Genomic DNA, 223,865 nt, shown 5'->3' with positions numbered 1-223,865 from the left:
TCTTTTTTTAGATTTTAATCTAACTTTTCTTTTTTTGTCCTATTCATTTTGGGTATCTTCTGATGATGACTATATTTAATCTACACATTTTGAAAATCTTTTTTTTTTTTTTTTTTTCTTTGACGTGTTGTCTATATAAGTTGAAAGTATTGATTACTGCCCTCGGGGTGGATATAAAGGGAACACGCACAGAAATAATGAACATCCATACAGACACTGACCAGGCAGCTCCCGGCACTGTGCAGTAATACTAATTATATTTATAGAGCGTCGTTTCCATGCTCTGATCGTTCACAAATTTACAAAGTAATACAACAGGAATGAAAGCAAAGATGAACTAATATGAAACATTAATAAATATTTGAAAGTCAAAGTTTGGATTAAAAAACAAACAAGAAACAAAGAATTAAGCAACGATCAAATAACGCGTAGGAATATAAAAGTAGACGTTACAGCCATTCACGGTGATTGTGACAGGAGTGCACTCCTCTTATCAGTTTTACAGCCAAATGCTGGACGACATCCACCATTTCATGGCGTTTTCAGCTCCGATCTGAGCGTCCAGCCGGTGCTCCACCCTGCTGCTGCAAATCAAACACACCGATGGACTCGTCTGGCTTTGAGATGCCAACCTCCTACGGGTTGTTTTTGCATGGCAGTCCCTGCTGAGTCAGGTACATGTAGTTGCCGTGCTTTGTAGGTTAAGCATGGCAGTGTGAGGCACAGAAGGTTTGCTGCAGACAGATTCATCGCTGCGGTTTATTTCAATGCGCAGAAGATTTGCTACGTTACTCTTTTTCAAATAAACCCTGAGGAGTATGGCGAACTTCAGAATTAACGGGGCTGGTGTGTTCACACGCACCGCACGTCACAATCCCCTGTTTGAAACTCTGCTATACTGCGACATTCTAAATCTATTAAGACTAGCCATGTGTGCCCAACTGCGTTGCGCGTGTTAAAGTTGTCTGTGAAGGGCTCCCTGTTTAAATGCGGCTGCCAGTCGTGAACTGGGCCCTTCGTCACACAGCATTATGATTGTTTTATAAGGGAAACAAAATTACAAAAGAAACCCTTGGACATTAATTTGATAGGAACGGCCTACTCGGAATCACTGTCCGAATAGTAAATATGTGGTGGTGTAGGAGCATTTCTGCTTCTGTCCGTTCAGTCCGTCTCGTTTTCACGATGCTATCGTTTCCTTGTCTTCTCAACTTTTCTCCAATCTCGCAGGTTGCTTTGTGGCAATCCAAAGAGTAAGGCAATATACACGGAGCAATGGTTATAAAAGGGGGACACATAGGTATCCAGGCTCTTTAAAGCATAAATAGGGATCACTTCACTGACAAGTGACCAAGCCACAGTACAACTGTGAGACGCGCAGCACTCGCCGGCTACAACGTAACAATAAGAATTTCCAGAACGTGCCGTTACGTCGTCATTCATTGTACCCACTGTCTTTCTTTCACTCATATGTTACGTAGGCACACACCTTTTATCTTTGCCAATCTCATTCTCTAAGCAGGCCTCAGGAGCTAACCAGCGTAACGCTGTCCACCACCCCTTTCGTTATTCCGGCACATTGTTGACATCCGTGAGTAACAACGACGTACTAAACTGGAAGGTGGTCTACGCAGGCGTGGAATTCGCGGACAAACACAGATGAAGATCTAAATGAAGATCTCTTTAGTTAATTTAAAGCACAACAATTTGTTAAGTTTGAATGTCTGTGTTTTGAGGTGTGACTGGCGTACTGCAATCTTCAGTAGTGTAACCCTGGAGGAGATTCTTAATGCAGTGCCTATGTTTTAGCTGTCTCTCTACTGCCATCTAGTGCTTCTTCTAATTCATTCGCGGACAAACAAAGATCAAGATCCAAATGAAGATTATTATATAGAGATTTTCACAGTCCATCCATTTTGCTATTAGTGAAGTGTTTAACATCGAGAAGTTCATCATGATAGTGTGACAGGAAGTCGACCCGTGTCACTGCACTGCCCACCTTGATATGCTCATTCAAACTAAACAAGACGAACCAAACCTAATCTGTGAGCCTCAAGTAAGAGGACACACTCGGACAAACTCCTCTCTCTTGATGAACTCATTGTTTGTGCCTGATTCTAATGGGTGGTACGTGAGGCACCGATAAATGGAGGGGTGCATTTACTTTCTGCACAAGTGAAATGAGCATTTCTGTTTCTTTAAATCATACCGTAAACTACAAAATGTCAAGGTTTGTATCGTCTTTATTTAGGTCTCATGGGGTGTACTTTCTTTTTCACATTACCGTACAATTTACATGACACATTTATATTTATGACTGACTGTGCAGTAACCTTAGAGTCCTGAGAGAGACCGCCCTGAATTGACTGGTGTGAATGTCACTGGCCCTGCATGGAGGACTGAGGAGAGCGGCTCTTCAGGATGGCCGAGGGTCTTCCTAAGACATTGACTGTCGTGTGGATCCTGAAAAGAGGGTCCGCTCAGTTAGGTGCCAGTGTTATTCTGTTCTGCCTTCACCACCCACTGTGGTGCTCTGTGGCCCTGCATTCAGGTTGTGCCATACCAGCAGGTAATGAGGTCAGGGAGGATGGACTCCATTGAGCATCTGTAGAAGTCCATAACAACAAATATAGAAAATGTGAGGACATACAGCAAGGTGCTGGTGAGACCTGTTGATGAAAACTTTCAGTTCATCAGGGAAGGTCAATACAAGAAATGTAAAGCAGTCCCCCCGATGTAGAAAGTTGTTCTTCTGTTGTGTCACATGGCACCCCGCTGTGTGCAGTTCAAGTCACGTCAGGCCTCTTCTGGAATGTGGTGTGGTCTTCTCATTAGAAAAGGTCATGAAGGTCCACAGAGGACAGACAGCATGGTCACAACACAAGGACAGAGTGAAGGACGGCACACGGTAGGTAAAGTGACACACTTGATGGGCTCTTTGCTGTCTGTGGGTTCAAAGTGTTTCCTGTGTGTTTGCCAAAATCAAACATTGTGAGACAAGTACTTGGCAGTGCCACCATGACATTGTACTGTTAATTCAGGTCTTTTGAAGAAGGATAAATCTGTGACCCTTGTCACCTTGCGTCTTGCCCACCGTTTAGTAGAACTCGTGTTGCTCAGATTTCACCTCGTGAGCCCCCATGTTCTGTTCACACAGAGGCCTGCTGGTGTTTGCATGTAAACAGTGGAGGTCAATCCAGCAGAAGCTCCCATGTTCTCCCTCATTCTTTGTGTCTGTCGGGACGCGGGGCCTTACGTTACCAGGTGTGGCCGTGGCGTTTCTGGACCTGTGCATCTCCCATCTCAATGTCCTGGGTGTTGGTAACTTTGTGACTTTGGCTCTGTGGCTTCTTTAATTTTATGTTTGTTTTACTTTTTTAGGAACTAAACAGATTGGCAGAGAGCCACCCTGATCTCCACATTGTGACCCTTGGTAAGTAAAACAACGACCTGTGATCTGCTGCTCTGATGACGCCATTTGGTGTCCACGTCATTGACTATGGTGAGACTGGAGAACATTTTGATGAGAACAGGCCATTGAGACCAGCAGGCCCGCTTCTCTTATTCATCGTATTTCTCCACCACAACATCACATCAAGATTTGCTGGTCGCTAAAGCCATCGTGCCTACCACACTACTTGGTCACCTTTTCCACATGTCTGTAGTTAGCTGTTTAAATGAAAACGTCCCTAACATTTGTGTGTGTGAAATCTGCCCTTAAGTTCTGTTGTCCTCCTATTCTTGTTGAAGAGTAACGTTTGGTATCCACTTCATCATTCTGAGCACTTCAGTCAGGTTGCCTTTCAGTCTCCTTTGCTAACTCAGATACGTTTGAAAACGCAGCCTTTCTTAATCATTTAGCCTTCCGTCCACACTGAACGTGAGGAAGTTAGCCTTGAGGATGAAGAATCTGAATGTCATTGTCAGGCCTGATTTGATTTCCTTGTGATGAGACCCTTTGAGGTCTCGCCTTTGCTGTCAGGACTCTCCTTTTTAATTCCTGGTATTAGCTGATGAGTACTGCACCCTGAACACTTGACTATTTCACAGTTTTTATAAATTCATTTTGAACTCTTTTTGCTGAATTAATATACAGGTTGGTCTTAAGTTCTGGTAATTCCGTGGTGTGGGTGAAAGAAATTGCAGACTCGACAGCAGGTGATGTTTTTCACAAGTTCTTGTTTATTCTACATCAGGAGTCACAGAAAGTAGAGATCCAGAGAGCACAGTCCGTCACAGCAGGCTGTTCCTCTGAACCCTGAACAACGGCTAGGGGGAGCTTTAAAGACCCCTCTATCTTATGATTCTGTAAATGATGTAATATCTGAACTAGACATTATCTAAGTTCCCCTTAAAACTTACAGACGCCTTGCGCATATGCCCTGCAATCTTATGATCTTTCTTCTCTCCTGAGCCATGTACTTTGAGGAAGTTGGGCATTGGGTAACATTTTTGTCAGTTCAATAAATCAAGCTTTCTTTTTTACTGGCAGAGCACTGTTATGAAACTTAGTTACCAAATACACAGGGCACAAGGTGCCGAGGAGAACACTCTTCTTCTACAGTGGATACAAATGAGAACATAAAACCCAACCATTTTTTTCCAACTGAATTTCAATTCCTTTTCATTTGTTGATTTTGTTTATTTTAATTACCAAAGATGCAAACGAGTTTTAACATGGATTAATACGTAAGAGCTGTGACTAAGCTGAGGAATGGCCCTGGACATTATAGACTGTGTCACCATTTTCAGTTGTTGATTGACTTTGTGCACACGTGTCACCGATTGTAACTGGCAGCACGTGCAGTCACAGGTAAGCAGTTTGATTGCCAACTGGCTGTATAGCGGGCACTGTACAACCCACTGATTGTAATCCCAGCATCCTTTGTTAGCGCCTCAGCAAGCTCAGGTGTTGGTGGTGTTGATCCTCCGCTATCTCTAAGCGAACACAGCACATCTCTGCTGAGGGATCAGTCATCAGTTAGTGGTTGGCTTTTCATTCCACTCTTGTGCCTTTTTTTAACACAGTGAGGTCCTGTGTCGTTATCAAGAACTACAGAATGTTTAAACATAAGGGGTAAGTAACAGAGCTCTGGTTTAGTCACTAGCACAGCACTCTTAGAAATATGGAATAATTATGTATACATTTTCTAATTTTATATGGCTGCGGTGGGCTGGCGCCCTGCCCAGGGTTTGTTTCCTGCCTTGCGCCCTCTGTTGGCCGGGATTGGCTCCAGTAGACCCCCGTGACCCTGCAGTTAGGATATAGCGGGTTAAATAATGGATGGATGGATGGACTTTTATATGGTGATTTTGTTCCCCTATTGCTTATTCACGAGGAATTGATTTTTGTAATTTGTTTTGTCTTTTTGGTTATTGTTATTCAAGGTTAAATAATTTAACATCATGTGAATGCACAGTCACGCTGGTGAAGTGGGGGCTGCTACATAGAAATATATCGCCACTTTACCCTGAAGCTACCTCTCGATGTGTAATGATTGCCTTCACGGTAGTTTAGTTCCACAGATAGAAAGATATTTTGTTAAAGTATAAATAGATTTTCTTGTTTTATTATTTTTATTTTTACTCTGTAGCACTTTGAGATTGCTAAAATATGAAGTGCAATATAAATAAAATGTATTATTAGATAAACAAGTTGTGACGTTCATTTTGGTTTTCAGCTTTGGCTTTGCTTTGTCTGACAGTTCCTTCTGATTTTCTCCTTTAACTCTGGTGTTCTGTCCTTTTGTCCTTTTCGTGACGTCCCCAGCCTGTCTGATCGCGTACTTTCATCTGCTGGTGCTTTTTGTCTCCCAAACGTGAATGTGAACAGTGAAGACCCCATAGACTCTCTGCTGGGTAACCCGACGTCACACCAGACAACTTTACCCAAGTTTGTGATGAACTCTTTTCAAGGCTTTGGTTTGTGACTTTGTGAAACAATTCATTAGGGTGACAAATCAGTGCCACTTACAGCAGCTAGGAGTTTCTGTTTTTCATTTAGGATTTGTTGGTTTAGGACTAACTGAACTGGTTTTGGCTTCTTCACCGGTGCACCACTGTGTGCAGCCTAATTCTAATCTTTAGTAACACTTGTCACATTTTATAATCTAACTAGCAGATTACCCAGTGGCTTCGCTCACTGAGTGGAAGCGAAACATTTGTGGCTGTCATGAGGCAACAGCATTAATGCCGTCTCAACAACACATCCCACTTGATTCAAGTTTAACCCTCTGTGCTTGGCAGTACTCGCACATGATGTCCATTTCTCCTATTGTAACTTTTGGATGTAGGCGATAAACTTTTTCAGTGTTCTAATTGCATCCCTCCATATACAGACCCTGACACCTGTGTGACGTGGTAGCCAGTGAATACTGCATCCGTCGATTTCGATTCTGTTCAGCACGTTGTTCAGGTGTTTGTGAGGCCGTCAATTGTGATTGTCGTATACGTTGATTAGCGAGCCTTCTCTCTCGATCTGCTTCTGTCTCACTTTCTCTGTGTAACCTGACTTTGTAGTCATACGTAATTTCCGTTTCAAACCCAAAAAGAATTATATATATATATATAAATATAAATAGCCTGTTGGACTTGGAGTTTCTGTTTTTCAGTTTGGATTTGTTGGTTTAGGACTAACTGAACTGGTTTTGTGTTCCTTCAGCAGAAACCTGTTTGTGTTAGATGGGACGAAGCCTCAGTCTGTCCTCCTCAGCCTAGTTGTTCTTCTCTGGACCTTCTGTAGTGCTGCTTTGTCTTTTTAGTGATATGAAGACCCAAACTGCCCAAAGTGGAGTACCACTGTGTGCAGCCTAATTCTAATCTTTAGTAACACTTGTCACATTTTACAGCCTAATAGCCTGTTGGACTTCTTGTCTTGACGTGGACACTAACCCGTCCACTGTGACTTTCTTAAGGTGAATCTGGCTGACGTCAGCAGCACAACTGTATGAAGCTGAGACTCTCCTGTCTCTTTGCAGATGTCACAAACAAGGACGACATTGAAGCAGCTTTCAAGGAAGTGGAGTCCCTCGTTGGAGACAAAGGCCTCAACTGCCTGGTGAACAATGCCGGGATATTACTTAGATCAACTCTGAATGAGGTCACAGCTGAAGAAATGATGAAGAATTTCGAGGTGAACGCAGTGTCTCCCTTAATGGTCACCAAGGTAAATGATGGACAGGACAATGCAGTGTGTGACTTGGAAATCCAGAGCCACACAGCCTTCCATATATCAAAGTGAAGTGTAAATCAAAGATTCAATGTTCTCTTGGTCGAAGGTCCATTGCCTTATTTTGTGCATCCATATTTATCCAAAAGAGAGCAATGCATTGCCTTCATGTGAAGATCGGTCAGTTTTAGGGCAATATTGTCCATCTGCTGACCCAGTACCAAAGTCTGCATTGGCCTTTAAAGACTATTTATTTAATTTAATTTTTACATTACCAGTCAAGAGGGCAGCACGGTGGAGCAGTGGGTAGCGCTGCTGCCTCGCAGTTAGGAGACCCATCTGGGTTCACTTCTCAGGTCCTCCCATCGCATTGGCGATCCTAAATTGTCCCTAGTGTGTGCTTGGTGTGTGTGCCCTGCAGTGGGCTGGTGCCCTGCCCGGGGTTTGTTTCCTGCCTTGCGCCCTTTGTTGGCTGGGATTGGCTCCAGCAGACCCCCGTGACCCTGTAGTTAGGATATAGCGGGTTGCATAATGGATGGATGGATGGATTACCAGACAATTGAGGACATATAAAGAGCTATTTATCTACATCACACACACCCTAATGAACAAAATATCCTCTCCAAACGCGTCAGCTGCTCTATTGTTATAGTGCCTTTCAGTCCTGTCTGTGTCTCTGCTAATTGCTCCGTCATTGCACTTCCTTTAGGTGTTATTCACACATTTCATACCTTCATTTGCCTTTTGAGATGATTAATAAGGAATACGAAGGTGAAAATCTTGATTCAGGTCCTGGAATTGTTCCTGCTTCTATATCTGAGACGTCTACTGGACACTTGATCTTGACGGCACGTCTCGCCTGTCACCTTCTGTAACGTCACACCTTCACTTGGTCACAGGCCCCTTCACATTCAGTGAACTGACATGTCTAACTAACTAAAGTGGTCGAGGTGGCCACCGTACACCCATCCTGGTGATGTCCAGTTCTTATTTTGCTCTGAGAGTTTGATTTCTTTTCATGAGGTGCCCGTACTCTCCAGAGGGGTCTCTTACTGCGCTCTTCTTAACTAGGGCTCTATTACTGTAAATTTGTTCTTTGATGAATATTTAGGGAATTTTGCAATTTTTTTTTTTTTAACTTTTCTTGCATTCTGCAGGCTTTCTTGCCATTATTGAGGAAAGCTGCAAAGCAGGGAACAGGAATGGGGATTCACAGGGCAGCCATAGTCAACGTGTCTTCTGTCTTGGGATCAATCCAACTAAGCTGGGGAGAAAACACACAAGTGAAATGGTACCCATACCACGTTTCAAAGGTAAGGGATACAGCATGTGTGACACCTCATGACACTGTAATGACACAAAGACCCCATAGTGCTGCTTTAGTTGTTCTAGCAGACACACCAGCGGTGTGAGCAGCGAGCGGTCGAGGACACCAATGTCGGCAGTGCATCAAGTCAATGCTGAGAGATCCAATGCAGATTGTCCAGATGTGTGTTAGCCATTACAATAGTGAAGCATTTCTATTGTTTTCTTTTCAGACGGCTTTGAATATGGTGACCAGATGTCTGTCCTCTGATCTCTTGGATGATGGCATTCTGTGTATGTCCCTGAGTCCAGGATGGGTAAAGACCGACATGGGTGGACCTCAAGTAAGTGCTTTGTGCCAGTTTATGGAGTTGAAGTGTGGATTGTTTTTATCGGGTGTCACATTCTGAATTCGTGTCCATCAGAAGTGCACTTCCACCTCGAGGTGCGGAAGCTGGCAGCACACATCAGCTCCACATTTTGAAGTGTGTGCCATGATGGCAGTTTTATTTATTCATTGTTGTATCCCAGTTGATTATTCTTTCCTTTTGGTTTTTGCTGTGATTTTTCACTTTTCTGAAGTCTGCTTTGCTTCTTTCAAATCTCCTTAAGAGTAGATTGATTACTCAGGAAATACTGAAGTGATAAACCAGCAGTATAAATATATTAAATGTAAATGGACCACATGGCCGTGGACTCCACTGTGCCACCTCATCATCGTCATCCTCATCATCAGTTGGTCACGCAGTTGGCTGTCAGTTAAGTGGCAGACTTTGTGTGGTCCAGAGTTTCAACTTTCCACCCCTTTTCCCAGTGTGAGTGAGCCTCATCCTTCTTGTATTGATAGTTTTGAAGTTTCTTTTTGTCAAACTCTTAGAACTTAAGACCAGGGGCTTCACTGCTAAAACTGGACCTGAAGACCTCAAAGAGGTCTAAGCACAAAATCAGCTGGGCCCCAAAATCATGAAGCAGGTGAAAACTTGAACCCTTGGCTGAAGAGGGGAACCATATAAAACGCTTTATTCCAAAATCCAAAACAAAGTTTAAGTTTTATACTTAAAAATCCTAAAACAAGAGCCAAACAAAAGCAAGTCTAAGCACTAGAAAACAAAACCCAGAAACAGTCCATACACAAAAGAACAATACGAAAAAACAGAATTCAAAACCGTAATCCAATGAAGTGATGAGCAACAGAAGTGAGGGCACAACAGCGGCAACTCAAGAGGACAGGCGTGGCACCACTGCTGAAGCAACAGGGGCTCAACAAAAAGGGGGCAAGGAACAAACATAATGCACATAATACAAAAGAATTGCAAAACACAACACGAAAAAAACGCACAATAAGAAATAATAAAATACACCCAGCAAGAAAACACAAACAGAATTTACAAAAGTGACCCTGTGTTCAGATTCAGCGGGTTGGAAAATGGATGGATGGATATTTAGAAGCCAAAGAAAAGGCTTGTCTGGAGCACCCGTTTTATTCATAACACCGCATGGAGCACGTGGTGCTTGTCTGCATTGTGTTATTTCTTCTGCCTCCCCAGTATTTGCTATTTCTCTTGTTTTGTTGTCATTAGCAAATTTCAAATGTTTTTAATAAGACATTCATGTTATGTGTTATTAATATAAATTAAATAGGGTGATGGTCTGATGACAGAGCCCCTGATGACCCAGATTTCCTTGTATTGTACTTTTTAATTAAGCAGCTTGAATTCAGCTTTTATGTAAATCCCCTCTGATGCCTGTGGCCGTTCGTCTTTGTGTCCATCCAACCATGTCAAGCTTCATTCTCTCGTATGATTTCTTAATGTCTGCAACTCTTAAACTTTTAAAAAGTCACACTTTCCTCGGTGGCTACTCAGAAACAAAGGGAGACGTCTTTACATGCCCTGCTTTGCGCGCTAGTCGATAGAAATTCTCTTCACCATACCAATAATCCACCAATCAGTCAGAATGTAAATCCAATGCAGGAAGCATTTTAAGGCAGAGAAGCTTTTATCTGTTGCTCCTCTAAATGATGATCGCCTTTTCAAACCTTCACAGTATTTAATCTTTGGAAAATGTCCAGGATTAAAACCCTTTGAGAATTGTACCTAATTAATGTCTTTGCCTCTTATGAACATTTACACTTGAGAATTAACTTGCCAGCAGCACAGATTCTCCTCTTGTTTCAAATCAGAAACTGTTAAAGTAACCTACCTAATGTTCCACACCTCCCACCCGTTTCTGTTTCAGATGACGTACTGGCCAGTCTGGAAGACTCAGTGATGTATACAAGCAGATTAAAGTCCTAGGGTACGGTGGGGAGAGGGTCTTTCACTTCACGTCTTAGAAAGCGAGCAGAAGGCAGCAACGCACAGGACACACTAACTCCACATGGGGAAAGCACTCAATTATTCAACTTTAATCTTTTCGTCAGTCGCACTTCTCTCTCATTTAAAATTGTTCAAAATGTATCGAGAGCAAAAATCCAACCTGAAACCTTGAAATCGAGCTCACTGGGCCACACGTTTTGGAGATTCACCAAATGAACCTCGGAGCAGAATCTTCAAATGGCCATCAGACAGCCTTGGTGTCACATTCCCCCTAAGCCACTAACAGCTGTCTTTGTTTGGTGGACTCTCAGGTGGGCTTCAAGTGGATGTCTGGTCTTGGCAGATTTCTCTGTTCCTCTGCTGTCCGCTTTATCAGAATGCCGCAGATCCCATAGACTTACTGCTGTTTATCAGGTGTTGTACTTTATATCTTCTCCCACTTTCCTATCTCCATCTATAACCTCAGACAATTACACAAAGTAAAATACAAGCAGGAGTTGAGTTACGAGTTTAAATAATGGATTATTGATAAATTCATAAAATAATAACAAGCAAATTCAAGTGAATATTGACGACCATCCAACCTGAGAAATGCTGACGTGTAGTTTCAGGCGGCACAAGGACTTGAATTTACTTTAAACGTCTCGAGTTCAGTCCTCATTACTGGCTTTCCATCTCAATATGGCTGCTGGGCTTTGCTCTTCATTGTGTTGTCCTTTTCCTGGTAATGGTGCGAGAGAGAGGGAGGAGTAAAGTATAATAAAGTGAATGAATTAAACACTAATATCACATTTGCTTTGTCTGACTTACAAATAAAGACATACAAAATATTTATCACCTTATATATGACATTTCATGCCACAACAGTGGAGGAGCACAAACTGGTTGTAATGGCCCATAGCACACTACTGGCGTGTAGGCTTATGTTGCTCATCTTTTATAGGTCAGTGGGTGACTGATGTGGTGAACTGTTTGAATTGGAAAACATCTCGTTCAAAGGCTTTTTAAAGTAAGGAATCTATAAACGTTAGAATATGCCTCTATAAAGGAGAAAGGATATTCCCTTCATTGTTGTTTTTAAAGATCGGCCCTTGCTGTTGGTGCTCTCTCTTTATCTTTTAAATAAAATATAACCAAGAGGGAGGAGCCAGTAATGTGACGTCAGGGTGGCACCACCTTCTGAAGCGCCACCCACAAAGTTCAAGGAATGGAGACGCATTTAAAAAGCAGGCCATAATCACAGAATGATAAACTAAACCAATGCATGGAAAACAATCATTAAATTAAACAAAAAGCACAAAATACACAAAAACAGAAGCTGAGATGTAATAATAGCAGCCAGTCATGGCATCACAGCACCAGCCGCTTTCAAATGGCTCATGTTCAGATTCAGAAGAGAATGAGAAATACATGTGAGCGCGCGTACGGTAAAGATTGTCTGTTTGGATTGCTGGAAACTCAAAACCAAAGGAACAAATGATGAACAATCACATTTATTTGTGTAACACATTTTCATAATAAACAACATAAAAGAATATTCGGTAAGATTAAATTAGAAAGCATTGACCTAACATAGAAATCCAGGTAGTAGAAGAAGCAGAGTCCTTATTTAGTTTAGACGTCCAATGGTATTTTCAGATTATGGATCATCGCTAAGAAAAGACAGAAAACCAATTTAAAACTCAAAAAAAAAAAAAAATCAAATGTGTGAGAGTTCAAGGGCCAAAGGACTGGCAGACCCCCACTAGGCCTTCTACAGTCCATGAAGGTGTGGCATTAACAGAACACTCTGGTGTTGTTTCATCATTTTAGGGGGCAGTGGGCATAGTGGGCACCACACAGTCCTGGAGAAAAGAAAACCTGTAAAATAGTGAGTGGTGATCCGCGTATAAGGCAGCAAATAGAAGCCATTGTCCTCCTGTCCGCTGTGTGAAGTACTAGTATTAGTGATGCCAGTCATTTAAGGGAGTAGAGAGGTGACTTTGTTGTCATTTCTGCTGCATGGCCTCTCTTATTGGTGACGTATTCCAGACTTTTGTGTGTAGAAACGGAGAGCCGCCTCGTCAAAGTTTTTCTGCTTTACTCTCCGAATATTGAGCAAGCCGATGGCAGAAGATCTGCGATTACAGTTGGGAACATAAGAGGACAAGAAATCCAAAGTATAAAGAGGTAGATTGTGCAGAGCATCGCATACAATGAAATGTGTTTTAAAATCGGGACACAGGTAGCCAGTGCAGCGATGCTAAGACCACTGAGATTTGCTCCGATTCTCTTGCTGCCAACCCCTCTCTCTGTGTAGTAATTCTGGTCGGACGTGTTGCAGTAATCTGGCGGCTAAAGACCAACGCATGGCTGATCTCATCCACAGCTTACAGTGAAGTTTCTTAGGTGAAGGAGTGTTGTCTTTGTAATCTGCGATTTGACATGGAGCTCTGAATCTAAAAGGACACTGACATCCTTTACTTCTGCCACATGGCCAAGTGTATTTCTAAAGTCCTCGCTTTTTTGTTTGCTGATATTTAACACTAGAATTACCAGAGCCTACGAAAAAACTCGTAGGTCCGTCCCACCTTAAATCACTTCTTAAAACCGTTCTCACCTCTCCGCCAGCGTTATTTGTTAATCTAAATGTGCTGATAAAAGAAAAGCTGCAAGTAGCCGGCTATTCCATCCCCCCAACGACTTAGAACGTGCACAGACTTCGCTCCCAGATAATCAATCAAGGCCTGAGCTGAGAGAAGTGGTTTTATAGTGGAAATAATAGACCATTATTTGGAATACTGTACACGCATTTCACGTGTGTTCTGTTTCTACAGTAATCCGTGTAAACACATTTTTAAAACAAACGTTTTTCATATTGTAGTAGTAAATGACAAAATGTAAGCATAAACTATATAATGTATGAAGCCTGAAGTCCAAATATCAAACACTTTCACAAAAGGTACAAATACAACAGAACAAGTATACTTATATTTCAAAAATATAACTGCAGAAAAAAGCCGCCTTAGCATGCCACATTGACAAACATTTACTACAGCTGTCACGGTAGCGTAATGGTATCAGCCGCTGACTAGTATTCAAAAGGTCATGAGTTCGATCCCACACCATTCAGCTTTGAGAAGTAAACTGCTCTTCTTACTATTTTAGAATAAAAGCATACATGTGATTTCATTGTGTAACAGCCGATGTAATTTATGATACTTGTAAAGGTTAGTTCTTTTTTTATTCACTTTTCATTCCCTCAGTCGTGTTCAGGATCCTTCCCTAACCCCCATCTGAGAATGCTGTTTTCACATAAAGCGTACTTGTGACTGTATTCTCGTACTTGCGAACTGAAGTGTCTGCGTGCACTTTTCGTGGCGTTACACGTCTATTTTTTTGAGCATGCCAGTGTCGCTCAAACACAGGAACATATGTTGGTGTACAAGTATAACAAAACAAGTGCACTTTTATTCTAGACTATAAGTGAAGAAAAAATAAAGCAAGTTACAGTAGGCGGTTGATACGACAGCTTGCGTGGTGCAATGCTAAGAAGTGCTGATTTCCGATCCGTGCTATATAAAATCATCACATTCAAATATTAATTCCCACACACCCTTCCTACATTCACGACATGTCTACTTGTTGCCGTGCACACAACTCTCTGTGCTATGGTTCCTATTACACTGAATGAGCACCTGACACTGTACGTACTTCCCTATATAAATCACATTTGAGTATAGCGCGTCTCCAAATAAATCACATTTGAGTTATAGCGCGTCTTTATGTGAAAACAGCAGTGTCAGATGGGGGGACTCGTGAACGCGACTGAGAGAATGGAACGGAATTAAAAAAACAAAGCTAACCTTTACAATTATCATGCATTTACACTGGCTCTTACAGACTGACTAAAATCAAATCTATGTTTTTATTCTAAAACAGTTCAGTACATGCAATATTATTTGAAATCGAACAGCGTCAGATCGGGCGCATATTCAAACCTGATCTGACGCTGTTCATTTTCAAATAATATTGCATTAGTGCGGTGATGTTTTTACATATATTGTCTCTTTCATTCCCGATCTTGCCAGTTCACACATGTTGCTGTATGGTGGTGTTTCTTTTGTACTCCAGAACATGCAGAGGACAGAATCAGACAGACAGACAGGCAGAGAAGGCACTAGATATATAAATAAACAACTAAGGGGATAGATAGATAGATAGATAGATAGGAAGGAAAGGCACTATATGATAGGCAGACAGGGAAGCTCCTATATAATAATAAAATGACTGTTATTACTATATAGATAGACAGACAGGGAGTTCAGGCAGGCAGAACGGCGAAGGTTAAAAAGAAATACATTTTTCTCCAGCGGGGAATCGAACTCGGATCTCTTGAAGTACAACAGGTCTGCTGCGCTCTAAGTGACGAAATCTTACCAGTACACCACGGAAGCGGTTGTAAAAGTCTTGAACCTTTTATGAAAGTGTTTATTTTCTCTTTGGCCGTCAGGCTTCACACATTTTATAGCTTATATCTACATTTTGTAACATTTATTACTAAAATATGAAAAAGTTTCTGTTTTAACAATGTGTTTACACAGATTACTGTAGAAACGGAGCACACATGAAATGCGTGTGTTCCAAATAACTATCTATTATTGCCACTCTAAAACTCCACTTCACTCCCAGATAATCGAGGGATGAGCTCGGAGAAGTTTGTGCACGTTCTGAGTCGGTGGGAGGATGGAATAGCCGGCTGCTTGCAGTTTGTTTTTATCGGCACATTTACAGGACAAAGGAGGCTGGCGGAGAAGTGAGAACGGTTTTAAGAAGCGATTTAAGGTGGGACGGATCTACGAGTTTTTTTGTAGGCTCTGGTAATTCTAGTGTTAAAGAATTGATTCAAGTCTCTTTTTTTTTTTTTTGTTAAGTTGAAGGAAATTCTTTCTTATCCATTCAGTGCTGCTGGTAAGACGGTGGGTCAGAGGATTGGGGATCATCTGGTGCTCTCGACAAATAAATCGGTGTGTCGTCTACATATCCATGATAATTCACTTTCTGTCTTGAAATGATTGACCTAATGGCAGTGTGCAGAATCAGAATAGTAAGGGGCCCTAAAAAGACCCTGTGCCACCCCACACATCACGAGTCGCTGACAATGTATTTAAATCCTGTGACATAAGAGTGAAACCAACGCAAGGCACCACCAGACAGTCTAAGCCGCGGTCAATAAGAACCAAGGTGTCCACTGCTGGACTCGGGGCTAACAGAACAAGGGCCAAGCGATTCGTCATCTAAATCTGTTTTCACTCTTTGATGGCTGAATGTGTGTTTTCTGTAAAGCGTCCCACATAAACCAACATAAAACGTCATTGCTGTGTGCTGTGCTGCTGTCGGCGCCTGTTCGCTGTTTCTGGTGGCTCCGCGGTGGTGGTGGCTTGACGGCCAGCAGGAATGTGCGGCAGGTGGGTGATGTTGGCAGTTGTAGTGTGACACAATCTGGTTTGTACCTCTTGTCATCGTAAGTAGCGGTCCTCCAAGGTGAGTGTTGTGTTAGGCACATCAGGTACACAAACGTCTTCATTACCACAATCAGCTGATGCTGGTACGTCACTTTCACTTCTCATCTCCGTCTCCAGTTCTCTTGCTTCACAATCGGAGTCCATCATGTCAGAGCGTGATTCAGCGATAATACACAAAACGCCGTCCACGGTGTGTCTTGCTTTGCACATTCGCTTTGGTCGCTTGCCCGATGTCGAGTTTGCTCTTTGCCGCTCATGCGTGTGAAGGACGTTGAGATGACTTGCCTTCCGGCAAAGAGAGTCAAACTAAAATGTTATGGCGACTTTTGTCACCGTTTACAGCTGATTACAATCCTGTACCGCTGAATTTCAACAAAAGTCTCCATCGGCCCTGAATGAGTTAAGACGTAAGCCATTGGCTGCTGTAACTAACGTCATTTCTGGGCTGTGATTTGGTCTTTAGTCTGACTGATACATACTCAGAATATCCTCTTCATTCCAGTACTGATTTACTGCAATTGTGGAGAAGTGCTTTCCAGACAGAGAATCAGAAAATCTCACCTACTAAAGCTATTTAGGAAGTAATTACAAGATACCTCATGCAGTAATACTGTAGTGTTTGGCTTCATTCTTATTTTTAGGTTTCTCTTTTCCTCCGTCTCCGTGATTTGTTTTGGTTTATTTTGGAGACTTTTGGACTTTAGTTGTTTGATTCAATGATCGTTTTGCTTATTGTGGCCAGAGGTTTCGACGGCTCTCCTCTCCCTTTTGAGATTTGTATCCTCCTCAGGCTTTTTGAGTCTGTTAGGCCTCATTACACGATGCAGAGCCATCCGTGTCAGGCACCACCAACGTGACACATGCACACACATTATGGACCCCCAGTGGGAGGAGTCAAGATAACCGCGTCATGTCTTTGTCATTCCAGGCCGTCCTAACCAAAGAAGAGAGCATCAATGGCATCCTTAAAGTGATCTCCAACTTGTCAGAAAAGGACAACGGTGGATTCCTGAGTCACACTGGAGAAACTCTGCCCTGGTGAAGAGACGTAATGAGAGCTCATAATAAAAAGGACACTGTGCTTTGTCACCTGTCACTTGTGTTGTGATTTTTTGCATCTCTAATGATCAGGCCCCTGTTTTGTTTTTTACGTCCTGAATGAAGTTCTGATCTTTAGGGTTCATTGCTCTGCATACTCTGTCATCAGGACAAGCTGCCCACATTGCTACTCAGTGGGCTACAGAGACAGTTCAAGGTGATTGTCCTCATGCGAGCTGCAAATAGAAATCCTTTTACAAAGGGACGTTTTCTCCTTCTGGTTATGGCCTTGTCTTTACGCGTTTCTGACCCTGAATTTTGTCTTTCTTGTTAGTTTGTCAGTTGTGATTGTTGACCTCCTGGTTTTTTCTGATTCTCTCCTTTACTTTTTTCCTGGTCTGAACTCAAACTTTCTTCCCTTTGCTGACACGACAGACTGGAAGACAAGTGAAGGTGACGTCTGTCCTACTTGTCGCCTCCTCATCTCGTCTCCGCTCTGCATTTTCTTTTCTTCTCTCCATGTAACTTAAATCCCGTTTGAGGTTTCAGTACATTTTAGCCTGACCAGTAAGGCCTGCTGCTTTAGCCTGTTGTCACCACTTTTGGACTCCAGTGAGTCACTTGACATGACCACAGTGAAGTGACACAGGAAGGACATGCAGAGCGGGTGTGGCAGGACGTGTGTCTGTGAGGCTCTGGCACGGACCCCCATATCCTGAACCCCTCGATCCTGCCACCACACCACTGGCCCCCTGTCTGTCTGTCTGGCTCTGTGGGCCTCATTTATGACACCGTTTTGGGTGCTGAGGGGCGCCTGGTGCAGACACCTGCCTTTAAAACCCGAGCCTGGTGCCTTCTTGTGTGTCCCTGACTTCACCAGCCTGCCTTCTGTAAAAGACCACTAAGCAGTTGATGACACAGGACAACATCTGCCAAATGTGCACTAATGGTGACATAATAATCATAATGATGCCCAGTAGGGGGCACAGTGGGCAGCAGCTTCTTCTGGCTGAGGTGGACAGACATGGAAATGATGGAGCTCACTGGCCGTATACTGGAGGACGCCGATTGGATAATTTCAAACGTGGGAATGTGGTGACGTCACAGGGGCCATGAACTCCTGACGCCCACCCCGAGTTCCCTGATGGGATGTCATGCCTTTGACTTCTGGCTCTCATTCCTCCCTGCTTCCCATCCTGTTTACTTTCAAATTCTGAGTGGTGGTCTCGCACTTGCCAGCAGCAGCACTTCAGTTCAGTATTTCACAAAGTCCCAAATGGTCATAGAGACCCCCGCCAACTGGCTGCCCCTTCTGGTTATACAGTCTCATGGCAGAAGGTTCAGGAGGACAGACAGCGGAAGTGACGTTGGTGGTGGAGTGGCTATCAGTCTTCTGTTGTGCCAGGGGAGAGAGAGGACATTAGTGCCAGCCCTCGGCTTGGTGGCTACTCACCGTCACCGGAACCCTCGAGCCATCTCCTGTGCCCCCTGCTGCCATTTCTGTCACTCCTGCATCGTCCTCGGCTGCTTGTCTGCACCCCTACTACCACCTGCTGGCCTCCTCTGTCCCTGTCATCATGGCTCTTGAGGCTCCATTTCTGTCAGGTATTTTTGAAGCCCCCACAGTTAAAGCTGCTGCCATCAGAGTTACATTTTCAAAAACCAGTCACACATAAAGAATGGGTGACAAATAGGACAGGTGAGACCGGAAAGAGAGACTGATGAGTGACAGGAGTCAACGGGACAAACTCGGTGTGAGAAACACGTGAACTGTGGGCTGAAATGACGGGCGAGAACTGGGGGTCCACAAGGGGGTGGGCATCGACTCCACTTGACCAGATGACAGTAAAGTTAAGAAGATGAACGCCTCTTTCCTCAACTGTCGACTCCCCTCGGCCCACCTTTTGATGTCGATTGGTTATTTGATTACTTTTAGTTTTGACGCAATTGAAAAACGTGGTCTTGAATCGGCTGCCCCCAAACACAACGCGATACGATATGCCTGACACCCGATCTGTGGACATGAATTACAATGCAGTCTGCTCTTCTATTGTGTTTCAGACTGACATGAAGAGTGTGTGCTGAGGTGGAAATCAATCAGTCAATTAATCAATCAGTCAATCATTCAGTCAGTCAATCAATCAGTCAGCCGACATGTTAAACCCGCGTTGTCAGAACTAAATGTCCCCCCCCACGTATATGCACTTCAATGTTCACACGCAGGACTGCATCTCGTTTTGGCACAAATGCTCTTTCATGTAAAATGTGCAGCCATTGATCGTCTAGAACTTCTTCCAGAATCCGATTTGAAGACTCGCAGCCACAGAAAGAAAGAGGTGGCAGTGCAGGGCTGTGGGCGTAAGGTCACTGGTGCCAGTGGTGGACGCCTCCTGAGCTTGGGCAGTCAGTGGGACTCCAGAGGCAGCTGATAGTTGTGGCTGGCAAGGGCAGTTGTGCCATGAAGATGACACAAACTGATCAGGTGACTCGGGGAGAAAGCAGGACTATGCCCATATGGTTTATATCAGAGATGGAGTGCTGCCAGTCTTACCTGGGTATACCTCGATAGTCATGCCATTGAAGGAGCCCGCTGCTTGGTGTGCACTGCTGGAAAGAAGTGAGTGTCGATGCCAGTGGGTGTGGGCAACTCTGCCAGAGCTGCCCTTTGTCTCCCATTCTGTTCATAGTGTTTAGGCCCAACAGCAGTGGAGGGGGTCCAGTTTGGGGTCCTTCTGGCAGATGATGTGGCCCTGCTGGTGGGCTGTGACCTCCGACACTGGGGTGGATAGTAGCCAAGTGTGAAGCTGGCTGAACAACGGGCACCTCCATGTCCAAGGCCTGGTAGGGGAGGAGAGGGATGAAGGGAGCAGGAGATCAACGACAGCAACAGCAGCCTTGGTTTAGGTGGCACCTTTTTATACGAGTGCTTTGCAAAAAGAGAATGAGACAAGAAGAGAAAAGCCCCCATTTGTCTGAGGCGATTTATAAGAATACCGTCGTCTATGGCGTCAAAACGAACGAGAACAGACACACGGCCTCCATCCGCATTGACCCGCAAATCATTTACTACTTGAACCAGCGGCGCTGCGGTTTGCTCTAAAGCCTGACTGGGACCGTGGCGCCTAAGAAACTGGTGTAAAGTGGCAGATCAGAGCAGCATGGGCAGTGATGTGGGCATCAGACTGGTGAGTTGAGGTGAAGAGGGAGTTGAGGGGGCAAGAGGGTCAAAGGCAAGAGAGGGTCCAGCGATGTGAAGACACGAGACAAACTCCGGCTTTGTGTTTCGATGTCATTGATGATTTGGGCCTTCAGCTGATTTACAAATCACTCAAACTTTAACACACGACTGTCACCGCTTGTGACAAGTGAGCCGTGGGGTTTGTTTGGCTGAATGTGTTTGTGATAAAATCGCAGCGCAAACTGAACAATCGACCAAAACCCAACGGCATTTAGCCAACTACAGTCCTCATCAAACACCCCACGGGAATGGCAATGCCAGTCATTAGGTAGAAGAGTGTGCCACCTTTGCCAGCCCATTTGACCCTGGTAATTGTGTTGGGCAAAAGTAAACTGCAAATTCACAAAAGCATCTTTCTTCTCTTGAAACTGACATTTAACACTTTATAAACTTCACAGAAAATCTTCTTCATTGCGTACGCTGGGTCGGGCAAAACAGGCTTCTTATTTATTTGTTTCTAAAGCACAGAAACCAATGAACACAGAGAGTGGCAAACAACACAAGAAGAAAATGAACATAAAACAGAGAGCCAAACACAGCCAGCCAGCCAGCCAGCCGTATGCCAGCCTCTGGGGTTCAGTTGTGTCACAAACCCTGTGGATTAATAAGAAGACCCCAGTCAGATGACCTAAGTGGGCGACTCGTATTATTCATCCATCATCCAACCCGCCATATCCTAACTACAGGGTCACGGGGCTCTGCTGGAGCAAACACCGGGTGCAAGGCAGGAAACAAGACCTGGGCACAGCGCCAACCTGCCACAGGGCACACACACATACGGGACAATTTAGGATTAGAAAGTCCAAAATCTGAAATATATTGAGCTGTTTGAGTGTGCGGAGCTGCAGAGGTGACTGCTAGGATTTGCAAATGGATTCTAAATTCCACTGGAAGCCAAGAAGGTGAAGATGAAACGAGATAACGCGAGAGCAGTTACTGGTGCTGCTAAACAATCTGAACAGACCGAAGGCGCAGCAGCGACGTCTTCTTTAAACGTGGAGATATGAAGACGTGAAACAATAAGAGCGCGAGTAACGTCTCCGTTTGAGTCTTCTCAGCTCTGACATACATACCGGATCTACTCGCGTTTAAGGCGGGCCTCGAGTTTACCGAGTAATGTCCAGTATTTTATAACGTCGGTCGTGTAAGTGGAATGCGGACAACTCACGCCATTGGTCCAAGAGATTACGATATGCTAATGCCCACCGGAGGGAGGGGAGCACACGGCCTTTGTGCCTACGTGACCTCGCGGTATTTAACACCCACACTGGTCTGAAGTGACGTCTGCGCTGATTTGTGTCTTTTGTATCTCACCCCTCACACACCTTTATCGTGAGAGCATCCCTCATCTATGAAGATGGTTTTAAATTAAAAGTCGTCAGAATTATTAATGTCGAAGCACAAGATGCACCGGAGATTCTCTAGGCATTGAAGGACACGCAAACCGAGTGATCAGGTATTAGCGCAATAAACAATATGGTGGACGCCACCCAATCAAGCTGAGCCCCGAAACGTCACCGTATACACGGCCATTCCTTCTCACGTGTCCTCGCTCATTTGCTGCTTACTTACCCTTACTGTCCCTTCTCAGGCCCGTCCTGTGGCCACCTTGTATCTTGTCATTCAGTTGTATTCCTCGCTACCCTTACGTCCTTTTCTGATTCCTGCCCATCTTTTTCCCGTCTTCTGGCCTTTTCATTTATTACATATTGGCAGCTCTTCTCTGATCCTTTGGCACCCTGTATGCCTTTATTGATTAACTGCTTAGCACACTGGTGCCCAGTTAAGTTTAGGGCAAATTTCAAAGTCCTTCTTTTAACATATAAAGCCTTCAATGGCGGCGGTCCGGCTTATTTAACTGAACTTATCACGACTTACAAACCTGAGCGCACATTAAGATCTCAAGATGCTGGTCTGCTTAGGATTCCAAGGATTAATAAAATAACAGGAGGAGGTCGAGCTTTTAGTTACAGGACCCCTAAACTGTCGAGTGGTCTGCCTGCTGCTATAAGAGACGGGGTTGAGACTCGCCACTTCAGTTTAGTTCACCCCGACTAGAGCTGCTGATTAACTGTGCAGACTGTCATTGGCACTGAAACAGAAGTCACATGAAAAATAGAATTTGTGACTCACCCTCACCTGTTCTGTTTCTCTTCATGGTACCTAAATGTGCCACTCGGTGCCACGGCCCACCTGCCAAGCTGTCTTGCCTGCCTAAGGTAAAGTCATCCCTGACCGAGGATCACAGGAATCATCGGGTAGAGGGTCCTGCCATCGGATTAGCGCTGTTTCAGCTGTGGGGGAGGCAGCTTGATGGCCGAGGTCTCCAGGACTCTCTGAACAAAACTAACTCATATTATGGGATATCATCTACTGTTAAGTTCTGCTCCATACTTGTAAAATTATATTTGTATACTGTATCGAGGATTTGTTCTGTGTATTGTATTGTATTGTATTGTATTGACCCCCTTTTTCTTTTTGACACCCACTGCATGCCCACCCTACCCAGTAAGGGGTTTCTCCTTGAACTGCCTTTCCCAAGGTTTCTTCCATTTTATCCCTTTTTTTGGGAGTTGTTTCTTGTCTTCTTAGAGAGTCAAGGCTGGGGGGCCGTCAAGAGGCAGGGTCTGTTAAAGCCCACTGAGGCACTTCTTGTGTGATTTTGGGCTACACAACAAATAAATGGTATTCTATTGTTTTTATACTTGGTTCTCATAGAAGTTCATATCAAGTTGATATCGACTTGTGCCAATTCATGGCCTTTTGTTTCCCATAGTAACCATCTGAGGGGTGCGAGTTTGGAGGAGGCAAGAAGATAAATTTCAGTGTCGTATTTTTGAACGGGCGCACAAGTCAGGGTCTGATTTTATGATCGATTTTTTGGGTTTCAAGACAGTAATCCTCAGATAATAAGAACAAGAGCGCGATGAGGGCCTAAGCTGGGCACCGAGGGTTAAAGGCTGGTCAAACTCAACACCCAGAATCAGGACAGAAGATTTCAAGTTGGCTGAAGACCAATCACTGCGTGCAAATTAACGGAGCAAAAACGAAAAGCTCAGTTGTTTCAGAATTCAGCTGTAAAAAATGAGCAGCTGGCCGTTTATTTATTTCACTCAGGCATTCGATTAGGCGGGCAACTCATGAAGGTGTTGTGGTTTACCAGAGCATGAAAGTTGAATATCATCAGCATTAATGTGATATGCAATATCTTTAAAATTCGAGCTACAGGAAGATTGTAGCCCAAGAGCAGATGCCAGCGGCACTCCATACAGCGAGGATGCTGGGTGCCCACCGATGCTGACTGAGAAAGTCCTTTCTGCCAGTCCGAGGCCGTCCCAGAGATACCCGCACAACGCTTTGACCTCACGCTTAGACGTGTGTGGTATGTGTGAGATCCACCCGGGCATCAGCAGGCATCAGAAGAAGTGCCATCCTGTGGAATGTTGTTTCCTAAAGCCACACTCAGGTGGACCCAACACTTGACATTTATTAAGAAGGGCAGTCAGCTGTGATTCGACTGCCTTTTCTAAAATGTTACACAGGGATGGCAGTTTAGACGTTGGCCTCAGATTGGCTGTTCATTAATGGCGTCTCATCTGTCTTTCTGTTAATGCTGAATGAGAAGCTGCTCTGACAGGGGATGTGAATCATTAGCTGGCTGGAAGCAAATCAGTAGCCAGACGAACAAGTAGCCGAGCTGAGCCTCGTGTTTTAACCCTAAACTTGTCAGGGGCTCTGATGGCGCAGTCACTGCTCTCCGCCTCTTTGCCATCTTAATGTCTGGCACTTCATCGTTTGTATGACAACGTCTTGTATTGAGAAACACATTTAGCTGCTGTTGTTATCTAAAACATAAACGCTGCACGTTGCTTTTTTCGACTTCACTGCTGTACTTTACTTCTGACTGCATAACGATATGGAAGAAGATAAGAAATGGGTGGTGGTGGCACTTGTGGCATCTGTGGGCATGGGAATCGACATAGTGTGCGCTGTCTTTATGTCGGTCGGATTGAATTGAGCGATTTGAATCACACAGGGGTGCCAATGTCCACATGACCGCCCGGCTCCGTTATCTGCATTACGCCGTCGCTCAATGCCAGGTCGCTCCCTAGGGAACCGCGCCACTGCCACTGCCACTGCCACTCCCCCTTGTGGAAAGGCTTCCAGATTAAACAGTAAGAGCGGACCAAACCCACCGGTCGTGTGGGCGGCGATATCGTCCAAAGTCGAGGGCGTCGGGGCCAAGCTGGAGCTCAGTCGTGCCAGGCGCTCACCTCCGAGAACGTGTCGCCAAAATGAGTGACCTCCACAAGTGCGGCAGCATCCTGGTGACCGGCGCCAGTCGTGGCATCGGCTTACAGATCGTGGAGACGCTGATGAAGAGCAACCCGAGGCCGGAGAAGGTGATCGCTGCTGCCCGGGACCGCAGCCGAGCCACGGTGAGTCCGCGCTGGCCGCTCCGCTTCAGTTCGCCCCCCCAGCCCGCCCGCTCAGGGGCCGGCAGACTCAGCGGAGGTTCGGCGTTCAAACTGGAATCAGCTGGTTAGGCGGCCCAATTGAGGAGTCCGACAACTGGCCGAGCTTTAAGACCCCCTGAATTAAAGAAATCCGCCGTCATTTGGTCACAGTTGTGAAGTGGAGCCCGCAGGACCTCACGGAGGGGGAGGGGCGTGTCGGACACAAACCCTGCGTGGATTCTTCACGACTGTCATTCAGGCCGCCGGAGGTCAACGATGACAGCAGCTGACGGCCGAATTTCTGTACGCTTTTCGAAAGACCCCTTAAGTCGTCGGCTCAGTGATGGGGCGAACAGCAGAAGTTTTAGTTCGCCCGGCGTCATCGTCACGTGAATGTTGGTGGCCAGTGCAGGTGACATCAGATGACAGGGTGGCCGATTCTGTTCTCACTGCAGACGCAGCGCGTGCACTCGCAGACGGACCCCTGTATCTGCGCGCCCCCATTTTGATGGCTTTCAGTGTAGACGGCCGCTGCACGCGCCACTTGGCCATTTCTGGGTTTATGTCACTCAATGATGTGACAAAGCCGGCTGCAGATGTAGGCAGGATGTCAGTTTGGTGCGTCATGTTACTCCTCCAGGGGTTCTCCTCCTCCGCCTTCGTGCTGCTGGGATGGGCTGCAGTCAGTCTGAAGGGCCGCAGTGTGTGGTGACTGGTGAGGCTGCCTAATACTTTCAATGCAAGTTATACTGGTAAGCAGTGTTTTAATAGTTACACATATTTTCACTTTATTTATTTATTTATTTACTTATTTATTTATTTATTCACCAAATTTGCGCCCAGTTTCACGAGTGTAAAGACGCCATTTTCTTTCCAGTTGTCAGATTATATGGCGGCCGTCTGTTTTACTGTCTCCGTGTTCTCCGTTATGTGACAGTTCAAGGCTTCGAGTCGTAATTATGTTACTTTAAGCTGCAATATGTTTAAGAAATGAGTTACTGAATTTCTAAAGGCCTTTCTTTTGTCTTATTTTATTCCCTTTGTGAGCAGTAAGATCTCCGCACACGTATATTCTTATTTCATCTCTCTACATAGAGTCTACTATTGATGACTACATTTCAGCTGCGCATTTTGAAACTCTAGAAATGTATTTTGTTTTCATTGAATTCTTACTTTTCTTATTTTTTGAAGTTCTGTTGCACTTGAATCATTTTAATAACAATTACAGCAGACACAGCAATGTGTACCGTGTATTGTATTCTGTATATTGGTTATTAAACTGCATTTCGACAAGCACACCAGTTACCTGAAATGCTGACCATCTGCTGGAGCGCCCGATCGTTCACTGAGTCAGCAACGTGCAAAACGCAGGGAGCTCCCAGTGAGGAAGACATTTAACAAGACCCGTGAGGATGAAGAGGTTGTGCCAACTTAATGGTGCACTTGTAACATCCAGCGATCAAACAGAATCTGAAGTCCACACACACACGGGGAGAACATGCCAACTCCAGGGCTGGTCCTGCCCGTTGTGGCCGATGGACATCTGAAATGGTGCTGCGCTGCCAGTGCTGTTGATTTCAGCCTCTTTTCAAGATGTCCTGTGTTTTTTAACCTGAGAAGAATTGCTTTAAAGTTTATTAAAACATGAGGAGGGACAGAAAGCCAGAGAAGGACCTTAAAGAAAGGGAACAAACAGCTAAAGATCCATCCATCAATGTGCAGGCCAGTCTCAAGTTCACGTTCATCTTCATGAAATGGCCCAGCACAGGCTGAACCTGAGGAGACACGAGGAGGACTGGATCAGCCAGGACCTCACACTGCAGAGAATGTGGCAGTGAAACTGGAGGTGATGTGGGCAATGAAAACGCGCTGCTTCTGAGCTGCTTATCTGAACCTGGCGGGTCTCGTCATCTCCGCAGTCAACCCAGTGGGTCCACAAGCATCAGCGTCTTCTGGACACGTAACCCCATCGAGACATGTCGTCTAAGTCAGAAGAATTGATTACTGCCCTCGGGTGGATACAAAGGGAACACACAGAGAAATGATGAGAACATCCATACTGACCCTGGCCAGGCGGCTCCCGGCACTGAGTAGTAATACTAAGAAGAAGAAGAAGACATTTGATTTATAGAGCTTCATTTCCAAGCTCAGATCGTTCGCAGATTTTCAAAGTAATACAACAGGAATGAAAGCAAAGATGACAACCATAACACAAGACACAAACACTAATAAATATTTGAAAGTCAATTTTTAGATTTAGATTAACACCAGAATTACCAAAGCTTATGAAAAACCTCAGAAACCTTAAATCCCTTCGCACCTCTCCGTCTGCGTCTTTTGTCTTGTAAATGTGTCGATAATCCCAAGCAGCCTGCTGTCCCATCATCCCACTGCTGCAGAAAGTGCAAAGCTCGCTGTCCCAGCTCAAGCCTCGTTTATCAGGGAGTCACATACCGAATCGGCTAAAAAATATCTCGTTACTTGGAGCAAATGCATTTCACGAGCCTACAAAGATCTGTGTAAGTGTAGGATGATCGAAATGTTGAACGCAAACCTAAAAGACAAACGTTTTCCATGTTTTAGTGGAATAAAGTATAAAGTGTGATGACTGAAGTCCATCCAACCCGCTATATCCTAACACAGGGTCACGGGGGTCTGCTGGAGCCAATCCCAGCCAACACAGGGTGCAAGGCAGGAAACAAACCTCGGGCAGGGTGCCAGCCCACCACAGGGACTGAAGTCCAAATATCACTTAAGCACTTTAAGAAAAGGTTCAAATATAACAGAACAAGTGCGCTTCTAATCCAGCCTGTAACCAATGACAGAGAAATCGGGATCGTGTGACTTGTTACCGTGACTTCTGTGGTAAGAACTGCTGACTCCTAATCAAGAGGCTGCGGGTTCGAGTCTTCACGTGTCCCAAAGTAAACGCAGTGAGCTGCTGCTCTTCTTGCTACCACTCGTATTATACAACAAAGACACCATGTGATCTGAGTCTGCGACAGCCGCTGTAAATGTGGGCTACTTGTAAAGGTTAGCGTTGTTTTAATTCAGTTTTATTCTCTCAGTCACGTTCACGCTCACCCCGATCTGACACGGCTGTGTTCAAATAAAGACGCGCTATAACAGAGGTGAACTCCGATGAAGGTGAGGGTCTCACATTGGAGAAAGAGAACAGAAGCCCCCCAGGGAAGGTCAATACAAGAAATGTAAAGCAGTCCCCCCGATGTAGAAAGTTGTTCTTCTGTTGTGTCACATGGCACCCCGCTGTGTGCAGTTCAAGTCACGTCAGGCCTCTTCTGGACTGTGGTGTGGTCTTCTCATTAGAAAAGGTCATGAAGGTCCACAGAGGACAGACAGCATGGTCACAACACAAGGACAGAGTGAAGGACGGCACACGGTAGGTAAAGTGACACACTTGATGGGCTCTTTGCTGTCTGTGGGTTCAAAGTGTTTCCTGTGTGTTTGTCAAAATCAAACATTGTGAGACAAGTACTTGGCAGTGCCACCATGACATTGTACTGTTAATTCAAGTCATTTGAAGAAGGATAAATCTGTGACCCTTGTCACCTTGCGTCTTGCCCACCGTTTAGTAGAACTCGTGAGCCCCCATGTTCTGTTCACACAGAGGCCTGCTGGTGTTTGCGTGTAAACAGTGGAGGTCAATCCAGCAGAAGCTCCCATGTTCTCCCTCCATCTTTGTGTCTGTCAGGACGCGGGGCCTTACGTTACCAGGTGTGGCCGTGGCGTTTCTGGACCTGTGCATCTCCCATCTCAATGTCCTGGGTGTTGTTAACTTTGTGACTTTGGCTCTGTGGCTTCTTTAATTTTATGTTTGTTTTACTTTTTTAGGAACTAAACAGATTGGCAGAGAGCCACCCTGATCTCCACATTGTGACCCTTGGTAAGTAAAACAACGGCCTGTGATCTGCTGCTCTGATGACACCATTTGGTGTCCACGTCATTGACTGTGGTGAGACTGGAGAACATTTGATGAGAACAGCAGGCCCGCTTCTCTTATTCATCGTATTTCTCCACCACAACATCACATCAAGATTTGCTGGTCCCTAAAGCCATCGTGCCTACCACACTACTTGGTCACCTTTTCCACATGTCTGTGGTTAGCTGTCTGTCTGTCTGTCTGTCTGTCTGTCTGTCTGTCTGTCCCTAACATGAATGATATAAGGTGTTGTACCCTGTTAGCCATTATGGATGAAGTGAGAAGTCAAGCAGAATGAGTTCTTTGTTTGGCTAACTGAGCAGATTACAATATGCAGGCTTTCAAGGCAACTCGGGCCCCTTCTTCAGGTGAGGTGGAATCATCACATCGTCACATTGTCACATGTCACATTGTCACATTGTCACATCATCACATCGTCACATCATCACATTGTCACATTGTCACATCGTCACATCATCACATTCACATTGTCACATCATCACATCGTCACATTGTCACATGTCATATCATCACTCATCACATCATCACATCATCACATCACATCGTCACATCGTCACATCGTCACATCATCACATCGTCACATCGTCACATCATCACATCATCACATCATCACATCGTCACATTGTCACATGTCATATCATCACATCATCACATCATCACATCGTCACATCTTCACATTGTCACATCGTGCCTGAAGAAGGAGTCTGAATTCCTGGAAAGCTTTCATCAGATACTTTTGAAAACGCAGCCTTTCTTAATCAGTCTGGCCCTCGTGTTTTGGAGCCCTGAACGTGAAGGAGTTGGCATTGATGAAGAAACTGAAATGTCGGATGTGGAGATGAGGGCCGGATTTGTGATGAGACCCTGTGAGCTCAGGACTCTCCTTTTTAATTCCCGGTATCAGCTGACGAGGGCTGCACCCTGAAACACTTGAACATTTGGCTGTTTTGATCTTATCAGGGCTCTCAGTTCAAATTTTTTTAAAAGCAGTTGGACTTCATCATCTCTCCAGACACAGAAATCCTCTTCGTTTCTTCCTCGTTTCTTGTTTTGTTTCAGGTCATTTTCTGTGTTATTCAGAGTTCTCTTAGTTCTCTTCACGTTTGAACTCCTTATTTTCTAGCTGAATTAATATACTGGCAGATTTTAAGTTATAGCAATTCCTTCGATACAAACGAGAATATAAATGGGCACAATTTTTTTTTTCTAACTGAACTTCAATTAATTTTCATTTGTTGACTTCCATTGTGTTAATTACAAAAGCTGGATGAATACGTAAGAGCCCTGGACATTATGGGCTGTGCCAGCATTGTCAGTCATCGGTTGAAGCTCAGCCACAGGTAAGCAGCTCGACTGGCAACTGGCCGTTTAGCTGGACCAGTACAACCCGCTGCTTGTGATTCCCAGCATCCTCTGTTAGCATCCCAGCCAGCCCCGGTGTTGGTGGTGGTGACCCTCTGCTATCTCTAAGGAGACACAGCACATCTCTGCTGAGGGATCAGTCATCAGTGAGTGGTGGCTTTTCGTCCCACCATTGTGCCGTTTTTTAGCACAGCGAGGTCCCGTGTCGTTATCAAGAACTGCAGAATGGGGTGAGTAACGCGCTGGGCAGAGCTGTGGTTTGGTCACTAGCACAGATTATTTAGTATTACACTTTGTATTGTTCTATGGATTTTGTTCCCCTGTTTTCTCCTCTAACTCTGGTGTTCTGTCCTTTTGTCCTTTTCGTGACATCCCCAGCCTGTCTGATCGCGTGCTTTCATCTGCTGGTGCTTTTTGTCTCCTAAACGTGAATGTGAACAGTGAAGACCCCACAGACACTCTGCTGGGTATCCCGACGTCACACCAGAGAACTTCACCCAAGTTTGTGATGAACTCTTTTCAAGGCTTTGGTTTGTGACTTTGTGAAACAATTCATTAGGGTGACAAATCTGTGCCACTTACAGCGACTTGGAGTTTCTGTTTTTCAGTTTGGATTTGTTGGTTTAGGACTAACTGAACTGGTTTTGTCTTCTTCAGCGGTTCAAACCTGTTTGTGTTAGATGGGACGAAGCCTCAGTCTGTCCTCCTCAGCCTAGTTGTTCTTCTCTGGACCTTCTGTAGTGCTGCTTTGTCTTTTTAGTGATATGAAGACCCAAACTGCCCAAAGTGGAGTACCACTGTGTGCAGCCTAATTCTAATCTTTAGTAACACTTGTCACATTTTACAGCCTAATAGCCTGTTGGACTTCTTGTCTTGACGTGGACACTAACCCGTCCACTGTGACTTTCTTAAGGTGAATCTGGCCGACGTCAGCAGCACAAGTGTATGAAGCTGAGGCTCTCCTGTCTCTTTGCAGATGTCACAAACAAGGACGACATTGAAGCAGCTTTCAAGGAAGTGGAGTCCCTCGTTGGAGACAAAGGCCTCAACTGCCTGGTGAACAATGCCGGGATCAAACTCGACTCAACTCTGAGTGACGTCACAGCTGAAGAAATGATGAAGAATTTCGAGGTGAACGCAGTGTCTCCCTTAATGGTCACCAAGGTAAATGTAACCCTAACCCTAACCATCTGCTGACCACTACCTGAGTCTGTGTAGGCCTTTAAAGACTTTGTTGAGTTTGTTTGATTTCTACATTGATAAAAGTCCCCTGGGGAGAAATAAAGTGCCACCTCTCTACATCACACACATGATATCGAACATAAAATGGCCTCTCAAAATGCGTTATCGGTGCCTTTTAGACGTGTCTGTGTATCCGCTGATCACTCGGTCTCGGCTCTTCGTTCATTTGCCATTTCCGATGATTAATATAGCATAAGAAAGTGATGCTCTTGACGCAGGTCCTTGAATTGTCCCTGCTCCTGTGTCTGTCTCCCTACTGTAGTCACAGCGTGTAGTGTCATCGTGATGGCTGCTCTCGCCGGTCACGCTCTGTAACGTCGCACCTCCCCTTGGTCACTTTCTGCCCCTTTTCTCTTTCCCCTCACATTCGATGAGCTGACATGTCTGAAGTGGCCGAGGTGACCGCCGTACACCACCCTGGTGATGTCACTTCAGAAATGGATGCGTTGTGCCTTTGGCTCCTCCATTCCTTATGTTGCTCCTACAGGTTGATTTCTTTTCATGAGGTGCCCACACTGCTCTATTACTGTAAACTTGTTTTTGGATGAATATTTAGGGCAGGTTGCATTTTTTCTTTTGTATTCTGCAGGCTTTTTTGCCATTGCTGAGGAAAGCTGCAAAGCAGGGAACAGGGATGGGGATTCACCGGGCAGCCATAGTCAACGTGTCTTCTGCACGAGCATCAATGCAGCGAAAGGACGCACATGTGAAGCGGTACCCGTACTGCGCCTCAAAGGTAACTGTAGTGTCACCGCGTTCTAGCAGACACACCACGTGAGCAGCAAGACCACCAGTGTCGGAGTGCGTCGAGTGAATGCTGATGGTCCAGATTTGGGTTCGCCATTAGCGTAATGAAGCATTTCTGTTCATTGCTTCTCAGGCAGCTTTGAATATGGTGACCAGATGTCTGTCCTCGGACCTTTTGGGCGAAGGCATTCTGTGTGTGTCCGTAAATCCAGGATGGGTGAAGACAGACATGGGTGGACCTCAGGTAAGTGCGTCGTGCCAGTTTATAGGGTTGAAGTGCTGATTGTTTTGATCGGGTATCACGTTGTGAAGACGTGTCCATCAGAGGGGTCTCAATACGCCTACAGAACGACGTGGACCCCGAGGTGCAGACGCTGACAGCTGCAGTTCTCCACTCACTCTGTGCAGATCAGTCGCCCTTCACCACACCGCAGCTCCAGTTTTTGAAGTGCGTGCCATGATTAGTCGTTTCTCTGTCTCAGCTTCTTCTTCTTCTTCTTCTTCTTCTTCTTCAGTCATTGTGATGTTTTCTATGATTTTCATTTTCCTGAAGTCTCTTTTGCTTCTTTCAAATCTCCTAAAGAGCAGATTGATTGCTTAGGAAACACACAAGTGATAAACCAGCAGTATGAGAATATTGAATGTAAAAGCTCCAGCACAGTGCCACCTCATCATCATCATCATCACCATCATCATCATCAGCAGGCTGTGCAGTTAACTGTTTGCGCCCCGGGGTGAGCGAGTGTCGTCCTTCTTGTATTTTTAATTTCCATTTGTTTTGCCTGCTGTTGTGATTTGTCCAACTCTCAGAGTTTAAGAACAGGGGCTTCAATGCTAAAACTGGCTCTGAAGACCACAGTGAGCCCTGGGCACACAATCAGCCTGGGCACACAGTCGTGAAGCAGGCAGAAATGAACCCAAGGATGACAAAAGGGAGAAGGGAACCAAATAAACCCCTTTATTCCAAAATCCAAAAACAAAGTTCATTTTATATTTGAGAACTAAATCAAGACCCAAACGCTGAAGTGCCCACTGGCTTATAGAGGCCGGGCACGGGACCACTGCTGAGCCACTTGGGCTCAACAAAGAGAGGACAAGGAACATTCATAATGGCACATGTAATGAACGTAATACAAAATAATAAGAAATAATAAAATAAATAGAAGCAGAAAGAATTTACAAAATAATAACTGAAAGACAAACCAAAGTGACAGGGACCGGACCCCGGCCTCACCCTAACACCTGTATGGGGCGCGGCACTCGTCTCCAGGGTTTCAAGTTATTTTTCCTGCCTCCTCAGTATTGGCTGTTCCATCCCGTTTTGGTGTTGTCTGCAAATTTTGATGAGAGATTTAGTTTATGTGTTATGAATGTAAATGAAAGAAGCCGATGGCAGACCCCCGATTTCTCCTTCTCGTCTTTGTGTTCATCTTACCACATGTTGTGTTATTTTCTGTAACTCCAAAGAGACAAACTTCAGTGAGCCGCTGCTCAGTCCTTCATCTGAGCTGCTAAAGAAGAGGGAGGAGCCAGCAGAAGTGACGTCACCTTCCGAGGCTCCACCCACTAAGAGGACATATAGAAAGGTGCGACTGCAGATAGTTTAGGAAGGACACAGGCAGCAACGCTCAGTGCAGTGACGCTCAGACTGCCGAGATTTGCTCAGATTGTCTCTTTTTAGCTGCGTTTTAAACGTCTGTCTTTGCGTAGTAACTCTGGGAGGACAGCATTTCAATAACGTGGCACCTAAAGACTTTTCTGTGTTTTTCAGTTACATAAAACATGATGTTTCAGAATGGCACCTTAGTAATCGGCTTAGTACAGTATCCATCCATCCATTTTCTAACCCGCTGAATCCGAATACAGGGTCACGGGGGTCCGCTGGAGCCAATCCCAGGGCACAAGGCAGGAACCAGTCCTGGGCAGGGTGCCAACCCACCGCAGGACACACACAAACACACACTAGGGCCAATTTAGAGTCACCAAACCACCTAACCTGCATGTCTTTGGATTGTGGGAGGAAACCGGAGTGCCCGGAGGAAACCCACGCAGACACGGGGAGAACATGCAAACTCCACGCAGGGAGGACCCGGGAAGCGAACCAAGATGGGTCTCCTAACTGCGAGGCAGCAGCGCTACCACTGCGCCACCGTGCCGCCGGTCGCCGTATCTGTAAAGCCGCATTGGCCGAGTTTATTTCTAAGGTCCCTGCTTTTGTGTTTGCTGCCAATAATTAAAATGTCTTTGTTTTCTGTGTTAAGCTGAAGGAAATTTTTGCTCATCCATTCAATGACGCTGGTAAGACATTGGGTCCGAGGACTTAGGGCCTCAGGGTCATCTGGTGCTATCGGTGTGTCGTCTGCACAGCCAGGATAGTTCACTTTATGTTTTGAAGTGATGAGGCCTAATGGGAGTGTGGAGAACGAGAATAACAAGGGACCCGAAACAGACCCTCGTGCCACCCGATACATATCACAGATCCCTGACGTATAATTGTCACAGCTGATAAATTATTTATGATGTAAACCAACTGTAGGCACCACCAGAAAGGCAGTCAAGAAGAACGCTGTGATGAAGGGTGAAGAGCAAGAACGGCTACAGCAGATCATCCAAATGTGCATTAAGACGTTGGTCATTCACCGCCGTGTCCTCTCATCTGGTGAGCATCCTGACTACGACAACAGTAACTGCTTTTACTTACACAGCATGTTGTTGTACAAAGTGCTTAACAAAATGAAATACTTGGACGTTAATACGAAATATAAACAGACAAGATTAGGCAATCAGATTCTAAAGTATGTCAGAAAGACAGCACTTCTATAATATATCAAAGCCGCTTAGAGTCCCTTCCTTTTAAAGATCCCAAAGGTCAGTGGGAAAAGGGTCAACATTTCAGAGCCATACGCAGAATCCACTCGCGCGTCACATGCACAAAGCATTCAATGATTCAACTTCAGCTCATTCATCGATCATTTATCTCATTTAAAATTGTCCACAACGTTTAAAGGGCAAAATCCAACCTGTGAACGTTGCAATCGAGCTCCAGCCTCAGTGGGCCGCATGTTCTGGGCAACATTCTGGACCAAAACCTTTACGTGGCTATCAGACAGCCTTGGGGTCCCAATGCCTCCTAACCCATTAATAGCTGCTGGGGGTGAGGTGGGCTCACAGAGGGGCTTCAAGGGGAGAAGGACAAGCAGACTGTGATGGCCTTCACTTCACTATCAGCACGGACATGTAGACGTGTCTCGCTCAACTGGAAGAATCCAAACTCTGTTACGTGTAAATGATGTCATGTAGTATTTGAAATGAGAAAAACTGAAATTCTCACTTCGAGATTCTGTGCAAACCTTATAACACCTCCCAGGATTTAATGATATATTTCATGTATTTATAGAAATCAATATTATCAGAATAATCACGTATAGAGATGAACTCCTTTGCCTCTTTACTACTCTCAAAGGTTTAACTCTGCCTGTTGGCCATTCTCTCTTTCTCTCTTTCCCGTCGGTCAGGGTTGAATTGAATTTATCTTTTCTCAAGTTGGACTTCATTGTATGGAACTTTAAATTCTTTAACTCTTTCTGGGCTGATGTTGCCTTTTGTCAAAAGGAGGAGTTGATGGTGGTAATCAACTGTGAAAAAACCAGCTGTTATGTTTTAGTTGGACTCTCGTTGCTTGATCGAAAGTTAGCTTCATTGGCGTGACCGAGATCTTCTGTGGTTGTGTGAGCAGCAAGGCATAAACAGCAGCGAAAATCTGGTGAGAGATCAAAGTGATTGCATGAAACAAACGACTGCGTGGACGACGTTTTGCCTATTGTTTCTGAACTTGTCGGGCTGCGATTTTCATACAAGTCATCGAAAATGAATGTGAGGTGCCAGCTTCAGTTGAGTGGTCCCCAGCTGATCACGGTGCTAATCAGGTTCCTGTAGCTGATGTTCGCCAGGGAGGAGTGTCACTTAACAATGACAAGATGTAGAAACTAGATTGCAACGCACTGCGACCGAGATCGTGAAGACAGCTTGGCATTCTTGACAAACTGGCTGCCACAGACGTTTTATCTTGATTTCTGTGGGAAGCCATTGCTTTTCAGAAACTGTTTTTTGAAAAAATATTCAGCCCTCAAAGAGTTAAATAAATTCAATAATAAAAAAAATGAAAGGTCGAATGGCCAGGAGCACAGAAGAAAAAAAAAAACAAAATCTGAAGGGGGTCCCAAGGCCAGAAGACCGTCCAGCCCCCACTGGGCATTCTACCTAACACAGATGTTCTAAATCAGTCCTTATGGTTTCAGGCTTCACATGGAAGAAATTGACAATGATGGTCATGTGGGCATCTGGGACACCCGCCGATTAATCCATAAACTAATTCAGAGGGCAGCATGGCACCCTGACCAGGGGGTGGTGGTGGTGGTGCAGATCCCCACCAGAGAAGAACCAGAAAAGACAGCAGAGAATAGTCGAGGTTGGCAGGGAAGAGCAGAACTCAGTGCCCATGAAGTGTAATAGGGATACAACTAAAACGTAGCTACGGGCAAAGCCACTTCAAATACTGTGTTGTTCTTCAGTGTTAGCCTGGCAAATGTCTGATGGTCAAGTATTCCAAATCTGAGGTGCACAGCAGCATAAAGCCGCCTCACCACTTCTATTGGCGTCGGCTCTTGGAACGCATTTGAAGATCTGAGGTTACGACTTGGAGTGTCAGGTGAAATATACGATGGGGCGAGATGATGTAAGGCTTCGTAAACCATTAGTCGTAGTTTAAAGTCAATTCTAAATGACACGGGTGACAAAGGTAACAAAACTGGATTTATATCCAGAATAGAATCTTTCTTCAAGTTCTCAATTAATTGTTGAAAAACTGCTTTTACTGGAAATGACTTAATAAAGACGGAGAGACGGAGAGTCGGGAAAATCAGCCACTAAAGACATTTAGGAAGATACCCCATTTAGTAATGCTTTAGTGGTCGGCTCTGTTATTTTTCGGTTCTTGTTTTATTTAATCCTCTCAGTGATTCTTTTGTTTGGCTCATTGTGGCCAGTGGTTTTGAAGGCTCCCCTCTCCCTTTTGAGGCCTCGTTACACTGAGGAGTGCCAGGCACCACCAGCGTTACGTCTGCATGTACCTCACGGACCAGAGCACGAGGTGTCAAGATAACCGCGGCATGTCTTTGTCATTCCAGGCCCACCTAACCAAAGAAGAGAGCATCAATAACGTCCTTAAAGTGATCTCCAACTTGTCAGAAAAGGACAGCGGCGGATTCCTGAATCACACCGGAGAAACTCTGCCCTGGTGAAGAGACTGAGCTGCGCGTAATGAGGACTCATCATTGAAAGGACACTCTGCCTTGTCACTTGGCACTGTTGTTCTTGATTGTCTGTGTTGTGATTTGAAATCCTCAGGTACACGTTTTCTGTGTGCTTTCCTCACGCTTTTCCAATGATCAGGCGCTCATTTAGTTTAGACACAGAGGAGCTGGTAAGGATGCGCTGATGTCGACTTGGTGGACGAGGGAGGCTGCTGAGAGTTTTTGGCGTTTTCTTTGGCGCGGGAGTTCATTAAAACATACATTTTGCTCCTATAAACTTGGATTTTGGTTGGGCGGTTATTTTTAAAGCCTTCTTTCTCTTCTTCTTGCTTGTTTTACTTCCGCACAGGGCGTTTGGAGGTGCGCTTGTTAAGCTCCTTGTTACTTGTTCTTGTTATCTGTGTTTGAACTGGCATGGAGAAGGCAGCGTGGAAAGCGCCAGTAACGGATATCGGCATCCGTGAGCAAATAACCGTAGAAATAAATAGTTAATAAGTAACTGGAACAGCAATTCCTTAGATTAAAAGGAGCCAAAGCAATAAAGGGGAAGCTTCAGCGGTGGGCAGGGAAGCAGCCAGCGTTAAGACCCCCAATCAGACACGAGGGCCTAAGAAATGAAAGAGCAGCAGATATTCATTCACTAAACGAGGTTTATTTATTTAGCCATTCTTTTTAGATTGAGCAGTCAGGTGGGCGACAGCGTAAGGGTCCATTAATACGGAGGAATACCAACAGTGCGAGTGGAGAGCTTTGAGAGCTTTGAGTGAGAAATCAGAGGAGCGCAAAGTTAGGAGAAGAGACAGAAAAGTGAAGCGAACCTCCCAGAAGGACAAACAGCAGGCAGCGGAGAGGGACTTAGGGGGCCAGAAGCTGTAAAATGCCCGTTGCAGCTCCATCCATCCATCCATCCCTCCAGTATCCAACCCGCTATATCCTAACTACAGGGTCACGGGGGTCTGCTGCAGCCAATCCCAGCCAACACAGGGCGCAAGGCAGGGCACCAGCGCACCGCAGGGCGCACACACACACCAAGCACACACACCGAACACACACTAGCTCTATAATCTATTTACTTTGTCTTAATTCAATCTTTTAACTTTAATTAAAAAAATGAAAGAAAGACAAAAGTGAAGGCAGTTTTAGTAACCCTAAATCAAATTTTAATAATAAGGCCAGAGCAATGCAAGTCCCCTGAGATGTTGGACGTTTTAGGTGACAGCTTGGAGAAGCCAGTGGGTCACATCTGCTGGAGATGCCAGCTGATCCAGCACCTCGAGCTCAGGTTGCTGAACTGGCCTGTGTTGTAGTAGAGAACTGGTGGAGACCTGGCCCAGTGGTCCCTTACAGAGATACTGTGCACCCCCAAGGAGAAGATTCCAGAACACAGGGGTAGAGATAAGGGGGTCACGGTCGCAAGGCGTAAGGTAAAGGGTACACACTCTCCAGAGGCATCGGCCCCAGAATTAGAAGTGTCCAACCGTTTCGAGGTCCTTGCAGAGCTGGACGGTGTCCCTAATGGTCCCGATGGTTAGGCAGGGGTGGGGATCCCCAACAGGCCACCTCACAACCAGTTGTCAGAAAGAGAGAGGTAGTGACAGTTGGGGACACAGTCATTAGGGGGATTGAAGCGCAGGTGTGCTCCAGAGAGAGAGGGTCTCGCACGGTGTGTTGCCTTCTGGGTGCTCAGGTGGGAGACCTCCCTGGAAGGGTGGATAGGCTCTTGGCCAGAGCAGGGGTGGGTCCAGTTGTCATTGTCCACGATGGAACAAATGACATACCCAACGTTAGTCCGTCAGTTCTGCGATCCAAATTCAGAGTTAGGTGCCAGGCTGAGAAGCACAACTGACAAGGTAGTCTTCTCCGAAGTTCTGCCTGTGCCACGCGCCAGTCCAGGTAAGAGTGCCGAGATTAGAAGGCTTAACCTGTGGCTCACATCTTGGTGCAGGGTAGAAGGGTACGGGTTTATGGGGCATTGGGACTCCTTTAGGAACAGATGGGACCTGCACTGCATCTGAACTGGAGGGGCACCAATGTATTGGGGGGGCGTATGTGTAGGCTAGTCGAGGATTGGGGGGCAGTGAGTTTAGGACAGGCCAGATTTAGATCTGAACAGGGAGGAACAAACAATGGGGTAGAAATAAAAATTCATAGTAATATAAAGTCCAACCCAATGTTTGAATGTAGAAGGAGTAACACATTAACAACAGCTTGACTTAATGCTAGAAGAATCATAAAAAGGCAAGTGAGTTGGAGTCGTATGTAGCAGAGCAGGATTTTGTCCTCATAATTCAACCCCTGTAGCCCTGAATCAGCCTAGTCGCTCTTCTCTGGACCTTCTCGAGTGCTGCTATGTCTTTATGGAGACCCAAACTGCACCACAGACTCAGATGAGGCCTCACCAGTGTGTTATGAAGGCTGAGCAGAACCTCCTGTGACCTCCTTGTACTCCAGATGTCAAGGCGCTATATAACCTGACATTCTGTGAGCCTTCTTAATGCCTTCTGAACACTCTGTGACAGTCGATAGCTTAGAGTCCACTGTGACTCCTAAATCTTCTCATAAGGTGGACTCTCGATTTTCAGACCCCCATTGTGTATTCAGACCTCACATTCTCACTTCCTTTGTGTAATTCTTTACATTCACTGACATTCAATGTCATCGTCCACAAATCTGCCCGCGCCAGTCTGCTATCCAGGTCCTTCTGTGATGATATAACGGATTCCAAATGATCTGCTAATCCACCCATCTGCTTCCTGTGCCTGAGCGACCAAGTAGTGTGGTAGACGGTAAGACTTTCGTGACTTTCAAAACCAGACTTGATGTTTTTTTAGTATGACGTTGATAGGACTGGCGAGGCGCACTTTGACCTTTTCTTATCAAAATTGTTCTAGTGATCCAACCTCTTGTGACTCCATTAGGAATGGCTCTGGCGTTCGGAGGCCATTTGCCCCTGTGTTGATGCCACTAAGAGACAATTTGTCTGCAGTGTACCCCACAACAAAATCTGCTGAAAGCATTAAAAAGACTGGCCATGAAGTGCATTCAGATTAATTTATTCATTAAGATCATCTTCAAACAAAAAAGTCGTTGATAAACTGAGAGAGAGTGAAGTGAAAGGTGGGTCATCCAGTAGCACGGGGTGAATCATATAAACCAAGAATGAGCCTGACAAATGAGAGTGGAGCAGGTCGGGTCTCAGAGTCCTCCATTCCAGCAAGTCAGGCCTGAGTGACTTCCTCTGATGACAGAGACGACTGGAGATTGTCTAGTGCCCCCATTTCTGAAACATCAAATGAAACGTTACAGTTTTGTTTCTTCATCAAATACAAGATGAATATAAGACATAAGGTCAATAGGACTGGCGGACCTCCTCTCACTTTTTGAAACCCTGTTGAGGGTCACCATGCCAATGGCATCCCAAGCAGGTCAGCCGGCACTTCTGTTGACCCTGCTACAGATTCCAGCTCCTCCTGGGAATCCCCAAGTCAGCCGAGAGATCTACACACTCCTGTGTGTCCCGGGTCTGCCACAGGGTCTCCTACCAATGGCAATGCCCAGAGTATCCGCAGGGAGATCCTTACAACATGCCAATGCCCAAACTGCCTGAGCTCAATCCAGAGGAACAGCAACTCTACTCTGAGGCTCTCCTGAATCCCCGAGCTTCTCACCCGTGGAGTGTCACCCCAGTGACCCCACAAAGAAACCTCATTTCTGTCACTTGTACTCACCATCTCATTCTTTCAGCCATTACTCCCAGCTCATGACCATAGGTGGGGACAGGGATTGGCGAGCCTGTTAGGCACCATGGCCTGTCCTTATTGTAACCAACTGAGCCAATAAACTCAAGAATGGCAGAGCAAGACCATCACCATTACACCAACTGTTTTGGGACCCTTGGGGGCTCACTGCGCCTCTTTTGTCTGCCACTGGTAATGTGCCACCCAGCCTTCCTTCTTTTGGTCGGGTGGAGCAGAGAGTCGCCATTAAGTGTGTTGTGTAATTCAAAACATCTCAGTACTAAAGTGATGTGACAGCTGGCAGGGCCAATCATAGTCCGTGTGACACCCATGCAGGGAGGGCAGGTGGTCCAAGCACACCCAAACTGGTCCAAAGTTGCCCACCGTCGAGACTTTACACATTACAAAGGGGCCTGTCCCACATTCCACAGACGCACGTGTTAAGTCATTTGCTGGTTGGACATCGGCCTGGTGTGGCTGTGTGAGTGTGCCCTGTGCCAGACTGGCACACAACCAATGGTGTTTCAGGCCCCCTATGAACCACACTTGGAATGAGTGACTTTGAGAAGGTGACGTGCTGTGCCTGCTTGTGTTACCAACGATACCAGCATCTAAGTTGACCAAATGAAAGGCTAGGAGGCCACAAAATCAACATGAGAGTGCCATTGAAAGTTCAAGTCCAGGTGACTTACCTTTCAGCCTGAGGTAGGACAAGAAGTCAATCACAGTGTGTATTACGTTTTCATCTGCTATCCTTAGAGGACCTATGAGGACAACAGACACAAGTGATGGTCGGAGACTTGACACGCAGCTAAATGTGTGGAGATAACATCAGACACGAACGTTGAAGCCCCTCTGGACTCCCTGATTCAAGCTGCTTGGGGGATTCACAGAAGCGAGACCCTGACTCTCAGCTCCTGATATGGCCTAAGACTTATTACATCATTCGAGTCTCATGCTACATTGGAGTGTCGCTCAAGGATCCCATAATGCTCTGTGCTACCTTCACAGCTCGTTCAAAATACAGTCTGAGAACGCCGTTACTTTCTGCACACTTTACTGTTTGGTAGATTTCATTTTAAATGGATACATCTGACATTTTCCCCCTCAGTCTACACTCAACGAGCTCTAATGAGAAAGCAAAAGCATGCGACAAGAAAGGTTTGCAAATTTAATTAAAAAAAATGAAAAACTGAAATTTGTGGGAGTTGTGAGCTGGAAGAGGTTTGGAATCAGCAGGACTCCTCCTAGAGTTGGTCATCCAGCCAGACTGAGTAACAAGACAAGAGGGGCTTTGGTCACCAACAATCTCGCTAACAGGGCTTCAGAAGTGCTCACCTGAGATGGGTATAACCTTTTAGAAGGATGGCCATCTCAGCAGCCCTCCATCAAGCAGGTGTCTATGGTACAGTTGCTAGACAGAGGCTAGGCATTTAAAGGACCCTGTGAGCAGGAGGGTGAGATGAGACAAGAACTGTACTCTTTGGGCAGAAGCACAACATCTGAATATTAGAAGACAAGAACAGGCCCTTCAGCCCAACATTTTGTCCATTCTATGCAACTTGATTGTTCAGAACAACATGAAGTGGAGTTTTTGAAGGTTCTTAAGTTCTTACTCTCCACCAGACTACTTGGTCATTAATTCCATGTCTCTATGGTTCTTTGTGTGACGATAAACTTTCAAACTGCAGTACACCAGCTGCATAATACCATCCCTACGGTGAAGCATGGTGGTGGCAGCATGATGTTATGGGAACAGTGAGGGGTGAATACTGAGAGGTCCTGGGACAAAAACCTGCTCTGACCTGAAGATGGCAGTTCACAGGCACCTACCGTCCAATCTAACAGACCTTAAGAGGATCTGCAGGGAAGAACGAGAGAAGGTGCAAAAAGTTTGGGGAGGCTTACCAAGAAGAGTGTCAAGGGGGCTTCTATAAAGAACTTAATGAAGAGTCTGAATAGTCCTATAAAAGGGAGATTTCAGTTGGTGATTTTTAATAAACGTGTAAACAGTTCTGAAGACGTGTAACGACCTTCTCACTCTGGATTACCGAGTGCAGACGTCCATCTCACTTGAAGAGCACCTCACTGGGACTGGGAATGTCAGGTCTTTCTTTTTGATTTTCTTCCTTTTTAGTTATTCTGGGGTGTGTTCTATCTATCTATTATATAGTGCCTTTCATCTATCTATCTATCTATCTATCTATCTATCTATCTATTATATAGCACCTTTCACTCTATCTATCTGTCTATCTATCTATCTAATTATATAGTGCCTTTCATCTATCTATCTATCTATCTATCTATTATATAGTGCCTTTCACTCTATCTATCTATCTATCTATCTATTATATAGTGCCTTTCACTCTATCTATCTATTATATAGTGCCTTTCACATCTATCTATCTATAATGTACAACACAATCAAGTGCCCAGAAAGTGAGGGGCTCTCAGCACCCCCCGGAAGCCATACCAATTGTGCCGATGCCAGTCGCTTGTCTTTTCGACTTTTCTTTTGCTCTCACCTGCTTTTAGAGGCCTCGGTTTTATGAAAGTTTCTGGAGTTTTCTGACAGACAGAAGCGAAATCTTCTAAGTGCCCCGCTGTAAAGCCCCTTAGGGTTCCTGCTTTGCCAATAATGTCTGACTTTGTTGTAGCCTGGTGCTTTACGGTGTAGTTTGTCTATCGCTGTGTTTGCAGCTCTGGTTAGAGCCCAGTACGTCAAGCTCCCAGTCTCTCCTCCCCAGTTCATATCTACAGTACAAGAGGAGACCTGTTTTGTAGTTTGAAACTCTTACCTGATTTTATGTCATCCTCAGCCTGCAATTCACGTTTGCCAGCGAAGCCATGTTTATCACTAAACGACCTGTGATTGTCAACGGCGTCTGTCAGGAATAAATAAAAGACACAGGTTGTTACCTTAGATATCACGCCAGGGACCCTTTGCTCTCCAAAGTGACGTCCAAATAACATAGAAGCACAGATGGACAGACACAGCAGTAGTGGCTTTAGATGTTCAGGGGGCCGCTGCCTTTGTGCTCCACGCCATGTCCTGTCCCTGCTGGATTTCTGCTCCTGATTGTGTCATTTGTCGTTTTTTGGTGTTTTTAATCTTTTTGTCCAAGAGACAATTACAACAGCAAAGCACAGACAGCAGCATTAAGCAGGGACGTCTGGGGGTCTCACATAAGTTTAGCAAAGGGGACAGTGAGCGGGGCAGGGCAGGGCAGGGCAGGGCAGGCCATTTGTTACACCAACGCCAAAGCGCTCCATGACAATACGGCTGACCAGAGGCAGCTAAGAGGAGACGACGTATTAGAAAAGGCGTCCAGTGCTAATGATGGCTTTCATCTCAAAGCGGACAAGTCGACTCCTGCTAGAAGAACTGAAAGGCGTCCATCACGGTGACCTCATCAGAGCGCATCGTTGTGTGCATCGCAGTCGCTGCTCTCTTCAGCAACCAACAAGGACAAAACGACGAGTTATCTGTGATGGTCCGAGCAGCACCCTGAGCCACTCACAAGACGTCCCATTGAAGACTTTCACCTATCAGACATTCGTGTGCAGCTAAAACAAAACATGAAACAACACGAGAATCCAAACCGTAAAATACAGAACCACGAAAACGCACACGGCAGCTTACCGTACGGTCACTGTCACAGCCAGCACACTGCGTGACAAAGAAACAGACGTGAGCAAGATGGCTGAAGTCTGGGGGTCAAGGGTCTCCAGTGAGAACCCAAATGTGCAGCGCTGGCCAGTCGTGTTCAGTATGCCAACATCTGGAATGCACAGCTGAGCAGACCCAGGGGCCCTATGGGCCAATGCATGGCAGGAGCAAGTGGTGCCAACTGCCAGCCTAAATCAAACTGTGAGAAAAGGTAACGGGCGCCAGTCCTGTGGCAGCGAAGCCACTTGATAGTCCATTCCTAGTTAAGTGAGAGACGGGTATTTGAAGAGATGTTTTGAAGGAAGACACGACATACAGCAGACTTGACAAACATCTACCTAACAGACAGAGACGAGACATTTCTGAAGGACAGCCTGCCCAGAGCAGGCTAACAAGATGCACTTAAAACTCGCTGTGTTTTCTCACATGAGAGACAAACAGCAAATTGTCTCCAGTGGAGATGTGAGAACCTTTGAGAAGATTCAAACGTCGGGCCAGGACGGAAGTGCTGCCAGCTGCCCAATGGCCGTGGCACTGGTGTGTGGAAACCCGATGACGGCCAGAGACGTGACGGAGGGATGGCGCAGCTCTGGTGAGGAGACGACTGCATGGGGTCAGCCAAGCGGAAGAAGGCGGAGGTGTGAGCCTGAGATGGCAGAAACTGCTAGGGTCCCAGGCCTGGCTCAGGTGGCTTGCCCGTCGTTAGTTTCCATGAATTCTTTTGTCAATATTAGGTTTTATGTCTCTTCGTTGATCATTGTGTGTTTATGTGTCCAGCCAGCCCTTCAGATGTAATCCTTGAACTTAGGGGGGCAGAGCCACCCGACTCTACACCTGTAGCCCCCGCTTCAGGGCTCTAACCCTAATGACTGCATTCTCGTTCAATTAAACGACCTCCATCCACACTAAAATGGCCGAAAGTGCGTGTGACGTCACCATTCACTACGCTGTACAAAACATTTTCAAAAGTCTCCGTTTCTGGGGTTTAAAAATGCCAGGGTGGTGTGGACTGAGACGAGTGTCTGAATTGCTAAATGCGCCTGAGAGTCGGCAGCCCACGTGATGGCTGCTCCAGCATTGCGTTTCTCTGCTGCCCTTTGACTTTTGACCTTTGCTGTTTTCTTCGCATTTCCTGCTTTACTCATCTTCTCGATTGGGCCTTGGATTTGGCTTTGGTTTCCTTCTCACGCGTCTCTGCCTGCCTGCTCTTTCGTATCACTTTTCGTAAATCTTTAAGTATTAAAAGGCCTTTGTGTTGTTGCTGTGGGTCAGGGGTTTTGGAGGCTTTCCCCCTCTCCCTTAGTGGACATTTTTAACTTTCAGGCCTGTGCCCCACTCTTGGGTCGGTGGACCTTGAGGCCTACACTGTTTGCTCAGACCAAGGTTGGGGTGCGGGTCTGACGTTCATTTTCACTTTTCATTTCATGGTCTTCAAGCAGGTGGCATCACAACCAGCCAATCCATTTAAATTTCAGCTCCCAGGTCAGGGGGGCCCTGGAACTGTTAAGGGGCTGTGTGTGTTCACCCTGGCGCCCAGTCCTGGGACTGGTCCTGCCCTCTGCCCAGTGTCGCTTCACCACCACCCTGCTGAGGATGAACTGGTTTCAGTAAACATGGATGGAAGGTGAATATCATACTGGCACCATTTTCTGAAAGCAAAATCAGAGAAAGGCCAGCAAATCAAACAATGAGATTGACTAGAAAGTCAGGCTGAGGCATTCATTTCAAAATCACAGGGGTGCCATTGGGTACCCAGGGCAGCATTTGAAGGCCCTGCCTGAGGGCACCATCAGAAGGAATCATTTAAAAAAAATGAAAATCAGCAGGCGACGTCAAATGTGCTCCTTCATCACGGGGCGGATTGCAGAGCTCCCCTTTCTGCTTTCTCCATCCTTCATTACACACTAATGGCTGGCATGAAGTGGACTGGCACACCAGTGCCCTGACCTCCTGTCTCCAAATTGGATTTGATGAGGCGTTCGGGAGGGGATGAGATCTTTTCACACTGATCCTCACCTGTCCCCCTCTCCAAATGTGCCTCCCTCTGGCCGCTGGCATTGTGGTCATTTGAAATCCTTGTCAGCTGAGGGGTCTCGCATTTTGGAAGCCCACAGCAGAGGGCCGCACACATGTTAAGGAAACCTGAAGAGGCGAATTAAGAGACACGACCTGCTTCATTTCACGCCTAACCCTAATTGACTTGGCCTCTTAAGTGTGGCATCGTTGGGGTCTGAGCACTCAAGTAGGTGCAAACGAGAGGGTCTGCCATCGAGGAGGGTCTGCTGGGCATGTTTGGCAGCCGTGTGCTCAAAATGGAGAACCAAAGCACAACGACAAAATGGAGGTTAGGTAGTCGCAGGCCCATCACGTACAGCGGGACAAGGGCGGGTGGGTTCAGTGAAAAGCAGCAGCTCAAGGTGGAGTGCCAGGCCCACCCATCAGGGGTCTTAAGGCGTCTTCTCAAAGTGTGGCGGGCATGGCTGATGTCCACGCTAAGTGTGTTTAAAGCAAGTAGGCCTGCTGCCAGAGTTTGGTGGTGACGCACTTTTCACTCGAGCGTCTTCCTTTCGTGTTTGGATCCTAACACTCGGGGGGCTATGCGGGGGGATCGTCATTTGTTGTTGTTTTTGAATTTGCTTGTCAGCCCATTACCAAAATCAACACAAAATGCTTACCCAACACAAAAAAGACACCTTGTGAAAACAAAAAGATTCCTTAAGTGATAAATATAACCTGCAGAAACTATCTTACATTCCCCTTGTGGCTCTTCTTTGCCCCTTTCACTTGGCATATCCTTTATCAGTAAAAGCTGATCAATACGACCTGAAACAAAGGGATGATGATGGCCGTTACCCCAGGCAGCTGCCCGCTCAGTCATGTAAGAACAAGAACCCGCATATCACACACACACACACACACACACACACACCCCTGAGATGTCTGCGTGCCCCTCTGAGGGGTCTAAAGCAGCGGCAGGTCAGAGCCAAGCCAACCACCCCACCTCACCTGCGACTTGCCGTCCTTATTCTCTGCACTTAAAGAAGCCCTTGAGTTGGCACTAAAGGGCCCCTCGTGAGGCGCCGAACGCACACCCGACGTGTCTTTTAGGCACCGACCTTCTGCACTTTGACAGACGGACTTGAGTGGCTGAAAATGGAACTTAGGGTTAGGTTAGGTTAGGTTAGGGTTAGGGTAATCGGCCCTAATTGTGAGTGCCAGCCCAAGTAAAGAGAAAGGCCTGCTCACCGGAGCCTCGATGTCATTATAAAAGTGACAACATGTCCGCCTGTCCTGCGCTCTGCACACTCAAGCGGCTCCAGTCACATTCGAGGTTTTCATTCCAACCAGTCCCTGCCTGTAAGCCTCATCATCATGGAGCTTCTCAGGGTCGATCCTCAGGGAGCCCAGCTATGAGATGGCTAACCGGGTGACTTCACTTTTTATTACAAAGATTTGCACATTTTATACTCTGCTCGGTTTTTTGATCTACTGGGCCAAACTTTAGCTGTGGTTTAATGTGAAACATTTTAGTTATTTAAGCTGCTTTCTGCCACTAAGCACACAGGCCAGGAATAACAGGAAAGCTGCATGTGAACCCGTGTCCGCTCCGCTCTTTTGTTCTTTGCTCAATCGGGAACTTATTGTCTCTCAGGACTTGGGTCATAAGACGTCTTGGCACTGGGCACAGTGGGCAAGACAAAAAGTGACTCTTGGACAAGGCTTAAAGAGCCCTTCCAGCCCGTCCAGAGGCGTGGGTGCAGACCTGTAGATGTCCCCACCATATGCTTTAGGTCTCCACAGTCAATGTTAAGTTTGTGGAGGTCGGTAATCGCATTAGTGATCAATGCTGCCCTGTATGACGTATTCAACTTCTGTAGGACTGCACCCTTGTGATCCTCCAGCTCACAAAATGTCTGTCTCTTCTGGAGGCAGATAAGGATTTCACTTTTTAAAAATGCAATCACAAAGTGCCTGTAGACAGAAGTAATGAAAATGATGTTTGGCCACTGAATCGCAATAAACAGAATGTTCATAACCTGCACTGTCTGATTTTTATACCCTTAGGATTGAGTTTAAGGCAGCGCCAGAAAGCTGAGATCTTCATCCTCGGTAAAACTGGACATGAGAATGAAGTGCAACTAAAAGAAATCCACTCAGGACCGCCGCCTCGACTTGTCCGCTGACTCAGAGGCCGGTTGGAATGAAAGTCCTCAACGATCGAAGAGCTCCGGTTGCGAGGGCCGCTCTTCGAGGCGCGCGTCTGACTTAACGCTCGTGCGCGAGTCTCATCGGGAGCGAGCGGGCGCTCTTGTGCGCGTCATAACGAGAGAGAGTGCGCGCGAAGGCGGGGCTCCTGCTGAGCAGAGCGAACTGAGCGGCACTGACGAGGACTGGGACTAATGGGAACTGAAGACATACCGAGTAATTCTAAAGACAGCATCCATTACTTTAATACTGTATATAACGCAGACACTCGCACGACTGCTCAGTGTCATTGACAGAAATCATGTCGTCTTCTTCTTTCGGCTGCTCCCGTTAGGGGAGGCCACAGCGGATCACCTATCGTCATATATGAACTTAAAATACGCCCCCCATATTTGAGCATTTCGTGATGATGTGATCTTTCCACATAATTGTGTGCACCCAGAAGCTGCCCTGCGGCGTTATGTTTTAGGCGGCGTGTGCGTCCCCTCCTTTCAGAATCAGAGTCACTTTAAAGGGGTCATTTCGCCTGACTTGTCGCCATTCTCACACTGTACGTAATGTACAGGAATTTGATTTTGTCTGCCAGCTGTATGATAGTGTAAAGGCCGCCTCTTGTGCCAAATGGGTGCGTCCCGACCGCACGACATGTCGCGATCTTTCTGATTTAAGTCCTAATGTGTGGAGATCGGGGGTTCAAGAACTGAGAAATGTCAGACGACCTAGTAGCAATGGCGCGGTCACCAGACACATTGCCCAGGGGACCCCACGCACAGGTATGCTGACTAAACAGACTGAGCCCACCTGTGCCCAGTCCTAAAGACGGGGTCAGTGTTGGAATTAAAGAATTACTACTCGAGGACCCTTGTAGTTTTAGTCCCGTCCGAATCAACTGGCACGGGACAGTGTGGTCGGGTGGCGTGGGCTTTAGGATGCCCAAACAAGACCCACATTTTTTCTTTCCTCAAGGGGAGACCCGACTCACCCTCTTAGATATATGCGCGTGCTCTAACGAGCTCAAAAGCGCACCCTCGGGCTCCTCGTTTATAGACACCCATAAAGGAGGTAAAAGACCCTGGATGTATCCAAACTTTAAAGACCCCTGCACAGCACACGTTTTTTTTTTGCAGACTTCTCACAAAAGGCAAACGGCTCTCTAATCTTTGCTCAGATGTGAACGCGCAGACCATAAAAAGTCACTGCTATGAGACATTCACGGTTGGGTTTGCTGGATAACGACGTTTTTATAACGGAGTAGCTGGTGGTCTGCGCCCTGTTCGTGTAACGATGTGGTTTTACTTAGCGAGCGAGCGAGCGCAGACACCTTTAGGTCGCAGATCTGGACCTCCTTTGCTTTCTGAAGCATTTTGAGAAGATCAAAGTTTAAACGGCAAAGTAAAGATCCTTCTGGGAGCCCGGACTGAGCCTTTGGATGCGCGTGTTAAACCCCGCGGCTATCACTTTATGCAGTGCAGTCCACCAAAGACACGCAGATAAACGATCACGTCGAACGATGAATCCCCGCTTTCACGGGACTGGCACTTATATATTTATACTTGATATATACGCACCTTTAGCGGACGGGTGGCACGGTGGCGCAGTGGAAGGGCTGCTCCTCCCGACCGGAGTGCGCCCTGCGTGGAGTCGGCCCAGTCTAAAGCCGTGCGGGTTAGGTGGACTGGCGATGCTAAACTGGCCCTCGTGCGTCTGTTGATCCCCCGTTCCTTCCTTGCGCCCGATGCTCGGTTATAATCTGTGTTCGTTAAGATGGCCGAGTGCTTTGGACCCGTGAGTCGGTGTCTTGTGCGCATTAGCGACGAGCCCCCTTGTGCTGCGCTTTGCCATTCGCGTCTACCTTCTGCGCAGATACGCCCTACAGAGTCGGAGTCTCGGGTTTCACCTGATTAACGATGGTCGCGTATAACATCGTGAAATCCCAGTGGTGCCTTTTGAATTCAATCAAAGCTCTGCGTGCCATTTGAGCACATTCGGTACATCTGAAGCATGCAGGTACTCACGCGGTCCCAGAAGGTACCCTGCGCTGTTGAGAGTCCAGCCCCGCTTTTCTTTTGTCTAAACAGGAAAACAAAACAAAAACACTTTATAATCATTTTAAAAATAAATCAAAAAGATTAACAGTAGACAGACGTCAGTCTTTTTTATTTTAAACTTACAACAGAGAGTCGGCGAAAGAAGAAAACCCACAGCGTACGAAGAGAGTTGAATTAAGGCCGAAGCGATTTAAGGCGTGTATTGTATTGTATTGTATTGTATAATCTGGGAGGCTGTGGGGTCGTAAGTAACCCACTACTGGCATTGTGGGACCCTGAGCAGGTCACTTCACCTGCGCGCTCCACTTAGAAAAAGAAACGAATGGAAATGGAGCCAATTGTACCTGAAATGCTGTAAGTCGCCTGGGATGAAGGCGTCAGTCAAATTACGAAACAACGTCAAACTACCCGGACCTCTGACAGGTGGACTGAAACGCTCACGACCTCCAAACCAAATGGGATGAACAAGTAGAACTGGGAGACGCCATCTTCAGCGTCAGGGGGCACGGACGTCCCTCAGGTTCAAATGAGTTTTAAATGCAGCCCACCTCCTTTTATGAATTGTTCTTTCAAAGTAGGACATTTTTAATTGCTTTGGTGCAGCATCATCAAGGATGCCTCACATCCCAACCACAGGAGCCTTGTGTCCCACACCAGCAGGCTCAGCAACAGTTTCTGTCATAACACCACCGCCATTGTGAACTCTCAGCCCTTACTTTACTCTACCGCTCAATAGCTGACCTCTCTAAATGTCCATAACTTCTCACTGTACTTGATGTGTATTTTCACCTGTCAACATTCATTGATTCTGTACGTCAAAAGATTCCATTTATCTCTAGCTGTCCATCTCCTGTATCTGTACTTGCTCAGCACTCTTCATATCTCTTTACTCTTCCTTGTATATTCCTGTAAATTCAAATATCACGTCGATTCTGTAGATATTCTCATTTGTGTGCTGCCTTATTGCGCCTTCCTCCTCCATTCTGCTTAGATACTAAACTGCAGTTCTTTGCACCAACTTGACAGTAAAGTTGAATCTCATCTAATCTAATTTAAATGGCCCCCCATTGGCCGGGCGTGCGCCCCACAGAGCTCTTGCCCCATCCCAGGCTGGTGACCACCATGTGCTTGATGTTTACAGAGGCCATGATGGGTGGATGGATGAATGAAAGAATGACGTTGGCCTGCAGTAACCACTAATGCAGTTGGTTAGCCAGGGTTAGCCCGTTCACACAACCTGCCATCACATAATGATACTTCTTTTATATATAGTGCCTTCCTCCAATCAAAACGCTTCACGAATATTCAAAGGAATCTAATAAGAATAAAAGCAAGGATGTCATTAATAACAGAAAACACCAAATGACGGACCAAAACTTGTGGATGAGACCCTCTTGTGTTCTTTACCCCCTTACTTGTTAAACAGCTTTGTCAAAAACAGCAGGTGGTGCCTGGAAGGACATTAACACTAATGGTGACATTTTAGATGACGGGTTTCATTGCTGAGCAGTGACAAGTCCCAGCTGTGGGGTCGAGTCGGTAGGTTGAAGTGACAGCCTGGACACGGTGGGACTTACTGTGTGTGCTAGAGGTGTGTTATTACAAGAACTAAAAAATACAAACTCATAACCCCAGTCCTCGAGTCCTTACACTGGCGCCCAGTTAAGTTTAGGGCAGATTTCAAAATCCTCCTTTTAACATATAAAGCATTAAATGGCCGACTTGTCTGAACTTATCATGACTTACTAACCTGAGCGCACATTAAGATCTCAAGATTCCAAGGATTAATAAAATAACAGTGGGGGGTCGAGCTTTGAGTTACAGGACCCCTAAACTGTGGACTGGTCTGCCTGCTCATATAAGAGATGCCCCTTCGGTCTCAGGCTGAAGACTCACCACCTCAGTTTAGCCCACCCTGACTAGAGCTGCTGTACAGACTGTCATTGGCACTAAAACAGAAGGAATATGAGAGTTCTAATTGGTTACTGATCCTCACCTGTTCTGTTTCTCTTCTCGGTACTCAAATGTGCCACTTGGTGCCACTGCCCACCTGCCAAGTTGTTCTACCTGCCTAAAGTAAAGTCATCTCTGTTAGAGGAGCACGGGAAGCATCAGGTAGAGGGGTCCTGTCATCAGCTGTGGAATTGTCATTTATGATGGCCGAGGTCTCCGGACTCTCTGAGCAAATCAGAATCCTCTGATGTGATATCATCTGCTGCTGCATTTTGCTCTGCACTTGTAATATTCTGTCGCTTTGTGTTGAGGGTGACTTGTGTCCTGCTCGGTGTATTCTCTTGGATTGACCCCATTCTTTGCACCCACTGCACACCCAGCCTGCCTAGTAAGGGGGTCTCTCTCTGAATTGCCTTTCCCGAGATTTCTTCCATTTCTTTCCCTAAAAGGTTTTTTTTTTTTTCTTGTCTTCTTAGAGTGTCAAGGCTGTCAGAAGGCCAGGCCTGTTAAAGCCCATTGCAGAACTCTTTGTGTGATTTGGGGCTACACAAAAATAAATTGTATTGTATTGTGCATCTGCTGTGTTCGTCTCACCCACTCCAGGCTCGTGGGTGTTTCCACGAGGGGTCTTTGACTTGTATGGTAGTAAAACTCAGGCCTAAAAGCATTTAGGTGGTCTCTAGGATGGACAAATGAAACACTACTGGTGTACGAGGACAACAGGGTTCTGAGAGGACATTTTATGAGAGCCAATGTTCGGCATCATCGGGTTCGATTCTTTGTAATAATTGAATCAATAGCGCCGCCTAGGGACGATATGCTATCTTGCCAAGCCTGCCGATTCTTGTGCTTTTAACATTTATTTCATTTCAAGAAAGCAACAGAGTACAATCAAGCAGCAAACACTTGCAGAACGTAGATAACAAATTATGTCAAAAATGTTATGTATTGAAATAAACGTAATAATGATTAGTAGTATTCCCAGGCAGCAGGGGGCGCCACAGTGGACAAGTGGTTACAGAAAACGTTCTTAGTAAAAGAACCTCATTTCTGGCCTCAGTGTCTATCATTGAATATCTGCCGTCATCAGCCTCAAATGACCAAACATAACGAAAATCCAAATCAATCTGGAAAGAATAGCAGAGGAAAATAAAAAAACCCAAAACACAAAGACACCCTAACAAAGCAGGAATTGCGCCTCCACCCAGCGGCCTCTCGTCCTCACCACTTTGGCTCATTGCGCTCATTTTTGGACAAACTGCGCCGTCCAGACAACTGGCGGCTGAGGCGGAGCTTCGGACGGGGCGGCGCTTCACGGCCAGCTCGGGATCTCATTGGCTGAGGACACAGTCCACAAATTTGCCACAAACCCTTTCTCACCTGCATATTTTAGGCACAGAAGAAACGTTCACGTGCCGCTTAGCGTTCGGGTCAACTTACCGATGGCCGACTCACAAACAAGAAAGAATGAAAGCTAAAGGAAGTACCGAGAGGACCAAGCCGAAGGTCTCCGTCAGGGTCGCGCAGAGCACGAAGGAGATGCACAGGGCGCCGACACACTTCTGCATCTGAAAGACAAACGCAAAGATGAGGGGAGGAGGAAGAGGGAGAAGAAGAAGACCGTTAGGCTCAGGGTTAGCGCCCTTTGTGTACAGTGAGAAGGCAGGCGCGCGGGTTACACGTTTACCTTCCAGTTGCCGTATATGTTCACAGTTAAACACTAAATATAAGAAGAAGTTAACACAGTGACTGTGAACAGGAACTTGCACATAAACCTACCTGGGAGCAGTTTTAGCTGTCAACATCGTTTCACTGCGCAAGGCTCTTTGATGAATAAATCGGCGGATCGCCGTCAAGTCACGACATTTGCATAAGGAACGCCCCCTTTGTCCCGCCTGAACTTTGCACTGCGGGAAACACAAACTTAAAGAAGGAGAGCAAACTTGGAGGAGGCTGCGCGTGCCGAACTTCTGCCTTGCGGTGGGCAGCGTTGATGGTACGGCGACCCGTTTTCGATAAATTGAACACGTGAAAGGTCTTTGTTACGCAGTACGCGTCTGTAAAATGGCTGCTGGCGCTCCGATGAAGTTGTGTTACACTTGTTCAGGTATCAGAATTGGGCGTCACTGGACAGTCACATCTCCGGCTGGTTGGCGGTTGTCACATGTACAGTAAGTTCTGCTCAAGTCTAATATTACTGAAGGCTGCCGGTTTATTTGTGGCCATGGATGATGATTTACGGCGTCACCAATACTGGCGAGCCTGCAGCATCACCGACATCACAAGCACATTTTTCTTCTTTGGTTAAACGTTTAATAAATTTCATCCAATTTTATCCCGGGCAGGGTCGCGGGGACGTTGGAATTTCTCCCAGTAAGAATTGGGCACAAGGCAGCAACAGCACGTGGTCGGAGCGCCAGTCCATCCCTGGGGGGACACACCTTAACATTGATGTCAATTTATCACCCCCGATCCTCTTAACCTGCATGTCTCGCCCCACAAGCGGGGAGCACCCAAACCCCAATCTCCTTACTTGAGAGACGCCAGCGCTACCAGTGAGCCACCCTCGTGTATTTCAGTGTGTAAAAATGGCCGTCTAATGATTGTAACAAATAAAAAAGAAAGAAAAAAAGTTTATGATGGCGATAACATCTGTAAGGTGTTCGATCTGAGCATCTCGGGTGTGTTGCAAATTAAAAATGTCGGCGAGTCGTCTTATTAAGATCCAAAATAATCGTAATATGATTGAATTGAGTGGAATGTCAGTGCCGACGGAGTTTGAACTGTTGGCGGACCCACAACGCCCACCGCCCACCGACCTCCACCCTCCACTCCCTTGGAGGTGAAACGGCAGATTCCTGTCGTTTGGCCGCTAAATTACTGACTCGTTTCTACGAAGTGTCGTCAAGATCACCTCAAGCCATTCGTTTATTGACCTGTCGGGGCCCCGGGCGGGTGAGCCCACCGCAGCAGCAGCACCTGACGCAGCACAAGCGCCCGACGCCCCTCAGTCTCCAGACTCGCAGCCAACTAAGACAACCCGAAAATCAACCCGACATGAACGAATTGTAGAAGGGCGCACAGCAGGCGACGGGCCAGAAGTCGAAGCTGGGGGCCACCGTAACGCCATACGTCAGCCACTCCAAGAAAGCTGCTCACAATCCTAGGGGAGCCGAGCATTTAACGACAAACTAAAACCCGAAGCTCCTCATGTCCGCTCCTAGTCGCCCCCCACACCTCCGCTCCGCATCGCCCACCTGCCCACCTTGAGCCCGGCGTCCCGACTCGCGGCCGTGTTAAAGGGACCCCTAAAGTGCGCACGCAGAAAGTGACCCCCTTGACACGTTCATTTAGCCTGCCACGTTCGATTTATGTGTTCAATACGCGACACGAGTGCATTCATTTCTAATGATTTTAATGGCGCATCACGGGATACAATTATAAAACATGTAACATGTCGGCACGGTCGACAATAAAACACGTTTTAAATCAAAAGAGAATCTGCAGCACGGAGAAGCTCTTTTAAAATCACTAACGTCAAAGTCTGCTAGGATGAGATGTAGACGGGTCTGAACGTTTAGATCGCCTGCTCTCCTGATTCGCGCACAATTTGGGGTCGGGATGCGGTTCTTGATTTGAGGGTCGCGAGTTCTTTACAGCGCCTTTCCGGAGCGCCACACTCGGCTCGGCTCGGCTCGGCTTTTGGTGCGAAGTCTCACCTTTGAATGAAGTCGAGTCCCGCTGACACACGAAGTCGATACGAAGAGAGCGAAGTCACTGAAGTTGCTGCCCGGCCGGCCCGCTGGATTTCTTAGTGAGATTTGGCGCCGACGAAAGCTTCCATTCTGTGCCGAGGAATCAAAGTGCTGCGAGTGAAATAGTTTGGCGTTCCGCCGCTGAGTATTTATGTCGCCTGGTGGCCCCCCACCCGCCCCCCAGCAGATGAGACACGTCAGTCACGCGTTTATCTCTCACTGCGCACGTTCACTGAATCGTGAAAGCCGAAGATCGCCGCAATCGAAAGGCAGTCATCGAGAAGTCATTTGCTAGCCGTTGAGCTGATAGGATGACGCTAATGGCTCATGATGAGCGTCGATGTGCACGTCCTTTTACACACCTGGCGACTGGTGTACTGGGGAACGAACAGCAGGGGGCGACTGGGACCCCGCTGCGAGTCCTACTGGACGCTCGGCTCGTTTAAGGCAGGGAGACGGCGGGTTAGAAAGCAATGCGGCTCGGGGTACTGTGCCCACTGTTTGTAAGACCACCACCTGGACACACTGATCTGACCGCAGGTGGGTGCCCCTGCGAAGTGGGGCACTGGGGGCTCCTCAGCACCATAACTAATAAGACAGGGGGTGAATGAGAAAAGCACTAAATGGACACAGTAGTGTTTATGTTCTCATGCAGTCTTCTCCATTATGTCTACACAATGCGCCACACTGCGAAGTTGCTAAGAAGGTCCGCTCTTCATGCTTGTTTTTACATTTCATGTTTCATTTCTCAGTAGCTATGACTGTCTTTTCCATAGTGCATTACTCAGTGAGGTCACACACACACACACACACACTGCAGCCATTTGTACCTCCCTGATTATTGGCCTTATTGAAGACGGGATGATTGTGATGCCATTTAGACCGGGCCAAGGTGCGCAGGCTGGATGACTCAGACTGTGAACATCAGGACAATTTGGACGAGAGCAGGCCGTTCAGCACAACGGGCTCTCCAAACCCATTTAGCTAATTTTCCTGAAAATAACATCAAGTCGACCTATGAAGGTCCCTAAAGTCCTACAGTACGGCCGACCACACCACAGGGATACTCGCTCCACGGGTCTGTGATTCCCGGTGTAACATTTGTGTGGCCCGATGTTCGTGTTGAGCCCCCTTTAAAGTCACGCCCGGGGTCCGATGGACTCTTTCCCTTCCTAACACTTTGGCCAGGTTGCCGCTGATTAAACCCTTCAGTTGCTCCCCATGGTGCTGAAGTTGCTCTTCCTTATGCGTGTCTTCCTTAGTTGCTCTCCATGGTGCTGATCTCAGCTCTGCTGTGGTGTTGTAATGAACTGCGCACAACATTTAACTTCAGGTGAGCCCTGGTGCCGCACACATCAAGGCGCTATATAACCTGACATTCTGTTACCTTCTTAGTGGTTTCTGACCTTTTCAGTCCTGTCACTTCTTAATCTCCATTTGCTTTTCCTCTTTTTTACGGAGGACGACTACCTGACCTCAAAACACTTCCCATTCTCTGCTTATTTTAGGACTTTAACAGGAATATAAAAAGTGAAAGACACTATATAAGAGATAGATAGCACTTCGTTTGTCCCAAAGGAGAATTTAACAAATATATTAAGAAACATCTGATTTTTTTTTTCCACTTGTACGTCTTCTGCTCGATTATCTGCACTCAACAAACATCTGCTCTGATTCCAGACGTCCACGTGGGCTGGTGTTTAGCTCTCCTGTGGACGTTCAGCTTTGTCTTTTATGGAAGACGGAGACCAGAAGTGCATGCGGTAGCCCAGATGGAGTCCTCGCTAGTGTGTCCTGTAATATAATGGTAACCTCCCCATAAAGGCGCTATATAACCAGCCGTTCTGTTAGTCCTCACAGCCACTTCTGTCTACTGCAGTCCTCTCGATTTAATCACCATTTGCAATTTTAGTCGTTCCTGAATGAGATTGTGGGTACAAGCAGCCGAATTGAGCTTCCTCTGCAGGGTGGCTGAGCTCTGCTTTAGAGAAACAGACATCTGGTTAGAGGGCTTTGACGAGACCACCGAGGGCTTGGAGTAGACCACTGACCTTCTGCATGGAGATGGGCCAGTTCAGGCACCTGATACAGATGCCAGACTCCAGCTGGGAGGAGACCCTGGGGAAGACCCAAGGTTTGCTGGGAGGGTTACATCTACCAGATGGCCTGGGATCCCACAGTGTGAGTTGGGATGAGTGGATGGGGATGAGACGCATGGACCTCACTGCTAAGACTTCTTACAGGCCACCTAGCGTTGAACAAGCAGTGGAAAATGAATAAATAAATGCATTATTGGATTTATTTTACTTCTCTCTTTGAATTTTGCTGTTGGGTTGTGGATTTGGACCAAGTTTGCTTCAGAAATCCTTTATTTGCACCATTTTGTTATTTCTGCTGTTTTTCAGTACGTATTCTTCATTCCTAAAGACTCTTTGACAGACTCGTCTCTTCAAGTCAGAGCTGAAACTTCCTTTTCTTTTCAGCTGACCATGGTGTTCTTTTATTAAGAGTCTTTTGAAAGTTAAGATCAGAGATGTCATCTGCACCTCTTTGATGGCCTCTTTTTGTTCCATAATTTTAGTTAAAGAAGATCTCCCCATCTAAACCAAAGATGGCTGTTCTCCAACACGCCTGTTCGTGTCACATGATGCCAGTGTCGAGGAGCCCACCAGGACCTTCACTTCCTCACATTTCTCTACAGGGTCTCCTCTTAAGAACTTCTTTGGGGGTGATGGTGGAGCAGAGGTTATCCTCACTGGCCACATTAGGGCCTCAGGGCATTAAAGAGGATGAGGAAGGTGATCTGGAAGGTGACCTGGAATATGATGGACAATGGGATTAATAAGGATGTCAATCATTATTGTTATTCTTATTGTTTCCCTCCAAAGGAAAAAACAGTTCAAGGTGATTTCCATGGTGACAATACAACGTTTGGGCTGAGGAGGCCTCATCAGGTGTACAAATGACAAGGAAAAAGCAGATGACAAATGTGTGAGGGGAACAAAGCCAGGGCCGATGAAAAGAGAGAAAGAAGGAAAGAGGGGGGGAGAAAAAGCTGCCATTAGAGAAGCTGAAGAGAAAGATTAACAAGATGGAGCTGGAGATTCAGTCTGGGTGAGCCCTGCTGAGGTGCAGCTGAGCTTCTGCTGATGTTCTTTGAAAAGTGTCTTTGAAGTCCCATGAAAGAACACAAACTGAGAGATCAGCGTGGCTCTGATGAAGGGATGTCAGGCTTGTTAGGTCTGATCTGTCAAACGAGAAGTCTGTGTAGTGTAGGTGGTCAACGGAAGGAAATCAAGGGGACGTTGGGAAAAGAGAACTCCTGTAGAAGGACCACTCTGCTTTACTGTATTTGATGGGCGTTAGGGTGGAATGGGAGGACCAGCGGGACGCAGGTCTCATTATCCATCCATCCCTTCATCCATTATCCAACCCGCTCTATCCTAACTACAGGGTCACGGGGGTCTGCTGGAGCCAATCCCAGCCAACACAGGGCGCAAGGCAGGAAACAAACCCTGGGCAGGGCGCCAGCCCACCGCACCGCAGCAGGTCTCATTATTGGGGTTCCTTTTAGAGTGCATGTTACAAGATCTACTCTGGGCTTGTTTCAGAGCCATGTCCACAGTTTGAGAAGGGTGTCCTCCATCATCCTCACTCTGAGTGCCCTGTGCAGTCTACAGAACTGTGACGATGGCTCAAGAGGGGATGCAGAGGAGGCATCTGTGGGAGTCACTTGGCTTGTAACAGACTGAGGTTCAAAGTCCTGGCTCCAAGTAGACGCCTCTGCTGGCTAATGTGGCACCCGCAGATGAGGGTCTCACAATAAACACCAACTTCTGGATGGCTCTGTTCTTTTCAACGCTTGGGACCAAAAGAGGCGGCACCTCCAAAACCAGTGGGCTCGAGACCCCCTCTCATCTGTGCCTGTCCTGATCTACCAGCACTGCATGATGCCAGTCAAGGCCTGAGAGCGGGCGGGCGCCTGCCTGCAATCAGGGTGACAAGCACTTGAGGAGAAAAGCAGAGGCCGTCCCTGCGCCATTTCACATGTGATTACTTAGCAGACTTGCAGAAGGAGCTTTTAAACTTCTCCAACTTCACAAGTGGAAGCGAATTGTCTGCAATTTGAGGACGAGGCCTCAGCAGGAGTTACCAAATCAGGCCCTCTCACGGACTACAGCCCAATTTGGACAGCATACGAGTGCCTGTGCTTGACAATCAGCCGTGTGCCATGCTGCCATCTCCCGACTCGCCTTTTCCTTATTCCTCTGCTATCTGCATGTAATTAGAGCACCGGGTACAACCTGGCCAGGCTCTGGGATGACTAAATGGCCTCCTGGCTGCCCTGAGCACAAGGAAGACAAAAGCGCTTGGTAGTGATGGGACGTTCGGGTCATTTTACCGACTCGGACCTTGGAGTCTCGTTCAGCAGAATGAATGAATCTTTTTTCGAGTCATTTTGTTCATTTTATCAAAATATAATTAAAATGTGACCTGTTACCTCCCTAGCACATCTACTGCTTGTTGATCACAATGATCAATCAATAATGTATTTGTAGCAGGATTATTTATTAATAAAATGACACACCACAGATCCTCAAGGGACAGTAACAAATTCATAGTGACAGAAATTGACAGACCTTTTTTATTTATAAGAAAGATATTTTTGATAAGTTTCTGATCATTTCTAAATATGATCCAGCATACAACAAATGGAATTTGACTGAGGACTGAGCCCCTAAGTGGTCACGTGACACAAGAACGAGCGGCTCGAACCCGCAGACTCGACAGATGAACGAATCAATTCTCTTTCCGGCTCAGACTGACTTGGTTAAGCCTAAGGGGCTGTCACGTGATGAACGAGCAACTCGAAACAAGTCAATCAATTCCAATACAGAAACTATAGGGAGTTGTGCCAATGCGCGGGCGCGACTGAACAAATCACGCCCACGAGACGACTCGTTCTTCCCGAGTCACATTAAAGAACGACCCGTCACTAGCGCTGGGGGCCTCGTTGATAAAACGCACAGGGAGACACCTAAAAACCGCAGAGTCCCGTAACATCTGGAGGGAGGCACAGACTCACATCCTGAAATTGGACGGCGTGGTGGCCGCTCTCTGAACGGAGTTTCCATGTTCTCAGGTTTCCTCCGGTGCTCCTGTTAATCTCCATAGTCCAGGGACATGCAGGTCAGGTGGTCTGGCGATGTGTGTGAGATCACCCGGGGTTGGTCAGGTGTCCTGCCTCGAGCCTGATGCTCTCTGGGGTTGGCTGCAGCGGCGGCCTGACCCTGCTCTGGATGAGCAGCTTCGGAAGATGCCTGGATGTTCTCAGCTGCTTTTGGTTTTGTATTTTGGTGATCTGATGATTTTCTTTGTCATTTGTTTCTCCGCAGTGCTGTCGGTGATCTGCCCTGCCTCGGGTGTGAGGAGCCTGAGGATGGCAGCTGTGGTGCCCGCCCAGCCGCTCTTCAGCTCTTTAGCGGCTCCGTCACTTCCGCTATGGCAGCCCTGCTTGGTTCTCCATACGTACTTATTTGGGTTTTCCGGTTCTGACCCCAGGCTCATGGATTAAGTACACGGCACAAGCACTGGTTTGCTTTAGGCTTTGGCTTTTTAGGCCAAACTCATTTTCTGCTCATTTTTGCCTCACCTTTGTGATAATCGTCTTAAGTAAGAGTCTCTCACAAGCATAAAGGTTTGGGGACCGTCCCCCTATAATGTCCAAAGGGCAAAGAAAAAGGCAAAACGCATTGCAAGTCGATCAAAAACCAGTAAGGATTTGACGACCGTTACACATAAAGATGGCGTTTCAATACAGAGAAAACAAAATGGAAACGGGAGGTGAGTTGGCAGGAGACGACGCCGAAGCTGTGGGACGGAAGTGATGTGGCATGGGTAACGATGTCATCAGGAGGAGCCGGGACTGAAGTCATGTGAAGATTCGTCATCTGGGTTGGACGGATGTGATGTTTTTGGTGGCCATCTTCAGAGTCCGTCCGTGTATATTCATTTTTCTTCATCTTGTCTGACGGGATGAAGAGAGAGCGGCCCGAGTCTATCAAGCCTTCATCTGGCGATGTTTCACTCACCTTTCAGCTTACCGACTGTCTCCTAAGCGCACGTGTGTGACACGTTTTGTGCTGTCCTTAATAAAACCTTTAAATGTAAAGAGATTTACTTTTCATTTCCTCCATTTTCGTGGACATTTTGAGACTTTTATTATTTCAGAGCCATAGCTCCGCATTTTGGCCTTTTACCATTTGAGTTTGGGGCCAGGCAGCCCAGGTGAGGCCTTTCCATTCGCCTCAGGCCAGAATTATGGGCAGGGCTGGCAGCGTGTGCGGGTTTTTGAGGTTTGCTCCCCGTCTCGGTGACAGTCTTGGTCACAACGTCACACTCCCTACAGTCCAATAGAGAGTAACAAACCTAGTTTGGAAGTTTCAGATGTCAAAAAACAAAGTGTGACAAAGCCCCTTGGAGCAATGATGTCCCCAATATGGCAGCACATTCAGACAGGGGGGTGCAGAGGGGGCCACATGCTTTTGATGGAATTGCCACACTTTGTCTTCCAGAGTAGACCCTTCTGGGGTCCACTTGTCTGTCTACGGACCCCTTAGACTCAAACAACAACCATGTGACGAGGACATGTTCTGTATATTTTGGGACAGAGGGAAAGGTGGGATTTCTGTTTGGCCCACCCAGAGATACCACACGAATGTGGCTGTGAGACAAAGAATCGATTGATTGATGTTGGCGATCAGTTTGGCTTTCGACAATGCTGGTCATTAACGAAGTCATTTGTTTGCCCCCACTTTTATTTTCCTTACCTGTCTCTGTTGTAGTTGGGGGTCTCTGGCCGTTAGACTTACATCAGGGTAACTGGGGCCCACTGGTTTGAGAAACTGAACAATACAGGCGAGAAAGACGGACACGCTGCAGGCCGGCTCTTTAGAGTTCGCACGTATCGCTTGTCATTTAAAGATGGCGCCCGCTGTGTGGCGCTGAAGGATGTTGCTCCGGGGTTCAAATGGAGGGCTCTTCTTGCACTGGAGGGCACTCTTTGTCTTTTTTCTTCAGTGTGACTTTGCTGTGTCCTCTGAAGCTTTGTAGGGTCAAACGTTACTCTTTGTGGCCCAAGCGCTTTGATGTTGAAGTTATGGAGGCTTCTTCTCACTCTCCTCAGACTGGGCTCAGTCACTGGCACAGAGCTTGGCTTGGCACAGTGGATCTTGGAGCTCATTTAGGGCGCTCATCTCCAAGGAGAGGAACTTTGTGGGCTCTGCCAAGTGTGGGTGGCTTCTCATCCCAAAGATGAGTCAGCGTCCTGCTCCCCTGCCTTTTGCTGCCCCACAAAGCGGGTGAGGAGCTGAATGCTGCCAGTTTTGGAGGAGGCTGTGACGTCTGATGATTGGATCACAGTCCCTTTGGTTACAGACGCAGTGCCTGCTTAGAGGTGCCCCGTGTTGTGCGTCACATCCAGGCGGGTTGAGTTTGCGGTGATGAGCCCAAGATGGATGTCCTTCTCTTCTCTGCAGAGATGCCAGCTCAACTGAGAGGAAGGTCAGAGCTGATCAAAGTGTTGGTAGAGTTGAGTGTCTGCATTCCTGTTAAATCCGCTGTCTTGTGTGCCACTAGATGCCTAGCAAAGGGGGCAGTGCCTACTTGACCTACAATATGGACGTCTATCAAGTGGACTTCTGTATTATTACTTTTTGACAGACATGGAGATGTGCAGAGAAGATATTAAAGTGCGACTGTAAAGAAGGAAACTCTTCACGTGGGCCACCCCATGGCGTTCACTGGCCTCATCTGACCACCCCACTACAAGTCCTCCCCTGTCACCCCCTTATTTACGACCCAAACTGACTCCACCCCTTACTAAAGACTGTGATCCCATTGGTCCGCTTGCCTGTCGTTATTTCCACTGGAGGAGTCGTGAGGTCACAAACGCACGAACGCACGAACGCCTGGACTGTTGCACATCTGAGCGAGCGACACGATCAGCAGGTGCAGACGAGCAAAGAGCAACGGGCTACACGCGTTCTGACCTCAAGCTTGCCAGTTCAGGTGGCACCTCACAGCTAATACCACACAACACGTTCCGACTTTGTGTGATTTCATTTAAACGGAGCCTGCGGTGCCCCCTCTGTCGTCCTTGTGCCCCGCTGGTGACATGCCAGCTCTTTCTCATTTTGGTCGTATTTGGGTTTTTAGATTTTCACGCTGATGTTAGCTGGAAGTGTTTTTGAATTTGTTTTATTTACATGGTACTTGGCACAACTCTGTGACGGCCAGTGTGGTCTGCTGGGCTGGTGACATCACTTCAAGAGAGGACCACCGAATCAACGAGCTTATTAAAAGGGCAGGGACAGTTAGGGGACACACTCTGGACCCCCTGGAGGTAGAAGTGGAAGAGGAGAGAATGAAGACAAATGTGAGTGCCATCATGAACAACGCCGTGTGTCCCCCGTCGGTCACATCAACACCGAGGACATTCAACCGGCAGAAGTGTGTCAAGAAACGGCACTGGGGGTCCGTCATACTGACAGCAATGCACCTGTATAGCGCCTTACTGGGACGGCCAAGTCCGACGTTCTCTTTCGTTTTACTCATTCTGGTGTGTGTGTCTGTCTGTGTGTGTGTGTGTGGGCGTGTCTCTGTGTGTGAGAGTGTGTGGGCGTGTCTCTGTCTGTGTGGGCGTGTCTCTGTCTGTGTGTGTGTGGCAGCGTGTCTCTGTGTGTGTGGGCATGTCTCTGTGTCTGCCTGTCTGTCTGTGTGTGGGGCGTGTCTCCGTGTGTGGGCGTGTCTCTCTGTGTGTGGGCGTGTCTGTGTGTGTGTGTGTGTGAGACACCAGAGACAGCCAGCCAATCAAATGAGGGCCACGTCACGCGGTGACACGTGAACATAAACGTCACTCATTCGAGGGACCAGAGGTGACGAGGTGAGGTCACAGATGGAGACACGAGTGACCATTACATCTGGGCCTCGAAGAACGAGACCTATGGCCACATCACATCGCCACGCAGGACGACATGCCCTCCTGACACGGTAAGCGTCTTTATTTTCTATTAAATCTTCTTCTTGTTTGGCATTTCTTGTCTTTTAATGAACAGCATCCTGCTTTCTCTTCTTTGTCTTCTTATCTGAAGTCACTGAAAGTGTAAACTTTAGGGTGCCAGGTGCAGGTGGAGTTGCTGTTTGCCCGTCTGAGAGGTCACACATGCAGTAGACACCTGGTTGGCACACCTGGTTGGTACGCAGCCGAACACCAAAAGAGCGTTGAGACTTTGAGTGTCACCAGGAGACCCCTGCGTTGGTTACTGCTGGTGACAGTGAGTCCCTGTGGGGGTACTCAGAGTGACCCGCTTATATTTACTGATGAGAAGGGGGTCCTTGTGGAATATTGTGGAGTGCCTGGCACTTGGGCATCGCCCATTGTGTATCTGTGTGTGTTGACCAACCAAGCGAAGGCAAGTCCTTCAGACCCCCACAATTCCACACGTACATCAGACCCCACTTCTCTGTGTGTGCGTGCGTGGAGGGGCACAGAGAGACCCTCGACCTGGGAGTCCAGCTGGTGAAGCTGGTGAAGTGGCCCGGCTGCCTGCCCGCTTCCCAACTTGTTCCTCTGAGTTGACTTTCAGTCATGGGGTGCTGGGAGACCCAAACTGACCTCGATGGCAGGACATTTGGCTCTCAGACTTGGCAGACCCTGCGGTGGTCTTGTCATTGACCGCTGCCTTTGCTGATCGATTCTTCAACTCCAACTACCATTCACTTGTTCATTGTTACTAATTTTATATTCTTGATATATTTTTCTCTTTCATTTTACATCCCACCCTCCTGTCTGTAAGCCCCCCGAGGTGCTAAAGATGAACGCACCACATGGAATGTTACCAGGGACCCTCATAGTGTTGATGAAACGGTCAACAGTCAGTGTGAACAACTTGTGAGGAAGACGATGGCCATGGTCACTGATGACATATCCAAAGTTCCACAGTTGGGCCACCCTTGGGTGCCAAGAAGAGAAGGACAAAGAGACTTTAGGAAGAGCCACAGCAGCTTTGATTGAATGGCCGCTTGGTAGCCCCACAGATGTCGGGTGGGCTACCTGCATGAGGAGTTCTGCTGGTCCTCACAAGAAGACTTGCATCTTGAGATCACCGGACAGCCAATGGCGACAGTGAAGCCCCCCAGTGCATGTTGTTGAACTTGTCACTTTTATGAAGCAGGTGACTTTGAGAAAGGCCAACAAGTGGACGCTCCACATCATGTCCTCAAGTGGTGTCCCCAACAGGTCCTACTTTGGACCACTAAACTGGCAAGTGCCATCATCATGTCAGCAGCACAATGGCAGCCGGTCTACGTGAACTTCTACTGCTTGATACGTGGTAATAAAACATCAGAACCATCTCGATGACAGCAGCTCACCTAAATCCTCTTGGGGTGTAGCCACCGATTCAACGTTGGAGGAGATACAGAAGTACAGGAATCATCAATCCATTGGAGCTGTCATTCAAAAGATGGGGGGCTTCAAACCCGAAACAGTCCATCACCCACCAAGGTCCCAAACCTCCTGCTGTCCACCACACTACCTGCTCCACGTGTCTGTGCGTCTCTGTGTAATATGAGAGGAAGTGCACCCTTAGGAGAAGACCATCAGGCGGGGGCCACTCGATTTCTTCCTTTTTTAACTTTAACCACTTTAGTCAGGTCACCTCTTCATCTCCATTTGTTCACCTCCTTCAGTCCTTCCTCAGTGCTAACTGGCCATGGACCTGAAGTTGGTCGACCGGCAGTCGTTGCTCTCCATGGTCCTCCTTCTCTTGACTTTATTTAGCGCTGCTTTGTCTTTTTTTGGCAGCCTTGGGACAACTCCTTGTGAGGCCTCCTTGGTGGGCTATCTACAGTACCTTAAGAGTGGCCCCCAATTACAGCTTGCAGTACTGGCAGGTCACACCTGGGGCCCACTGGGCACATTCACTGATGGTCTGAAGAACTTCAGTCTTGTCCTTTCTTAATCTCTGAGAAGGTTCAGCGTTCTCAGTCAGCCTCCTCCTCGTTTGTGCTCCACGGGCTCAGCTGCTGCTCTTCTCCTTGGACCTTCCCCAGCCTTTTGGGTGGGTTTGTATCTGATGAGAACGTCGGCCTCTCTGCATGGAAGAACAACTTGGCTCCACTTACCCTTTAAAGAGTTCTGTTGGGAAAGCGGACTTTCTGCTGAGGGGTCTCCACTAGAAAGGCGCGGTGCGGCGATAATAACACACAGAGGAGGACGTGACTTCCTGGAGATGCAGCGTAAGATGGGAGGCGGTGAAGATTTGACGTCTGGAGACACTTGTGGACTAAGGACGAGTCCACAGAGCCAAGTGAAGCGTAGCGTCGCTCCTCGTCTTCTCACATCTCTGAAGCCCCAGTGGGTTTTTAATGTCATGTTTGACTCCACGTCTTCACGGTCGCCCACTGTGGCGCTGGTCCTGACACATGTGAGGCTCTGGGGTTGGGCTGCCATGGGTGAGGGGTGCGTCTATCGTTCTGTATAGCGCCCTTCGCTGGCTTGGAGTGCCCTAACAAGCACATTTTACAAAGGACACGCTGCGTGAACTCCGCAGAGACAATCAACAAAATGGACCAGAAAGAAAAAGTCCGTCAGCAGCACCAGTGGGGAAAATAAACTGGGAGGTCCGCCATCAGCTGGAATAGACACAGTCCTGGAGACCACCTGGCCGCCACAGCCTCAGGGGTCTTTCTTAGATAGGCTGGCTGGTGTTCATCTGGACTCGTGCTTGTTGGGGCTCAGGGGGCTCGCTAATGAGTAGGATCTGCAGGGGGCGGCGTAGCGGACCTCCATTAGTGGGATGAGTAAACTAAGATGGAGGCCACTTGAATAGAAATAGCACCTGGTCTGCTTTGTGCTTTTATATTTAAGCTAATTGTGACGTGACGTGCAGGCCAACTAACGAGACCCTCGAGTCAGGAAAGAACAAGACGTGCAGCTGCCGGCCAGAAATGGGACACTGCGGGGCTGGCATGGCGCTGTTCACTCCTTCAGACCCTGCAGGGACTCAGTGGTGGTGCAAAACGCCAGCCGGCGGGCAGGGGGGTCTTCGCCGCACGTGGATTACCGTTTAGCAGGATTAAACTGTGGCCCGAGATCTGTCGGTTATTCAAAACTCTCGCTGGACGAGTCGTCACGAGAACAAATCGCAAGCCTCAGACCTTCTCGAGTTTCTGTGCAAGCAAACCCTTAGCCACCCTAACCCTAACCTTCACCCCTGGCAGATCCGGGGGACGCAGATGAGCCGAGAGAGTTCTGCGCACCTCTCACAAATGTCTTTCCTCCCGATGCTCTCACGAGCGCGCAGAACGTGTGCATACCAAGCGCCTCTTCTCGTATAAAAATCTGTGAGAGAGCCGCTTGTCGGGCAACTCACAAAGCCGGCTTGGCGCTCAAACTCTTCCTCGGCGTTTTTATTGTTCTTCCTGGACGCCCGCGTGTGCAAACAATTCAAGAGGCCTTTGGTGCCATTGCAGGTAATGAAGCCTGCGTTTCTGTGAGGACCTTTAAAATCGGACTGACATTCTCATGTCCCAGGATGCTCTGCTGTGATTGGACCACTGGCCTGAACTCCGATCCAAATCAGGGCCCATCAGGTGGAAATGAAGAGGCTTCCACGCTACCGATGAGCGGCTGCAGACCACCGGTGGGCCTGCTGACACGGTGGATCCGTTTGTCTCGCATGCGTCCTCAGATGATCATCACTCAGATCTCAATAAACACAACGTAAAGTAACAGAAAAGGCAGACAAGCTCTCAGCGGCTCCTGTCCCGTTCCCTTCTCTTCCGATGTCCACCTCAAAGTCCTTCTCCTTTGTCCCTCCCCCTTCTCTCAGGCTCAGACGTCCAGCCCGCCACATTTATGCCCACCTCTCTGTACTCAGGAGTCCCGCGCTGTACCCGGCACCAACGACAGACTTTCTGCTGTAAATGAAGGCAACGTCCAACATCCACCTTCTCCTTCGTGGGCGCCCTTGGAATCCTTTCCACCGATCCCAATGTCTGACTCACTCGGCTTCCTTCACATCCACGCCGTAGCCCAGAAGGAAGCCAACCAATGCCAGCAGGAAAGCCGTCATCTTCTACCGACTGGGCCTTCTTCTCACGGCTTTGCTGACCGTAATGGTTACCCTCAGACCCCCCACCTGACTGGGCCCACCGCTTGTCATTACTGGACCTCTCTTGTCAGGACCACCTTAAAACGCTCAAGTTAAGTGCCAGCGTGTAACTGCAGGACACTTAAGACACAATGAACCAATCAGAGGCTAACTAGGAGCCCCGCATAGAGAGCTGAAGAGCTGACCTGACCGAAGGGAGCCAGCACAGGGGGTCCCGGCGATGACAAGAATGTGGGGGCACAGGTGGGCACTTGATGAGAGTACTATGAGAAGCACAGACATGTGGTGGGATTCGACTTGTTTTTGTGATCGCAGGTTTAACGTTTAATGTTAATGTCATTTAATGTTGGGTTGTTTCTGCATGCAAGTGACACCTTTAGGTAGTCACATGACCCTTTTTGGCCCACCAGTGACTTCACGTCCACTCTGCTTAAGAAGGCTGGCATTCTCATGACACTTTAATCCAAAGGGACTTACAATCGGTTTCCATTTGGAGCCCAGGCAGGTGATGTGACTTGCTCAGGGTCACACAGTGGTGTCACTAGTGGGATTTGAACCCACAACCTCAGGGTCTGAAGTCCAAAGCCTTAACCAGTACACCACCCAGAGTCAGTAGATGAAGACCCCCTTATCGAGTAGAGGGGCTCGTTTTTGCTTCTTCCTCTATCTTGGCACTCAGTCACCCACCCTTGCATGTCTGACTTTGTCTAGGGGTCTTGCTGATCATCTCCCGGTCCGAGTGGGACTGACGAGCTCAACGTCTGCTCACGTCCAAAGTGGCCCACAGCACAGACAAGGCTGACCACTGAATGTCTCACTGAACTTCGGGGGTCCCGTCCCTGTGAGGCCCTACTGACATTCAGTCAGCTCTGGTCACTCAGATGACCTGCTTGTGGCATTTTGTCCCTTTAGGTGGTCCTTTCTGCCATGTACTGTATTTGTCATTCTTATTGTCACTGTCACAGGTGAGGTGACAGTCTGGGGCTCGGCCTGGCGGAGCACAGATTAGGCCCAGCTAGCAGGAAGCTCCTTGGTTTATTGGCCCAGAAGTTTTCATCTTAACTGCATAATGGCATTGAGAGCCCACCACTGTGCTGTTCGAGACCCTCAGAGCTCAGGTGTGATGACTGGCAGCTGGTGCTCAGTGAAGGGCACAATATAAAATGATTGACCGGGCTGTCACCCCTCATGTTCGCCCATCACACTAATCGGTGATGCCAAGCAGCGGAAGGCCCCAACCTAAACCAACAAGACCTCCGGACGACGCGTCACATTTCATCCGCCATTAAAGTGCTCCTCAAACAAAGAGCGGCCACTTCACACCTTCCATTGGAGATAAGAAAGCCTGCTCAGCTTTATCTGGGATGATAAGCGTGGAGATACCAGGGGGCCATTAAAATCTCCACCGGGATTTCAGGAGAGAAGAGCGGACTCGGCCAACACAAGGGGGCGCCGCAGCCATCCACCAGTCCCATGAAGTCAAAACGAAGGTGGGCTCGAGCCTCGGACCACTGGGCTGCGGAGATGATTAATGAGCAGAGCACCAGGAAAGGCACTATATACAAAACCCATATCCATCAGTCGAGTGCACTGAGGGCCTGAAGGAGATGTTGGCCTCCTCACAGGCCACCCCATGACACCCACACAGCAACAGCAACAACAACAAAGGCAACCAGGGTGACGAGGTGACCTTCTACCTGCCATTATGGTGTGAAAAAAACCAGAAAGGGCTGACCAGGCTGAGATTTGGGAGAATCGACAAGGGTCCTGCAGGTGGGGGGGGCAATCAGGGTCTCCTTAGTAGAAATCAGCAGTGAGGGTCAGCATGTGATGAGCTCAGAATGGACTATAGGGTGACCAAAGGCCACCGGCAGTGGAGCAGGCAACAGGCCATGTGGAGGTGACATGGAGTCGACCTTCAGCTGGTGCTCCTTGGACCCTCGTCTGTCTGCTCGCCTCTCATCAAATCAACAGACCTGAACGAGAAGGAATGAACACGTGAAATGAACCCAAAGTGTGCCAACTAACACTGCCATCCTGTGCCCCATGGCACGCCAGCAGACCAGGGAGCGACATTTAGAAGCAGAACAACTGCAAGCGTACATGGAGCTGCCGGATGCAGACCACCACAGAAGATGGCGGCCCACTCTTCAGTGGAATTGGGGGTGTCCTGTCCAGGACTGGGGAGTGTGGACCCTCCTCGTCTTCCTCAGTTGGGCCCGAGTCTCCTTCCTTCACCTTCCTTCCATTTTACTCTCACAATTCCAGCCTCTTCTTTCACTTTGGGTCTCCAGGCTACAGGAAGGACATCCAGAGAAGAACAACTCCAGGGGATGAGTTACGAAGCCACTGCAGAGAGGAAGAGGAGACCTGACTGAGGTGTTTAAAATGATGAAGGGCACCAGTGCAGTGGACCAAGACGCTGACTTTAAAATGAGGTCAACCTCCAGGACCACAGACACGTGGAATAGGTGGTGTGATGGGCAGCAGGACTTTAGGGACCCTCAAAACTCAACTTGATGTTAGTTTAGAAGAACGAAGTGGACAGGACTGGCGAGCTTTGGGGGGCTGCATGGCCTGCTCTGCTCCTGGTTATTCACGTCCAGACCTTCACTACGACAGACAGCCATCACTCAGGCGGACATCAAGTGTCTGAGGCGGCCATTTTGAGCGCCTTTTCTCAAGAGGGTGGGGTGTGTAGGACTTACCAGTGCATCGGTGGAGGAGGTCGAGGTCTTATCTGCTGGGCCCCAAAGTGCTGGCCCACCCTGCCTAGAGCTGCTGATTGGCTGTGCTGACTGCAGCTGTTTGTACACAACTCCCGGAGGTCCAATGAGTACACAATACGACACCATTTATTATTGTGCAGCCCAAAATCACACAAGAGACCCTGCCTCTTGACAGCCCGCCAGCCTCGACTCTCAAAGACGACAAGGAAAGAAAGGGGAAAAAAAATGGAAGAAATCGCGGGAAAGGCAGTTCAGAGAGACCCCCTTCTGGTAGGTTGGGCGTGCAGTGGGTGTCACAAAGAGAAGGTGGCAATACAAGACAATAGACAGAACAGAACACAAGTCACCCTCAATCGAATCATTACAAGGACAGAGCAGAATTCAGCAGGAGATGACATCCCATAATACGGCGGTTTGGACTTGTTTAGAGTCCTGGAGACCTCAGCCATCAAGCTGCCTCCTCCTATTGGCCATTCCACAGTCAGCCAATCCGATGACAGGACCCCTCTACCTGACGATTCCTGTGATCCTCCATCAGAGATGACTTTACCTTAGGCGGGCAGAACAGCTTGGCAGGTGGGCCGTGGCACCGAGTGGCACATTTGAGTACCAAGAAGAGAAACAGAGCAGGTGAGGGTGAGTCACAAATTCTAACGGTCATGTGACTTCTGTTTCAGTGCCAATGACAGTCTGCACAGATAATCAGCAGCTCGAGTCGGGGTGAACTAAACTGAGGTGGCGAGTCTTCAGCCTGAGACCGAAGGGGCGTCTCTTATAGCAGCAGGCGGACCACTCCACAGTTTAGGGGGTCCCGTAACTCCTCCTGTTATTTTATTAATCCTTGGAATCCTAAGCAGACCAGCATCTTGAGATCTTAATGTGCGCTCAGGTTTGTAAGTCATGAGAAGTTCAGACCAGTAAGTCGGACCGCCGCCATTTAAGGCTTTATATGTTAAAAGGAGGATTTTGAAATCTGCCCTAAACTTAACTGGGCGCCAGTGTGAGGGTGAGAGGACTGGCGTTATGAGTTTGGACTTTGTTTTTGCAGCAGCATTTTGGATTAACTGAAGAACAATTTGAACATCCAACAGAATTATGAACCCCCCTCTACTCCATTTCCCTTCTCACATCCTGCACTGGCACTTGGTGCCCCTTACTCTGCCACCAAGCTCTTCTTCCATCAGAGACACAAGATGAAGTTTCCCCATTGTGCCAGCAGAGGGCGAGGGGTCAGTTGGCCAGGGTCTCCAGGACTGCCACTGTGTCTTTCTCGGACTGTAGACCCCCAGAGGTTTTCTCCCCACCTCAGCTGAGGTTTTTCTTTTCGTCTCACGGTGGACATTAATGGGTGGACACTGCGAGTTTTACTGGGCCGTGTCCTCAAGCCAATCCGTGTCCCCATTCGTGTTCCACCAGTAAGAACATTGAGACTGAAGCCCGTCCTGAGGCGCCTGGACTCTACGGATGAGATGGGGGGCTCCCATGGGTGAATCTGCTCATTCTACGGGGGTCTTCAGTCTCAGGACACAGCACCGCACCAGAGCCACACACACACACACACACACACACACACACACACACACACACGTCCTCCCAAATCAAATACCCATTGATCCTGTGAAGACCCTCGGCCTTAGTCATGGAATTGCGCTCACAACAGGCCCTCATTTTTCTCATCTGTCATTTTCTGCCTAATTGAATCCCCTCAAAATGGATTAGCGGCCCACCTAATTGAGCCAGAAACCTCTGCATGGTGCGCTCTGCTTCTCGTCAGCAGCCTAACTTCATCATCACCCTGTTTGTGCTTTGAGACGAGGGGGGCAGAAGGTCATGGAAGTGAAAGAGAAGCAGGCATGCGGTGACAACTCAGAGGACTTTGAGACAGAAATGGGCACCCGCTGAAGGTGCTGGGCAGGCTGCCACCCCACGTCTTGTGACCAGCGATGAGAAGAACGAGGGCCGAGGAGGGCGGATATGGAAAGTGGCACGAAGGCTGGCGGCCCCCCCAAGTGCTGCACCTCAAGTCAGCGATCGGGATGCTCAGTGGACAACGGAGGTCCGGCCGAGAAGAAAACTGTTGAGCACAAAGTGCTCAAAACAACCCGATGAGAGGAGCACCAAAGCCCCCTTTGCACCTTTGACGTGACATTGTGGGAGGATGGAGGGCCACGGCCAGCAAGTGACTCAAAGTGACGGCTCGGCCACCAAGCGTTAAGAAAACTTCACCTGCACAGTCCGTGGGTCCAGAAGCCCATTTCTGAACATGGAGGTGAGCCCTCCCGCTGGCACGTCCTCTTCTGCCAGTTTGGGGTCCTCCTCGAGCCCCTGCCCCAGTGTTCATGCTGTGCCACGTTCTTTATGATCGCAATCAGCTACCAGCTTCTCACCCCACCAATCCGCAAATCCACTTGTTGTCCATCATCTTCTTCCAGATACGAGGGGCTTTGCCCACAGAGGTCCCCCACATTGTTTCGTGTAAACCTCAAGCGGACCACGCATGGCACTGCTGAGGGCACAGCTACACTGGCAGCCTTGGGTGCCATTTTCTCCATTGAACTGCAGCAGTGGGGTAACTTTGTAGTCAAAGGGGGACTGAAGGGTCTCAAGAGCGGCGCCCACAATTCCAGCCTAAGGGATGTTAAAGTCTTTGATTGTTTTCTGGGCGGCCGCCCGCCACCACTTCAGCTTCCTTCTGATTTTGGGGTCCGAGGACTCAGGCGGCCCCTCAGTAACTCAGAGGACCGTCGCTCCCCAGGAAAGAAACTGAAAACGTTGTCTTCTTGATGTGTGGGGGGCTCGAGTAGAGAGAAGAGCGAGTGGGGTCTCCGAGACTCACGTTTGCTCTTGAAATGTCTGAGAAGGTCAAAACCGCCACCAGAAATCAGAATGGGACCCCAAATCGCAGTCATCACTAAAAACTATGAGCTGACCCCAAGACCACCGCTGCTTCTGGGGGTCCTGTGATAACAATGGGGTTAGAAACTCAAGCAGAAAAACAAAACTAGTTGTGAAGTCCCGACGCAGACAGGCGAGACACAAGGGGCACACAGAAGACCACCCAGCAGCACAGACCCTTCACTTCGCCAGTCCTCCTCCTCCTCATTGAGTGGAGGCGATTGGCTCCTTTTAGGGTCCTCATCAATATTAGGTGTGGCACAAGTCCATTATAGGACGCCCCCCCACCCAGAAGGGCCGTGCCAGACTCCAGCTCCCAGCATGCCCTGCGGGGCTGCCCTCTAGTGTCCCAGGGGAGGTATTGCCTCTCCCCCGATGTTATCTGACCCGGTCCTTCCACTCTGTTGGCGTCCCAGCCAGGTAGTCGACCACCACAAGGACACAAAATGGTTGGCACACAACTATGTAAAATGTTAGGTTGCCAATGACAACAATATTCTTGAACCAATCACGGCAGTGAACTGCCAGTAAAACGTGTGCTTAGTCACAACAACGTCGCCTCATTCTTCACAAGGTCTCACTGGGCGGGTGGCGCCAGGTTTGCCCACCATCCTCGTCCCCACAGTCAATGTTGAGTTCAATCGTTTAAACGGCCCTCAGCCTCGTGTCAGCCTGTAATCGAGAAGGGTCCCGCCGCAGACCCCAATCTTAACGATACAGCGGCCGCCTCCTCGATGCAGTGGAGCTCTGTAATCACACGGCTGTGCCCACCGCTGTGCTCCACTTGCACCCAATTGAGCTGAGCACCCACCACGCCCACAATGCAGGGGGGCCCACCAAGCGAGCAGGCGGAGAAGACAGCGAGAGCCTTCAGGGGGCTCTTTGGGTTTTCTTCATATAGCGCCTTTCCCCAGGGGGCACAACGAGGGCAGTTCAGTGTCGTTAATGACGGGGCCACAGCCATCGATGGCTCAGATGCCCATTTAGGCTTCACCTCATTACCCATGAAGCGCAGGGAGGAGCGGGCAAGGGGCGAGGACACCAGCTGGCACACAGTCCTGGCTTCCCGTAATAGGTGCCCTGGCTGCCATTACTGGATCTCGGCGCCCGCGCTCAGCCTGTTCCTGTAAACCTCAAAGCGCCCAAGTGCCCCCGTATTTAGTCCTCCTTATTAATTGGCACAAATTGCCTTTGATGAGCCACTTCAGTGCACCTTATAATGGATCTTAAAAAGAGCGCCACGCAGTTTTAGCAATTTCAGTGCATTACGACGTGAGCCGTAATTATGGGTTATTTTTGAATGGCACAGATAATAAGGCCTCTTTGTGGTGACACTTTCACGGCTTTGTCACTCTAATAAGGGTATTATCCGCTCACTTCATTTTCTTCCCTGTGCCTTGGGTCTGAGCCATAAAAGCTCACAGAGCGGCCGTCTCAGGCCCGATGACTCCTTAATGACAAGTTTGGCAACATCTCTCGAGTCTAATGGCCGCCTGCAAAGCCCTCAGACCCGCGGCCGTGCGCTGGCCCTGCATGACGGTGCCACGGGCGACCACAAAGGCCCAGAGCTCAACGTGCAGCTGGCCATGCCGGACGAGACAAAGATGGCAGGGAGTGGCACAGGCAGCGCCCCGCAGGACTGACCACACGCCAGGAACTCGAAGGAGGAGGAGGGCAAAGTGGCCACAATGCAGGCAGAGGTGGTCGGGTTCCCTTTGTGCCCAGCACGGCTCAGTATTCCCGTTTCTGGATTTCCGTCTGCGTTTGATTCGATTTCGGTTTTCTCGCTCAATCTTAATCCCACTATTTATTACTCTGGACCCCCCAGTGTCCTCGACTCCTTGTAATCCGCTGGCCACTCAGTCCTGTGCCAACCAAATCAGGTGCCACACCCCACCTGGACTGGACCCACCTTTCATGTTTGCCAGGATGACCCTCACAGAGGTAAGTGGACCACAAATCCTGAAGGGCAGCACCCGCAAGTGTGCCCGAGCCCCTTGGCCCAGAGGTTGTGGACACAGAGAGGTGCCAACTTGCCCAAGACTCCTGACCTTCCAAGATGTACGAAATGTCTGCTGGGCTGGGCAGACCTGGAAGGACCAAACAGATAGCATGGGTGGGCTTGCCTGGGAATATCTCCAAGGACCACTTGGTGAAAGGGAGGGCACCCAGCTTGTTGAAGAGACAGTGGGCAGCAGGGCATTGTTACACTTTAGTACCCACCTTACAAACACTGCCGTTGGCTGATGAGGAACCCACCAACCAGCCTCTCTTATATAGCGCCTTGGCACAGTGAACACCGTCCTAGTTTAGACGTAAAGAACAAAGGTCTGATTTGTTTTTAGACGGGCAGCGGGTGGGTTACACATCTCGCTGTGGGTCGGTACAATGGGTCCCGGAGCCCAAACTGCCAGGCTACAGTGCAGATTCAGGCCTGGCGGCTTTGGCACAGCTGACCAGCCTTTGGCAGACACACAAAGTGGCCAAGGGGTCAGTACTTTAAGGACGTGTACAAGATGCCCGCGCGGCTCATGGTATCCTATATCCTAAGGGCCGGCGTGCCACATCACCTTCTGTCTGCTCTAATGTAGCAGGGTGGCACACTTGTGCTTGGCGCGGAATCTCATTATGGGCTGCTTGGAGCGCCGCCTCCAGTCAGCTGCGGTCATTTGTTGCCCTTCAGAACAAAAGGGTGCAACTCAGCCGCAAGCGTGCTGGAGCTCACCGAGTGGCATTAAGATGGCTTCCAGGCCATGCATGGCACCTTTTAAATACCAGAAAGAAGAAAAGGACGTCAGGGTGAGGAGCAGCCACAGGATCCTGATGAACGTGAAATCGGCGTAAACAAGCGTTTGGGGGCTCCACCTCAGCTGGAAATAGCAGCCCACCAGAGTGCCGCAGCTCCGATCAGCTGGCGCTGGGCCGATGAAGGCAGATGAGCAGGCGACTGTGGGTTGGCCTCGTGGCACTAATGAGGCTAATTACCTGTCTGTGAGCCCCCCGGCCTGCTTACTGTCACAAAGGGGCCGAGCCGCGCTCTGCTGCCCACTCAGCATGCCTTCTTGACTTTCATTACGCTGGTGCCCAATGAGACCTCCTCGCCCGGCAACTTGTCTTTCATGGCCTTTGGTCTGAACCTTCAGGTGGAGACACAACTGCAGGCCCCCTTGAGGGTATACGGTGCCCTTCTATGGGCACCAGGCCAGCGCACAGACGAATATGCCATGAGGAGTTGAGTCGGGGGAGAGGAGCTAATATGATGGACAGCCGGGGGTCCACGTGGCAGCGAGGCTGGCCTGGCTTGTTTTACAGCCTCTTTCTCTGCCATCACCCCCTTCAATGGCTCTGTATGACCACCAATGAGCCCCCCAGCCCATGTGGGCGACTCTCTCTGCTCTCCTAATGCTGTGAGAGAACAGCAAACGCTTGGTGACCAACTGGCATGGAGGTGTGAAGGCAAAAAGGGGCCAAAGTTAGAGCAGCTCGGTCACATCAGGTGCCATCGTTGTGAATGAGCGACTACCCCCCTCCGCCTCACGAGACGTACCACTGCAGGTGGGCAAAATGGTGAATTAATGAGAACGTCTTTCCATTCAAGTGAGCGTGAGAACCCACGGCCTTCAATGGCACGACTCCCGACCAATGACAAAAAGGACAAAGACTTGGGGGTCTCCCTGCCATAAATGACATTCAGAAACACCCAAGACATCAAAGAGCTTTCAGCGGGCATCTGCTCTCCAGCCCGTGCTGATTGGCACCTTTGTGTCGAGGGTGTTAACAATGTGGGCACCCAGCCCAAAAAAATAAGGCGACAAATCGGGGGATACTGGCCTGGTACTCAACAGCATGGGTTAGGGCACCTGTGCCCAGGAGATCACACAATGACACAAAAAAAGTGCCAAGAGGTGAAAAACAAACAACAGAAACCAAGGAAGAAAACCAACAGCAGCAGCAGCAGCAGCAGCAGCAGCAGAAGGACGACACTGGCGCATCACTCGGACAACACGCAAGGCCTGTAGACATCAGCGGAGCGGAGCGGAGATTTAGGCCGCTGTCCTCGTCCTCTCTAAGCGCTCACTTATGTCATCCAAATTTAGGAGTGTGATGCCCACATTCTTCTGCACAAGTGCCTGGCACTGCCAACTCAAGTTGGGATCCGTCGTCAGCCTGATGGATGATGAAAGGGCACTCGACAAAGTGGTCAATGATTGTGGGTGACAATGCGGACCCTCGCACCTTAGGCAGCGGGTGGGCCTCTCTGCCACTTGGCAGCTGGAAAATCCTTTATTGGTTGTGGTGATGTCACCTCAAAGACCCCTGAGATTCTATCTGGTGGTCCACACGGGTCTCTCCAGGCTTCTGAATGACGTGAATAGGGTGTAATGTGACGCCACACAACCGAGGACCCCGACTCTCGTGGCTCACAGACCCCCAATGTCTCACTTGTCATTTTCTCAAACTAAATAAGAATACAGAAATCTGTCAAAAACGGAATATAATGAGGACAATAGAAATAAACTTCAAAGTCAAGGCAGAGGTGAAGACGTCCGGGCTAACTAGCGACTCGGACCTCCGTTTCAAACGTCATCTTCAGCAGATTACCAGGATGACATTTTTTTCACGCAAGAAATAAAACAAAAGGTTAGACCCCTTATAACTTTACAAGCCTCAGAGACGAGTTGAATTGACTACGGCGACACTCTCCTCCCGGGACCACCCAAGAAAGACGACGAGTGCAGAATGGAGCTGCCAGAATCCGAACTAGAAACGAAACTCCAAGCCCATCACTCCAGCCTTAGCGTCGTTACACTGGTTACCAGTGCCATTTAGAATGGACTTTCAGATCCCACTGCTGGTTTACAAAGCCGTCCTGCCCGTCACGATCTTCAAATGAGGGTCTGCTTAGAATTCCAAGAGGCAGGTGGGCTTGTGCTGTGATGGACCTCAAATGTGGAATACGAGTTCACTGGTAGAAAGGCGCCAGGCTGATACGGTGGCACACTTTACCAAACCTGCTATGTTCACAAGGCGCTCTCTCCCCGAGCTTCATTTTAGTGTCCCCCGATATTCTGGAGATGCATTGAGTTATCGTCTTCATTCCTGGTGGCCCCCCCCGATCAGGGTGCCATGCAGTCAGCCCGTCCATTGATGGATTGAAGGCCAGCAGTCCACATGAAGCCTGAACACCATGAGGACTGATTGAAGTCACTGATGGGGGGTGGAATGCCCACTGGGGGCCATCAATCAATATGCGGACAACAATACAAATTTCCATACTGGATCAGTCGAGCCCCGGGTTAACAACGACCGCCACCAGTACTGTTAGCCAGCAGGGTGCTGGTGCAAATTGGGCGACTGTTGGCCGAAGAAGAGGAGACGACGTGTCCGGAGGAGGAAGATAAAGAGAGTGGAACTGAGGGTAGGACCTGTGAATGTGGGCAGTAGGACTGGTAAGGAGAGAGAGAGAGAGAGAGTTAGCAGACATGATGGAGAGGAGGAAGGTCGATATATCGTGAGACTAAATGGAAGGGGAGTAAGGCCAGGGGGCTCAGAGTGCGATTCAAACTGGTCTATCATGGTGTGAATGGGAGGAGAAATGGAGTCGGGTTTATTCTGAAGGAACAGCACGTCAAGAGTGTGGAGGTGAAAAGAGTCAGGCCGAGTGAGGATGATGAAGGTGTGATGATGAATGTTGTTAGTGCATGTGCCCTGCAAGTTGGGTGTGCGATGGATGAGAGAGAGAAGATTTCTGGAGTGAGTTGGATGAAGTGATGAACAGAAAGTGCTGATTGGAGCGGATGTCAATGGACATGTTGGTGAAGATGAGGAGGTGATGGGTAGGTATGGTGTCAAGGAGAGGAATGAAGAAGGTCAGATTATTGTGGATTTTGCCAAAAGGATGGACATGGCTGTGGTGAATACGTATTTTAAGAAGAGGGAGGAACACAGGGTGATGTATAAGAGTGGAGGAAGATGCACACAGGTAGATGACATCTTATGGAGGAGAGCTGATCTGAAGGAGACTGAAAACTACAAAGTGGTGGCAGGAGAAAGTGTAGTTAAGCAGCATAAGATGGTGGTCTGTAGGATGACACTGGAGATCAAGAAGAGGAAGAGAGTGAGGGCAGAGCCAAGAATCTAATGGTGAAGTTGAAAAAGGAAAACTGCAAGGTGGAGTTTAGGGAGGAGGCGAGACTGGCACTGTGTGGCACTGAAGAGTCACCAGGCAGCTGGGCAACTAGAGCAGATGTAGTAAGGGTGATAGCAAGAAGGGGACTTGGCGTGACATCTGGAAAGAGGAAGGAGTAAAAGGAAACCTGGTGGTGGAATGAGGAAATACAGGAGAGTATAGAGAGGAAGAGGATGGTGAAGAAGAAGTGGGATAGTCAGAGAGATGAAGAAAGTAGACAAGAGTACAAGGAGATAAGGCACAAGGTGAAGAGAGAGGTGTGGCAAAGGCTAAAGAAAAGGCGTATGATGAGTTGTATGAGAGGTTGGACACGAAGGAGGGAGAAAAGGACCGGTGGGCTACAGAGGGGGGCCGAGATGGGAAAGATGAGCAACAGGTTAGGGTGATAAAAGATAAAGATGTGAACATACAGTGGTGTGAAAAACTATTTGCCCCCTTCCTGATTTCTTCTTCTTTTGCATGTTTGTCACACAAAATGTTTCTGATCATCAAACACATTTAACCTTTAGTCAAATATAACACAAGTAAACACAGAATGCAGTTTTAAATGATGGTTTTTATTATTTAGGGAGAAAAAAAAATCCAAACCTACATGGCCCTGTGTGAAAAAGTAATTGCCCCCTTGTTCAAAAATCACCTAACTGTGGTGTATCACACCTGAGTTCAATTTCCTGATTACTGCCACACCTGTTTCAATCAAGAAATCCCTTCAATAGGAGCTGCCTGACACAGAGAAGTAGACCAAAAGCACCTCAAAAGCTAGACATCATGCCAAGATCCAAAGAAATTCAGGACCAAATGAGAACAGAGGTAATTGAGATCTATCAGTCTGGTAAAGGTTATAAAGCCATTTCTAAAGCTTTGGGACTCCAGCGAACCACAGTGAGAGCCATTATCCACAAATGGCAAAAACATGGAACAGTGGTGAACCTTCCCAGGAGTGGCGGCCGACCAAAATTCCCCAAGAGCGCAGAGACGACTCATCCGAGAGGTCACAAAGACCCCAGGACAACGTCTAAAGAACTGCAGGCCTCACTTGCCTCAATTAAGGTCAGTGTTCACGACTCCACCATAAGAAAGAGACTGGGCAAAACGGCCTGCATGGCAGATTTCCAAGACGCAAACCACTGTTAAGCAAAAGAACATTAGGGCTCGTCTCAATTTTGCTAAGAAACATCTCAATGATTGCCAAGACTTTTGGGAAAATACCTTGTGGACTGATGAGACAAAAGTTGAACTTTTTGAAAGGCAAATGTCCCTTACATCTGGCGAAAAGGAACACAGCATTTCAGAAAAAGAACATCATACCAACAGTAAAATATGGTGGTGGTAGTGTGATGGTCTGGGGTTGTTTTGCTGCTTCAGGACCTGGAAGGCTTGCTGTGATAGATGGAACCATGAATTCTACTGTCTACCAAAAATCCTGAAGGAGAATGTCCGGCCATCTGTTCGTCAACTCAAGCTGAAGCGATCTTGGGTGCTGCAACAGGACAATGACCCAAAACACACCAGCAAATCCACCTCTGAATGGCTGAAGAAAAACAAAATGAAGACTTTGGAGTGGCCTAGTCAAAGTCCTGACCTGAATCCAATTGAGATGCTATGACCTGCATGACCTTAAAAAGGCGCTTCATGCTAGAAAACCCTCAAATAAAGCTGAATTACAACAATTCTGCAAAGATGAGTGGGCCAAAATTCCTCCAGAGCGCTGTAAAAGACTCATTGCAAGTTATCGCAAACGCTTGATTGCAGTTATTGCTGCTAAGGGTGGCCCAACCAGTTATTAGGTTCAGGGGCAATTACTTTTTCACACAGGGCCATGTAGGTTTGGATTTTTTTTCTCCCTAAATAATAAAACCATCATTTAAAAACTGCATTTTGTGTTTACTTGTGTTATATTTGACTAATGGTTAAATGTGTTTGATGATCAGAAACATTTTGTGTGACAAACATGCAAAAGAATAAGAAATCAGGAAGGGGGCAAATAGTTTTTCACACCACTGTACTCACAAGTGAGGAAGAGTGTGATGAGAAGATGGAAAGAGGACTGTGAGAGGCTGATGAATGAAATGAACGAGAGAGAGAGAGAAGAGGTTGGATGATGTGGAAATCAGGAAGTGCAATGGATTAGCAAGGAGGAAGAAAGGACAGCGATGAAGAGGATAAAGCATGGAAAGGCCGTTGGTCCAGATGACATAACTGTGGAAGCATGGAGGTGTTTAGGAGAGATGGCAGTGGAGTTTTTAAATCAGATTGTTTAATGCAATCCTGGAAAGTGGGAGGATAATGAGGAGGGGAGAAGTGGACTGGTGGGCCGATATTTAAGAATAAGGGGGATGTGCAGGACTGTAGGAACTAGAGGGGGATAAAACTGATGAGCCACAACATGAAGTTATGGGAAAGAGTAGTGGAAGGTCAGTTAAGAAGTGAGGTGATGATTAGTGAGCAGCAGGATGGTTTCATGCCAAGAAAGAGCACCACAGACGTGATGTTTGTTCTGAGGATGTTGATGGAGAAGTAGAGAGAAGAGCAGAAGGAGTTGCATCGAGTCTTTGTGGACCTGGAGAAAGCAAATGACAGGGTGACTGAGAGGACTTGTGATATTGTATGAGGAAGTCAGGAGTGGCAGAGAAGTACATAAGAGTGGCACAGGATATGAACGAGGGAAGTGTGACCGTGGTGGGAGTGACGGAGGTGGGATTACATCAGGGATCGACTCGGAGTCCTTTGTTATCTCCAGTGGTGATGGACAGGCTGACAGACGAGATCAGACAGGAGTCCCCGTGGACTGAGATGTTTGCTGGAGAGGAGAAGAGGAATGAAGGTCAGTAGGACCACCTAGACAGAATACGTGTGTGAGCGAGACAAGGTCAGTGGAGTGGTGAGGATGAGGGGACTAGAGTTGGTGAAGGTGGATGAGTTTAAATACTTGGGATCAACAGTACAGGGTAACCGGGAGTGTGGAAGAAAAGTGAAGAAGAGTGTCAGGACTGACTTGTGACAGACGGGTATCAGCAAGAGTGACAGGGTTAAAGGTCTACAGGACAGTAGTGGGACCAGCTGTGTTATATGGGCTGGAGAGGGTGGCATAGGAGACAGAGCTGGAGGTGGCAGAGTTAAAAATACTAAGATTGGCACTGGTGTGTGAGGAGGATGGGCAGGATTAGAAATGAGGACTTTAGAGGGTCAGCTCAGGTGGGATACAAAGTCAGAGAGGCGAGATGGCATTGGTTTGGAGAGATGAGGGGTATATTGGGAGAAGGATGTTAAGGACAGAGCTGCCTGGTAAGAGAAGAAGAGGAAGGCCTAAGAGGAGGTTTATGGACGTGGTGAGAGGGGACATGCAGGTGACAGGTTTGACAGAGCAAGATGACGAGGACAGGAAGATATGGAGACAGATGATCCACTGTGGTGACCTCTAACAGGAACAGCCAAAAGAAGAAGTTGACCTGCACTTCAATCACAGGGCTGGGCACTGCAGGGCACACTCTCGGACGCTCAAATCAAATTTCCCTGCTGCCAGGGCTGCACCCAAAATAATCGTAAACGCTGAGAACACACACAGAGCTCTCCTGTGATGGGGACGTGCGAGGCAGGAGACAAATGGAAGCCGTGCTCTTAAGACATCAAGGCTACGGCCATAAATGACTACGTGGATTGTACTGCCGGGTAACCGCAGACTCCGAGGAACACTGCAGTGCTCTGGTGTGCGAGATCCCATTTTTGAATTGAGACACCACAGCACATCTTGTGACGTTCCCCATCACTGCTGTCCCTCTGACGGCTTATTTTCAGTTTTCTGCCCATCCTGCCACTTTGTGCTTTTAGCAGAAATTCACACATATTAAGTCTTTGGTTCCCTCTAGTGGCAGAAAAGCGGTGTTGCCATTCAAAATCAATTTCAGAAGTTCCACTTGAGTGTTGCGCTGCTGTCAACTCGCAAAGCAAGAGACGACCCGAGGCTGACCAAATTACTAGAAGGTTAGCCATTAATGCACACAGCGCAGCCTTCCCAAGGATGTAAGTGGACCAGGACACGTGCGGAGTTGGCGCACAAAACATACTGAAGTAGCAGAAAAGGAAAGAACAAAAAAATAACAAAAAGACGCATCACATATGCAGTTGAAAACCAATCACGTTTACTCTAAAATGACACCTCGAAGGCACGCACTCCCATTAGCCAGCGAATAAGCAAGGGGGTCATAAAGAAGGCCACCTTCCCACGTTTAACAGTTGAATTTTTGTCAAGTCGTCAACTTTCATAATGAAAACAAAAAATTCCTTAATTTTCGGTTGTTTTCCAATTGATTTTCTGTTGTATGTGATACGTCGCCTTCGCCCTGGCTGACCGCTGCCATCTGAGCGCCGATTACAAGTTTCCAACATGACGAGGTTTAAACTGCACTGATAACAGCTCGGCCACTAAAGCATCATGGGGCTGTTTGGATTTCCACAAAAGCATCTTCAGCATCATCACTGAACACGGGGCACTTCATCATGTAATGGCAGATGTGGCGGGCACTCATAGTCCTGTCCGGTAACAGTGGAAGGACGCCGGCTATTTAAAGATGATGAAAATGATTAAAAACCGAGGAAATGGCAGCAGGAAGTGTGAAGCGCTGGAAACACAACAAACAAACTGTCTCATCACCTCAGGAGTCCCCGTCATCTTCTCGGACGTCATACCACTGACTGAGATTCTGCCCCCTTAATGCCAGGCGGGATGGCGTAGTGGTTAAGGCCGAGGCTGTGGGTTCAAATCCTGCTGCTGACGGTCACTTCACCTGCCTGTGCTGCAACTGGAAAAACAAAATCGTATCTCAAACGTTGGAAGACACATTGGCCAAAAAATAACTGATAATAAGTAATTACCTAAATATCAGACGTGGTGACAAAAGAGCCCTCAGCTCAGCGCCCATCTCAGTCCTCCTGGTGCCACATCTCGATATCATCCTTGGGGGGGCAAAGCAGTGAGGCAGAATAAAAGGCCCAAAGGCACAGCGCACGATCACATGGCACAGAGCAGCTGAACCTGAACAGACCCGAACTCGAGGAGAGACGTACTGAACACACGAACGCTCATCTTTAACAGATATTTATTTTGCCAACACTTTTTTTTTGTTTTTTTTTTTTTTTTTTTAAACCAGTGGCAGTAGCAAATATGTATTAAAAATAGGAAAAGTAAAATTCAGGCACAGTACTCAGTTGTGGCACACAACTAAAAACTGTCGGCTGTTTACAGCAATGCACTTGAAAACAGAACAAATAAGACAAGAGAGTTCTCTTTCCAGCAATGTTGAGCTTTGTAATTATATAAATTATTAACTGAATTGTAAAACATTGTACAAGTTTGCCTGCCAGAGGCTGAATTTAGAGGGGGGCAGGAAACAGCATTAAAAAGTGACGCAAAATAAAGAAAAACTAAAAACAGGAAATCTGCGTGTCTCAGTTCGCAACAATGCTTTAAAAAGAGCTGGCACATGGGGCACCGACCAAGTCAAGTATTCCGGGGTGGCGTGAGGCTCGTCTTCTCAGACGCATCAAACGAAAACACAACTGGCTGTCTGGGGATTAAAAACCTTCAGCACAACTCAAGTCGAAAGCCACATGCAATTTCTGTCCATCCTCTAGCGACTTCTATAATTTGGTGAAACAGTCGAGAGGCAGCTTACGGCTCTTTTAGTAACATTACCACATGTTCTACTTTCAATAATAAATAAAAGTTAAAAACTAAACCAAATCATTTCAGATCTTGCTCGGGTTGAAAGGATACAAGTAACATTTACAAATAATAACATTTGATGAGTATTTAAAATTAATCTTACTTTTCTAACAATCAATATGAGGACCGAACAGAATATGTTGTCATCTGAATATATTTGTCTTTCATAGCATCTGTTACTTGAGCTTGGAAGATAATTAAATATTGAATTTTGTGCAAGAGGAGACTGTGAAAACACTCCCAATACTCTGCTCATACCAACTGGTATACAATTAGTCATCATATGCCCATTTTCTGCATACATTTTTATAAAATTCTCTCTCCATACAATCAATTAAAACTATAGCATCATTTATCTTGAGTGACAACATATCGAATCAGACAAATCTTTCAATAAGAACAATGGTATATAAACAAATGTAAAATCTCTGCATCTGTTAAAGTTCTTCTTTTCTTAAATACAGTTCAAACGTCCTGTACAGCGGTCTGTAAATCGGTATTGCTGGTCCTGATCTCGTGAAGGTAGTGCAGCTGTGACTGGCTCTGGCTGTGTGCCTCCAGCGAACTCGACAAGAATCCCTGGAAAAACAAAAAGAAGCTTCCGAGGCAGAAGACGACAACAGCGACGACAGCCATCGTGGATCACGCTGGGCCGTTTATCGCAGTGTCTGGCGATGGGACTCTCTGATCTGACCTGCAATGAAAACAAACTCCAATTAAATAACTGCATGGACGATATGCCAAACTGGAAGATGGCGATTTAGACACGACTGCTTTAACACGAAATCACAGGAATACGACAGCATCAGGCACAATACAGGAGCCACTGTATGGAGAGCACAAGAGTTTTAACGGTGGTGTCGTGAACTTGTCAAAGACACGCAGCTCAATTCAGGGTCACGGGAGGGCGGGAGCCTAACCCAGCAGTGCTGAGCACAAGGCAGGAAACAACCTGGAGGGGCTGCCAGCACACTGCACTCCCACCACTCCTCTATGGGCCCATTTAGATTGCGTCATCATAATGGAGAATATTAACACACTGAAATACTTTAATACGACCATGTTTTATACATTCATTATTTTGCTTTTTGAGGACATTAACAAATCGACATAATCAAATATTTGTCCATTACTATTTCACAACAACATTTAGTGCCATAATAAATACTAACGTTTCTCAATCACACCGGTTGTTACGTGAGGCTTTGAGCAAACTGCAGATTCTTTTCACTTTTGTCATTTCCTCTTTAAGAACAGTCATTATGGAAAATATTTAATGTGAGAGGCACATATTTAAGCACTTTTAATATTTCCTTTTATTAAGGAATATTTGAAAGCATACGTTCAATGAAGAATTCATATTCATCTCCATTTCACTGCTTTACGCTGCATCGTGAGCCGCCATGTAGATAGATCAGTGTTAGAATCATACTTTTTCATTAGTTTGTCGTCTTCTATTTCGGATTTTGTCAGAACGTTAACTTCTTGAAAGTTCCCTCTTTTTAATTTAACCCCCCCAAGAGGACTCCCTTAATATTTTTATAATACGAACAATTACAAAATATCAGTAAACAGTGAATGGGAGTAAAGACTTGAATGTCAACTTCACTTCTGCTCCCATTCACAAGTCAAGGCTTAAACTGCCAGAAAATGAATACAAAATCTGAAAGTGAGATGAAGAGGACTACTGGAAAAGCCCTGCTTCACACAACGCTGGCTCCATTCATACAATAACTTCACAAATTTATAAAGTTAGAAGTTTCAAAATTGGTTCCCAGTGGAAAGCAGCATTTATTAAGGCAGGAATCTGATTAAAGTTACAGCCACAGTGAACACGAAGAGCTGCTGATGCGGACACTGCACGCGCCATGCAATTCTATTTCAAAAAACTATGGCGGCATTACTATGATAGCAGGTGTGTGACGCCATTACATGAGAAGCATTTCTCAAGCATTTTCACCTGTTCCAAGTATTTAGCAGGTAACAAACATGACCATAGGTATAAAATTTAGCCAGGACTCTGGCATAATGAAATGAATATTGGGCCAGAGATAAAGTAGCACAATAAGCAGACGCTCTGATCCTCTCCATTATATACATGTGTGTCGATTTTAAATTTACTTAGGATGTTGATTCTGCCCACACCAACCCTAACCCTTTTTGGAGTCTCTGGAGGGGGTGCTAGAGGGCATACCTTCTGGAGATTCCCTAGTTTTGCTGGGAGACTTCAATGCCCACGTGGGCAATGACAGCGAGACCTGGAAGGGCGTGATTGGGAGGAACAAACCCGATTTGAACCCGAGCGGTGTTTTGTTATTGGACTTCTGTGCCCTTCATGGATTGTCCATAAAGAACACCAGGTTCAAGCATAAGGGTGTTCATATGTGCACTTGGCACCAGGACACCCTAGGCCTCAGTTTGATGATCGACTTTGTGGTGGTGTTGTCAGACTTGCGGCCATATGTCTTGGACACTCGGGTGAAGAAGGGGGCGGAGCTGTCAACTGATCACCACCTGGTGGTGAATTGGCTTCGCTGGTGGGGGAAGATGCCGGTCAGACCTGGTAGGCCCAAACGTGTTGTGAGGGTCTGCTGGGAACGGCTGGCAGAGTCCCCTGTCAGACGTAGCTTCAACTCCCACCTTCGGCCCGAGGGAGGTGGGGGACATTGAGTCCGAATGGGCCATGTTCCGTGCCTCTATTGTTGAGGCAGCTGACCGGAGCTGTGGACGTAAGGTGGTCGGGTGCCTGTCATGGCGGCAATCCCCAAACCCATTGGTGGACTCCGGCGGTGAGGGATGCCGTCAAGATGAAGAAGGAGTCAGTCCTATAGGACCTTTTTGTCCTGTGGGTCTCTGGAGGCAGCCGATAGGTACCGGCAGGCCAAGAGGAATGCAGTTTCGGTTGTTGCCGAGGCAAAAACTCGGGCATGGGAAGAGTTTGGAGAGGCCATGGAGAACGACTTTGGATGGCTTCGAGGAGATTCTGGTCCACCGTCCGGCGTCTCAGGAAGGGGAAACAGTGCAGTGTTAACACCGTATATGGTGGGGATGATGAGCTGCTGACCTCGACTCGGGATGTTGTGGGTCGGTGGAGGGAGTACTTCGAAGACCTCCTCAATCCCACTAACATGCCTTCCAATGAGGAAGCAGAGCCTGGGGAGTCTGAGGTGGGCTCTCTCATCTCTGGGACTGAAGTCACCGAGGTGGTCAAAAAACTCCTTGGTGGCAGGGCCCCGGGGGTGGATGAGATACGGAGTTCCTTAAGGCTCTGGATGTTGTAGGACTGTCTTGGTTGACACGTCTCTGCAACATCGCATGGACATCGGGGACAGTGCCTCTGGATTGGCAGACCGGGGTGGTGGTCCCCCTCTTTAAAAAGGGGGACCAGAGGGTGTGTTCCAACTACAGAGGGTCATCACTCTCCTCAGCCTCCCTGGAAAAGTCTATTCGGGGGTCCTGGAGAGGAGGGTCCGTCGGATAGTCGAACCTCTGATAAGGGCTGTTAGGTCTCTGTACAACCGGTGTCAGAGCTTGGTCCGCATTGCCGGCAGTAAGTCGAGCCCGTTTCCAGTGAGAGTTGGACTCCGCCAGGGCTGCCCTTTGTCACCGATTCTGTTCATAACTTTTATGGACAGAATTTCTAGGCGCAGCCAGGGCGTTGAAGTGGTCCAGTTTGGTGGACTCGGGATTGGGTCACTGCTTTTTGCAGATAATGTTGTCCTGTTTGCTTCATCGGGCCGTGATCTTCAGCTCTCTTTGGAGCGTAAACTACAGTTGCATTCTGTAGAGTCATTTCAAGAAGGCGACACTCCTGCATTTAATTTAGGAGCTAAACCAGTAGACCACGATTTATTATGGACTGGTCTAGCTAAAGAGATATTAAGAGTTGTAGATACTATCGGACTCTTTCTTCATTCCTAATTGAAATTATGCTTCATGTCAATCACTAAAAGCAATCATTTTGTTTTCTTTATTTTCATGCAAGACAAAAATTTTGTGATTTGGATTAGGTTGATTAATTTACTTACTTGACTTCTTCCATTGAATGTACGTCTTCAAGAGGGCCATTTAAAGTTTCGCTGGATGGACACTTTACCTTGGCTTCCAAGTGCTTTATGCTGTAAATAATAAAAGAATGTCAAAGCAGAAACTCTGATAAGCACACACATTCTCTAACTAGCTTACCCACTCAATGCAGGGTCAAGGAGTCCGGGGCCTACTCTGGCAGCACCAGACACAAGGTGGGGACCAAATCAGAATGGAGAGCCAGTCCTTAGTCAGACCCACTCACCCTCAGATGGCCACACTTATTCAGGGCATATTTAAAATCATCAGTTAACCAATAAAGGTGACTACTGTAAAGTCAACAGACTGCAACTGTGAAGAACAGAAATGCTGTAAATGATCAGATTTGTTTCATATCTTGACTCAGCGAGGCTGGTCATGGACTTGGCGCCTCCAAGTTAGCAACCAGCAGCTTATCAAGTTGAACATAAGGGGAACTCCTTAACCACAGTCACAAAGAAAGCTGTTCAGTAATCCCAAAATTATCAAGTCTGAGTCCACTACTGAGGTTGGGAATTGGGCCGTCACATTAAGTGAACTCCTCAGACGCAAATGTCATTTAGATTCAGCTAATTACCATAATTCCATTTCACTCTTAATTCTGATTAGAACTTTTCTTACATATTTACTTAAAATTCCATTTTTACCTTTGCTTGTGACAATTGGCCGTGGACGGTGAAGTTGGGACTGCCTTCTCAGTCTCTCCGTCGTCTGTCACTAAGCACTGTGGAGAAGTTTCTTCCGAAACAGACATTTTACCATCATCACTACAAAAGAAGAGTTGACAGCGGAGGTGAGGCACACACATAAAAAACAAGCGAGTGCTGAAAAATGGGGCGCATCAGGTGACACATGCACACGAGACATCAATGGAGCACAAGTAGGAAGACAACACAGTGCCAACAACCACAATATCCGCTTGGCTTAGTTAGTAAATGTATAGAAACCGTACAGAGCATGACAAGCCCTCGCTGAGGTGTCTACATTTTAAGGGCGGAGTGGGTCACAGTGGCCAGGGTGGGGAAGGTTACAGGAGCAGGCGTCTGGATGAACACACTGAAAGCTGGTGGGGAGGTGTGATGTTCCTCTAGTGAGCTTCTATTATGTACTACTATTACCATTAAAAAAGAAAGCAGCATATTTCTGATTAAAGTTTAGTTAAGAGCCTGTCAATACATACTGTAAACAAACCCAGAAACCAATACAAAAAATACAAACCTATGAAATAAGTGAACTCGACAATAGTGACCGGCTATTAACAAGGAGGGAATGATCTGCAGTTCTTCACTTTTGAAACTGCTCGACTAATCAACATTATGGATTTCCCCCAAACATTTTCAGTGACAATCCACTAATGAGGCAGGTCTAGAAACTCAAACGTGGCAAATCAGCAGGATGACAGACATTTGGCAGAAGACATTCAGTTGTTTCAGCGATTCTCCAATAAACATGTCAAGTTGTTAAAAAAAAAAATAATAATAATAATAATATATATATATCCTTGAATAAAAAAATGGCACAATCATTTTGCTCAACATAATAAATGTTTACTAGCCATACTGTCTTTGAAGACAGCTAAATGTGAGCTCATCTTGGCCAAATAAGCCAAACACATGCTAAGTCTGAACCACTCCAGTTTCTGTGAATTGTATGTGCTAATCCACATTGAATTCAGGGTTTTGGGCTGAACCACAAATCTGAAAGGAAAACAATGCACTTTTGGTCACATGTCAACATAATGAAAGTGGTAAACTGGCAGAGTTCATTTTAGCTTACTATTTTCAACAAGCCAAGGGGCAATGCCAAGGATCAGTGCACTCAGGCTAAGTGCTGTCAGTTACCTTCATTTTAACAAATGTTAAGGTTAGCTTGCTGCTTTTTTGCCAATAAAATCTCCAAAAGCTACGAGATCCCAACTGCTTTCCTATTTGTTTTTAAAAAGTTGTCAGCATCTTCGCTCCATCTTTACAACTCGGTAGTTATCAGCTTCCCACAACTTTCTGGCTTTCAGCACTTCATATTATTGTCCACTAGGTGTCCTCGAGTGTGCCACTCACTAAGTGACATAATCGTGACCATCATCATCGTTATCACAGAAGCCTTGCCTGAGAAAATTCTAAATACCTGAACGAGTTCTCCTCTTTCTATTTCGGATTATGCCCCCTACTTCAAGGATGCACTAAGCGCTATTGTGGTTTCTTTGCCAGCGTACTGACTCAGCAGCACACTACAGACGTCAGGCCCATACTAGTCTGGAGAGTCGATGCAAACTCGATCACGAACTGCAGACAAGAGACTTGCAGTACATTGAATCTCAGTATGGGAGATTACATCAGGAAGGATGGGATATAAAAGAAGGAAATTGAAGAAGAGTAATCCATAAAACTGAATTCAGTTTTATTTAGTCATATTTCAATGTTCTCACAGTTCTATTGTGTGCACAATTCTAAGGTTCTATTTGTAAGATTTGTATTTCTTTTTTTTTATTGTTGTGATTTTGTCGTCAAAATTCAATAAAGATTATTATCATCATTATTATAAGTGAATTACTTATTTTGTAGTTTGCTTTTTATATTGCTTGTATTGTTTAGTGGTTTAAATTGTCAGGCTGTTATAATACTATTCTAGATTTTAAATTAGAATATAGCTTGGCACCCCTGCCCGGGGTTTGTTTCCTGCCTTGTGCCCTGTGTTGGTGGAGATTGGCTCCACCAGGCCCCCCGTGACCCTGTAGTTAGGATACAGCAGGTTGGATAGTGGATGGATGGATGGATATAGCTTGGCTTTTTTGGAAGTGAACAAGTCAGTGAATGAAAAATTCCAATCATTTTGGTGAACTGAATGAAGTGAATGGAGTCACTAAAAAGAATAGTTTTGCACATCACTTATTTAAACAACACCACATAACTTCTAACGTCTGCCAGGATGACAATAACTCTGTGCCAATGTAAAGTCTCAAGTCCTCTCCAGAGCTGTAGGTTTCCTGGAGGTCAGTGTTGCCTCTTTACAATTTGTCAATATGGATTATTTGGATTAGTCGGTTGAATATCACCACTCAGACATTGGTTGTTTGTGTTTAACCATAACTGCATGTTCAGTGTTAATGGCACAGACTGGCATAAAAAAAAAAACAACATCTTTTGCTGCAGAGTTTACAGCTCTTTGTGATAAGTTGCCAAAGGCAGCCTGAATTTTTTTTAGGGTTACAAAAGTACCTTTGAGATACAAACTTAGTTAATGACAAAAATGCCATGTTGGAATGCTGTCAACGACGTCATCTTCCTAGGATGGTTGGTTAACCCTGAACTTCAGTGCGCTCTGTACGTCTCACTCAGTCACCATCTTGTGCAGTTCCCCATTTCACGTTTTTTTTAGTTGCCGGGACGCTATTGTGCTTGCAACTAGTAAAGAACAAAAATATCATTCAGTACTAACTTTTTATATCCTACAGGAGATTTGTTGTATGGAAGAAACAAGAAAAGTGTACAGTCCCTTTCAAAAGTAATGGAATGGCATGAACGATATATTATTTAGCACATATCTGTCAATACCCCAAAACAAAAGCCGAAATTCTGAACTCTTGTCTACTACTCAAACTTAATCTCAAACCCAAACGACTTCAGTGTATAGCAAACACAAATGAAATGGCCTGGACATCTCGATACTTTTGGAGGGGTCTGTATGTACAGAGGACTAAATCATGAAAGGAGGACAGAGTGACACACACACACACACACACACACGTGTGTTTGAAAGCCTTCTGGTGGCCAGTGTCAAGTGTGGTCATGTGTGATACAGCATAAACGTCTTTTATTCAAAAAGTCCCCCAACCCCACTGAGTGACAGGAAAAGGACTTGCGGCCAGTTAGGTGTAACTTCAGTAAAACAAGGCAGATGCCATGCAAAGCAATCAGGCTTACATCATTAAGGACAAAGGAATAAATTATTGTTATGATCACTTAAAAGTGCACAAATGTATTGTGTGTGTAAGGGGCATGTGGAGAGAACTTTAGTAAACTTTTTCATATCTACTAAATTAAAAGGGCACACATCATCACCATTTACTCTAGAAAATATTAATCTATCAGCCGTGACTAGCCAGCTCTTTGACAAAGCTCATTTAAAAAAATATTCCTCAAGCCATGAAGTTGATTTAGAGCATTAATGTGCGGAAGCAGCATCGACTGAATTCTTGTGTGTTCTGTTTCAAACTCGTCATAATGCAATTTATAAAGTAATAAAATGCTGAAGATGACAACACATCTCAGTTAAACTGACCCTAACTCTTACACTGGCTGAGGACTGCAGTGCTTCACACAGTGGGACCAGGGGGCTTCTTGCTTTTCTGCCTCATCAGAGTGGCAAGGTTTGTTCAGGCGGAGGGGTCTGAGCCCCTTCCTCTGGTGGGAACTGCCAGAGAGCAGCACAGTAAGATATTAAAAGAAAAACTGAATTTTAATTCTAGCGCGCCCTTCCAATGCCTAAAGTGCTTTGGTCACAATAGGATGTTGGAAATATTTGAATCTTTAGTGAATATGTTGTAGTTTATTCCTTTATGTATCTAAATGCACATTTGAGTCACTCTGTTAACAGCAGCAAACAGCCACAGGTGCCAGCAGACTGCATGTTGACGATTTCTGCTGCCATTACTGAAGTGCAGTGACGTGCAGTGACATTCATTGCTGGTGAGGCGCAGATTCCTTCAGAGTCACATTTGCAAATATATGAACCCTAAAGGGTCGCTTTATTGACTAATCAGCTGGCAGCAGGCACAATGACTCCTGGTTATGTTTCACATCTCATCTCATCCTTTACACACACACACACACCAGTAAGGCAGAACGTTACATTTACGGCGGGGAGAGCGGATTTGCTCCTCACCCTCCATGTGTTCTAAACTTGCTGTTGCAAATCCACAATTCACACTCATTCGATACAAGTGAAAGTACAGAGTGGTGTACAAAAAAAGGATATCAATTTTGAACTGAATTGAAATATTGAGTTGTTTTTAAAAGCTTTTAATTCTGATGCTTTAATGAATTTTAATGCAGACTGATCAACAAATGGATAACCAGATAAACAAAAGAATATTTTACTTAAGGTCATAATTTAGTTTTTAAATATTAGATTTTTTTCTTAGTCTGATCCCATTTTTTATAAAATTGATAACCATTTATGGTCATTTGTAAATGAATTCCATGGGCCTGTCCTCCTCCACGAAAATCTGTCACTTTCTTGTAAAAGTCCTCCTTATTGTCCTTTAGTTTTAAAAGTCTTAATCTTACATTTTGGCAGTCAGTTGGAATAAAAAATAATAATCGCTGCAGTGCATTTGACTTTCTGATATCGCCAACTTCCCCTTCAGGGTGGCACAGTACTGTCTGCCTCACCTTCTGCCTTTTCACTGCGGTTTTATGTCCAGACTAGATATATTAAAGATACTCGTGTATAATAAATAGTGTCTGCAAACATTACATTGGCAACATACAGAGAGACAGCGACAGGCGCGTGCCGATTGTGTGCATCAACCCCGTCAGTGTGTGAGGGAGAGCGCAATCTGAGGTGAGGCTCTGTGTTTCTCCCCAGTATTTGAACAGGAAATGCACAAATTCAGCGATTTTGACTATAAAATGATCCCAATTATTGGAATCACACAGAAAACAAATTTATAGCACAGGCCAGTAGCCAAATGTATTTTATGTTATTAGTTTTTTTTTTTACTTTTCATGAAGAGCCTCTCCTGCTTCCCGCCCGCACGTTCCAGTACTGAAGTGAAGATCTGGTGCCAGAGAAGTGCTGGACTTCAACTAAGTTCTGATCCAGCTGGTCCTGCACTGAAACTCAGAGTCTCTTTTCTTCTTCTCGCACGCTACATTTGCTTTTATCATCATCTGTGCTGTGATTAAATAATTTCCAAATGTTACTTTCTCACTTTGTACCCACAAACATCTGTGCAAAACTCACCATCGTCAACCACAAACAAGCCAAACTTGCTCAACCAACAAACGACGGTCTTTTATGGAAATTGCGCCATGTGACTATAGTAAGGCCAAGGTGCAAGATCACCGCATAGTGAAGAGCGCAACGTAACTGAACACGCAGGGCGACCTACAAACAACCCTTCTGCACTACTGAGCCGGATTGAACAAAAATGCGATTGTGGTTTTATTTGTTTTTACTCGATTTTCGTTCTCTTTTGAGTTTGTTCACATATCACTAACTTTTATTTTTATTTAGTTTCTCTGTTTGTCATAATTTCAGTTCTTGTAAAATGAAAAACTATTTTCAGTTCTAGTTCTCGTTTTCATTATGAAAATATCACTGCCTTACTGAAGCTCTGTATTTCTCACTTGATATTGCATTACGGACGATATTAACAAGAAGCCCTGGATTACAAAGGAGATAAAAGATCAGTAGAATGAGAAAAAAAACAGCATTCAAATCTGGTGACCAAGAGGTTCTGAGGGTGCACAGCAAGTGATGAACAAAAAACTGAGTGAAGGAAAAGAAGCTGACAGGGCTGAGACAGAAAAACTCGCTCAAACAACATGCTGCTTGAAACGGACAGGGCAGAAGTACTGGACTCGAGCAATCCAGGGCTCAGGTGCTAGAAGGGGGACATGGACAAAGCTAAAATCGTAAAGCAATGTTTGAAACAGATTTTGCCTCCCACTGCTACTGCCAGCCACTGACCAGTCTATTCACAACATCCCTACTACATCAGCAACTCCTACCATGCCAGCTGGAATGGCCAGTGAAGAGTCCACTTTTGACCATCATTATGGGCTGTCCATAACTGGAAGATCAAATAAGGAGATAAATGAAGACTTGCATCTCACGTCATGAAGACATTTGGGAGGCTGGTGCTGGACTATACAAAGTCCTCTTTTGGTAGACCACCTGGACTCACTACAGTCAGTCTATGGGACAAAGATGGGAGTGAAGGATACAATTATCTATCTGCTCCACAAGGCTCATCTTCACCCGGACAATGCTAGCAGCACTGTGAAGATGATGATTTTGGATTTCTCCAGTGTCTTCAATACCACCCAGCTATGACTGGTCACTATTCAAGGAGTGAATGTACAAGCGGTGTGCTCCTATACAAGTGCTTGGTGGTCCACAATAATGATAGTGTGGACTGGCATCATAACACAGAGGAACTGCTTAAGAGAAGTGCCTCTTTCTTTAAGAGACCGTGTTCTTTTAATGTTTAATATTCTACAACTCTGTGATAGCCAGTGTGGTGTGCTGGGCTAGTAACATCACATCAGGAGAGGACACCAACTCAACAAGCTAAATAAAAGGACAAGCTGAGTAATGGGACACACACTGGTCCCCAGGAGGTAGCAGCAAAGGATAGAAGGAACATAAAACCGAGAGCCATTATGAACAATGCTGCTCCTCCTCTCTGTGACATACTAACATGGATGACTTTCAGCCAACTAATTATTTAGCAGAAGTGTGTCACATAACACTACTGTGGCTCCCTTATACCAATGACAATATGCCTTAAGTCATTCTCAGGATATAGAGTGTATGTGCGTGTGTATCTATTTATTAAAAGAGCTTCTGAAAAAGGCCAAATATCCTATCGACAGATAAACAGAATTTTGTTTCTTCCAAATTACGGTTTCAATACTTGTGTTTAAGTGAAGTACCGGTGAGCTAGTGTGAAGATCCTCACAGTTTAAATCTTTTTGAAGCCGTGTTGGCTGAATTACTGTAGAGTTTTATGTGAAAAGGGTAGGGAGCTCAAGGCTCAGTAAAGAGCAAAACAAAAGGCCTTAAAACCCACTTGACTGCTTTCCTTTTTGAGGTCACAGTTCTTCAACAGCTGATGGCACAGCTTCACAAAGGAGCTGTTCAACTCAAAGCCATGGATTTCTCTCGAGAACAGTCACCTGTCTAATAACATGTCTGGTAGATGACCTTGGCTTTCTCAAGATTTTTTTTTTTTTGCAGCACAGATCGATGACCATTACAGCTTGGTCAGTTCAGTTGTTGCATTAGAGTTTTCTGCCTACACTACGAGATCATCAAACCCATACTCCATTTCCTCTTCACCGGGCGAGAGGTCAGAACTGTCCCACAGCAAGGGACAGATAATGGCAGTCAGCTGGTAGTGTATGGGCTATAAGATATTGATGAACTGATGTTACAGGAGAAGTATCCACAGACCTTTGCCACGTCTGTGAGCGTCATGTTTAACTTCTATTGTTTAGAACTGCAGGCCTTAAAATACTGTAGGGCAATAGTGCCTCGAGATGGTCTGAAATGACACATGACTTAAGATCATACAGTTGGAGGAGAGCAAAGCAATGCCACATAATTTTCCAAACTCTAAATCCTTCTCAACACTACAGTGAGAGTGATGACATTTGAGGTCTTGTGAGATTTGTTTCAGATGCTGGAAGTAATCCATTGAAAACTTATGTGCAAGGTCTTCATATCCAGCCTTGACTATATCTGATAGCATACAAGGCCTAGATGCCCTTTGCTTTGTTTGGTGACTTAAATGATCTCTTCTAGGGTTGGTGGCTTGCCCATAGATGCATTTTCTGCTTTGTGACTTATCACTATGGATTTGAGACTCAGCAGTGACTCGGCTGCAAGACAGAAGCATCATTTCTGAGAAGGGATCCATCTTGGAGTACGGATATCTCAGTATGGTCAATACAGGGTCTGAATTATCTGGAGGAAAATCTGCATATTGCTAGTGCTCATCTTAAAAATAAAAAACAGTATTCTGTGATACAGCGGGTCTGCGGCACCCAACGACTGGCGAGTTTTTAATAAATGATCCCTTTGGCCATGTCCGTCTCTGTGGAAGTGCTTACACAGCTACCAGGAGTTGATGGGGTGAGACACACCGGCACATGAAGGTGCTATCGTTCTCAATTGCTTCATCCTGCAGTGCTTGATTGAGGCTTTGCGTCCACAGAGCTGTACAAATACGGGCCAGCACAGAAAGAGAGAAAAAAGTAAATCGAAAAAGGAAACCAAGGAGAAAAAAATGAAAGAAAGAAAAAGAAAGAAAGAGATGCTTTTAGAACAAGAATGCGGCATTGGGGCAGTGAAATAGGACGAGCCAGCTGGCTATAGAGAAAAAGACAAGACGGCATGGTCAGTGGTCTCACGATGGAGCGAGGGATTGGCGCTTTTGGGATGGATTGTACCCACTAATTGTGCTGAGGAGTGGGAAAGATCGAGGGACGACTACGTGGGTATGAAGGATGACAAGAGGACAAATGACCCTGAGCAGTCTGGGAGAGACCGACCGAGGCAGCCAGGATTGAGAGGACTTCAGCTGAACAGGCAATGGGTGAGCTGAAAAAGATTTGGAAGGAGCTGGGCTCGGTTCATTTGACCATGTGACTGGTGGGTTTTAGCCTGGTTTTAAACGTTTCGATTTTTCGTTGTTTTTCAAGATTATTTATTGATGGAATAATGGAGCACTGCACTCTCTTTTTGGACACTGTTTAGTTTTGGTTTGTAATAAAAGCACTTTGACACTTTCCACCATCCCATTGCTTGGTGTGTTTTGTCCCCCATCTGCCAGTTCATCCTGTTACGTTATTGAAGGTGTCGGGTTCGAGAGGCTCCCAAATCTGGAAGAGGGAGCATAGAACCGGACCCTCAGTGTGACATAGTCCTATATTTCTAGATTGTTCTCATCAGACCAGTCCTGGGATGGTCACATGGATGGCATATGAGAGGGTTTGTAACAGCCGTTCACAGCAGAGGTCAGGACTCTGTGGTGTCTTGTAGGCCTCTGAAGTTAAGGTCCTTTGGGACTGTCACTTACAGACAAGTCAAAAATTCATGATTATGTCACTTATGCAAAGGTCTCTTCAGCACAGAGTCATATTTTGTAAGGTCAGTGTGAGGTGATTAATCTCCTTCAGGTTGATGCCACGGATAACAACCATTTAGTGCAGGAGATGCAAGTATTTAGATCAGGGATGCATTCATGTCATCTTGTATGTTTGATCACTTTAGGATGACAAGGTCACGTTTTGTTACTCTCCTCAAGAAAAACAGGACAAAAGTTGGCCTTTCCTACAGCTTCCTTGCCAGTTATATCATGCCATCTGCTTGGAGCTGCACCTAACCCTTGCAAAGATATTCCCCAGCAGCACCAGCCCAGATTTTCCTCGAGTATGGCAGTCTGCACTGTGTCCAGATTGGAGTAACGTTTTTTTTGCTGTTCTTACCAGCAGCCACAGTTGGTAAGAGGGAGTGAAGGTGGTGACCAAATGATGTTCACGAGGAGATGGTAAGTCATGAGGCTGCTACTCACTGATGCCAATATGAAAGGCATGTTTCGTTTCTGATGAGACAAGTCCACGGATGACATGATTTTCAGCTTGCGGTCCTCAATGCTTCTTAGGAATTCCTGACTTTGAAGCTGAGTCTTGCAGTTTCTACTGTCATTATGGCAATTCTTCATTTGAGATGCGTCTCTCAAAAAGGCTTTAGATATAATGGCTATTCTTAAATAAAAATATCTACTGCATGTGTTGTTAAATTAGAATGTGGGAAACTAAATCAATGGAGAAAAACCAAACCGCTCTATAGATAATGAAGGACAGCGGCAGGCCTGATCTGTGTACTGTTTAAAATGATAACATGAAAATGGCCCTCGTGTACTATTTGTGTTTAGAAATATCAAGGAAAATCCCTTCAAATTCCAGAACTACTGATTTTATGAACTTCAATAATAGTTACCAAGCTAGTAGAATTTTTAAGTCACCACAACTGTCAAAGCCCTGGTTGTGCACACCATCTAAGGAATTTTATCTTCACAGCAGAACAGCAAATTCCATCTTTGGTTTCCAAAATGAAGCCGGTTACTATTCCCTGGACACAGCACCACAGTTGGTGAAAAATGCATTACTAGCACCATCCATTCTTAACCTTTGAAACACTATAAGTGCTGAATCTCGGACCCCTGACAAAAATGCTCAATGATTACAGACCAACTTCACACACTCACTCTCTCTAAACTACTTGGGCGAAGAATCAAACCTGCAATTCCAGTCTGAACCTCATTCATTACAACTTCTGTGAACAGTCTGGTCACAGTACAGGAGGAGGAGGAAGAACTTGGGTTGGCATGATATTCTGACATCTTCTGACCAAGAAAATTAGCGCTACAGATATTCTACAATTTGCTAGATATTATAATAAAACAGTAAAAGCTTGAAAACCACAGTATGTTGGGCCTTCAGGCACCTTTCTTGTGTAGTGTAACAGAATGTGAAGCAATAAACAGAAACTCAGTACAGTGAGACTGCAGTAGGCTGGTCACTACTGGTCACCAGAAGATAAAAGTACCAAAGGACAGTACAGTACCTCATAATTACTGGTGGCAGTTAGACGTGACATACTGCAGGGCCCAGGACTGATGCTATGTTACATGGTACTGCTACATCTTCTCTTTTGAACACATGCAGTTTCTCCTACTGTGTCTTTAACTGATTCAGTGATTTAAAAGAAACTGAAAGAGCCATAAAAACCAGTGCTTAATATATTGGAAAACAAGAGAACCCCTCCTGCCAATGCAATGAGAAAGTGAATGAAAACGTAGGATTCAATAGTTACAGACAATACCAACTTTCCTCAGTTTACTTCAGTCCAGACCGTTGTGGATTTTAGCTCGAGTGTCTGATATCCCACTATAACCAGAGGAACATGAAGTTACGTCTCTCTTCTTACTCTGCCTACTCTGAAGGACAATGTGCTCTCCACAGTGATATAAGCACCAGTGACACCGACTTGTGTGTGTGTTCTTGGATGTGGAGGTTTGCTAACTGCAACTAAACGTGCAAATTCTCTGGGCCAGAACTCTAAAACAGAAACCTGAATGGAATTTATCACTGACTAGTACAGCACCAGAAGTGCCTTGACAATCAATGTCTTTATTACAAAAATAATACAATAACTATACACCACTGCTAACCCTCCCCTGTAGAGTTTCTCTTCTTGGTATCTTGTGGTGTCACTGCTCTACTACTACAGATACTGTCGCTCTGGAATCACCGGATGCAAAGATTCTGCTTTCAGTCTGGACAGCCCAGCACAGCCTCTACCACAGATTGCCCAGGAGGAGGCAGGCGGGTGGGTTGGTGGGCAGCCAGTTGGCCGAGGCCTGCGAGACTCTGGCTGTGTCTCTTGTGGCTGACCGTGGACCACTTAGAGGTTTATTTTCTCCATTGATGCTTTTCTCTCCTCCACAGCTCCACAATAAGTTAATGGACAGATATTGCCGATTTCCATTAATGTTGCTTCCAAACTTCTTTATTTGCCTGTGTGTTTAAACAAAGCTGTGTCCTTATGGATACTCATTTTATATTTAGTAATTTGTAAAACTTATACATGAATTTTACTTTAAGAACTTGTCAGCACACTCTGCCTGCACTCAATGAGAAGCGCGTGCTATACTAAAATTAAACTGAACTGAAACGTGAATTATGGTCATAGGCATCACAAAGCATTTCTAAACATTTCTCTGATAACTTGCAGTACATAACAGTTTTGACGAATCTTTACCAGTATCCCATTTCCTTGTAATGTATTATCTTAATCTACCAGTTGTCATTTTAAAACTCTAAGCAGACATGACAGAAGGAAAAAAAAAAAAAAAACGAACAACAAACGAAAGCAGCACAAGGAGGTCATTTTGTGAATCAGGTGGAGTCGTACAATTGAAACATGCAGATGGAGATGACAGAAATACAGTGGAGGCTGACATGGAACACATTCACAGCACAGCATTAATGTCTTCTGTGTTATGCTGTACATACCGACAGGATTTCAACACTCTGAAGCCACACATGCGGCAAAGAAAAAAAAAAAAAAAAAGCCCACGTGTTATTTTGGCACAACAAAAGCAGTCATTACATACAGTAAGCCTTTATCCCTAAACAGCTTTGCACTCCTTAATCAGAAGAAGAGCGGAAATAACCTGAACAATTTACAATTACAAGCAATTCCAAAAACGAGCTATTTGAAAATGCATTAATTATTCGCTACAATGCAATTTAACAAGTTTAATATCATGCTACTAAAACGTAGATTTGTCAATTAAAGCCAAATAAGGCAGAACAAAGCATGTTTGAAGAAAGTGTTGCACTGACCTCTTGAAAACTGCTGTTTCAGTTTTGGCATCAACAGTAAGGCTGACCGTCTCCTTCATGGAGCCATTTGTGACAGTTTCCGTTATTCTATCTGCTCCACCATCTTCCTCTTCCTCTTCTCCATCTAAACTGGACTCCATCTTTGTGCTACATAATGCTTGTGGATTCCCATCTGCAGGCCACCTTTCCAACTCTACAGAGACACGTCATTGCAGGAAATTACAGATCTATCCAAAATACTGACATTTGTCTATATAAAGTATTTGTCACCTTGAAGTGTATGACGTCTCAGTATGTAACAATGTGGAATTAACAATTCAATTGGGGAATAAATCTTCACAATGTTAGAATGAAAACAAAAACCAATTGTTACCAAGGCCAGAAATAAAACCAACTCGACCTGCTGAGTTTTAGACTTGCCCACCGTGAACCGCCATCCACTGATGGACGATGTTTAATTCCTTTGCCACATGTGTCAATTTCTTATTCATCAGCAGCATACAATACACACCATCTTGGATACCTTTACGCCAGCAGATTTTTAGTCAGACCACATTTACAAATGAATGATCTCCCTGGTATGGTAACCAGGCTTTTATTTTCCCTTATTTTACATTCATAGGAAAGCACTAATAAGTTTTGACTTAAAAGAAATTCATACATTTGTACTTTCACCCTCAGTTTTAAAAACACTATTTTCCTATCTTCTCTGTCTATAGAGTAAATAACAGAAGAAAAACTGCTGGCCAGTTAAACAAATCACGGTGAACAGAAGATTAGGGAAACTGGTTTGAATTAAAACCTGCAGCCACAGCAGCACCTGAGACTGAACTCGAAAACCTCGGCTCGAAATAAAACACAGATGCTGAGGATATTCATTATTTGCATTAGAAAAGTAGGGCTTAGTTTTAAATAAATACGGTAATATTTAGTACAAAACATTTTCAAATGTCTAAGCTTTCTAAAAATACTGAACCAGATTGTTCAAAAGTCAGAAGCAAGAGAACGTTAAAGAGAACTCCTCCGTGGTCAGGTAAGGACTCAGGAAAGAAACCAAAATGAGCAACACAAGAACAGAACCACGAACTGACAAAAGACAGCGGACAGAAACAACAAAAGCACCGAGAGCAGAAAGGAACAATAAAACAAAGATAAAGCATACAAGGAGGAGGTCAGGTGCATTAACAATAAAACACACGCTCTCCATAGCCGCTAAACCATTTTTATAGAACACGGCGCAACATTAACTAGAATCAAAAAGCTCATGTCACCAACACATAACATTTTCTGAAGGAAACTAAGATAGATTTTCTTATATATTCTATATTAGTGTATGTTATGATGGCAAATTCACTGAATGTGCATCTAAAAATGTATCATTTTAGGGCAGCTATGACCCATAGACTTCTGGGTTTAAAATTAAAATTTATTATAAAAAACTTACAGCAATTCTGTGACAGTCACCTTCAAAATAATTTCCTTCACATTCAGTACACTTGTCCAGAGCAGAGCATCTCTCATTCCTGTACTCTTCTTCCATTGCCAAATTGTTTTCTTTTCTTTCTATTTCTCTCACATAAATTCTCTACCGTTTAGTCTCAATTTTAACTGAGAACAAAACAGAAGTCACAGGGAGTGAGATCTGGTGAATACAAAGCAGCAATCACAATGCTACTCATCAAAATCCGTGTGTGCGGCTGTGCGGTCCTGGTGCAAAATGAAGTTTTGTGCTCCACTTTTCCAGGCTTTTTTTTTTTTTTGGATAATGCTTCCATGCAGGCACTTCGGCAGTTCAATGTAATGTTGCAGACTATCTGCCTCTTCCCAGGAAATAAACTCTTGGCAAACAAGACCATCAATGTCAAAAAAATGATCATTGTCTCTTAAGAAACTGCCATTGCTGGCTTGGAGGGAAAAAATAAATCTCACTAATCACCTTTGTGATTATAAAATAAATGCTAGAAATAACTCGACACAGCGACTGATTAGCCACACTGGTAGTGGGACTACAACACCCAGTGGCACAGTCAATAACTACAGTAAAACCTTGGATTGCGAGTAACTTGGTCTGTAAATTTATTGCGAGATAAAATTACAAATTTTTGCTTAACTTGCTAAACGAGCGAGGTGTTGCAACACGAGTAGTACAAATACGCGATGTCTGCTGAGTGTCTTGTGATCACAACTGAGCCTGTGGTGGTTCTCTGTCTCTCTTGCTGCGGGATTGTGGGTAATCGGCTCCCATGCATTGTGACCATGTGTGTGTGCATAAATCATTTTTTCATTTTGTGCCCAAGTGTAGTGACTGTTCTTTAGTAACGGCTGTCCCCATTACCTGGCACCAACAGTTTTGTTTTCTGCTCTACTTGTTGTACATGAGGTCCCCAGCATGCAAAAATCTACCTCCAAAATTGCCATAATAAATGATAACTTACCTTCATAATTGGATGTTAAATTCACACCGAGAGGATCAGGGGTCTCAGAATTGATTTCCATTGCCACAGGAGAACTGCTTCTTAAAGGATCTTTAGGGCTATAAAGAAACCAAATATCACGACCCAGGTTTAAGTGGGCAGTACCACGACAGCTCTTGTACCTACATTGACTTTATGGCATTTAGGACCTGCTAATCCTAATTAAGAAACAAGTTCAGATTGGCATTTTACAGCATTTAAACTGCTTTTGGAATTATCTGGAATTGATCTTAAATTTGGATTGACAAGTCGAGTGTGATGGCAGCCAAAAAACAATCATAACGCATAACCTTCAGTCATAAAACTGAGAAGGTCAGGCCATTGCAATGGTGACTTGTGAACTTAAGGGACCCAAAGGCGGGTCAAGTTAATCAAAAATCTCCAAGTCAAGATTTCTTATGTGGAAATTACGCTTGAGGACTACGGTGAAGTGAGACAAGACATAAACTACAATATGTAAAAACTGACACGTACAAATGTTGATCACTGCCATCACTGAGTAACCTAACTGAAGACGGTGCAAATAACTCCGGGTGTAGGATTTTGTCATTTTCAGAGAGCCAGACTAATAGCTACTAATCAAAGTTTTAGTAAGTTGCTGGTGCCATTGTGATTAACTTTTATTTGTACATCTGAAAAACAAAAACTTGATGAATCAAATCTTGATTGCACTTCTGTCAGCTTTAGCATTATCTGTTAACTGAATGTTAAGATGTTACATGCCAACAACAGAGATAATAACCAAATACATTATCTTACAAAAATGTACAAAAATTGGATTTTCTTTGAACATTTTGGGATGCACTCATCCTTGTGTGGCGTCTCTCACGTTCTTTAAATTTCTTACCGAGTAGAAACGTGTGCTCCCCACACCCCTAACAAAGCCCCATGTTGAACTGTGGTGTGGAGCTGAAGACTCCTACAGAAAGCAGGTGCATGGTGAGCAAACAAAGACTCAAAAAAGAAGAAACGTTCTGTTTCACTACTTTCATGTTAACATTACCTTATTTCTGAAGTAAACTCGGCAAAACTCGCCCATCCTGCTTCTTTCTCCGTTGAGATTTCCCTTGTACTCCATCCACCTGAACTAGCTGCATCAGTAGTGGAGGCCACTGCATTTCCAGTATCCATTGGCACATCATCAAAGTTAGCTGTCCATCCAGCTTAAACAACAAAACAATTAGAAAACAGAACAACTTTTAGCACTATAATCACAAGTGCTTTTTCTGTACTTCAGCACTCTCGCCCGGAGCAATACACTGGTGACGTTTGTCAATTGGGCCGTCACACGGTTCAACACCTCTAACCTTTAATGGCTGTAAGAGGACTTTATTTTCTGTGATATCAAAATATGGGGACAAAAGCTGTACAAATGTAGGTGTACACCAGTCTGACAAGATGGTCACTTTAGCCACCTAAATAAAATACATAAAGCACAGGGAAAGACCTTTTTTTGGGTAAAAGAATTTTCTTGCATGCCTACTGTAAGATCTTTGCCAATCCAATTCACGTGTGTGTGTGTGTGTGTGTGTGAGATGTCAAAATCAGTATTCCAGTGTTCCACAATGCATGCGTCTGGGGCACATTAGCTGAGCGGGATGATTATTGTCACTGGAGATACAACACTGGCAGCACCCCAAGTCAGAATGACACCTTCTTAACTAACCACATAACTTCTTCTTCAACGGAAGTGCAAAGAACCTACTCAGATAAATGGAACACCAAGAGTTCCAGCAGCACCTGAAGCCACGACGTCAGACAATGGAAGGAGCAGGTTCTATGTTACCTCAAGGTTGGAACTCTGGTCAGGGACATGATCTAGATTTTATTCACTTATTGCTAAGTAACAGCTATTTGTTGTATTTTGTGTTTGTGGGATTTGTTTTTAGCACACTAAACTCTATTTTTGAGCATAATAAACATTTAAGCATAGTTAGCAGATGGTACCCTAGCCCTATGGGTCAATTAAAAAGCCATTGCAACATTATAATCCAATCAAAACTGGCTCACTTCATTCATCCTCACTGATTTTAATGCATTTTGCAGAATTTGGCTACCTACTATGATGGACAGGGGCTTTTCTAGGCCTTTAAGTTTGACCTTGCAACTTCAGGGCTCATGAAAGGGGACCTCCAAAAGGCAAGTCCTAGGGAGCACTGCTGGTTCTGAACGCAGTCTCTGGCTGGGGTCCTTAATACAGTGCGGCTGGGCTGGAAGAGCAGGAGATGACAGGAGCTCAACTGATGGGTTGAACAGAGGTCAGACATATTAGGATATGTTGGGAGGCTGAACTGGTATACCAGATGAATTTTTTCTTGCCTTAAGAATTACAATTTTATTTTGTAAGAATACACAATTAAAAAAATCAAACAGTCAAACACGAAATGTGAGCAAAAGATAAATGGGAAAGAAAGCGTTTTGTCAGTGTATTTGTATCTTCGATGCAATGCCTTCTAAATGGACTTTTCTGTGAACTGTGTGTAATAAATGAGGTGACTACTTTGATACTGTGTTTCCCCGAAAATAAGACCTACTCTGAAAATAAGCCCTAGTCAAGATCGTCAGCTGAAAAGTAAGGAGCCTAAAGGCAGGTTTATACTTCACATGATGCGACACGTGTGCCCAAAACATCCATTAAAGTCCTAGGACACCTTGCCACAATATCTCTGAAAAGGATGTTTAATGATTACCATCCATCAATTCGGGGATGTGCTCGTTCCTGCAGCATCGGCACAAGTCAGAAACAAAATCTCTGGACGGGACATCAGCTCATCACAAGGTGAACACAAGCAGACACACACACTGGTGTCATTATAGCTTCACCAAATCCCCAAACCTTCATGTCTTTGGATGGAAAACTGAGACCACTGTGGAAACCCTCCAGGAAAACGGGCAAACTCCAGGCAGGGATCACAAGGGATGGGACTCCCTGCGAGAAAGCAGCACTACCACTCTGCCACCCAATATGTGTAACTATTAGCAGTATTCATTATTTAAACAAAGTTAACAATTTATCTGGAAAATGTAACATACATATTTTAATGCATTTCATCATGAAATTGATATCAAGTATAAATCTAAGAATTCTAAATGTGCAGAGAGCTGGAATATCAGAAATGTAACGCGTTCTGTGTGGCGATGCTGCTTGCCAGTGCTGTCAGGTCAGGAGGAAGCCCCAGAAGGGCGTAGTGATTTAACAACTGGGTTTAAAGACGACATTGAGTTGATAAAGCTGACCTTTCCAATTTAATCACAAACTAAACATTTTCATTATGTCCTTATTTTATTTTTCTCTGTGGCTCAAGTATGCCACCGTACATTCAGATGATATTGTAAAGGTGCAAAAAAAAAAAAAAAGATGGCACAGAAGATGGTATGTGAGACTTTAAAAACTTATCATGTCATTACTTTGGGGAATATGCAACGCTTGAATATCAAAGCTCCACGGATGTATTTGTATGTTAGCACTTTGCTTCACCACATCGAGCCATTCATCAAAGTGCGCACATCCTGGAGGATCCTAAAAGTGTGTCAAGAAATTCAGGGTTTGAATGTGGAGAATTATGACGATATTCCAGAAGATGACATGACTGTATTTGGATAAATGCATATTGTTGTATATGAATAAATATAAGATATCCCCTGAAAATAAGCCCTAGTACATCTTTTGGAGCAAAAACTAATATAAGACCCTGTCTTATTTTAGGGGAAACATGGTATTAACCAGAGTGCTATGCAGAGAGAGAAAGCTGCTGCCTTGTATCAGTTCAAGAGAGGTGAATCTCTGCGACTGAACCCATTTGAGTAGCACAGAATAAGTGTTACGACACATACAAAAACATTGATTTCTTTCAGTATTTGAAGTATGTACTGTACATTATACCGACATTGAGACTGAAATGGTCACCATGATAAGGATTTTGCACTGGCTTTGTAGCAAGGCATGAAAGGCTGCAGGTGCTTTTGCTTTGCCTTTGTTTACACCATGTTAGACTTTGCTCCTGGTGTTCAAACTCTCTCTGTGTTTAATTGTTTAGAATAAGTCCTCTCTCTTTTTATAGGTGTGGTATCACCTTAATTAATTACCAATCGTTTCTGAGTATGTCATGCACTGTTTAAGTGAACGAATTCTGCTGGAGCGACTTTACGATACATCTGAGAATTCTGAAGAGCTGGGGCTCATTCCAGAAAGATCCTGGATCTCAGAACAAATTCAGATTTGCTTTAGTGTGATTTGTCATCAGTGGATTAGCTGGTTCCAGAACAATGTAGTTCAATTAGCTCATGCAATCCCAACAGATAGGCTGAACTAGACTAATGCGTGTTCACTGCAAAACTTACAAACCCTTACAAGACGAGGACTGAAGAGCAGGGGCCTCATGTATAAACGGTGCGTATGCACAGAAATGTTGCGTAAGAACGTTTCCACATTCAAATCGCGATGTGTAAAACCTAAACTTGGCGTAAAGCCATGCACATTTCCACGGTACCTCATACCCTGTCATACGCAAGTTCTCCGCTCAGTTTTGCAGACTGGCGGCACTCAGCGTCAAAGCAGTGCTTTTGTTCCTGTGTGGTTTCCCTTTCTTTTTTAGATCAACATCCCCGACGTGGCTTTATAAATACACTGAAATTAACTACATATTGTTTATTAGTTTAATGAATCTGATTGTAATGAACTTGTAACAATATAATGGTCCATGGAATAGTCAAACTATTCTAAATATAATAACTGCTTTAGCATTGTTACTCTCACTACACCTTTTTCTTCTTCTTTCAGTTGCTCCTGCTAGAGTTGCCACAGCGGATCATCTTTTTCCATATTACTCTCAGTGCACCACTCAGAGTATTTATATCACTGTATCTGTGTGGGGAATCAAAGATCTACAGAAGCTGAGAAAGAGAATTCTCAGTATACAACATCAAGCACACGCTGCCTCAGCCATGCTGTCTACTGAACTGCATTCATACGGCAAGCGTTTCAAAGCCTTTCCTGTACGGACCTCACGGTTCAGAAAGTTTCATACCAAGAACTATAAACGCACTCAAACAAGTGCTCCTTGTAGAACTGTCTGTACTTATAAGTAGAATTACCGCACTGTAAACTTGCGATAGTAATATCGCACAACCTGAGCCACTTTAGAAAGTGCGTATTTACGTATGATGAGGATATCATTTTAAAGATGAAATGCAGCCAAATATGTTTATTATAGAGATAAAATGATATCATTTAAATAATCTATATTGTTGTTAAACAAACATGCCAGGACACAGTGCCGCAGCACTTCGTTCACAGATTATTCCTGCCTCGTGTTGTAATCCTGCTGGGACTGGCGTGGCACTGGAAGGATAGGTGGATGGAATAATTAAACATGTACTACAAAGATATTTCAATGTTCCTTAAAAGTTTTGAAGAATCGGCGTTCAAAGCTTACAGATGGCTTAACGTCTATTACATTGCCGATTGCGTGGCGAGTGGGTATTTGGAGAACGAATAGGAAGGACAGGAACTAGCGGTTAGTATGTTTGAGTCAGTACTTCTGTACTAAAGCATTTCATCGAAGGTCGTGCATGGCGCAGCAAGCATCTGAGACATGAACAATCACTGTGCCACCGCGTTCCCATGTTTAATAACATGATTTAACTCCTATCATCATGAAAATGATATCACGTATACATCTCAGTATTTTAGTTATTCAGAGAGCTGCAATATCATGAATGTCATGGATTCTGTGTCCTGTCGGAGGAAGAGAAAGCGCGTTTAAGAAGCATGTAGTGATTCACACACATGGAGCACATAGAAGATCAAATACAAAACAAAGCATTTAACATGCTACTTTAGTTACGATGGGATTGAGAAACAAGTAAATTAAACGATTTTAAGCTGAAGTTTATGATGTTCTAATTTAATGACAAAATAAACTACGTGATTAAAGTTGAAATTTCGAGATTAAAGTTGACATTTTGTGCTTTTTTCCCCCCAACTGTGTGCCTATTTTTTTTTTCTGTACCCATAATATGACACTCGGACGGTGGGCTACGACTCGCCTTTTCATGGTGACTTTGATATGTGACAACTTCTTTTTTATTTCGGGCACTGTGCGACTTTGTGAACTTGAGCTTTTGAGTTTCTCCGACACACTATGTCACTCGATCAACTTCCTTTTGTTGTTTATCCCACTGTTTAAACCAACAAATAGTACTCTTTTCCTTGCCTCCACTTGGTATTCGCTGAAATTCTTATATTTCCCCCTGTGCATTTCCCATTGTCTTTTCACAGAAGGCTTAGTTTAATGGCTATTTATATTGTTTTGCATATTTAAAGAGGCGTAATTCTGGGAGGAGTTGGGGCAGGACCGCAGGCGCGTGCACGTGTGTTACTTTTCGTGCTGACTGGGATTTATGTAGCAGAAGAACATGGAAATTGGTGTACGCACAGATTTCTGCATCTGGAATTTTTTGTGCGTAAGCACATTTCGGCTTTTGTGCTTACGCCGTGTTATAGTGTGAATTCTACACATAGCATTATGCATGAGGCCCCAGGTCAACCACAGACTACAAGTCTGTAAAATGGAAGAAACAACTTTCACAAGAGGTACTAGTTGCAAGTCATGAAGATTATCAACATATTCTCCAAAAAAGGAGCAGCACGTCAGCAGCCGAGGAAAATTTGAACACTTTCACACTAACATTCACCTTTTTAGCTGCTTCTGCACATTGCCCAGATGATTAAAGTGTCATGTCCACGAAAATCAGTTTCAGAGTTCGCTCTTCCTTTTGTATTTTTGGATTTCATTAAAGTGCATGAAGTAGTAACAGAATAAATAATTTTCTGTTCACCTCAGATTGAGAAGATTGTTATTTAAACCCAAAAACATGACATTTGCCTTAAGAATAGCTGGCAAATCGTAAACATCCCTGTGCGAGTGTGGTTCTCACCCCAGTGCCCAGTTGCTGTCTAATACCAGAGTAGGCTTCAGCTCCCCATGATCCTCTAGCAAAGGTACGCAGGTTGTTTGTTTGTTTGTTCCAACAGCAGCTTTTAATTTCATGGCTTGTTAATGTTGTCTTTTCTGCCATGTCAGGTCAGGACATTTTATTTTTTTTCCCTTTCCAAGGAAATCCTCCACATGATTTGTAACCTTAAGCAGACAGGCAATTCTCAGTTATTTGCTTTTTTTGTTTACTTTCTTTCCAAACATTTTAGCAAAGATAGCAAAATACCCGCGCTTCGCAGCGGAGAAGTAGTGTGTTAAAGAAGTTATGAAAAAGAAACATTTTAAAAATAACGTAACATGATTGTCAATATACAGTAATTGTTTTGTGAGTGTTATGAGTGTTGCTGTCATCAAGGATTTGATTATCATTATTTTTTTCAATCAGGTTCGTATTTGGAGGATGTGTTGTGTTCGAGTTGCATTCCGTGTTTGTCTCGTCTATCCCTGACCATCACATTTTCATTGTTAACCATTGTAAAGATAACAGGTTTCATTCATCGAAGTGTTCACTACCCAAATCGGTACTCGTGAATCTAAGATGTTTAACAGGCATTCCCGGTATTAAGTTGTGGATTTGCCTGCGAATATTTAGCGGCAGCGTGTCTATGAAGGTAATTTAAACTTAAGTTTTACACCTTGCTTTCCTATTGATATGTCTACAAAGGCTTGTTCAGCGTCAGAGGGCTGTTCCTTTCTTACTGCATCAATGAACAGCTCGTCTTCCACTTTATCTGAGACATCACACACTGCATGCACGGATTTACCTTTCCCAGTTGTGCAAAGTCAGTTCATGTGAGCCGCTTGGAGTACATGCATCGAAGGTTCTCAGCCGTGCTTGTGCTATCTCGTACGATGTTGGGACGTCCACGGCTTTATTTAATGTTAGCTCAGACCCAGCACTTAAAAGTTTCTCTCGCACTTTCGCCGAGTTTGTGCCAAACACTAGTCTATCCCTGACCATCTCATATTCGTTTGCATAAGTACAGTCCTTCACCCGCGAATATTTAGCGGCAGTGTGTCTATTGGATTGCTGCTGACGGATGGCCTTATATGGGCAGGCACTCAATTACATGGGAGGCGTGACAATGGGGGACACAACGCCGCCTCACACGGTGACTGAGCTGCAGGCTATGGCCATATATATATATATATATATATATATATATATATATATATATATATATATATATATATATATATATATATATATATATATATATATATATATATATATATATATAACAGTGAATACAGCTGCTTAAAACTAAGATAACCAAACAAAAGTAAGGAATTTTAATAAGACAGACAACTAAAACAAAATCTCATAAAGTATGCAAATGAGTGCTTCACCAACAAAATGACTATTCATTAAGAAAAGGGGTTGGAACAAAAACCTGCAGCCATTACAGCCCTACAGGACCAACTTTGCTTCCCCCTGCTCTTGCAGAAAAAGCACAAAAAATGGATGAGGAACATGAGGGGGAGTGGGGGATACGGGGGAATAAAATAATTAAAAAGAAAAACAAAAAACTCTTTATGAGAAGCTTGCCAAAGGCACAGAGTGCTAAAAGCAAACCACTCACTTTCGCCTGTGTCCACCTCCATTCGGTCATCTACATTGGCACTATTCTGCTCAAACAGATCTTGCTTCACCACATCCTCCTCTTCTGAGTCAGTGCTTTCTTCACTATCAGTGCTTCCTGAGCTTCTGAAAAGAGACATTAAATGTAAAATGAACACTGATATCAGGCTAAGAGGAAATCAAAAATGAAAATTAGCCTTGATAGAAACAACCAAAAAGGTGAATACAAATCCAGCTCCTTACACGCCCATGCGAAAAGAATACCTTCAGATCTAAACAGAGGAAAAAGGTGCTCAACTACCTGTGACGTCTTTGTTTTTCTGGTGCAAATGCTACGTCTTTTTCGTCCCATATATCCTCCTCATCAGAGCCAGTGTCCTCAAACTGCTGAATTCTCTCTTTACAACAAGCCTCAAACAAGGCAATGTTAGCCTGCAACCAAAAAATAAAATATTAACCTCCAAACCCCATATTTTAGGCCAGAGCTCATCTTAAACCAATACACACACATCATGCCAATTCTGTAACACAAATGTGGCCTCACAGAAGTGTACAAGTAAGGCAAATTACATTCAAACTGGAGACTGAAGAGACGGCAGACACACAGCTGTTAACCTTCAAAAGCGACAACCTTAGGAACAGACGCCACTACCCTGACACAAGAATGAATGGCTTCTATCCATATTTATTAGCAGAAAACGTAGGTTTCATGTAGGTTGATCTGAGGTTTCTATATAAAACTCTGAATTTGGCATCAAGCAGGATGATTTCTAGACGTATTCTGCCTTTTTCTTTTAAATCCACTTTTTATAGTGAATGATTGTGTGAAGGTGCAGACTGGTCTGAGAGGAATGAGGAAAAAAAGAAAACTTACATGGAACACCAGTCTAGTACCGAGCACACTCAGCCTTAATCGGTTAGCTGTGTCTTGTCAATGAAACCCATTTTGACATCTCAGGGATGAAGCCGAGCACTTACAGAGAACACAAGATTCTAATTCATTTATTCAGTTCACGCAAATACAAACTTTAGCGCAGTCTTACTTCATGAGCACAAACTACAGCAAAATGCCAGAAGTGGACATTAAGCCTAATGAACATTTAAATCTTACCCACCTAATTTCTCCTAAAACCATTTTTCCTCTAGCACCCTTTTCTTATAGAACAACTCATTTACACAGTCTACTATACCGATTCCCTTCATTATTTTAAACTGATCATCCACTGCATAATCATTTGCTTAAACTGAAAATGTTAAACCCCTTCAGCAGGTCCTCAATCAGCTTACTTGTTTTCCTCTGGACTTACTCTAGTGCTGTTGTGTCTTCTTCTGTAGCCTGGAGACCAAACCGCACACAGCACTCCAGATGAGGCCTCACTAATGTGTAATAAAACTTCAGCATAACTTCCTTTGATTGTACTCCACGTACACACATCAGGGGGCTATACAATTTAACATCCTATTATCCGTCTTAACACTAGAATTACCAGAGCTGATAAAAAATTTTTTAATTCCGGCCCACCTTAAATCCTTTCCGTCAGCATCTTTTGTCTTCTAAATGTGTTGATAAGCAGCAAGCAGCCAGCTAAAAGATGTTATGTGAATTAATATGAATAATGTTGCATCAGTGCCACAATGTTCTCCGAAATGTACTATACAGGTCATAAAATGAGTTATTCCAAATATCATATATACCTGTTTTTTTTGTCAGTGTGGCTTTGACATCATGGACCATAAGGCACATACTAATTCAGTGTGAGCAGGAACACTCAATAAAACTGAATAAAAAAAATTTGACTGACGGTGAGATACGGAGGTGGCAGATTCACCAGCGTTTGTGTGTCAACTTTTATCCCTCCAAATCAAAGAATTTCCAGTTCGATTGTCTCAAAACACCACTAACATCTCCAGTTATTCCCATTTTCAGATAAAAAGTAACCGCGTCAGATCTGGGGCGGGCAGAGGGGTGTTGCATTGTGATTGTGAATGAGTGTGTAAAAGTGAAAAAAAAAAATCCCCGCTAATTTTCACAAGTTCTATAAATTTACACTGGCTGTTACAGACACAAATCAAATTTATATTTTTATTGTATAATATTAACAATAAGCTTACTACTCTAAATGGTAAATTTAGCCAGGATCTGGTTTCGAACTCACGACCTCCGGATTAGAAGTCCGCAGTTCTAACCACTGCACCACGGAAGCTGTCGTATTGTACTTGCAACTTTTGTGAAAGTGTTTATTTGATATTTGGACATCAGCCTTCACATATTACACAGTTCATTTGGTATAGCAGGCTGCTTGGGCTTAGACACATTTAGAAGACAAAAGATGCTTATGTAGAGGTGCGAAGGGATTTAAGGTGGGCTGGAATTGCAAGTTTTTTCGTTGGCTCTGGTAATTCTAGTGTTAATCATTGTCCAATGTCTGTATGTGAACAATGACCAGACCACAACGTCTCCTCAATACATTTCATAAGGTGTACTTTAAAACTTCAAACTTGTTGTGAATTCAAGCCTACTTTAACTCCAATGCATAATACTTTATATTTATTTAATGTTAAATTTTATTTGTAACAAATCTATTCCCTCCTCTGTTCTGTACCTCTGAAAAAATTCAATTGATTCAACATTATCTGCCTTTCCACCCAGTTTAGTATCATCTGCAAAGCTTATTCCTTTATTACTTTTACTTGTTCATTTATACTAATTTGTGCAGCGACTCAGCACTGACCCCGACAAAACTTCTATAAACAAGTTCCTCTACCCATAAACCTGTTTTCAGTGCTTAAGCAAATTTTGCACCCTGAACTTGGAAATGATCAATATAGTTTTATATGTAGCCTCTCTCATGTGGGACCACATCAAAAGGTTTGTGAAAAGCTAAATAATCTGATGGCCCCTATGTTATCAGGGGCTTTTTTGCTTGTTCTTACAGTTCCAATATAACTATTCAAACATGATCACCGAACTGAAGTGTATGCTAACTTCTCACTAATTTGTCAGGTCTTCACATATGATGCTCCATCTTTACCTTACTTTCTCCCATTCATTTTTCCTTAAAACATGTTACTCTTTCTGGCCTTTAGTTACAGTGCAATCGGACAGCTTCAGGTGTATCCTACTCTACTGTCCATTACTGGGATCTCTGAACTGATTAGGAAAGACACACACCAGTCTACAGATTGGCCAATTGGGGAGTATAAGCTACAAAAACATTTCTGCACCGCTGAAGGTTCTGGAGAGCACTGTGGCCTCCACAAATGGAAGTTTAGAGCAATCATCACTCTTAAAAGAGCTGGCTGTGCAGTCAAATTGAGTAATCAGGGGAGGAAATGAGTTGGTGAAGAAGATCCCAATGGTCGCGCTGGCTGAGCTCTACATAATTTGCATGTAGAATGGAGAAACTTCCCGAAGGAAAACCATAACTGCAACACTCCACTGACCTGGACTTTATGATAGTGTGACCAGGCGAAAGTCTTTCCTCAGTAAGCAAAAAGGCACCTAAAGGACCTTCAGACTATAAGAAATAGGATTCTCAGATTTGATGTACCCAAGATTGAACTGTTTGGCCTCAATTCTTAGAACCATGTCTAGAGGAAACCAGGTACCGCTCATCACCTGCACAGTGCCATTCCAATGGCGAAGCATGGTGGTGGCGGCATCAGGGGCTGAAATACTCGACTGGGGTGAGAGAAAGTCAAACAGAGCAAGGTACAAAGATATCCTTAATGAAACCATGCCCCCAAGTGCTCAGGGCCTTAGACTGAGCTGAAAGATCATCTTCCAACAGGACAAAGCACCCTACTACAGTCTCCCTGGTGCACTACGCACCACCTTCCTTTTGATAGTCAAAGTGTGATGTCGTCGAAGCACTGGTGGGGTGGTTTGCTTTCACCTTGAAATCCCAACTTTGCTGAAGCTTTGGGGAGGCCGTGACAATCACAGCAAATCAATACATCAGAAGGTGGTGGTCTCTGTCATTTCCAGGAATTTTGTTGAAGCAATACTGTTCTATGAAAAGTCAAAATCACATCAAAGCAATAAAATCTCAAATGAATCAAAACAATAAGGATTTGTTGGTAGTCCCATAAAAACCAAACCTGCTTCGAATCCTATGGTTTGTTTCATCCAGTCTACAGAAAAGACATTTTTCCACATATGAAATATCAAGTCTCTCGGAAATCCTGTGGTAATATGACAGTAAAGACAGAGACCCGAACTTGAGCCCTAAGCAAACTTGGTTTAGGAACCTCAACACAGCCGTCTGATGGTCTCCATCCAACCTGAAAGAGCTTGAGAGGATTTGCAGAGAATGACAAAAAATGTACAATAACTGTGCCATTTGCAGAGCATCAAGTGCAGAATACAGAATGTAAAAATACCTGCACAAAGTGACCTGACCTGAGGAGTTCACAGCAATATGATCATCAGTTTCTTCACATATGTAAATGTCAGAAAAACCAAGTGCAGAGCACACACAATCGACTGTTCTTTTACTACTAAAGAATCTTTTTACGCCATCTCACTCCTTTTCTGTAGTACTTCTCTTCAAATCCATTTTTATTACTAATATCCTTTCAATTTTTGCTCTCATAAGCTCTACAGCTACAAGTTCACATAAATAAAACTCCAATTCACTGCAGTTTGTTTCAGGCATTGTGGTGAACCCACAAATAGGAGTGCAATACCCGAGCAATTCATCATAATGTAAAGGACTGGAAAAGGGAATGAACAAGGAGTTATGAAGCTGGCTAATTCAATGTGGCCCTGGCTTGCTGCATTTCCTTGAGTCAGAAGATTAAAGTGCTTATTGCCTGAACTGAAAGAGAATTGTACATGACCAAAGAATGTGTTTGAGATAAAATGTGCACTCTAAATTAATTTGATCATTAGTTGAATATACTTCAGAAATAAGACGTATCCATGCATATTGATGTGAAGTGTTACCGCTATACCCAAATGCAATGCATCAAAAAGGCCAATTGGCATACATGGTACATATCCCTCTTATAAAGAGAAAACACCTAAGAACACCGGCAGTACTTACACTCTCGTTTGTGTTCAATGTAAAATTGATGTCAGATATTCTGTCAAAGGGAATACTGTGAAAGTAACAAGAAAAGTGTACATATTAATGACAACAAAACAGAACACAAACTGAATAGGAACCTTTAAACAATGAACAAAATCAAAATAATAGGAGATTATTGGAATAAACCAGACCAGCCACCAATCACACAAATTTCAAAAAGCTTCAAGCAGAAAACCCGAACATAGAAGACATACAAACGTTCCACCAAACATGGGGCCCAAAACTAATCTGCAATCCCGTTTCCAATTCACAAACAATTGTCTTGTTTTATGAACTATTAATTGATAAATTAAACCAATAATCACATTTTAGAGGTTTCAACAGCTAAAAATAAAACTTAAATTACAATTGCGAAAGTCACTGAAAGTCAAGTGTATTAGAAGGACAATAAGAGGCAGAGACATGACAACAAACCACCTCCTTGACTAAATCACTTCAATCCCCATTAGAGTCAAAGGTTAATAAAATACAAGAACACCACATTTACAGCCATGCATTGTGAAATGAAGATTAAACCAAGAGAGTCATTTTAGCCATCCAAGGTAAATTATAATTTGTCAAAGAAGAAGCTGTTGCTAAAATTGCATTCAAATATGAAAATACATACAATATGTAGGAACAGAGGCCATTCTAATACCCTTATAAATAATTTTGAAGAAATAAGATTGAAACGCCCCATTCCAAAACCTCCACCCACACATTTGTTCAATCAAATATTAAAATGGCCATTTTTCAAGAACTGAAGAGAAAGGCAGCATGCAGAGAAATGAAATACTCACTCAACGACGTCATCCTGGTCAGCAAATTCCTCGTCACTGAAGCCAAACTGGTCAATAAAATTGGACGTCATTTGTTGCATCTGATAATCAGAAAAGGCCTGGCAAACCCAGGACCAACGATAGTGATATAGTCTTGACACTAGAGGAGCTCAAGTACTTAAATGTAACAAGACCTTTAAACACATTTACAGAGAGGTTCAAAATAAACTCCTAGATACGTTAGGAGCACCTACACCACTACACTGGACCTCTTTCAGTTATTAAAGGACTTCTCAGATAGGGTGGCTGTGATGTGGCTCTAAAACATGGCGACAGTCAATACATTTCTTGCTGCCATCCAAGAACATGAATTTCACAGCCTCTCCATACACCTCAATAGAGTGGCACTTAAAACTAAGGTTTAAACATAGATGCTTATATGGCGTGACATCGTTCAAGTGTGGGAAGAACTTGTACAAATGAACCAGAGTGTGTCAGGCTGGCTTTAAATACTTGAGTAAGAGGAGATGATCTGCAATCAAGGAGATGGGCTTCATAAGCAAGTAGACGAGAGAGGTTAAAGACTAAATCGGCACTGTCATGAGGCATTCTCGCCTTCTTAGAGAGTCAAGGCTGGCAGGCTGTCAAGAAGCAGGGCCTGTTAAAGCCCATTGCGGCACTTCCTGTGTGATTTTGGGCTATACAAAAATAAACTGTATTGTATTGTAAATAAAGGACGCTGGACTTGCACCTTTGATAGAATTTGTCTTGCATACTCAGTGTACAAGAAAGTACACTTAGAAAAAGCATCGGGCCAGCCACACCACACATGCTTTTTCATTATGCCTACCCATCACCTCCATGAAAAACACCACTAACAAAATGTACTGGCATTTTCATTGCTGTTCAGTGGTGAGGGCACCATGCACACTGGCCGAATGAATGACCAAAATGGAGTAATGAGGGGGTTGGTATGTTGAATTTTGAGAGCCCTGAATGCGTGCGAGTGCTGCGTCTGAGAAGTGGAAAGTGTGAGCATTGGGGATAAGCGATCCTATTACTCTAAAAGTCTAATATGTTTATGTAATACATGCAAGGAACCCAAACCATTAACAAAAATAAAACCAACAGGCACCTTCATGAAGTCCTTAACAATTCTGGAAAGAAGGGCTACATTGTGAAGGTTCAGCAGGAGCCACAAATCTCAAAGGACATGTTTTGAGTTAATACACACATACACACACACACACTTGATAGGGACTCTGATTTTGTTGTATTTTTTAAAATATATAACCATATAAATGCATCTTGGGTACTAATATAAAAGTCAAAGTACATCTCAGTCTAGTAAAGCTATGCCGTCTCTGGTGACAATTACAATGAACTTCAATTTGGTTAGGTTTTAATGCTTTCAAATACACAGAAGAGGCAGCATCACTCTTCACTGTCGCCCCTAAACTCCGGACACAGTCACGAATGGCCCAGCATCCATGATTTCTACGCGAATCCAAGTGACTACCACCCAGAAGCACTCAACTCCATTAAAACAAAATGCCTTGGCAATTTAGCGAAAGACACCTAATGAGAGAGACTAAGCCTTTCTGAGATAACCACCCATGTGCCTATAATGCAAACAGAAATGCAGAAACCTCCCTAATCTTTATCTTGCTTTATCGCCACATTTTTACCATTTTAATCTCTTGTCTCTATGTACTTTGTTATTTTCTCAGCAAATTAAACCGTGAAGATAAACTTCACATTTTCTTGTCTAAACAGGACTAAAAGGAAAGCCTTAAGCCTCCTTATTCTCTACCTCTCCTACTCACTCACGACATCACCACCTCATTACCAAATGTAATGCTGCATTCACACCCTCTTTGTTCATCATTCCTCTACGACTCTCAGACTACTTCATTTTTCACGTCACTTCTTCCTGCACTCCTATCTACGGACAGACTACGAGACTGGCATTCTCTTCACTTCATCTAGATGCCAACTGTAAGCTTGTGTGTCTCCTAACTGGCAGTTTAAAGCCTGCACTCTTCATTCTTCACAGCCCCAAGATCAGACTAATCCTTAGTACTCAAGTTACTAAAACCTAAGCTCAGGTTGAAATACTCATCTGCCAGAGCACTCTCTCCATTTTCACTGCTTCACCTAACTTTGCCCACACTACTTACCACCTACAAGATCACTCCTTTCTAAGCTTCCACAAGAGAAGATGGATTTCCCTGGCGAGTGTTTCTTGACTTGTATTAATAACATTGAGCAGCGCTCCCTTTTTCATGTAAATAATAAATTTCAGTTTACATGTAGAAATATCTTGGAGTCGAGGCTAGCCCTGATAAATACCATGTCCAGTGTTTTGGCTTCAAACGCCATACCTGGTCATTGCCGGTGTGGAGTTTCCATATTCTCTCCATGTCACTTGAGTTTTTACTGTCTAAATCCCCAAGGACATGCAGATTATGTTAATTGGTGACTATAATGACTCCAGTGTGACCGACTCTGTGTGTGCACCAAATGATGGGCTGATACTTTGTCCAGGGCTTTTCTGCCAACCACACATTGATTCTATGATTGCATGCATGTGCCTATGGACTAATTTCCTTCAAAAGGGCCTAGGAAACGCATGCTTGCAATCTGTGTTTAAACGGAGTCTGTTAGAACTAATGTGTATTATTAGAATTCATGTATAATTCAGGAAAAGATGATTTAATTTAAGTAAGAATTACTTATTCTTCTGGCAATGTTGAGGTCTAAGTACGCCCTTCACCCAGTGACCATAGACTATGCTAGTATGGACTGGGACAGTTCAAGCTGTGAAAGGTAATATATGAAATGTTTACTGACTCACCGCACAATTAAAACTGTTCACCTGTGAAAGGAAATGGAGCCACAGAACAGCCACCCTTAATTTGTGTTAACATAAAATAATGAAATTAAAATCTGTAAGTGCCTTGAGCATGGGAAAGGCACTATATAAATAAAATGTATTATTATTATTAACAGGCAGACAAAATGGTGAATACTGGAAGAGTTTAGCATAACTTACTTGTTGTAAACCGGAATCCTGGTTAAAGCCACTCTCTTTGAAATCAACTTCATCATCACTTGAGGAGTGAATATGATGTGTATTAACCTAAAAAGTAAAAGAATTGACTAAAAGTCAATCTCCATAAGCAAAATGACTTGAATATACACAACTGGCTAACATACTGTAGGTGAAAACAGAACATGCTGATGTACAAGATTCGCTGAATATTCTGAAGCATGGCAATCACAATATTCAAACAGATTCGGTCTGTATAGTGCCTTGCAGTTTGGTTTATCGTTATTAATAACAAATACTTTTCTGGCACATCTAAGGAAGACAACTTCAATACTTCAGAAAATTTATTTTAATGTATTGTGTCTTCCCAAGTCTTATTTGGCAGCACATGTCAGCAGGTGTGCTCAACTTTGAAAACAATGCTAACATGAGGAGAAGTAGTTTGTCGGTAGTCCTCTGTAAATTGGTACGATTAGAGTTTGAGGTGGACATGCAAATTGAAATAATATTTTTAATGCAACTGTAAAACATTGAGAGAAAACCAAGATAGGTAAGTAGAGCACAGGCGACAGGAGCAAGTCCAAGCCACTGGAGAACAGACGCCAATTCCTGCTAACAGATCACAGTCTGTCTATCTGCTGCTTTCTGATAAGGGCCACGTCGTTAATGAGAGCACTAGTTCTGAAGACACAGCAAAGAGATTCTCCCAGGGAAGAAGTAAAAGTATGGATTGCCCAATGAGTCTTGCACACTGGAAATTGGCTTCAATTTCAGAAAAGGCCAGCACTCCATTAATGTAATACTTCACCGAGACAGGACAGACTTGAGCTTTTGGAAGCATTCAGTTTTATAAAGACTAAGCAGAACATACATAATATGCAAGTAAATACTTGCACACAGATTCCTTGTCATTTTTAGTGGCATGTTCAGTGATGTGTTAATGCCGCGGTCGTACTTTTTACTTAATTAGCTTCACTGTGTTGTGCTGTTACTTGAGTAATGAGTAAGTTGGGTTTGTTCTAAGTTTAGAGTACTACTTTACAGACTCTCTGTATTTCTCATGCCACTTTGTTGCTTGAAGTGTTTTACTGTTTAAAGAGCATCTGTAAAAAGCTAAAATTTCCCCCTGGGGACAAAAAGTTCTATCTAAAAAGGATTTGTGTATTTTGCTTAAACATCTATCCTCAAAAGTGATTTGTAAATTTACTATGCAGAGAGACGCAGGAAGCAGGAAGTAGGAACTTGTCCACCTGATGTGCCCCACAATCGCCTGCCTCCCTGCTACGCTGCACTATGCACTGCTTCTCTCTCGATAGCTGTGAAGTCCTGATCAGGTGGTTTACCTCACAAACACGAACAAGCTTTTCAGAAATGGCTTGAGCATGGATGTTGTCTTCTTTAACATTTCTTAATATTTCTTTTCCCCCCACCTGACGCTAGAATCATCCACTAATAGGACGTGATTAAGCTGACACAACTATTAGCTACAGTTGCAGATACAAAACCCCATCTAACTGGCAGAGGGGTATTGTGTATAAGCGCCAACCCCAGAGTGGCATTTATATCCCATACTAATTTCAAGCTACACTAACCCACATTCTGAAATGTATTCTGACACTTGTAACCCCAGACAGCGGTAGAAAGAAAACATAAAAACTTACTAAATCGACGGTGTTTTTCTTGTTAGTTTCTGCTAAAGGACCAGAAATGAATGCCTCCCATCGTTCCCGAACATCATCTTGAAACTCTGCAGAAAGGGCATAAAAACAAAACACAACACACAAACACAGAGAACTATTAGAAGGAAATAAACAAAAAAATTATTATTTTTTTTTAAATACGCTTTTTCTACAATATACAATACATATAATATATACAAATGCTTTTATTTAAATGGCGTCCCTGCCAAGCAAAATATATTTTGAAAAAATACAAAACAGCAAAAGCACTCGCGGTCTCTTAGGTGAAGTCCTTGCTCACTTTGTGTAATTTGAGATCAAAAAGAAAACAAATTAAACAGAAGGCCCACGTGTCCGAAATGCAGCGCTTGACAAACATGGCCCCCGTTGCCTATCATGTTCACAAAAAAGTCAAAAAGTACAATTCCTTTGCCGATTTCATTAGACATTCGTCTTCCTCCAGTCAGAAACTGAAAGTACAAAATGTACTTTATAAACAATTCAGTAAAATTCTGATTTTATGCCTCAACAGGTAATTCAATAGCCCTGGGATACTAACCTTGCAAAAAAGATAATGGCACAAATTTTAATTGAAATATATATGAAGGTAAAGCCATCATTGCAAACTACACAAGCACGGAGAATGGATTTCAGCTTTAAATATCTATGAAAAGGCAATAACACGTTTCAAAGGGCTTGGCATCTCAAACATCATTACACAAAGCATTAAATAAGACCGAGTACAGGGCCAGGTATACGCAGAAGATGCACTAGGACCTTTAATGCTGCCTTACTTGACCCACACTATATGAAATTAAATCTGTACAAAAACATCACGTACCCACCACAACACACTAAGGCATGTAGTTCTTACCAAAGTATAAAACATCGAAATGAATAACATGGTAGATGGAGAAACTGAGAAGTTAGCTGATGGAAAGATCAGTAAAATATTACAAAATAATAAGGCACAAGTAGAATGAATGACTAAAGCAATAAATATGATTCATTCAGTCTTAACTTATATATGTTCAAGTACTAATATCTGGGATGGGAGGGCAAAGACTGATCTTGCATTCAAATATTACGCAATGCACAGAATATGGGCACAAAACATTTTTATCATGTAGTCAGGCGATTTAGAAAGTGGAGTATCTTAACAATGGCGGTCGGATAGCCTAAGAGAGACAGATTTCTCTACACACTGGACTTTTTCTGACATACTTGCTTTTAATTTCTTACATAATATGCTCTTCTCAGGTATCCCAAGCTATCACTGGCAGAACACCCGTGGAACCAAAACTGAACGTAAAACGTGTACCACAAAAGGGACTAAGCACAGCTGAAAGTCTGACAAATTATATCTGTTTCAGAACAAAACCCAAACTAATTTACATCTTCAGTTGTTCCCTTTCATCAGTAGAGGGGGGAACTGTTATTTCAATATCAAATCATTTTCATTATAAATTACACAATTCCAGACTCGCACCCTAAATTCTCCATCCCAATTTGTTAGAGTAACTGCCTGTCATTTTTTGTGCCTTTCTTCAAATTTACCAACAAAATATTTAGATGACAAAAATGTCCTCTTTGGGACCTGCTAAGCATGAAGTGGGAGGATTGTTTCAAGCACATGGATAATGTGGAAATTATGATCCTGAGGTTTGAGAAATACTACATGTGAAAACGTAGGGACAGATCATTTTAATTTTAGGGGCTAATAAAAAGTGAGAAAAACGAACATTTGACAGCTATGTCCTTGCTCAGGATTACATAAGTAAAATCACCTTGGCACCATTATGGATACCCGAGTTAGAAAATTCATCATGTCTAACATTCATTAAAGTGCTGCACTTGATTCTTCCTTCTCAAGTGAGAGAGGACAAATATACTTTAGATTTTTCTTTTAATGCTTTAAATAGTGCAAAGCAATGGAGGTCCTTAATATTAAGAAAGCTGTAGGCATCGCATAGAAATGGCAGGCTATGATTCGGGTCAAGTATTTGAGTTAACTTTGGTTTACATAAAGCTAGAGGAAGAACGCGTTGTAAATTAAAACAAGAAGAATTGAAGTGTTGACATGACAGCCAAGGAAGGTTACAGCACTCTACAGACATAAGGGCCCACATCTCACAGGGCATCAACTAGGCCAGGGGTGGCAAACCCCAGGCCTCGAGTGCCGCAGTGGCTGCAGCTTTTCATTCTAACCATCTTCTTAATTAGTGATCAGTTTCTGCTGCTGATTACTTTGTTTAATTCACGTGGCTCAGGCCCCATAGTTGTTTCATTTTCTTTAATTAGCAGCTAAACAATAAATGAGACACAAAACAAGCCAGCACATGACCATCACACAATATCTGAAATGAAAGAGAGGTGATGGTCTCGGTCAGGCTGAGCTCTCAGGTCACCAACACATCATGACATTGGTGCTCTTAGAAAGAAGAGAAACACAACAGCGGCGGCAGAATGAGAGTAGCAAGAAGCCATGGAATTAAAGAACGGCTTTAATTAACAGCAAGAACAGGCTTCTCATTAAGAAAGTGACTGGAGTGAAACTGGTTGGAGTTTGAAGCCCCAGTTTAGCTGCTCATCTCATTTTTGCTTGGCTGTCATTTAATGAACAAAGGAGTCAATTCAGAGGGCTGAACTCTTCTAACAGGGCCATTAAAGTGAATTAGCAGTGAAAACTGGGCACTGATTAAGAAAAGGGTGAGAATGAAAACCTGCAGCCCTCCAGGCCTGGAGTTTGACACCCCTGACCTAGGCCAATGGCGGCAATGACAGAGTATTGAGTTGTACTCAGGACAGAATTGAGATTCTTACACAATTTAAAAAACATTTGCAGAGGAGTCTCCAGATGTATTCTAATCAGGGTAACAGATTAACACAATTTGTCTCAGAGACAACTTTTGAAGTTGTACTTCTGGCAAACAAATACTTTATAAAAAGCAATACGAGAAGAAATCTGGTGTGCCTTTTGGATCCAAACTAATAGTCAAGGCCCAAGAGTTCTGAAATTGAAAGCTGGTTTGGGAAAAACATTTAAATACATTAATCTGAAATGCAGTTTAAAAAGTATGTATACAATGTGGGGGTGGCACGGTGGTGCAGTGGGCAGTGCTGCTGGCTCGCAGCAAGGAGACCCGTCTGGGTTCGCTTCCCATGTTCTCCCTGTGTCTGCGTGGGTTTCCTCCCACAGTCCAAAGACATGCAGGTTGGTGCAGTGGCGATTCTAAATTGTCCCTAGTGTGTGTGTGGGCCCTGTGGTGGGCTGGCACCCTGCCTGGGTTTTGTTTCCTGTCTTGCGCCCTGTGATGGCTGGGACAGGCTCCAGCAGACCCCCGTGACCCTGTAGTTAGGATATAGCGTGTTGCATAATGGTTGGTTGGATGGATGTATACAACGTAAAGCAGAGAGGACCCTTACAGACCCATTACTACCCTTAATAAAGCCACCCAAGTGGCCTCCGTGAATGTCTTCTTCAGGATCAGGTGTGTTTTTCATTTTTATAGTCATATTCACATAAAGGTTTAAGCAGCAAAAACCGGAAGGTATCCCAACACAAGCACATCCACTCCCATCCCCTTCTCCTCCGGTCAATTGATACGGGCGGCTCATACCTGAAATCAGCTTCTGCAGCAGTTCGCTGTTCGGCCCCTTTTCTGTGTTTTGGACAACAGAATTAGCAATTCGTGTCAAGTGACCCATATAGCCTCTCCGCCGTCCGCCTTCTGATCTATGAAATAGAAGATTATCTTAATGCATGTTGAAAAAAAGTGTCATGTGAAGCTGAAGAAAGTCATTTGAGAATTTAATTCATATTTATCAGTAGCAATTTTTTCAAATGTTTCTACCAACAGTGTAAAAATGTTTTTATTCACTTAAAATTATTCAGAACTAGTCATTTCATGCAGATTAAATTCAGCCATTATAAATAAATAAATAAATAAATAAATAAATAAATAAATAAATAGAGGAGGGCAGCAGAGCAACACAGTAGGTAACACCACTGCCTGAGGGATTCAGCAGGATATACTCCTGTGCTGATTTTTCTTTGGATGTTTGTTTCCTCTCCCACATGCCCGATTAAATGGCACCTCCAAACTGGACCCTGTGTGTGTGTGTGTGTGTGTGTGTGTGTGTGAGAATGTGCACCTTATGAAGGACTGGCGCCTGGTCTGGGGTGCTTTTCACTCTTCAGCTTGTTGCTGCTGGAATTAGCTGTGGTCAATTAAGGGCACCTTCCATACTGAGCAAAAATTTAAAAATAAAACTGCAAATAAAAATAACCACCAGCTAAATAAATTAAACCTAATAACTTTAGGGATAAAAGTAAGTAACAACACGTGGGACAAAGTAGAATTGTGTGTAAATTTGAATGTAAAATATGCTCAGATCACCGGCACATAGTTTGTGATTATAAAAGAAAGGTCACAGAAATCAGAATCATCTACTTACTGCTCCTTCTCATTTGAATCCCATGCATCAAGTATTCTTTGTATTAACTGGCACTTCTGAAAAAGCTAAATAATATAAAAGGGTATCAACTAGACTGCTCCGACATTACAGTTTGTGTACAGTTCAATACATGGCATTATAACCACCATCTAAATGGTACTTCCAAAAATATCAATATCTCACATATTTAAAGAAGCCTCTCTGGTACAAAACAGAAAAAGACGACGACTAAGCAACATACGTGACTAATGAGAATGTTTTCTTTGAGGCCTTCCTGATCACCATCTGTTTTAGCGTCTGTACTTTCACTTTGGGATGAAGAACTTGCAAGAATCACTGCAGTGCAGATTTCGACTTGCACATGAAGAAAATTATTCCATATATACTTGAAAAACATGTCCTATGAAGGGGAGGAAAAAAACAAAATGTAAGACTAGAAACATGATACGAATGTTAATACACACACAGAGACCAGGAATCTAATAATCTCTAACTATTAAATACATTAAAAAGGAAGAGCGGTCTGAAGGAATCAGACAGACCATTGAGGAAACGTCTTTCAAATAAACAATACCCAGCAGTACAGCAGCTTGTGATGCCGCAAGTCTTTGTCAGAGTGGAGTATGCAAGTTCTCCTGTCTTGTTCCCCGTGCTGATGGGATCGCTATTCAGAGAACATTCCTTCAATAATACACAATCGCCATATTGTTTTGCTCTTTTAAAATGACTGAGTGGCATTGATGCTTTCTTAGCATAAACATCCGATTACAGCTCAGTGTTCACTAACACTACAACTGGACAAAGAGCGCTACAAGCATTTTAAAAACCGTGGGCAAGCTACTGACCAAAGTGATCAAAGCTCGGACACAGGCCATTGACACACACACACACAGGGCCTTTATCAACAGTCGTTACAGAGTGTCCACCAAATCTGCAAACTGTTTACAGGTGAAGTCCGACTTCTTTAAGCATTCTCAAGTTGCTGGAGCCCTTCTTAGACAGCAGTGAATTCGAGTTGTGCCAACGACTGCCAGTAGGTCTCAACTCGCAGACATTCACCCTCTCTTTTCCCTGAGCCATTCGGTGCTTACATGAGCGGTACATTTTGCCCTTTTGCAGTTATGTCAAGTTTTCTAGGAACTGCTGAAATGTGCAGGGCACATACAAAATTGATTTTGAAGTATAAAAAAAAAAACCTACTATGGTGTGAAATAGTGAGTTATGTTGGTGAATTTTACTTTTGACACCACCATCTGTAAAATCACCTGGCAATGCTTGAAGTAACTGCACATTAGTAACAAAAACAGTAGCTAAAGCCAGCTTTCCTATCTTGTGTAAATAAATTCTACAAACAACCAAAGGTTTAAAGAGGTATTTAGATGACGATGTATACCTGGGACTCGTGTCTCACTGTATCTGACTGCACATTTGTACACCTGGCTGGTTCTGAGCCACCCTTTCAGATGATTTAAGATCATAGTGAGCGAGTGTGTGGGTGCCCTTGGCAGGTCAGCTGCACCAGGACATCGTTTAGAGAAGCCGATGACTTTACCAGTTACCAAAAGGCACTGCGTCACACAGACAACACATGTCAAAAGGAAACACAAGTCTTCCATTTGCTTTCTACAAGCTGGCGGAGGACGAGTATTTAATAAAGCAGATAAGAATATCAGAACAATCCACTCAGTCCAGCACACCTCACTGGTCATCCAATAGATAACACCAGTGCACACATATTCCTTTTTAATTCATTTTCAAGGACATATTCGTCGTTTTTTGCTGAATGTGTGACAACTGTTTAGTAATAATAATGATGATTATGAAGTACACTGCAGGGTTAGTTCAATTCTGGATTTTAAGTACACATTCACAGGTGACATTCTTACTCTTCTCAACCACCACATAAGAATTTTATTTATTAGAACATTACAAACGGCTGAAATGAGGTGATTCAGTCCAACAGAGGTCACTAATCCTATCCACTAAATTAATCCAAAAAGACATTAAGTCGAGCTTTCAAGGTCTTACTCTACCAATCTACTCGGTCACTTTTTTCACAGGTCTTCAGTTCCCTTTGTGAAGAAACACTTTCTAACATTTGAGTGAACCTTCCTTTGACAAGTTTCCAAATGTATCTGTGTGTTCTTGTTGAAGAACTCAAGTTAAACTACAAATTCCTTTTTACATTTCTAACTCTTCAATCATGTCATATCTTAATCTCCATTTGTTAAAACTAAAGAGGTTCAACTCCTTGAATCCCTCTTCATAGCTCATAAATTTCACTCTCAGAATCAGATGAATTGCTCCCCTCTGGACTTTTTTTTTTTTTGGGGGGTGGCTGTAATATTGAGACTAAAACTGCTTAAATCGCTCCAGGCGAGTGTGTTATAGAACTTTCATTTAACTTGTACTCTAAACATCATGGCTCCATAACGTAATGTAATTCTATGTAAATATGTGACAAGTAATTCTCCTGTTTACAGTGTATTCTACTGCCACACAGTGGATGACACAACACCAAGCTGTTCATCAATATTCATGAGTGGGGAGGAGCCTTCAAACAAACATAAAATGGCAAACTGGTTGAAATTCCAATGATCTAAAGTGAAGCTGTTAAGTTACAAGGCACTTTACATAGCAAATTCAATTCAACAGTAAGGGGCATGAGGCAGTCCTAGATGGTGTGCCCCCACCAGGTTAAGTCTTCTTTTTGATTCTCCCAAGTTGTCAGGGTCACTGTCATACCAGCTTGTACCTCTGAGCCAAGCTCCAGAGGGCACAATGCCAAACCTGTGGTTTACAATTTAATTTACAGGGGTTGGAGGTAATCTGTGGTTTCATTTGATTTTACCATTTCAGCTGTAATGATGCAACTGGCTGTGCAAGTCTCAAAATTAGACTTTCATCAATTTCTCAACCTGCTTTTTGCACTGCTGACTAACAGAAAGCTGCACTTATTGACGACAATCCACCCCTCAAAATGGACCCACAGGAGGAATACGTTTTACGGAGCTTCTACAGAAAACTCTTACAAGCGAAGATAAGCTGTACAAATACTAGAACACAGTCTGGGCAGGCAGCTCTCAATTATGGGGCTCACGTAGTGTAGCAGCATTTTGTCGCATTGTGGCCAGGAGGAGGTAAATGTACAGTATAAGGCCTTATGCAACATCCTCCTTTGTGACCAGCCTTGCCAAAAAAGTGCTGAACTCTGTATGGCAGAATGCCTTGCCCACCTCCCTTCTGGCACTCGCTCTCTCAAATATAATTAACCCTAGCCCCCTTTCTTCATGCCAGCTGAGACTTCAACGGCCTTCTCTACTTAGTACCTACATCATCCTCAGGTGACAACTTCCTCTTGGTGGTCCAGCTGTCCCTACAGGTATATCTAAAATCCATCCATTGCTGATAAAGCACCCAGTCTTTTGTGCAGCCTCTTTGCCATTTGCCTACCATTAGGAAGCCTGAAGTTTCCACTTGGCTTCTTTCCTCTCCTCAGCAGCTGGTCTTCTGTGGAATGCATGTCTGTCTTTGGATAGGTCTAGAGTAGGGGGTCCTCAGTCACGGTCCTGGAGAGCCGCAGTGGCTGCAGGTTTTTGCTCCAACCCAGTTGCTTAATAAAAAGCACTTATTGCTAAAGTAACACTTCTGCTTCACTTTAGTGATTCTGAGCCCTTATTGCTTCATTTTGTCTTAAACAGCTATTTTAATTGCTCCTTATTATCAATAACATGCAAATGACAAGAGAGGGCAGCATTTCTCCATTTAGCTTATTTACATTTACACCTGTATGTATTTATCTGCACTATTGGGTTTAATTAAATACTTGGAAGAAAAATGGAGAAAAAAAGTGAAGGACTGAGAATTACTCGTCCATTTTAGCCTTCAAATCATTTGCATGATAGAAATGGAAAGAAAATCTAGGATATGAGAATGAGCTGACATAGCAGAGTTAATTTAATTTCATAGCTTGTTAGTGCTTTATTGGCAAGAATTGCTTTCTAATTAAGCAACCAGGTCAGAACAAAAACCTGCAGCCACTGCGGCTCTCCAGGACTGGGATTGAGGACCCATGGTCTAGAGCAAATGCAGCAGGCCAGACATTAGGGGGCTTTGCTGTAGTCCTTAAGGACATTGTGGCCTAATACCCCATGGATGTCAGACTAACAAAGACAAATATGAAAACCTGTTGAAGTTACATTTTTTACAGCCTTAACAACCCTGCAAATGCTGTGGCATTAAGAACACAACACATCTCTTCTGAACCTCTGCAGCAATCTTTATCCATTAGTCTAAATGGTTAGCTTATTTTCTAAAATCAGAGGACTCTGGAGCTGGGGGACATACTTCCATCCAACTTTCACATCACATCACATCACATCACATTAGGCCCGCCACAGCCATGCCAAGCTGCAGTCTTCTTGCTTTTGTGGCATGGCTGACAAACATTTTGCCACTGCAGCTACTGATTTAACATTTCCGCTCTTTTTTCCACCCCATAAAATAAACCCATTTAATCCAATTCAGGGGAACATTACAAGGCCAACATACCTACCCCGGGCCAAAGGTCAGCACTTCGCCCAACACACACATCTTTGGAGACCATGGAAAGAAAGCACACCACAAGGAATACTACCAGGCATGGCATTCACACTCTTGACTCTGGATCTGTGAGGTGGTGGTGGCACCATCATGCCAACTTGTCTTCCAAAGGTGTTTTTTTTAATACCAGAAACTGGCTTTAGCTGTTATCAGAGGGTGGCTGGCTTTACTTAGCATTCTTTAGACACATAAAGCAGTGAATGGGCTGCAGCCCAAATGTTAGCCGTCATTTCTTGGAGAAGCTATAAGTTTTTAGTCTACTTATTTCAGAAGCAACTTTTTTTTTTATACAACTCATTTTTTTCTTCCAACCCATCGATATTACAGCTATTGGGTCCTCAGTGTAGTGTCCAGTACTTGGTAGTCTCTTCAGACTTGGAGAACAGCCCAAATATTTAATCGAGAGAAGATAAACTGGGAAGCAGCACGGACTGCCTCCATATGCAGAAAAGCTTCTCTGTCCTTACAGCCAAATGAATACACAGACAGTGTTTGGATCAATTCTCCAAACGTACTCAATAACAAATCCTACAGTGAAATTTTGTTCTCTTTGATAATTTATATAAGAACACTGAAAGTAAAACACTGTTTCATTTTTTTTCCTTTCTTGATAGGTCATTCTGACAAAGCCAAATTACAACTAAGGAAGGAATTACCGCTAATACAGCTTGCTATGTGAGTGAGCGAGAGTGCGAGTGAGCGTGTGTCCTCAATCCTTCAAAGAAAGAAACAGCCAAGCAAGTATTCAGGCGCCAAGACTGTAAACACAAGACTAAGTGGATGAAGAAACCACAACGTTTCTTTTTAATAAAAGGTGCACCTGCTAGTTGCGTGAACTTTTCATTGCTACGCTACAACTTGAACAGGATGAATTCTGAGAATGATCTGTCTACCAGATATTCAAAATTGCATGGCAGTCCTAGTTAGAATGGAAGCATCCTGTTGGCATAGCATGGAGTGCTGTGGGCTGGAACAGCTGAAGTGGTAAAAGCAGCTGCCAAAGAAGAATATGAAAAGCCACAATATCAGATCAAAACTAAGATATCAGCATCATGCAACTCAAAGCACAGTCACAAGAAACCACAAGTCAAAACCACAGTCCTAAGCACTTCAGTTGCGCCACTTCTAATGGCATCTATTTGTTGTGAGTTTGGTGCAGCCATATGAGAATAGATATTAACACAACAAAGAAACGGTGCCAGATAAAGGTCGATTGTACTTACAAGTATAACACCAACAGTGTTCAGCTCGATCAGTTCCAGATTGATTATGTGCATGTTGGTCTGTAGGAGGCTGGCAACTAATCTGACCACATTTAGTCGAGTGTTGCCAACTGGAAGATCCAAAATGCCCCAGGTAGTTTTCATGGCATTTTTCTGAGAAAGAGAGAGAAGCAAAAATATTTATTTTTGTATTTTTTCAATGATTTCTACCATATACATGTATCTGTTTGTGTCAGGAAAAACCGAGATGAAGGTGCATGGTAAAGAACACAAAATATAACTAAGGAATCGCAAAGCTAAACCTGCATAATTACAAGAAACACTGAGCGTTAACAAACATCAGTCAAGCTACCTAAAGCTACTTTAGGACTCACGGGGGATATTTCAGAGGTGCCAAACATCCCAAACTGTTGAATTGAGCATGAAAGCCACCAGCACACAGGATGAACATACAACCTGCACAAAGATAGCAAATAGTCCAGCTGGGAATGTGATGGCCATTCTGAGCAGGTGATCTTCTATCCACAGCCAGCCTGGCACACTGAGAATAACATTTCATAGTCTGTTACTGTACACATGCACACAAAATAAGTGAAATCAAGTCAAATGGAGAATAATCAATAACAGCAGATACACTAACATGGCTGACAACTTCAGAAAGGAGACATTTCTGCCTTTTCCTATTCTCTCTGACAAGAATCATAATGAAGTCAGTACTCCAACCAGGCCGATGCTCCGAAAGGATTACACAAATAAGGAAATGTCACTTCCAGTGCGTGCATAAAATTCTTCCTCTGTAGCAGACCGTTTTCAGCCAAACTTCCTTTAATCTTCGTTTTCTTTCTTTTTTACACCCAGGGGATAATACACAACCCCAGACTAGCCTGCCAAATTCCTCATAGCTAAATAGTAAATTATTTTATAAATTGAAAACAATGACAACAAAATCCTGTAATTCAAAGAAAGTGAAAAAGCTACGCAGAGATTTTTACAAACAAAGTTGCTGGACATTAAATAAACAAAGTGAGCTAATAAATTGGTAAGTTGTGAATGTTAAAAAAAGCAGAGTTTTTTAAAAAAATCCTTTATTACTAGATAAGGCAGGACATGAACAGGATGGAGAGGTATGCTGGTGAAAACCGTTCAAAAGTGTTGATATATAGGGTGATGTTGAAAATAAAGAGTGCAACTACAGGATGACCACTCCATGCTGAAAGAGCACTTATATGGTGGTCAAGGCCAATTAAAACGTTTCATAATAATAAAAGCAACTGCCAGTAATGCACACTTGTTTAAATAAAGACTCATCCGAGGCGGGGAGCCTGGCTTTAGAGACAATGCACTATGGAACGGTCATCCTCCAAACAAAGACTCATGTTCACCAGCCCATGCTCAAGTACAAGGAGGCCCAATGGAAGGCTGTGGGACAGTGGACCTTTCCACATGGGGACTCTCTTCATTTTAAATCAGATGAGGAGGATAAGCATGGTAAGTGGCTTGCTGAGAGAGGAGGCAACTGAATGGACAAATTTCTAGCGTGTTAATCTGACCACGGAGACAAAGTTTCCTAACTCTTTGAAGCAGCACCATACATCCATTAGAAGCAGCCTAACTCGCAACTATGGCATGGCATGCATTCTTCATGTAGTGCTGTATGGGATGGTTTCAAATGTTAGAATACATGTGCCTGCAATCAGTTACTGCACCAACAGTGAGGCGTGCCAGCATCTGATGAATATCTTGTGTACCAAAATGAAAACACAAACCTATCAATTTGTGAACTATAACTTCAGTTTCACAGCAGTTGATGTTATGAATTTGTTGACGCACTCATGCTTATGCGGTAAAATACCCAGGACTGATTCTGTGTAGCTCAAGTTGGTCCAGATGGTCTGGAGACACTGTAGTTCACAGCCAACTCGTAAATCCGTTCACACCTCTCCGTCAGTGTCTTTTGTCCTGTAAATGTGCCGAATAAGTCAAGCAGCCAGCTATTTCATCCCCCCACCGTCGCAAAACGTTCACTAACTTCTCCCAGCTCATGCCTTGTTTGATTATCTGGGAGTTAACTGCTGGAGTTTGAGTGGAAATAATAGATGGTTATTTGGAACTCCTGCATTTCATGTGTGTTTCGTTTCTACATTAATCTGTGTAAACATATTTTTCAAACAAACTTTTTCATATTTTAGTAAAAAATGTTACAAAATGTAGGCATAAACTACAGAATGTGTGAAGCCTGAAGTCCAAAGATCAAATAAGCACTTTCACAAAAGGTTCAAGGAAAAAGTCAACAGCTTCCGTGGCGTAGTGGTAAGATTTGCCGACTTGTAATCAAGAGTCCCAGGTTCAATCCCCACTGCCTCCTATATTTGCCATTTTCAGTAGTGAGCTGCTCTTACTGTTAATATCATACAGCACACACATACATTTGGTTTGCATCTGTAACAGATGGTGTACATTTATAGGACTTGTAAAAGTTTTTTTTTTTTTCCCACCGATCTGACGCTGTTCGTTTTCAAATATTGTATTAGTGCGATGATGTTTTCTGATTAATTTTATACCCAATGTCCCATAGGTTTGTCTCTTTCTTTTTTTTCCTCTGTGCTGCGTTGACATCATGAACCAGAAGGTGTGAGCTCATTCAATGCAGCAGGAACACTCAATAAAACTGAATAAAAAAAAAATAAAGTGACGGTGAGATACGAAGGCGGCAGATTCGCCAGCGTGTGTGTGTGCGTCAGCTTTTATCCCTCCAGATCACAGAATGTCCAGTTCCATTGTCTCAAGACACCACTCACATCTCCAGTTATTCCCAGTTTTAAATAAAAACTAACAGCGTCAGATCCTTGGGTGGGGGGGAGGCGGTAATATGTATCGTGATGGTGAGTGAGAGAATAAAAGTGGAAAAAAAAAAAAGAGTAACTTTTACAAGTACAGTACTATAAATGCACATGGTCTGTTAGACGCAAAGGAAATGTTTGTGTGCGCTGTATAATATTAACAATAAGAGCAGCTCACTACTGAAAACGGCAAATATAGGAGGCAGTGGGGATCGAACCAGTGGTCCTTTGATTACAAGTCAGCAAATCTTACCACTACGCCACGGAAGCTGTTGACTTTTTCCTTGAACCTTTTGTGAAAGTGCTAATTTGATCTTTGGACTTCAGACTTCACACATTCGATAGTTTATGCCTACATTTTGTAGCATTTATTACTAAAATATGAAAAAGTTTCTTTTAGCAATGTGTTTACACAGATTACTGTAAAAACGGAACACGCATGAAATGCATGAGTTCCATAATAACGCTCTATTATTTCCACTCTAAAACTCCAGCAGTTCACTCGCTCCCAGATAATCAAACAAGGCATGAGCTGGGAGAATTCTGTGAACGTTCTGCGACAATTGGAGGGATGGAATAGCTGGCTGCTTGTCTTAATCGGCACATTTACAGGACAAAAGACACTGACGGAGAGGTGCGAATGGATTTAAGTTGGGCCAGATTTAAGAGTTCTCATAGGCTCTGATTATTCTAGTGTTAATTACCCTCAAGGATGCCTGGATCCAACTCCAAACTTCTGAACTAGTCAGTAATGTTTGACTTTACATTATAAAGAGTTGAATAAAACAAATGGCAAACATGTAAGTAGGTTTGAGTGTGCATGCGAAAAAAACAAAAATGGTTAAACTGTAGGTTTTTCCTCTTTTGGGAAGATGAGACATTGCATTAATACTAATAGGTTTATAAAATCACGTAAACAAAGAAAAGGGCCAAACAGCCAAACCTTTTCAGCCATGTAACACGTCCCCCTACTTGGGCTTTAATAGAATTAGACTAACAGCTCTTATCAGGGCACAATCATTCTGGCTGATTGGCTCAGTGGCACTTCCAATGGAAAAAGTGATTACCTTTGGAGGCTCAAGTAGCAGCTGATGAAAGTGTTTGAGTCTTGGTTTAATTGCATTTAAAACACTCTGACTGACTGAAAACGAAGGATTGTTCATGCCTGGAGGGCAAACTTCTAAATGGCCTTCAAAACTGCAAACAAAGAGATAATGATTAAACAAATAACTTCTTCTTCGAGCAGGCAGTGACATTCACTTCATTATTTGCTAAGCTGATTTACCCTTTCATTGCTTTACTAAAAAGGTTTACATTATACATTCATGCTTTGCTACATTTTCCTGTCTCTTATATTCTTGTCCCCAATCTGTGTAATGACCGGAGAAAGTTAAAAATTATTTCATTATAACAGATTAATAAACAATCATACTTACGCAGGTCGGCGAGTTTCAAAAAGTGTTAATAATATCTGGATGACGCTGACAATTGCTGAATCATTTTTCTCTATATCAAAAATATTTGATAATAACTGTTCAACAGTTTCTTGCCTAGAAAAGAAATTATATAATCAGTTGTAATTACAAAACCATTCAACGAATGCATTTAGGCTTTTATAGCAGAAATCAACAAATAAAATCAGACTTGTAAAACAAGAAAAATAAAAAAAACAAAAGAAAAATATCACTTCAGATTAAAAGAATATTTAAAAACAAAGAACAGCAGAAAGAGATAAACTTTTATCAACATAAAATTGCTGCACCAGTTTTGGAGGCTGGTTGGTGAGAATGACAGAAGTGCCATCTAATGGACTGGCACAATTTGTAACAAATGAAAGTGTCAGTGGGTGGTGGTAATCACGGCGAGACCCCAAACACACACAGCCCGACTGCTCCAGTCTCGCTTGTTACAAATTTGAAGTTTCATCAGGGCCAGTCACACCACTAGTTTGTGTTCTCAATGGCGCTTTCAGGTCTTCTGGTGAACTGAATGCCACAGTTACAGGGTTAGACTTAAGTACATATTCTTACACAATGGCCCACTCGATTGTATTAAATACGGATGTGTGTGTTTAAATATGTGTCAAAATTAAACTTGTTCAGTACATCTACAGTTGCAAGACAAAGTTTGTGAACCCATAGAGAGTTCAATGGCCAATATGCCCTTAAAATGTGTCACAATAGACATTCTGTTTAAACTCATAACACACGGCTTCATTTCTTGTCAAACATTCACACACAGGTTTTTCAACACGGGCCACTAAAGAACATAAAATGTAAGAAACCGGATATATTCATGATGGCACAAACACATTATAGAGAGTGCATTATCCATGACAAAATTATCAGATTTCACAGAGAAATGCAATCCCATCTTTTTCATGTTTTGCTGCTTATCCAGGTCCAAGTCGTGGGGCAGCAGACTAAACAAAGATGCCCAGACGTCTCTTTTCCTCACCACCTCTACCAACTCCTTTGGGGAAAAACGCAGGGTTATCCCTAGGCCGGCCACGACAATCTCTCCAGTGTGTACTGGGGTGGTCCCAAGGTCTCCTCCTGATTGGACATGCCCAAAACGCATCCAGAGGATGGATTACAAGGGCCCAAACCACCTTGTGGTTCACAGAGAAATGTATAAAGTTACATTAACCGTTTCAGGTTCGCATTCAGGGCAACGGTCATTGGTCAAATGATTATTAATTGTACCTGAGCAACAAAATGACATCATTTATGATTGGTCAACCACACCGGAAGATGTAACTAACTTCTGCTTCAGTCTCTGTCAGTGACAAAGGCACATGCTCGCTCTGGCCATCTGCTGTACTGAAGCAGCCAGAAGGTATCTCTACATGTTTTACAAATGGAGTAATTCAGTTTTGTGGAGTGTTTCAGAGATGCACTGCTTACTGTCACAGTAGATGCTTACAATCTCTGACACAACAGACATCCTCCAGTGACGGCCTACGAACTTTAAAATACTTCATAAAGGCTACTAGTTTCAATCCTGAAGCATTACTATGCCAGCTCACATTAGGTTTTTCTCTAAAAAATGTCAACATCAAAAAGCAGCAGCCAGAGAAGGCAGACTTAACAACTTTTCATGAAAGGATGTTTGGTGAAAGCCGCTTGTCAAGTGTAATGGTTCACAGAACTGCATTGGGCTATTGGTTATAATAAATCAGAGCTCACCTACTTAGCACAGCGACTCCAAACGGCAATCCACAATCCTGCACTGCTAGGAAGAACCTCTGTAGCAGTAAAAGTGTCTTTTGTAATAAAACCAGTCAAGCAGCACAATATAAAACCAATGAGGGCAGGTATTATGACCAATCAACACGAAAAGTCAAATCAAACTGATTCATGATAATAAGATTCACAATATTATTCCTTAGATATTAAAAAGGCATCACTATCTTCTGAAACATGCCTGCCACTTCCACTTTGCAATATGATGTAATTACATACAGTGGAACCTCGGTTCACTAAAGTCTCGGTACACATACAAATCAGTTAACGACCAAAAAACTCGCCAAACTTTTGCCTTGGTTCATGTCCACACACTCGGTATACGAACAGGCCAGTTTCTCTTTCGGTTTGTACATGTTCAGTCTCTCCCTGTGCGAGCGAGCAAGAGAGAGAGAGAGAGAGACACACAGGCGCGAGAGAGAGAGAGAGAGGCGCACACACACACACAGGCGAGAGAGACACACACGCACACACGAAAAGAGTGAGCGAGCAAGCCGAGAGAGGAAAGGCTGGACGCATAAGGTAGAAAAGGCTCGTTTTTGTTTTCAGTTCTGTTTACAGCGATCGGTTTGTAGCGTGCATTGTGGCAATGTTACGTTTCTTGATGGTTTATTAAATTATGGATTTTTAAAATGCTCATTTTTTTCCCTGTGCTTAAAACTCCAAAAAAAAAAAAAAAAAAAAAGTGTTTTCAGCGAGCGGTTCCTCGCACTATAGCGCCAACTATTGCAGTGTTAGTTTTTCTCTGTTGTTCAAGGTTTTCTCAGTGTTATTCAATGTTTTTACATTTAGTTTACTATTACACTGTGCATTCTATGGTATAATTACCTATATTTGTGCTTAAAAACTAAAAACAATATATATTTACATACAGTTCGTACAGTCTGGAACGGATTAATTGTATTTACATACAACCCTATGGTGGAAATTGCTTCGGTTCACGACCAGAGTTTTGGAACGAATTATGGTCGTGAACAGAGGTTCCACTGTACATGGCGTGTTGTTTCAGACATTCACCTGAGAGAGTCTGCTGCTACACACTTGACTTTGACACCTACCTACCTGCATATGTGACCAGCCATAACTGTAAATCAGGCAGGCCTCAACTCGTTACAACCAAACCAAATTAACATTGAGCAGCACTGGTTTCTGAAGTGCCGGATCTTTCTCAACAAGAACAATTAACATGTAAAGGATTTTATTAAAGTGAAGACACAGCATTAAAGACTCGTTCCATCACTAGTTTAGGACTTGTGATCAAGGTGAATATTCACATGAGCTGCTAGCCAGCTAGAAAACAGTTCTTAGCCAGCTTTTCGGTGGTTCGTCTTGTGGAGGGTACAGCAACGCAGAATGCTCCAGCCGCATCTTCCTTTCCATGAATGTAGCTTTATAATGACAGTGGAGGATCAAAATTCAGAAAAATTGGAAGGGGAGGCGGGGAGCCAAAAAAACATGGCCATTTGGTTAAGAGGGGTGGAAAGATACAGACTTGGTGAAGCATGAAGTTAACAGAAAGATGCTGGAGGGTGATGCACTTAACCACAGAAACAAACGCCGGGCTCTGCTTGGCTAACCCTCTCTTTACAATTTTTCCACACACAAAGGTTTATTTTACCTACCATAAATTAAAAGTTTACTCAACATTTTAACTAAAGCAACCGTAAATCGAAAGAAGAAAATGCAGTTCTTTTGCTTTATTTGTTGTGTTTGAAACAAATGTGTTACCCTTGGGGCTTGTGATGTGTGATTTTGTATTTGTAAGCTTGAAACCCAGCAGTGTGATTTTTTGACATTGTTACTTTTAAAAACATCTATGCCATGAAAAGCACAACTCACTTCTCCAATGTGGTGAGCAGAGGATCAGGCTCTGTGCAGCCCTGCATCTGAAACATCTGGTCTCTGCTTAGCCGAATGATTTCACATAATGACTGTGACGCATTTGAGTGCATCTGAAAAGGAAAATTGAAAAGGCACAGAAACAAATGAAGTTAACAATACAACAACAAAGTCAGAGAATAATATAATGCAACGCAATTAGCTCTAACAAATTAAAAGGAAATTTGGCAAATTGACTTTTAAAGGGATAAGAAGTTATTGAGAGGGTGACGGTGGTTTAACCAATTTTTCCAAATGTAAACTTCACTAAAGTTCTGAAGAGCTTCTTGCTTTTGAGGCAAAAAGAAAACAAAAATATAAACTTTGTGCTTTCAGAAATTCATACACAGACACTAAGGTCACTGCTTTTGTCACAGAAACTAATTTCAACCATTTAAATATAAGATTTTAGACTGAAATGTCTTTAGCTTTTGACTGGAATAGTGCATTCAAGTAAATAAAATACACACACGAGGATTGAAGGCTTTGAGACAGACATATTAAGAGAACGACCACTAAGACGAGCGCACATGACCCCAAGTCCACTTGTCATTAACACTCATGACACTTTCTACCCCAATCAAACAAAACCTTTGATCTTGCTGGTGTAACTGGTCTTCTGCAGTGGGCTTGCCATCTTCCTTATCACTGGTACAGTAGGTCAGTAGCAGGTAGACCATTAAGAGTACAGTCAGCATTATCTAAAATTATCCTTGTGGCCTTGTGAGTGCAAGCTTTCATCATTAATGGCTTTGTCGTGTGACATTACTATGAAGAAGCTTCATTCTCTTGGATATTAAAGTATAAATATAGGGCCATTTTACACTGCAGATTAGACAATGGAAAGAAACAGGTCATGTCAAAATACAGACAGCTTGTAATTAACAAAGACTCTCCACAATGATATTTTGTAGTCTCTGCGCCCTCCTCTGTTTAAGCACAATGAAACACGGGAGTGCAACAGATTCAAAGGACAACAAATCCAGGACTTCTAGTAAGGATCCTCTTTCGTGGAATTCCTAGGTGCTCCAAGGCCAGTGGAGGGGAGTGGGACAAAACTGCAGAGGACAGGCAAGCCCGGGCTTGGCAGATTCCCATCATGACCCTCACCTGATTAAGCGGTGCAGTAGTGAAGTAACAAGAGGAACACAGAACAATGAATATTAAAAATAGGGCAAGTGAACTGGACTGCTGTTTTAAATGGATAAGCATAGAGCACAGTTCACTTTAACAATGCACATACTTACATCTTCATTCTGAGAAGGGTGGACCATGTCAACAAGCCGCTGAATTATTTTTTCCTCATTTAACCACTAAAATATAAAAAAAATAAAAAAAAAAATGTTAATGAGTGGGGGAAAAAAAGTCACATTGTAGAAACCTCTTAAAAGTTGATGGAAATGCAGAAAAGGACCCCGTATCTGGCTTTGACCCCAAATCAGCACGGCATGGTGGAAGAACACAGGCACCAGGTGACTAAGGCTGTGGTCAGTCAGGAAACCTTCAAAAGTCTGAAATGTCAGGTTTAAATGGCATTATAGCGGTCTTAGGCGAGCGATAGAGTAGACAGAGACACGACACCTCTGCTCACAGGCGGATGGATGCAAGGATAAGCTACGTCTTCCCCTCGCCTGCGATTGCTTACTAGCAGCTGCCTTTCAATCCTGCAAACTACTTCACACTCAATTTGCATTGAGAACAGCCAATTGTATTTATTTTTATATTTTACATAAAAAATACACAAACACAGTGCCCTCCATAACGTTTGGAACAAAGACACACTTCTTGTTTTTACTCCCCTGCTCTATAGTTTAAAATTACAAATCAAACAATTCAGACGCGATTAAAGTGCATTTGGCAGACTTTTATTGAACGGTATTTGCATTCTCACCAAGGAGGAATGACAACACCAAGATGATCTCTAACCACACAACACCTTTCCTATTTCAAGGTACCATAATGTTTGAGACAACTGGTGTCACAGGTGTTTGGTGAGGACTCGGGTCTGTTTTGTGGCTTCATGAGATACCTCTGCTTGTCTCTAACCCTTAGGAGTCTGAATTTGCAATTGTTCATCATGTGGATGAGAGACAGCTGTGTCAATGAAAGTCAAAGAAGCCATTATGGGGTTGTAAAACAAGAAGGAAGCTCTTTGACACATCTGTAAAACCTTAAGATTACCGAAATCAACTGTCTGGAATATCATTAAGAAGAAAGAACGCACTAGTGAGCCGAGTGATCTCAAATGGACGGACAGGCCAAGACCACCTCCACTGTTGATAACAGAAGAATCCTCACTATGGTAAAGAAAAGGACCTCAGACGCCTGTCTGACAGATCAGAAACCGTCTTGAAGAGGCTGAGGTGGATGTGTCAGAGAGGACTATGAACAGAAATAACGAGGTCACACTGAAAGATGCAAACCACAAAGAAAATGATCGCCAGATTATAGATTGATAAAAAGGACTTTACAAAAACCTGCATAATTGTTGGAAAAAGGTCTTGAGGACTGATGGGACAAAGATGAACTTGCATCACGGTAATGGGATGGGCAAACATAGTGCTGGGGGTCTTAAGGCTTGGGCATGGCCACTATAGGCACTGGCACACTTCTCTTCATTGAAGATTGAACTGCTGAAGGCATTGGCACATTGAATTCTGAGGTATACAGAAACAACTTATCTGGCCAAATTTAAATAAATGCCTAGAAAAACACACTGGCCAGAGCTTCATCCTACAAGATAATGATCCCAAAAATACTGCTAAGGCAAAACAAGAGGTTTTTCAAAGCTAACAAAAATGAAAAATTCTTGAATGGGCAAGCCAGTCACCCCATTTAAATTCAACTGAGCAGGCCTTTCATATGCAGAAGAGAAAACTTAAGTAGACAAGCCCCCCAAAACAAGCAGGAGCTGAAGATGGCTGCATTAGAGAATGGGCAGAGCAACACCAGAGAAGCTCCTTAGCACCTGGTGAGGTCTAAGAATCACAAATTTCAAGAAATCATTGCATGCAAGGGATATGCGACAAAGTCTTAAATATGCTTTAAATGAGCTGCCATGGCTGTGTCCCAAACATTATGGTGCCCAGAAATAGGGGGGCCATGTAGTAAAAGTGTGATTTCTAGATACTGTGACCAGAATGTACGTAATACATTTAAAATTAAACTTTGCTATGTGCATTTTAAATCAGTGTTTGATTTGTAATTTTAAACTGTGAAGCAGAGGGGGAAATCAAGGAAAAACATGTCTCTGACATTTTAAAAACGGTTTATCAAACATAAAAGAAACTTCTATAGGACTGTATATACCTATGAATTCAACAATGACACTTATAATTTGAATGCACCCCAGATACACGTATTATATAAGCATGACACAATATCCAATATGGTGGTCCACAAGGCTCTATCCTGGTCCGCTGCTCTTCTCAATCTACATGCTTCCGTTAGGTCAGATTATCTCAGGTTACAACGTGAGCTACCAGAGCTATGCTGATGACACACAGCTGTACTTATCAATGGCACCTGATGACCCCGACTCTCTCGATTCACTAACACAATGTCTTACTGGTATTTCTGAATGGATGAATAATTAATTTTCTCAAACTAAATAAAGAGAAAACTGAAATCTTAGTAATTGGCAATAATGGATTCAATGAGGTTATCAGAAATAAACTTAATGCACTAGGATTAAAAGTTAAGACGGAAGTAAAACGGGGTAACCGTTGACTAATCTGAATTTTAAATCGCATATTCATCAGACCACTAGGACAGCATTTTTTCACTTAAGAAACATAGCAAAAGTTAGACCTCTTATATCATTGAAAGATGTGGAGAAATTAGTTCACGCTTTTGTTTTCAGTAGACTAGATTACTGTAACGCACTCCTCTCAGGACCACCAAAAAAAGACAGAAATCACTTGCAAAGAGTGCAGAATGCAGCTGCTAGAATCCTAACTGGGAAAAGAAAATCCGAACACATTTCTCCAGTTTTGATGTCACTACACTGGTCACCTGTGTCATTCAGGATTGACTTTAAAATTCTGCTTATGGTTTATAAAGCCTTAAATAATCTCGCCCCATTTTATATATCGGATTGCCTGACACGTTATATTCCAAATCGTAACCTTAGATCTTCAAATGAGTGTCTCCTTATAATTCCAAAAGCTAAACTTAAAAGAAGTGGTGAGGCGGGCAGGCGGCCTTCTGCTGTTATGCACCCAAAATCTGGAATAGCCTGCCAGTAGGAATTCACCAGGCTGATACAGTAGAGCAGTTTTAAACACTGCTGAGAACACATTACTGTAACATGGCCTTCTCATAACTTCACTTTAACTTAATCCTGATGCTCTGTATGTTCAGTTCTTCATAATAACTATTCATGGTGGCTCTAAAATCCATACTGACCCCAACTCTCTCTTCTGTTTCTTTTTCCGGTTTCTTTGTGGTGGCGGCCTGCGCCACCACCACCTACTCAAAGCTTCATGATGCACCAACATTGATGGACTGAAAGCCAGAAGTCTACGTGACCATCATCATCAGGTCCTTCCATGAAAACCCTAAATACAAAGAGGACTGTTTGACTTACGTTAGGTAGTTTGCCCAGAGGGGACTGGTCAGGCGGTCTCGTGGTCTGGAACCCCTGCAGATTTTATTTTTTTTCTCCAGCCTTTGGAGTTTTTTTTTTTTTTTTCCTGTCCACCCTGGCCATCGGACCTTACTTATTCTATATTAATTAATGTTGACTTCTGTTTATCTTTTATTGTGTCTTCTATTTTTCTATTCATTTTGTAAAGCACTTTGAGCTAAATTTTTTTGTATGAATATGTGCTCTATAAATAAATGTTGATTGATTGAGGAACAAAATGACATTTCTAGATTCTATAAAGTAACTGCCATTTAGCAACGCTGTAAGACTGAACACAGGAGTGAGCTGGAATACTGAATGAAATTTTTTCTGACATGGATTTCATAAAACTGTTTTACTAGTATACTAAAAATCTGATTTTTTCCTCAGTGTTTCTTAAAGGTAACATCTGTTTATGCACTTATAGGTTAACTACGCACAACATGTGTGCTGACTCCATAGTGGGCCGCAGTACAGCCCGATAGGTGAATCAATGCTAAGTGGATGGTAGGGCAGGAAGAAGTCACATCTTGGGCAGAGTTTGCTTAGCAGTGGCAGCTAGCGAGTGAGGTCAAACCTCAAGTATGAGTAGAAGAGAGTTAAGAAGCGCTTCTCTGGGTAAGAGGCACACTGTGCGTGCAATCAAGCAGTGCATTTGTAAAACAAAAACGCATTTCAGTCTAAAGAACACATACAAACACTGCATATTACACTAGTACCCATCAAAACCTCCGCATTTTTTAAATTATACTGCAATATACCATACATCCAACATGACCTAAAATGCCACTGGCTAAACTGTCCACTTTCTTTAAAACTACAGCATTTAGGTCTCTCATATTCTCAATTCAGGAAAGAAAAATAATCCTATAAATTGTCAATCTTACAAACCAGTTTCACTTCTCACAAGGACCCCAAATTACCTGCAAACGCTCAGAAAACCAGAACGGAGAACGAACTTTCTTACACCCATATGCTAAGAATGTGTTCCTTAAGGTTGTCGAGTCCCTCTTTAGTCAATGATGAGTAACGTACATCATCTCTATTAAGATTCCACCACCTCTGGAAGCAGAAAAACGATTTCCCAGAGTAGAGTTAAATGAGTTAAGATTTAATGTAAACAGATTTATTTATGGGTGGACAAAAAGAATCAGAGATGCCATTTACCTACACAACCAACTGGAGATCCAGGAATCTAAACAAGGATAGGAATGAGTCTGGTGATGAAATGCTGCTTCTTCACATGTCGTCTGAACACGGTATGTAATGTCAATACGCAAAGTACTTTCTGAAGGACATCCATAGCATCTCTGGATTTAGGATTAAGTCGGCAGAAATCTTTTGGATTCAAAATGAAGCCCCAGAATCACACAGTTTATCTTCTATTTATTAAAAGCATACAATCGGGTCAAACTTGACAAAAATAAATTCAATTCATGAGATAGAGAGGAAGGCCAACTGCCAGAGTAAAACATTTAAGAGAAGATAACAGGGAGGAGAATCTCTTTGCTCAGAATAAAAGCTTATTCTAAAATGTTATTGATTAGAACCTGCCAGATTTTAAAAATGTTTTGAACAGATCCTCTTAGTGAGAATTTCATTGTTTTCTAATTTCAAATAGTATAACGCATCAGTTACCCACTGACATAAAAGGGGTGGTCTAGGATTCTTCCAGTTGAGCGAGAAGTCTATGTGCTAATAGTGAAGTAAAGGCCATTACAGTTTGTTTGTCCTTCTCCACTTTAAGCCCCTTTATGAGCCCACCAAACGAGATAGATGTGCTGAATAAAAGACATTAAGTTGAATTACTGAATGCTTTGTGCATATGGAGCTCAAGTGAATTCTGTGCATGGCTGCTTCAACTCCTTTTCTGAAATGTTGAGTGAGAGATCAGGTTTCCACTGCACACTTTAAAATGGTTTGATATTTACAGTACATCCCCCAAAATTTATGGAAGTTCTTAGAAATTCCTATTTTTATAGTTTAAACCCTAAATATGCCCCCAAAACACTTTTTTTTTTTTTTTTTAACAAACTCAGCTCAAAGCATTACCTAAAAATAAAGTCAAGGTAACCCTGTATACTGTACAGTACTGTACTGCTGTGTCTCCTGCAGCGCTAGAATGTCAAATACCGATGTTACCGCTACATGTACTGTAATTCATGCAAGCACGTTTTCATTGCCAGAAGCGTTAGGTGGTGCAGGGCATTTCGGAGGCATCTTGGGGCTTTAACCCTTAAACTGCCACATACTTGGGGGTTAATGCATCCCTGGACGCCAAATACTTTTTTCTGCACTTTTTAAGTAAACATCACAATTCAAAGAAAAAGTGAAATTTTAATGGAACACATTTTTTTCATGCAAAGAGCATCACAATTACTGCAACACTGATCATTTTACACACTGCTAATGAACTGTAAAACTATTTAAAAAAACTACTGGAACAATATGCACAAAGTGCAACTGACGCATGGATGAAACTCATAAAATCACCGAGCCAACTGCGCTTGAACTGGCAGCACTCATGCACACAGAGGTATAAAGGATGACACTTGCAGGCTAGTCTAGTGCAGCGGCTCAATCCCAGGGACTGTTGAGGCTGCAGTGCTACAGGGTGTCGCGCTTGGGTTACAGAATTGCACACAAACCCAGGAGATTGTAGAGAACTTTATTCAAACACTTTAAACAAACATGTCTCTTTCAGAAATACAATGAGCTCAGTATACAGTTAGTTCTTGATTAAAGAATAGACAAAAATCATAGGGGAGCACAATGGGAGCGGGACCCCCAACAGGAGCAGAGGATGTCTGGGGGAGGAGAGAGAAACAAAGCAATCAGCCAAGACAGACAGGTGCTGTTCCGGGATTGCTGGGAGTCGTAGTTTCAAATTCTATTGACTACTTTCACCATCCCAACAGTTGCTTCCTGTTCTCTTCTACAGTATAGTATTGCCAGGAAAAAAGCCATAAAAATTGCAGAGGATATTTGTGGTTTCTGCTAACAATTATTACATAGGTTCTAAGAAAAAAATCTGCAAATGACTGAGGCCGCGAACTCTGAACCACGACTTCATGGTGGTCTACTGTAACAGAAATGCTATCCGAGTCTTCAAGACTGATCAAGGTTTCTTTTGGAATAGAAATGGGTGTTAGGTGAGCAAAACTGGGCAGATTACATTTAGCAAAGTTTCTAATTCAGAGATAGTGGAAAATCTGCGAGGATGGGAAGCTAAATTTGGAGTGTACTTGTTCGTAGGATGCAAAGACATTTTTTATACACAAATCTCTAAATGATTTAATCCCATGTGTTTCCAAACATTAAAAACTGTGTCAGTTTGAGAGGGTGTAAAAAGTTGGTAATTATGTAAACCTCCATATCAGACACCAACAATCGTTCACTTGCCAGTGATATTTTCCTTTTCTTGGGGATGCTTGCCCATATGCCGTTAGCCTTTTAAAAACAGTGGATATAAAATAAACTGCTTTTAATTTATCCTCTTTCCTTTGAGGTGCCCCAATTAGCAGGATTTCAATTCACTTTCTCGATCCCAATTGTTTTTTCATTTAAATCCTCTTATTGAGATCTTCACATTGATTCAGAATATGAATTTACCCAAGTATCATCTTGTCTTAAATGGGATTATGAACTTTGGACTTTTCATTTACTCTCCATCGACTATTCAACAGTTTTGTTACACCGACTAGTCCTTCACCTTGGTTTTGGGTTTTCAGATTAGCTCAATGGGACCTCACCCATCGGGCCTACACTTTTTCTTGAAGGCTCACTTGCCCTTTGAGACTCACCATAGTTGTGACAGGTATCTGGGTTCACAGCCAACCTGGCTTTCCCTTACTTCTATCTTTTGCAAAGAAGCCCTCAGAATTGGTGATCACCATTTATTTTTTCTTCCTTATGTCATCTGGGTAACGGCACCATGTGACATCCTTGAAAACAACAGGCGCCTGACATTCCAGGCTATGAGGTCTAAGTTTTCAATTCCATCCTTTTTATGTCTTCACCCAAGATAAGCCCGGACGTTATTAGGAATCTTGTAGTCCTCATGTTCCCCTCTTCACCTACTGTACAACATGTTTAATTCCTATACCTCAGCTGCCAAAAAGACTGCCTGTAAAAACTAAGCTACTCTGAACAAAGTTTCCTAATCACCTATGAATGGATTTAAATTAGGAGGACAACGAAGGTTAATCTTTATATATAAGACGCTACCGTGGCTGTCCGTTTGTCTGTCCAGGATTTTAAATCACCTGTAGCTCGCTAACTGTTTGCCCGATTGACCTGAAATTTGGTACACATTCAGTATACTAAGTGACGTCTACTGTCTGCTTTCGGGGTGATGATTGACCTCCAAGGTTATTCCTCTTTATATTTTTATTTTATTGTTGAATTAACTCTCAGCAGCGGCCAGCAGGACGGCCATGTGCCATTCTCATCCCTACCACCTTCACCATCACTTCCCCTACCTCTTCACATCATAAATCATTCTTGAGGCAGATTGAAGACTTACAGTGGTGTGAAAAACTATTTGCCCCCTTCCTGATTTCTTCTTCTTTTGCATGTTTGTCACACAAAATGTTTCTGATCATCAAACACATTTAACCATTAGTCAAATATAACACAAGTAAACACAAAATGCAGTTTTAAATGATGGTTTTATTATTTAGGGAGAAAAAAAATCCAAACCTACATGGCCCTGTGTGAAAAAGTAATTGCCCCCTTGTTCAAAAATCACCTAACTGTGGTGTATCACACCTGAGTTCAATTTCCTGATTACTGCCACACCTGTTTCAATCAAGAAATCACTTCAATAGGAGCTGCCTGACACAGAGAAGTAGACCAAAAGCACCTCAAAAGCTAGACATCATGCCAAGATCCAAAGAAATTCAGGAACAAATGAGAACAGAAGTCATTGAGATCTATCAGTCTGGTAAAGGTTATAAAGCCATTTCTAAAGCTTTGGGACTCCAGCGAACCACAGTGAGAGCCATTATCCACAAATGGCAAAAACATGGAACAGTGGTGAACCTTCCCAGGAGTGGCCGGACGACCAAAATTACCCCAAGAGCGCAGAGACGACTCATCCGAGAGGTCACAAAGACCCCAGGACAACGTCTAAAGAACTGCAGGCCTCACTTGCCTCAATTAAGGTCAGTGTTCACGACTCCACCATAAGAAAGAGACTGGGCAAAAGGCCTGCATGGCAGATTTCAAGGCGCAAACCACTGTTAAGAAAAGAACATTAGGGCTCGTCTCAATTTTGCTAAGAAACATCTCAATGATTGCCAAGACTTTTGGGAAAATACCTTGTGGACTGATGAGACAAAAGTTGAACTTTTTGGAAGGCAAATGTCCCATTACATCTGGCGTAAAAGGAGCACAGCATTTCATAAAAAGAACATCATACCAACAGTAAAATATGGTGGTGGTAGTGTGATGGTCTGGGGTTGTTTTGCTGCTTCAGGACCTGGAAGGCTTGCTGTGATAGATGGAACCATGAATTCTACTGTCTACCAAAAATCCTGAAGGAGAATGTCCGGCCATCTGTTCGTCAACTCAAGCTGAAGCGATCTTGGGTGCTGCAACAGGACAATGACCCAAAACACACCAGCAAATCCACCTCTGAATGGCTGAAGAAAAACAAAATGAAGACTTTGGAGTGGCCTAGTCAAAGTCCTGACCTGAATCCAATTGAGATGCTATGGCATGACCTTAAAAAGGCAGTTCATGCTAGAAAACCCTCAAATAAAGCTGAATTACAACAATTCTGCAAAGATGAGTGAGCCCAAAATTCCTCCAGAGTGCTGTAAAAGACTCATTGCAAGTTATCGCAAACGCTTGATTGCAGTTATTGCTGCTAAGGGTGGCCCAACCAGTTATTAGGTTCAGGGGCAATTACTTTTTCACACAGGGCCATGTAGGTTTGGATTTTTTCTCCTAAATAATAAAACCATCATTTAAAAACTGCATTTTGTGTTTACTTGTGTTATATTTGACTAATGGTTAAATGTGTTTGATGATCAGAAACATTTTGTGTAACAAACATGCAAAAGAAGAAGAAATCAGGAAGGGGGCAAATAGTTTTTCACACCACTGTAAGTGCCAATTTAAGTGAACAATTAAAAAAGCATAACTAATTGCAACACAAACACTGACATTTTAGTTTTAACGTGAAAAGATGCCAGACGAAAGAGAAGAAGCGGGACACTAGGGTAGAAGAAAGAAGCGCGTCAACCTCTAAACAAACGAATGCTAAACTACAGAGAAAGAAAGAGTATGAAAACTATGAGAGTTCAAGTGGAGTGTATTCACTGCACATTATCGTGTAGTGCGCCGTTCTGGTGATTAGATATTTAGCTAGCATCTATCCACAGCAAACTACCAAAAATCAGGGTGTTACAGATATTATAAAGTTTCCAACAACTAATAAATGTCATTGATAGTATTCAATGATGAAAACCATTGCCAAAGAGTTTTGTTATCCATTACCTTTATGCATACATCACTTCTGTTAGAAAGGCTAAGAATAATCACATTTTTGAGATACTGTGGAGTCAGTAGATCTACATACAGGAAAGCGTCAAAGATGGTAGAATTCCAAAGTGTGGAGTCTTGTCAATGCTGCATCTGGTAAGAAATCAGACTTCTGCACTCTCAGTAACATGAGCTAGTTCAGTTCAGGAGCACAACCATAGGCACCTGAAAAGAAAATCCATCGTAGTAATGGCTATTCCTCTCTCATTCACACTTGGGAGATATTCTTGAAGCACTCTCAATGTCACTTACTTCGGTTTTCTGCCAGCTCATAATCCTTATCTGACAGTGCTGAATGCAAGCCATCAAACAATATTCACAAATGTCTTTGCTTCGCATTTCTTCCCACGATAGCCATGGCAGCTCAGGCCGTCTCAATGGTCTTTGCTGCCACCTAGCAACTTAAATCTCACAGTGCAGTCTAGGCAAACTAAAGGATCATGCCAGCAATAGCTCTGAAAGGGTTAAGCTAGACTTTACATTTTGATAAATATAATTTTAGCTCATACTTGTATTATTGTATATTGTATTGCACTGTACACTGAAAACAACCTTTAAAAAAATGTTGGTACTTTTGTAGAAAAAAATGCTGCTAACATGTTCACGTATACAATGAATTTTTAAAGGCATATTTTAAAAAGTTTTTTCCTTAATTGCATTTAATGCATGCATTGTTCGACACCTTTTGTAATATCTATGCTAACGGCTGTGACCCAGAAAGGCGGACATTACAGATTGTTCTTAAATAAACATACAGGTCACCAGTGCGGTGCAGTACGACTACTGCTCCTCTGAGCAGCACTGAAGCCACAATATATATCTTAACTTAGATCAGGTGTTCCCAAATTTTAAGCTACTCTCAATGATGGCTGTGAAAAACAACATTTATGAGGTTCAATTATGAATTACAGAAATACAACGTCCTTGGCTTATCACGTAAGAGTAAAGCATGCATGATGTTGCTGTTAAAAACTAACAACAGGCAGCAAAATCTGCAGACTACAATTGATGAATGCACAGATCGATATGCATTATTAACTAATGCTATTCATTACAAAATGGATTGCATCAGACCTCAAAATATATTTGAAAATATAGGGGTGAGTGACATGACTCGGCAAGGTCTGACAATTCTTACATGTTACCATCACATGGGACAATCGCCTTGGGTATCAAAAGATTTATAGGATTCTTCACAGTTTCCGTAGCTAAGCAATCACATTCACTAGGACTACTCGACACGGTTGATCTATCTTGGCTAAACATGCAGCAAAAGGAGCGATATTGTGAGATCAATGTTGTTTTCTTTTTTTAAAAAAAGCACAAATTCAGCAAACTAGATCTTGATTAGCAGCACTGAAATATTGCATTTTTCTTTTAAATCCAGAAAACAGGTAGGTGCTCCCCTTACAGCCTCCCACAGAGTAGTGAGTGCACCATTACACCAACTACTGCAAACGATAACAAAAACAGACAACACCAAATCTTTCTATCATATAAAAAAAATCTTGGGAGGGAGACGAGATGTGATCTTCACGGAAGACAGTCTGACATCACGCGAGACAAGGCAGTGAGACAAAAGGACAGCTGCTGTAAAGGCTCTTAAATTATCGACGCGTAGCGCGACAAGCACAACACTCAGCTCTCCAGCAGCATGACAGCAGCTGATCCGACTGCAAATCCTTAGCGTGCGTTCAGCAACCCCCTTCTCAATACGAGCAGCGTTATATGACCCATGAGAAAGACGTTTAACTAGGCCCGGGGCCGGAAATAAAGGACAAAGAGTAGATGACAAAGTAAAACGTCAAAGAATTCAAAAATGTTGGTGCGGTACACATGCACAGCAGGTTAGAGATAACGAAATGCGAAAATACCAAAGTCTAAAAAATAAAGGATAGGAAAGACCACATTAGCGCAAACAAACAGAAATTACTCTGTGAAATAATGAAACAGCGAAAAGAGATTGAATATAATTGTTCGGATTTAAACTTTAATTTGGAGACTTATAAATCGTCCAATTCGTGTTGCCAGCGAGAATCAAAAGATTCCAAAAACGTTGTTGCGGTATGAAGTCCTGTGAGATGGAGACTTTTAACATGCGATTCTTTCAAGTCACGTCCTACTTACAACTATTTTTAAACAAGACCACAGTCATCTAACCTCAGTCGTGTGAATGCTTTTGTTAGGCACACTTCTCGCGCACTCAGCTCTTATACATTTTATCAGGACAATAAGTCAACGACAAAGTGAGGAAGAAAGAGCATAGACAAACATTCAAGAAAGTCATTTTATTCATTAGAGAGAAAGAAATGATATTCACTCACAGGCACTTATATGTTGCGTTGTCACAATGCAAGTCCAAACACAGAATCAAAATTCAATGCGATATTGAGGAAAATTTAATTCCAAATATTGTTTTTTTCCCCCCAAACGTTTTAAAGTAAAAGTGAAAATAATGCATACTAGCGACTGGGAGCTGATCGAATCGGGCTACAAATTCTATGCTTGTGAAATCCATACTTTCTCTGCAAAGAATTATTTGGTTTTTTTAAGTCCTTGAAATGATTTTATCATCATGGCACTGATTTGTGGTTAAAATAAACCTTTTCGGCCGATGTAATGAAGAGCTTCCTGTTTAAACGGGGCTGCGAGACGTGAACTCAGCTCTTAGGCGCATCTCATTTGACTTTTTCCGGCAAACAAATTTTCAAAACAAACCTTATTTTACGACTCTAATCAGACTCGGAGTAATAATTATGTTGGCGTGGTCATTTTAGATCCGAGATCGGCTAAAATTTAAACAATGACCGTTGTTAATATCCAGCCGTCAACACTCAGTTTGCCAATAGATGTCAGAAGGACGGATGCTAAAACCAAACTGCCCAAAGATAGATTTCAACGTACCAAGCAAATGGCGATACATTCTAAATTACTTACGGTTCTGGAGCGGTCGAAGGGTTTAAGTCAGTCAACGATGTTAGCCCTGGAAAGTACGCCCCACCAAACCAACGTTCCAAAAACCAACCGAACTTACTGTTATCTGCTCAAACCAACACCGACTTACTATACTCGGCCGTCCAGCGGCGTCACTGAAGAATTCGAACATTCTTAGCCAATCATGTAATACTGCGTCCGCGTTTGCCACGTGATGTTCTAACTACAGAGGCAGAGTCCCATTGCATGGTTCTAACTTGTATTAAGTCGAGGTATTGATGCAAACACCATATATACGGAGAGTATCAAATTATATATAAGAATGTAACAATTTCCAGCTTTTTTAAAAGCTTCTGAGCACAGGTGGAGAGACTCAGGCTTTCTGACATCTGTGAACCTTCATGAAAATAACCATTACATTTTTTGCTACTTTGGATTGTCAGTGAATGCAACCTCAAGAAACGGAAAGCTGCTGCTTCCTGCAGCCAAAATCAATGTCCAGCTCCCCAGTTTTGCTGATATTAAGAGAGACTGCTATCTTCACAACTCCATTGCTGAATACAGTTTCCGTTGCTGAATTACAGTTACTGTCTGGTGATGCTGCAAGCAGTGATACAGTTGTGGCGGCACAGAGGCCTTTGGGGGTTAATGGGACGGCGGGGGGTAGCAGTCTGTTGAATGGGGGTGGTGGTGGGCGATTCACTACCCGCCTTTGGCCGCACCCTATTCGCTCTCGGTGGGCTGACACTGCAGGCAGCATACTGTAGTGGAGGTGACTGTGTGGTGGACGGGTAGTGAACCTCTCCTCGCGGCCCCCATTCATTCTCAATAGCAAGGCTGCTTGTACTGTTACATACACAGCAGGAACTTGTCTCTTGTTCAACACATCAGACGTGCCAATGACGGGTAACTTCCTGCTGCGATAGCGTGTATAGTGCTGTGCAGAAGAGCGCATCTTAACCTTTTTTCTTCTTCACCCTTCAACAGTATGTTTGAAATGCTGGTGTAGCAGTAAACAGAAAAACCACCAACATGGAAAATAAAGAAGAAATAATAAAAAGGTCAGAGAGCGGTGAAACTCCATCATTCATTGGCAGAGCACCTGGTCACAGTCGGTCAACGATAGCATTTATTAAAATAATGTGCTTGTTCTGACTTACATACAAATTCAACTTAAGAACAAACCTACAGTCCCTATCTCGTACATAACCCGGGGACTGCCTGTACACATCTATATGGTGCTAATTTCAATATTCAAACTATTTCAAGAAACTCTGAATATCACATTTTGGGTCAAAACAACTCCATTATCAATGTATGCCCGTATCTCCCAGCCCTCAGGTCACATTATAACAGATTATTACATTTACACAGAGTAAGCTGCAGGATTTGAACCCACGACCTCAGGGTCAAAAGTCCAAAGCCATGACCACTACACCACACTGCCTGCCAATAATATTAGCCTTTAGGACTACAAATGTTGGACACAGAAAAGCACTTAAATGATGACCTCATATTTCTGATAGACCCAATTAAATCGGCAGCACTATAACTAACCCCCATTATTCTATTAAATTTCCCAGGGTGAGCTGGGTAACACAACTTGTTGGTTTATACAACGGGAAGTGCATATCCATTCAGAAATGCTTTATTAGTTGAGGAGTCCATCCCAGAACAAAAGTCAAAATTCAAAATGCAGTAACTTACATTTAAAACATCCTGCCTAAGCTGTTGAGGTTCAATGCAGGTCAACATCCTGAGCAGCAAATCCATAATAGCAGAGGTTCCTATATGTTTAATGATTAAATCTACAAAATCTTCTCTTTTTCTAAGAAATTCAACAATCTGAAAAACAAAACACAAAAATGCAATGATCAACTATTAAGGTCGTCAGACAAAAAACAGTAGCAAGCTGGTTAGTGGACGGTGTTTACTTGGATTTAGCCAGCGCTTCACATTTTAAACTTTACTTCATGCAGATCTTACAAATGGACTGAAAAGGTAATCTACTAAAACTTGGTTGCAATAAGTTGATTATTGAAGTTTCAACATGCTAACCCTTAGTGATCAATGAGAAAGGTAAAATGGCAATGGTTAGCTGGAAGTCTGCCGACTCTCAAGCATTAAACAGGCTAAGAGATGTAATTAATGAACCATGAAAACCGTTGGTGTGTGCTGAAACATTCAAGGCCCTAAATATGCAGTTTACTTCATGCAGCCTCGGCAGATCTTGAAACACTTTATGTACCTGAACAAATTTAAATCGTCTGCCAAAGGCTTATCTTGTAATACTCAGAGCACTGCTTGATAGCAATACAAACATACAGAACTAAAAACCTTCTCAATAACTTACAAAAGTAATTTAAATTCAGTATAAATTGCCCATACATTTGAAATTTCAAGCTCAATTTTAGAACAAGTTAGTAACAGTTAGTTTTTCATTACCTGCACACAACACGTCCACTGCTAAAATGTTCAGAATATTCTTAAGTCACCAGTGATGAAACACCAAGAGGTTTTTAGCTCAAAAGTAGTTTACCTCATGATATTTATTTTTAGACGTAACTCTCAAATTTAACAGTTATATCTAGTGCTGGGCGGTCCGACCAGAATTCTGTATCACCGTATTTTTCTATCAAAATATAGAAACTTTATATTGAACAATTTTGCAAACAACTTAAACTAAAATGTTGACAACATATTTTCAGCCATCCAGAGAGGCATTTAAACTTAGTAAAATATCCAGAGGCGCTTGTCAAAAGTTGTATTGCACTGAACACGTCTTATAAAAGGAATAAATAGTAAATACTTTTTGTAAACCAACTCCACTTTCTGTTAATCTCTGTCCACTGACACGCTAGCTATATGGATTGTAATGGCGTTAGTTATCTCGATCCACCGCTTGCTTTTTGTGTCATAGTCAGTTCCTCTAGCAAACGCGTGTTCAAGTGACATCTGACTCGAGTGTCCTCTAGCTTTTTCAGTTTTATCGGAGGACGTGGAGGGTGCCAATCTTAGTTCCATACATTCAAGGCACTCCAAAGCAGGTTTGCAGCTAAGGTGGTACAGCAAATTGCTCGTGTTGCCACCTCTGGCAATAACTTTATCTCGGCAGCATCTGCAGTAAATAGTTGTTTGGTCCACATCCGACTTCTTAAAACCAAAGTATCTCCAGACAACAGACATGGCTCCTTTCAGCAAAAGTTCTTCTGTGTCATCATGTTCAACTTTATCGTCCTCTACAGCTTCAGTTTCAGAATGTTCTCTGTCCATTTTCACTACTCGATACCTCCATTAACACATGTGTTTGCAGGTGATGGATATAACTAGTACAACAGCCTGTGGATGTACCCAAAGTGCTTTTATCCGTTTGCTCCAAAAATCATACTGCCTCTATGCATTATGGTCCTTCGCATCCCTTGGAGGGAGTAGCATCCTTTTCGTATTATCGGACAACACCGTCACATCATGTTCAACAGCCCACTGGGCCTTTTCCCCTCCATCTTGGTGCACTTCTTCACCCCAGTATCTTCTGCCCTTTGCTCCTCCCGAGTCTGTTCGTTCCAGCGCCTTCACACAAAGTCTTTCTCTAAACATTTACCTTTCTCTCACTCAAGGATATTCCACACATTCTCCTGCTGTTCTTCCTGGCTTTGCTTTACATTCCACCTTTATCATACCATTTTTATGCCTCCATGTGTCTGACAACCCACATATTGAGCTGTGCTTCTAACACGACCTTCATCAAAAATTTGACCACGTACACTCGCCTTCTGCACATCCATCATTTTTTTTTTCTGGAATATTGAGTAGTACAGAGATATTTTTAAATGTGTATTAGTCAAAACTGTTAATATACAATATGTCACATTGCAGGACTTTTCAGATCTCCATTGTGCATATTCCCGGGAAAAACATGTTTGTTTCTTTGTACAGTGAATATTATCCTGTAAGAGAAAGACATTCTTCAGATCTGTAAAAAATGTAGCCTAAAGCTGCTGCATAGAGGTCCATTAATGTTAGGGGCGTTCATTTCTTTTATCGAGTCACATGCAGATGTAGCCGTTCTGCTGTGAAGTCCACTGTACAGGAAAACTGGCACTTGAAGGCCGATTTCATTCATTTAATAGATCAACTTCTCAATACAAGTCTTCTAAAGGCGACTAGAATTCTGCAGATAAGAAATCCTAGTGAAAAAAATCACCTGGGTCCATTAAAGACAATCCAGTACCTGAAATCAAACCCACCGCACCCAGTGTGATGCCAGAGGTTACTGCACATAACATGTCTGCAGACCACCTACCTATGTTGTGGTACTGAAAGCATGAAAGCACATGTGATTTCCAAATGGATCTGAACACACACACACACACACACACTATATATATACATATACACACATATATATACAAAGCATGTTTTCTCCAAAGCACAAAAGGTAAAACACATTTGAGAATAGGGCTGCAACTAAATGATTATTTTGGTAGTCGACTAATCGTTCAATTTCTTTTTCAATTAGTCACGATTATTTCATGCCTGCGACCTATGGTTGCACATCCTGTTCTGGGCTCCAGTGCATATCTTTATTTAAACAATAAAAGTGCATTTAACTTAACCAAAAAAATATGTTGTTAAAACTGAAACATTTTTCATATTTTAGTAATACCTAACAAAATGCAGACAAACTATATAATGTGTAAAGCCTGAAAAGCAAAGATCAAATAAACACTTTCACAAAAGGTTCAGGAACGATGCAATCAAGAGTCCCCAGTTCGATCCCGACTGCCTCGTATATTTACCATTTAGAGTAGTGAGCTGCGCTTATTGTTAATATTATACAATAAACCCATACATTTGATTTGCGGCTGTAACAGCCATTGTATTAAATGTATAGTACTTGTAAAAGTTTCTTTTTTTTTCATTTTTATTCTCTCAGTCACGATCACAATACATACTACAGACCCCCAGGGATATGATGCCACTACTTGTTTAACTGAAACTGGGAATAACTGTAGATGTGAATGGTGTTTTGAGACAATGGAACTGGAAATTCTCTGATCTGGAGGGATAAACACCGACACACAAACGCTGGCGAATCTACCGTATTCGCATCTCATTGTCACTTGATTTGTTTTATTCAATTTTATTGAGTGTTCCTGCTTACGCTGAATTAGTATGCGCCTTATGGTCTGTGATATCAAAGCCGCACTGACAAAAAAAAAAAAAAAAAAAAAAAGTGACATAGGTACAGTATATATGATATTTGGAATTATTAATTTTATGACCTTATAGTACATTTCAGAAAACATTGTGGCATGGATGCACATTTGCATACCTTCTTGCGGTTGTAATCAGTGACCGTGTCCCCCCTTTCACCTACACTCTTCTTCTCCTCAGACATTCTTCTTCATTGGTAAGACTGTGTGCGTCTTGTCAAACAATAACAAACGATACGCACCCAGACGTTCATGTCGTGCACTGCAGTTACAAAAACCAATGTGGTTCTTTGTGACTGGAGCCTCGATTGAAGGTTCTGTTCATGACGCGTCAACAATAAAAAAAAATCTGTGTCGATGATTTTATGTGGTCGACGTCGTTGATTACGTCGACTAAACGTTGCAGCCGTATTTGAGAAGATGTAAAATGTCAAAGGCACACCACAGAACCCTCAGCTGGCTGACAGTTCTGAACAGTTCACATCATCATGATCTGCTGTCTGCCATACTCCCATGAGCCCATCAAAAGTCCCAAAAATGAATGGCCCAGTAACATTAATATTTTTATTCAAAGAAAATAAACATTTTGAATGTGGTTATATAAACCACAAAAAAGCATGCAAAACACAATTTAGATCCACATCAAATGACTAGCTTTCAGCAAGTAAATAAAGTAAAAATTCTATTTATATACCACATTACCAAAGTTCTGTACAAAATAAAACAAGAGTCTCAATATCACAGAGGAAAGGATAAACAATATCAAGTAATAAAATAGAAATGCACCATCAGGACACAATCAAACAAATTAAGCAATAGGCAATAGAAAACGGGAAAAAAAAAGTTAACTCTCTCTGTCTTTTGGAATCTACCATTATTCCTGAATTACAATATAAATTAAATCATCATAAATTCATAGGATTAATATTATTACAAGTACACAGCAGACTGAAACTCACAGTTGCACGTGCTAATCAAATGTCCAACTTTGATAACACATTCTACTGACACTCAACTCAACATTTTGTAGAAGTTCTATGTTTAGTTCAAATGTTGTGGGTATGACTTGTAGCCTGAATTCCAGACCTGCCACATGGCAGCATTCACCCTCCAAAGATGGGACTCTAGCTCAGTAATCTATTACTGGGAATAGCAATAAAAAGCCAATTGTGAAATGGGGAATTGTGCCTTAGACAGCACATATAAGGCATTGTTTGCAACAGTGCAAAAATGAACAAGAAAACCCTCAGGTGCAGGTTTGATACTGGGCTGTGTTTATTGTGAGAGCCATAACCTTTTTGGCGTCACCCATTGTTTGGGCTGGGAGAAGAGAGAATTCCTTAGCCACTGTATAATAAATAATGTTTTTCTAGTATAATGAAGAGTCCATGACCTTAAGTGGGATAAATTCACAAGAAGGATAAAATCTATAGCATTTTAAAACTACTGTTGAAAAGGAAGGGAGGGACTGAACTTTAATTGATGGAGTTTACATGCTCAACTGTATTCCCCTTTATCCTTAATAAGCAGTTTCTGAAATACTCAGACCAGCCCATCTGGCACCAACATCCATGCCACATTCAAAGTCACTTAAATTGCCTTTCTTCCTCTTGCTGATGCTCCGTTTGAACTTCAGCCAGTCATCTTGACAATGTCTACATGCCTAAATGCATTGAGTTGTTGCCATGTGATTATCTGATTCGATATTTACCTAACAAAGTGGCCAGTGAGAGAGTGTGTGTGTAAAATAATATAACACAACATGAATATGTAGACCTTTTTTGTAAGTAGCTTTAGGTAAAAGTGTCTGATAAGGAGATGATACATGGAACTGTATCAGAACTGGCCGAAGTTAAGAGTGGTGTTCCACAGGGTGCAGTATAGGGGTCGCTGCTATTTTTAATATCTATAAATGATTTAGATAAGAATATAAGTAACAAGTTTGCAGATGATACCAAGATAGGAGGATTAGCAGATAATTTGGAATCTGTTATATCATTACAGGAGGACTTGAATAGCAGACAGGCTTGGGCAGATTTGTGGCAGATGAAATTTAATGTCAGTAAACGTAAAGAATTACACATAGGAAGTAAAAATATTAGGTTTGAATACACAATGGGGGTCGGAAAATCGAGAGTCCACCTTATGAGAAGGACTTAGGAGTCACAGTGGACTCTAAGCTATCGACTTCCCAACAGTGTTCAGAAGCCATTAAGAAGGCTAACAGAATGTCAGGTTATATAGCGCCTTGATCTGTGGAGTACAAGTCACAGGAGGTTCTGCTCAACCTTTATAATGCACTGGTGAGGCCTCATCTGGAGTCCTGGGTGCAGTTTTGGTCTCCAGGCTACAAAAAGGACATAGCAGCACAAGAGAAGGTCCAGAGAAGAGCAACTAGGCTGATTCAGGGCTACAGGGGATGAGTGATGAGGAAAGATTAAAAGAGCTGAGCCTTTACAGTTTAAGCAAAAGAAGATTAAGAGGTGACATGATTGAAGTGTTTAAAATTATGAAGGGAATTAGTGCAGTGGATCGTGACTTGTATTTTAAAATGAGTTCATCAAGAACACGGGGACACAGTTGGAAACTTGTTAAGGGTAAATTTCGCACAAACATTAGGGAGTTTTTCTTTACACAAAGAACAATAGACACTTGGAATAAGCGACCAAGTAGTGTGGTAGACAGTAAGACGTCAGGGACTTTCAAAACTCGACTTAATGTTTTCTTGGAGGAAACAAGTGGATAAGACTGACGAGCTTTGTTGGGCTGAAGGGCCTGTTCTCGTCAAGAGTGTTCTAATGTGGAAATGTTCCAAAATGGACTGTCCAGCTCCATTAGCTTGGTACTCAAAGATGCAGAGTCCTAAACAGTTTATTCTCTGTCAGGATCACATTAGGGACCTTTCAGCTCATCCTGAAAACTCTGCCTGATGGAGCTGCACAGAGCAAAAAGCTGATCATCTGTGTCATCCTCTAGTGTCTTCAGGAACTGCCAAAATGATCAGAGCTCAACTTGCAGGTAAATCATCAGCAGGTCCATTCCCCACCATTGACCATGTAGTCCATCTAGCTTGCTATCAGTAGATATTAAAAACATAAATGAATACATGTCTAATATGTTGAAAATAAACATTTTTCTTTGAAAGGCAATAACATTTTGACCAAAATTAAAAGAAAACAAATGGCAGGTAAATCTTGGAAAATGTAGATTAATGCAACCTTAAGGGTGAGAGGAAAAGGGGGGGAAAAAAAAAAAAACCCACACGATGCATAGGCTATTAGGTAAAAAAAAAAAAAAAAAAATAGGAAATAAAGGAAGAGTATTTGGATGGACAGAGTGGCTTTACCTGTTCTGGTTTTCTGCTAATAAGAATGCTCAAAACTTTACTAAAGAAACTAGCAAGCAAAGGGTTGATAGGAGGTTCACGTTGTAGAAACCCGTAGAGCTTCAGGAGCAGGTTTTCATCTTCTCCCAGACGATCATTCACTATTGCAACATCACAGGTTAAGAGCTCACAAGATATATTTGAATACCTAAAATGACAAAAAATGTCCATTTGAATCTTTATGACAAAGCCGCATCAATGCACGGCATCACTCACTGAAGTGTAAGCATGTTTTTGTGGAGAGTAATATCACCCACTTGTATTGAATCTTCTCCTCCATTTCTTTAGGAGGCTCTTCTGTAATATGGGACACCAGATCCTCCATGCATTCAGGTTTAACCAGAAAGTCTAAGAGCTTGCGGTTTTGAGCTTTGCATTCTTGAAGGACATCCTCCTCATCCATGAGCTCAGTAAGGGTCACATCCTCTTTCTCCAGAAGAGTGTCTATATGAGACGATGTATGAAGATCAAATTTCCAAAACATGATGCCCTACAAAGAGAAATTAAATGAATGTGATGACAGTTTACAACAAATTACACATATCAGCAGATTTTTAGTCAAAATCCAAAAAACACAGCTATGGTTACCTATACTCATTACACATTTCCTTATTACAGAAAACTACAAATGTAATGGCTATTCTCAAATAATTTGTGAATGAACACTCTATGCATCAGACAGCTTGGACTTCTATTCAAGCAGTAGTTCAAAGGAAGCAGCAGCCATTATGTGGCATACTCTGCACTTCCTGTTTGAATTTGAAGACTAGCACGGCAGTAGTACTATGATGCAAGTGTGAATACAAAAACCACCAGCAGACGCACACATATTTTGAAACATTTAGCTTATCACCACCCATGATCAGGAGCTGAAGAGTACAGGCATAGCAAGGGCTTGGCACACCTGCCCGCTGTTCAGAGGGCACTAATTCTGCTTAGATTATCCTGGACATCTTCCACTGAGCCATCACTCTCATGCAGGATTTAAAGCACCTTGAAGGGCACAGAGTTCAGAATAGCACCATTCTCTTGTATTAACATGGCTTTGCAACGCAACACTTCTCATTTCCTAAATTTCTATGCAATGGGAAGTTACAAGGCCGGTTATCACAGAGTTTTCAGGCAACTGTGACCTTATTGTAAGTGACGGAAAGCAATACCCTAAGAAATGTACAGTTTGTGTTAAGCTTAATGGCAAAAACCTTACATTTCTAGATAAGACTTTATAGCAGTAATGACTACATTAAATAAATGAAGGAAGAGCACACAGTCCAGTCATACTGCACTATTTTGTTCAAGACACAGAGATGCTAGAAACAAAAACTTTACATTCATAGTGAGAAACACATAAATGAATACAAACAGCGACTTGTACCAAGTCAAAACTGTGACAGCACTTTGACATCTAAAAGTACAGTTTGCTGCTTCGCATATCTATATGTAGGGGTCCATCTAGAGCGCTATATAAAATGTATAGACATATACAGACACCTTGATGACTGCAGCAATTCCTTCAAGTGACCATGGGGACAAAGCTGTGCTATGTTGAGATTTTTAGAGAACAAAACATTACAAGAACATTGAAGATAACTTCATTCATTTCCTAGAATCTATAATAATAATTACATGAAACGTACAAAAAAAACAAAACACACATGCACAGTACAGCAACTTAGCCAAAGGAACCAAAGAAAGATAAGAAATGAAAAACAGAAACTGCTTCTGAAACCACAGAGGTTTACCAATCCTTAAGTCATGAGCAAAGAATCAAAGTCAGCCAGCAATTGTGCATGCTGTTCTTAAAAACTGACTGGATTCTTCACAATGGTGTCATGACGGTGGTGGCGGTGGTGGTGTTGTTAGCTCTTCGACCTCATAGTCACCATAAACACAAAAGCTGGCTCTAAAGGAATTTTACAACTGCTAACCGATGATGTTGAAAGGAACACGTGCTTGAGGGGGTGGAGGAGATGGCCATGTACGTCCAGTATCATAAAAATATACCACCACTTGGATATCACGCGAGACAAAGAGCACTTGAACCCAGACAAAGAACAAAGACAGCTTAGCACAGAGTTAGTGATGAAATCAAAACTGCGCCCAAGCCATAGCTCTTAGATGAACTCCTGCACACTTCAATACAAAAACACGTACAAGTGGCCAAGCATTAAGCCAAGTCCATTTCTAGTTTACTGTCATATGCACAAAGTGCAGTAAATGAATTTCTCCAAAATGGCAATCTGTAAACGTAACTTCATGAGAAACAAAATTTACAAAAATTGCCAAAAATGACATGATTGAAGTGTACCATAGCAGTCAAGGCAAAATCAAAGTCATCGTAATCATTACACATCCACCTCCAAGTAAGAAGACATGGCAGCCCAGAGCATTAGGACTGAAACAGACTTCTGTCGACCACAACATAAATTATAATTCAATCTGGAAACATTCAACAGCCTACCATTGACAACATGTACTACTTGTGTTTAGCGATTTGACGTTGCTGTCCAAAACTTTAAGAAAAATAATTTTACTGAAACTGGACATGCGGAGGACAACCTGCACTTCAAACACAGAAGAGTGGCGTTTAAATTCTTGTGACTTCAGAGGTTTAGGTTTTCTCTCTCCCTCACTCACCAATAAGATTTATGTGAATCTTTCACCTGAGAATTCCTTTTGTGGTGCTTCATTTTCACAGTGTTACTATTGTTAACCCCCCAATCCAGGAGACTGAGAAACGACCAACTAAAACTAAACTATCAACATGAGAACATGACTAACACTAGGCTTCTAATGCATTGTTAAAGACTGAACAAATTCAAAAAGTCTCCCTCATTAAAACTTGACTCGTGTCATCCTCTGTTGTTCACAACCATCTAGGATTTGATTGATGACACTCCACACATTTGTTGTTCTTCCCAAGTGGGAAGAACTCACTTTACTGGCCAAGTATACCAACATGTACTGGGAATTTGTCTGGATTGTATTGGTGTCACATAAAAGGATAACACAGAATGTAAAAGATAAAAAATAAGGAGATAAAATGTAAAAGGATAAAAATTATGTAGGATTAAAAATGTCCAGGCAGTCCAGTGTAAAAGTATAAGCTCAGACGTGATATGTCAAAATAAATAACTGTGGGGTTCGGAGGGAAAAAAAACGTTTCCGTGATGGGATGTTTTCATTTTCACTGCACAAAGACATTTGCCAGAGGGATATTTTTTGGAACGGGCGAGTCAGATCAGCAGTGATCTTTGAAGTCTTAGGAGTCCAAGGTAAGGAAGAGGGCTGCAATGTCTGGTAAGTTACAGCCTATGATCCTTTCAAAGACTTTGATGTTGTGCTGCAGATTGGCCTTAACCTGAATAAAGGCAGACATTTATAGAGGAGGTCAGAATGGACTCGATGATGGCTGTGTAGAAATGGGTCAATATTGCTTAAGGGAGATTGAATTTCCTCAGTGGACACAAAAAGAACATTCTCTGATGGGCTTTCTTAATAATGCATGTGATATTACTGTCCCACTTAAGGTTGAGGCAGCACATTGCCCAAAAACTTAAATGATTCTGCCATCCCAACGCCTGAACTATTTATGGCAAATGATAGATGAGCAGGTGTCCGTTTCTTGAAATTTCTGATCATCTCCTGACTTTTCTATTATGGCTGCTCCATGTCGTCAGATTTTTCACCTCTTGTCTGTATATGGACTCATCAAGGTTTGAAATGAGGACAATTAGTGTGATGTCATCTGCAAATTTAAGAAGTTTGACAGATGAATCGCCAGAGGCACAGTCATTGGTATAAAGTGAAGAGAGTACTTGGGAAAGGACACACTCCTGTGGTGCACAACTACTAAGGGTTAATTGGTCAGACGTGCGTGTAGCCAACTGCATGTACGGTTTCCTATCTATAAGAAAGGATGTGATCCAATGGCAGCTTGAGGACATTCATATAAGCTGTTCGAAGGTTTTCATTACCACAGAGGTTAAAGCTACTCATTTGTAGTCATTTAGGCCTGTGGACTTTGATTTTTATTTTTTGCTACTGGAATGATAAGCAACATGTAACTATAATAAACAATGAGGAATTAATGTCCTCAATTTCATAAATATACTTGTCATTAATTTTTGGAAGAAATCATGCAAACTTATGACTTCTAAAACGACATTACGTAGCATCAGTGCTCTAACAAGCAAATCATCCAATGTAAAGAACAGCATTAATAGTGATGCCGATTTAAACAACTGTGTGCAATGTAAACTCGTGCTGGGCAGAATCATTGAAGCAGCAACTCTAAATTACAATTCTGTTCATTTGGTTCACCAAGCAAGAAAAGGAGCCTGTTTAGCAAGTGTTTTCTCAGGCTACCTGAATTAAAATGCTACTAGTTTTGTCACTTTAGTGTCCTTCAACTGTCTTGCCTTAGTTATTCAATGAGTGATGCAGTCTCTCATATTGATCATTTACAGATCCCAAAATAGGAGGATATAATAATATAATGAGGAATGCTCAGACTTGGTATGCATAATAACCAAATTACAACAGGTTCCTAAATAATAAAAAAGTCTACCTAAATGTAGAAAATGTCAATATTTATGCAAGAGAATTTATTTTCATGTTACACTCAGCCTACACATAAAGGAGGACACAAGCCTAGTCATTTCAAAAGGATTAAAAGTTGATGTGGAGCAGGTTGCGGATATCCGCATATCTGATCATTTCTGCATTCTATTTAACACAGAAATACTCGTTACTAAATCTAAAGGGTCTACGTTTGCTAATATTCTGAGTAATCAGTCCAAATTTAGTGGTTGTCCTAGCACAGCCAGCAGTGTTTTCAAGAAGGTTAAATATTTTTTTTCTAGGACAAGAGCTGCAGCCACCTTAGCGGCCCCCAAAAAATTAAGAAATCCTCCAGCACTAAAATACCTTGAAAAAACAAATCTTAAAAGAAAATGCCATAGGGCTGAGCATAAATGGGGGAAAACTAAATTAACACAATCAAATATTAAAGGCTCACAGGGCAGAGTACAACAAAGCAGCCCATTTTGCGAGGCACTTCTGTTTTTCTAAAATTATTAATGATAATAATGCTGGAAATCCAACGTTTTTATTCTCAATGATTGTTTGTCTTCCAAACCCAGTTCATTCAATGCAATACCTCTAGGAAGCTCCTGGAAAAACATGTTTTTTGCCACATTTTTTAAACACCAAGTATTAGAAATATAATACATCCCTAGAAAATGAACTCTGTTGAACTGCAGCATGCTCTTTACAGAGAGTTACATTCCTTCACTGCAGTAGGTTTTCCTGAACTATACAGAATAATTTCTCAGCTAAACCTCTCCACTTGTCTCCTGGACTAGTCTCAACAGGACTTTCAAAGAAATCTCAGATATGCTAATTGATGGTGAACTTGACATAGTGAACTCGTCATTGGATATGGGGGTCTTCCTAGATTGCCCAAAAGCTCTTGCAGTTAAAGCCCTGCTTAAGAAAACACAATTTTGAATCCTCTGTACTTGACAAATCGAGGTCAACTTCTAACCTGCCTATTATTATAATGAGTATCTCAATAAACATTCTATTCTTGATAAGTTTCAGGTTTTAGAATGAACTGTAGTACAGAAACCGCAATGCCTGAAGTAGTGACTGACTTGCAGGTCATTTTAACAGAGGACGCGGACGCGGATCTGTTCTTATTCTACTGGACTTGAGCACAGCATTTGACACCAGAGACCACAGCATTCTTATAAAAACACATTCAATCTATGGAAAGGCCTGTTGGGCAGCGTCTTAAATTGAGCCTTTTATTTACCAGGTAGAAAATGGTTTGTTAATTGTGGTGACTGTAGTTCAGAGATCCATCATAATGAATATGGTGTACCACAAGGATCTATTCTGTGCCCGCTGTCACTTTCCAACTGGGCCAGGATAACTCAAAATACAAGGTGAGCTACTATGGCCATGCAGACGACACACAGCTTTACCTTTTTATAGCGCCTGATGACCCTGACACTCGGGGCTCTTCAGTTTTGTATTTCTGAATGGATGACTAGACACCTGCACATCGTGACAGATTGTTAATGAGTGGGTTAATTTACTGTAGATAGCCAAGAGGCTGGCTAATGTGAGATAATGTGTTACAGTCACAAGCCAGGTTGGAAGTTTATTCAGAGGTGCAAAGTGACAACTCGGATACGGCAGTCTGTTATAAAAAAAACACACCCAAGTATACGTGGCCATGCTGCTGGCAGACAATCACACAATAAAATGAGCTTAAGTGCTTAAGAAATGGACCTTTAAACATCACGAGGAGCCCATCATCATACGGAGAGCAAACATGATTAATGATCGGAAATAAGGGAAATCTTTATTAATGAACAGCAGGAATACAACAGCACATCTTTACAAACAGGCACCAGCGGTCACTCCATGTCACTGTAATTCTTTAGTAAGCTGTGTGGTACTGTGCTACAGGTGGTGTACTGTACGTGAACGCAATGCCATGTACTACGGTAACAATTTAGAATTAGTGAGCACTTTGTGATGGCCTTCTCTCGTACACTTGCTCCATAGTGCAGCCTTAAAAAGTCACAAGGCAGTTAAACTCCCCTTGATGTCAGCCTAAAATCCCACCTCTGCCTACTGCAATCCTTTAATTCTGTGGGACCGGTGAGTTATTACAGATCACAGACTAAAATCCAGGGATTTGAAGCACAAATTCAGCAGCACTGCCTTACAATTTTACTCTAATTGTTATACAAATGCTAAAATGATTCAACTTGAAGGCAACGGTAACATGAAGTTACTGCTGGAAACTGTTGCTCTTCCTCAACTGAATCTTTGAATTTAAAAATGAGTCCTCTCTGAGTGACAAAGATCCAATGTGCTTAATGAAACAGGTTCTACTTTCACTGGGTCAATATATTTCTTATTTTGATATTATTTCAATTGAGAAATGAAGGAAATTAGATTTAAACATCATCCATTATCCAACCCGCTATATCCTAACTACAGGGTCACAGGGATCTGCTGAAGCCAATCCTAGCCAACAGCAAGAAGCAAACCCCGGGCAGGGCGCCAGCCTACCGCAGGGCACACCCACACACCAGGGACAATTTAGGACGGCCAATGCACCTCACCTGCATGTCTATGGACTGTGGGAGGAAACCCACGCAGACACGCGGAGAACATGCAAACTCCACACAGGCAGGACCAGAGACGCGAACCTGGGTCTCCTAAATGCGATGCAGCAGCGCTACCACTGCGCCACCCAGATCTAAACATCTTAACTTTAAATTTTATTAATTATATTTCAGCACCTTACACATGGTTCTATGTTTCAATAATAAAAAGTATCTTTCATGTGGGCACTTCAAAAAAAAAATTGCAGCATGAAATGGTAGAGCAGTTCTTGTGTAAATCACCACAGAAGACGACCCGTGATGTCAATGGTATAATATTAGTGAACTAGTGAAAGGACACAAAATCCCAATAATAAAATGAAATTAAACAGAATCTATGCACTCGTTAATTTGTAGTTCTTTTCAGCCACTGATGAGAATAAACAAGTCACTTCACTATTCTGCATGGTAAAAACTTTATTTTGGATTTTGGTCCAAATCTTGCATTGCCTAAAATAATTACAGCAGTTAATTACTGCATTCTGTGAACTTGCGTTTATATATCAGTTTTGGAGGCAAAAGTATTTGAGCCTTTATAACAAGCTAACAATTAAATGATAGATGCAATGTACACAAAGACTTGGAGGCATGTAACTGCTTGAAGTTCAGACAAGCTCAAGCGGGATGGGCGTTTCAAGTTAGGCGAGAAGAGAAACTGGTTCACTAACCAATTGCAAAAACAGCAGCACGTTGGTTTGAATCAACATTAATACAATAAAACGTGAGTTTTGACTTGATTCTAGTAAAAAAGTAATCCAATTAGCTGTGAATAGAGCAGACACCCTTGGGAGTATTTGATGCCGTGCCAATGGACAACAAATGTCGTTACAAACTCAAAAGAAATTCACTGCGATTATTTTCATTTTTCCCCCCAAGAGCTGATCTTTTTAAAAACAGTAAAGCTTCAACATTGTAAACTAGTGCAACGTTTTCACAGGAATGAAAATCCCTGTGTAAGAATAATGAACAACAATTTAACTGGACATTTCTTTTCCATAGACATGGCCAGAATCCATCATTTTATCCAGTCTCCACCAGCTCACCTAACACACACGCCACTGGAATAGAAGATGAAGAGCAGGTGTAAACACCTTCAGCACTGTTGAGCTGTAAGTGTAAAAGCACCACTGCAACGGCCACAGCTGTGCGTTATTCAACATAGGAAAACTTTCACTAAACCTTTGAAAAGCCAAGCATTGTGCACAAGTGACATGAAGAGAACCGAGGGTCTCACCAACCTCCCAATCCACTCTGAAATAAGAAAACAAAGTCTTGAAAATAGAAAGAATTAAGACTAGGAGTAACTAAGATGAAGCTGGTAAAGAAAAGAAGAAGAATTATTCCACCAAGCACCAATCAACCAGCTATGGACAGAGAGAACAGGTGACAACAAATGCCTGGATTCTGCCTTTTGGACAAAACAGGATTAATTTGATTATCAGTGGCTGTAGAATCCCAAGCAAACTTTTTATTTTATGCTCCTTAATAGTTACAGATTCTCTTGGGACCTAAACAAAAATAAGGGTGAAACACACTTTTAGAAAATTAGAAAACATCTGTTGAGAAGCCCAATAAACCTCACAAATCCTCTCCCCACCTAATTTCTCTAAACCATCAAGTCAAGTTCTGAATGTCCCCGAAGTCCTACTCTCCACCAGATGACGTGTTCATTTACTCCACATGGCTGTGCTTTTCAGTGCTTGTGTGAAATTTACCCTTAACAAGTTTCCAACTGTGTCTCAGAGTTTCTGCTGAAGTCATTTTAAAGTCACAACTGGCACCCACTGTTCTCATTGCTTTCCTATTTTTTATTAAACCGTTCAATCATGTCACCTCATATTGTTTGCTTAGATGGAAAGAGGCTCAGCTCCTTCAATCTGTCCTAATAACTCATCCCCTGCAGTCCTGGAATTAGCCTAGCCACACTTTCCTTGGACTCTTCTACTAGCCCAGTGTCTTCTTTGTAGCCCAAAGACCAAAACTGAACACAGTTCTCCAGGAGACGCCTCACTTGTGCATTTCACTTATATTTTTAAATTAAACAACACTGCTATTTATTGTTGTTCTCTCTTTTATATATATATATATATATATATATATATATATATATATATATATATATATATATATATATATATATATATATATATATATATATATATATATATATATATATATATATATATATATATATATATATATATATATATATATATATATAAAGGGTAATAAATGTTTGTGCAAATAAACGTGCAACAGAATAATATGTATTCAGAATGGGAAGAAAAAAACATTAAAGTTCAAAACAGAAAAATAATTTAAGGTTTATGCAGAAGGGCTGAAAAGTTTCCAATGAGGAACATACCTGGCTCAATGAGCAAGTCTGCAGTGAAAATACTAATAAAAATAAAATAATGCTCGTATAAATTGGGAATTCCTGCCCATTACAGGCGTCGCGAAAGAGGAGCAGCAAGTTCTTCCAACGATCAGTATGGCTGCGGCACTGGTGCAGGTCCAACTAAATGAAATTAACCTAAGAGAGAGTCAAAATGTAAACATTAGACAATAATTTAAAAACTAGACCAATAATATTGATATACACAAGAGTTAGGAAGAAGCAACTATTTACCATATTGGATTCAAACATGAAAATGAGTTTCTGTACTAAAACAGTTCATTCACTCACAATAGAAAGACCAAAGACTATGCTTGTAAATCAGTTCCTTACTAGTACAAGTTTTCATTTATGGTATTTATTATCTTTAGTACGTTTACAAGCTATTTGGGTCTTCATTTAACAAGCCAATCCAGAATGAATAGCACTGAAGAAACCCCCCTCCCAAAAAGGACTTTTCATTTGTTAGTTAACACGCGATTTGCAGTGACGGATGAGCAAAATGAACTGCAGGTTTTAAATGAGATCGGAGGATTTCAATGTTGTCCAGTGCTGAGCAGCAATGACAATCAAAACGTCACAAGTCTGAGAATCAAGTTTCTCATGTCACAGAGAGTATGCTGATGAGCAGGACTAACATCCCTAACACCGTCTTCATTAATCTGCTGATTTTGTCAATTGATTAGCTGGATTGGAAAAAAATAATTGACATTAAAACACAAAGTGCATGATATTGAACTTTTCACCAAATTTGAAATTATCAGTAATATATACTTTAAAAATGAACTTCTTGTAGATGTTTTCCATAAAATACACGGTTTTTAAACATTGAAATAATACATTGAAACTCTGTAGCACTTCTGGCTCTGGTTGTGCAATGAACACACACACAAACTTTCCTTAAAGACAAAACAACATTCAATAAATTAACTAAACTCACAATGTGGCTCGTGTATTCAGAATCACACAAACACGCACATGAAAGTGGTTTTCTTTATTCAGCTTCTATGAAAGGGATGGCTTCCTGGCAAAGCATCCTGTAAATATCCGAGCACCACAGAGGAATCTGTAGCACCACCACGACTTTACTACTTTCTTTTACTTTTTTAAGTCTGCAGTCAGCACAACACACACGGTTATCATACGCTGGGGAGTCTTTTTGGTAGCGAAACAAGTGGATTCATCTGTGTGAAGCTCAGTTCTCCCTTAGCTATGTAACACTTGAAGTTTATTTCATTGCAAGTTTACATCTTTTTGCATCACTATTAGTCTTTTTTTGTATTTGTGATCCTTTAACCACAGCGTATTCTTTGGCTTGAAGTCAACTCACTGTCGTAGCCTGCTGCATGTCATTTGCTGTTAGATTTTCACATCAGAAACGGTGTGACCCTGCCACAAAATCTGTTTCACTAACTAAAGTAGGTTTTGCAGCAGCAGCAGCACTTGCACATTCCGGAGCCTTCCTCCAGATTGTACAAAAGCCAGTTGAAGACGGACTGCTTTTCCACCCGCTCTTATTTTTGACTCAGAATGAGTGATACGCCCCATTGCACTCTCACCTGGACTGGGACATCGTTTCTTCACATCCAATCATATCCACTCTAATGTTACACTTTTTTTTGACACAGTGTATTTGCCCATCATGAAACTGTCACATATGCGAGAGTTTTGTACGTGTTGTAGAGCTGGACTAGGACTCCAATTACTCCTCGCTTCAAACTGAAAGTCCTGTCATCATGCCCAGCCTAGTAAACATTGTGTTGTTCTGCATGTGCAGTATTTGTACCACATAACTCATTCGACTTTGTGGGATATGGCAAGTCTTCCTGTTTCTTAGTCAGATGTTTGTGTGTCTCTGTTTGGCTCACAGAGACCCACATATTTTGTAACTCAACCACCTTTTTTCCTGTGTTCAGAGTAATGTGCTCCCAAATTCTGGAAGTCTTAGGTCACACTGTCTTTTATGGCGCATTTCATACTGTCTGCCTTTTTCCAAAAGCATTCACAGCTGAATGAAGTAGTGACGCAACTGCACAGCACAACATACTCGGCCTCAAGTTGTCATCAACTAATCAATGAAAGTGATTGTCGGCAATGCGATCATCAAAAATGACGATTAGTTCCTGCAGCCCTACAGGTAGGTGTATGCCCACAAAGTCCGATACTCCTCTTTATACTAAAATATTTAGGAATATCCTCTCATACACACAAGACAAACATGCTGAACGTGATGCGTTTCCCCTCACAAGTGACTTGAAATTTTCTGCCTGGATATTATCATTTTGCTTTCTGTTGTTCACTAATGTCGTTACCTCTGCTGTCCGGGAACCAAAAGTGTATTTTCAACTCTCTTTAGCTTACAGTTATCATAAACGATGTTAACAAGAGGGATTTATAAACATAAAATCAAAAACACTAAACTTGCTTATAAGGATACATTTGAATACTAGAAGGGAAAAGTTTGAATTAGTAGATGTAAATTGTAATGTTAAAGTTTACAATTTCACATTTACAGTAGTCAGTATATTTAACAGCTTCAGCAATGTAATAATTTGTTCTAACTCCGACTCTTGAATAAGGCATCACCAGATATTCGGGGGTCTGACTTCACACATTCACATGCTATTCACCATTTTAAATGAGGCAGAGGAGAAGGGAATACCAGCTGTGTCAGAAGATGTCGGGTATACGCCAATCTCCCCCCAGTGCAGATGGAGACAAAATACGAAGCCACAAGGGACCGAGGCTAAAATGATTAGGCAAATGTGAAGACTGTCAGTGAAAGAGAACTACGTGAGAGGCAGATCTTGGGACTGCCCAGGGCTGTAGCTTTTAGAAGCCTTGCCAAATATCATACCGTTTAGGCCAAAAACCATCAACATCTGTGACAAAGCCAATTACCATAAACACACCTAAAACACATTACTGGCTGAAAACAGTCCCATTGGTTCCAAAGGTTAAACCGACTTTACACTGGCATATCTATAAAAACTGAAAGTGCAGCTGATATGCAACTTACTAAAAACTTTATTTCAGTATGGAGGAAGATCCACTTACCTTCTTAATCATACGAGGAAAAGGCTTTGTGTTCTTCTCTGTGACAGAAGAGGCTGCACCGACTACCAGACACATGTAGACCCAATAGTCTTGACACCTGGTTTTGAAAGACGGGCAAAAACACTGCATTACTCCTTTAAAATATACTGGAATTATATTAATATAAAAGCCTTCAGTTATGGGCCTAAAATAAAGGTGATTACCTGTGGTATTTCATACAGCCCAACAGCAAGGCTGTCATTAATCTGAACATATGACTGCCATTTATGAACCGTTATTTATACACACACACACAATATGTATAATATAAAAAGACAACACGAATAATGGCAACCTGCCTGTGGAGATTTCTTTTTGCAATTTATGCTGCATAAGTTCCTCAAATTCTGTCAGAAAATTCTACTAAAACCAAAAAAACACCACCAAAAACTTCAACCTGGTTAAGTATAAATACATTCCTCTCCACAAATAGAGAACGAGGAAATGTAGGGAAAATGGAGGACATGGAATACTTGACAGATACAAAAAGGTGACAGGACAGATGCACAAGGTTTATGTAATTATGTTAGTCTAAAAGGTATTTGAAATGTCATTTTAATTGAGGGCAGCATAATGGGAGAGGCAGTCCCAGACCAGGCATCAGTCCATTGCAGCCCACTCTTTCCAAGAATCCCGTTTTTGTGTCCTTAATTAGTGAAACGTTCACTCTTTCAGGGCACTTGGGGAATACAAAATGTTTGCATAAACCACCAGAAAACAGCAGACCAGTGAAGTCACCTTGAAGTCTCTTATTTGGGGGTTTAAAATGTGAAAATGCACAGAGAACTGTAGTAAAGACGACAAAAGACAGATGAAGTCTCCACATCTTCTATGCTGATGTAGCCACAGCAAGAGGCACCATGATTAATAGAGAAGGGGAAAGTGCAGACATGGCAGTGCACTGGCCAGCAAGCAGACCTTTTGCCATGGAAGACGAAGAAGATTAAAGCATGAAATGCAGTCAAATCACAAAGCATCATAGATGGCGTGCACGGCTGTCCAGTGGTTCTGGCCTTATTTAATGGACAGCAACAGCAAATCAACCTTTACTCCTCAAGCCTCTGTCTTAGGCATTCTGTTCTTCAGTATCTACCTGCGTCCCTTAGCCATTTTACTTGGAGCTTTGGACTACATTATTGTTTTTATGAAGATGACACTTTATTTCATTTTATTTTTAAAAGTGGATGCTCGGAGAACTCCCAGCTCACAACTTGCTTAGTGAAATTAAATAATGGATGGTGTACAGCTCTTTACATGTACTTTTCCAAATTGGCATTAAAATCTGCTTAAGAAAATAAACTTTTTTCCCTCAAGGCGAAGAGGTTTTTGATTCCTCCCTTCTCATACAACTCACACTAATTCACGTAAGAAAGCTTATTCACCTCTTAAACCTACAGTACCTCATGCTGCCTTCTCCTTCTAGACAGACCAAGAACGTGTCCATACTTTCGTCACATCCCATTTATTTTAGCAAGTGCCCCTACTCCTCTGATCCCTCAGCTCCAACTTGGCAGCCATACTCCTTACTCAGACCTGCTGCACTCTTCTCTTCAGTCCTCATTGACTTCCAGCATCTTGAAGGACTGAATACAAAATTCTGCTGCAACCTACAAAGCTTTAAATGGTCTCCTGGAGGATGACATCAGTAATCTCATGCAGAGCTACTGTGCTATGCTTCTTGTCTGGTCTATTGATGCTGGCCACCTTGCTGTCCTGCCAAATACTCTGTGGGTTTTAGGGCTACCAGGTCTATTCCACCCAAACTAAAATCACTGGACATGCTAACTCAGTTCATTCTGTCAGTAAAAGCAGTGGCACACTAAAAACTTCAAGGCAGATGGATGTCAAAATTGACGAATGCTACTGGAAACCTCACCCCCAGAGCAAGACACGGTACATGACATGAACACACTAGATGACATGAACACACCAGATATGTCAAGCTGGACAACTCCGTCATGACATTCCGGCACAATTTCACATTTCCAAAGTATTGCAAGCTCACCCCTTTTCCTGACTGCCAATAATGTGCTGCCTGACAGAACCAGTGCCTGCAACCATGCAAAGACTTTACAGGTACAGCAAGTTCAGCTGTAATTGTGGCCCTTTTTATATCCTTCATTAGGTCATGGTAGGTACAAACATGACAAGTCACGCAGGACGAGTCTCTCTTCAGTTTGAAAAGTTAAGCATTTGAAATTGTACTCTAATCTCAGCATCAGATTAAATGACATATCTATCTAGTTTGATGCACAAGAAACCTAAAAAGACAATGAAATCGCATAGGACTAGACTTTAAACATCAGTTAGGTAAGCCACCCAAATCAAAGAGAGCACAGCTAGCATGTCCTCCCTCCTTAAAACCAACTGCACTCAAGTTTCAAGGACTAGAACTCCAGCTACAAACCCAGCTATTTCTTTTACTGGTTAACAGATCCCGATATTGTGAACTGCAAAAGTACTTTGGCATTAAACTTCATTTAGACTCATTTAGCACAAACTGGATATGCAAATAACGTTACCAGGGATGTTGACAGACTTTAGTGGTAAAATATTAATGAGATTTAAAAAACAAAAACCTGCAAGTTACTTCAGAAACTCCACTAAAACCTACATATAAAAATGGCAATGAATGAGTGACATCATGAACAACGCTGCACATTCTCTCTCTAACATGCCAACACTGAACTCTGAGCTAATCAATTACTCAGCAGAGGTCTGTGGAGAAACGCAACTGGAGCTCCTTTATATACCAACAGCAATATGCCTGTATAGCGCCTCACTGGTACTGGGACTGCCAAGTCAGAGGTTCTCTTTCTTTTTAGTCATTCTGGTGTGTGTTCCGTGTGTGTATGCATTTATTTTTCTATTTGTGCAAACAACTTCTGTAAAAAGTCAAACTTTTCCCTGGGGAGAAAGTTCTTATCTAGACTATCATAAGCACCACCTAAAGCCTGGTTTATACTTGACATGCCCATGTGCCAATATGACGTCTGTCACAACACCACACACCAGGTTTTCACTGCACAATGAATTTTTTCCAACTAGTGGTGGACTGGGTGTGGTACTGTATCTCCTCAATCAGTGGTCCCCACCCTTTTAGCGACCATGGACCAGTTTCATTCCGGTATACCAAACCGGGGGGAGAGGGGATGTTTGGATGATATACGTGTAACAAAACACACTGAAGTGTGTGCTGTAGTGCAGCGGTCCCCAACCTTTTTTGTGCCATTAACCAGTTTCACGTAAAACAATATTTTCACAGACCGGTATAGAAACAACTAAAAACAACGTGCGTGAAAATACAACTCACCGTCCCGCAGAATTAGTGGGAGCCCTGAGCTTTTTTCTCTCTTATGAGCCGGTCCCATCTGGGAGTAATGGGAGGCAATGTCACCCGAAGTGCGTTACTTATGTCTAGTCTACTCCATAATTTGGTTTTGGTCGCTGTCACTGCAGAAAATCCCACTTCACAAAGATAGGTTGTTGGAAACGGAAGCAAGGCATTCAGTGCTTTTTTTGGCGAGCTCTGGAAATTCTGCCTTGATCTTAATCCAGAATGGCAGCACAGTTGGTGTTTGAAACATAATTTAAAGGCCACAGTCATTTGTAATCTCTAGCAGTTGATCATCTTCTTGCACGGACAGGCTCGATTCACCCAGTTTGTTCATAAATGGGTTGCGTATCCATTCTTTCGAAGTTTGGGGGTCTTTTGTGGTTGGAAAGTACCACTTGAACTCTTAAGAGCAGAGACAGGTGGTCGTGCACAAGCTCAGTTTCTTCCAAAACCCCTGCTAATGTTTGAAACATGTCAAATCTTTCTCTGTTCACTCAGTGTCCCCACAATTCAAGTTTGGCTTTGAATGAAGCTACTTTGTCTGCCAACTTGAAGACAGTTGTCATTTTCCCCTGAAGTGATAGATTGAATATGTCGCACAAGTAAGCGAGTTTTACGACCCAGTTCATGTCACCGAAATGTTCTGCCAGTTGTGGCTTTTATTCTGAAAGAAATCTCCACAGTGGCTCTCGTAACTCAAAAACTCTGGCCAACGACATCCCTTTAGATAGCCATCTTACATCTGTGTGCAAGAGAAGACGTTTGTGCTCTGCATCCATCTCATCACAAAGCTGCTCGAACAGACGTGAGTTTAGGGCATTTGCTTTGATGTAGTTAATGACTTCAATGGCATCGGTCAATAAGCCGTTAAGTTCAGGTAACATTTTTCAGCAAGCCAACATTCCCCTGTGAATGACACACTCCGTAGACTTGCATTCAGGTGCAACCTCCTTAACCCGAGCAATTAAACCAGAAATCCATCCCGTCATGGCAGCAGCTCTGTCCGTGTATATGCCGACACAGAAGGACCAATCCAGTTTTCCTAACACGTGATCATTTAAAGATCTGAATAGAATATAGAATATATAGATAGAATATATATAAACTATTCACAAAGTGCGTGGCCTTATCGCCAACTATGAGCCACAGAAGGAAGTGTTTTCCAAAATAAAACAGCCTCCTTATCCGTTCCGCATGGCCTGGTGTTTGGGGACCCCTGTCCTAAATGGTACATTTTAAGTACAGGCTGCTCAAGTGTGTGCCAAAATGATGAGCAAAAAGCAGAACAGGAAGCAATAGGTAATCAAAGAGCAAGACAGACATGAAAATTAGTTGAAGTGCACCTCTACGTTATGTACATCGCCCAGTCCCACACACAGGAGTGGGCAATATCGCTCAACTGTGCAGCAAGTCCTTGAAGCCAGCAAGAGAAACAGCAGCATTACCTATAAAGCTACTGGGGCAGTGAGGGCAAGAATGTCAACACTTATTTGCATCTTCTCATCAATTACCACAATATAAAGAAATAACAGATCTTTTGTTACAGATTTAAAAACCACCCCAAACAGGAGATGACAAGATGAACCGTTCCACTATTATTTTAATACCACTTACAAGTGACAGGACTCAAAAAATACAAAGCAGCAATGTGACAAAAAAGAAAAAAAATGCTAATACACTGGAAGAACTTTTGTAGCAGTTTAAAATTGTGAGGCTAGTCTACAAAGTACCAAAGACAACATCACAAGCAAGCTAGAGAGCATCCAGAAGACACACATAATAGCAGTCCTTTATTTTCAGGCAAAACTCATTTTAAGATTGAAAAGATGAGAAAGCACAGAGACATTAGACTGTTTACTATACTAGTCAGCCTGCAATGTGCGTCTAGAAAAAAAACACCAAAATGCTGATATACGTAGTGCCGAGTCATTTCCTGAAATGTACAAGTTAGAAATAAAAACGCACACTGACACAGCAGGTAACTTTTTCCGTCTTTTCAACGGACAGGACTTGCTACAGCTTAGAAAATAAGCTGAAACATTCAGCAGCTTGTTGATCGCCTAATGAAATAGACATTAACCTTTAAAAACTGGAGAGCTAAACTACAAACAGATCTTGCCTTACTTCTTGCCTATTCAGTCGCACGGACGAATCTCATTTAAAAAAATACAAAGTAGGATTCTCATCACTGAATTAGAGATATGTACTCTGGGCACCCAACACACATGCTGAGGGTTGTGAAAATGTTCCTTACCATCAGGCCTAAACCTCATCTTTACTACGTCTGCAGGGGATGCCAGCTGATCAAGAGTCAATCAGAGTCACTGAACTGTAAGAGGGGTTGGCAAACCTGGCACAGATGACCTTTAGAGAGATAGGGTGTACCCCTAAGGTAGAGTGGAATGGGACTCCAGACCAGACCGGAAAAGAGGAGTGGGTGACGTTCACAAGGCACAGGGGACACACTATGTTGAGCACAGAACTGGAAATGTCAAACAGTTTTCAGGTCCTTGTGGAGCTGGATGGGGTCTCTGAAGACTTAGAGTGTTGACTTCCAGGTGGACGGGTGGGAGATCTCCCTTGAAAAGTTGATTAGCTCTTGCCAGAGGGAGGCTGGATCCAGTTGTCGACATCCATGTACAAACAAATGACATGCATGAGGCCAGGCTGTCAGATCTGCAATCTAAATTTAAAGATTGAGGTGCCAGGCTGAAGAGCTGAAATGACAAGGTAGTCCTTCAGTTCTGCCTGTGCCATGCGCCAGTCCAGGTGAGACTGAGGAGATAAGCAAAGTGTGGCTCAAATCTTGGTGTGGAGTAGAGATTAAGGCTTATGGGGCATTGGAACTCTTTGGAACGGATGGGACCGACTTCCCTGTGAAAGCCTACATTTGAACCAGAAGGGCACCAAAGTGATGGGGAGGATTATAAGGAGGTTAGATGAGAATTGGGAATGGGTGGCAGGGAGTTTATATAGTTCTAAACTGGGCCAGTCCTAATGCTAAAGGTATCAAAAATAAAACAAAGGAGTTGGAGTTGTATGCTGCAGAGCATAATTACGATATTATAGCAATAACAGAAACCTGACTAAATAGCAAAGATTGGGATGAGTATAAACACAGAGGGGTACAATCAGTTCAAATCAAACCCAAAACTAATTACATAAGCACTTCTTTGCTCATCACTCTCTATAACTAAGAGGGAAGTCCTATTCTATACTATCATAAATGGTTTTCTTTACAAGAATCTGTTCAGAATTTTAAATTTCAAGTTACTCTTCATGTTGCGTACCTCGAAGTCAGGTAGAGCTCAAGTGCTGGGTTCCATTTTAACGATTGTCTTTGGAACATCTCATACTTTTTCTTTGCTCATTAGGTTGTTTTGTTATTGCATTTTGTCTTTACATAAAAAAAAGTTTACAAAAAATGTTTCAATAAGGCAAACACATACACATTATTATTTTAAACGTACAGATAAACTACTATATAGATAAAATATAAACCATTTAAGATAATTCCACATACCTTAGCAGCAATGGCTTTATGAAATTCTTTAATAATCTTGAGAGCAGATGATTTCAGGCTGAGAAATCCTAAACAAAACCAACAGATACGGCTCACATCACACAAAGCCACCTCTTCAATCTGCTAAGGTAGGCAGTTCAATTAAAGCCTTCCATTTGGTTTGGCAGCGCTCACCAGTCTGTTAACACTCTTAAAGGACAATCTGAGTAGTAAACGAAAGCAACACACACACCACAATTTCCTTAGACTTTCACAAGGCCTCACATAAAGATACACGCCGAAGATAAAGTTTAACACAAGATGCCACTGGCATCGGAGGTGATACGCCAAACAGGATTTCATGTTGGTTAACTGCCAGGAGACAAATAATAAATGCAGAGAAGATGGGGGTGAAGTCGCCAGTGCAGCATTACTTTCACTAAATATTAATAACTTATTTACTTGCTCATCAAGTTTGTATTTATATAATCTTTATATTTTTTTTGTGTGTCCTTCATAAATGTAATTCTTTGGTGGCTTCTTATAGAGCAGTTTGAGCCACACACAGCAAGTTATATGAAAATGGGCCACAGAAATTAATGCTGCTGCTCACAATGACTTTTGTTAATTTGTGAAATTTCATGGAGGACAAAAAAATTTCAACAGACAGCAGACACCAAGGAGGTAGGAAAAGCAACAACCTAAAATACCCCAACACTTAACTACAATAAACTGGATTTCCAAAAGGTTACATACAGGCAAAAATAAATACTCATTATAAATAAAGATGTGCAACAAGGTCTTTCAGAAAGTAACCTCAGAAACTGATTAAGAGTTTACTTTGATAGAACGCTCCATACTGTATGTCTGTGGGCAATATGCAGAAACAAACAACAAAGGAAATAAACAGTCAGGCTTATATTGTAAAAACTATGGAGATGAAATCAAGAGACCTCCAACTGTTTGATGCTCTAGTGCAGGGCTATTCAATCACAAATTCATTTGGCCCAGACAGTCAGCAGCCAATGACAAATTTTAAACTGCACTTCATATTTCTTCGATAAAACATTTTCAAGAGAAACACTCAATGGAAAGTTAAAATGTATGAACATCTCAAGCTAATCGTGTAGCGTGCAACAGTCCATGAAATATAGCGGGCAACTGTAACCGGTAAATTTTGAATCATGATAGAATACTGCTCCATGATGGTGTAGAGTATTCTGCGAGTCCGGAGTACACATTAATTCACTCCATGCATAATCGCAGACAGAGAGAAGTCCTGTTCCACTGCCATTCTCTTCTAGACAAGTAAAATGACGTTTTGCTTTTCTTACTTGCATTTTCTTCTCTCCTGTTATTAAAGATCATTTAGCGAACATGGCACAACTTTATTAAGATGATAAGTGAGCTTGTGTACCAGAGGTGTGCAAAGGGCGTTGTTTTGGCTTTCTGTACAGGATGCCATTCTCGCCTCACGAATGCTCCCCATCTCTCTCGATACTCGGAGACGCAGCAGCAGCAAAGAGGATGTAAACCGGCTTGTGACCTCACATATTCAAATGATTACACAAATTAATGGTAGCCAGATAAAATATTTATAAGGAAGCAATGTAATGATTAGCCATGAGATGATACACTTAAACCATGCATTTCATGATTCTGGCTTCACAATACAATATCCCCACGATATGAAATCTTCATAAAAAGAACTGTACTGCAAATCTAGTGTCACTTAAGATATTCGTAAATAAAAAACAAAATAAAGACAAATTAAACCAGTATGCAAATACACAAGGTTTATTGAATGGTTGTGTATGCTTTTTCCTTTGTAATAAAATTAAATACAGTAATCCCTCGCTATATTGTGCTTCGACTTTCGCGGCTTCACTCTATCACGGATTTTAAATGTAAGCATAGCTAAATATATATCATGGATTTTTCACTGGATTGCAGATTTCTGCGGACAATGGGTCTTTTCATTTATGGTACATGCTTCCTCAGTTTGTTTGCCCAGTTGATTTCATACTAGGGACGCTATTGGCGAATGGCTTAGAAGCTACCCAATCAGAGTACGTATTACGTATTAACTAAAACTCCTCAATGCTATAAGATATGCTTCCCACGCGGTGCTTCATTGTTTGCTTTTCTCGGTCTCTCTCACCCTCTCCGACATTCTCTGCTCCCGACACGCATTCTTTGAAGAGAAGATATGTTTGCATTCTTTTAATTGTGAGAAAGAACTGTCATCTCTGTCTTGTCATGGAGCAGTTTAGACTTTTGACTAATGGGTGTTATTTTATGTCTAGAGGGCTTTAATAATGTTAACGGTGAGGGAGAGTTTATAAGGGCTTAAAATATATAAAAATAACCATACAAACATATGGTTTCTACTTCACGGATTTTCATCTATCGCAGGGGGTTCTGGAACGCAACTCCCGCGATCGACGAGGGAATACTGTAATCTTAAGATATTTTAACAAATACTAAGCTTGAAGGACTGAGGCACAAACCAAATGCAAGCCCAAGAACGGGCTCGTTTATTTAACAATGAGACGCTGTCACCTTCCCGAAGTTGTGACAAGTTTCATAAAATAGCTAACGCCAACTAGCAGCTATCCAGAGCTATTCTGCCACCTATCATTTTCAAGTGTTGCATGCGTCTCTCCCCACAATCCACTTAAGACCCCTTATGTTCTTCAAAGGCTTCGATTTATCTTATGCTACAAAAGTCTTTGCCTGTATATTTAAAAAAAAAAAGAGTATTATTATTATGAATAAGTCCACAACTAACAAAATGCTGAGCTCCAAATACATGTGTGGGCGGTCATTGTCAATTATGCATCCAGCCCCACTCATCTTCAATGGAAATCGGCTGACTACTACAATATTAACATTATTAAACAATTTGCACTGCAGTAAGATAAGACATGTTCATTAGCGTATGCAAGAAAGAACTTCACCTACTAGGAATGTCACAAGAACTGATACTTCAGTTCCAAGTCAATACCAAAACGGCAAAAACAGAATGGTACTAGCTTTTTTACAACATCGGTAGTACTGCAAGTGAGCGCACAACACCACATGCTACAATTAGGAGTGAAAACAGCTCACTGTTCTGCTACAGCATATCAACACATCTCAAAATGAAAACAGAAAAAGTACCATCAGAGAAAGCTGTGCGATTGAGGCAGGGAAATTTCGTTATTGCCACTTGCATCCAATTACTGAGATGCAACTTGTAACTGTTTAGCCTGTAGCTAGTGAGATTCATTTCCATTTAATACCATGTCCTACACAGTCCCAATAAAGAAACAAAGGGTTTGCATTAATTTTTGTCCTGGACGTCTGCTTAAGCATTCATCCACTTTCTAACGGTCGCATGCGGCCAGAATCACACAAATAGGACAGTGAAACGGGAGGAAATTGTACCACCAGTAGTAATGCTGGGCGGTATGACCAAAATTCTATACCGTTGCATTTTTCTAAATTATACCGGCTTCATGGTGTCCGACTGTATTCCCCCTTCATGAGTGGATGTTAACCACATTTTATACTGCAATTACTGCAGTAGACTGGCCAAGAATAACCTATTCCACTGTCAAGAGAATCGTACATTGTACAAAAAACATTTTAATTTGCATGCAAGTGTTAATCCAGGTTTACACGGCCCCCATAAAGTGAATAGTTTTCAAGGGGGCGGCACTAATGAAGAGAAGGAATCACATTGCATGACAGTTGCAGTCAGAATAAAGAACCTTTTTACTGAACACATTTTGCAAACTTATACTATAATTTTGACAACAAATTTTCAGCCATCCAAAGAGACATTTACACTTAGTAAAATATCCAGAGGTGCTTGTCAAAAGTTGTATTGCACTGAACATGTCTTAGAAGAGGAATAAATAGTAAATACCTTCTGTTAAAGATAATCTATTTCTACTGACATGTTAGTGACGTTTTAAATAACTTTACCATCATTAAACTGCATAATATTTAAACTAACAAATAACAATAAATAATAGTGCAACTTCCAGTAGTAATACTATTACTTCAAGCCCAGGTACATTTCAGAGTACTCGCCAAGTAAAATGAAACAAGTGCAACTTGGTGAGACATCTTTACCAACTGAACCGTCATTAAGGCAAATTGCATTTATATTATATATATATATATATATATATATATATATATCTTGCTTCAAACTCCGCTATAAACTTAAAAAATAAAACTGCAACTTGCATTTATAATGCGATTTGCGGTAAAGCAGGTCTACGGCTTTTAAAAAGGCCAGGTTTTTAAATCCAGTTCGCCGTGTCCGTCTCCGAGGGCGCAACTGCACAACCGCGGGGAGCTGAAGAGGTAATTGGGGCAAGTCGCACCCGGTCGTTCTCAACTGCTTTATCAGCTTCCTGTGGCGTGTGATTAAGGTGCTGCACCCACAGAGACGTATATTTATGGGCCGGCAAGGTAGGGGGAAGGAAAAAAAGAAAAGATAGAACAGGAGGTTGTTAAAGAAGGGAAAAGGCAGTCATGGGAGATGATCCACAAACCAGGAAGGAGAATGCAGCACGAGCGGAGGCACTCGAGGGGCTGGATCACCCAATCGATTAAGTGTGTAGAGTGGTGCGAGCGAGATTAAGACCTCCAAATGGATCCGAAGAGCGACTGAGTGAGCGGGTCAGTAGAAAGGAGTTCGTGCTGAAGAGGCTCCAGCGGCAACACCAGTGATGGGTGAGGAGAGTGACTGCATTTTAACGGATTTATTTATTATGGATTTTATCCCATGTTTCACTGGTTTTATGGATTTGCTATATGGGTACTTTTTTTTTTTTTTTTGAACACTGCACAATGTGCTAGATAAATAAATGTTGTTGGTTTTTAATAAAAGCACTTTAGCACTTTCCACCATACCCTGGTTTCAGTGAGATTTGTTAGCTTATTTCAGTCATAACTGTCAACAGTGTTCGTTCAACAGACTCCCATGTGGGAAGAGGGAGTGTGTAGGGGACTGGCATCGTCAAACTATTACACAGTACCCAGGTACATTACACAGTAATGGAAAAAAAAATAAAACAAGTGCTACGTGGCTTGCAGTATTATCCAGTACTATAGAAACAGTATTCACACATTTGAAAATAATAATGGTCCACATCCAACCTTTTAAAACCAAAGTATCTCCAGACAACAGACAGGACTCCTTTTTTCGCCAAAAGTTCTTGTGTGTCATGATGTTCAACTTGATCGTCTGCTGCAGATTCAGTTTTGGAATGTTCTCTGTTCATTTTCACAGCGCAATACCTCCACTAATGCATGTACTCCATTGCATGTGCATTTAGCGAAGCAGCAGTGAAAAAGGTCCCCCAAAACAGTTTCCTGCTGCACCACGTTCTGAACATTATTCAGGCTATTTAAACCCGCATTGCGGTATAAAAAAAAAAATCCAAATCATAACAAAAATAAAAAACAGTTCGGTATGAACTGGTATACCACCCAGCACTAACCAGTGGAGTGAACAACAGGGGCAAGTCTTATACAAAGTGGCTGTTTGACTCAAGCTGCTATATTTGTTAACATCAAACCATATATAAATAGTTTCGACGCTTTGATATGCAAAGCACACCTCTCCAGTAGTATGACATGTGTTACATTAAAATAAATGCATTGCAAAGGCACAGAATTGTAGCAATCTGTCAAAACAATTACTGAATACAGATGAACAAACGTCAGATTTGCGCAAGTCATTCGATTTTGGAATGCAAACTAATGTTCATGAATGTAACAAACAGTGCATCAAACGTGAATATTAAGTTAGTGAATGGTGGGAGTCAGCCTCCCAGTTACAATTAATCGACTACAATTAAAATACCATGCTACCTTCCAAAGACGCTTTATCCCGAGCAGGGTCACAGGGGGCTGCAGCCTATTCCAGCGAACGTAAGTCAGTCCATTAATTACCTAATTCTGGATGCTAGACAATCTAGTCCAACCATTCACGTAAGATACTCTGGATACAGAGCACAGGAAGACATGAAGTTTAGACAAACAATTTGTGGACAATTAAAGCCACAGGAGTTTGTGACATTTGAAATTTGAATTAGTTTGACTCATCAGTTAAAATTATTCTTTAGCACATATTTTACCAGTTAATGATGCAAATATAAATCTTATAATAGCAAATGTAACAAACCAAACTGAATTGTGACAAATCAGATTTTAAAAGAATTTAAAGAGTTTGTTTAAATGAACATAACCTGAATTTCCTTGGAATTCACTAATTCAACTGGACATATGTAATAATGTTTACATTTTTATGTAATGATTTAAATAGTATTTTTTTTTTCAGAAACAGGAGACAAAATGTCAGGGAATAAAATTACAAAGGTTTAAAGTCAGTCAAGTAGTCCACAAATTAAACTCAAGTTTTGCATTATAATGTGACAGTTATGAATGCCAGCACTAATTTGCTGAAATTATAGCTGGGCAACTATTTGATTGATATACTAATATTTTAAATTTACGGTTATTAGCATTTATATATTTTACATTCTATTACAGATAAAGGCACAATATTGTCCACTTGAATAACGAGGCACTTTTAATAAAAAGGTGTTGAATGGGATTTGTTTTTGTAATTTTGGTATAAAACAGGTAGTGAGCATCATGAAATTTCACTGGTAAGGGTATCAATTGCAAAAACCTTGGTACTTTTACTGGTATAGATGACAGAAGATGATGGAGAGAATGTTATTTTGTCTCCAGGGGAAAATTTGACTTTTTTATGGAAGTGTGACCCTGTGAAAGTACAATATAAAGCTACTGTAGCATGAAACCATCCAAATGTAATATTTTTTGATAAGATAAAAAAAAAAAAAATTCCTTTCTTCATTCACTGCGTGCAGATGTATTGTTCAACCAGAAAAGCTAGAATGTGGCCGTTTTCTCCCCCACCACCATGTGCTAGAGAATATAGCTCCTCTGTGCTTTAATCTCGCCCATTTCTGAATCTGTGTCAGTGGTCAGTGTCTTGAGGTCTCGAGCACTCATTCTAATGGCTTGCTGCCCCTGTAGCATTTGAGTAGATCATGAAAGCTGATCCAACACGATTGACAGTCGTCTTGGCGCAATATTCAGGGAGATTTAAGCTAACAAAGTCTGAACTTATTATTCTGGGGTTGTGACTTTGACTGGCTACACCACACTAACTGTAAGCTCTTTCCATCTCAATATTTTGCATAAATATGCAGTCTCCAAAATAAAGAATTACCATGTTATGAGTGATTATAATATTAAAACAGCAAAAAAAAAAAAAAACACACACCTTGTATTTTAAAAAAGGTCTTTTTTTTTTTTTTCCACTAAAGTCATCTTATGTCATGAACATCTCTAAAAAAAATCTGGCCTTCAGTTTATCACCAAGATACCATTATTTACCTGAAGTGTGCATCAAAACCACAATTGTTTACAATGCTGTTGAATGCCAGTTAGTGTTTAATGGATGGCACAGGGTTATTAGGGTTCATTAAAACTAAGATTAAAGCCTGAACTAGCACGGATAACAATTAAAACTGAAATAAAAATTACAGCTAATGAATAAGTACTAGGGTGTTGTACTCTGATAAGCCATGAAGAATGTAGAGAAAAGCCAAGCAAAATGACACCTTTTATTGGTTAATGAATAAAGACGACAATAATGTTAAAACTAAAAAAAATGAATTAATGGTAAAATTTTTAGTTTTTCCTCTTCAGTTCACACTTTTGACTTGAGACATTGGCCTACTAAAAAGGCCCCTGAATTAAGTAAATCATACTTGAGAACATGCACTCTTTCAACCATCTAAACTAAACTGAAAGTAGATAGGCTGTTAGACTACTAGAGTGAGGAAAAAAGTTCAACTTTGGTGGAATGGTGACCAAGTTGTGTACAAGCTGTACTGTGTGAATGGTAAACTGAGGATGCAAGAACATAAATAATGGCTACACTCTCAATTTATACTCCATCACAGCCTTTGAATGAATGGAAAGGCCTTTGGTCAGATGACATACCTGTGTAAGCATTGAGGTGTCTAGGAGAGATGGCAGTGGAGTTAACAACCAGATTGTTGAATGCAATCCTGGAAAGTGAGAGGATGTCCGAGGAGTGGAGAAGCAGTGGACTGGTGCCGATATTTAAGAATAAGGGGGATGTGCAAAGCTGTAATAACTACTGGAAGATAAAATTGATGAGCCACAGCATGAAGTTATGGGAAAGAGTAGTGGAAGCTCAGTTAAAAAGCGAGGTGATGATTAGTGAGCAGCAGGATAGTTTCATGCTAAGAAAGAGCACCACAGACGTGATGTTTGCTCCGAGGGTGTTGAAGGCCAGAAGGAGTCGCACTGTGTCTTTGTGGACCTGAAGAAAGCATGTGACAGGGGACCTCAAGAGGAATTGTGGTATTGTATGAGGAAGTTAGGAGTGCCAGAGAAGTATGTAAGAGTTGTACAGGATATGTACGAGTAAGTGCGACAGTGGGGAGGTCTGCGGTAGGAGTGAGCCCTTTCTTATGTCCAATGGTGATGGACAGGCTGACAGACAAGATTAGACAGGAGTCCCAGTGGTTTGCCGAGGACATTGTGATCTGTAGTGAGAGTAGGCAGGAGGTCGAGGAGACCCTGAAGTGGAGATCTACTCTAGAGAGGGGAGGAATGAAGGTCAGTAGGACCACCAAGGCAGAATACATGTGTGTAAATGAGAGAGAGGTCAGTGGAATGGTGAGGATGAGGGGAGTATAGTTGGCAAAGGTGGATGAGTTTAAATACTTGGGATCAACAATACAGAGTAATGGGGGATTGTGGAAGTGACATGAAAAAGAGTGCAGGCAGTTTCCAGGGCAGGATCCAAGCTGTGAACGCTGCAATCAAGTCCCAGCCTCACTGGGTCACATGTTCTGGGCTTGCACCAAATTATCATCATTCTGGACCAAAATTTTGAATTACCTTTCAGACAGCCTTGGTGTCACAATCCCTCTTAAACCATTAACAGCTTTGTTTGGTGTTCTTCCAGATGGGTTTAAAGTGGAGGAGGAAAAACAAACTGTGATTACATTCACTACACTTTTGGCACACAGACTTATTTTGCTAAACTGGAAGAATCCTAACTCTCCTCTTTTAAGTCAGTGGGTAACCGATGTTTTACACTATCTGAAATTGGAAAAAATCAAATACTCAGAGGACCTGTACAGATTTTTTTAAAAACATGGCAGGATCTAATCAATAATATTTTAGAATAAGCTTTTAAAGCAACGAGGAACCAATTATTTCCATATTTCTTTTTCTTCTCCATTCATCTCTATTGCTTATCAAACTAATCAATTTAGGTATGTTTACAAGCCTTAAGTTTTACCCCATTGACCAGGCTCTCTTTTGTTCTCAATCCTACTTTTTGTAAAAATTGATTTGTATGGAATGATTACAATAAAATTAATAAAAAAAATAAATAAATAAATAAAAAAGTGCAGGCAGGGTGGAGTGACTGGAGAAGAGTGTCAGGAGTGATTTGTGACAGACGGGTATCAGCAAAAGTGAAAGGGAAGGTCTACAGGACGCTAGAGAGACCAGCTGTGTTATATGGGCTGGAGATGGCAGAGTTATAGAGGCTAAGATTTGCAATGGAGGTGACGGGAATGGATAGGATTAGAAATGAGGACATTAGAGGGTCAGCTCAAGTTGGACGGTTGGGAGACAAAGTCAGAGAGGCGAGATTGTGTGGGTTTGGACATGTGCAGAGGAGAAATGCTGGGTATATTGGGAAAAGGATGCTAAGGACAGAGCTGCCAGGTGAAAGGAAAAGAGGAAGGCCTAAGAGGAGGTTTATGGATGTGGGGAGAGGGGACATGCAGGTGAGGCATGTGACAGAACAACATGCAGAGGACAGGAAGATAAGGAAAAAGATGATCTGCTGTGGCAACCCCTAACGGGAGCAGCCAAAAGAAGAAGAGCCTTTGATGCAGTGATTGTGTCTTGCTTGAAATTGATGTCCATCTTGCTGCCATCACAGGTTCAGCTTCTAAAAACACATCCTGATGATCCATAACAAGTGCATCAGGACAATATGGGAATGAATAGGTTGGAGATGGTCCATGAGGATGTAAAAAGTTCAGTCTTTACCTTCATCTGCAGGTGTTGAGGGACCAGCCGGGTCTGCTAAGTTACTACTGGAACACTCAGACTGACAGATGTTTGTTCTTGGGTGTGAGTTTTGATAGTCTTACACAACAGTTTCAGCAGGTGTGCTAACTGGACCTTAAATTGATACTTGTATTGCTGTCTCAGCACAGGTTATCTTCTTGAAATTACATTTGAAAGGGTCACAACAAGATTTCTCATTCAGTCTAAGCAACTTCTCTACCAAAGACATTGTGAAAATGTATGCTGCTACAGCAAAGACAAAGCTTTTATTTCCACCAGGTAATTGACTGCATCTGCTATTGACTGATTACACCTGACCAATTTGCACACCTCACTTCCCTTTCATTGATGCAGGGTGAAGTATTGGCATTTATTAGGCATATTGGAATGGGTCCTTTTCACATCAGCCATTTTAACTTGAAATAGTATGGCAAGCAGAGGTCACGGATGCCATTGACCCTTCGGTTCTTTTTTTGGTGTAGCATAATTGGAACCTTAAGTAATGTCATCACTTACACCTGTGCTTGCCATACTATTTCATGTCAATATGGCTGCTATGAAAAAGGCCCATTAATGATATGGAACTGTGATACCATCTATAAGTAATGATAACTCAACAGCAAGTCAAAAACCAAAGACCACCTTTTCTGGAAATGCTTATGACATTATAAGCTAGCTTTAGTAAAAAACAAAACGACCAATTTTAAAACAGTTTGTTTTAATTATTTATTTTTTTATATTACAATTAATCACCACATGGTCATTTTTTATTTTGGGAACAGCTGGAAAACAGCTTTAAAATGATATGAGCCATTTCTGTGCATAAATATATTTAGGGAGAAGTAATCTATCTAGATAAGTAGTCTATCTTGACTGTCTACTTCTACTGCTACTGCTAACCCCTTACGTAATGCTACTGGTTTGATAGGACATAATGGCTTAACAGAGTCTTCCGTTAAAGTGCACATCATTAATAATCTAATAACAAATCTTAACGCACGTAAAAAATCTAGGCAGTGCGGCAAAAACACCAATAATTTAATTGAAATTACTACTTCAGATCAACACTGCATTAAGACTATAAAACGGATTGTAGATTACATAAAAAGTACACACAGAGCGGCGTTAACAAAAATAACTTAATTTTTGTTCCGATTACCGATAACACGCATAAAATTCAGCTCTGCCCTTCAGAAACATTAAATATGGCACTATTAAATGTTAGAGCTTTAACTAACAAGACATTTTTTATAAACGATCTTATTAGTGATAGAAACATTGATTTTATTGCGCTAAATGAAACATGGCTTAATTCCAATGGGGCGGCAGTTTTAATCGAATCTGCCTCCGGATTACAGTTTTACTCGTGCGACCGCCAGGGAAAAAGGGGCGGTTTGGCAAACATTTACTCGAGCGATTAAAATGTAAAGATGTTAGTTTTGGTAAATTTAAGTCCTTTGAGTATCTCGCCGTTGTTATTCATGGAGATTCTCACGTTCTCGTATTATCCGTGTATAGACCTCCTAAATATAACGCGTCTTTCCTTGAGGAATTCTCTGACTTAATGTCAATTTTAGTTACAAACTATGACACTCTTAATAGTGGCGACTTTAACTTTCATGTCGACAATCAGTGTGACCAAAAGGTAAAGGAATTCATGAACCTCCTGGACTCTTTTGATTTGAGACAGCTCGTAAATCAGCCTACACATAAAGCAGGTCATACGTTAGACTTAGTGATTACTAAAGGACTTAAAGTTGATATAAAGCAGGTCACTGATATCGGTCTATCAGACCATTTCCTTCTACTATTTAATATAGAAATAAAGATAGAAAACGCTCATGAGAAGCATTTTGTTAAAAACGCTTCTTTGACTCATCAGCAGCTTTAAAGCTTACAACTATTCTAAGCAATCAGTCCGTTTATAATGCCAGCTATAATAGCGAGGATAATGTAAATAGTAAAGTGGAAAACTTTAATTCTAAAGTAAGAACTGCTGTTGACATAGTTGCACCTGAAAAGACAGTTAAAAAATCTTCTAGTACTGTTATTCCATGGAAGACCCAAAGAGTGTCTGATTTAAAAAGAACATGTCGTAGAGCTGAGCGTAAATGGAGGAAAACTAAACTAACTATCCATTATGAGATATTGAAGTTAAAATAACAGAATACAATAACACTGTCCGTCTTGAGAGGCTGCTATTTCTCTAATATTATAAATAACAATGCTAGTAATCCCAGAGTCTTATTTTCAACAATTGACCGTCTGTTAAACCCAGGTAACACAAAGGAATGCCCCCAGAATACTTCCAGTGAAACCTGTGAGAACATTGCTGTATTTTTCACTCAAAAAATTAATGATATTAGAGATAACATAGTATATCTCCCGAACACTGCAGAACCTCCAAAGCCCCGGTACTCCGTTATAAACAAATTAAATGCTTTCACCAGGATAGATTTACCTGAATTACATAGTATAATCTCTCAACTGAAACCCTCCACCTGCGTCCTTGACCCAATACCAACCAGGTTTTTCAAAGAAATATCAGGCGTCTAATTGACAATATTCTGGACATAGTAAATTGTCATTAGATACGGGGTCTTTCCAGACTGTCTTAAGACTGCTGTAGTTAAACCCCTTCTTAAGAAACATAATCTTGACCCCTCTGCCTTTGAAAATTTTAGACCCATTTCTAACCTGCCCTTCTTAAGTAAAATTTAGAGAAGGCAGTCATTATGCAGTTAAATGACCACCTAAATAAACATGCTATTCTTGATACTTTTCAGTCAGGCTTCAGAACAAATCACAGTACAGAAACTGCACTTGTTAAAGTAGTAAATGACTTGGGTAAATGCAGACAGAGGCCATTTATCTGTTCTCATCCTCTTAGATCTGAGTGCTGCATTTGACACCATTGATCATAATATTCTTAGAAATCGCCTTAGTCAATGGGTGGGCCTCTCTGGCAGTGTCTTAAATTGGTTTGAATCCTACCTGGCAGGGAGAAAATTCTTTGTGAGTTGTGGTAATCAAATCTCAAAGACACATGATATCCGATATGGTGTTCCACAAGGCTCTATCCTGGGTCCGCTGCTTTCTCAATCTACATGCTTCCGTTAGGTCAGATTATCTCAGGTTACAACGTGAGCTACCACAGCTATGCTGATGACACACAGCTGTACTTATCAATAGCACCTGATGACCTGACTCTCTTATTCACTAACACAATGTCTTACTGGTATTTCTGAATGGATGAATAGTAATTTTCTCAAACTAAATAAAGAGAAAACTGAAATTTTGGTAATTGGCAATAATGGATTCAGCGAGGTTATCAGAAATAAACTTAATGCACTAGGATTAAAAGTTAAGACGGAAGTAAAAAATTTAGGGGTAACCGTTGACTGTAATCTGAATTTTAAATCACATATTCATCAGACCACTAGGACAGCATTTTTTCACTTAAGAAACATAGCTAAAGTTAGACCTCTTATATCATTGAAAGATGCTGAGAAATTAATTCACGCTTTTGTTTTCAGTAGACTAGATTACTGTAACGCACTCCTCTCAGGACTACCCAAAAAAGACATAAATCATTTGCAACGAGTGCAGAATGCAGCTGCTAGAATCCTAACTGGGAAAAGAAAATCCGAACACATTTCTCCAGTTTTGATGTCACTACACTGGTTGCCTGTGTCATTCAGGATTGACTTTAAAATACTGCTTATGGTTTATAAAGCCTTAAATAATCTCGCTCCATCTTATATATCGGAATGCCTGACACTTATATTCCAAATCGTAACCTTAGATCTTCAAATGAGTGTCTCCTTATAATTCCAAAAGCTAAACTTAAAAGAAGTGGTGAGGCGGCCTTCTGCTGTTATGCACCTAAAATCTGGAATAGCCTGCCAATAGGAATTCGCCAGGCTGATACAGTAGAGCACTTTAAAACACTGCTGAAAACACATTACTTTAACATGGCCTTTTTATAACTTCACTTTAACTTAATACTGATACTCTGTATGTTCAATTCTTCATAATAACTATTCATGGTGGCTCTAAAATCCGTACTGACCCCTACTCTCTCTTCTGTTTCTTTTTCCGGTTTCTTTGTGGTGGCGGCCTGCACCACCACCACCTACTCAAAGCATCATGATGCACCAACATTGATGGACTGAAAGCCAGAAGTCTACGTGACCATCATCATCAGGTCCTTCCATGAAAATATGATGATTTATGTTAGGTAGAATGCCCAGAGGGGACTGGTCAGGTGGTCTCTTGGTCTGGAACCCCTACAGATTTTATTTTTTTCTCCAGCCTTTGGAGTTTTTTGTTTTTCTGTCCACCCTGGCCATCGGACCTTACTCTTATTCTATGTTAATTAATGTTGACTTATGTTTATCTTTTATTGTGTCTTCTATTTCTCTATTCATTTTGTAAAGCACTTTGAGCTACATTTTTTTTGTATGAATATGTGCTATATAAATAAATGTTGATTGATTGATTATCAGTCAAAGTCATAATCAAAACCACCCAACGAATTTCAAGCTTTGTTAGCTTCCATCTCCCTTAATATTCATCCAAGACACATGCAATTCAGTTCCATGGGTTACTCACATGACCAAATCAGTATGCCAAGTTTTGTTAAAATCTGTGATGAGGTCCAAAAAGTGTGTGTGCTCAAAACTGTACACTAAGCCCATCAATGCCCATATTCTGTGCCGACAAGGTCTGTCATGATATAACTTAATTCTAGTTTTTCAGTCAGATTTTTAAATTCAATGTGTTTTGGTAAAGACGTTTCTGCTTGCCTTTGTTTCATTTCAATCACGTGGTAATGCCATACGATACACAGCCACATCTCCTACTGGTAGTATTTTGTACCACAAAATTTGATACAATGAAATGTTGTCTGATGCCTAGTAATAATTATTATTCTACAGAACATTAGAACACTGTAGACGAGAACAGGCGATTCAGCCCAACAAAGCTCGCCAGTCCTATCCACTTGTTTCCTCCAAGAAAACATCAAGTCGAGTTTTGAAAGTCCCTAACGTCTTACTGTCTACCACACTACTTGGTCGCTTATTCCAAGTGTCTATTGTTCTTTGTGTAAAGAAAAATTTCCTAATGTTTGTGTGAAATTTACCCTTAACAAGTTTCCAACTGTGTCCCCGTGCTCTTGATGAACTCATTTTAAACTACAAGTCTCGATCCACTACACTAATTCCCTTCATAATTTTTTTTAAACACTTCAATCATGTCACCTCTTAATCTTCTTTTGCTTAAACTATAAAGGCTCAGCTCTTTTAATCTTTCCTAATAATTCAACCCCTGTAGCCCTGTAATCAGCCTAGTCGCTCTACTCTGGACCTTTTCTTGAGCTGCTCTGTGCTTTTTGTAGCCTGGAGACCAAAACGGCACACAGGACTCAAGAGGACGCCTCACCAGTGCATTATAAAGGTTGAGCAGAACCTCGTTGGACTTGTACTATATTCCACACGTCGTACTATATATCCTGACATTGTTAGCCTTCTTAAAGGCTTCTGAACACTGTCTGCCAGTCGATATCTTAGAGTCCACTATGACTCCTCAATCCTTCTCATAAGGTGGACTCTCGATTTTCCGACCTCCCATTGTGTATTCAAACCTAATATTTTTACTTCCTATGTGTAATACTTTACATTTACTGACATTAAATTTCATCTGCCACAAATCTGCCCAAGCCTGTCTGCTATCCAAGTCCTTCTGTGATGATATAACGGATTCCAAATTATCTGTTAATCCACCTATCTTGATATCATCTGCAAACTTAACCAGCTTGTAACTTATATTCCTATCTAAATCATTTATAGATATTAAAAATAGCAGCGGCCCCCATACTGCCCCCTGTGGAACACCACTCTTAACACCGGCCAGTTCTGATACAGTTCCATGTATCATCTCCTTATCAGACACTTTTACCTAAAGCTACTTACAAAAGAGGTCTACATATTCATGTTGTGTTATATTATTTTACACACACACTCACTGGCCACTTTGTTAGGTAAATATCGAATCAGAACATCACATGGCAACAACTCAAGGCATTTAGGCATGTAGACATTGTCAAGACAACTGGCTGAAGTTCAAACGGAGCATCAGCAAGAGGAAGAAAGGCAACCTAAGTGACTTTGAATGTGGCGTGGATGTTGGTGCCAGATGGGCTGGTCGGAGTGTTTCAGAAACTGCTGATCAGCTGGGATCTTCATGCGCAACTCTCTCTAGGATTTAAAAAGAATGGTCCAAAAAAAATGCCTTGTTAATGCCAGAGGTCAGAGGAGAATGGCCAGACTGCTTTGAACTGATAGAAAAGCAACAGGAGCTCAAATAACCACTCGGAGTGCAGAAGAGCATCTCTGAACACACAACACAAATGTTGAACCTTGAAGCAGATAGGCTACAGCAGCAGGAGACCACCATACCAGGTGCCACTCCCATCACCCAAGAACAGGTAACAGGCTAATTCACACAGGCTCATCAAAATTAGTTAACGGAAGATTGAAAAAATGTTGCCCAGTCTGAGGAGTCTCGATTTCTGTGGTTTTGGATGGTAGGGCCAGAATGTGGTAACAACAACATGAAAGAATGGATCCATCATGCATTGTATCAAAGGTTCAGGCTGCTGCTGGTGGAGGTTTAATGATGTGGGGGATATTTTCCTGGCACACAACTGGCCACCTTAGTACCATTTAAGCATCCTTTAAACACCACACAAGTATCGTTGCTGACCATGTCCATTCCTTGATGACCAGGGTACTCATCTTTGCTTTTTTAGAAGAAATAAGTGGATAAGACTGGCGGGCTTTGTTGGGCTGAACGTCCGGTTCTCGACTAGGTTGTTCTAATGTTCTGATGCCTTCTTCCAGCACATCATGTCACAAAGCTCAAACCATCTCAAACTGGTATCTTGAACATGATAATGAGTTCACTGTACTCAAATGGCCTCCACAGTCACCAGAAATCAATCCAATAGAACATCTCTGGGATGTGGTGGAACAGAAGAGCCACATTATTGATGTGTAGCCGACAAATCTGGAGCAACTGTGTGATGCTATCATGTCAATATGGACCAACATCCCTCAAGAATGTTTCCAGCACCTTGCTGAATCTATGCTACGAAGAATGACAATAGTTTTTAAAGTAAAAGGTACTGGCATGGTGTACCGAATAAAGTCACCAGTGAGTGTATATGGGATGTCACAATGCCAGAATTTTAGTATTCCATACCAATACCAATGAAATTTCATGATATTCAAAAACAGAATTCCCATTCAACTGCTTTTGATTAACGTGAACAATAAAGTGCCTGTAATACAATATAAACACCAATACATTTACATCTTAGGCTGACTCCTTTATCCAAGGTGACTTACAACATTTAGATTCAACTTTGCGGCCACACATTGTCAGTTGTAGGATTTGAACCTCTTGGTTTGAAGTCCAAAGCCTTAACCACTACACCATACTGCCTGCTAAAAACAAGGCCACATTGTCACAGTACAGTACTTTAAAGAGCAGCTTTAAAGTCCTGGCACATCCATGAAGGACGTAAACAAGTACTAGCATTCATACAAATGAATAATCGATGCAGGGCTTGAATTTTAATGTGTGGTGAACATGGGGATTCTCCCAGTGCAACAAGAAATGGGGGAAATGTTATTATCTTAGGGGTGATGTCAACACAGGGAATATAAAGAATGACATAAACATGGACTACCTGATTTAGATAGATAGATAGATACTTTATTAATCCCAATTTATCGTACCAAGCGCACATTCCACATTTATTCTGACATTGTCTCTCCAGTAACTGAACAATACTGCTTTTACAAAACATTGTAGAATTTTCAGATGTAGTGAATTCCAGAATCATTCAGAATATTTCATTTTAAACTCTTTAAATATGTGTTTTTGTAATAACATACTCTTAAATCTGAGCTGTCAGAGAATCTCTGTTCAGGTGGTTACATTTGCTATTGTAAGATTTATTTGCATCATTAGCTGGTTAAAACCAAAGTAAAGAACAACAGATGAGTCAAACGGATTCGTTTTTCAAATTTTACAAAATCCCCGAGCCTTTAATTTTTCAAATCTGTCCCTCCTTTAATTTTTTTTCACATCAAGTTTCATTTCATGCTCTACATTAATCTGTTGTTTCAGAACTCCTGTAACGCACTCTTTGTTGAGCCGTTTTCGGAGTACCTTATATGACTGATCAGACTTTGTTATTGCTCAGCCGATGTACTGGTCCAGAAGTAAAATGTTAACTGGACCTGCGCTTTAACTGGTGGGCTACATTACACTTACTAGCATAACTTTCAAATATGTCACATATGTGCTTTCACTACATTTGTCACATTTTAGAGATAATATTAATGGAATCCATTATTTTTGTATTTTGTTATTATTATAATTCATATTCAGAGGACAGTAAGATATGGAAGAAGCTAATCCGCTGTGGCAAGCCCCAATGGGAGCAGCCGAAACAAGATGATGAATGCACATTCATTTGACTTCAAAAACCAAATTAACGACATATGCATCGATGTATTTAGCAATAAGCATTTTGTTTTGCTTGTGCTTTGCAGCACTTACAGTGCATCTGGACAGTATTCACAGCGCTTCATCACTTTATCCACATTTTGTTATGTTACAGCCTTATTCCAAAATGGATTCAATTCATTTATTTCCTCAGAATTCTACACACTACACCCCATAATGACAACATGTAAAGTTTGAGGTTTTTGCAAATTTATTTAAAAAAAACAAACAAAACTGAGAAATCCCATGTCCATAAGTATTCACAGCCTTTGCTCAATACTTTGTTGATGCACCTTTGGCAGCAAGTCCAGCCTCAAGTCTTTTTGATGCCACAAGCTTGGCACACCTATCCTTGGCCAGTTTCACCCATTCCTCTTTGCAGCACCTCTCCAGCTCCATCAGGGTGGATGTGAAGCGTCGGTGCACAGCCATTTTAAAGATCTCTCCAAAGAGGTTCAATCAGATTCAAGTCTGGGCCACTCAAGGACATTCCCAGAGTTGTCCTGAAGCCACTCCTTTGATATCTTGGCTGTGTGCTGAGGGTCGTTGTCCTGCTGAAAGATGAACCGTCGCCCCAGTCTGAGGTCAAGAGCGCTCTGGAGCAGGTTTTCATCCAGGATGTCTCTGTACATTGCTGCAGTCATCTTTCCTTTTATCCTGACTAGTCTCCCAGTTCCTGATGCTGCCACCACCATGCTTCACTGTAGGGGATGGTATTGGCCTGGTGATGAGTGGTGCCTGGTTTCCTCCAAACGTGATGCCTGGCATTCACACCAAAGAGTTCAATCTTTGTCTCATCAGACCAGAGAATTTTGTCTGAGAGTCCTTCATGTCCCTTTTATCAAACTCTAGGTGGGCTGCCATGTGCCTTTTACTAAGGAGTGTCTTCCGTCTGGCCACTCTACCATAAAGGCCTGATTGGTGGATTGCTGCAGAGATGGTTGTCCTTCTGGAGGGTTCTCCTCTCTCCACAGAGGACCTCTGGAGCTCTGACAGAGTGACCATCGGGTTCTTGTCACCTCCCTGACTAAGGCCCTTCTCCCCCGAACACTCAGTTTAGATGGCCGGCCAGCTCTAGGAAGAGTCCTGGTGGTTTTGAACTTGTTCCACTTATGGATGATGGAGGCCACTGTGCTCATTGGGACCTTCAAAGCAGCAGAAATATTTGTGTAACCGTCCCCAGATTTGTGCCTCAAGACAATCCTGTCTCGGAGGTCTACAGACAATTCCTTTGACTTCGTGCTCGGTTTGTGCTCTGACATGAACTGTCAACTGTGGGACCTTCTATAGACAGGTGTGTGCCTTTCAAATCATGTCCAGTCAACTGAATTGACCACAGGTGGACTCCAATGAAACATCTCAAGGATGATCAGGGAAACAGGATACACCGGAGCTCAGTTTGGAGCTTCATGGCAAAGGCTGTGAATACTTATGGACATGGGATTTGTCAGTTTTTGTATTTTTAATATATTTGCAAAAACCTCAAGTAAACATTTTTCACGTTGTCATTATGGGGTGTTGTGTGTAGAATTCTGAGGAAAAAAATGAACTGAATCCATTTTGGAATAAGGCTGTAACATAAAATGTGGAAAAAGTGATGAAGCGCTGGGAATACTTTACAGATGCACTGTAATAAATTTTATTTTGGTATTAACGAGTGGTGCAGCTCATTTCATCACCATGGTAAGCAAATCAAAGAGCCACGTTGCCTGAAACTTGCCTCGACTTTCACTTGCTGCAGCTGTTGACACTGGCAGTGGACAGAGTCCTGTTTTGGTAACTGTGCATACGACATGTTCCTCACGACTGCAAACTGTATAAACCAGTAAGAAAACGGATGGATGCTAAAAGCACATACTTGGACGTGTTCCACGTAATCAGAAATTGAATGCAAAGCCTCGATTCCTTTCCTAGGTCTGTACAGAACGCGCAATTAAAAAGCAGTTCACCTTGCCATCATTTGGTTTCCACTCACAATATCATGACACTACAAGTTTAACAATTAAAACTCACAGCTGAGCAGCCATATCACTATGCTCACAAAGCACACATGAAGCCATTTATAAAATGACCCTATAAATGGAATTAGTCATAATCATGAAAACCTGTGTCTGTGTTTCATCAGGATTCCTGTAGTCACGCACTTGAAGACAAAGTATTTCCAGACATTCCGTTTTTCTTTTTGACATGTGTGATGATGTGCTGCTGTATCATCATCACCATGACCATTCTTATGTAGTTCTTATCCACATTTTTCGCACATATTACTTTGTCATCTGGAGTAATTATTCCATTTGCAGTCACACTAGTGCAGTACTCTGACCAGAATTCAGTATATCCAATGCTGAAAGAAGCTTGATCCGTTAGGTTTTGGTGATCACCTGGTACCAAAAGTATCTGTTCATTTGAGATCCCATATATTCTATATATCGCTCAGTCAAAATTTCAGTTTAGACAAACTCAAATTTGGCAGCAGGTATTTGATATAAAATGATATTTTAATATATCAATATTCAGGTTTAAAAAAAAAAAACAAACAAACCCACAATAGAAAAGCTAAACACCCTACATGGCCTAAAATGTGGTACAGGACTGCGGGTAACCCATACAAATTAAGTAACTCCCACAAATTCTAACTTTTACCACATGATTTAGTAAGCAATCTATTCAAAGTCTTTCAAATTACAATTTTATAATTGCACCCGATTTATTTACAAATTGAGTAATTCATTCATTGTTACATTTTCTTAAGCATATTAGCGAACTTGGCAGGAGCTGCAGAATTCAGCTGTTCAGAGGAGCTATGCCCTACACAGCTGGAGTCGAAAACATGGCAAGCGATGATGCCCTTTGTTTAAGCTAAGCTTTAGAAGAGAGTCAACTAAACATTTTTAAATTGACATCCACAAAACAAGCTGTATTCTTGTGCTAAAATCAAAATTAAAATTCAACAAATTGACTTGGATTCTTTAGTGAATTCATATTCAGTTTTGCTCCTTTTTATTTGGCAAACTGACTGCTGCTAATTTGTGGCTTCACTGACACAATCGTCACTTCAGTAAAATGTTTATGGTGGGCCCACTGCTTTTCCACCTGAAACTGAAAAGTAAATTCAGTAACACAGACAAACAAATCAAGAATACTCAAGGATAACTTTCAAGAAAATTGGTAGATATACCCACGGCTAAGACAGCCATCTAACTCTGAAAAGGACATTCCAGCAGAAAAGTCAGGATTTTGTAGGATTCCTTTTCCTATGATAACACAGTTCGTCTTTATTTTTCCCTTATGGTCTTTAAGAATCCACAAATGGCAAACCAATAGTAGTCCTAATCATTTTCAAACCCACTTGTTCCAACTCCATGGAGCAGTGAGCAGGAGCCTATCCTGGCAGCATTGGGCACAATGCAGGAAACAGACATGAAGAGGGTATCAGCTCATCACAGACAATCTCACACTTGCACTGGGACTACTTGACCAAACCTGAACAGTTCGGAGAATGTAGAAGGATAAACTATACTCACACTTATGGCCTCCTCACTATTCAAATGTCTTAAAGCTGCACAAAATGATACTCTCACATGGAAAACATTACGGCATGGATGAAAAAAAGTTTAAAGATATACATTTGTCTTAGCATATTTGATTTGACATTCTGCAGATTGTTTTGTATTGCTCTACTAATGCCAAGTCTGACTTCAGGGCTAAATATGAGTGGATCTCTCTATGTGCAAAAGAAAACAAATTAAATAAAATAGCAGAAAGACTGGATGGTAAGTAACTATGTATTCAGAATCTTATAAACAACCGTAACATCAGAAAGATGAAGTTATGACACTGACATTAATATTTTGGGCATTTTTTTTTTGTGCATTTCAAACTGAACTGGGTATTGCGCCACATTTCAAGCCATTTAAAATCTCAAAAATGTAGTGACAGATTTGATTGAAATCTGGCGACATGAAATTTTTTCAATTGCGTATATGTTATTAACACATTAAGTCCCCAGTGCCACAGCACTGACAGCAACCACACCGTGAAATGCAGCATGCCAGTTTATGCAAATGAAGGCTGTCTGCAGTCTTGTTGGTGAAATAAACACGTTAGAAATGAGGAAAATACTGCATGGCACTCTCGATCACTCCAGCAGACCGGACGTGACACATGCAACAATAAATCAGAAAATGATTACACTACTTGCTTTCACATCAGTTCATTACATTGCAATTTTGAAAAATCCAAAAGTGCAGTCTGCCTGTATATTAGCTATTCATTTCGCAATAGCAATCAACGGTCAGTGTGAAGCACCTTTGAAATTAAAAAAAATTGAACGAAAAAGAGGGAATACAAAAAGAAAAAACCAAGACATGTTAACTAATGAAGTCAAGGCGATTTTTCAGAGGATAGTGCCTTTGCTTCAGTCAAAGTAGTTAACCACCTTTTTTTGGCAGACATTTATTTAAATCTAATGTATACTGAGAAGGTACTAATTTTAGGCTTTGATGCAAATGCACAGTTAAGATTTTTCAGCGGTTTTTAAGATTTAAATGAATCAACTTTACACCACCTTTGTAGTATTACAGAATACCACTTTAATACCGAGTTCTGCAGCCATCTCTTTCACACCATCATCATCATCATGGACTGCATGTAGCATGTTCAACAGTTAAAAAGCACACACAGTGTACACAGAAAGGTACTTCATTCCGTAGTACTTTTGATGCATCCAATTAACCATTGGCACAACAATGGAGGTCCACTGACTTAGAAAACTACTAGTTGAGTATAATACTTATAACATTCCAAAATCTAGCGCCATTCTGTGAAGAACTGGCATAACCAGTTTTCTATAAAAAATTAAAACAAGAACCAGCTTAACAGAAAAACAAAGCAAGAACGAACGACCAACAGACGATATGTATTAGTAGGCAACAAGACATTTCCAGTCAGTCAACCATTTGCTGATGTTTTTCATGGGGTAACGACGCCAACTGTATTAAAAACTAACACATAAATAAAACAGAACAGCATTTTCCAGCCAGGTATGTGAGTTGACAGTTCCTGAGAAGCTAGCTGCTACCATGTAGACCTGATGACTCTCAGCAAAAAGTTAACGATAATACATACAAGAAACACCACAACCTTTGATAATTCAATCCATGTAGGCCCACGTTCAGCATCATGTGCGGTTTGTACTCTGAAAGTTACAGTCAATAAGATTCAACATGTCTCTTAACCAAAGCAAGAGGCTAAGGGATCATGCAGAGAATGCCAATACTATTAAAGCAGCCACTGTTCTCAGCTACCAGCAAAAAGGGGCACAACTCATACTTTCTATGTTAATAAATCTGCTTATGTGTGTGAGAGAATAAAGAGAACAATCAAGACATAATACAGTTACTGAGGGGTAGTTTTGGGTGTTCAGCCTACATTAAAAGAAATACAAAGCATCTGTCTTAGAAATATCATGGAGAACAGAACAAAATGCCTTAGGTTGTTAAAGAAGTGACCAAGTGTCATGGACACAGTAAGACTTGCCATAAAGAGAAAACAGAAATTTTAGTAACTGGCAAAAGTGGATATAATGAGGTTATTAGAAATAAACTTAAAAGTCATGATGGAGGTAAAGAATTGAGGGGTAATTATTGACTCTGACCTGAATTTTAAATCACATATTAATCAGATCACTAGGACAGCATTTTTTCACTTAAGAAACATAGCAAACGTTAGACCTCTTAGGTCATTGAAAGATGCTGAGAAATGAGTTCACACTTTTGTTTTCCGTCAACTAAGTTACCGTAACGCTCTCCTCTCAGGACCACCCAAAACAGACATCAATCAACTGTAACAAGTGCAGAATACAGCTGCTAGAATCTTAACTCAGAAATGAAAATCTAAGCACATCACCCCAGTCCAAGCGTCACTACACTAGTTACCTGTCATTTAGAATTGACTTTAAAATGCTGCTTAAGGTTTACAAAGTCTTAAATAATCTCGCTCCATCTTATATGTCTTACACCTTATACTCCAAATCGTAACCTTAGATCTTCAAATGAGTGTCTACTTAGAATTCCAAGAGCTAAAACTTAAAAGAATCAGTGAGGCGGCCTTCTACTGTTAGGCACCTCAAATCTGGAATACGAGTTTACTGATAGAAATTCGCCAGGTTGATATGGTGGAGCACTTAAAAAAACTGCTAAAAACCACCTTATGTTGACATGGCTCTCTCACAGCTTCATTTTGGTGTAACCCTGATATTCTGTATATGCACTGAATTATTATTATTATTCATGGTGGCTCCGTAATCCGTACTAACCACTACTTTCTCTTCTGTTCTTTTTCTGGTTTTCTGTGGTGGAGATCTGCTCCACCACCACCTGATCTAAACACCGTGATGTGTGAAAGCTACACTGTTTGTATGGAAATGTGCTATAGAAATACATGCTGTTGTATTTGTCACGTACACAGGAAACTTCATAAAATAAGGGTAAAAGCTAAACTTTAGAAATATTTTACAAGAATATTACAATTGAGACTTTAATTTGTGTATATATGGCAATGAACCAATCAGAAGTCAGTTTTTGATGGTGCAAGCAAACAACCAATCACAGCACATATTCAGATGTTGTAAGACAAAGAACCAATCAAAGTAAATTTCAGGATTAATTCAGCACAGTTAAGTAAATTTAGTTGTCAATAAGTATGAGCTTCTGTCTTTGTTCTGGGACCACTTGATGACACCTCTGTTAGGGGATCTATTCCGTAATTGACTGCTGTAACAGAGTGCTCCCTCTTCATAAAGAGAAATTAAAAAGTCGCATGAGCAAGTTTCCTCCGGCCTGCTTTTTGACTCAAAGAGGTCTTAGTTAAAAACACATTTATTTCTTTAATATTTTCCAATTAATTTCTACTACATGTTCACTGACAAATTGATGTTCTCTTGGATAAGTGTGGTGGTCTTCATTGGTTTTGAAAACTATCCGAATGCCACTTCTTTAAAAGCGCATGAAAGTGTTTGAAGAGCATCAAACACACAAATACCCAAACTGTTCAACAACTGCGTACATTTTAAGGGAAAACCATGCCCAACCTATAAACCTTTCCACTCTTGACATATATTCAAGTGGTGAAGTTAGCGAAGAGCCACACCAGCATGCATCTGCAAGGTAAACTTTATTCCCATGCAGAGCCACAACAATCAGTTGTGTCAAAGTAAAGAAACAACCTTTACCTTTTTTCCTTTGTGTATGACATGTCAAGTGGTACGTTGCCTATACCTACTGAACAATGTCACTTTTTGGTTCAAAGGGAACGTCTTTGACATGTTTTACAATTCAATACAAACCGTCACACACACAATGCATAAATAATAAAAAATGTTTTACAAGCCGAAAAAGTGAAAATGAAAAGATGTAACACTTTGGCAACACTGTCTGTCTATGTTGGAAGTGTAAAATGAGCCAGAGTTGCAACGTTTCTCCACTTCGAAATGAGGGAGAGAAAAACAAAGTTTGCGAGAGCTTCAGTACCTTTACGCACTCGACACAGGAACTAATGCAGTCACCACAATTTTCAACCAACAACTTTTGTTGTTTTTTTTTTTTTTTTTTTTTTTAATAGGAATCTGCCCTGAACTACAGGAGGTATTTCTGAAATTACAGATTATGATGAGAAATAAAATTCTTCTTTTATTATACCTGATATTCTAACAAAAGACATCATCTTCTCTGCAAAGAAATGCAGACGTTAAGCAAGAACAGGCTTGGAAACATATTGTTAGAGCAATCCGTAATTATAGTAAATGTACCTTTGAACAGCAAGCACAGGTACAATAAATGATTAAAACCTATAAGTACAAGTGTATTAACATTTAAGCAGAATTTAACTGCAAAATTAATTGAATCTGTGTGTCTATTTTGTTACACATATGGTGAAAACATTTTAAAGTAAGCTTTGTTCTAGATAAGTACATTACAGAAGAAATTAAACAATATAACGTTCTTGTAATTACGAGAACATTTTCCTTAAATCCAAGTACATTACAGATTAATAAAATGTGGAAAAAATATTTGTTAAAAAGGTATGCATTTTAACTGGAATTTTATATAAATATATTGTTTTACTATTTTGTGGTCAGTGAACAATAAGCCTACATAGTTTCATATTGCTATTAAACAAACAGTAGTCTATAGTCTACTTATACAAATACCAAAGTTAACACTTTAATATACAACATAAAGCTTCTCTGGGACTGGTTAAGCAGGAACTTAGTGTAAAAGTTTTTAAAGATAAAGAAAAAAAAAATATCTGAATCAGTACTGGTATCATCTGATCCAGTAACGCTATTAGTGATCGGTATTGTCCCTGAAAACAATCTGATATATTCAACCCTGGTTGGGATGCATATGGGCTACACATTTGCAATCCAGGAGAAGTAGGCATAAAAATAGTGTACTTTCACAGCAAACTAATTACAGGTTTATGATAAAGGGAAAGAGAAATGTATACAAGGGGCAGCAACAAAGCAAAGAGCTGCGATTTAAAGATTGACTTCATATAATAAGACTTTAACCAAATGTCCTCATGATTAAGTTATCCAGACAATAAAAATGGAAATTATAGCAAATATAAAGAGAATGACAAGCCTGTGCAAGTAAGTCACAGGTAAGTAGCAAAAAAAAAAACTTAACGAGCAAGTTGCTGTTGCTGTGAGCCAAAGGAGACACTCAAGTCTTCTCAAGCAGATTCTATAGCAGGTAGAGTGCAAGTTGTGAAGCGATGTCTAAACCGTACAGATATCTGGTATAGTTCTAGTTACCACACTCCAAGAAGAAACAAAGCACAACAAAAATTTCAGAAGAGAGTAAGTAAGCAACTTCTGGTATTGTGCAGTATAAGCAGTAAGAAAGGGTTTAAGGAGATGAATGTGTTCTCCATAGGCAAAGGAAGACTTAAGGCAATATGACAATATGAAGTTAGGAGGGTGTACTTAAATAAGAAGATCGCTCGACAAACTTACAGAGCTTGATTTTGTAAAAACATGGGAAGAATTTTTTCATAGAGGCAACACACAGGGAAAGGTCCCGGGCCCACTGCTCTGCTACTTTTTCTCCTACAACTGCATGGTCGAATACAGATCCTGTTCTATCATGATGACACAACTGACACAATAGGGCCAGAACAACGGACTCACTGTTACATATAGTGTCAGCAAAACCAAGGAGCTCATCAGACTCAGAAAAGCAGAATGGAGACCATACTGCCATCTGCATTAGGGAGAACACTGTGTAGAGCGTCTGCAGCTTAAACCTTTTCTTGGAATCACCAACAACCTGAAATGAACACAACATACAGTATATTGACCAACCATTAAAATGGCACACCAACACATTTACTTCATTAGACATCTAAGAAATGCCGAAGGTCTTCTAACACACTAAACAATGTTGACAGTTGCACTAACAATCTTGTATGGCACCTACTCAGTGGAGGACCACAAAGCACTACAGAGTGAATCGAGTTACTGGTGCACAGCTACCTGCCAGCCAGTGTGTATCGTACATAACACATTCTGCCTTTGACAAAGTAGACCACATTATTAAAGCTCTTCAGTCATCTTCCACGGTCCCTTTTCAGGATCAGTAATAACACATGATCCAGGCACTGATTGCATCTGGTAACTCAACAGCCATTCATACTGACAATTGTTTTAATTATAAATTATGAAGTTATTATTTACTTAATCTGTGGCTAGAATTGAATTTCTGTCATGTGTCTGTGGGCGACCTGCAAATATTTCATTACAACATTTACGCATAAGAAACCCGAGTAATGAAGTATCACTTTGGACATCTTTAAATCCTAGCTCAACAATTATCTGAAAACAGACAACTAGGAAATTAGCTCTGTGGGGATAAAAGTCTTATAATCAAAACTCTAAATTAGAAAGGACAATATTTTCGACCTTACAGTTTAGGTTTCAGACATTCTCTGTATTAGACATTCAAACAGATACTAAACTGTTCCGTAGTCTGACGAGGTGTGTTGTAATCTTTCTCACATATGAAACTTTAAGATAAAAATATTTTTCTTCTTATAAAAGTTCAAATTAAACATTAAGATATTCTACACATAAACCATCGTATTTCTTTCTATACTTCCCAGTTCAATGATACACTGCATTTAAAACTAGGCCCAGGTTAAAAAAAAAAAAAAAACTGATTTTTCAATTATTCGTTTTTTTTTTTTTTTTTTCCATTTAAACAATTCAAAATTGATTCTTAAAGTCTCAAGATCAATCGTGTGAATCTCTATCCTGCTAAACTACTATACGGAGATTCTCGTTTATCTTCAATTTTGGCATCCAATCCAGTAGATATTACTAATGCGTTCTACAGAAAAAGCACTTTATGACCTCACATACAATGAGATTGGTCTGGCTGCAGGTAGGACTGCATAAAATGGTGCATCTTCATGGGAAATCCGTGCCTTCAACGCTTAATCAGATGCATGGACTCCCTGCGGATTCAAACAGTGGGTCAGTAAAAAACATATGCAAGCTGTGCAGTTCAGAAATAGTTGTAACACAACAAATCTGAGACATCATTTATCTCGACATTACCCATAAACATAATTTCAGTTGACATCCAAACAAGTAGAACCTAAACTATCTACACTGGAGACGGCAGATTGCTCCAAACTTCCATTTAATTTGCCTTACACCCAAACAAATAACAATCTGTAGCAGTTTTTAATCTGTAAAGAGACCCTACATCATTGTTGAAAATGAGGGCTTTCGAACTGCGGTATACCATACCAAACAATAAGCAAATGAGTCAAGTTTTGCAGCTAGGCTTTATGAGAATCTTGAGCAAAGCATCGCCATGTCTCTCAGGTCAGAAGACAGAGTAGCCTTAACTTGCGACAGCTGAACATCCAGGGCAGTGGATCCCTATGTGACAAATGACATGTCACTACATTAGAAATGATGGGGCACTTGTGGAGGATGTGTTGCACACAAAGCGCACTGCATTCCAGTCACACCATGAGCAACTTTGCTACCTACAGTATATACAGAGCTGTTGAGATGGCTGGCTAGCTACTGTTCCAAAAATCTTTCTGGTATTTCCAATGCGCTGATCCATGGCGTGGCAACATCAATCACAAGTTTGTGTGATTAGCAAGTCCAATAAACATTACTTCTTTATAAGCGCATGTCTAGCTGCACCGCTACAGTAACAAAAGTTTACAATGTGCCTCATCCTGACAAGCAAACAGGCAATTGATGGAATTTTCAGAGCAGCCTGTGATTCCAAAGTGAGCGAGTGCACAAAGCAGCTGGAATGAAGTATCTCCCATAGGCTGCTCCACACAGATCATATTAACGGAGTTGAGAGTCACGACGGCCGGTTTTTTTCCTTTTATGTTCCACTCATCCACCACTGCGGTCAACAAGTACCAGCACTCGAACCTCATTTTAAAACGCTTCCTTTTTGTCTGAGGAGGAACTGAGAGGACAAATTTGAGACTGATCAATGTGACTGCTACACGTCAGCAACTGAAGAGGAGTCTTCTCGCTGTATCTTTAAATAGGTTATTGAATAAAATGTATTATTAAAGGGGCAATATTTGATTAGAATATTATGTGTAAGATAATATAGATGTTTTTTCAAGTAGATGCCACCGACTATTAAAACAAGGACCACACCATAATGTGTGTGAACTTTGATGTGGCGATACATAAGTCAGTTAAATTATGGTGAACTCTGACAGAGTGCAGTGTTATGAATTTTTTTTTCATTTTTTTAAACAGCAAAGATATTTGACATCTTCAAAATACTGATTTTAACTGCTTTACTAATCAAGTATTTCTTCTTGAATGTCATTTTATGCTTATGCATATGTTATGAAGTCACTATGCAGACACCCTTCAAATAAAATGTTACTGAAATTTGTCACAATATATTAATGTTCTCTATACATGGTTAAGTAACCTGTAAATAAATAAATAAAGCCACCACTTCAAATATACTGATGTACACTAATTTAGTCAAGATAAAATCGATTATCGAATCAGGACGTCAGTCCCAATACCAGCCCAATTTAAGAATTTTGTAATTTAATTTCCTAACACAAACTACAGTCAGTGTGCATTGAGAGATGACATTTAGTAAGTCTGACAGCAGTTTAAATTGGAGGGTAAATTGGACTTCTTAAAAATAAAAATAAAAAACGCAAACCTAGATAAAATGCTGCAAAACACAAATTACAAATGGCAATAATAAAACACACACACAAAAAAGAAATTTCATCTAACGGTACATTTCATAAAGTCCAAAGAGAGACAGTAAATAAACACACACTGCCTTCACATGAAATAAGTAAGTCTGCAGGGTCTGCCCATTAGAGTTGCCATAATGCTGAAATATTAAGCCACTGCGTTCCTCCTGACTGACCTTTTCTTTCTACAGGTGGTCCTTTATATTTATACTTGGCTGCCTTGGTTATGAGGAGTTGTACAATTCAGAACTTTCTTTGAGATGTTCACACCCTGTTTCCTTGTTCTTGCAAGTTCACTTAAAGGACCACTCCACCCAAATATTGTACATTTGTTTAATCTGTTGCTTACCCTGCACTATTTGCAGTTATGGCCACAAAAATGTAATCACATATTTATGGAGAAGACAGATAATTCTTTGCACTTATATAGCACTTTTCTCACTACTCAAAGCACTCAGCAGTTGCAGGTTAAGCAGATAAAGTTCTTGACACGTTAGGCTACACTGAGGACTAACAATGAAGAAACAGTAAAGAATATCAAAACATCCACGTAATCTCTTTACTCACATTACATAATCCACACATCACATAGCCAGTCATATTGCTCAGAAAATCCCAAACACGTATCTGGGATCAAACAGCGTTAAATAAAATCCTCCTGTAAACGGGAGTTTGCTCAAATGAAAACTGTCTTTTGAACTAAGGACCGGTGTTCGCTCCTCACTCTCTGGTTTGTAGTCCTGCCTGGTAACAACAACAAACATTATCAAAATGTCCATAAAATCCAATCTCACATGACTCCTGTCACATAACCAACACGCCAGATATCCCGCGGTATGCTCACAGTGCCCTTCCTGTGAATGGTGCGGTGGTGCATTCATACGAAATGCAGCTTTTGAATTCAAGAAATGCCTATACCCTCATTCGATGTTCATTAAGCCACAATGCCATATGCCTGGGTTTGGCAATGCCAGTTTGTGACACTGCACACTTGTGAAAGCATTCTTGATATCCACAAATAAATAGCAGACAGTCTTTTACCCGATTGTGTTTTCACTCATTTTTCTCTAACTTTAAACATCATAAAAATCATACTTTGCAATGTTCACACAGGACATGAAGAGTTATAGTAACCAAGGAGTGAGTGGTTACTGGACAGGAGTCCTGACCAATGAATGAGGAGGAAGGTGGGTCTTCAACTTAAAAGAGCCTTCTCGTTTAGGCATACCCAAGAGGATTTTTAGGAAGTAGCCTATTTAACAATATTTTAATCCTAACCACATGCGTTTGGGACACGATGAGTCACGATGATTGGGTAGATTGTTTGGCAAATATTCTTTTTGCTCCTCAATATCTCCAGTCTTTAGTCTCTCTAGATGGCCCCTTAAAGAAGACTCCATTCTGCCTCAGACTATTTCGCCCCTTGCCAGATGTGCCAAGACTATACCATGCTTCTCTATTTTTGGAATTTGTGGAATAATCTTGCTTTCTATTTGAAATGTGCCAAACTTACTTATATTTGAGTCTTCTGAAGATGCACCTTTTCATGAAATATTTTGGAACTGCTTAACGTCTTTTGTACAAAACAGTTGCTGTTGGACTGACAAAGTTCAGGATACTAATCTGTGCCTTAGCCTAGCTGCAGGTGTAATTATTTAGTAAGAGCACAACTCCCTCTTGATTTATTTTTATCTTGTCTGTTGCTTTTGACGTTTGCACTTTCTAATCCTTTTAAGATACCTTACATAATGATGTCTGCTAAATAAATGACAGTAAAACTGTTAGTTGTTTCTACAGCATCGGTCCCAAATAAAGCCTACTGTATGATGAACTTTATCGCCATTCTCCATAAAAATAAGAGGTTAAAGATTTTTCTCAGACATCATTACAAACAACACAGCATAGGTTAACAAATTAAAACACATTTTTAGGTGAGTAATTCTTTTAAGAAACATGAGCTTCCACCCAACTCAAAATGTATTATTACTATCCAAAACATTTCATGTATATCGCGCCTTCCCCTGCTCAAGGCACTTCAGGGTGACAGTAAGCACAGCAGGGCATATGTAACATTGAATACAAATATTTTCTGCATAATACACTAGAGCAGACAAATAAAGGAAATACAACACAATAAACCGCATAAACAGCAAAAAAAAAAAAAAAAAAAGAATAAAACACTAACTCAAAAACTAAAAAAGCCTGAACAAATAACGTAAAATGTGTTATAAGACACACAAATTATCTGGAGGATCTGGACAGAGAGGTGAAGAGAAGGGGTGGAATGTTAGGTTAAATTAAAAGCCTTCCTGAACAGAGGAGTTTTCACTTGATTTTTGAAAGAATGAATTGAGTCAGCTGATTTAATTAACTTTGGGAGGTCATTTCAAAGTCCGGACGCTATACAACTGAAGGCCATGTCACCCTTTGAGAGCAAGTTAGTGAGGGGGCACAAGAATGCCAAAATCGGAGGACCTCAAGGGGCAAACAGAAGCAGAGCAATGGAGAAGGTCACTGATGTAGTCCAGTGCGAGGCCTTTTAAAGCTTTGCAGGTTAAGGACACAATTTTACATTCAATCCTGTAAGGCAGTAAAGATGAAGCAGGATGGGTGCGATGTGTTTGCTGTTGCTGGTTCTTGCAGCAGAGTTTTGAATTACCTGGAGCTGTGATAGAAGATTTGAAAGGTCACCAACTGCCAGTAGTGAGGTACAATAATCGACGTAGGATGTGACGATAGCATGGACAGGCTTCTCGGCATTACAAAAGGAGATACGGGAATGAACACGGGATATGTTATGGAGGTGAAAGTAAAAGTTTCTTAATGTGGTGTACGTAGGTGGTATTAGAAAGATTACATTAGTTTGAACAAGAGCGTACATGCGACACTCATATATTCTTAGATATATACTCAGATATTCTTACTACCTAAAGGCCTTAATGTTCATTTTGTGAAACATCTGCTTACTTCGATGGCACCTACTCTCCAGAAATGTATCCTTTGGTTAGTTTATTAGATTACTCAATTGCTGTACTGGAACGGAGGCTGAAGATCCACCTGTCAATTATATCTCTGAATCAGACTGAATAAAAGTGCTATTCCTTCTCTTGATTCAATTTATGTTTGGCTTCAAATATATTTATTCTTGACATGTTTATGCCGTGGGGCAGGACAGTAACGAGCACTACTGCCTCACAACTACAGTGCCCTGGGCTCAAATCACACGGTCGGTTGCTGGCCATGTGGTGCCTGCATGCTCTCACTCCACCATTTCCCTAATACTTACCAACAATTCACAAATGGCACGAGTGGGCCCTGCTCAGGGTTGATTGCGGCGCTATACCCAGTGCTGCTGCGGAGTTAGGCTCCAGCCCCACATCGCCCTGAACTGTATTATGCTGGCTCGAGATGTTCGGTTTCTGTTTAAAAATCACACCCTAGCTTCTCCTCAGGTCTAACAGGCTCTCTATAATATGGAGGTCCAGTGTCCTCATTGTGCTGAAGGGCACTAAGCTGGTCTAGTAGACAATTTAAAAGACAAAGCAGCAATGCATCAATAGACAGATATAGATGGATACTTTATTAATCCCAAGGGGAGATTCACAAAATACCGTGCTGATGGCAGACATTCTGTACTGCAGGACTTTCACTGATAAGTGTGTGCAATTCTAATCACTTTACACACAGTCCAGTAAACACGTACGCTTGGTCAATGTACTTACACACAAGCCTTATTTATACGTGCACTTTACTTTCGCCTGCTGCCGCAACCCTGCAATTTCCTTCAGTATTAATAAAGTTCCTATTTATCTAGTCATTACATGGAACTCTCTATGCCATGCAGTAGTTGGAGTCAGACACCGTACCATAACGTCTGTTTACTTTTTGAAGCCTCCCGTGGGAGGGCCTGAAGCGAAGTTATACAATACAAGAATCAAGGTGAAAGTTAAAAAGAAAATTGGGAGCAGGACTTGCCGAATATTGATCCGCACCCGCCCCACTGTCTTCTGCCCTAATGGACGGCACACATTCAAAGCTTTTAGGCAAGAAAACTGTTCAGACACAAGGGGATGCGACTGCGTAAACGGGGACACGGCCATCTCCGCTGCCCTGCCAAGTGTCTCACACGGAGCTCACGGTGGCTGCGAATTCAAAGCAAGTTCGTCCAAATGTTTACAAATGTTAATGCAGGGGCGGAGAACAGCAGGTGACACCCAGAAATGTGCGCTTCGTGTCGGCCGTAGGCCCACATACAACAGTACAGTCCCCTTAAACTTGAGGTAACCAGTTCACTTACTCCGTCCAAAGAAAGAAAAGGACGAGAAGGACCGAAGAGCCGCCCCAGCCTGCCGCTCATTTGTTCAGACACGCATCTGCCTGTACAGCCCGCTTTAGATCCCCGAGAATCGCAGACGCAGTTAGCTTCAAACTTCGGACAAATAATCGCAACGAGCAGGCCGTGTCTAAAAGTGTTCTTTCGAGCTGGAAGTCTCGGCACCGGCAAAAGCAGACACGTTTCGAGCTCCCCGCTGTCTCGGCGCTTCCAGTTTCAAAGAAGCAAAACAAGAACTTGTCAAGTGGCTCCCTGCACGCGCCTCTCAACTCGCTGGCGGTCGAGCACACGAACTTCAACTTCACTGCGTATCAGGAAAACTTCACTTCTGAGCGGAGAGCTAGCGGGCCACAAGTGGGGCTGAACTGCCCCAGAACCCCAGCGCAGGAGACTCCGACTCTCCCAAACACTGCGCAGAGTTATGAACAACTCGGTGCAAAAAACAAGAACTGGAAAGAGTGTCTTACCGAAAAACAGAACGTGCCGCCCGCTCCGTGACATGCAGCTTTAAAGTCTTCCCTTCTAACTGTAAAAGGCTGTAAAACTACCACAGGGACTTTATGCCGGTGAGTGCGAAGAAAAGAAATTGTTTACAGCAGGTACTTTACAGGCGGGAAAAGATGCATCACCGAACCGGACTTTCCAAGATGGCGGCTATATCAACTTCAACGACCCCTTCCACCTTAGTAAACTACGCGGTCTGTCACTCACTTGAAACGGAAGGCTATTATTGGAGAGAGTTCATGTCAGTTATCACCGGATGCGGTTTGATTAGTCTGGTTTGTTCTCATTCAATCACGCAGAAGTAACGCCCACCCTAGCTGCTTTGTGATTGGACACTAGCGGGATGCAGGAAACCGGCTAATTGCGAAACTGTGTCACGGTGTTTGCCATCTCGGCTCTGACGGGTTCGTTTGAGCCGGAATGGCGCCTGTTAACACCCACCCACCGGCCATTCGCCGGGTAATGATTTGCCACTACCGGCATCAATCAAGGGGTATGGCTTAATCAAAACATAAAAAAAATATATGTGTTGCTTTTTTCTGCTTGTGACGAGCCATGCTGATATAAATCTGTATTTCGCATTAACAAAAAACGAAACGAAAAAGATTCACACTGGAAGTTGTTGCTTACATGTATAATTGCATCAGCCGTCCAACCTCGACCGCCCCGTCTACCTCGTTCTTGGATTCGCTGTCAAAGCTTTCCTCAATTGTTTTGAACGCCTTAGCAACAGCATTACGTCTGTTTAGGTGACAGGTGGGCCTACCAATGACTTGCGACGGAGAAGGAGGGGGCGGCAGAAGCGCCAATGAATGAAGGCCAATTAAAAAGTAAGGTGGGCGGGTTCGTCTCGAAATCTTCACGCTCCACGAAAAAGTGGGTTAATCCGATGCGCTGTAGACGTCTGGCTGGAAAGTAGCGGAGAAACGCCGGATTTGTTACTGTGATCGTCA

General features: G+C 42.7%; 4 protein-coding genes across 9 annotated transcripts in view; 2 read left to right on the top strand and 2 right to left on the bottom strand.

Annotated features, from left to right (window-relative positions):
• LOC120516435 (C-factor-like) overlaps nt 1–17,391 on the top strand; it is a 36,020-nt gene extending 18,629 nt beyond the window's left edge. The window contains exons 2-6 of the mRNA XM_039738092.1: nt 3,382–3,433; nt 6,978–7,165; nt 8,326–8,481; nt 8,707–8,817; nt 17,224–17,391. Coding sequence (XP_039594026.1) covers nt 3,382–3,433; nt 6,978–7,165; nt 8,326–8,481; nt 8,707–8,817; nt 17,224–17,337 — 621 coding nt within the window. The 3' untranslated portion in view covers nt 17,338–17,391. The remainder of the gene's footprint in view (nt 1–3,381; nt 3,434–6,977; nt 7,166–8,325; nt 8,482–8,706; nt 8,818–17,223) is intronic.
• A 7,396-nt stretch (nt 17,392–24,787) lies between these two features.
• LOC120519687 (C-factor-like) lies at nt 24,788–37,922 on the top strand. Its single transcript, XM_039742568.1, has 6 exons — nt 24,788–25,010; nt 28,881–28,932; nt 31,328–31,515; nt 32,183–32,329; nt 32,474–32,584; nt 37,527–37,922. The coding sequence occupies exons 1-6, from the start codon at nt 24,867–24,869 to the stop codon at nt 37,638–37,640; spliced, it is 756 nt and encodes a 251-aa protein (XP_039598502.1). The 5' UTR covers nt 24,788–24,866; the 3' UTR covers nt 37,641–37,922.
• Nucleotides 37,923–40,695: 2,773 nt separating this feature from the next.
• Nucleotides 40,696–57,152, bottom strand: gal (galanin/GMAP prepropeptide). Of its 2 annotated transcripts, XM_039738073.1 has the most exons (7): nt 56,986–57,152; nt 54,754–54,834; nt 51,281–51,335; nt 47,811–47,882; nt 44,188–44,274; nt 42,082–42,153; nt 40,696–40,932 (listed from the first exon to the last, which is right to left on the bottom strand). In XM_039738073.1, the coding sequence occupies exons 2-7, from the start codon at nt 54,832–54,834 to the stop codon at nt 40,871–40,873; spliced, it is 429 nt and encodes a 142-aa protein (XP_039594007.1). In that variant the 5' UTR covers nt 56,986–57,152; the 3' UTR covers nt 40,696–40,870. The 2 variants fall into 2 exon arrangements, with proteins under 2 accessions (XP_039594007.1, XP_039594015.1); XM_039738081.1 differs by lacking the exon at nt 47,811–47,882 and having other exon boundaries at nt 56,986–57,151.
• A 29,982-nt stretch (nt 57,153–87,134) lies between these two features.
• Nucleotides 87,135–223,561, bottom strand: ppp6r3 (protein phosphatase 6, regulatory subunit 3). 5 transcript variants are annotated; one of them, XM_039738049.1, is made up of 27 exons: nt 223,543–223,561; nt 180,175–180,271; nt 177,088–177,255; nt 167,793–168,025; nt 167,497–167,683; nt 160,642–160,779; nt 146,072–146,137; nt 144,786–144,898; nt 141,138–141,251; nt 140,769–140,898; nt 136,862–137,014; nt 131,278–131,436; nt 131,037–131,101; nt 130,199–130,314; nt 126,561–126,646; nt 124,903–124,989; nt 121,869–121,966; nt 121,045–121,099; nt 116,298–116,428; nt 115,998–116,122; nt 108,420–108,579; nt 107,378–107,475; nt 104,943–105,135; nt 104,610–104,627; nt 92,448–92,567; nt 91,764–91,853; nt 87,135–88,429 (listed from the first exon to the last, which is right to left on the bottom strand). In XM_039738049.1, the coding sequence occupies exons 4-27, from the start codon at nt 168,017–168,019 to the stop codon at nt 88,378–88,380; spliced, it is 2,781 nt and encodes a 926-aa protein (XP_039593983.1). In that variant the 5' UTR covers nt 168,020–168,025; nt 177,088–177,255; nt 180,175–180,271; nt 223,543–223,561; the 3' UTR covers nt 87,135–88,377. The 5 variants fall into 5 exon arrangements, with proteins under 5 accessions (XP_039593983.1, XP_039593977.1, XP_039593990.1 ...); XM_039738043.1 differs by lacking the exon at nt 223,543–223,561 and adding an exon at nt 222,876–223,231; XM_039738056.1 differs by lacking the exon at nt 223,543–223,561 and adding an exon at nt 222,876–223,231 and having other exon boundaries at nt 121,869–121,948.
• Nucleotides 223,562–223,865: the final 304 nt, after the last annotated feature.

This window comes from Polypterus senegalus, chromosome 1, assembly GCF_016835505.1.
Source record: "Polypterus senegalus isolate Bchr_013 chromosome 1, ASM1683550v1, whole genome shotgun sequence".
NCBI classification, from domain to species: Eukaryota; Metazoa; Chordata; class Cladistia; order Polypteriformes; family Polypteridae; genus Polypterus; species Polypterus senegalus.
Note: the sequence above shows the minus strand (reverse complement) of the source record. Positions and strands in the feature narration are given on the sequence as shown.

Bases quoted from the DNA above. Each gene is read 5' to 3' on its own strand.
- gal (XM_039738073.1), bottom strand. From the start codon at position 54,834: ATGCAGAAGTGTGTCGGCGCCCTGTGCATCTCCTTCGTGCTCTGCGCG. The intron at 44,275-47,810 runs GTAAGATAGTTT...TATTCCTGACAG, and splicing joins AGAAGAGCCACAAGGGGAAT to ACGCCGTTGACAATCACAGG. The intron at 40,933-42,081 runs GTAAGTCACCTG...TTGATGTTTCAG, and splicing joins GTCCTACCTCAGGCTGAAAG to AAATGGGGGCACTAGACAAT.
- ppp6r3 (XM_039738049.1), bottom strand. From the start codon at position 168,019: ATGTTTTGGAAATTTGATCTTCATACATCGTCTCATATAGACACTCTT. The intron at 160,780-167,496 runs GTAAAGCCACTC...TTTGTTTTTCAG, and splicing joins TTAGCAGAAAACCAGAACAG to ATTGTTGAATTTCTTAGAAA. The intron at 116,123-116,297 runs GTAGTTGAGCAC...GTCTCTTTTCAG, and splicing joins GAAAAACAAAGACGTCACAG to AAGCTCAGGAAGCACTGATA.
- LOC120519687 (XM_039742568.1), top strand. From the start codon at position 24,867: ATGAGTGACCTCCACAAGTGCGGCAGCATCCTGGTGACCGGCGCCAGT. The intron at 25,011-28,880 runs GTGAGTCCGCGC...TTACTTTTTTAG, and splicing joins GGGACCGCAGCCGAGCCACG to GAACTAAACAGATTGGCAGA. The intron at 32,330-32,473 runs GTAACTGTAGTG...ATTGCTTCTCAG, and splicing joins ACCCGTACTGCGCCTCAAAG to GCAGCTTTGAATATGGTGAC.